Below are 277,220 nucleotides of genomic sequence, written 5' to 3'. Positions count from 1 at the left end.
AGTTGTTATTTTAGTAATTAAACAAATAGATGTCTTTAACACAAGATGCCTGTAAAAAGTTGTTATTTCTAATATAAAAATATCTTCTTTGCAACAAATCTTCAAGGAGCTCCAATAAAAAAAAAACACACACACACACAATCAGTGATGTCACATCCTCTGGTGGAAAAATGTGGAAGGCAGTGAAATATGTCAAACTTCTAATCTCATTATGTAATGTTATGTATATTACATGTTGAGGATTCACCTATGGTATATTAATTATTGGTCAGATATTTTTATTTTGATATTGAATCAATCTCCCCTTCAATTTCTAGGAACAGTTTAACAATAACAGAGTGGACTGGTGAGTACATTTTTAATACTACCAACAGTTCTAGAATGGCCCATGAATAGAGGACATAACAGAAAACAAAACAAAACAAAAACAGAAAAAAAACATTCAGTTAAAATTAAACATAAAACATAAAAATTTTATATTTTAAAAAACGTCCAAAATCAGAGCACAGATTCCAGGTTTTACAGCTTTTCGTTTATAATAATGACTGTAAATAACATCCATATCTGTAATAAAGAGACAGAATATACTTGTTTGTACTTTACACATATGTTCACAGCATGTGCATTATTCTTTCAGATTTTTTGTTAAACCAATTTTTCCCTGCAAAGTTACCATCTTTAGAATGAAAGGTTTCTTTGTGAAGTCATAAAGGGAAATAAAGGGAAAACTAACTGGAGAACAGTTTTAAACAACACTCCGCTTCATCAGTCTGTATAAAAAAAATGTTTAAAGCAGCCTTTGTATATAGTATATAAGTACCCCAATTATATCAGTATATAATTACCCCAACTTACTATGCAGTAACCAGTAAGAGAACCAGCTTATCTGTCAGATCTACAGCCTGTGTGGTTAGAAACTGACGCTCAAGCATACTGAGCTATAGATGTGACATAATAAGCTCAAACCAGTATGACACTGACTCATTTGTACAAATGCTGCCCTCTTGAGGGAACGCAAACATACAGATTATTTAAAACGGGTGCAGGAATCCACTCCACCATGGCTTGCAGCAACACCTGACCTACTCTGGTAAAAAAAAAAAAAAAAAAAAAAAACTTTTTTATTGTGGAAATGATTGTGGGTAGTAATATATAAGTGTGCTTTCTAATGGCTTAGCAGAAAAGGGTGGAGTGTACCTAAAAATGCCATTTGTGGGTGGGGTCAATATAAATATAACATACGGTGTGTAACAGTTTATTTGTCAACACATTAACACATTATTATAAATATTAAGGAATGTTGATCTTCACTGTAATGTTCTTTTTTGTTCATTTTAAACAACTTTTTTGAGGTGAGGGGTGGAGCTGTGTTTGCCATATCTGCAGTGCTGCATGGTTCATTTGAATGGTTACAAAATGGATAAAAATATATCTATTTAAAGTTTCTAATTTTTTTTTACTTCATGTCCACACTATTGTCTTGGAATAACCAACCGTTAGATAAAATAACCACTGACATCAGTGAAATCACAACCTTCACACTGTAGAAAACCTTCACACTGTAGACTGACTGAAGACACTTGCTGTTCAACAATTAATATTATTTATTTTACCTAATATTTCTCATATTTTTTCTGAACTTATCTGAGATTTTAAGATCTTAATCCCCTTATGGTAAAATCTTAAAAAAATATTTAAAATGTTTTTAGAAAGAAATCAAAATGAATCTTTGAAAGAGGAAAAGATAATCAAGAACAATGTACAATTTCTGGGACTCGAGGCCAAACATGTTTTCATCAAACGCGTTGCTAAAATTGTCTTCGCTAAAATTGTCCACCCCCTCATACAGCTTGCCATGACAGGATGGACATACATTTTTTTAAATAAAAAGTGATTAACCTTAGAAAATATGATATCTGTGTAGTCAAAAGTTAGAAATCAGATAATATGTCATTATATAAATATGATAAAATAATTTAAAATCTCAAGTCATTTTGTGGAAAGTTCTGAGCATTCTGATAATGGCCCGGCATCTAAGTTTAAAAGCAGACATTTTTGTGCTGTCGTCTCTCGTCTGATCGTCGCATTGTCTGATCATATATGGAACTGAAGCCTCTGCCACACTGCGGGAATGAAAGGGAAGAACCGAGTGTTTGTGACTCCTCATCTGTCACTCTTGTCAGCACAACAGAAGGGAAGGATCCCACTGTCCACCGCGGTTCCTCGCTGATTGCACCCTGCGCTCGCTCTCTGTCATTGACGGACTCTTTTTATACCTCCTTGGGTTTGTGTACCGAAATGCAGGACGGAGCCATGTTCTGTCATGATAGCAGCTTAAAGATAAATAACCCTCAGATGTGGCCCAGATTTCACTCCGGCCGCCAGTAAAGGATATTTTTATAGGAAAGAAGTAACACAATGTTGAAGTCGCATAAACAAAGTCTTTAACTCCGCAGGACTGACGGTGAGAGGCCTTCAGATGGATGGACTACTAACAGACTTTCTGGCCACACAGTGCTGAAGAAACGTTGTGATAAGATGATACTGGGTCAAGTTCTGGCAGATGTGTTATTCTTGCAAAGATGTTTTTCAGTCCTGCTGCGTCTTTCCTCTCGTGTGGGGAATTTACATTCTGCTAAAAAATACAAGGTTTCATTTCTGCAGAATAATACGCTTAGTTCCTCACTGCAGAGAATTGATTTTTACCAGGTTTAGATTATTTTTCTAGGAGATGACAGCTGTATGCTATAGGATATATTTTTCACTTTATTTAATTTGACATTTACATTACACAAAGTTTGACACTATGACACATTCAGGAATTTTAATTTATTACAATAAAAGCAAAAAAAAAGTAAAACACAAAATATTTTATGTTTTATCCAGTCAAATTCATTTAATTTGTCAAAATTCAGCAAACATTCTGTATTGAGGACAGGTCAGGACTGCAGGCAGGCCAGTCCAGTACCTTTAACCCTGCGCCTTTCATAATCCACATGCCTTAGTAATGCGTGCAGTTTATGGTTTTGCATTGTTTTGTTGAAAAATGCATGGACGTACCAGGAAACGATGTTGTCTTAAAGGCAGCATATAACTAAACAATCGAAGACATCAGTGTACTTTATTAGTACTTAATTATTGCTACCATGACAGTTGTGTACTGCCACAATGCCTTATGATGCCTTATTGGACCTGTTCCTGATAAAAGTCTGTATGATCTTTTCATTTTTGGTCCAGAGCTCAAAGCATCAACTTCCTTCAAAAAGATTTGGAGTACTGATTTGTCTGACCACAATATATGTTTCTAGCATTTGCTGGTCTATCCTAAATGCATTTGAGACCAGTTTTAGTTAATTGCTGCTTCCACAATCCCCCAAGCATGACTGCTGCCTGTACTCAGCAAAAGTGTGACATCCTTTGATAAATGCAGGGCCACCTTTATAGACATTATTTCCTAGTATATGCCTTTTTTAACACTATTTCCCTAGAGAAGAGTTCATTTTTCATTTTTTTTATATTTTAAATATTAAGTGTGACAATGCTTAAAGTATATAGGTTTTAATCAGAAACATCTTATGAATATATATGTATATATATATATATATATATATATATATATATATATATATATATATACATATATTTAAATAACTGATTATCACAGGGATTTATCAGTCGACTCATGCTTTAGTAAAGCTTAGTAAAATAACAGATTAAAAACCTGGTCCATAGACACATTTATCAGTCTACTCATGCTTCAGCACAGCACAAAAGTGTCAAAAATACAGCCCAATGACTAGAATTAAAAGTTATATTCTGGGTCACTTAATGAACTTAAAACTCATTTTCAGTAATAAAAATATTGGAATGTGTGTAATATGGCCTATTATTCCTCCTACATGTTTATTTATGTAGGGAATGACCGTTCTTAAATATTATCTCTAAGTTTTCAGAAAGTAAATGTAAAATGTCCAGACTATTAACCTATTTTTGTGTGCAAAATAAGTGAGATGAATACGGCATATTATTTCCTGGAATGTTTTGCTTCATTTTCTTTTTTGTTCCAAAAAATCCAGAGGCTGATTTTTCAAGTATGTACATACAAACCCACAAATCTGATTAGACACCGTACATCTGCAAGACTTCATCGTTCCACAAGATTAAGTAATGTATTATATTTCGTCCAGGGTACGTTGGGTTAAATATGAGAGAACAGCTTCACTCTAGCTCAGTCATGTGTTTGGCTTTTAGCATGTTACGAGCACTTTGTGGCTGAGCCCAAACATATTAAAATCTGTCGGAGATTTAAAGGTTATCTGAAGTTGCATGCTTTCCCACTGTGAGGCCTTCTGATTTCCAAACTGAAAACAACACATCTGGACTCACTGAACACTTATTAACTCGTAATGCGTCTACTCATCATTTTTAAAACTGCAAGGTGAAACTCTGAAATCACACTTCTATAGTTTTCACAGCATTAATACTGTATAATGAACTACTTTTTTTTTACTGTAGAGCCTGCATAGGGCATGTTACTGTAGATCTGCAAAGCATCATGGTCAAAATTCAGTGAACAGTTCAGTCATTTTAGAGAAGGTTTCTTTTTCAGCTGTTTAAACAAGAATCCGTCTTTGCTACTGGTACATTTTCTATTATTACCAACTCATCATGCAGACAGAAAGACATCTTTATCTGCTGCATAACGACATAAAAAGCTATAGCAATTTAGATAATATGCAGCTGAAAACATACAGGAAAAGGCAGCCAGTCTTAAGGCTTAACAGACATGCTAGTTTTCGGTTACCTCAGCTTGCTAACAAAGCTTTTTCAGCACATATATATTTCGAGTGATACAGATTGAATCTGTGTCTGTGAAGATGTAGTAACTGATACCAAGTGTGAAAAGTGGCAGTGAAAGTTTTCATTTTCTTCAGTTTATTCAGGTAAAGTGTATTATTGAACTTCAACGTGGAAGTTTCTATGAAAATGCTATGTTAGGTACATAGCTAACGCTAGCTGCACTGCACTTGGAGAAAGAAAGGTTGGAGAGGTACACCTTTCTTAGTATGTGAGCATATTGTTTTATAGGCACTGTGAATAAATATACAGTATGCACACTTTAAAATGTACTTATTTATATTATTGTATATTATTACAGTTACTATTCTTTTTGACAGTGTAGCATCCACTTAAAAGCAAACGTTCTAGTACCCTGTACACTGTACACTTCACCAGCTCCACTGTGCATGTGCCTTGTGCTTAAAGCAGCTCATTTGAGTTTAGAAACAGTGGAAACCTCAGCTGTGGTTTAGTAAACCTCACAGACCGCTGGGTCCATGTGTTAACCACCCTGCTCTTGCCCTCTCTGTACCCAGCTTAAACTGACATTCCTGCTGCAGGTGCTATTCTTAGCAGCTCAACTAATTAGCCAGCAAATTATTGCCTCCAAATGTGCAGCTCCTCCGACAGGTTTTATGTGTGTGTATTTTTTATTCTTTTTTTTAACAAGACTCTCACACGGTGCCTGCTTGCTCGCAGGGAGCCTCATGCATTCTCTAAAAGATGAGGTGACATAATAGCCTGTCACCATATGATCTCCTGTGGGATTTGGGGTAAAAGACATGGATTTCTTGTGGTTTTTCGCAAAACGAAACATGTTGTGAGCTTGTCCCAAGAACCTTGCAACATTGCTCGAGTATTCATCAGAATCTTTGGTTTCAGCTTGACTTTGTTACAGTCCAGATCACTTGTTCTATACCAATCTGAGTCCAGAAATTTCTAGTGAGATATTACAGAGCAACGTTTCCCATGCCTCGAAATTCCCCCCGTAATTGGTTTGGCATTGTCAGCTCTTCGCCGTGACCTATGTTTACCATTTGATGTTCTTCGTCAATGTTATTCATTAAATGGAAAGACCTTTGCTTTATAAGACTGTGTTACACTCGGGCCATAAATTATGCACGCTATGTTTGTATAACCTCTGCTGATGAAGGAAAGAAGATGCTGGTGTGTATGCAGTGCAGCAACTGGGCCAGGATGGAGGTGCTGTCAGAGATATAGCGTCCATATGGTCTGTAAATGAAGTTCTCAGTGTACTACACCAGTTTTATTAGCAGCGCACTGGAGCGACAATAGGAATGGCATGTGGGTCAGTGGCGTCTGAATATCGTGCTCAGCTGGACTTTAACTCAACTCAGCAAATAGAATTAAGGTCTATGGGTTGGTGCTGTGTGTTGTAACCTCGTCAACCAGAAAATATTGTATTAATAATGTATTCTGTATACTGGAATGTCAGTTATCTTAAATAAATGATCATTTATGAATTTGCACATTGAAAAAACACATATACAGTGCAGTGTTATAGATTTTTTATAACATTTTCTGAGATGATTATTTCTTAGCATGGGCCAGCAAATTTCCATTAGGTATTCATCGCACATATACACTACATGTATCCAAGCACACTTCAGGAAAATCTGAATTGTTTCTCAAATCAGATCTGTTGACAGAACAGTCCACATTCTTTTTTTTACAAGTGAACAGATCGAATTTGTGTATAGACACTACAAATGTATCTTCATGGTTTGTTTTGGTATTAAGGTCAGCATCAATTACTATCCTTCAGTGCTGAGCTTGGACCTCAGCACTTCCATCGTATTCAATTTGATGACGTTGTTGTTTAACTTTTTATGCATCAGTTGCACATGCACAGCTTAAGTAATCTCCATAAAAAAGCATCCCCAGCAGGTACATATGAGGTAGCAATGGGCATTTCTGGTCCTGAAGGGCTGAGCAGTTTTTTTTAAAGTTGAGTATACCCAAATATCAACACTATATTCTCAAGACCTGGTAGGTACATCTAAAAGGGATGAGCTTCTGACAGCTGGAACAATATTTGATTAATATATACTATATACTTTAAAGTATTGGTGTATAGCTTGCAATTAGGAGCAGCCTTTGCTTTTCCTGCTCAAATAGGTTTAATAGGTCTGTTAGAGCAGAGAAATCAGCAAACTGGGCTGAACCATTCAATACCTTTGTGCTCCAGAACTAATCATTAATCATCAATCATCAATACCTCACACGTTAGTTACATGCAATTAAATCTGCTTCATTAAATCCCCATCTAATTTACACTTTTAAAAATAAAGGTCTTTCAAATGGTTCTATGAGCAACGCTATAGAAGAGGTACTTTTGGTTCCATAAAAATCATATTTGCAATCGAGATACCCTAATAAAAAATCAAGAGCTAGTTAATGAGGGTATGCTTTTTCTGGAGCAGCTGGTCTTGAGCTTGATTCTTTAGCAGGGATGTGTATGCGAATGTAAAGAACCATTGAAAGATCTTATAATGTTCTTCTATGGCAACAATTAAAAGAACAATTTGAAGCACCTCCTATCTAATTCCTGCATGTTCTTGTTTGCTTCTTTCTGAGGTCTGGAATCATTGGGCACCAGTCCATTGCATCTATTCACATCTACATTCTTAAAAATAAAGGTGATACAAAGGTTTGCTTTTGGTTTTATAAAGAACCATTCTTGTAATAGAGATGCGTGAATGTGAAGAATCATTACATGAAGACAATGCCATTTAAATCTCTAGCTCACACTCATACATTTCTAATATGTCAAAAGTAGTTCTTGATGAAGCCATAAAAAGTGTTTTTTTCTGTTATTGCTAAAAGAAATGTTTGTAGAACCTTTGCTGTTGGCAGTGTAAAGGCTATTCAATTAGGTTAATTCACCTTCCAAAGGTGGAGGTGGAAGGAAACTGGAGATCTATGCAGACAGAATGAGAAGACACAAAACTTCTCATAGACAGTGACCTAAGCAAGGACAGGACCCACAAACCCCGGTCCCCTGGAACTGTCCAGCACACACTACCTGCTGCACCACTGCCCTATCCTTTTATTTATGACTGCTGAAAGTCAAAATTTGCTCAAACTCAAATCAAACCAAAACAGATTAAAGACCATGTTGTCTTAATAGTTCATAGTAACATAAGCTACTGCTCTGAAAACCGGACTGTTAAAGGGCTTGGCTTGCTGAAGGTGCTGAAGTCTGGCTGCAATGTGGTCCATGCTCCGATGTTTACGTTGAGGAGAAAACTTTAATTCATAGCATGTATGACTGGATGCCTGTGATCACATGGCTCTTTGAGCCTGAATGGCGTTTGCGGGACGTGAAGAACTATTTCATTGGGTGTGATTTTTGTAGCGAATGTGTTTGCTAGGCCGACAGCTTGGCTATGAGTACAGCAGTGTGCTTAATCTTTAGCAGACTATTTGTCATAAGATCAGTAGGGTCAATTGAAAACACAGTGAGTACACACTGACGTGTGCTTTTGATGACAGGAAGGCACACAGCACACTTGTGTGGAATGTCATGGTTTCCCAGAATACTCCAGGAAGGTGCGTTAATTAAGCATGAAAGTATAAACAGCTTCAGCTGCCGAACATGCGGAATTTATGTGGGGGAAAACAAAGGCAAGAGACTATTTCGAGAGCAGATTAGAAACGACTTCACAAGTTTGCCTTTTTTACGAGATTAATAAAAGCAAATAACGAGCATTCGAAAATAATTTCGCCCGCTTGTATCTTGTCCTATAAAGGCTAATTATAAGCAGAGCTCGTAAACAGGGTCATGTAACTGTCATGTGAAGGTAGCTGATGATGGAGTCTGAGGAGAAATCTTTCACTGGCCACCCACATTAGCCCAGAAACAGGTGGACACTACTGGGGGGAGGAGCATTTCTCACAGAGGAAAAGTACTTGCTTTTGCAGCAATGTGATGTCACAGCACTTTCTGTTTCGCTAAGCTTTCGTTTTTATTTTGCTTATGCACATAGTTATATTTAGACAATCTATATTCTGCTGTTGGCTTTATTTATTATTAATATAAAACTGAGGGAAAAAAGGCTGCATTGAATCTACTTGACTCATTTTCACATGGATAAACCTGGAATAATGCAGTATGTATGTGGCAAAAGCACGTCAGTTGAAAGAAAAAAATGTTTTTTATACGTTTTAGAGGATGTATCCATTTCTATTATTCCCATATATGAAAATATATGTCACTCATGTTTGCAGCAAGGAATGAGAATTGATGCAATTAATTTAAATGAAATAAACTCAACAGAAACAAACTAACTGGACTAAATCTAACTGACAAAAGACAAGAAATTACCTAAGAAACCATGCACAAGACCAGACAAAGGAACACTTAAAAAAAGAGAAACTGGAAACACCTGGAACAGATAACGAGGGGGAGGGGTAACAAACCACCACAGGTGAGAACACTGATGATAGGGCGGGGCAACAAAACACAGCCATGTGCTTAAAGAGCACATGGTGAGGAAAACAAGCAGACAGGAAAAGCACAGAGGCAGACTAGAAATGACATAAAACAGGACAAAAGCATGACAATATACATATACTACATTAAGTTTAATAAACACATCTTATTATTTATTAGTTTATCATACTAGCTGCAAATCTATTCTGCAAGATACAAATTTCTCCAAAAATACTTAAAAATACTTTTTTCAAAGGTGAGTATTCACAAAAGGTTTCTGATTTCAAAACAGTGCTTTAAAAGAAACTATTATTTTGGGTGTTATTTTAAAAGCAGAGCCAAAATTCCATCTGTGCCCAGCACAAGTATATGGTTGTCTTGTTTTGTCTTATCTTGTCTTATCTTAAGCTAAATAATCGCTAGTTCCTGAAAGCTGTGATTTATATTGTACGTCACTGGATGCTGTGGAGTAATGAGGGCAGACCATAGGCCTGTTTGAGCAAATTTTATTACTCAACACTACAACTGAACTAAACACACACAAACATACACACACACACACACACACATACATATCACCCCCCTAAATACCCACAACAAAGGTCAAACGTGGCCAAATGCTCTCACCATATTGTAAATGTCCTATTCTGTCTGTCTTAAGCACCTAGACAAACTAGTATAAATAAAGCAGTGCAGAGTACTTATTTTTTGTTGTAATATCAAAATTAGTATTAAGGGCAAAAGGATGCCCTACCCTGTTTTAGTGTAACTTCTCTTATAAATAGCTTGGTGAGTCATATTTATTGTATATATGGTATGTGTAATTCCCATGCTGAGGAACTCTTGGCCCCCCAGTGTTACACATTACCAAAGCTGGTTGCACCCATAAAGGCACTGAAGTCGAGCATGCATGCTGTCAATCACTGACTTTGCTTTTCTCTGTTGTCCCACACGCCTAGCTTCACATGTGCCACAGTTACACAAGCACAAGTCTTGTTTTATGTGGCTTTTTCGCGTCTGTGGGTAATTTGAGGTCTTTATGTTTGATCTCCCACAGTAATGGAGCAATTCAGTAGATGAATCTACAAGGCTGGTGTGGAGGGTTGCCATTAATAACGTTTTGCACTTCTGCAGAATGTGTATTTGACAGTGCAAATCAGACTAGACCTTTGAAATAACTACAACTCCCCCCCCTCCCCCCCCCCCCGCCAGCCAACCAGAGGTAGTTTAGAGTAAATTGATATAAGAAAAAAATATATATATATAAAAAAAACAACGTTCTAGTCTGCTTTGCTCCAAGTGCAAGTGCTTCCACCAGTATCACAGACTGACTTGGGCTCTAAGGAGCCATGCGTCCATATTTGGCTGTTCCTGACATGACAGTTCCTTAATAAATGTCAGGCGTGCTTGGCAAGGCCCTGCAGAATCGGCACAGTCCAGTAAAACAACAGAGTGCAGGGAGATGAAACGAGCAACAGCAACACCACTGCGGGCACAGGCGCTTGGAAGAGGATCTGAAGGCCATCCATTCCAAGCCCTTTCTCTCCCATATTTCCCAATAATTAGTGCTGCTCTGCAGATGTTCCCCCCCCTCCCCTTTTACTTAAGTTTTCACAATGGGAGCGTGGCGAGGAATGGGATAAAAAAAAAAGTCAAGAGGGAAACATCATGTGCTTCTTATTTACCAGAGTCATTAGAGACGGACGAAGAAGAAAGAGGAGGTCGTTCACGAGAAGCACCATTAAAACTGAAATTTCTAATAGATAGCTTTTAATTTGTTTCCGTTTGTTGTGATTAAGAAATTCAAGCCTAGTTCTAAATGACCCTTCTGGTATGTTGGCGAGACAGACCCAATTTAAACAAATTTGCAACACAAGTGAAAAGAAAACGGTTTAAAATCCAGCCAAGGATGTGTAATATTAAAAATATTATAATGACACTCATTACACTTCTTTATCTCTAATTGAAATGTCATTACGTTTGAGTGTGTTTGTGTGTGTGTGTGTACGTTTGTATCAGACCCCTGGGAGTGGGAAGTAAGGCCAATTATGATGCTCCCCCCCTGTGCTGCTGGCAGTGTGCACTCCTGTCACACTGAGCCCTGCTGAGTCCCAGCCCAAACATTTCCTCTGAGTCAACATCACTGCTACAGCCAGCCGCCATTGAGCCACTGACAAACATTTCAAACTGCTTACTGGCTAAATACATCTTAATTATATCTCAGCAGCACGTAGCGTAAGTCATGGGACCAGGAGGCCTTGCAGAGCTGTCAAAAGAAAACAATAAGCTATGAACAGCCACGTGTTACAGCGAAGGACAACCTAAATACTAAATACAACATATATACAATATAAACTTGTAAATTTGTGAGTGTGCATTCGCCCGTGTACTTATACATAACAACAATGTCCAAGCTAGTATGTAGAGAAATGTCAGAAAAGTATTTTTGTAATAATTACCGCTTTTACTAAATTTTAAAGAAATGTGTGCCTTGGCAAAGTTTGCTCACTCTTACTCACAAATCCTTTCACTGTGTTAAAAAAAATATTGTGAATTGAGTCTTACTGAACTGTGGAAAGGATTTCTGCCCAATTAAATTCCAGAATATTGCAAACATAAATTACAACAACTGGCAAAGCCTAATCATCACATTTCCAACTCCATCTATTAAGGTTCACTGAACCAGATTTAAACGTGTTGGATTAATTTATTTGACTTATGTTGGCTCAGACTATTTGCTGATCGTTTACTCCTGAGTGTGAAAGTGCCAACTGTAGTGCACAATCGGTGTAAACACACACTGTACATCAATAAAATACATACAAGGGAAACAGATTACAGGGATAGAAAACAAAGTGACAAGATTGCACCCAGATAGTGATCTCTAGTCTCCAGTGCCAGTCTCTTCAATCTCTGTCAGTGCCAACAGAATCAACTGAATGGCATTATGCAACTCAACAATCCTATTTTAAAGTAGTGGATTATTTACTGAGGTAATTATGTTTGTTTACAGCTAATACTTCAAATACATTTTCCTTATTAGGTACCAAAATCTAATTGTATTAATTAGTGCAGATACTTTCTGTGCATCATGACTTACATTTACATCAGCCTTAGTTACTTTACAACAGCCTCCTCGGTTCAAGCGACCAGTTTACTGGACATAACCTAAACATAAACTCTGGGTTTTCTAATTCACTAGCACATTTTACAACATCACGATCACTTTTAATGGTTACATTGGTCGTAAAAATGTCAAGCACTTAATTTCAGATGTCCAGTATACTAGACAATGAATATCTTTGTAATGATTAACAGTCCCCATGAAAAATGTTGAGAATTTGTGCACATGGTTCTGGGTTTAACACCCACGCCTGTTAAGATGGTTCTGTTGGGTGCTACTGTATCACTGGCTGCAGCTTAGGTTTTGTGGTGCAGCTTAAGTTCAACTCAAGGAGGGATTGTTTAGTAATTCATTAGTTGGTTCAGGTGTGATGGGAGCAGGGGAATATGTTAAGTGCTGTCAAATTAGTGCAGCACACAGTTTAATTGTTTTATTGGCTTATATGTTTGTTTTTATATGACTCTAACCCAATCAGATTTTAGTACGAGGATTAGTCCTTTCATAAGCAGAAGCATAAGGAAGAAATCGTGGGCCTGTTCTGTTTTGTTCTGCCTGGTGTGTTTCTCTGTTCCTCTCCCAGCGTCTGTAGTCGTTTATTTCCCCCCCAGATATGGTTCCTGCTGTCCAGTACATCTACGTGAGTGTGACAGGGAGGAGGCCCCTGGCTCTCTGAGGAACCTACAGCTGGACTGGGGTAATTGCAGCGTGCACAGAGCCATGGAGAGAGATTGGCCATAGTGTCAAACCAATTGACTTGAACATTTTCAATGATCCTCGAGGACACGTGAGGCCAGGGCAGTTCTTCCTCCAGCGCCAGGTGTGCCTAGCAGGCGCTGTAATACCTCAAAGACCATTTGTGTCAAATCATCAGGAAACTGTCCCCAGCGAATCGGTGACGGCACTGTATAAGTTTAAGAGAGTATAGAATGTGCGACTGTGTGCGGTATAGAGGAAGAGTGGGTGTATAACTCACGGGACAGTGAGTAGTGAGTGCAGGGTCCAGAAAGAAAGGAGATTTATTGAAGCTTTTGTCTCCATCTGTTGGTCAAAAGACACATGATTGTTATCCAGGGTAAAAGACACTTCTCAAACACACTTGAGCCTTTTCCAAGAATAACCCTATATCGACCATTTCTCCCTTCCGTTATCAGTTATCTTCATTATAATCAGTTATTTTCTTTACTAAAATATTTTAAGTGCCTTAAATGAGGATACATTAGTCTGAATAAGGCATTCCCCCCAAAGTGAAAAATAGCTATATGGTTATTCGTTGGAAGGTTTAAAATGTCTGGTTTTGATAAGCAGGCTGTGGATGTTACTTTAAAAATGCAATCTGACACAGATTACTGGTTTCATTACAGTTGTATCATAATCATAAGGGTTCCTTAATTTAAACAATGTACTCTGATTACCTTACCTTTGGATTTCTTGATATTTAAGCCACATACCTAAATACAAATGAAAATGTCATGTCCAATACACACTCTTAAACAAAGAGGTGAAACATTTTTGGTTCCATAAAAAACCTTTATTGTAAGAGATGCATAAATAGCAAACTTTTTTTACATTTCAAAGAAATCAATATCAACGTTCTAAGTCATTTAAAGATTCATTAAAAGCTTCTTCACAAAAATAGTTCTTATATGTGACCAAAAGATGCATTATTTAAATAGGGTTCATTATACATACCATATATTTGCCTCGTATGATTAGGCTTTGAGTGGCGAGAGGCATCTGTTGGCTGGTCTGTTGGCTGATGGTATTATAGCTGAGTCTCTAGTGCTTTCCGCTAAGTGCACTGGCTGCCTAGTGAAGCAGCAGATTGAAAAGTGGTGGCTGACTCCACATTTATCGGAGAAGGCATGTGCTTGTCCTCACCCTTCTAGTGTCAGGAGCATTGTAAAAGGTGCTGCTACTTTCTTTGACTGATAAATGACAGCTGCCGGTTCACACAAAGCTCTATCTGAGCTAGATAACATTTCTGGAGAACATGAGGTTCTATGGGTGGCATGGTGGCACTGTCATCTCACAGCAAGACGCTCTGGGTTTGATTCCTTGCTGGGCCGTCTGGGGTCTTTTTGTGTGGAGTCTGCACATTCTCCCTGTGTCAGTGTAGGTTAACTTCAGTTGCTCTGGTTTCCTCCCACAGTCCAAAGATGTGGTTCAGGTGAATTGGAGGTGTTTGAAATTGCCCCTAGGTGTGAGTGACTGGGTCTGTGTATCTATCTTCCCTGCAATGAAGTGGTGACCAGTCTAGGGTGTATCGTGCCTTTTGCTCCATGGCTGTCGCGAATGGCTCTGGCTTCCTGTGACCCAGAATGGATTAAGCAGGTTCAACAAAGAATAAATGAGATTCTATCTTAACAAAACAAAATACACTTCTTTATATTTGACATTGTTGTCCCACCCCCAGCAAAAATTAGGGAGAGTTTGTTTCTTTTATTAGTGTCTGAACTCAATTAAATAGTCGCCTTTAGATTCTGAATTTGCTTGGCAGGTCTTAGAACTTTTATTGGGCCGGACACCCCTGCTGTAATAGTAATTACCCTATTCTAAAAATAACGAATTACTTACCTTTCCACTGTAACAGATTAAAATTTGTGTTTTTTTTGTATGTTGATTACATAATCCCATAACTTATCAGCACCTAAGCCTGCTTATATGCATCATTACTCAAATGGACTTGCTTTTGTGATATTTGACATTAACAAAATTGCTTTGCTAAAACAGTATGTCTACATATGACTGCACTTTGGTCAGTTTTTATAAATAAAATTTGGGCTGGACAATATGGCTAAAAACTATCGAAATAAATTTCTTCATTTCTGCCGATACACAGAAAATAGCTCACAACCGATGTCTGTACATACAAACGTCTGACAAATTAATGCTCCCCGCAATGCTGTAAATAATGTAGATTGAAAAATCATACTGAATTATTGTCTAGCCCCAACTATAATCCACAGTTTTTCAGCACTTTAATAATGTAAATATAACTCATTGACTTACATTTAAAGTTATTCTACTTTTAAGTCAAATGTGAGCCTCTCACAGAAAATACGCAAGTCAGTGTACTTGGCTTAATCTATCCCCTGATTGTCCAGACATATTTCGAGGCCACAGTAAGCATTGTTTCAGCTGCTCTGATCTGATGTAATCAAAGGCCAACGAGACGCACAGAAAAGAGCCGGTTGCAGCACACAAGAAAAAGTATGCCTTAGTAATAATGCATTGTCATGCAAGCCTTCTGCACATGAGAAATGAGGCCTTCTCATGCTTCTCCTATCAGCACAGCAGAAACCAAAGAGTGCAGGCTCATTACTGTGTCATTGAGCAATAGGAGGTACTGAAACAAAGCTCACTGCTAATTAAGCTATTGCTATACATGTGTTGTCCCTGTGCTTTGAAAAGAAGATGAAAGACAAAAACCTAAAAAAATGCAGCATAAAGCCTGAAGGAGCTTGATTAAAGGCTTAAGCTAAATTGATTGAGATTAATGCTTCCCAAAAAATCCGCTCAAAAGCATTTTTTTTTCATTTTAGCCATTTATTGTTCAATAGTAGAACAAAAAACAACATATCTTTTCAAGATAAGAAAAATAACATTGCCTTTTGAAATCAAGTGCACTTCAACAAACAGTGTCTGTAAGGAGCTGAATGCTTTGCTTCGTGGAGTGATCACATAAATCAAAAAATAGAGAATCAGTCTTCAGAGTAAGGCTTTATGGTGGGATGACAGGAGAGCACATGCTGTGTCCTTTTCCTTCTTCTACAGTGAGCTGATATGAGTTTAAATACATGGAGCGTCAAATGAGGCTTAATATTTAAGACTTGTGACATAAACTGAAAAAAAAAAAAAAAAAAAAAGAATGTAGTGTGCCTCACTCTGAACGTGTCGAAAATTTGGCAGTGTGGAAAAGTGTGCCAAACCCACCATAAGAACCTACAAGGTAGGTTAGCAGTAACTTCAGTGCTGCTGTATTATTGTAATATACTGGTGAGGTCTTTCATTTGACACATTAAAGTAATAGCACAATCATTCTGGCACAACAGGCAGCACATGTACAATAAGTAACGGCATGTACTCCACTATATGTGAACATTGTGTGTGTTTGTGTTTGTGTGTATGTGTGTGTGTGTGTGGTGGGTCTGTAAGCTTACAAGTCAGCTTGTAAAAAGATGCAAAAGCATAGACAGAATACCCAACACTTACACTCGTGCTGACTAAATATGTAGAACTCTGGATTCATTAGCAAGGATCAGAACAGACCACAATCAAGACAATCAAGTAAGCTCTTTAGACAGCGTAGCATTGCATCTTAGTAGTTTGGTTTACATAGACCAGCTCAAAATGTGATTTCATAGCATCCTTATAAGAACAAACAAACAAAAACAACATAATAGAAAATGGGACATAAATACAGATGGTCAAGCAGCATTGCAATCACTGTTATAATACTATTGACATCATTAAGCCATACAGTAGACCATTACCAGCTTTACACATTTCACAATACAACTCCATAAGAATTACTAAACAACAATCCTAGCAGGACATTTTTAATACAAACCACAGGGGTTTGCCAACAGCAGGTGGCAGTGTTTCTCTCCACTAATTAATTTACTTAAAATAGTACACCATCAGGAGCTCACAGGCAACAAGCAGTGCGTCTAATCCTTAGTTTCCAGTGAAAAGAAGTAAACATCTAATTGGTTTGATATAATAAATATTTTAAATACATCAATTTAATTTTAGACAGTATATAACCTTTAGATGAATACAATATTTTCATATTTAGATAGTGAAGGACTTTCAGAAGAATCCTAGGTTCGGCATTAAATAGTGTGACACTCTTATACAAGTAATATAAGAGAAATATAACAGGATCTGGTTTTAGACACCAACAGAATCACAGCCTGTTTACTCCTGGCATTGACATGCATTTTTAGTGATCATATCATGTTTGGATTTCACTTGTCTACCTAAAAAGCTAGGTGCAAACACTCCTAAAACACACTGAGATATGAAACTATATTTGGTGGTGGTCAGAGATGGATCTCATCCACATTTATCACAAGTGTAATCCGAATAAGTATTTTGTGGTCAGATTCCAAGTGATCGGATGCAAGTATTACAGAGTGACTTTCCCTGCTGTCTAAATAACCGGATACGCTGTCTATTACAGCTGTTACAGGAATGTGAGAACCATCTATTCTTCCACTGTGCTGCAGAACCACCACTGTTCACAGCATCTTAAGATCATTTAGATGAGAAACTGTTTTGTAGAGGAAGTAAAATAGAAATTCAATACATAAGATCGGTTCTCATCTAGTCACATTGGAGACGCATTTAAGTGACAAGGCAAACTTTATTAATATACGATCCAGAATAGGTGTGGGACAATATATTAAAATTGTATTGGTACGTGGCATCAAATAAAATTGTATTTATTGAAACATATATATATAAACTTGAGACTCGCCCACCAGTTGGATTTACTAAAGTTACTGGAATATTGGATGTCAAATTCTGTGAAACTGACACCAATAAGTCCATAATTCCTGTTATTTGTTATTTAAGAGTATTTTATACCATAAGGTATCGTAGAGAACTGTCTTGTCTTGTGATTTTTAAAGTATTGCAAAATCACAATACTGAGATATCATCATCGTAAGCAACGTATTGTAATAATATTTCATCATTAGATGCGCTGTGATTCTCACCCCTAATCCAAATACAAACTGTATGTTAATGCCAAGAGTATACAGGCTCCTACATTCCGCATTTGTCGATGATGAGATTTGTTTTTAAATCATTTGCCTTATAGACACTTTTATAAGAATGTTGGGTTATTAAAGCGTATTATTCAGTAAAGAACTTTCCTAAAATGTGAAGTTCTCTTTAGTCAGAAAATCCTAGGTTCTGATTTAGACTATAGATGTCCATATATTCAAGTTAACATAGTGCAGGAAAGCTGGAAGTAAAGCATATCATATCATATTTCATATCATAACCTTTTTACTTAGCACAGTCCACACTCGTCACCGTATGCTTCTTGTGACGACACACAAGTTTCAGTAACTACAGTAGGTTAGGTTTTACAAAAGCCTAGGTCTCCAGATTACAATATAGGAATGTTTATAGTTCGTATGTGTGTTGTAAATACATCTATATTAGTTTTTTTTATTATTATTATTATTATAAATATTTTTTACAAAGACATTTATGAATTATGGGTTATGGAGAACTAAATATAACATGAGCAGCCAGGTATGGTAGGAATGTGAGGTAGCCTGTGACAGTGTTAGCTGTGAAGACAGACTCTGGCTCTCTCTCAGACATGATCAGTGTGATTAAACTAGATTAAAAAAAGATGTATTAAGCCTGTGGTCACCAACGCTGCTCACGAAGAATCTGAAACCCTTTAGCAAAGAGTAGTCCAACCATAACCTGCTTCAGAAGTCTTTAACTGGCTGGATCAGGTACAATAGAATGAGGTGCAGGGTGCAAGTGTAGGGCTCCAGATTGTTAGAATAATAAAGTATGGACTTAAATTCTGAGGGAAAATTTACAGCTAAATAAATTATATCAATACATAATTGCAAAATAATCTGTTTGTAGGGAGTATACATTAACATGATGCAAATCCTGGCTACAATAAGTTAATAAGATAACTGTTAGTTAATACATACTGTACTTGTAATGCCTATACAGTTTATAATACATTCATATATGTCAACACCTAAATATGTATATACACGTATATATTTCTGTAAGCATATAAATATAGAAATTGGAGTAATAGTAATAAACAGCATCTTGTGGTGTAATGTGGCCTAGTTTCTATAGTGGGTTGAGTGAAATATATGAGTACCCTCAATCTTTAGAAAATAGTGAAATAGAGAAATACTGGGAAAGGCCCAGGGTCATGAGTTCAGTTAGATGCTAGTGAGAAGTCCATAAACTAACTATGCTCAGATTCATTTTGTGCACACTGTCGAAATGTACTGAGAGCAACTGGCTAGAGCTCTTTTACAGTCAGTGGAAAGACATGTTCCTATTCAGGGCTGTTAGGGCAGTCTGAGACCCAATGACAAGGTCAGCTTCAATAATTCTCATTGCTATTCTAATAATGCTAGTGACAGTGAAACACTACACACACTATTGACCCTCTTTCTTTACATTACTAAAACCAAGGCTGGCTAGACCTCATCCTTTGAATACAGTGCGACTTGACAGGCTAAAGGGGTGCTGATTTATGTAAGCAAACACACGGGCAGTGTGTCACACATAGGCAGAAAGGCAGTTAATGTGATTGGACTCTACAGCTTGACAGTGATCTTGCGGAGGACAAAATGGATTGGCAGTGAGCAACTGGCGTATCAAAGCAGTGTGATTCTACAAAAACAAGGATTCAAAGGTCCGGTGGGGCGCATAACTAGGTCACTGCTGCATAAATCTTGCCAAAGATGCTGAATGAACAATGCTTACTCAACTGTAGACATATGGGTCTGTGTTCAGTAAATGGCTGGCTAGTTATTAGCACATTGTGTACCCAAGACAGTGCTATTCTGAACAATACGGAATGTTAACCTACCACATCACCCATGCCATCCTCAGTCACTAAGAAACAGAAATGTTATTTTGTTGTTTTGCTGATATTGGATGTTTTTGTTAGGAAAGCAAGCCTAATGTGAACACAAAATTAAATACCCTGTCAGTCGTCTAAACTATAACATTGCTGGAGTGTTGGCGTGTTGGGAATCTCATGGGTAGTATCAGTTGCAGAGTTAATCTGGTTTCCTACCAACAAGGGCATTGATTTAGCAGAGTACTGTAAAAGGGTCATTTCGGTGCTTTTTCATAGAGGTCAGTGTACATTGGACTGCAAGTGCCTAAGCATCAAATTCCTCCACGTTCAAATTGGAATGGGATCGATAAATTGTGAAATTCCCGGCAGTGGGAGACTACGGAAGGACTGTGCTCTAATCTACACTCTCTTAAAGTGACCTGGGCTGTAGAGCTCCAAAAGGTGAAGACGTTAGACTTACAAACAGGCAGCAATAGGAATGCTTTAAGCCACATACTGTAACAGGTCATAAAGTGACACTCGTTACTGTGAGAGATGGTGAATAAAAAAAAAAAAAAGGCAGAGTAAAAGTTGTAGATTAAAACCCACAAAACTCCATCCCCCTCTTTTAGCATTACTGCTGCAACATCAGTTTCCATGAGAAATAGTCATTTACACTGGCAATCACAAGAATTACAGGTTCATAAACCTACACTTTGTGCATGTGTTTTTAGGTGTGTATGAGTTCACGGTCAATCATTTCACCCGTTAATAGGGGTTAAATGGTACACAAAAGTTACGATTCGGTGCACACTGCAATACAGACCTTACAATTTAGAGCAATTTTGGTACAATGGTGAAAAAAGCAACCAGACCACCATGCAAGTTTCATATACCAATTAGCTTGAGCTAAGACTAGCATGGCATGTTTCTTACTTGCTAATGGTTAACAGCTTCAGTCAGGGGTTTCCAAGCTTTTTCCAGCCAAGACAAAAGACTATAAGTGCATCCCAAAAAACATCTGCACCAAGTTATTTCAGACATATTGTAGTAGTCGTTACAGCAACCCCACTTGTGGCAGTGTTTTGGTCAAATATGTGTTTTTTTTGTAGCTATAAGACTGGGATTCACAACAAAGCTGTTAAGAAACTGATCTGGGGTCAGTTGGTTGCTCTGTATCTGATCACCCTTATTGATAATGTTCATTTGACGGCTGTGTTACTGGGAAATAATCAGTTACTGCAGACAACAAAGGAATACAACAATGTTTTTCTCTGTATGACTGCATGCACCGAACCGTGATGTATGTACCTTGGCGGTTTAGAACAAATACATTTATTGTTACACCTCTGTTGTAACCGGTGTAACATTAATTGTTACACCTTTCAATTACTGTTCAAACTGTTCAATGTTGTATTATAGATCATTAAAACTACCATACTGTAAATACATGTCCATTCAAAATTTGGAATCAATATTTCAAAAAATATGAAACCAATATAGCTGCAGTTTGTATATATATATATAACATGATTATGATGTTCTAGTTTAGGTAAAAGTAACTGGTCTTATATTATTAGTGGAGATTACTTAAGACGATTTTTTATAGGAAATAGATAATAAGAGTATTATGTTCCCCCAAATACTTACAGTATTGCATAAATGCGTATAAATACCTGTTGGCTGTCAGTTTACATTTAAATGTACTCTATACAAGTTAATATTATTGTAGATGAAGTAAAATAATTCATATGGGAAGTGATTCCAAATTTTTGAAAGATAATATATGTATCTGCCTTCAATTACACACCTTTAACTATGAATGAGTGTGTGTGTGTGTTTGTGTCTGTGTGTGTTTTTGTGGAGAAGGTGCTGGCCTGGGATGATCTTTCCCCAGACGGACTCTGGAGCCTGAGGAGGGATAGAGTACCATACAGTATTAGCTCTCTATCATTTGCTCTTCAGCTTCCCCTCCTTGGCTAGTTTCTCGTTGAGCTGGCACAGCTGGCGCAGGAAGCCGTCGTTGGGCCCGATTTCCCTCTTGTGTCGTACGGCAGATGTGGCCACCCGTACGTCCATCTTGTGTCGGAGCATGAGGTAAGCTATGACGATAGTCGGGGAGCGGCTGTAGCCTTCTCGGCAGTGAACGTACACTTTTCCTGTAATCAGAACAGAGAGAAGAGGCGGCTGAGTATGGAGCACTTAACTGGTGTACAAAGCAACAGGGTCATGAGAGGGCAGAGGAACAGATGCTGAGTGTCTGAACCTTCCTAGCCTAGCACCATCAGCGCAGTTCACATGATGCAAATGTGTCTCTGACCTCCACAACCAGTAAGCAATGTCAACCATTGCTTACAAGGAGTGAACAATATGATAAATGTGAAAATTTATATTATAAGCACTATGACTGGGTATAAGCCTGTCAAGATTTTTTGTGGACTATATATTGTCCCAGAAATTAATGTGATACACAATATTTTTTGTCATTTTAAGACTATTAAATGTCACTGATAATGATAACAGAATAGCATAAAAAACAATTATACACTTTTTGAAGACAACACAATTTAAATGAATCATTTATTTTGATTGGTTTGGTAATTATATACTTATTTCTTCACCTACTTTAGTCCACAGTGTGTGTATATAGTCAGTTATTGAAGCATGACTGGCTTAAATACTGTTAACTGTTATATATGTGAGCAAACAAACAAATAAACACAATAGACGATATCACGATTACCAAAAATGATTGGGGTCATGTTCATTTATTGTACAATAAATCGATATTACAATTATTGTGACAGGCCTAACTGGGAAAAAATATTTCTTATCAATACCTGAATATACTACATGGACAAGGGTATTGGGACACATACAAACTACACCTACAGGAGTTTTATGACATCCCATTCTTAATCCATAGACAATAATATAGGGCCCTATTAAATATGTTGTATTTTTTGAAAATGTGTAGTTAGTAAATTCTGAATAAATAAAATAAAATAAAATAAAATAAAAGATTGCATCTTCTTTATTGTTTTTGTATGTTTTGATATGATTTGCATGTAAACACTTTCACTGTTTTTAAAACACAAGGTACTTGTTTCAGAGAAAAACAGTAAAATACTAGCCTGTACTTTTCTGGAGGATGATGGAGAAAAACATTGGCATAGTGGATCCTAATTAAAATAAGATTATGGGGAGCAGATATGCAAAAGGAAATTATCCAATTACATAAATTTAATACTGTCTCAATATGGCTAATAATTTGCTCATAATGAAAGTATCCTTTGACACGATTAATGATGATAATACTAACATACCGCCATATTGCCTACCCTTAGCACATACCCTATTACCAGCCATTCCAGTGTCTTCTTTCATCCCACTTCCCCCACCAAGCCATCAATAAACACACATACACACACACACTCACATTCATTATCGACCAGTCCACCCCCCTGGAGGAATTCACCTTGCCAACTTCTACTGCGCTTATTCTGCAGATTCTGCACAGCATCTGTAACCTGATCTCTCTTTTTCTCACGCACCTCCCTCCTTCATGTTCTTCTTTTCTTCTTAGGTATGTAATGCTATACTGTCCTGAGGAGTCTTTTTATAAACTAACACTAAGTGTCCTTGTCCACAGATCTGCATACGTCTCTATCCAGTGTAAAGAAGAGCATTCCAGAGCCTGGAAATCCCTAGACTCATTGAGATTCACAAGCTCAGTCTGTCACTGAAAGCTCTCCAAGCAAGGCTGTCACTAATGTCAGTAGTAAAAACACCAAAGGATTGTGTGGCAGCAAATGTCCTGGAGGTTTTGTGCTTGAGTTGAAATTCTCACTTAAAGATTAGTGTCCTCTCTCAGCTCTGCTCCGGCAACTCATTACTGTGTAACAGGGTGTGCTGCCAAATTGGCCGCAAATTAAGATGCCTTATAATTGGTCTTCCACTCTGTCAAAGATGGCATAAAATCCATGTTGTAAAACATGAGGTTGAGGGCACCAATTAAAATCAGGACGGCTGTGAGATATTTCAGAGTAATTTTGTGTGTAAAGACTCCAAACAGTGCCTCGGGACACTTTACTATGCTGTACTTATCTCCCTTGTCAGTAATTACTCCAGCAGAGTGCATTCAGAGTGACCTCAACCAACATGTTTTTGCCAAATGTAGTATTTACTTAAAAAAAAAACACAGAAAGCAAATAACAATTTTTTTAAGAAACCTAAAAAATACTACAACAATTTAGTGATTTCAAAGAATATACTAGTTGAACATGTGCTAAGCTTATATTTTATTAAGTTACATACCGTTGCAATCAGAGATATTCAATCCCTCTCACCTTAAACAGTATCATGATTATGTGCATACAATTGATTAGAAAAATGTACAACAGTAAGTGTCATCAAGAAGTGTTCCCACCTATACATTTCTACGCCTTTGTGGGACCAGACATGTTAAAGCACAAGTAAAAATACTCACAACAGCATAGGATTTATGTTATATACCAAATCTCAAGACACACTTTACATTAAATTTCTTGCTACTGTTTCTTTAAAAGCTACCAAAAGTTTTTAATGTATTTTAATATGACTGAGAAGCCCACTCCCTAACTCCTTAAATAGACATTTTCTCATTGTTCCACCAAACAAAATGCAGATCTATAAGAACAAATAGTCTTGTGACCCCTTACACATACCTTTTCCATTTGCATGTGCCAGACCCTTATCAATGAAGTCGGCCGCCTCTTCAAAGAAGGCACTGAGGTTAAACTGTTCAGTGTCATTGGCCTTTATTCCATGGTATGTTATCCCAGTTCCCGCGTAGAACTCGGCGTTGGTGTTCACGTGCATGAAGGAGTTGCCCTCTGCCGCGTTAAGTATGTGTGTCACGCCGAGCCGCTGCAGACGCATCACATTCTGGGCCACAAACCTGGGGATAAGAAAGAGAGCACACGTCAGCCTCACCTGGGCCCACTACACCCATGGGAAATCTAACGCTGCTGACAGAATTAGCTTACAGGTCTGTCAGTCCTGTCATCTGAAGAGGAAAACATAAGAAAGAAGACCTTTTTTTAAATCCCTTTTTAAGACATGCTGAATTTAGGCTCAAAAGAATCATTAAAATTGAAAGACCTCTGCCTCTTTCTTCATTCTTTACACATTAACACTTTATAGCATGTTATTGCACTATAATGCTCCTGTAGTAGTGTCACAAACTATATTATGCTTAGCTTACTGCAGGAAAATGTGTACTCTGAAACTGCAAACAATAAATATTATTAATGGAATTAATACTCTGTGACATTTTTAATTACTAATGCACATTAGATAAAAAAATAAACAATTAATCACAATATAAGAAGCTTGTATATGTAAGGTGTATGTTAAGGTGAAGGGGAAAATATAAGAATCATTTAGTCTATTTATTGAGATTCTGTCTGGTAGGTTCTATATGTAAAGATGTAGAATGTCAATTACCCAGTTTTGAAAATTGCATTAAAACAGTAATTAGTTGTAATGTTGATTTTTGTTCATGCCTCCAGTCATCATTTAGTGTGGTTAAACTAGGACCCTGGTGCTCTGTTGTACTCAGTGGGAAAAGTTGACGAGAATAATTTGTCAAGACGCTTTTAGATGGCAGAGATGTCGGTCCATGTTAGTGGACCTCAGGGGACAGCAATGTTCTAAACCAGTGCAGACACACCAAGGAGATTTTGGCTGCTGCCCAGAGGCTTACAAAGAGCCATGGGCGCCCAGCACAGTGCCCAAAATAGGACGTAGAGAGAGAGAAAGCAAGGAAAGAGAAAAGAGTGGGGAGCAAAGTGGAGTGCTCTGTTACCATGTAGTTACATCGCCTCTGTTCTGCTCTGGCACCTGCAACACTTTTATCTTCATCTGCAGATTTTGCGGTAGGGGTGGAGTGTTGATAGTGCATCCAGTAGCATCCCACACATCAGGAATAGGTCTGGCAATGCAGTTAGCCAGGACATAGTATATGTGTTTTCAATGCAAGTTCTTGAAATGGCAGCAGCATGTGAACAAGCATCGTCCGGTTAGTAAAGTGCAATTAGAAAAGTGCATTAAGAAAGGTGAGGCTACTTGTTGCAGGACATTACTGGTGTAAATGTAGACTGTAACAGTGCCTGTAATGAAGACCAAAAGTTATCTGGCTTAATACGAAATTGCACCCCACATCATGACACTAGACCTTCTTAACAAACAAAAAAATAAAATAATAAATTGCTGGTCTTGGACCCGACCACAGTGCCTCCACACACAAATGTTTGTCTTATCCTCACCAAAGAAAAAAGAGGGACTCAATAGGACATGCTGTCACTCTGAGTCACTCCATTACTCTCTGGCACGACTACCCACCAAGTTTTATTTCTGTTGGTTGATTCATCCGGGGTGAATAATTTTTTTGAACAATAAGAGAAAAATTTAATATTTAAACCAGGTCCCATATGATAACTAATATCTAATCTTTGTATGACGGTAAGACATTATGTTCAGAATTATATTTTCCTTTTTAAAGCATATATATATAACTGCTCCCTGATGGAGATTTAAAACCACCCCAGCAAATGAAGATTACACCTGTCTCAATTCTGCTTTATATCTGGAGGGGGAATCAGCCCATTTGTCTCAGTCTCTCCTACAGCTAAAGCTTCTCAATGCAGATGAAGTGATGGACTCTGATCAAAACCTCAAGATCCATAACTCAAGGCCCTGCTATATTGAGTTAGCCCATCTATCCATAGCCACAGCAGATTGCAGTCATATTTCTCCCCATTGTACTCGGCGTGTGTGTGTGTGTGTGTACGTAAAGCCTTGAAGTCTGTTCCCCTAGCCGGCCATGCTCCCTCACCCCAGCTCACTGCAGTTTCTACACATACATTATTAATAGAATCCTCACAGAGAGCAGCCCTTTTACTCTAAAGTGCATCTCTTACATACCTGTACAGTAAAAAGCGATTTTTATTCAAACTTTTATGCTAAAATGGCCACTGTGCTTTGACTTTAAGTACACAGACATCATTTTTTCTCATATTTCTGATGTAACTAATGGAACTAAATGGAACTAATCCCAAATAAACCCCAAATATTATAAACAAACCCAAAAACAGCTTTACAATGTCATTTACGTTCTGTTATGGGTTTCTTAATAATCTCCTGTTAAATATATTTTAATTGACCATTTACTTGGTTTTGGACCACTGCACATCACCATGTCTGTAATAATAAGAAACAGAAAAACTATGTTACCAGGATCAAACTGATGATAACATTTGTCTTAACATTTCAAACCAACATTTAACGAAGCATATATTTTAATCTGGTCAAGAAAAATGTTTCAGCACCTCTGTCCTTCTGTTCTGAAAAAATTGCACTGATTGCATTGTTTAATTTCAGCAACATTAAGTTAAAATTTTCTCTCTGAGACACTGAAGTTTAGCCCTTATATTAGAGCAATTTTGCTTCCTTAAAAACTACTAAGCCTTAACATGAGCTATTTCAGATAAAACGTTTTAAAAACATTTAAGGCGAGCATCCTAAAGTAGACAAGGTAGCCTATGTTTGCACACATACAGCTGAATTAGTCTCTGTAAACAAGCAAATAAAAATGTACATTTTGACACCATGCCTAATGCCAGACAAGGGTTAATGGTATTAAATTCTCCCAGCACTGAGCTGTGGTGTAGTGGAAGTGTGTTCTCTGGAATGATGGTGCTCCGTCTGATAAGTCAGGGATGAGATGTGGTGATGATCGTCCAACATCCTATAAATCCATATCAACACTACTGAACGCAGAATGTTTTAAATGTTTTGTAGTACAATACAAGTTTTTTGCAGAACAATGACAGTATGTTAATGTTTTTATTTGAGTTTATTAGAGTTTATTCATTTTTTTTGTTTATTTTAGTTCATTATACAGTGCATTAACAGTGCATTTAAAATTTAAGATCAAAAATAAAAAAAACCCTTCCTCTAAACTCAAGCAACACACACTTTTAGTCAGCTTCGAGCTTGAACACAATCAATAAATTAATCTAGGAAAGCACGGTGGACTGATAGATTTCTTAATGGATTTCTCTTTATCCTGCCTAGAGGTGTCAACAGAGCACACTCAACCTGAACTTACATGTGCGTTTGTCATTCACAGCCTATGTTCACTGTATATTTATAAGTCATTCTGTCCTGGACACAATTTAAGACCATGATAAATCTCACAGAGCACTTCAACTGGAAAAGCAACTTCTCATCTGACTCTAAGACATCCCATTCTAAATAAAAAAACGTATCACAGCTTGTGTAATCTCCATAAACAAGCAGTGTCAATAGAATGAGATGTTCTGGAGCAGGAACACACCAGCCAAAGGTCACCATGCTCAATTCTAAGCATCAGCTAGAAGGTCATAGAGCCCTCCAGTTTTGGGTGTATGGAGCACAGGAATGATCTGGAGTGCCATGTGTGCTCCTGAATAAATCATCCAACATCAAATACCTCACCTCATTGTTTTACGGGGTGGATGGATGCAGTCAAAACCTCCTCAACTCTGGTCCTCAAGGCCCAAGGAACACTGCACATGTTCCTGCTTTCACACACATTTTGGCTAAATTCTGGTCTGTTAATCATCTGAATAATTGGATCAGGTGTGTGGGGAGCAGAAAAACAATAAAAAATGTGGGGCAGTGGGTCTCCAGGACTAGTATTGATATAGAGCGCTCAGCCAGTTTCTCAATGCTGATCCTTGAGGCTCACTACACTGCTATACATTTTAAAGCTTTTTATGCTTTAACACACCTAATGTAACTAAATAATAGAGTAAATAATCAGTTGATTACCAGGATCAGGTGTGCTGGGAGAAGAAAAAAGAAAATAAATGTGCAGGGTCTCCAGGACCAGGCTGGAGAAACTCTGATCTAGTGCAATAGAGAGACCCGCTGCACTGCATTTTTTTCCCCCTGCTATTCCTGCTTAAACACACACATTAAATTAGTCCTGCTTAATTGAATCAGGAGTGTGAGGAGTAGAGAAAACACAAAAAAAGGTGTAGGGCAGGGAACTTCAGTCACCAGGATTGAGAAACACTGCTCCAGTGTACAGCCTTTCCAGAACAATGAATTCTGATACTGCAGTAAAAGAATAAGAAACTGCTAGGGCTGGGTGATAAAGTAAAAAAAAAAATTACAATACTTAAAGACAATATTTATTGGTATATTTTAAATAAAGGCAAAATGTACCAGTAAAGGCATATTTGTTTTAAAAGCTAAACAAATTCTGTTTCATACTTAGGTAGGTTGGTTTGTTAACTACTTTATTTATACACATTTTTAGTTACTCGCTTCCACTGTCTCTCACACAGAGCCCCCAAATTTGAACTTGGTCACATTGGTGTTCTTTTTTTTAAATTACTGACTATTTTAATCAATATAGATATCTGCTTTATTCATTAAATATAATTTAATTTGAAAGCGTGAATGAACATGAAGTGTAAAATCTGCAACAACACACATGCCAAGTAGGTGTGTGCCATATCGTATCGTACGCAATAACATCGCCAACATTTTAGAATATCGTGAACGATATTATACCCTGAAATATCATGCCATATTACCCACCCCTAATTATCTTATCAGTGTACTACTTTTTTTTGCTGATTTTAGCAAAAGAAAAATCCACACTGTTCTCCTTTCCCATTATATATCTATTCATTTTACTTTAATCAAGGAAATATATGGTGGCATTTGGAGTGCACCATTAGTAGCATCATGACATTCTGCAGGTTTCTGTTACAAATCTGAAAATTCTTGTATTTTTTTATATGTCTCAGTTAGGAGTGTGCCATATCATATTGTATGCAGTAATAACATTTACTTTTCATTTTGTTGCAGTAGTGTATTCTTGAAATGTTTTAAATTCAGTGTTTTGTATCGTTATCGAGAAAATACCATAAAATATTGTGATATTATTTTAGGGCCATATCGCCCAACCATAGCCACAAGTATTTCTTCTTTTTACTTCATTCATGTTATTAGTCCATCATTCTTTTAATGCAAAGTAGACTACACTGAAACCCGGTTATATTACAAGCCCAGGAGAAAATGTCTCAATTAGCCAACAGGATTAGAAAAAAAAGAAGTAAACTCAAATGTAGCAGTTGGCATTCCCTCGAGTCCACCTTGGAAATAATGGGAGTGTGTGGCTTCTTGTCTCACCTGTTTTTTTTTTTTTTTGTTTGTTTTTTGTTTTTTTACAAACTGAGGTGGCTGAAGTTAGTTTCTGGTCCGAATTCCCAGTTCCACCTTAAATGCTGCAGCAGTTACGTTATGCCGCCTGTGGCGATATAACCTAACAGCTGCAGCATTTAAGGTGGAACTGAGAATTCGGACGAGAAGCGAACTTCAGCGTCGTGACAGACTGTAACACTGAAGGACCAGCCTTGTAGCCTGTCTGACAGTGTTGTCTGTTTAATATGAAGGCAAACAACACGGATTGAGGCAGAAAAAGAGCAGTTAAGGCTTGTATAGCTTACGCGTTGCCGACGTAAATCCTCGGAAACACCTCGTTGAAATGTTGTGCTGGTAAACTGTAGAAGCCGCTGCCGTTGGACAAAAGCTCGTTGAGTTGTTGCACAGTGGCCTCGGTGTCAGGCACTGTTACCTCCGCTGGCGCCTTGACAGGGCTCTGGTGTTTCTTCATGGCTTGTTGAAGACAATAAAAACACGCCCACAGACCGTCAGTGTCGGAGATGGGTCCGATCCCCGCGGTCCTGCATGTTAGTTACCTCCGCTCGGCAGCTTCTTCGTGCGGCTGTGTGTGTTTTGTGCTCTGCTCGCTCTTCTTCTTCTTCTTCTTCTTCCTCTCGCAGACACACCCCGACTCGCCCACCGGCGGTCTCACACACACACACATACACACTTACACACACACTCCGGAGACAGACACGGAGTGGCGGAGGACGACACTAACCAGGGTGGCAACCGAGCACCGATAAACAACAAGTCAGCGAGAGCGCTGTAGTTAAAGGGGCCGCACTGTCTCCATATCCAGTCACCAGCGCTTAGTTAGCATGGAGGCTAATTCTCCACATTTTCGCGCCTTACTGTGGCGTTACTATGGGAACGCATGGTGGGCAGCGCTGGATGTAAATAACAGTAGGTTAGTTAGCTCGCCTGTTGTCTGTTTCACACATTTCACACTTTTTCTGTTCAGCTGGATTACTTTAACTCTCCTATTTTGTTAATTTGTCAGGAACAGCAAGAGTGTTCCCGGCTCAATTTGACCCGGTGCATGTTTAATCTGTTTAATTATCCAAAAGATGAAAACCAAAAAAATCCTAAAAAGTAGTGCGAATATGTCATTACTAACTCTATTAATAACTCCACTAATTATTATATCAATATTTAGTGCAATGGTGGTACCTACCTACCTACCTCTAAAAGGTAATAGTTCAATTAGGACAATTCACAAAAAAAAAAACAGCTCTGGAAAAAAAAATTAAGAGACCACTTCAGTTTCTGAATCAGTTTCTCTGATTTTGCTATTTATATATATATATATATATATATATATATATATATATATATATATATATATATATATATATATATATATATATTTGAGTAAAATTAACATGATTATTTTATTCTATAAACTATGGACAATATTTCTCCCAAATTTCAAATAAAAATATTGTCATGCAGAGCATTTATTTTGCACAAAATGAGAACTGGCTGAAATAACAAAAAAGAGCTTTTAGACCTCAAATAATCCAAACAAAACAAGTTCATATTCATGAAGTTTTAAGAGTTCCAAAATCAATATTTGTTGGAATAATCCTGTTTTTTTCACAGTTGTCAAGCACCTTGGCATGTTCTCCTCCACCAGTCTTACACACTGCTTTTGGATAACTTTATGCCACTCCTGGTGTGACAATTCAAGCATATCCACTTGGTTTGATGGCTTGTGATCATCCATCTTCCTCTTGATATTATTCCAGAGGTTTTCAGTTTGGTAAAATGAAGGAAAAACATTATCATTAAGTGGTCTCTTATTTTTTCCAGAACTGTATTTTCACATTTTAAGTTCATATGGATTACCTTAACATTCCTATTATGTTCGTCAAGAACAGCAAGGGTGTTTCCGGGTCAGTTTGACTCGATACATGTTTAATTATCCAAAAGATGTCTGAAACAAACAAAAAAAAACCTAAAAGCAGTGTAAATATTTAATTACTACCTCCATTGCTAGTTATGCTATCAATTTAGTGCAGTGGAAATCTGCGCTTTGGTCTGATGAGTCCAAATTTGAGATCTTTGGTTCCAACCGCCGTGTCTTTGTAGGACGAAGAAAAGGTGAATGGATGGAATCCACGTGCCTGGTTCCCACTGTGAAGCATGGAGGAGGAGTTGTGATGATGTGGGGGTGTTTTGCTGGTGAACCCAATTAAGATGGTTTGGGGTGAGCTGGACCGCAGAGTGAAGGCAAAGGCACCAACATGTGCTAAACACCTCTGGGAACTCCTTTAAGACAGTTGGAAAACCATTTCAGGTGAACACCTCTTGAAGCTCATTAAAAGAATGCCAAGAGTGTGCAAAGCAGTAATCAGAGCTAAGGGTGGCTATTTTGAAGAAACTAGAATGTAAAACATGTTTTCAGTTATTTCACCTTTTTTTGTTAAGTACATAAAACTCCACATGTGTTCGCTCATTGTTTTGATGCCTTCAGTGAGAAGCTACAATGTAAATAATCATGAAAATAAAGAAAACGCATTGAATGAGAAGGTGTGTCCAAACTTTTAGCCTGTACTGAATATAATAGGTAATGTCAACAGGTGATTTTAATCATGGTTTTATATAAAAACTCTATCCACAAAAGGCTGAGACTTTGAGGAGCAAAGACAGGTGGAGGAGTTTAGTTTGTTAACAAATTTATGAGAAAATTATTGAATTGCTCAAAAGCAATGCCCCTTAAAGAAACATTGGAAGGCACTTCAAACAAGGGATGATTGCAAGCCTAGTCTGAACACTGGGAATGTGTGGTTGCTTTTACTCATTCAGAAATAATAACTACATGGGCAAAGGATTACTTTGGGGAACCTTTATCAAATACTGCAATATGGATTTACATTTGTAAATGATACATAAAACTTTACTGTGCAAAACAGAAGCTTAACGTTAACCATGTCCAGAAGCAGCATCAACATCTCTTGTCTCTGAGGCATCTGGGATGGACCATCACACAGTGTAAACATGTTCAAGATTCAAGATGTTCAAGATTCAAGATTTAAAGTTTAATGTCATATACACAGAGAACCAAGTAGTTGTGTTGTTCAATGAAATTATCATTCTGCACTTTCTCTCAGAAAAAGTACTACATAAGAAAAATATTTTTCAAATAATAAACATTTTACGTCACTTCTCATTTCTAGAGGAGGACTGGAGGAGTCCGATTCAGCATCATCAACATCGAACAATGAACAGTGTACAGATGGTCCAGGTGAACAAAGAGGATTCTTAGATGTGAAGAATAGAATGTGGAGAATTTTGAAATTTTCTATACACTTCTCAAGAGATTTAATTAATGGGACAATCCAAATTTATAGAATGGTGTTGCTGACTTGAAATGTAGAAATAGACAGGTGCTTTTAAAAAAATAGAATATTATTGAAAAGTTAACTAATTTTAAGTAATTCAATTCAAAAAGTTTAACTCATATTATATAGATTCATTTGGGAAGCCATGTCATTTGCTGGTGGTGGTCCACTGTTTTAAGTCCAGTGACAGAGCAGCGTCTACCAGGAAATGTTACTGCACTTCATGTTTTCCTCTGCTGCCCACAATGTCAAAAGTACCAATTGGTCTTATACAGTGTTTATACAGTGTTTAACATTTCTGAGATACTGACTTTTGGTTGTTCATTCAGCTGTCTGTAATTAATCTATATAATATATGACTTTCACTTTTTACTTTAATTACTCACATAAATTAACTTTTTGATAATATTCTATTTTCTTGATGCACCTGTATATTACAAAAAAAACTAAGTTTGATGGTTTAATCAGTTTACAAGGGCTCTTCCAACATAATCAACTGACCAATTAACAGTGTTTTGTTGATCAATTTTAACATTAAAAATCTTAGGACACCTAAAACTATTTTAGCCAGATTTTCATTATATTACATTACATTTGGCAGACTTACAATATTGAAGCACAGAAGTTAAAGGTAAAAACATCTTTATACAGGACCTAAAGGAGGTCAAAGGGAAATAATGGGATAGAGAAGTGAAGGAGGGGAAGAAGGAATTGAGGTTAGAAGTAGTTAGTTAGTTAGTGGTGTTAGAAGAGTAGGTGCTCTTTGAAGAGCTAAAGATAGCGAGAGATTCTCCTGATCTGGTAGTGGAAGGTAGTTTGTTCCACCATTGGGGAACTCTGTATGAGAACAGCCTGGATTGCTTTCTGTGAAAGCATTTTCAGTGTATAACTAACCAATGTTAATGTTAATGTTGTTCCTAGACCCCTTACACAAATATTTTGGAACCTTTAATCTGAGACAACTAGTCTATCAGTAGTCACCATTGGGTCAGTTTTATATGAGTATATGAGTTCAGTGAACTCAAACAGTTTAAGAAAACAAAATAATGTGAGCATAAATAGCACAGTGTGCTAACTATACCTGTTGTGGATAAATTAAGTGAATTGTAATAACTCCAGGTATGATGACGTTACTGAAGTTTTACAGTTATATTATTTTCTTTAATTTTTATTTTTATTTAGTCATTACTGTAGCATTTAGCCAACCTAAAACCACATTCAACAGCAGAGAAAGTGCCAACCTGTTCTAACAATCTTTAACATTGATGATTTATACATTTATACTAGTTATATTACATGAAAAAAGTTCATGTCATCTAACATATTTAGGACAATAGAGAATATTTTTCAAATTCTCATTTATTTCACAGAAACCCAGGCCATGAAGGCAATGTTCCCTCACTAATTATAAACAGAGGCCTTATGTTAACAATGTTCAGAACTGTTAACTTCTCTGGCCTCAACACAAAGTCCAAATAGCATGGTCTGTAATGGTATGGGGTAGGGAGAGTGTATTGATGCTCTGATTGCACCTATTCAGCATACAGCAGGTTTGGCTACCAATTACAATTTACAGAGTTGAAAGAAATGTTTCATCCCAGATTTGTGAAAAAAAAAAAACAATAAACTAGAATAACAGTTTTTGTTTTCACAATATCTCAAGCCATTCTTATTTTCAGCCACAAGAAGGCAGTGCTCCCTCACTGAATCCTCCCAGTTTCCTTCACTGATATCTGTTTCCATGTGTTTCATGCAAACAACGAAAGGTCCAGTATTGGTGTCAAATTTATGGTTTAAGTGTCATTATGCTGTAGTTACCTGCACTGATTATTTAATAATGCTGAAACCTTGCTAAGTTGTTATTTGATATTTCATCTCCCTTTAGGTGATGTCTCATTCTAAGGCAAAAAAGCAAATAATTTATATGTGACTCACATACACATAGCCTTAAACAATTAAAACATTTGGCAAGATTTTATTTGACTATATTGTAACTATATTACATAGAGACTTTGTGACACATGCATGCATGACACATATTCACATGTTCACCATTCTATCAGCTCCACTGAGCATATGGCACTATAATGTTCTATGATTACAGACTGTGGTCCTTCTATTTCTCTGAATACTTAATTACCCTTCTTTCACTCTGTTCTTCAATGGTCAGGAGGACCCCAGAGGACCACCAAAGAGAAGCTATTATTTTGGTGGTGGGTGATTCTTATTAATGCAGTGACACTGGCATGGTGGTTGTGTGTTAGTGTGTGTTGTAGTGGTATGAGTGGATCAGAAACAGCAGTGCTGCTGGAGTTTTAAACACCTTGTTGTAACTGCTGGACTGTGAATAGTCCACTATCCAGAAATATCCAGACATAAGTGTCTTGTCACCACTGATGAAAGATTACAGAATGAACAACACAAAATTTAAAATTAGGTTAAGCTCTGTTTTATTTTCAGCTGAATATTATTTTTATTATGTATACATCTCCTATTTTTTAATTGATTAATTGTTTGGGTTTTAAAATAGTAAAAACTAAGTAGGATTCTTCGTTCGGTTGCATTTTCTTCTAATATCGGTATTCTCAAACCTACTTGGGAATTATGCATCATAGCAGTGTAACAAATTACATAATTTTGATGTATCAAATATGTCAATCAAATGAGTAATTTTTATAAATACATAAATGATAAAAGCATACTTTTCCTAATACATTATTTAACACTCTTCTTTTGTTATGAGGTTCCAATAAATAATACGTTTAAGTAAAAGCTTGGTGTGATTGTACAACATAGGATATAACTACACTTATCAAATAGTGGTCCAATTAGCGATAAGCAATATATTGTAAATATAAATATAAATATATTAGAAAGATAGGAAACAATTACCATATTGTAATATTGTGCATGCTACAAATATTTGCATAATGCATTTCTATGTACAGTAAATGGTTCTGGATGTACGACACTCGACAGAATGCAAATATTTCAACAATGCCATGCAATTTATTGAGCGAGTTAAATACCTTCAACAGTGCAACTGTCTTATGTTTATTATTTAAAAATATACATCATTGGTACACAGTTAGTCACATAGTATTTGGGTGTTTTTAATGTTCAAAACCTTATCAAACTTTATCAAACTCGTTCTATTTCAGCATGTTGTAAATAATCAACATTACTCTTAAGCAAATTAAGATTGAGTTTTTTAGTCTTATTGCCCAGCTCTAGATACACTTAAGACTGAACTATTATTGGTGGTATTTTGAGGTCAAAAAATTTAAAGCCACATGAACGCAAGCACAGCAGACATTAGCATTTGAGCTGGGGTGAATTTAACCCTGTCACTATAACCTCAACAACCATTAAACTTTGTGGAAAGATTTCATTTAGTGTCTTTAATCAAGAAAATCGGTTATGTAAGTAAATTAGCAGGCCACACAATCCAATAGCTGACTTTGAGGACAGGACTGATCAATGAAAGGAGAGTGATTAGCACAGGGCCGATGTTCGCTATCAGTCACATGGTGTCAGATTCTGCTCTCTTGTTGCATAAGGCCTGCACAGCAGTTCATTTACAGCAGTAAGGCTGATTGCAGCGGCTGTAGAACATGTTGAGAAGGCACTGTGGAGTTAATGAGAGAGCACTCTAAATGTCAAGTTTGCACGCTCATAAATTACCTCACATAGAGGATGAGCTGTGCTGTCACTACATTTGACACAAAGGTAGCTAGCTGCTGCTTGTCATTTTCCGTTGCCATAGTGATGCAAGCAGATGAATTACAGCGCCATGGCAACAGGCCCATCAAGAAAATACCTACCACCTTTTATTTCCTTCCAGTAACTTTTGCTAATGCATATCTGGAAGAGTTTATAGGATTCCCTCTCTCTCTCTCTGTCAGTCTTTGACAAAACTGAATGTAAGTTTTTTTTGTAAGTGTTTGCATTGTTGCATATGAGTGCTAATCTCAGTTTACCACAATTTCCTATGTCCATAAACCCCCGAATCTGCATACTTTATCTAAAATACACAGTAATTACAGGAAGCTGCATACCAAGTCCTGAACATCTGGAAAACGTTTTGTTCCAGAGTTTTGGGGCTTTATAAGAAAATGCTCTATCACCTGCTAAAGCCCTCTGAATACTAATTCTGGGAACTAGTAAGTTCCCACAGCATTCTTTTGCTTCCATAGGGCTTGGCAAAAAATCATGGGACACAAAAATAGTCATTTGTTTAATTTCATTTGTCATGTTTGTGTAATTTTCAGCTGTTATTAAAGTTATCCTGGAGGCTCTAGATATTTATGTACAGGCATAGAAGTCATAGAAGCATTTTCTCACTCACTCACTCATCGACAACCACTTTATCTGTTAAGGGTCGCGGGGGGCTGGAGCCCAAATCGGGCGCAAGGCAGAATACACCCTGGACAGGCCGCCAATCCATCGCAGAGAAGCATTTTTTTATATTTCACCATCCAGATAATTGTAAAGGCATTCACTGACGTTGAGGTCTGGATTCTGGGATGGTGAGTCCATTGGTCTAAGAATACCAGAAGCTTTAGCAGTTTGATTCACATTTCATTATTTTTAATGCCTCAGTAAGCTCCATAATTGTTTAGACCCACACACAATAGAAAGATGATCAGAAATAACTTTTTCTTCTTTTAAAGATGAAAGCTTTAATCACTGTTTATCTAATGGAGGGAGGGTTGGGGGTCTTGCACAGTCATAAGTCATAATCTCCCTTATGTCTCTTACTTTTTCCTTATGTATGGGTAACTTCTAATCAGTAGTTCCCAGTCCTTTGCAACTTACTTAAAGAAACACAAAACTTTCTGACATTTGTGAGTGAGTCTGAAAACTCGACAGCATGCTGGTTGCAAAATAACATGACTTATCAAAATTAACAAACAATGCCTGATAGTAGGTGGCTTATGGATGGGACATTTCATTTTTGAAGTAGTGTAGTGAAGTATTGTTTGTTCCTCGATCTGAAGGGTCATGTGTGTAGGTAATACAGTTTGTCATAAAAGGCATTGTCATTCACTGTGGCAGCACAGTATGTAGAAATCGTCATGACCGGCAGTGTCTGAAAGAAATCACTTCAACATTTAATAAAGAACACTCACGCCTGAATAACCCACAGGTCAGTGCAGCATACTTTAGCTTACATGGCATGAGACAAAATCACGGGACAAGATACTAGTTCCTGTCCCTTTGACTTTGGCAATCCATTGTCGTGCAGAAATGCTGGTGTTTCTGTAAATTCTTTGTCTGAACTGTAATAGCATGCAGTATATGAGTTATTTATTAGATACCAGGTGTGTACGACCTTCTCCAACAGAGATGCTTTATTCTAAATACTAAATACCTACAGGGACCCACAGGTAGCGTTCTAATTACTTAAAGATGTATGTTTGCATGAGCTCACACTGAATAGCCTGTATTGAATCAACGCAGTGGCAGATAAAAACATTTAATTGCATTCTCCCTGTGTGGGCTGTACACAGAGCTGAAGGGGGAATTCAGAAGATTGAGGAAGACCTTTCAATGGTATTGACTGAACAGTAGAGGTCACTCTTCCCTACATTTTGTAAAGTTAGTCTTCAGACACTCAGGATATCCCCTCAAGTTCAAAAAGAAGCAATGCTTTGACTGGTGATCCCATGTTTTCATGTCTCTATCTACATGTATGTAGTTTCTATCTGTTCTTTACCTGTTTTGTTCACTATTATATGCTGTCCTGTTTATCACAGGTCTTCTACGGCCCTGTACTGCGGCAATAATTGTCTAATGACCTTCCAAGACAATCCAGGCCCCCCCAGAGACAGCGCCTTAACAATAGTGACTCATGCATAATATAACCATCTGCTATATCTGCCTCAGTGCCGAGCACAGCATTTCATGTAGATAGAGGGTGAACCTGACTTTGCAGAGTAAAAGAGACACAAGGAGGGAGTGGTGGGCTGACCTTTTTGACCACTGCGGCTGTGTTGTGGGTGGCCGAAGCTCGGCTGCGTGAATCTTACAGCTGAGAAATGAGGTCACGACACTTCATGTTTGTCATTGAGATGAGGTCATCTGGCCAGAAGCGGCTCTGTTAATCCTTTGTGGTTGTTTTCATGAAAACAGGCCTCATGCTCATGTTTTTGTCAGTGTTTATCTACAGACCCAGTGGTGGTGAAATGTGTTGGTGTTTCACTAGCAGTTGAATGCTCGTGGCCTTGACAGTGGCATTTAATTGGAAATGACAGGCTTGTTACTTCAGCGTATGCATGAACAAGCTTTTCTTGTTAAAGAAGCTGAGGAAGCATTTTACACATTCTCAGAATGAATGTGGTTACAGTGCGTTAAGTAAAGGGTATGAGAAAAATTCAGGTGTGGCTGATGGTAAATGATTTTTCTCATTGTTTTCTTAGCAACCCATCATGGCTTTAGTAATATCAGATAAGCTGTTTTTGTAATGCAGGGCTGTGCTGTGCTATTTTCCTCTGTCCTGTAACTCTTGGTGCACTCCCTCAACCCCTCCCCTTACAAGTGGTGCATAGCAAAGCATAGCAAAGTCCTCCAGCCAGCACTGCAGACAGTGGTGGACTTTGGCTTTTTTAAAAGGCTTTTAAATTTAAAGGGACTTATATGAATAAATAAAAAAATATACAAATTAAAAAAATGGTGGTTCATTACTTCTTCATTAGAAAGGCACCTAACTGGGCATATCTTAATGTTTCCAAATCTATATAGCACCGCATTCTATTTTCTCTATTGGAAAGGGACACTGGGACACTGTCTAGTACAGGTGACATAGGATGCAATTAATAACAGTACCTTTTGTTACTGGAAGCACAGAAGTTCATGCATACATGGGCACTCATTAATACACAGAGGGCTCTAGAGGGCACAACATCATGTACATATAACATCATAACATTTATTAGAATATTAAAGTACTTAGTGAAATTTTGCCCCAGAAATGCAGCCAATATGGCCTTTAACTGTCTTTTTTCATTCAAAGGCAGTTTAGCAATATTTTTTCAACCATAGAACAGAGAACACATTTAATAAAATATTCTCTATCATTCTTTATCTATTTACCCTTTAGTCTGATTCTCAAACATTTCACTTTAAATAATAAAGGTGCCAAAACATCTACATCATTGAATTGATCCACCAATTGAAGACTTGTCTTTAAACTGAACAGCCAAATAAAGAGCCATTCAGATTTAAAAGAGTTGGGCGTGGGCATTGGAAGTGATGACTGACTGGCTCTCATAAAAAAAAAAAACTATCTAAAAAAAATGGCAACTTTATAGGAGAAGGAAAAAACTTTTTAACACTAACTGTAACAATCAGTGTAAAAAGATTTTAGCCTAGCTCATTTTGCAATATTTTAGATTTTGTAATAATGTAAAAACACCAAACAGAACCAGTTTTTGACATGAGATGGAAAAGGGCAACTTTTGTTTTCAAACTCTGAAAGTCTGGACTAGTTTTTTCAAAATAGTGACCCTGTTCCAACTCCAGATTGTTTAGTCTGGTTGTGAGATTTAGGATTATTGCAGATTTCCCCATAGAAATAAATGGGGATGCCTGGAGGCATTAAGTGGACCCTTCTGCTCTTCATTCAGGAAATGCCCCCTTCCAAATCTTACTGTTGTGTTTTAATGTGTTTCATTTCATTACTTTCTTCTGAGTATTTTTTATTGTCAAAAAATGTTCTGTTATTGTATAAATGTGCTGTAAACAAAGCAAATAGTATTTCAGAACTTGTAATATTCACACAAACTGAAGTGGAGGTTAAAGCTTAATGAAAAAGCTAAATGACAAAAACATTTTGTGATCATTTTTGCAGGATTATGAGTTTCACGAGCATTAGTTTGAGCAAGATTTAGGCTTTAGATTGTCCATCTGTCAAATTATAACAGAAAAAACTATGTGTTTTCCAGTTTAACATCAAAGTATTTAGATTATGAATAACACAAAGAAGGGACTGGACTTTCTTCACTATTGCCCAAAATACAGGTTCAATAATTAACATTACACACAGAGTAAAAATCCAGTCATTGCATAACTAACTAAAACCACATTTTTTTTTCTCACCAGACATGTTGGTAAGCTGTGTTTTGTCTTGTTTGACAACAGATAGCAGCACAAAGCACCTCTTACTCAAGTAAACAAACAGCCACAGTGACTGATAGGGGGGCTTGGAGAAGGTCAGGGCATGTTGTTGCTGTGCAATATTGTCACTCTCCCTTATAATCAATCTCAATAATCTCATTAGCTTTAGATTTGTTTGCTTAAGAGATTAAGTCTATTTTACCGTGTTGAATTTACCCCAACTGTGTCAATGTAACCTTTCAGCGGCCTCCTTCCTAACTCTGATAATCAGGGTTGACATTTTAGATCCAGCCTGTACAAAAATCAAGATGATATTAACAATTGAACACGCAATAAGTACATTGTGAAAAAAAAAATTGTTAGTCAAAAAACAGCAAAACACTATTAAATTAAGGGTCAAATGTGCTTAAATTAAAATAACTGCACAGACAAAGCTATTCTACTTTCTCTACATATAGATTGATTTTACATTTACCTAATTTCACTGTTAATTTAAAAACTAGAATTTGAAAAAAAACACATTTTATTATTGCTCAACCACAACATGTTCTAACAGTAAAAACATAAACAACAGCTTTTTCACAGAAAGAACAGAAAGAAAAAGAGCAGGCTGTTTTCATAGGGGGCCTCTAAGAGCATCATGGGAACACTGCTTTGTCACAATACTTCTTTGACTTTTTTGTTTTTTCACAGATGGAAAATGTATGTAAAAAAAATTACTTTTCTCTCAGCAGGGGTACCAGAAAAAAATATATATATTATTTTTTTAAAGATTTATGTTCATGCAATTTTCTTGCAGTTACAAACTGTATGTGGCAATGATTTATCTGCATAATGACATCAATTATGTGTAAAATTAAAGAAAATATTGAGAATACTTTTTATTTTACAGTTAGTATTATTAAAAGATAAAAACAGATCATTCATGTAAGGAACGTTTACAATGAAAATAATCATGTAAAATGTATTGGGAACATTTTTACAGCTTTTACAGTCATTTTACAGTGAAGCCTATACACGTATATTAATATAATGTCAAGGGGTTGGTTTGACCTCATTAATTAAAGTACTTTTTTAAAAATAGCATTCCCACTTTGAAAGGAGCACAACACAACAGAGTGCTTTGTACTGAAACTGCAGTGAAATGGATTCTGAAAGGGAAGGCTGTGTTGTTATTCATGTTGGCTTCAGCGTTATGAAAACGGCCCCATCTGCAGACCCTTGTTTTCCACATCATGAGTTCACTGGCTCTGAACAGTCTGAGAGCTGTTCCTCTTGGCGCTGTTATGTAATTTCAGCACATAGCTTGTGTTCTGTCTTACTAAGAAGACTTTGTCTATCTGATAAAATCAAACTGAGGCGTTTAAAAATGTATATTTATTTTGGTGACTCATTTGCCACTTGTACCCAACCACATAGGGTACCTCAACAACCCTTAAACAACTCCAAAGCGACCAGTGCTCTCTGGAAGTGGGAACCATTTAGTTTGCGCAGTAATTCTGTTTTTTTTTTTCTTCAGGAAATGCACTTCTCTAGTTCTTAGTTTTGTTCTTTAATGTAGTTCAAAGAAGACTGCGTCCGGACGGAACTAAAATCCAAGGTTATGATGCTTGCCTTCAGCAGCCAGAGTCTGAGAGAGAGCACAATTGGTCTTGCTCTCTCAAGGGTGGGTAGTGTGATACTTTCCCCCGAGCTTGCTGCTACTCAGTTCAAAAACAAGTGGAGATAGCATTCACCCTCCTAATTGTCTTGCAAATTGCTGAGAAAATGGGATAAAATTTGAATCATATAAAAAAAAAACTGGTTAAGACCACTTAAATCAATTAAAGCTTTACTTAACATTAGGTGATCATTTATGTAGTCTTATGATTTTTTGAGAATGAGAATTGTTTTTGGAGAATTAATAAGTTTCCAAAATTGGTATTGAAATGTAAAGATAAATGAAGTGTAAATATATAAATTAATATACTTTTTTTACTTACAAGTCTTTTTCCATGTAAATAAGAGTTACCTGTTTGCCTACAGTGACTGGCTATATTTAATGTCTCTGCTAAAATATGCATGCATGTAAACATAATGGCAAATATTGAGTTTAGTTCAAAATTATTGAGATCATGTCCATATATTTTAAAATAAGTCAATAATGCAATTATTGTGACCGGCCTAAACACAACAGAAGGGTTAAAATGTAAAATGTGCCTGCTTTTTCAAATGTGGGGTGGAGCTGAGTTTAAAACCTCAGCTTCTGACAGAAGCCTTACTTTATCTCCTTTCTGACCTGACTCTAGCTGAAATGATGCTGTAATTATCTTATTGCAGCTCCCATTTCTGTAAACTACAATTACGTGTTTCTTGTGGTTTGCGTCGCTTTAAATTTTGAACCAAAAATAACTCAGGGCAGTTGAAGGTAGGAGGATCATTGACTGTATGAAATGCAAAGTCAAATGAAAAAGCACTTGTTTTCGAAGGAGAGGGTAAACTCTGATCTCTTGATTTGATTTCACTTAATAAGATTTAATACAAGCCTAGACTGGTAAATGTATGTCAAATTAAGGTTAAGGTTGTTATCTTAACCCAAGGGTTAAGCCCCACTGTGGGCTCTGAAAGGGGCAGTGCTGATGTTCGCGGGTTCAGTACAAGGTTAGCTCTATGTGTAGCCGAAGGCAATGAGCTGCATCCTGCTGGTACGGTTAAATCATATGAAGATGTTACCCAAAATGGAAGAAAATAGTGTGCTGTGGTGCTTTTTCTAAGCCCCGTCTGCTTGCGGCCTGTGGTTGGATTGCTTTAAAGCCAGGCCTTGGCATACACACTGAATTCATAACAGTAACCTGAGCAGACTCACTGAGGTAATGACCAACCCAGACAAGTTTTTATACAGCCTATTTTAAAACAAGGGCAGTTTGGGTTTTTTTGACAAAGGCCCAGGACAAAGGAATACATTATTCACTAGATTATAGACTAACTTTGATTTAGAGCGAAAACTTGACACACTGTGATTAATGTTTAGTCTATGAACAGTATAAATGGTTTATTTTATCTGATTGTTTTAACTTTTTCACAGAATATATATTATATATATATATATATATATATATATATATATATATATATATATATATATATATATATATATATTAGGTTTGTTGATTAGTTTATTTCAGTGTGCTCTGCACTTATATCTTTGCTAATTTCCACATAGTAACTAGGTTTTCTTAGTCACACAATGGTGTTTACATGCTTACACACAGTTCCTTCAAGAGACATGAAATCATTTCACCACATCTATTCAAAAATAACACAACATCATAAGACACATCAACACACTTGGAGCAGAACAAATCTGTCATCTGTATCACATAGTCAGTTAGCAAAAAAGTTAATTTACTTCCTGATATGAACTCTAGAAAAGGTCCCACAGCCATTGTCTTTGAGAACTGACGATTTCAACCTTTACTTGGAGAAAAAAACCTTCACAATACCTCAATTCAAAAACACTTGAGGAAATAGGCATATCATTGTCATAGGCTAAAATCCTGGGATATCTTCATACATTTAAATACAGATGATTTATCCCAGGATTTTTGGCAAGCCTCACACATCCAGAGGGTCTAGTGTCTTCATCATTTTTTTAATGCACTCTCCGGTGCACTATTCCAACAGGACAATGCTCGTTCACATACTGCTGCCACCTCAAGAGCTTGCATTAAAGACGTAAAAAAAAAATAACAGACCACTTCCCTTTTTAAATCACTTTCTCTGATTTTGCTATTTATAGGTATATGTTTAAGTAAAATTAACACTGTTGTTTTATTCTATCATTTACAGACAATTTCTCCCAAATTCCGAATAAAAATATTGTCATTTAGAGCATTTATTTGCAGATAATGAGAAATGACTGAACTATTTAAAAAAAATTCAGAGCTTTCAGACCTTAAATAATGCAAAGAAAAGTTTTAAGAGTTCAACAATTTGGTGGAATAACCCTGTTTTTTTAATCACAGTTTTTATGCATCTTCTCCTCCACCAGTCCTACATACTGCTTTTGGATAGATAACTTTATGCCACTCCTGGTGCAAAAATTCAAGCAGTTCTACTTGTATGGAGCTTGTGATTATCCATCTTCCTCGTGATTATATTTCTTATTAGGTTCTCAATTTGGTAAAATAAAAAACTCACCATTTTTAAGTGGTCTCTTATTTTTCCAGCAGCATCGCCAGACCTTTTTCCAATTGAAAAAACGGGTCTAAATATTATCTTCCAATTGAATCACATTACAATCAGACTCTGTCTTATGGACGCACCTATTTTTTTATGACGAGTATATTAAATGTAATCTATACAATTGTAATTAAAAGAGATTCTTTAATTTATTTTAGCCTTTAACAACGAGGTATGGGGGAGGGGTATTTTAAGGAATGATTTTAACCTAAATAGTTAAAGTATTTTTGTTAAACCTCCCAAATTAAAGCTGAATGTCTACATTAAGTCAGATATTTACGTAGGTTGCTTTTAAAAAATCTACTCAGTAAGTGTATAAAGGCAAGGGGATAGAAATAATTTCACTTTACTGTGTGTGTGTGTGTGTGTGTGTGTGTGTGTGTGTGTGTGTGTGTGTGTGTGTGTGTGTGTGTGTGTGTGTGTGTGTATAAGAGAAAGAGAGTGGGAGAAAAAGAGAGCAGGAGAGAGCCCGAATGCATACGCTAACCTTGAGAAAGCCCAGTCTTGCCATGCCTCAGAGTGGTAGCTATCTTTAGCTTCTGATGGGTGCTTTTACTATAGTGGCCTCCTCCTCTGCCATGGCCATGTCTCTGGGCTGCCCGCACGCTCGCCCACTGCACACCACTGTTACTGGGCAGATTAGTTAGAAACCTACTTCTGAGAAACATGTCACATGTTTTTATTCGAGAGTGAATGACTCGGCACTCAGCTGCCCTTGATTCCAGCCAGAAGGGAGTTGTCAGCTGGAGGTGATGCGCACACGCCTCCACGATGCTGTGCTCTGCCCTGCCTCAGTCACTGCACATGCACACTTCTGCCTGAGTGCTGCTGGACTCCACTGTGAAACGGTACAGCATCATAACACAGCTGTGATATTAAGTCAGCAACCATTCTAATTATGCAATGGCGAAGAAACAGTGTAATGTGCATGATATTAATAACAGTCTTATGTAAAGAGATTATTCAGAAAGAATATACACTCATTATCAAAGAAATGATTGCAAAAATATCTGCAGCTAGAGGGAAATGTCACATGCCAATGCTATTTGGAGAAAAGATAAAGGTTACAGGAATAATCATTTATTTAAAAAAAATGTTATTATGTAACAAAACATTGCAGCCAGAAGTCTCAGCATCAAAGAAATAAGTATAAAACACACAAAAACGTTCTTTAAAGTGAATGTTAACATTCCTTTATATTTGTGATAATCTTGAAATAAAATACTGTTGCACAGATTTTATATGAAACAACTATCCTGCAGAAAAGTTACATTAATATCAATTTATGAGATCTTTTACTTATCTCTCTAATCATAGCAATGCACATACATGTAAATGGAAGAAATCCCTGCTTGATTGAGGGAGATGGTTGAGACTGGTACATTTAGCTAATCTAAAGTCAATAAGCCAGTTATTGGTCTGGCGGGGAAGTGTCTCTTCCCACACACTGCCGGCCTGCATTAGCTTAACTATGCTTTGCAGGATCAAATGAGGTCAGCCTGTCCTGCCAAAAGAAGCCACGCTTAGGCTTCTGAAGGGGATCATTGGGGTTATCTGCATTCTGAGGAAAAGGCTGGTTCCACAGAAGATCTCAGGGGTCAGGTCAGGGTCGGTCCACTGCGGTGAGAACTCACAGTTCATCTTCTGTAATGCCATAGGATTGGAGTTTGGCTTGGTAACATTATTCTTTTGAACAAAAAGTTTTGGTATGTGGATGTCCTAAAGTTTTGAAAATTTCTTTACACTCAGAACTCTTACTAAAATTATTCTTTAACCTTTTGAGAGCCAGGTTTAATATTAAATGTTTTATTAGATAAGTGGTTGAAATGAAAAAAAAATATATTTGATTCTTTTTTAATCATATGTCTCTTATAGCAGACATCGGGTTTTGCTTGATCTAAAGTAAACTTGATGGTTTGTTTGCTCTAAACAGTTTCCAAAATTATGAATAAATTCTTTTAGCCCCAACTCAAATCTCTGTTTCCTAAGTAAATGAATCAAATCAAATCAAATCAAATTTATTTGTATAGCGCTTTTTACAACAGGTGTTGGCACAAAGCAGCTTTACAGAAACATGATTACAGGACAAAGAATCAGGCAAAACATTAAACATAGAAAATACAGAATACAGAACCCCCAGTGAGCGCGGAGGCAAGGAAAAACTCCCTCAGAGCTGCAGGAGGAGCAAGAAACCTTGGGAGGACCAAGACTCACATTTAAGGGGGGACCATCCTACCACTGGTCAAACAGCTTTTAAATTCAAATTTTAAAAAGTCTTTTATACATCCACATAGGTTTTATATATTCAGGACTATAATAGCGCGCCACTAATGGCTTGGATGTAAACTGTAGTGGAGAATAAGATGGACGATGAGCAGCTGATCTGTGGTGGTGGTGGAGAAGAGCTGACTTCAGAAACTTCCATCAGTCTGGCCGGACAGGAGACGTGAGAGCCTGAGGGTCCAACATCGGTATCAGGTCAGACAGGTGGGCAGTCAGTAACTCGGAGGAAGGCAGAGAGATGGAATTAGTTTTGACTGGATTTATGTAAAACGGAGAATATTAAAACATTATCAGAGTGTGGCTAATGACTCCGGCAGAACTGAATAAAACAGCCTAACTAAAGGCAGAGAGCCAGAAGGTAACATAGACATGGAGGCTCCCTGAAACACTGGCATCCACCCACTCCACCGTCCACAAACCTGAGTGACCGTGTGCAGTGGGAGAACAACAGCACCAGCATCTCAGTTTACCCACAATTCCCTCTGTCCATGAACCCCTGAATCTGCAGCCTTATCTAAAGGAAAAAAAACCTTAATTACCAAAAGCTAAACTAAACAAGTAAGTTTTCAGTCTAGACTTAAAGATTGAGACTGTGTCTGAGTCCCGAACATATTCGGGGAGATTATTCCAGAGTTGAGGCGCTTTATAAGAGAAAGCTCTTCCTCCTGCAGAGCTCCTCTGAATTTTAGGAACTACTAAGAAACCAGCACCCTGAGATCTAAGTAATCAGGGTGGTTCATAATAGGAGATGAGGTCTCGCAAATACTCAGGAGCGAGCCCATGTAGGGCTTTATACATTAACAGGAGAATTTTATAGTCTATGCGGAATTTGACTGGCAGCCAGTGCAGTGCTGACAGGACTGGACTAATATGGTCAAATTTTCTAGTTTTAGTAAGGACCCTGGCTGCAGCATTTTGAACTAGCTGAAGTTTATTTAAGTTACTGCAGGAACATCCAGACAGTAGCGCATTACAATAATCTAGCCTTGAGGTAATAAAGGCATGTACTAATTTTTCTGCGTCATGCAGTGATAGGGCATTTCTTAGCTTGGCAATGTTACGTAGGTGTAGAAAAGCTGTTCTAGTAACATTAGATTTGTGTTTATCGAATGCTAGATCTGAATCTATAATAACTCCAAGGTTTTTAGCTGCTGAACCAGGTGTGGCTGAGAAGTCGGCCAGATTTAGCATTAAGTCTGATCATTTATTTCTAGCAGCTTTGGGGCCTAATACTGTGGGCCTAATACTGAACTGTGTTAAAATTGTAGGAAGTAAGTCCTGTTTTGTAATATACAGAGAAAATTGGATATAACCATTAGTTTGAACTGTACAGTTAAGAATCTCATGAAAAAACAGAAAGATACACTGGAAAGCCCAGGATATCCTCTTGCCAGTACAGAGATAGATTGCCTAAATGGATCTTGATGTATAGGTTTTAGAATTATGTCCACAACACGGTACAAAAAATGGATTTGATCCAGGACTGATAGTTTTTTAAAAAGTTAAAAGTGGTCAGAACTTTTGTATTTAAGTGTTAATGTGTGTATAATACTGTATAATGCTGTATATGCATGTGCGTGTGTGTGCGTGTCAGTATCTTGCATTTGACTGTGAAGGTGTTTAGACGTTGGGCCAAACTATTTACTTTTCATCCATTTCCTGTGTTAAATCTTAAAGCGCTTTTGAATAATTAAACCCTCTTGATTTAATTGTTTAAAGCTGAGAGCATTCATAATTAAGCTCCAAAGACTCTTAGTGTGAATAATTCATCTGCAGCATAACCCTTCACTGGTCTACAAGAACAGAGCAAGAGTCTGGAAGATGTGCTGACTTTGAGGCAGAGAGTGCCTCTTAGAGTGAGTGTGTGTGTGTGTGTGTGTGTGTGTGTGTGTGTATGTGTGTGTGTATGAGATCCTCCCCCCTTTTCTCTGCAATGCAGTAAAGTGTTTGAGGCTGCCTGGGGAGTCCAGCTGCAGGCTTTAGAGCTGCTCCTTTTTTCTCCTCTTTTTGCACCGTGCCATACGGCTTTGTGTTTTACCTCAGTAATATCTCACAGTCCCCGGCGTCCTTTATATTCACCTCTCTGACAGCACCACCACTGGGACAAAGCTGCGAGCTGTCAGGCCCATCACACACAGCCAGTGTCACTGTGACTTTGTGTTTGCCCATCCATCTGTGCAAGCACACAGGAATCAGGAATACAGTAACTCTTTTGATGCTGTAGATACTTTGATGTAAGACATGTGATTAACGATCATGTCCTCTAATAGTCACGCCATCTCTCTGTGATACAGGCCCGCCCTGCTGCCGGGAGGATGCACTTGCTAGCTCAGGTGCTGCATACATTAATGCTGACCTACATACTGTACGGGACTGTATTAGTAGGAGGAGTGGGATGAAAGAGGTAGATAGCCATTAACTCCTACACACTAGTGCAAGTGAGAGCAAAACACAGTGTTAATGGTAATGTTTAAGCATTCAGTGAACTTTGTTCTAAAACAGCACTTGAAAACTTGCGTGTGTCTGAAGGTCAGTGTCAGAGATACTGTGCAGCACGGTGTATTTACATTGAACAGCTAAAGAGTGTTGTGAAAATATATGATAAAATTGAAATAGTACATTGTAACAAATAAAAAAAGCAAAAAAACATTCAAATGAGGGTTGAATTAAATTTAATTGAACTGTCCTGTACTAATTCATTCTTAGCACAAAGCATTCTGTAAAGCTCTGAAAATTTCTAATTTTTTTCAAAAACTATTTAACCAGACAAAGAACCATTTAAGCTCTTTAAGGCGGTGTACTTCTTAGGCCCTGCCCACACAAATTCGGATATTTTTAAAAACTTTTTGTCTCTGTTTTTAAAAATATCTTTGTACACACAAGCAGCGTTTTTCAAAAATCTCCCCGTCCACACAGAATCGCTATACCACCCAAAAACACTGAAATGAACAGGGATTCTCCAAATATTTGGAAGTTGTCTCTCAACTCCTCAGCAGCAACTACTTCATTTTCAAAAAAGACTTACTGTATGACTTCAGCACTTTCAGAAAGCTTTGTTTTCCCTGTCCACATGGCATTGTTAGTAGCACAGTTTTCAAAAATCTAAACCCTGGAAGGCATTTTCAAAAAGCTCTGTTTTCAATGAATAAAAAAACGCCGTTTTCATGTGGATAAAATGCCAAAACGAAGCTCCGTTTTTAAAAATATCTGGATTTGTGTGTATGGGCCCTTAGTGAGAGACCAAATCAGGATGTTTGTTTTGATAAATTGACTGCTACTTAGGCTGTCTATCAGTCACCCACCATCACCTTTATTTGAAGCAGTGTTGCGAACAAGAAACCTGGACATTTAAAATTATGAAACTATATAATCTTAGGTGATAAATCAAGGTTCATTTTGGGGTGTTTGTGCGTATTGATGCATATTTGATGCGTATTGACACTTTCCCCCAACTGCTAGTGTGCTAATCTGGGAAGCCAAAACCTTTGAATATGACATTCAGTCACCCCTAGTAGAAATACAAGGGACACTAACAGCTCAGTGATATGTGCAGGTGCATGTGTTGCCTGGCCTTTTTCAGCAGGATATGATCGCTCACACACAGCAAGAGTTTTCCAGGAATGTTTCTGTCAGATCACAACGCTTCCTTAGCTTGCCTGATCACTAGATTTTTATCGCCACTCCGTCATTTAATGGACCAGCTGGAATACCAACTTCAGACCCCTACAAGTATGCAGGATCTATAAGCCCTGCTGCAACATCTGTTGGCAAAAGCTTCAGTCCCTCTGATTTTAGCATATTCTGAACTGGCAGAAACCTTAACATTTGTTGTGAAGTGAGCATAGATTTATCACTATGCTCAGCCTTTTCTAAAGCTTTAGGTGGAGTAACAAAATAACTCAATTTTTTGAAAAAAGGAATGTGCCTGAAGCCCCTCCACCCAAACTAACGTCAACATAAATTCCATCACTAACTTTCATGTCAATTATGACGTTTTCACACCCGGCCAACACCCCATCACCTCCCTTTAACTCCCTTTAACTGCCATATCTCACGGCTCTAGTTCCACTTATCAGAAGCTTAGATGGCCTTCTAACTTATAGCAAAGGCCACCTGAACCCAAGGTCAAAGTTCTTCAAGGGTTTCCCACCTTTTTACAATCTCCCACTACATTATCTTATGTTGATGGGTTGGGCAAAGCTCTCACATTCCTAGTTCTACCTAGACAACAACCAAGCACAAATTATTTATTAAAAATGAGGGGAAACATGGAAGGCAGAGCAAAACCAGCAAAATTCTTAATATACATTTTTTTGTTGTTTAAGTTTTAGTTTTATCAAGAAAAATGACAATAGATCAACATCAGGCTGTAAGTTTTATGCTACATCATAAAAGTCATGTTTTCAAAGGACTCTGATTGTAACAGCAGACCTTATCAAATGCAAGAATGAGGACAATCACATCGTAGCTTGACTGGGGGCAGACTAATGAGGACAAGCCATAATCCTGTTTAGCAACTTTATTTTAACAGGGAGAGAAACAGGAATAACAACAATGAGCAGTTGTTCTCCTTAAAAATGGCAGCCCACTGACAAAAACCCTTATTCACCTTTCACACGAACACCAGGAAGATGATTAACGTTCCACAAACCTATATAAACACGTTTTCTACAGTGGAAAGTGAACAAAACGGAGTATAAATGGAATATGGAATGGAATATAAATATTAGTTCACAAATGTGTCAAACTCTTCTAAAATGTTGCTAAATATTTAAAAAACAATTTGTTTTTATAAATGGGTGAAGTACATGGTTTTTTTTTTACACTGGAAGAGGTTCATGGCTAAAATGTACTACATATACCTACATATACACTTATTGTTTGGGGTGTAGTTTATTAAATAATTCATAGCAAAATTTATTTCTGTATTAACTGGATTTATTGAATTTGAATCCATTGTTCCCTTTTCTTAGTGTCTGGTGATGTATTGTGTACATTTACAGCCTTCACTCTAGAAGATCAAACCTGGTGCAATTCATCATTCTTCAATAATAGTTTGTTATTACTTTATAAATTCAATTACATATTCCCCTCCTTCATATGTTCATTTTATTAGATGCCCCTAATGACCTTTAAAAAACGCTGTCCCGGGTTTTCTGAAATCTCTTACCTGGAAATGAAGTGGCATTTTGTTTGTCAGTTTGAGGCTCTCTCTCTCCCCACTGCCCACAGACTTTCCACACCAGCTTAATGAGGCTCTAATGAGGGAAAGGTGCAGAAAGGGGAAACGATGGCCCTCGGGCACAGCTTACTCTGCACGTATAGGCAGCCAGCCACTGTAAATGGATCACACACACATGGACACACTCACACAAAACATCCCCATCACGGTTCTGCTGTTGTGCTGCATTTCTGGGGAACTTCACTGCCATGCAGGATTAATAGTAAGCACTGACCTATGTTCCTCTGGCTGACATTATCTTCCTGCCAGTGCCCTGCTTTACCCTGTAACACTGAATGTATACAGATTTCGTGCACACCATCTATGCCAGATAAACGGGAAGGTCAAATACCAACCATACTGAGAATACATTTATTATCTGTAAAAAAAAACAACAACAAAAAAAGTGTGATATTTGAGCCCTTGCATATATGAGTATTCATATATTATCCCTTTAGGGCGAGGTCAGTTATTATTCTTTATATTTTATATTTTATGAGATATTTTATTTACACTTATATTTCATTATTCATGAAGGCACTTAAAATAGAGAATAAAATAATAAAAAGAGAAATTGTGATATATAATTCTTCATTGGAAATACTCATGTAGTAAAACTGATGCTTTAAAATGTTTCAGGTTGTTTCAACTTAAGGGAAAAATTACCTAAAATAATGACCTCAAATTGAATTATTCCTTTCAGTTGAAAGTACATTTACAGTTTTTCAGTTAACCTAGATGTAGTCAATCAGCCAAGACATGAGTCCAAGAGTCCAAATGTAGCTAATTTAGTTTAATGCAGGAGCTAAAGTCTAGCATTGCTAACAAACACTGTAAGGTTTTAGTCATGTTGGCAAGTTGCCTTTCTAGCTGTTGTGATGAATTTTGCCTCCCTGACATATTTTACCTCCCCTTCTCATGCATGCACATCATTTAGCAGAATAATGCAAACCAATTCGCCTCAGATTCCTTTGATTTCTGGTTATAAATAAAATAATTTACAGTTACAGTAGATACAGCAATTGCAAGCATAAGCTTTTGCACACCAAGGGAAGACTAAGTGACTTATACTCCCCTGTTTTGGTTCTTTGGTCCGGACCGTGTTTTCACAGCACCCACCTTCCATTTTGGTTTGGACGAAACTGTCCAAACGTCCAGACCCACCAAGGTAGGTGTAAAAGCACTGTAAAATAGCAAAGTTTTGGGCATCTTCTGATCGTCTATATCTAGGGTAAGCTGAAAATATGTAAATGAGAATTTTCATTAAACTAAATTGCTTAATGTGCCCTCATATCAAATTGTGTCTAAAGGGTATACGCGTATGAAAATCCCAAATGTAAATTAAAACATCTCTTGCACATCGCTGGCTGGTGTAAACCTAAAAATTATTGGAGGGAAATTTAGCACTGCAGGGCATGCCTAAACAGAGTGGGTTTTCCTTTGTGGCCTGCTCTCGCTGGGAATTGGGATGCTGTTTTACAGAATATTCCTCTTGATGTTGAAGATTTGAACTTGAATATAACTGATGCGCATCTTTAATAGGCACAATAAAACTACAAAACACATGAAAGAAATTTTAAGTAACCCACTTAAAACGAATCCTGCAGCTGCTCCCGCGAACGAAACAATTAAGCAAGCCATGACAGTTTTTTAGAGTATCACTTGTGGGTTCTTGCTGAAGGAGGCTGAGATTCGTTCAGCCCCCAAAATGGTCATCAGCAGCAGGCAGTCTACTGAGTCTACTGGCTTGTGTCTGTTGGAGAGCATTTGGGCCAAGTGATGAAGAAATGGAAAAAGTACCTGCTGTCATCTGTCATCTTGGCTGCTCCTCGTAAATCCTTTTGCAGGATCATTGTGAAGGACCTGGACTGAGGGAAATGTAAATTGCATTGCAATTGTTTTTTTTTTGTGTCGCTGGGAGAGAGAATTACACACTGTATGGCCATAACTTTCCACTGTTTCTCTACAGTTGGCGAACTAAAGACTTTGAAAGGATCCAAAGGGTGATTTCATCTCTCTTAGGCCTAAACTAAAGCAAGAGATGACTGCCCCAGTAAATTCAGTTCAGGACACATGAACAGGGCAACCAAAATGAAGGGCTAGGAAATAAAAGCTACAAAGGCTCTTGAAAGGACAGGGCACTACTGTGATGAACAAAGGCAGCTCTATGGAGGTGTCCGTTAGGGGCCAGGGAGTAAATACCAGATCAGCTCTGCATGGGCTCCTCCCTGCAGTCATGTGAGGAACCCTGCTAAGTTCCCAGTCTTAGGGCTTAAGGCTCATCCACACAGCACATGATTAACAGCTACCTGAACGCTTACCTGGAGAAGCTGCCAGCTGCTAGTGTGAAAAGGTTGCGGCTGCCAGGCTTGAAAGGAGGGTGGTTCTTTTTGGAAGCCAGACCTTTGAAAAGGGTAAGGGTGCGAAGACCGTAAAGAGGAGTGCTTAGTAAAATGTGCCCTATTCAGGTCTCTTTGAATAGAGGGCTCTAACTCATTGGTTTTTGCAGTCATGCTCTGAATCCAGTGAAGTTTAGGGAATACACTTCAATGTTTTTTAACCTAATCAGTAGGATATGGTTGTTCATTTAATGGACAATCATTTTTAGAGTGTTTCTTAGCACAAAGCTAGTCAGCGATAGCAAGTGGCAGCCCACAGTGAACGTTGTGATGAATAATTGAGCTCTTCCAAGCAAGACACTTCTCAGAATTGTTTAATGCAGGGGATGAACATCTCTGAGATTGCTGTAATTTGTATTATAAGGGCCCTGGAATAAAGAACGAGTGTCCTCGGAGGTCTATCTGTTGAATGACAGGCTAATGTTCTCCACTCTCTTGATAAAAAGGTCCTATCTCTACATGCTTTTTGGTAGATCTGCCGCATGAGCCCTCACGCTCACGTGGCCTTGGCTTCACACGTGCGTTGATACGCTCTCTCTCTCAACATGGCCCCACTTAGCCGTCTCCACGGCTGGTTGAGCAATAACGGCAGATTTGATACAGTGTACAGTGAGCCTGCAAGGCCAGGGCACTCACTCACTGCATGGGTGGAAGGGATGAGTTGCCAGAAACAGAGGGATGTTCCATCCTCCTACAGAGGCTCATATTCATCCACACATCCACATGAAGCATTCTACAGAGAGAGCGATGCAGGAGAACAAGAGATCACCCACCCACACTAAAAGCTGCTCTACTATCTGATCATAAACACTGCCTAGAGAGAGAGAGAGAGAAAGATAGTGCCCTGAGTGTGGGCAGGCAGCGTACGAGTGGAGTAATAGATTCTTTTCATCTCCAAGAAATGGAGTCCTTGTTTTTCTGCTAAGCCAACCTCATAGTACTCCACACTCTTCGCTTGAACCTCTAATTGTCAGATTATGTTGCAGCCCCAGATAACATAGAAAACAGTCATTATAGCCACTTATGTCAATTCTCATGGCTAAATCGTATTATGTCATCTATCTAAAATATAATCTTTCTAAAAGCCCCTTTTACACTACATGGCACTTACACTCGGCTTGACTCGACTGTTCCACACTGGCTACCCCTAAAACATTGTGTTAATATAGTATATATATTATTTTAGTTTATTTATAGTTTTGTTACTTGTCAGGTAGACCTTATATGACCTGTACCTGGAGCTCTCCCTGAACTTACAGGAGTTTCATGTTTGGTTCTGCCTGTGTTTGTCTTCAGCAGCACATGTACTATTTTACACCTTTGCAAAAAAGAAAATAATTTAAAAAGTTAATTTTCAAATTAAATATGTATATATGTTTTTGCTTGATGCATCTATCACTATATAACTGTAGTTATGCCTGACATGATAAACAATATTATTGTCTTTTTAAGTCTATATTTTGACATATTTAATAGCATAATTATGCACTTACACATAATTTTTAAATGATCAATGTTTGCATACCAGCTTATTTACATTATGTGGCTCTTTGCAAAGAAAAAAATTATAAAAAATATTGAGATGCTGATGGTGCTGATATGAACCACATACCAGGTGGCAAAAAACAAGGTACCATACAGCAGAAAACAACCTTTTCATGCACTTTTGGAATAAAATAGTTCTGTATAGAACTACAAATGGATTTTGATATCAGACCACTTTTACATGTAATATAGGACTAATAAAAAAAAAACTATTTTATGTAAAGTTTAAAATATACCCAACAACTGAAAACAACTATGTTTTTTTTTAGTGTTCCTTGTTCTACTGTACATGAAACCAGTGTATACAAAATAGAAGACCATTGAAGAAGACTTTGAACATCATGGAACTCTTGAAGAGTGTGGTCTGTTAAAAAAATAAACCTGCAAAAATATATTTTCAGCGATTTTCATTGATTTTTATATTGTCATCGAAGAGCCACTTCTTTTTTTCCTAAAGGAATTGTGCATCTTGTACAGCAGATTTTGGTACACAAGATGTAAATGTCAAGAACCTTTGCGGAACCTCCACACCATGTAAATTTTCTCAATTGGTTCAGTCCCTAAAATATTTGACCCAACCAAGAAGCTTTTATCATTAGTGTTTAATCTATCTCTATTGTAAAAAATGGTAATTGGGTTTTGATGGAGTGCAGCTGAGGTGTTCTTTAGTTATCAGCACAGTGGGTGTGTAGCTAAGTGGAAAGCTACGCTAAGCTTTAATGCGTTTACTTCATTAAGAGTTCTGAGGATGTGCTGAGTCAGAGGATTCTCTGTTTTATGGCCCCCTAGCCAAAATCGAGTTGGTGTCATTACCTTAATTAAGCCAATACTGGGTCTAGAGCTTTTGCAGGATTTACAATTGTATGTAATTGAAATGACTCTGTCTCTGGTGAGCACAATGATCTTCATGCATAAGAGGGTCTTTATCTATCTTTATCTTTTCATTCGTTAAAAATTCATCTCAACATACGCTGCCACTATTTCTCTATACCGAGTGATCCTCAGACCTGTTTGAGGTTGGCGGTGGTGCGTGGCATCGTTGTTGCTCAACAACAGCAACCAAATGTTTAAAAATAGCGGCAAATCAGCTGGAATCAGCTGGCAAGCATATCCAGGGCAAAGCTCTGACTAAGCTTAGGGATTGGGAAGCATCTCATATCCACCACGGTGCATTAATCCACCCCCAGCACAACTCCCAGAGATGCTGGGGCAGATGGGGTGCTAGGTAATCCTGGCATGAGATCACGAGACTGTGTAGCAAAAGACTGCAAAGCCACACAAATGAAAAACATTATGCCTGCCTGGGCTCGTCAGACAGCGGGCATGGACATCAACATGCACCACAAGGGCAGAAAATAACAAAGGCCCTTAAAAAACAGCCTACTGCTTCCAATGTGAGGTAAAGTCAAAACAAACATACCTGCCAAGTGTGCTATATTTACACCACCTGAAGGTACCAGGAAGAATCCTCAAGGGGGGGTTGTGCTGGGTGGGCAATGAGGGGTTGGAAAAAATTCAACAACAGTGCAAAACATGCCTATTGTCATGGGAATTTCTTCACCAAGCTTTAGGCCCTGTTACAAGGCTGGATATCACTGCACAATAAGAATATGGTACAAAAAAAACTTTCTATTAACACCTCATTTATATTTAATGGTAATGAACTGTAGTGATGAACTGCTATATATAATCTATTCAAATATATACCAAAAATATTTTTTAAATGTCCCAATTTTGTTAAGCTGACAGAGAGCAGGGCTGTTGCAGGTAAATTATTTAAAGAGAGTAGGATTTTAGTCATTCATGCATTTCTGATTCAGTTTTTTACAACTGTGCTACGATGTTCAAATATAGTAGCAGTATAGAATTGCGTTTTTGGTAATATAACACCTAGCACTTGTTCTAAAAAACTGGTTTGTTTAACTAAACTCATTTAAAAAATAAATAATTTTTACCATAACAGAATTATATAATTACATTATTCACATTTAAGTATTTTTACATAAAGATACATGTCTATATTCACTTGTTTTCAATGCATTTCTGTCTCTTTGCTTGCTATGTGGTCGGGTGTCTGTTTTGTTTTTAAATGCAAGTGAACCAAAAGAACAATCTGTAAGTATGCATGCTTATTTTTTTTTTCAGATTTGGAAAATTCTGAATAGTAAGACTGTCCTATTATTAGCTGTTCCTCCATTTTTTTTTAAGGCATTCGTTCTATGTGTGATGCTTGTTTGACGTACCAACCCACTTTTTTAAATCCTTTTTTGCCCTGTGGCAAGGCTGCTCTCACGCAATGCAACACATCATGCAATGAATAGTATGTAGTGAAATTAAGTTTCTAGCTTTGTTGCTTGTTTGTGGAAACAGACACTTCATCAAGGCAAAAAACGAATGTCATATCTTGTTTTCTACTGGAAAAAGACTTTACCAATACAATTCTTTGTCAGAGGCAACTTAAAAAAAGGACAAGCATGTAAATATTGGTACACAGAGTATCTCTTGGATTAAAAAAGAACCTTAAGGTGCAGTGTACAAAAATTATATAGATGGTGAACCCTGTCAAAGATTCCAATTAATTTTTAGGATGTGTCTGATAATTATGGTGCTAGAAAACATTTGCATTATTTTAATGATATTCAAATAAAAAATAATAATAGCACAAACATTAAAATGTTCACATCATGTGTTTATTTAAGAACATTTCTCCTCTCCTCTAAAGCTCTAACGAAAGCCTGTTCACAGCCTGGATGTGTCTGTCTTGGCTAGCATGGTGCTACTGGATCAGGGTGTTGTCCCGGGCCTCCAGGGAGAGCAAGACTGCAGTGCAGTGTGTGCTCCTCAGCAAAAGCCTTTGAATAAACACACAGATTTATGACCCACACTATCTGGCTCTGGGACTCTCACTGATTGCCCTTCTCCGTCCATCCCCAGCCCCCCTCAGACCAAACTCTCATCTCAGCAGCCTTGGCAGCTTTATGGGCCTGGAGAAAATAATGCTGGGTAGACAGATCCCTGCCTTGTGACATCGTCTGCTGCACCATAACACGCTGACATCACCCACACTCAGAGCCTTCATTACACACATGAAGTCAGAAAGGTTGAGCATGACCACTTCCAACAGAATCATCTGGAGGCCTTCAGTTTTCAACAGAACTATTCAGAATGTAAAACCAGCACCCACTAATAAAGCAAACGACAAACATCTCAAAAGAGGAGGTTCCTTTGGGTTTTTTTCTACAGGCAGGGTTTACACACAGAACCATGGTAACAGAAACGGTTCATTTAAATGAAAGTCTTTTTTTCATAGTTAAATGTTTGGGTTTTTCTTCTCCAGGATCAAAACCCCTTTTGTGTATGCCTGATGCAGTTTTCAGAATTTACCTACACTGCCAGTGTCCTCTTGTGTCCCCTCTGTCACCCCAAATGAAATGCACACACACAGCCACAAAGGCAATTAAAAGCTCTTGGAGAGCTCTTAGAGGTCACCCATGGTTACAAGCTTGCAGTTGCTCTGGTGATAAATTAAAACGTCTGGTCCATTTTAAATGAGTAGCCAGCTATTTCACAGAAGGGGTCTCCCCACAACTCATTAATGTGTGCATTATAGCCTGAATAAGACCAGGGCCGCATCCTATAATCATAGCATTTTTTTTTTTATATAAAAAGTACACAATAAAAAAATGAACAATTTCCATGTTTTTTTTACTTACTACACACATTACTTGAACAGGACCAAGTTAGGTGAATAAGGATTTTACCCTCAGAGAAACTTACCACCCAGCATTTTAGTCTTTCGTCAATTACTGTTTATGTTTTTTGTTTCCTCGCGTTTTTGGAAAGAAAAAAGCTGTGATCATAAAGCTGGTTAGTCTGGGAACATGTATTGCCATAACAAGCAGAATCGAGTGGTGATGTGCTGCTCTCCAGTATCAACAACACCATAATCTTCCACTGTATTTCACTTCATTTGTCTTGTTAGCTTTGATTTCGGTTTTACAAGAGGGCTGTGTATGAATAAAATGAGCCCAAACTGGTGCAAAACAGTATTAGTGGTTTGGAATTGGCCTGTTTATTCTGCCTTTAAAGTAGGAGATATAGCTATTTAACCAGAAAAAAATAAATAAATAATAATAATAATAATAAAGTTTGAGTTCTAGGCAACCTTAAAAATTGTTATGGACAACTTTGTTTTGTGAACATTTTAAAATGAATAAAAATATTCTATATTAACCTGTTATAACATTTTGTTACAGTAACTTTTCCCCAGTTTTACAGAAAAGTGTATTGCTGTTCTCTGATTGTCTCCTGTCAGTGAGGTGTGCAGTTATCAGACTAAAGAGATTTAAGTCAGGTTAGCTACTTGCCCTACTTGCTTTATTGAATGTGTTTTTAACTACAGGTCAGTAGAGAGCTTAGGTAATCCAGTCTGTTTTCACAAGGGAAGACATTGAGGAGAATGCTAGCTAACTTTGGCTAAAATAAGCATTTAGCCTAGGGTGTCTCCCAGTTTGATCTCCCCTCGCTTTGATGTGTACACAGCTGCTACATAAACTGTAATTATCGGTTTAAATCATTATAAAATGGGACTTGTGATATCGATCTCTGGCAAAGGGCATGTTGTTATCATATTATGAGGCTCTGCACTGTATGATGAAGCAGAACCCGAAGTATATTGACAAGCGAGCTGGGAATACCAGGGGAACCCACACTTGTTCACACGTAGCTTGATTTGAAGGCTGCACCTGACAGCTTGTGACAACAGTGATTCCCCAGCTAGTCCTACATAATCCCTCAGGCTCTTCTTCTCTTGTTTTCATTCCAGTCATCATGATAGTGCCAACTAATTCCACTTTACATGCAACAGCAGAGAAGGTGTGAATCATGATAGGATGTATTCTCTGGTGTCCTGTTCTGGTTCTACATCATCCAATGAAGTTCATTCTGTGGCGGAAATAAACATGCAATGTTTTTTTTTTGTTTTGTTTTTATCTGGTCCATTTTCCTGCCACCGTGCTTCCATCCCAGCAGTGAGACGGAAGCAGGAAAGCTTTAGAGGCATTCCAGCTCCCGCTGCTAATACACAAAGCCCTGGCTGTATAGTAATTAGTCAAAGTTATCAGCTGTGCTGTTCAAATTCCATGGCAAACGTGTCTGGAAAGTGTTTACACAACGTTTTCGAATGACTAGATTGCTGGGCGTTCCATGTTGGATGCTGGACAGGCTGGGTCAGGCTGGGTGTGTATGAGTGGAAATACTCCCCAGGGCTCTTTTAGTGTGTGCGAAGTACATTAGTGTTCTACCACTAGTTCCTCTCATCTCAGTTTAACCCTTCTAATCATGCCTGTACTAGACTGACTGGAGGGAACATGAACGATTGAGAGCATTGTGAAGAGCCTTATTGTTACATAACTTTAGTGCTCTTGTTTGGAGTGGAGTTGCTATGTTGGATGGCTTTTGAAATTCTTTGGCTTGTTTAGGACAGTGTTATATCTCTTGTCCTAGAAAAAAAAATGCTAGAATTGCATAACTATGATCTCGTTTTAGAAAGTGATTTATTTATTTATCTCTGTTTTTAAATAAAAAAATCATTTAAAGGTGCCAAATAATGCATTTATTTTGAGTATTTTAGGTTGTATGTGGATGTTATAGAAATCTATAGAAATACATAGTAGCATAGTATTAACATTGTAACATGCATTCAAGTGTTGACAGGGTTTAAAATGAGTTTTCATATACTCTGTACACAAAAAATTTTACCACCTGACATGGACACTTATTCCTAAATCTCACTCACTAGTGTTGGTGTCCTTGCATTGTGTCCTCTCAGTAAGACATACTGTAAGCAAGCTAATGAGATTGTAGCCGGGTTAGCCTTTATCCTCACCCCAATTCGCTTCTCTTGGTTCTCTGGGTCTTTCTGGAAAATATAAGATGGGACTTTTACTTCTAATATATGTATGGCTCCAGTTTGGTAATCAGATCAGATAATCTAGTTTATTATGAAGGGATTGGACACCTAGAGATGAGAAAAGCTAAAGATATCCCTGTTTGCTCTCTTCTCGCGTTGTTGCATGTACTTGGTACACTGGCACAGGAAAAGACATGTTCTTTAGCCATGGTTAGTGTGGCAACAGGTATTCATAAATCAGGTGGTGATGTGCTGCTCTCCAGTATCAACAACACCATATATTTCCAGAGCATTTAACTGTTTTACCAAATTTTATTGGTGTTTTATTTTGATTAGGGCTGTCAAAATTAGGGTCTGTTTCCAGCCCTGTTTTGATTGTCACATTTTTATTTTAAAGGGAGTCCTACAGTAACATCATGTTGCATTATTATCATTCTCCTGTACTGTTACTTCTCTAAACAGAAGAATACATAGGAATGCTGCAGAAATATACCATACCCTTTAGCAAAATTCAATATGAAAATTAATTATGATATTAGGTACAAGCTTGTACTTTCAGCAGCTAAAGAAGGAAGATTCTGGTTGTTTTCAGCATGAGAGTACCGTGCCTCCTCTTAATTAGGCAGCTCAGCAGGGTGCTCTGCTTCTTATCCTGCATTCTTCAGATAACATTGAGAAAACGGGTTAGGTGAAATGCCATTGTTCGCAGGTCTAGCACAGTCATTTAGCTTTGAATTCTCTTCTCTCCTCAAATCCTACTGACAGCCAGAGGTCACAGTGATTGAGGAGAATTATCAATGTCGAAGGCTGAGCAAAGACTGCAGCAATCAATAAAATCATTAGCCCTCAGCAGTGGATGGTGGTGTCCCTTTCATCCAAACTGATGAGTATTGGGTTTGGACAGATGTGACGCTCTAATGGTACAAAATGTGGTCAGCTGTGTTCAATTATTCTCCCTGATTCCCAATCTTTTAATAAAACACTCGGTACAGCATTAAAATAGTAAGTGGTGGCTCAAGACAATTTGGTTACTCAATTTAGGAATGCATTTGTAATTATCTTTAGACATTAACTGGATAATAGAATCCATCTGGCAAGTTACATTTCATCCTCTTACCGGTCCAAGTGGTCCCTGGACATTACGGCCACAACCCAACCAAAATCGTGTTCCAATAAATCAATCTCCTTTTATTTCCTCGCTGCAGTTTGGCTTAGCCCAAAACCACACTGCTAATTAATCCAATCAGGCCTGAAGCTGCTGCCTCACTGGGAAGTTGAGAGTATAGTAAATGGATTTAGTGCCTGACTGTGCTCTGGTGGGGGCTGGGTCTCACACCATTTGCTTTAACACTGATAAACAATGAACCAGAACACAGTAACATCTCACCTATAAAAAGCTAATTGCATCCTGATCTTTTATGGTTCAAGACGTTTTTTTAGATCATTATACCTGTGAATGAATACATTTAACATGACTTCAGTCCATTTCCTAAGCAAGTGTCCATAAAATGAAAAAAAAAACAAATGTCCTAGGCTTTTTGGTATTAAACATTATGATGTAAATCATCTAGGTCACACAAAAACCTCATACCTTCAAAATTACAAAAACCTTTTATTCCTAGTAATTTTGGGCATTTCTGTTGAACCATTTATCATGTCATGTAATTTAAACCGCCTGATTTTGCCTAACACAGATGATTTACAAATTGTTAGTTTGATAACATACTGTTCTCATTTTGTTTCTACAGTTTTAATTAACATGAAAATTAAGCTGCAAATACAGTACAATCTGTTTTGAATGCAGGATTTCCATGATATCACAAAAAAACAATGCATCTCTCCATTCACCCAACAGTAGCTTAGCTTTACCTATTTATGATTAAGTTATAAATAAGAAGTATTCCAGCCCAGACTGTGTTTTGATTGAGACACAACACGTTTTTCATTACATTTCTGGTATTTGTCTCCTATTAAGACATATTTTAAAATGTTACACAGATAAGTAAATGTAGTGCCCAAAGACTCCTATTGGTGTAATAATCAAATCCTAGTCGGACATAGGAGGAAATGTTGTCACCCAGAGACTTGTTACTCACAACAAATGTGTCACCAACCAATCCTAACTAGCGTTGTCACTGTTCTGGAATTACCAACGTCACTATATAATATTTTCAAGATGATCTAAATTTAAAAAACATTTCAGTTCCAGTAACAGTCTTAAACTAGGTTTTAAAAAAGATTTTACCAATGTCATTATTTAGAATAATAGCAACATAAGTCATATAAATGTTTCACAAACAAAAAGTGACTGAATTAAACTTAAGGTTAACCCAGAGATCAGAATCATAAAGGTATACTTTGTTACGCCACCAACCTAAACTTCAAAATTGGGTTTACAGTGACATCCAATCACATATTGTCTTTACACTGCATTGATTATTGTAAAAACCTTTACATTTATTTCCGTTATCTGTTATACTGGTATTGTTTCAGTTTTTTTTTAGTATTGATATGCATTGTTATTTTAATATTTGGAATTATAACACCTGTATAATGAGACAGCGTAGGGATAAATTAAAGAGATCTTGAAAAATATTTGTGAATTGTAAATTATTTTGGTACATAAATGCACACAAATCACATAAATCTACCTCAGAAAGAAATTTAAACTGTAATTATCCACATAAATGTGAATAATTCAACTAGAATATAAACCTGAACTGGTGTACAATATCTGCTTTATTTTTCCAAGAAATGAATTCTGCATAAGTTAAATATTTAGTTTTAAATTTTACATTGTCTCCAGCAGGACGCAAAGTGAGACCGAACCCCCTTTCATCGACAAATGAAGCATTCCCTTCAAACATGCTCACGGGCCAGCAGTGACATCATCACAAGCACTGCGTCTATAAATAGGTCTGTGACAACTGCTGTTTTGGTATAATGTTTCATCACCCAAGGACACTGTTGGATGTATATCTAATCTAGAAGATATGTTAAAACAGGGTAGAATTCCTGGCTGTAGGCTGTGAAACTCTGATACATATGAAACCTCAGAATAACAGAGGCCTACTGATTCCCTTACAGAAAAATCTGCAAGAAGACAGATCAGGTCTCACTGGATTGCCTCCGGTTAGCCATATTTGTAATCCTACACACTGAAACTGGACTTTTAAAATTGATCTCATTTGTTCATAAATATAGAACTCCTCAAAATAAGAGATAGATTTTTAAACACATTATTAGTGTCAAAGTCATCTATAATTTATTCATTCCTCAGCAATACAAAAAACTATGTACAGTGTGTAGAAACAATCAGGTTTCTTAACTAAAACTTGACCTTATAAGTGTGAATATAGGTTCTGTTTCAAACGTTAACTCCACGATTAGCTTAACATAAACATTTATATAGCCTCTTATTATATCAGCATGGGCAGTCCATCTAGAAAAACTGAAATAAAAGGCAGTTCAGTGAGGTGTTGCTGCAAAAAAAGCAAAGTGTTGCAGAGCAATGATCCTCATTTTCAGTCTTTTCCTCTATTGGAGGAAACATGAATAAAAGGCATAGGTTTCCATAGGCTCAAATCCTGTTGATACTACATCCTATCAGATCTATCACAAATTCCTCAGACACAAAGGGCAGCTGCACAGCAAATACTAAGTATGGAAGAAAGCAGTTCAATACTGTGTGACACATAAAGGTCAGATTCATTTTCTCCTGACCCCATGGCCATCTGGATCCATTCCTTTGTTCAGAGATTCACCGGCAAAAAAAATCCTACAATAACACGGAGTCCATTATGGAGGTTAAGTGAAATAACCATGTCGTGAAAGGGCCCTGAAGACGCTCATCTCTTTTTCTTGCTGTGCCTCACCATCTTTTTCCTTTTAAGGATCATCTCATACAGTTTTTCCAGGCCTGGCTGAAGGCCTTGTCCATCCACAGCACTACAGCCCTGCACATGGTGAAGGGTGTTGGCGCTCAGTTCGTGTACAGAGAGAACTTTCTCCACCTCGCTGACAGCCAGCGCAACCGGAAGATCCTGTTTGTTGGCCAACACTAGTACTGGCACACCCTGGTTCTCTGACGTGCGTGTGATTTTATGCAGCTCCACCTTAGCCTCCTCCATACGCTCGGCTTCAGTGGAGTCCACCACAAAGACCATGCCGTCGGTGCGCCGCGTGTACGACTTCCACAAGGGCCGTAGCTTATCCTGACCACCCACGTCCCACACCTGGAAAGTGATGGCTCGGCCGTTGCCCACCGGCACTTTGATCTTCTCCGTGTTGAAGCCCTTGGTCGGAATGGTCTTAACGAACTCCTTTAGCTTGAGTCTATAAAGAAGGGACGTCTTGCCAGCAGAGTCCAGCCCGATGACCACCACATGGAGACACTGGAAGTTAGGCAGGAATGGTGTGTTGGGGGCAATTTCTGTCAGTTGGTTTCCCATGGCAATCTGGATTTCTCACTCCCCTGTGACAGGCAGCAGGCTCGTCTGTGCTGTTTTAAGTGTTTGGCATTTGCACCTACTTCAAAGGGGCTGCAGGCAGACGGTGGGGCAATGAGACCAGAGGCACAGTGTTGGACCTAATCAAAGCAAACACAACAGCTGGTTACTATCAAAGATCCCTTAGAGACAGCAGTAACAGTGCTCAGCTAAAGGGGTTACCCCCAGGGCCGCCGCTCTGCATACGCAGACAACGCAGCCAGCGTTAGGCCTCAACCATTTTGCAGTTGCAGAGAGCCAAATTGACTGAGAATGAAATGTGTTGAAATTATGACATTATTAAATTTAAAACCCAATGTGAATTATTTATGATACGCTCATCTTTTTTGTCTTTAAACATTGCATGGGGCACCTACTCTACTACTTAAAAGCGGCACGTTATTATTTTTGTGCATAATATAATGCCCCCACCCCTATTGCCTGAAATGGCACGGCTCGGTTTGCTCTGTTGGTTGTTGCCAGATGTGACATTTTCCAGTCAAATAAATAATCAAAAAATGCATGGAGGCGCTAAATCTTGCGCATGTTTAACCATTTTTAAAGTGTATGTGGCCATGACCAGTTATGCTTAGGGCCTCCAAAACCTTAGCAGCGGCCCTGGTTACCCCTTTAATCAGCATCCTCTGGGATGAAAATCAATTTGACATAGATTCTATTTTAGTAAAAGAAGCTTCTAGGCATTAAAATAAAGGGACTTGGGTAATACATTATAGTTGCATTATAGTGTAGGTTAAATGACTATAGTTCCTGTCCAAGGAAAAACATGGTTTTCATTCATTTTACTAAAGTAAATGAAACACAGCAACTATCCTTTACAGTGTGTCGAAATTTCATGTTAAATGGACCAAATGAACTTCCTTAAGAAGATTTTTTCCTTACTCTGTGATGGCAAACTTGCAATTATGGAGATTTTTTATTTGCACATAATAAATGTGATATATTAGTAGACTTAAGTGCTAAGAAAAAAAAACAATGAAATGAATTCAGGTCATTCTAGGAGCGGCGGTGTTATTCTCAGACTATAACTGGGTGCTGAGGGTTCTCCACGGGCTAATCCTCTTAAGACTGCTAAACAGAAATAGATTTCTCACAGCAATCCAGCAATCTACATGGCAAGTTAATGCGCTGTCTGTGGAAAACAATCTACGAGTAGGCCTTGTTTACCCATGATTTACATTGACTGTAATTTACTTTGACCATAAACAACATAATCTTCTTATTTTGTACATCATCTACATTATTCCACACAAACAAATCTTGAACAACATTAAAAAGAAGGATGCTCTTTTAAAATGTAGCTAAACAAGAGTCTGGCATGAGAGGGGATACTAGTATGTCCTCTTTGACTTTAGTAGTACTGAGATAGCTACATTTTAAAATAGGCTCTGCTTATTCGACAACAGTACATATATTATTTATATATCTTTATCTGCTATGCTGTTTATAATAAGCTAACATTTTATTAAAAAGATAGCACATTTGAATGTTGCACAATGTTTCTTATTATATTTTCATGTTTGTATATTTTGAAAGCTTTTTACTTTATACTGTATAATATTGTTGGATTTTACGTCGCTACTCTGATTGCCATTTCTGTACATTGAGCTACTGCAATATTCACAATTCCCTCTCGTATTAATAAAGTGCTCTATCTATCTATCTATCTATCTATCTATCTATCTATCTATCTATCTATGTCTATAATCTATAATGTTAGACAGCATGAAGAAGACAAGCTGAAGTTTTTAAACCTTTCTCCATGTAATTAAAAACCCAAGAAGCCTCTAAAACAGGCATTGTGTCAGCGTGTCCCGCCGCTGTATCCTGACCCTGTATTAAATACTTGCATTGTTAAGCACAGTCAATACATTTATCTGCACTCTGAGCGCAGGACAGGCACGCGCACAAGCTGTTACTCTGTTACAGGGCTTCTTTTTAACATTAAAACATTACAAAAAATATTCTCTTCCGCTCTGAGCCGCTTACCTAATGGACTTTTATACCGAGCAGCGCTGCCGAGAACATCCAGTCGACTCTTCGCTTCCAAACCATGGTGATTTTCCGCACCTCCGCCGAGTCCCTGCCGCCGCTGCCGCCGCTCTCTCCGATCCAAGGCAATGAGCGCGGGGCACGCGCGCCACATCCAACAACAACCTGCACCTGACGTCACCAGCACGCTCCACTACTCACTCCAGCCACGGCTGCGCTATTCCAGTTACCACCCGTATTCCGGCAGAGCCCGCCTCCGCCTGCTCTGTGATTGGCTAATCGCGGTCCATACTTTTCTATTGTGCTCGAATTGGCTAAAAGTATCCGAAAACTCCGCCCCCTCCGTTTGGATTGGTGTTCTGTCGAGTTGTGCTACCCATCGATACGTGCTTTCTAAAGGTACTGCGCATGCCCTGAATTACACCTTTTAAGTATTTATCGTGTTTATTTTTACAAAAATAATAATTCTGTTTTTTTGTGGGGGCTGTTTGTGGACTCAACCTGGACTCACTGTCATTGCACAAAAGCGTATATGAAAATTAATAATAATAAATACAACAATTATTATATAAAAAAAAATACAAAAGCAGTTTGTAATGACCTCTCATTGCAACAACTTTGCCAAGATACATACAGTGATTGATTTATGCTCTCCAATATACTAACCTACATCTACTGAGAACATGATCTAATATAGTGCTTCTTTCGTATTTTTACACTTAAATATACACTATGGTTGCATGGTTTGACAGGGTAGCACAACTCGACAGAACACCGGCTACACATGTATCTATCACACTGCCCCAAACCCAGTGTAGAGCACGGGGTCTGCCCGAGTACGAGTGGAGAAAAAAATGCACGCCACCGTGGCTCCCTCTGGTGTTCGGTAAAGCCAATATGCTTAAAATTATTTTTGTAATTTTTGTAGTTTTGTAGCACAGTCCACAGCCACACTTACACAATGAAGCTAAGTGATAACTGTAAGAAGCTGCGAACTAAAAAAGTTCTAAAAAGGTTCTACCCCAGTTGGCATTTCAACGCTGAATCACCGTTAGATTTGGTGTTAATTTTATAAAGTGAATCAACGATGATAATGGCAACGTTGTTTCAGTGTTGTACGTTCAACCTTTAATAAACCCTAACTCACTAAAACTAGAACATCCTATGGTTAACAAAGTGTTAATAATAAACTTACATCACGTGTAGAAAAGCTGAGTATAAAGAATGTTTCCCAACTCTACCAATCTGAATAAACAATTAATCTCAAAAACACAACAGTAAAACAAATGGAACATGATGAAGGTATGATGAAGAATTGGTGCCAAATTAAAAAGCAATTACTGCAAATGAAAGTAAAATAAATTTTTATCCCTCCATCCAAATGTTTCTTGAAATTGTGTAGTGATAAAATGTTGACATCACTATACAACAACAGACATTACTTCAATCATATTTCAACCACATTTCAACGTTGAAGGTTGGTTGTGTGCCAACTGGGATATAACCGGTTCTTCCATTTGTTAAAATACAGGTCTCACGCATGCCAGACCAGGGACAGACACTCGCAGATAAAAATTAAATATATATATATTTTTTAATAAAAGGCACAAGGCTTACAAGGATTGTGAGCGACAGGCAAGATCAGTAACAGAATGACAGAAAATGTCAACAACATATCAAAAAACAGTCAGGCAAAGCAAGTTCATAAACAGTAAATCCAACAACACAAGGGAGAAGGCAAAAGAGAGGTCCAAAAATACAAAAAGGTCGGCAACAGGCAATCAATAGAATAGGCGAGGTAAAGGGCGATAAACAATAATACAAAAATGGGTCAGTTACGGGGAAGGCAGAACAATAACAAACGTCGCAGAAGAGCTAGAAAATCTAGATTCAATACTCAGCAAAGGACTAAGTATTATACTAGATAGGGCAGGTGGAGCCAATTAGTAACCTGGAGAGCAGAACCCTGTTGCATCATGTGATCTGTGGAATCATGGAAGTCAGGTGTGGGTGCATGCTGAGAAGTTGAACCTTTTTTAGCACATTTATAGTTTTCATTTAATGAGATAGAACAATTGCCATTCCTAAACCACTACTGAATAACCTGTTTCGTAAGAGTGTATAACAACTGAGCAGTACAGGTTTTGAAAGCAGTTTCCTCATATTTCTGAAGCATCCCAAGCAAAAGAACGCTGAACTATTATCAGCTTTCACAGCCTTATTGAGTGTTATGAAATATGTTGCTATGCTCAGATCAGTAACCTCTTCAGCAGGGTTTATGTTGTGGACATAAATAATAGCAGAGCAAAAGCAGCCTACATCTCTCATAGGCAAATGTCACTAAATACGTCATTCTGAGTTTTTCAAGTTATCACTGCACTAGATGTTTCTATTCTATTTCCTCACAAGCTCACCTGATTCAGCTCTTCAGCCAGGCTTATTATCCAGTCCTTAATGAATTCTCTTCAGGAGCTGGATTAGGTGTATTGAGGGGAAGATAACACATTTGCGAAACATTGATTACTCGTAAAAACACTGATCTTCACTACATATAGGCTAAAGCTTGGCATTAAACCTCAAAAACCACATTAGCACCACCATGAATCAGGTCTGTGTTACTTCAGGACTCACATCTAATTATCTCCAGTCTCATCAGTACTGACAGATCGATGGTGATCAATAAAACCTATCTATCAATAAAAACTATCTGTGTATTGTGTATTTATTTATTTATTTAATTTTTTAACTACAAAACATGTCCAGAAGAACCAATAGAAATTATCTAAAGTTACAAACTTTTATTTAACATTAACTTCTGTTCAAAGTTAATAACATTGTGTAAATGTACCATTTTGGAGATACTTATTTTTATATTACACAGTGACAATTTAGTACAACCCATGAAGCAGAAAGCAGCCACAAGCAACTGTCAGCACCATCAACTATCTCCAAATGGCAAATATACAGGATAAGCAAAAGAAGCATTTCATTTTGGGACATTTCTATTGGTTCATCAATAATATGATGTTGATACATTGTCAAGAACTGTCATTTTTACATGGTTGTCTTGTCCAATGTTGTTTTACAAAGATTCGTACAGCACTCTGTTCATTACTTTAACTCATTAAGTCCCTAAGTAACATATTCCCTACTTAATATCCTGAGAGCATCCTTACAGGACAGTGTGTAAATGTGTGTTTGTTCATTATGAGGTTATTTACAGAATGTAGATGTGCTTTACTTTAGAAGTTAGTGCTGGAGATAAAAAACAACTCCCTCCTTTTAAAAGTGTATGTAAGTAAGTAAGTAGCTGACACAGTTTCTAGAACAAAATGATCAAATAAAAATGATGGATTTTAGCCATAAAACATTAATAGTCATTTGTCCTACTTATTACATTAAGAAAAAAAACAATGCTTTGCTCAATTAATTGAACTGATTATATTAGACTTTTGTATCAGTATTCAGAACTGGGTCTGGGCTTTAATAGGTTAAGTTCTTTCACGGATGTATGTTCATGACACAGTTACTGTGGTTCTGATGTCACAGTAATTTATAATAAGTTGCCTGTGGCTTGGGCTCTAGAAGTCTCTTTGTTGTTTCAGGGGCGTTGCTAAGAAACGTGTGAGCTGTCAAACTCCTGCAGAGCAGGGTCAGTGTGGTCACTGGAGTGCACAGACTCTTCAGAGGGCTGAAGCTGGTAAGTGCTTCTCGTTTTGGAGTGTCCATCTGTCGCAGGTTTTTCTCTTCATGATGAAAATTTGAATTCATTTTAAAATGAGGCCTAAATATTCTACACCAGCCTTAGTGTGGTAGTGTATTATACTATCATTAACTGACCAAATGTTACTGATAGCATGCAGCCCGTACAGTTATTTACTTCAACATTCAGCTATGCACCTTAACATTTTTTTCTATTAAAAAAAAGGAAACTGAATGTCCTCCACAATGCATTAAGGAACCTTGAATTCATAAGCAGCTAATAAATCCGTTCAGCAGGGTTTTTCCTAACATGTATGCAATAACAATGAACACCTCTCAGCAAGTGAGCTTGAATTACTTTAGTCAGGAAGTGGGAGACTCTCATGTTACGTTCCACTGACTAGTCACATAAATCCATCTCCCACTCAGGTCTTTCACCCGGTGGTGTAAAATGTCAGCTATGCACTGGGAGGCCCGCCGCCGTCAGCATGTTCTGGACCGAAGGATGGCCTCCAGAAGCAGGCAGGGTCTTACAGTGAGTATAGATAGCTGTGTGTTTAATTTGTTTTGGAATGCATGTCTTCCCTTGTCCTATTAATATTGCATGAGGTGCTGTCTTGTGTTGTACTCTCTTTCTCTTGCTTTGAAATAACATACCGTGACATTCTGGGACATACTTTGACATACTGTAGTGCTTTTTAAAGTTTGTGAATACTTCAGAACTTTCTGTATGTCTGTATAAATTTCACCTAAATCATCCTCCATCTCACAGTCCTAAATTAGACAAAGAGAACTAAAACTAACAAATAAGACAAACATATTACTTGATCATTTACTTATTGAGAAAAATAAACTTACACTGCATATTTCTGCCATATCTAAATGGCAAAAATATGGTACCCTTTGGAATAATAAAATAATTTGATAATAATTTTTTAAAAAGTGTCAAGTGTGTTGTACTCTCTTTCTCTTGCTTTGAACCAACATACTGTAACATATTGGGAAGTACTTTGACATGCTATGGTGCTTTAAAGTTTGTGAATACATGTGAATACTTTCTATATGTATAATTTATAATAGAGTCCTAATTTAGATGAAGAGAACCAAATCTAACAATAGAGATGAACATATTAGACTTAGACTTGGTCATTTACTTATCAATGAAAATTATCCTATATTGCATATCTATAATACTGAGTGGCAAAAATATGGGACCCTTGAGGACTGGAAGATAATTTGACGGTAAAATTAAGTGTCAGGTGTTTTCAACAATCAGCTGTGAGTGGGCACCCTGATTTATTTTAAGAACAAAATTTAATCTTAACAAAACCTGTTTGTGAAAAGTGTTTAATGGAATGAATAGAGACTGGTCAAGATTACAAACCATCCCTAAAGATTGTACCCATCCGCCAATTTGCAAAGATTTTGTACTAAACTAAACTAAAAAAAAAAAAAAATCGAAACCATTATTACCATCTCCAGGAGTGGTCATCCAACAAAGATTGAGCCAAGAGCAAGACATGTAATAGTCCTTGAGGTCACAAAGAAAGCAGCTAGAGGCCTTTATCAAACTATCAGATTTTCTAATGTTAAGGTTTATGAGTCATTTTGCTAAAGCTCACGTGGACAAGATAGAGGGGTATAGGAAACGTTTCCTATCTGTGAAACATGGTGGAGATAGTATAATGGTTTGTCCCATTTAGCTACAACCGTGCAAGGATGGCTCGCCATCATTGATGGAACAATAAATTCTGAATTATATCAGTAAATTCTGAAGTTAAATTTTCAGGAATTCTGTCTGTATGGTACAGCTCATTGTGAAAGCAAATTTTCACATATTTTGCCACTCACAGATATGTAATATTGTTTCATTTTTTTAAATAAATAAATGGCTAAGTCTAATATTTTTTCTCTCATTTGTTTGATTTGGTCTCCGTATCTACTTTTAGACCTAGTGTGAAAATCTAATGAGGTTTAAACCATATTTATGCGTACTAATATAGACATTTCTAAAGTTGACACAAGCTTCCACACACCACTGTATTTAAATTGATGCCCTCTGCTTTATGGTGGTGCTGCAGGCGGACATGCAGAAGCAAAGCTCCGTGGAAAAGAGCCAAAGTGAGACACCTGTAACATCCTCAGTGTCCAGTGAACCTCTGGGTATGTTGTGTGTTTAATTTTAACACTAGAATGAGTTTGAATTCTCATTCTCATAGTCATTGTTGTTTGGCTTTTTTAGCATAAGTCTTATGTATATTTAATCTGCTGTTAAAGGTAAACGGTAGACATCAGAGTGTTTAATTCTAGGTTTGCCAGAAGCTAAAGTATACAGTTCAGAGCAAACTTACGAGTGTTAGGTGAACACTGCGTATGATAAATCAACAATGTTACTTTGCTGTGTGTCGTGTAGACAGTTTTTTTTTTGCCAAATTGACTATTAAAAACAATTAAATATGAAAAAATACTGTAACTTCTGGTTTAAAAGACAGTTACGGTGCCTGAAGTTCTGACTGATTAATTTAATTCATTTTTTATTATTACATTTAAATATCTTAAAGACTTGCCCATAAAAGACTTACTTCACACTCACATTTGTTTTACACAGTAGTAGTTTTACTGCACATTTTCAGTCTTTTAAAAAAAATTAAGTGAAGCTTCGTGTGTACCAATTGATTTTCTCAATAAGCATGGTTTACCTAGTGTGAAAGAACATTATATATTCCTACAATTAAATTATCTCACCCTTTTCACATTAGTGAGTAAAACTACTGTTGCGAAAGTAGAAGGAGTTCTTTATCTGCTATCATTAGATAAACCTTATTAGGTCTGTTATACATGGCTTTAACAATGTAACAGTCATATTTATGTTAAACAGACATATTTCTGATATATGCCTGATGGAATCTGATCACTAAAAATTGCATTTTGTTTACAATTCTGTTACATATGATATGAGTGGTTTGGAGTAAACCAGTGGAAATCTGATCACAGTTTGTCTTAAAGGTCTTTTCACCTGGATTTCGATGCACATAAAAATAAATGTTAAGGTAAATTGAGTTTAGGCAATTGTGTGAATGTTGGTGTCACATTTTAGAACAACGAGATAAATTGTTGATGAGAAAAATAGCAGTAGGTGCACAGCAGTGCAGAGTAGACATTAGTGTTGTGTAGGGGTGTGCCATATGGTATTGTACGCAATAACATCGCCAACATTTTGAATATCGTAACCGTTATTATACCCTGAAATATCGTGCCATATCACTCACCCCTAACTATCATATCAGGATACTATTTTTTTGTGCTGTTTTTAGCAAAAGAAACATTTACACTGTTCTTTTTCTTATTTCCCCATTTTATATATATACTACAGACAGGTGATATCTGTCCAGTATCATTTATTTTACTTTAATCCTGGATATATGGAAGTATTTGCAGTGCATTATTAGTATCATGACATTCTGGATCATTGCCTTCTGTTACAAATCTGATCAAATTCTTGTATTTTTTAATATCACAGTTAGGGGTGTGCCATATCTTATTGTATGCAATAATAAAATGTATTTTTTTAATTATGTTGCAGTAGTGTATTTTTGAAATAATTTTTTAATTCAATGTTTTGTCACATCGCCAAGAGTATCGTTATTGTGAAAATACCATGACATTTTGTGATATTAATTTAGGGCCATATCACCCACCCCTAGTGTCGGGAGCGCTTGTATCTCTTGTGGAACTTTCTGCTTTTTACACTGAAAATGAAACAAACAAAAGGGTAGTCTTTGACTTTCACTCTTACTGTATAGCTCTCTTATTGCGCATTTAAGCTCAGTTTCTCACTTTACACACAATAAACTGTCCAAATCAATAAAATCTACATGTATTTTTTTTTTTACCCACAGTGGCTGATAAGAAGATTCTCTGCAGCTGTCAGCTTGAAAAGAGAGAGCAATACAGCGCCAAGATTGACAACAGATACACAGTAAGTACTAGTTTTTTTTTAGAATGGCCATTATGAATTACCGGGTTACAGGGAGGAATTTTACAAAGCATCATTTATCAGTAAAGCTGCAGAGTAACATAAACCCACACTGAGCCTTTTGGACAGGCTTTACCTGGCAACATGAGAAATGCTGCTTTGTGAAATACCTCCCAGGTTGTTACTGGAGATATCTGTTTTATTATATTAGTTATTATATTAGTTTTGATTTACCATCCATTACACTGGATAATATATCTAAATTATATATAATTTTATTTTAATTATTTGATGAAGCATTAGCACAGTTATTGTAGGAATACAGTTAATTGTATGTAATAAAGCATTATATGTTACATATTGCTTGTATTTGACCATACTTTCCATTATAATATATGTCACATATGGGGTTCACTGGTATCAAAAAAAGAGTTTACTTGCTTTTTTGGAGTAACAGTCTACAGACAGTTGGCAAAGTGGTTTCCAATGTGTTAACAGCACTGCAAAAATATTACAGGAAGTGACAAAGAAGCCCAGAGTACCATCTAAGCATCCACAGGCTTCTTTTGTATTAAAAGGAATGTATGTCCACTATTAGGTAAACATTGAACAAGAAGTGCGTGGCAGCATAGCAAAGAGGAAACAACAACTACGGTACTCTCAAAATAAAACACTGCAATACTTCCCATCTGAAAAGTATATGCAAGATCACATGGATCACATGAGCCACGAGAATTTTGTAAGACAGATGAATCCAAAATATAATTTTTGGTTTACAACAGATTTTTGGTGGTAATAACAAATGTTGTGTAAAACAAAAAACAAAAAAAAAATAAAGCTTGCCTCATCCCATCTGTTAAGGATGGTGGTGGAAGTATCATTGTTTGGGGCTTCACTGCTGCCTTATGTTCAAGAAACTTTGCCTTTATTGATGGGCTTACAAATTCTGGTTTATGCCAGCAGATTCTTCAGAGGAATGTCGTGGGTAATTTCCATTAATCAATAAATTTAAAAATAATTTAAAAATAATTTGTGTATTTTGTTTAATTGGGCTTTCTTCGCCTAGTTTAGAGACTAAATAAAGAATTCTGCATAAATACAAAACAAACAAACAAAAAAAAAAAGTTCAAATATTTTCAAGCTTCTTTGTTGAAATTAAATTACCATTCCTTACAAAAACTACTAAGTTTGATGTAACACTCATTAATCTGAAATCATTGTTCCAAAATACATCTTAGTTTCCTTGGATTTCATTTTAAGAGTCACAGAAATCTCAGAATCTCAGTGCCACACCAGAAGAAGTAATGCTCACTGGAATCAACAGAGGATCTGAAAGGGTTAAACATTAATTAATGATCATAAAGGACAAAAATATCTGATTTTCTGATCACACCAAACAACTGAAATAACCTAATGTAATATAAGCACACTAGGCAAAAAAGTTTCAAGCATCATTATGGCTGCACATAGTTTACTTTCCATCCCATTTTCTCTCATTCACTCCCATTCAAATCCAACAACATCTAGCAACCATCTGAAGCACATGTAGAACCACTCACTAGAACACACGGTAAACCACAGCAACCTGCAACAAACCTATTTCCATACAAACCACCTAGCAACACTTTAGCAACCACTTTGGATACCATAGCAACCACCTAGCAACACCATCGCAAGCCCCTTTCGGGCTACAAACATATTAGCAACAAACAATCAACCTGGAAAACCACAGCAATCACCCTACAACACTTTAGCCGCCAAAAGCTATACTAACAAGGTTTTAGCAACACTGTAAAATCTCAATTTATGTCTCTTTATATGTTTTATTAATTTACACAAACCCTAAAATGCAGTTTATTCTTTCTTTCAGTCTATACAGTATTCCCAACAATGGTGAAGATGAGGGCTACAGATATTACTACGGTTCCACAGTGCAATATACATGCTGCTGGTATAACATTGAACATATTTAACTTAACACTGTAAACCAAAATAATATGAATAAAAATAACAATATCTACAAACCTTTCAATGAGTCCGTAGCATTTATTTCTGGTTCAGAAAAGTGAAGAAAAATCAAACAGACTTAAAGATAGACAAGTTTATTCAAAATTGCAACAAAAAAAATCAACAAAAACAATATGGCAAACACTTACTTCACATTAATAAGTAAAACTAAGAAAACATAATGTATACCACTAATGGCTGCGTGCAATAGGCAGCAGGCACTTTCTCTCAGCTAATATTTAACTTGTGAAAGATCAGCAGTCCAGTTAAGAGCAGGATACTAATGATATGCAGAGCTGATTACAACGAGAAAGAACAGAGACACAAGACACACTGAAGATGCTTTCACTGTTGTCTCCTTTGGTTTCTTATGCTGAAGTCCTTTCTTATGTCGTAGGACGAGGAATTGTGGAGTTTGTTCCACAATCAATATACTCGTATGTATCTGTAGACAGCTGTTCTGCATGGGACAGGTAGGACACCTTTATAGTCAATCTGTGGAGAGTAGAGGACAGGATCACGTGACTTTTAATGACTTGTGTTCCTGATTACTGCATATACGAATGCATGTGGCATGCGGAAACTGAGCACTCAGCAGACTACTTTTTCTTTCATTTTTAATCGTAGTTTGAAATGGCAGCTGTTCTGTAAGCTGTAAAAAATAGTTAATGAGGATTAAACCTGTCAAAACATTTTTCATTTTGAATTTAAGAAAAAATAAAATATTTAACAATGTAACATTTGTGGGGTTGTCCACTGTATACTGTCAGACTGTCAATTCTCAAGACCAGAGAAAAGTTACACTATGTGAAATATGACACCAATATGCAAACATTTTATTTGTATGGATTCAAAAAAATGGTCCAAATATATGTACATGCATTTTGCCTTCCTCTTAATAATTTGTGTCCCTTACATTTTCTAAGATCATAATAAAGATAAAATCATGAAGAGACAAGAGTGGTAATTTGGAATAAAAATGTGTTATATTATCCTGAGACCCAGACATTTGCTTGGTGTGCAAGTATAAAAACCAAACTTTGTCATTGTACAGGAAGTCATTTTTGCAAAGACAATTTCCACATATGGGGACATTAGTTTATTTTAATATTTAAAATGTTCCTTAGTCCAAAAACAAAATAAATAAAGTAAAAAATGTATGAGAATTTTAACCTGGCCCATGTTTCTTTCTGGACTGGCTGTAGAAACTTTTGACTGGGATTCCCACCATCTTGTTTTAAATCAGTTGAGTGTAAAGTTAAAAAAATTAAATATCATGGTGCAAAGAAGCAGATATTAAATGTCTCCAGATGAGGACACAGGGTCTCAAGAGAATATACATTTAAATTAAAAGTTCTCTTTAGAAGTTCTATATTGTTGTTTTTTGCTGACTATTGTTTAGAAGTTGTGTATGTGTATGAGAATGAAATAGATACTTACTGCAAATGTAAAAACAAGGTGTGAATTCGGAAAGAAGTAGACTTGCAGTAACTACTGTAAAAACAATGACAACATAATCAAATGTTAGTAATGTGAGATAAGGTCTACCCCGAAGACTTCTAAAAAAAAAAAAAAGAAGGTAAACACTACGGCTGAGATTTAGCAACTGTGCCGAGAAATCATGCCATTCAATAAACGTCATTCATTTCTCATTGGTACAGTAATTTCCTGTGCAATACTAATACTAGAGAAGTAACACATTGGAAATAGTTTATTTAGTGTGTTTGATCAATGTTCTGTTGGTGAATCATAATATTCAAATGATCCAATAAATGCAATTCAATACAATATTGAACTGTGTCACAATATGTAGCAAGAGATTTGTAATTTGTAAGTTGTTTGTATCATGCAGCCTTGACACATAGTTTGTGCAATCAAAAAAAGATTATTTTCTAAATGAAAAAACTTACTATAAGGATCTAATGAATGCATTACTTACTTCAGGCCAGGATCAGTAATGTGGATTGTAGTTACAACGGTCAACTGCAGAAGGAAAAAGAAAAAGAGATATGTACAGGGTTGTCCAGGAAATACAGAATAATGAGAGTTTTGTTTAATATCATAGGTTACCTTTACATGTTAATTATTACTGACTGCAGCCCATATATTACTACACAATCAATCAGCCCTCTCCAACACACTCATCAATTGATCTGAACCACTATAGAAGCACCACAACGTAAAGCTTGTAAATCAAAAATATCCAGAAAACATTGATCCTATGATCAGAAACTGATGACCAACGGCTGACTTGCACGTCAACTCATCAAATCAAATGTATTTATTTAAACCTGGTATCAGCAAGCAGCTTTCCAGAATTCTGGAAGCAGGACAAAAATTTTAAACAACAACACATAGTCACTGAACCCCCAGTGACCTACAAGTATAAGTACAATTATAGGCAAAAAGTGTTAACTTTAAGCATACTTTTAGCTGCAACTTATATTTTATGTACTGTTTATTTATACCATATCTTGTTCCATATTTCAATTTTAAAATATTTGAGAACATTTAAAAATAAATCTACCTTTAATAACTCACCGTTTTCTCAGAGCGTGGAAGAACTGAAGTCACATTGGTGGTCTTGTTATTCCCAACCACGGTTTCATAAATCAAGGCTTGCAGATCAAGATCATGAACTTGGATTGTCACAAAATTCTGATTGCTGATGTTTAGTTTGTTCTACAGAGTGGATACAAAACAAAGTGAACCAAAATCTCTAACTTCTAATGCTTTGAAATCAGTCCGAAAATACTGCTTCAGATCTCAAGAGCATTAAAAGCTATTTTTGATCATTCAAATCAAGTACAAGGTCATTTTGCAGTGATATTATTCTCAGAAAAAGTATTTAAATAATGTATATAATGAAAAAACAATGTGTGAGAGTCACAGTACATACAAAACACTACATTTTGCTGACAATCGAGGTTTGTAAAGTTTGTGCTCTTACATAGGTAAACATGCAAAATAACCTACTGTGATTATCATCTCAACATCATCGGTTGTAAAGTAGACCATAGAGGACTGGAGGGTAACTTGGGACACCTCCACGCTCCGAGGGAACAGAAAGAAGAGGATCAGGGAACAGGTCAGGAGACACAAAATAATTGATATGCTGACATACAGCTTCCTGTAAAAACAAGAATTATTATTACTATTAATAATTTACCCAGTAGGCAAAATATTGTGCTACAGACACAGACTCTTCTAAAAGAAAACATTTGCGTTTATTGTATGATTAACAAATATCTAGCATATGACTTGACATTATATACAACAACATATCATTTAAATTATTTATTTAAGTTATTTAAAAACATATTTAAAAAAAAATCACAGAAACTAAAAATAATGTGAACATTACATAAAACAGCATTATGCATATTACATAATGAGCTTTATTTTACCTCTACCAATAGTTCTATGTGCTAAAGCTTTTTATCCGCCTACTGTGGATTTATGTTTGACTACAATAGGCTGTAATTAGGCAATTTACTGTAGCTCTGTAACTCAGTGAAATGCTTTAAAGCCTGAATTGCAGGACATCATGAGACACTCACGTGTGACGAGGCTTCAGCCTTTGGTCACTGCATGGAATAACTGCAACCAGTTGGGCCTCCTCACCTGAAAATGTAACATGTAATGTGTGGAGTTTACAGTGACCATTACTACTATACTGTTCTAAATTTTACAGGTTGCTGTAAGCTTTTAACTGTGAAATGAGACAATAAAGGAGACATACCTCTAGGTATTCGTCCTGTCCCTTGGCAGGTAGGGCACAAGTCCCACTCGCCTTCTCCATTGATGGTGCCATAGTCCATCCACTTGGAGAGCCTCCGTTTCCCTTTTTCTTTGTTTTGGCTCATGATGACTTCTGTACCCACTGGCTTGTTTCATCATAACCCAGAGCGTGCCAGTCTTTAAAACAGAGAACTGAAGAATTTGTTACCAGTAATAAAAAAGAAAACTGCTAAACTTATGCACTTCCTGTTGCTTTTTTCTAGAGACAGCTTTCTAGTCATGCAATATAATAATAACAGCCTTCAACCAACTGTAAAATAATCACTTGTGACCTACTAAATGAGTCAAACAAGTTTAATGGCCTCCATATAAGGTTAGCAGGTGGGAGTTTTTCCTCTGATTACACAACTTAAATCTGACAGGTTCTTTTCTGGTTTAGTTAGTTTTAAATCTGTTTCTCAATCCTGGTCCCCACCTTTACATTTATTGCTTTCTTTTTTTCTCAACACACCGGATTCAACTAATCAGCTCAAGTCCTTTCAGGGTCACAAGTGTGTTAAATCAGGGAAACCACTAAAATGTGCAGGGCAAGATGAATTAATTAGGCTTAAATGGGTTTTGAACAGGACCACCATTTGGGCATTTAAAATGAATCCACATTTGCTTGTTTATATGACTGATTATGAAAGACTGAGACATTTATTGAGAACTACAAAGCTACAGGTTTCAATTTCCAAAAAATCACCCAAGTGGTTGATTTTAGATTTCTGAGAGAATCTTGAAACTGAAAGTAGAAACTTTAATTTTAGATACCAACTGTGAAATAGTAAGAAGTAGTATAATATATACAGATCTATAAAAACATTCAGACTAGTCATAATATCCAGATAAAATGTCCATAATGTTATTAATGTTACCATTATTTTATATGGGATTGTCACTCTCTTATTGTGTGATACAAATATCTCTTTATATATTTTACTAGTAAACATTGTAATTTCTCATATCTCAACTGTACATTTGAGTAGTAAAAACCTTTATGTTTTAGAGCCTTAGAGATCAACAATATTTATATTGATAAAGATATTGTTATCTGCAGATTTAAAATTGCTAATATTCTAAATGCACATTACTACTATGGTCAAAATTAGAGATAATTCAAGCTATCATTTATACCAATTTACAAAAATATTGACCTGAACTTTTTACTACAGAATTACAGAAGAGTGTTTTGAATTTATAATTAACTTTAGATATCTGTAATAGTAAAAAATCTAATTATAGATATGAGAGTAAATTTATCTGTAAATCAATGGTAACTTTTGACCAGTCAGAATTACACTGTAGATGTCGGAAATTACAGTTTGTACTAGGTTAAAAGTAATTGTAGATATCTGTAACTGGGATTTTTTTCTAGTAAACATTACATTTTGAATAAGTGAGGTTAAAATTTTATGTGAATTAATAGTAATAATGATTAGTCAGAATTACATTAAGAATATGTGCTCCTGGTAATATGTTTAGTAATATTTTAGAACATCAACCTGCCCAAAGGTAGCAGACGAAAATGAGCCATCTGGCTAAATCTGGCACATCAACGTTATGAAATAATGATGTTGATTAATGTGTATTGTCCCTGTTATTTAAATAAACCAAATCAAATATTACCAATATTAAATGTCCTTAAATGTTATTTATATTACCATTAATTGACATGGGTTCTCTCTCTCTCCCTCGCTCAGTCTTATGTTTAATTATATTTTTACTAGTAAAAAACTCCAGTTACAGATATCTACTAACATTTTACTAGTAGAAATTGTAATTATTGATATTTCCACTGTAGATTTGACTAGTAAAAAATCTAATTTTACAGATCAATAATATTGTTATCACTTGTCTAGAAAAGAACTGTAGATATGTAAAATTATATTTAAATTATATATTAGACACTTAAAACACATAACAACTATAGTCAAAAATATTATTATCATTATCACATACCAGTCAGAATTAATTTACAGATATGTGGAGATGAATAGTTTACTAGTCAGAATTAGAATTAAAGGGGAGGTATGTGGAATTATAAGAAATTATAGATATGTATAATTTGAGTTTTCACTAGTAAACCTGTACTTGTAGATATGAAAGAGTGAATTCCTGTGTAAATCAATGGTAATTATGACTAGTTACAGTTAAGTTACAGTGGAGTTATGTGGAATTATATGTAATTATAGATGTTTATAATTGGAGTTTTCACTAGCAAACATGTAATTCTCTTGTAAATCAATAATAATAAATGACTAATCAGAATTAGATTAAGATTATTCGATTATTAGATTATGTGATCCTGGTAAAATGTTTAGTAAGATTTTAGAGGTCTGTAGATTTGATAGCATTACTAGTAAACATTTTATAGCTGATTTCTGAAATGACAGTTCTACAGCTGCACAACAGAGATCTGTAATTTGAGTTTTTATGAGTAAAAACAGAGTTACGACTTGTATTGTATCGTTGGTCTCAGACCCACCATTAATTTCCTCGTCCTGTTTTGTTTACTTGTCATTATAAAGCTGTGAGCAGAGAGACAGGCAGACAGACAGGCTGGCACTAACTCAGAACTGTTACTGTGCACAACATTTAAGCTAGTTTGTTCGTAACTCAGATAATCATTCAGCACTGACTGTCTCAAACACTGCAGTGTTTTAAACGCGTTTAAAACAAAGACTCGTTACTATAATAATATAAACTGAATTCACAGCTGAATTATGCTCCATATGTCAGACTCGTAGCTACAGAAGTTTTCCACCTACCGTGACATCCTCGGCGCCTAAACACACAGACTGCAGGTTTAATTCTTTTCACATCTGTGGAGAAATTCTTATTTAATCTCAGAAAAAAACACAAATATCCTCTTCTCCCGGCGCGTGGACCCGACTGCGCAATCACTTCCTTCTTTTTCAGGGGAGAAATGACGGGCCGCTGTTTGCTGCCGCGCTGTGGCCAAACTCTGCGTTACCAGCTTATCAGCCGATGCCACACTCACCCCCAGCCTTAAACTGCAGAAATACTGACTGGATACCTTGCTGTCCACCTGTCCACACTGTCTCTCTCGCTTAGAAGGCAGTGCAGTGATGAATTTTCCCAATTAAAATTTTAGTTTGAAGTTAAAATTAGTGTCAGGTTTTTTTTTTTATCTGTGAGATGACATCAGGTGTAAGTGTGCTTTTATTACCTTCCCCAGGAGTTATCTACCAACAAAGACCCCAGTTTTTACATTTCATTACATCACATTTGGCAGATGCCTTTTATCCAAAGTGACTTACAAACAATGATGTAAATTTAGCAAAAAAGGACATAAAAGTTAAAGGTTAAAAAAAGTTAAAAAAAAGATTTAGGCAGCACCTAAAGGAGGCCAAGGGGAAATAGTGGGAAAGATGAGGAAAGAATGGGAACAAGGAAATTTGAAGGTTTCATGGTTTAAAGTCGTTAGTTTGTTAAATGTGTTAGAAAAGTAAGTGCTCTTTAAAGAGCTCTGTCTTTAGGGATTTCTTAAAGCTTGTTCCACCATTAGGGAACTCTGTATAAGAACTGTCTGGATTGCTTTATGTGAATGTTTGGTAAAACTAGGCGAAGTTAACTGGAGGAGTGCAGCAACCAGGAGGTACCATAAACCTTTAGCAGCAGCAGTAAGAGCAAAAACTGTCCCTGTCCTGTTGCTACTGTCCCGCGACACTCTCCTACTGTCCCGCGACACTCTCCTACTGTCCCGCGACACTCACCTACTGTCCCGCGACACTCTCCTACTGTCCCGCGACACTCACCTACTGTCCCGAGACACTCTCCTACTGTCCCTACTGTCCCGCGACACTCTCCTACTGTCTCGCGACACTCACCTACTGTCCCGAGACACTCTCCTACTGTCTTGCGACACTCTCCTACTGTCTTGCGACACTCTCCTACTGTCCTGCAGAGCTCTTTAACTGTACCGCGGAGGTTTTTAACTGTACCGAGGAGGTTTTTAACTGTACCGTGGAGGTTTTTAACTGTACCGTGGAGGTTTTTAACTGTACCGTGGGGGTTTTTAACTGTACCGTGGAGGTTTTTAACTGTACCGTGGAGGTTTTTTAACTGTACCGCGGAGGTTTTTAACTGTACCGTGGAGGTTTTTAACTGTACCGTGGAGGTTTTTAACTGTACCGTGGAGGTTTTTAACTGTACCGCGGAGGTTTTTAACTGTACCGTGGAGGTTTTTAACTGTACCGCGGAGGTTTTTTTAACTGTACCGCGGAGGTTTTTAACTGTTTTAACTGTCCTGCAGAGCTTTTTAACTGTCCTGTGGAGCTTTTAACTGTGCCGCAATGTGATACATTGTGTCTTATCTTAGTTTTTTTGAGACGACTTAAGACTTATGAGATAATTCCCCTAGATTTGACCATCAAATCTATTATATAATATTTCCAGTGTCATAATACAAAATATCAAATATCAAAAATAGTATGACTTTAAATTAATAACTAATATGGACACAGGTAACGACCTTGTTCATGTCTGCACACACATTACATGTGTATTTAGCCTAATCTCACAGTTATCACACTCATATATCTCTTTTATATTCTATATCACATTCTGGTATAATTATATTTTTTATTATTCATTTTTTTCTGATGTGTGTGTACTTATGTGTGTCTGTATATAAGTTCCTGGAACAGTCTAATTAATAAATTATTTTTTTTTTGCTATATTCTCGTTTATTATTGTTTATCTACATTCTATTAAAGTCTAAATTAGTCTAAATTAAGTCTAAAAGTCTAAATTTTAGTTAAAGCATTTGCACAGCATTTTGCTTATTTTTTTCTTGGTAAATTTTCTTTAAAAATAATCAATAAAATCTAGGTGTTTGCCTTACACTTAAATTCATAAATCAGTCATCATAAATCACCATCATGAAAAAAAACGTATGTGCTTGTTTTGGGCTCTGAATTACTTAAATAATGTAAAATATCATTTCAATTGCTGATATTTAGATTTTTGCAGTGTAGGTATGAAACGATTTCAGTGACACCGTTTAATTTGTGGTCTTTTGATAGAGCCTATTCTATTGCTTATTACACTGTTTTTCAATCCTGGTCTTTAAGGGCCACTGCCCTGCACATTTTATTAATTGTCATACTTTGACAGCCCCACATTAACACAATAATTGACAGCTGATTGTCTGGTGTATTGGAAGCAGGGACAACTCCAAAAACTGCAGGACAGTGGGCCTCCTTGGCCAGGGTTGAGAAACACTGGCCTATTCCATCAAAATCCCATCACTGTGTACTTGTATTAGTTACAATTAGGGTTGTGCCGATGGACAATATCATATTATTTATTATTATTATATTATTATTATATTATTATTAAGATATAATTATTTATATCTAGGTTACAGCTTGTCTTCGTTTTTTTTCTACATGTCTGTATTCATTTTAAACATTTCATGTTATTCACACAAATATAATACGCCTGCTAGATTTCTATTATTATTACAAAAATAATTCACATATTTATTGATATTTAATCAAGAAATATCAGGCAAAATGCGCTGCGCCGTGCCTCTCTCTCTCTCTCTCTCTCTCTCTCTCTCTCTCTCTCTCTCAGCGCGGAGCTGAATTCAGAGCGAGGCTAAAAATAAAAACTCAGTTTAGTTAAATAAATTAAGATGAGTGAGGACCTATAAATTGAATCAAATATAAAGGATAGGTTGAGGTTTTGGTGAGCTGTTTCAATTATTTGAAACTGAAACAGATATCATTCTGCGTACTATTAGATAGCCTTTGATTGTGTTTTAAATGAGTTTTTATTTTATATTAATTATTTTTTTATTCATTTTAAATAATTTTAGTATTTTATTGATCAAACTTTTTTTGGCTATAGCGGCGTTGGCTGGTCACCTGAGCAACTACTGTGCTTTTAATCCTCTCCTGCTGTAATAAACAGTGGGGAAACCACTTTTCTTAGGTTCTGGTTAAAACTTTTCCCGCTGTGTTCTCAGAATTAAAGAGGTATAGCAAGAGATCAAATGTTACTGGGTGAAATAGTAATAGACACACAGTTTATCAGCATGATTACTGTATTTTAAATCCTCTGAATTCACAGCAACACCTGCACTCATCTCTGCATTTCATCCACCGAGGTAAACATGTTCCCCTGAACTCCTAAAGTAAACGTCAAGCAAAATTACATGATACATCTACAACAATATTGTAATAACTTAACTTTGTTTAATAAGTGTTGGATAACTGCTTGCCACGTCTGCATTGTATAATTTGATTTAATCTGCTTTATTAGGTCTACAAAAAAACTGCAGGACAGTTAAAAAGTTCCACAGGACAGTTAAAAAGCTCCACAGGACAGTTAAAAGCTCCACAGGACAGTTAAAAAGCTCCACAGGACAGTTAAAGGGCTTCGCAGGACAGTTAAAAAGCTCCACGGTACAGTTAAAAGGCTACGCAGGACAGTCGTTGAGCTTCTCAGGCCAGTTAAAGAGCTCCGCAGGACAGCAGGCGAGTGTCGCGGGACAGTACGTGAGTGTCGCGAGACAGTACCTGAGTGTCGCGAGACAGTACCTGAGTGTCGCGGGACAGTAGGTGGGTGTCGCGAGACAGTACGTGAGTGTCACGGGACAGTAGGTGGGTGTCGCGAGACAGCAGCAACAGGACAGGGACAGTTTTTGCTCTTACTGCCTCTCACCTTTAGGAATGAGTGCAGGTAGGAAGGAGCCTTTTCTCTCATCACCTCGTAGGCAATTGTGAAAACTCTAGATTTAATACAAAAAGCAACTGGTAGCATGTGTAGCTCAAAGAGCACGTTTTGGCTGGTTGAAGAAAGACCAGGCGCGCTGCTGTTTTCTGGACCATCTGAAGTGATTTTATAACCCGTTAGTATGGCATTGCAGTAGTCCAGGAGTGAGACCAGGAGTGGTACACTGCTTGTACCAGGAGTTGGGTGGCCTGTTGTGTTAGAAATGGTCGAAATTCTCTGATGTGGTAAAGTGCAAAGCAGCAGGATCGAACAACTGCAGCAACATGATTTTTTTTTACATTACATTACATTTGGCAGACGCTTTTGTCCAAAGCGACTTACAATAGTCAAGTACAATGTAAAATAAGTTTAAAGGTAAAACATCTTTGGATAGGGATAAAAGGAGGACAAAGGGGAATAATAGGATAGAGGAGTGAAGGAGAGGAAGAAGGAAATGAGGTTAGAAGTAGTTAGTGTGTTAGAGGTGTTAAGAGAGTAAGTGCGCTTTGAAGAGCTCTGTCTTCAGGAGTTTCTTAAAGATAGCGAGAGATTCTCCTGATCTGGTAGAGGAGGGTAGTTTGTTCCACCATTGGGGAACTCTGTATGAGAACAGTCTGGATTGCTTTGGCCAGTTAGCAGGGCATTGCAGTAGTCGAGGCGTGAGATGACGACCGCTTGCACCAGGAGTTGGGTGGCCTGTTGCGTCAGGAACGGTCTAATTTTTCGGATGTTATAGAGCGCAAAGCGGCAGGACCGAGCAACTGAGGCCACATGGTGCGTTAAGGAGAGTTGGTCATCAACCATAACACCCAGGTTCCTAGCAACCTTTGTCGGTGAGAGAGAGAGAGAGTCGATACTTATAGAGAATTTTTGTTGAAAAGATGGTTTTGCTGGTATAACCAGAAGTTCAGTCTTTGAGAGATTTAATTGAAGGTGATGCTCCCTCATCCATGAGGATATGTCAGAGAGACACTGCGAAATCCGTGCAGAGATTGAGTGATCTTCAGGTGAGAACGACGGGTATAGCTGGGTGTCATCAGCAAAGCAATGGTAGGAAAATCCGTGTGAGCGGATAACCTGACCAAGAGAGGTGGTGTATATGGAGAAGAGAAGGGGTCCCAGTACCGAACCTTGGGGAACCCCAGTGGATAAGGAGCGGGCTGAGGACAGCTGTCCTTGCCACGACACCTTGAACGAGCACCCAGTGAGGTACGATCTGAACCATGACAGCACATTGTCTGCGATCCCCATGTTTGAGAGTATAGTTAGGAGGAAGTCATGGTTGACTGTGTCAAATGCGGCCGAGAGATCCAGCAGAATGAGCACTGAGGACTGACCTGCAGCTCTGGCAGTTTTCAACGCTTCAGTCACAGACAACAGAGCCGTCTCGGTAGAGTGTCCTTTTTTGAACCTAGATTGGTTCTGGTCCAGAAGGTCATTCTGGGAGAGGAAGCCAGAGACCTGATTTAAAACTGCTCTTTCTAGTGTTTTAGAGAGAAAGGGTAGCAGTGAGACCGGTCTGTAGTTGTCAACCTGGGCGGGGTTGAGAGAAGGCTTTTTAAGCAGTGGTGTCACATGTGCTTGTTTGAAAGCAGTCGGGAATACACCAGAAGTTAAAGAGGCATTGATCGTGTGAGTGATAGCCGGAATGATTGCAGGTGCGATAGTTTGCAGTAGGTTTGAAGGAATTGGGTCAAGCGGACACGTAGTAGGACGGCTACGCATTAGGAGAGCCAGTGTCTCGTTCTCAGTGAGAGGAGTGAACGAGGAGAATGCAACGCCTTCGGTGGAGGGACACCGGGCAGTAGAGGATGCAGTAGGATTTGTAAAGAATAGTTGGTCATCATCATAACACCCAGGTTCTTAGAAACCTTTGCGGGGAGAGAGTGAGTCGATGGTTATGGTAAAATTGATGGATTGAGCAGGGTCTCATCAGCAAAGCAATGGTAGAAGAAGCCATGTGATGTGGTGTAGATGGAAAGGATAAGGGGTCCCAGTACTGAGCCCTAGGGAACACCAGTAGATAATGAGTAGGCTGAGGACAGCTCTCCTAGCCACACTTTGAATTAGTGCCCAAGGTAACTTCTAAGCAACTACAGGCCTTTCTCACTTAGCCTAATGTTAATATTCTTAAGTCCACCATTAGGAGAATACTGAGCAACAATGACGTGCATTGCTCACATGAAGTTCGATTAAGCTCACATAGACAAGCCAGAAAGATATTTGAACAATGATTTGTTGGCAAATGAGATAAAAACTTATTATTTGTATTGAAGCATAAAAAATGTTCTGTATTTTTCTGTAACACAGCTACCCATCAATGATAAAGAATGATCTTTAATTCCTAAAGCTGAACCTTTAGAATGCAGGTCATGCAGAAAGACAACAACCCTAAGCAAAACAGATATTCTCCCAAAGATTGGTTAAAGAAGAATACAGTTATTGTTTTGTTTTGGACAGGCCCTAACTTTAATGCAACAGGAATGTTGTGGAAAGACCTAAAGCAAGTTTTTTTGGAGAAAAACACCAACATAACATAGATGAAGATGTGTGGTATGGAGGACTCTGTTAATCAAGTGTTACCAAAAGCATTTGCAGTTATTGGCGGCACACCAGAAGCCAAAAAAAAGGCTCCCATTCCTTTGCCACTATGTTTAATATTTAAAAAAATATATAGACACAGGTCTATTTTTGTGTGAAAATTTTAAGTTTTAGGTCAAAACTATGCAGACATTTAGAAAATTTGTTAAGGGTTCACAATCTTTCAGGCACCACAATGTAATCAGATTTTTTTCTTTATTTTCCAGATTATTAGAGCAATAATAATCAGCCTTTTTCCATCTTAATTCCAAGTTAAAGCCAACAAAATGTATGAGCAGTGTTCAAACTTGCTAACAATGCAGTAATACTTTCGTGCCTCAAAACCAAAACACAAATAGGACAAAAGTCCAGTTCCCGTCTTTCAAAAAAAAGGAAGCTGACTAAAGGAAAAAATTGCTTGACTCAGCAATGACTTCCATGCCTTGTAATAAAATGCATAATCCTCCCACAAAAACAGAACGAGGTCTTAAAACACCTGTTAGCTGTCATAATTCTTAAAGATACTATAAATAAGCTTGTTTATAAATATGTATTTTGTGTCTAGTAGAGCTTGAGTTTTTATTAATTGTTATGTAAGCTTAGCAACCAAACAAAAACACTTGTTAAGTAGAACTGAATACTAACAAAAAAGGAAAACCAGATTACCCATTTATATGGAATGTTTTATTTGCTGTATTGGACACCAAGAGCCACGTTTACTTAAGCCATTAGCTCCATGATCACACTGTTAGTACACAGAGGACAACCAACAATTGGTGCCTAGCAAAACCTTTACCAATCACTGGCTATATTAAGCATGATTCAAGAACTCATTGCACATTCCTAATGGTTTGGAAAAATCAACACCTTAGTGTTACACGTGTTAAACATTACGGCAATTAGTGTGATTCAGAATAAGAGATTATAGAGGTCACTGTGACAAAGAGCAATCAACATACTGAAGGTGTTCTTATATATCTTACAACAGACTTTCAAATGTGAACGTTTCGAAAAACCAGTCATAACAACCAAGGCATTCTTTCTCTGGTCTTTGCAACTCAATGCCTGCACTGAACACATTATATCCTCCAATAAACAGCTTTTTTTCTGTGTAGAACATTACTATGCTTGAAGAAAAATAGATAGATCAGATAAATAAACCCATTACTTAGCTTTCCCATTCATAATGTCCTAAAACATACAACTGAAAACGATTACAATCAAGTGATCAAGTGCTGATTCAACGGTCAGCCGAGAGCGGTGTCATTGCTCTTTTCAGAGTCTATTGTGTGCCTACAATACACAACAACCCCTTGACATCAGATTTTGTTTAATATTCAAAGAGAATGATGTTCCCAACTTCCTATATTACAGACACATCGTATATCAATTTCAATCGAGGTAACTATTGTTACATAGAAGGCTGCCATGGTGCTCTTCAGTGCCTTGTTGTGTACCACTCATTGTCAGTCATCTGCACCAGCTCATTGACCACGTCTAGCAGGTTGTACTGATGCTTTCTCAGCAGTTTCTGGTTTAGCAGCTTGTCACTGAAGCCCATTTCCTGTAGCACAGCGATCAACTGGGCTTCTTCACATGCCGGGTCCACACTGGGTCGCTAAAGAAAACAATGGCAAAAAAAGAGACATATCAAAGGTTAATCTCAAGCACAGTACAGCCTACGCTTAACCCTGGCAGCTGGCAAAATAAATATTCAGCTAGAAAACACAAAGCGTTATCTCGGGAAATGATTAAAACTTTACGTCAGTATGTAACTCTTTTATTTACTTTGCAACTCTTGTGGACAAGGCCATTGCTATAGCTGGTAAGAGATGTCTTTAGTGCTGTTGGTGACAGCATGGGAGTAGCATGACTCATTTTTCAGTAGGCTCTGTGCACTGCTTATTTGTGAACATGTGGGGGTGGTTTTAGTGTGAAGTGAAAACAGCAGCAGGTGTGAATCACGCTGCTGAGAGCATAAGCACCTGCATGGAGCTGCTCTGGCCTGTGAACAGAGCTTTGTAGGCAGACGCTGCCACTGAGAGCGCCCCCTTCACCAGCCCTTCAGTCAGGCCGCCCTGACGCAACCTGCAGGCAAACAAAAAGTCAGTCATTTGTAGGTAAAATACAAAAGATAAATAGTTATGAAAGCATAATGTTTAGATCGTGACAAAACAAGAAAAAAAAAAAAAAAAAGATCAGTTGTGATCACACCTTTCTCAATCATTTTGGTTAACCACAGGAACAGCAAAAAAAAGTAAGTACAGACACTTCCTCCTTACAGCTTTTGTTTTTTTTAATCAGCCATGATACATAGCATGTACTTATTGATTTTTTAAAAATGAGAAATAATAAATAAAAGGTGTGTCATTAATACTTTTGTAGTAGCAGAATTTAGACTTAAAAAAGGCATACTAAAAAACTTTTATACAAAGTAATTTCAAATAAATAAAATGTATCTATCCCACTTAACTCTCCAATATTTTTTTTCTTCTTGTTTTTCTAGAGTTTTCTTGTTTGTTAATGTTGAATTTATAGCCAGATATACTGATCAGCCAATGATTGGACCTATTATATATTTCACTAACTGTGAGACCAACCTTCTAAATTTCTGTTGAATTACATTACATAATTTCTTAGCATTCTCTTTTCCCCATTTATTATTAAATGACGTTATTTACCAGTGATGCATGGAAAGGCCAAGTGCATGAACATAAACAAAAGTGTTTTATTTTTATCTTTATCTCTCTCTTTGCAGCTTAGTTCCTATTTGCATAACGCAGACTGGGAAGTGAACGGTATGTTTTGAAACTGGCAAAGTTTACATACTACAAAAAGATTTCCTTCCCTTAAAAAAAAAAGAAGATGAAAAATTGGTTCTGAAAATAGTGCAGAGAAACCCAACACACAGAGATGGTGGTAAAGACTTTTACCTGGGATCCTCAGAGTCGCATGTATCAAAGGCACTGGCGGGGCCCTCCATATGTGTTGATGTGAAACCTGAAGTGCCACAGATATAGCAGAGTTCAGAAATAATCAGAAACTGTCATTAAATGTCACTCAACTTAATAACTTTCTTCCAGCAAAGTTTGATCCTTTCCCTGCCCAAAGACACCCAATTCTAATTTTCAAATAATTAATTTTGCTGGTGTTCTACAACAAATCGGACACCATTTGGACATCATTTAGCTTACCATCCAGGTTGTCCTCAGGTGGACTGGAGTTGTTCTCTTCTGTGTCCTGTGGTTTGTTCTCAGTCTCACAAGGTTTTATAGACCTAATAAAAAAAGAAAGCAATTTATATACATATAACACACAACTGTCTTTATGGTTCTAAATTTAGAAATTTAATTTTAATTTTCTCTAACCTGTGTGTACGAAGGGTGGGGGGTGGTGACAGAGAGACAGGTACCACCTCAGGAACGAGTGCAGGGGTGTTCAGGATCTGAGAGGTGCACAGCAGTCTGTTCACACTGTTTTGAATGGAGAGTGTTGGTTCTGAAGTATCCCCCTCTGCAGTGCTTTGGTCCAGTGCTCCTTCAGGTTCTCCAGTGCAGGTAGTCCCAGGCTGGGACATGGCTGAGCTATACATGGAATCTGCCAGAGGTTTCGAGGTATCAAAGCAGTCTGGCAAGACAACAATGTATTCCTCTGAGGAGGAAGAGGACGCCTGGCTGCTCACTTCATCCCACTCTCCTGCCTCTTCATCCTTATCCTGGTCCTCTTTTTTCCCCTCCTCCTCATCCAGTGCAGCAGGGTCAGTGTAAAGGTTTTCATTAGAGCCAATCAGTGCTTCTGAAAAGACTGAACATCAAACAGCAGCACAGAGAAATAAGAACTAAAAATTACAACCAAGTACAACGTAAAAGCAATTAAAACATAAAACTTACATTTTCAACAAATCCTAAAAAAATAACCTTTCATTAAAAAAGGAAAGTCATTCTGTTTAACACACAATTTGGCAGAAATTCCACCCCTCCTTTTCTAAAATACTCTAGTTTTGAGATAAATTTGAAGCACAGCTCATTAACAGGCTATAAACAATAATATTTAGACGAGGATCATAAGAGACATTAAAAAAGCTTTAGGTTGTGTCTCTTCAGGTAATACATGGTGGATGTAAAATGTTATATATTTTATATCAGGTTTGGCTGGTTTTCTGTTGAACCCTCTTTCCCCCTCCATCCATTAAACACTGACTGAAACTCAGAGCATAGATTCATCACCATGCTTCACAGTTGGAAAGATGCTTACTTTACAATGATTCACCACCTTCCTAATTCTAAGCTAAACTTTTATATTTCAATTCCTTTTTTAGCTTGTTGAATTTAATTCAATTCAGTTGGTGGCTAATCTTGAGTCTTTGAAAGCTTAAGATTTGATTTTTTTTTTAATTAACATCAGAACCAGAGTTTACTACTATGTAATTTGGGCAAGGGTGCGGAAGCTTATGCTTTTAAAGACACACAGATGACATTAATGTTAATGTTTTACAGTAAACAGAACATTCGTGCTACGTGAAGAATGTGTTTTTCACCTGGGATAACAGGCTCCTCCAGTAAAGCAGGCGGCTGAACAGGGGGCGGAGCTTCTGGCCTCTTAACAATTGTCAAGTAAGGTCTGTCAATTCTGTCCAAATATCTCTCATTACAGGTAGATGGGTCATGAACTAAAAGAAAGTCAGAATTTGAGACACATGCTTTCCTGTTTCGACATTTCAATACTAAGGATATTCCTAATAAGCTTTAAATGGACTGTATCTAAAGCTTCTCACCTTCAGGCTTACTGTGGCTCGCTCGAGCTTGGCGTCGAGGTTTGTGCTCAGGCTCCTCCTCCAGAGTGAGGGATCTAATCACAGTCTCACACACAAACTGAGTTCCACTGATGTCATCATCTCCCTCCTCATGGGTTTGAGCATCTACATTCTCCACATGTCTCTGAGGCTGCACCACTAAAACAACACATGCAGAGACTAAGAATCTGTCCAGTTTATTATCACTTATAATGCTCTGATAAGACAAGTGAAGTCTAATCACAGGCAGAGTATAATACATATTGTGTCTCTTCCTTTTTACAGCAGAGCAAATTGAAGCTGAAACTAATTACGTTTTTTTCAAGTAAAAAGCATGTACTGCTACTCTTACCTTGAAGTTTTTTCGACCTTGTGTGTTCAGCGTCTGGTTTTACCGAGCCCAAGACATGCTTTCCAAACACTGGTCCATAATGAGGAACAGGGGACATGCATGGGGTCATATCTGCAGAGGAAATAAAATAGAAATGTGGGCAATATAATTTATTGGCTTATTTTAAGAAAGCAAAGTAGATTAAATCAATTAACCTGAGTGGAACAGAAAAAACACTCACCAACTGGAGTGTTAGCTGGGACTTTCTCCAACTCTTGGACAATATTTATGTCCAGCAACTCAAATGACAGCAAATCCTGTCACAAAGAAAGCAGCTTCTAATTGTATGTTTGCACATAACATTGGCAGTAGTTACAGGTTGTCTGTTTATGTACACACACCTGTGCAGTGAGCAGATCCACAGAGGGAATGTAGTACTCTCTCTGACAGCTGGAGGACACCTGAGTTTCACAGTTTCTGGAGCCAGACCAGCACATGCCTTCTATTCCCAACATATTGGGTTTATTCATCTGTATGGCAAAAAATAGAACAATACACAAAAAGATAAAAAAAAGAAAGCAATAAATGAATATTAACATATTAATATTAAGATATTTTCATTATGTAAATGCAGAGTTTACATGAACATAACATTTGAAATACCAAGAGATTAATCCAGTGCTAATATTACAATATAGTATCTACTCACCAGTGACTTGCTGCAGTGGGAACTGGGTTTCTGGCCTGAACTGGGCACCACCACAATGCTGCACCACACTCGGGGGCCAAACTGCACTCCGCAGTGTGCCAGACGCCAGTGGGAGGTGTAGGTGCCTTCCAGTATCGGTGCCACGAAAGCCACACTCACCACACCAACCTCTCCTGGCTTTAAAAAGGGAACTGCCACCTCTTTCTGCTCCCGAGACTCCAGTGCCAGATTTCCCCACATGAACTTTAGCTTGATAGAGAAATACACAGAGTCCACATGCAAACATAGCAGCAACAAAAATAACCTACACAAGGACATGTGGATGCAGGCACAAGCCTCTCAGATTACAATGCAGAATCATACTGTAACTTCTCAGGTGGCAATGGAAAGTAATGCAAATAATATATGTATTTAAACACTTATATATGTATTGTGTGTGTTGTGTAAATGTACGTGTTACATACCTTGGTCTCAGAAGTCCAGTTGATGTTGCCAGTATTCCTCATCTTCCAGTACTTGATGAACTTGGTGCCAGGCTCCAGACATGTGCCGTCTGGTAGATTCTCATCCAGAAACAAGGCAGTCATTGTGGGCACCAAGGTGGAGCAGGAGACCTTGGGACCCCTGGTTTGAGTGCACAGAGCATTGTGAGTACAGCTTTGATTCAGCTTCTGTCTTTTTCTTGAAGCTCAAAGCAAAAAAATGTTTTTTTTTAAAAGGAGGCTATACAATAAAGGCAGCAGGTGCATTTTGAGGTAGTTCCATCCACTTGCCAGCGATAAACGCAACTATAACAGACAATGAGATAATCTTGATAATGATTGTTCTGGGCTGGGTAGGTAGGTCACCCAGCCCTGACCCCTCTCACTATGGCCCTTACTCTGGACTGGAGGCCTGAGGGTCTGAGCCCGGGGCTGGAACTGGACCAGGTGCAGGGGCAGGAGCAGGAGCAGAAGCAGGACCGAGACCTGTGCTGCTAGTGCCATTGGTGGCTCCACTCCACAGCAGACCTCTCTTCTCCAGCCGCAGCTTTTTCTTGATCTCCTTCACCTCAGCTTTCAGCTGTCTCCGCTCGGCTTTTAGACGCTGTCTCTCAGCCTTACGCACAGTCCGGTCTCCGCGCCTCAAGAACCTAAAAGCACAACAAAGCACAACATGTAAAAACAAGATGATATACCTCGGATTTGTTTCATCATTTTGCAGGAAACAAACCACAACCAGGTTTGGGGGTATCACTGTAAATACAAAAGCTATACTAGTTTAGCTGGACTTACCTGGGTTCTGGAGTGACTCCTCTCTCCGGAACAGACAAGGGGGTTCTTGTTCTCTTCAAGTTGTGACTAGGGTCATGTTTGTGACTACATGGCTCACACAAGATGCAAGAGGGACAAACACTAGACAGATAAAAATATGTGGTTAAGATAAAAAAAAATCAGAGTATAATTCATTTATGTATAAATTCATTTCTAACTGGAAATTATTTAAAGACAATAATTTAAAGACAGATTCAAGACTACTCTAACCCTCACTCACCTGCAGTGATATCCACCCCCAGTGGCTGGACCCTTGCAGCTGCTGCAGTTAGGTGTTGAGTTTGATGTTCTTGGTGTTGTGGAACTGACTGTGGCCATTTGAGCACCAGAAGTGCTTGGCTCTTCTGAGGGATGGTCAGATGCTCTGTGTGTGCAGCACTGGCCAGTAAACTCACTACACATCCTGTCTACCACTTCCCTCACTACCTGATCTTTAAACTGTGAAGAAAAAGGAGATAACATGTCTAAAATATGATTGGCTAAGCCATTAAAATAATCAATATACACACAAACACACACAACTGAATACTGTATTAATAGCCATGTCATTGAAAAGCATTGTGCTGTTCATGGTAACTTTATCTTTTAGTCTACTATTAACCAACTAGATTGCTTAACAGAAGAATCATTTATTAGTTATCGTTATAATTGTTTTATGTCCTCAATTCATAAAAATAGTCAATAAGAAAGGCCACGTATTTCAATTTCTTAAAAGGGACATTTAATTATGGTAAACGTATTGTACAACACAGTCTCACTACTGTCTATATATAAACACAAAGTTAACTTGGTGGATTCTCAATAATGAAATCAGAACCACAGTGAATAATATATAGAATCAAGTCCATACATACTCTGTCCATGTAAGATTTGAACCATGCAGGGACTGCCTCCTCTTCAACTTTGGTCACTTTGTTTTCTTTCACAACCACCTACAAACAAATAATAAGCACAATCAAACAATGAAATTGAAAAATTGTAAAAAAAAAAAAAAAAGAAAAAGAAAAAAGAAAAAAAAAAAAGAAAAAAGGCATATGTATATCTCGTACTAAACATCATGCACAGTACAATTTAATTCAAATCCGAGTCCTTACCGAGTCCCGCTCAGGGGTCACTTGTGTTTCCTTGTCGGCCACTTTTACTCTGGCCCGATATGGCGGAGCAGGTCTGGGGTCTATTTTGATTTCTTTACCTTCCGCCTTAACAGCCCCACCTTCAGCCTGGCCCTTCATCTTATACACGTTCATGTGAAGCTGGTTGGCTTGCTTAAATGCACTCTAAAGAGAACATTAAGATTCAAAACTGTTTGATGTTGTAGTCTTTTAAAGGTAAGAGACAATTAAAATGCATTAAACATATTTTATTATAAACACCAATTATGCATAGTCCTCTAACCCACCACCAGCTGTTATAACCCAAAGTGTAAAATTAGAAATGACGAGTTCTTACCTTCAGAGCCTCCATATACTCATCTGGTGAAAGAAAAATGTTTTAAAAATATTATGAATAAATTTAAACGGCACTTAAAAAGACATACCACATTTACCCCATACAGCCAAGGATTAAACAGGATTTATAATTACTTAGATAAATAAAATATGGCAACATAAATCACCTACCTTGACTGTTTATGGATATCTAGAAGTTTATTTCGGTTTCGCAAAAATATATATACACATAAGAAAGAAAGAAAAAAATGTATAAACAAAAAGAAACACAACAGCAAATTTATATGCATGGCAAACAAAAACAAATACAGACTAAAAAAAGATATTATATTTATTATATATTGCCCTTCCTTTTTACATAAGTAATCTACAATTTGCTGTTATACAATGTACTGACAAATAAAAACAGAAACATCAAACACACATTTGAGGTAATAATGATCATTCATCAGTTTTAAATGTTGTTCATCTTTTTTACCTTTTGGTGAACTACACATTCCCAACACTGCTTTAATAGATAAACATTTATTCTTTATATATTTCTCTTGCTCTTATTTTCTTTAACATACGTATTCGACTACATTTATAGCTGCTCGCTCGAAATTCAGTTTAACTTCTGAACCCAGTTAGGTATTTATAACATCTGATATTTGTATGTTATCTGTTCAATAATAAAGTCAATAAAATCATTATTATATGAAAGTTAGTAAATTAATAAATCATTTGTTTGTTGGTTCATACAAGTCTGCTTGGATCTATTAAAGCTTTTTTTTATAGATTTGTGTTAATTTTATATATGTGTTTTACCACACCACCACACAATAGGTAATGTAGCTATAGAACAGTACAGTTTTCATTGTGATTTTTAATGCTGTATTTTTACATTATAAATTATTTTAGACACAGCACATAAATAATCAATTATCATACACAGATATATATATATATATATTTCTGTTTAACAAACCACACAGCTCTGAAAAAATAAGAGACCAGAGTTTCTTTGATTTTTTTATCACTAGCCATCAAACCAAATTTTTGCACCAAACATATACATATAAATAGCAAATCCACAGAAACTGAAGTGGTCTCTTTTTTTTCCCCAGAGCTGTATGTGGTTACCCACACTACCACACAATAGGTAATGTATAGAACTGTGAAAAAACAGTACAGTTTACACGTTTTTTATACAGTAGTTTTAAATTATAAATGATTTTAGAAACAACACATACATAATCAATTATCATACACAGATACATTTTCATACACTTACTGAACATAGCTAAATTCAATACTATTTTTTCATAAACCACATAATATAAAAATCAGCTTTCATGATGATAATTTCGATGATAATTTATTATCAAATAATGTATGTAATAAAGACTAAAAAACATTATTTTGATATCATTTTAACTTTTCTAATTTTTGTCAGTTACTATGATAGAAGCATTAACATGGTCAAATCATAACATGACCATAACATCAGGTAGCCAGGTTATTTAACCTAGCTAACGTACTGCTTACCTCTTCGTTGTCCTCGTCAAAATACTTCACTTGAAAATGGCATAATCCAAAAGTCGTTTTAATCTAAAGGCAATTAGAGAATTAAGGGAATTAGCTAACAGGAGGAAATGACAGCACAAAGGGTAGGTAGTTAGCTAGCTAGTTAATCTAGGTAGTGAGCTAACAAGATAACCTACGTTAGCTAGGTTAGTTAAGTAAGAGCGAAGAATAAATGACAAAACAGCAACAATAAGAAGAAGAATAACACTGAGAAAATAACATCAGCTAAAGCTAGCTACTATCTATAAACGATTCTGTCTTAAATGTCATTGTCACCTGGAGACCGAGGCCACGGAGGCCAGGTGACAATAACGACACAGCCGCATTTTCTCAGGCTGGCTAACACTGTCAGACTGCTAATTTATCTACACTAGAGCCTGTTAATGAACACCACAAAGGAAACATGTAGAAGCGAAGGTGCTGTGGAGCGAACTTAGCGGGCTATCGTCCTCCTGTCTGGGTTTGTTTATGTGGGCCTGCGCCTCGGCCTTACCCAGGCCTCCACCGTCTCCCACTGCGCCTTCTCCGCGTCCACCACCGGCAACTTCTTCACACTGCCTCGGAAATTCACTTTAACGGTGACGGGGTGATTCATCGTCTTCAGCCGGGACTGGGTGGGGGGAGTAATCGGTAGGATAGGGACGCTGAGATTCACGGCGGCGGATCCAGCGTTATCTTTCTCCCTCTCTCCCTCTTTCTGTCTGTGTGTCTAACTGTCTGTCTCTCGCTCCGTCTCTCCGTCTGCCCGTTCTTGTTTACATCGTTTAACTCGTACACTCCCCCACATCCACGTAACAGGAAGAGCCCCAGCGCTGCTTCTCCTCTCACCGCCGCCTGTTTTCTGGGCTGTTTAAACCATTAGAACACATTTAATCTAAAATCAACAGAATAACAGGATTTAACCCTAAATGTAAAATAAACTCTTATTAAATTATATAGGATATGTAGAGGGGGCGGGGCGGGTTTTGCGCATGCGTGTTTGGCGGTGACTTGTCATTCGGTCGCACATCAGTGTTGCCAGATTGGGCGAATGTGTTTTTAAAAAAATAATTAAACGATGTAGCATTTAAATAGTGTTCAAATTTAATATAATTGTTTTACTAGATTATATATGTATATGTTAGGATCTCAAAAATCGGGCTATTTTACGCCAAACTGGGTGGACTCTGTTGGGCTGGTGAGTAATAATGCATGCAGGTTGAAATATTTATTCATATATACATACAATAAACGGTATTGCTTTATAAACCCAGTTGCCAGAAGTTTGACTAAAAAGCTTATTTTGAGTTTGCACGAGTAGATCCTTCTTTTATTTCTTGCAAGTTTCTTGAAAATCGGTACATTTTTAGAGTTTTCTCTGTTGATTTAAATATTTTAATACTGTTAATATGCGGAACATTCCTAGTTTTGTTTTTGGGTGGTTTTTCACAATTTTTGGTGGGATTAAATAAACATGTTGGCAGAAAACAAATGTATGAAGCTCATCAGTGTTGCCAGATTGGGTGATTGAGAATTGAGAATAGTCTGATATACTGAGACACTGAGTTTTGTGTCTCGGATTTTTGTAGGCCGTAATCATCAACAATTAAATAAATAAACCTAAAAATAGACCATTCTGTGTGTAAAACGTCTATATATTATATGAGTTTCACATTTTGAACTTAATTACTGAAATAAACATGTTTCTCCCTACTGAGCGCCTTTAGGAACACTTGTCTCAATCTGGCAACCCTGTCGCTCATTTCTGAACGTCATCTCGGAGCGCGCGAGCACCTTGTGGCTGACAGTCAGCAGTAAAAGCCACACGTTGGGTTAGCGCTGTTCAGACAATCCGCGGCTTTTTATCGTTACTGATCCAGAAACATGTCTTCGCTTTTAAAAGTGGACAGTGAAATCAAGTCAAAGGTAAGCGCGTTCCTCTCCTTTATAGCGGTGTCAGTGCGGGAGAGCGGCGTTAGGCCCTTCGTTAGCCGTTAGCTTACTCGATGTGGAGCAGCGGAGCCGGTGCAGCGGGAGAACTGCATAGCTAACCTCAGTAACTATCGCTACCTAACTTTCCCGCGCCGGAGCCCAGCAGCTCCCCGGTTAGACACAGCGCGGGCCGGCTGTTAAATTGGTAGATGGCCGTGAGTTCGGACACGTTTAGGGCTTTTTGTTTGGTAAAAGCTTTCTCAGCTTGAGGTGAATCACTGAATTCCCGCTGTGACTTTTTATCTAGCTAGCATGTGGTCTCAGGCTCGCCGGTGTTTTGTCGTGTTGTGCTATCCATCCATACGTGTTACCATTAACAATGCGCATGCGCTGACTCATTTTTAAACGTTTTCATTTTTTTTTTTACATATCTTGGAGGTTTTTTCTTTGTTAATTCTGTTTTTTCCCCATTTACTTTAAACATCCAGAGCTCACTATCATTATTTGCTCTTGTTGCAGCAGTGTTAAAGGCGACAATTAAAAATATATTTATTTTCATAAACTATTAAAAAATAAAATATGGTTTCTAATCTTTTCTTGTAGCTATTTTAATTTACTTGGTAGAGTGATTCAGGTAGCACATCTAAATATGCTAACATATTTCTGCCGCAAGCATGTTCTAATGTTGTGCTTTTTTGTGTGTATTTTTACCTTTTATATATATATATATATATATATATATATATATATATATATAGTTAGCTACACTGGGGTAGCAAGGTTTGACGAGGTAGCACACCTCGCCAAAACACCGGCTCCATTCAGTTAGCCGCTATGGCTAAAAGCCGTTCAATCCTTAAAACACACCAGCCAAACAACTCATTTTTTACCAGACAGTTAAAATTCAAATTACAGATCTCTGCAATGCATTTATACTAGTAGAATCTCTGATATGAAGAGGTTTAACTGGACGTTTACTAGGGCTGCAACGATAATCGATAATGTCGATTATTTTCAATTTGTCGACTACAAATTTTATTGTCGACTAATCGTTAGTTTTTAACAGTACGTTACTGCATTACACAAAGTGCTGGAGATAAATGTGCAATGGGAGATGGGCAAATGGCCATACTTGCTATACTCAGTCTAACACATGCCTTCATTTGTTTCTCTCTGCCTGGGGAATTATCGCTTGTAAACATGCTAGCTAGCCATCTGATAAGGCCAGTGTTTGCTTAATTACCCACCTATATACCGAAGTTTACTTTGAGCTACTTAGCATAGCTAGCTAGCCGTGGAACTAAAGGCCAAGAGTTGGTCCTTGCTAAATTAATCACCTGTTTTGTGTAAAGCAGTTGTCTCGTAGGTATTGTGTTAGAATTTATAGAAGGTAATCTTTCTTTTTTGCCTTTACAGGTTGATGTTTTCAGAGAACGAATCACAGGAGAGGTGAGTTTATCTAACTTTACACAACTTTGAAAGATGGCATGTAAACACTTCGGTTAATTTCTTCTAAAAATGTCTTAATATCACCTTTAGGCCGAAGATCTGGTTGCAAACTTTTTCCCTAAGAAATTGTTAGAACTGGACCAGTTTCTCAAGGTACTTTTGATTTTAAACAGCTTGTTTATTGTGCGATTTGTTCTGTATTTTTATTTTTAGCAAGTAATATGATTTGTTTCAATTTTCAGGATCCTCTCATAAACATCCGTGAACTGAAAGAAATCCATTCTGAGATCAATCTGACTGTGCCAGATCCAATTCTACTTACAGACATCCATGACGGTCTTGAAGGGGTAAGAAATTGACTTAGAGATTAGAGACATTTTTATTAATTGATTTGAGGCCTTTTCTACTAAAAGAGTCGAATTATATGTCACCATTTTCTAAAGAATAGAACATTTTGTTAAATCTTTCTAGGTGTAACTTCGGGGAATGCACAGTAAATAATCACTATTCATTCAATCAACAGCAAAATGCCAAAAAAAGAAAACTTGAGGATGGTCCAGGAGATGACAAAGGTAAGTTCTGCTAAATAAAGTGTCGTTGTTTTTGGTGAATTTGTAGCTGTTGTCACAATGTGGCCTCTTCTTATATGTAGTTGGCGGGACCAAGGTCTATGTAATGCCTGGTGGAATGATGAAAAGCAACGGCAAACTAGTAGACCTTATTGAGAAGGTTAAGCCTGAAATCAGAACCCTCATAGAGAAATGCAACACGGTAGGTCTAGGTTTTACCTTATGAGCAAGAATTGTCACACTTGGGATCTTTTGTGTTCATTCTGCAACTTATCAGCTTTTTGTTTGTTTTCTAGGTAAAAATGTGGGTACAATTGTTAATTCCAAGAATAGAAGATGGCAACAACTTTGGGGTTTCAATCCAGGTACTTTTTAAAAATATTTTGAACACCTGGTTGCAGCCTGATGATGCTGTAATAACAAAAAAAGTGAATTGAGAAAAGTGGATGGTCACGTTTAGTTGACGGCTATTACTTTTATTTCTCTTTGTAAAGACATTAAGGAACTGTTTACAATTTTAAACAGCAAAAGTAGTGTAGAGTTGGAGTTTAAACTGTCTGTCAACTCTTGCAGGAGGAGACTGTGGCTGAACTCAGAACAGTGGAGGGAGAGGCAGCATCTTACCTAGACCAGATATCAAGGTACTGTCAGTATCTCCACGCTGTTTATGCACAGATGTTTCAACGTTTGTTGTTTTACTACCCTGCTTGTGGAAAAGCATATGGCTTTGTAATGCACATATCCCTCAATTTTGTGCAGATGTGGTTAAGTGTCTTTTTTTTCTCTCTCTCTCTCTCTCTCTCTCTCTCTCTCTCTCTCTCTGTCTTTTAAATATATAGATACTACATCACACGAGCAAAGCTGGTTTCCAAAGTAGCAAAATATCCCCATGTGGTAAGTAGGAATTTTAATGTACATGTGTGTTTGTTATATGTTTAGCACTGTCTGCAAATAGCGGGAAAAATAGCCCTTATTCCAATACACTAGTTGCCATTATAGGCAATTTAAGTAAAGGCACAGTTTACAGATTTTGTCAGCTGTGAGACATTAAAATTCTTTGTACATGCTCAAGACAGTACACACAAATCAGAGACATAATTATAACATTAGGTTTTATTAATATCAACTGAAGGGATTGAGACTGGCCACAAGTTTTGTGAAGGACTGAAATAATTGGAAAGCAACGTGTCCACTTAAAATTTATTTGATTTAGCAGTCAGTTAAAGCCCCACAAGGTTTGCAGTTTACCCCTAAAGATAAATATTTGTCTCTTGAATAGGAAGTTCATTGTGTTTAAAAATAATTTGTTATACATTTTGGTTGGTTTGACTTCTACAGGAAGACTATCGACGCACAGTTACAGAGATTGATGAGAAAGAGTACATCAGTCTGAAGATCATAGTGTCGGAACTGAGAAATCAATATGTAAGTGTGCAATAACAATGTTTTCGTTTCATATACAGAGTAATAGTTGTAGAAGCAAGATGATAGCATGTTACTTTGTTTTGCTGTACATTAGATTTATACATAAGACCATGTCTTAAAATTAACTTTCTGTTTCACAGGTAACTTTACATGACATGATTCTGAAGAACATTGAGAAGATAAAGCGGCCCAGGAGCAGCAATACAGATGCGCTTTATTAAGACCGTCTATCTTCTCAACTAAAGCCCTTCCCTTCTCTCCACTGGGACTAGCTGGAACCTTGGACTGGTTCTAATGGAATTACAAAAACATTAAAACCAGGCCAAGACCCACATGCTCCACCTGGCCTGGTGCAACATGCCGCTGATGATAGAACTGTAATATATGGTCACTGTTTTAAACCCTTTAAAGAACCCATTTTGATTTCCTAGTGGACAGTGTTAATGTATGGAGACATTTTGGCATTTTGACATCCAGTTTTCTTTCTTTTTTATTTCTCGTTATTTAATTAAAAGACTCTTTAACAACAGGTTTTCTTTTATCTGTCACAAAACCAAATGCAGTGTAGCACTTCTCTGGACGGTTCTAAGGCATTTTACATGTTTTAGATTTGTGGTGATGTCAGAGATGCTCAGTTTCTCCAGTTTAAAAACTTTGAAGGTCTTATCGATGCTGTATTTTAATCAGTTGACTCTCTCCATCTAATCTCAGTGTAGTTTAGAATGAAAGCTGTACTTGTGCATCATTTTACATACACTGAATTAGATGTTCATTTCTTGTCAATGAAATACAAGTATTTTACTTTCTTATTTTCTTGTTCATTCATAGAATCACAAAGTTCCCAAATGCTTCTTATGGCTATTTTGTCCTGTTTCTTTTAAGAGTGATGCATTTTGCTGAATAAAAACGTTTTTTTTTCTATTTGTTGAAACAATGCATTTCCAACCTGTTGGAAGATCCCTTCATCTTCAGTATAGAAGGGCAATAAATAGATTATATTCATTCAATACAAATAAGCAAGTGACCAGAAGCCCCAAAAGCTGTGTGTGGGACAATTTGTTTTATTCTTCGCTGTGGCCTATAATTAAAGCAACTGGATACAAAGGAAGCAAATCAGAAATACAATGACATAATGTAATCGCTTATGATTACAAATATTATAATATTCTGCTATTAAAATATTAATATGAGAGGACTTACTACAGACTGAAGCACCTTATGAAAAGCCTGGAGCATTTCTTCTGATGACCAGCAGGTGGCTCACTTATCAACACCATATACTGAGGACTCGCTACACAAAGGAATAGCATGCATAATTTAATTCTCATTGTTTCAAAGTATATTGTGATAGCTCTTCTATAATCCTTCAGTGATACCACATTTAGAAATTCATAAAAGTGAATATTACAAATTATGCTTACTTGTTAAGTAAACATATCAAATATATCTGTATTTTCTTATGTACATCATAAAGAGGCTTCACTAAAATTGGTAGTATTTTACAAGAAGTCTTTTAAAATAAAAAATGTTTGACCGGTAAAATAAATATATTTTAATATTTTGCTGTTTTTATTTAGGTATTTAAATGCGAGCAAACGTGTGATTTAAGCCTTTGTAAATTCCTAAAGTCAATTACTTACTCTTAAGGTTTTTGTAATAGAAAAAAATCTATCAATTAAAAAAATGTTGCTCGCATCGTTGAAGACCTAATTGCTAGTACATATATATATATATATATATATATATATATATATATATATATATATATATATATATATATATATATGGCATGCCAGGTTAATAAACTTTGTAGGTCATTAAATATTCATAATTAATAATTTTCTCCTTTTCACCAAGGTTTCTATTTAAAAGATGTGTGACAACACTATTTTTTTTTTTTTTTTGCAATTTGTTCTTCTAAAAATGGGCAGAATTAGTGGTCGATATTTTTTCTTTTCAATTAAAATGATCCGTCCATTATGAGAACATGACAATATTTGTATATATTTATTCTACATATATATTTTAAATACGCCAACTTTAAAAAACGAACATGCTAATTATTTCTAAAATGTACATTTTTATTAATTTAATTTTTGTTTAGAGACCATGCCTTTATTTTCTGCCAGATGCCTTAAAAACAGACTGACCAATCAGAGATCAGTTTTTTAGAGTTGCAGTGCAAACGAATTAGCATAAAGACAGCAGACGAATAGTTAATGTTTAGCTAAATAGTTAGCTGAGTAGTAAAATACAGAAAAATATATGACGGAGCCGAGATTAAACTAAGGAATCACTGTGAGTACTTTATGTGATACAGAGACTTAATGAAGACGCTGTTTAAAGTTTGTCTAGCTGCATTCTAGCTGTCTTTTATTTAATTTTATTTATTTATATTATTCGCAGGGAAGACTGCTCAGCGCTTCAGTTTCCACATCAATGTAAATGTCCCATGGTTGCTTTAATTAGCTATTTTATGTCAGTAGTCCCTGAGCAAGTATTTCAAACTTAATACAGTCATCGTCAACAGCTCAGTAAACGTAATAAATCACAACACACAAAAAAACTGTCCACAGAAAGGGCCGAAATGTAGCTAACTAGCTTCCCTCATTAATGAGCACTCCTCTGACAGCAAAGAACATTGAAGAAACGTTATTTTATGTTGCATTACATATTTGCATTACATATTTTAAGGTTGGCGATAGAAAAACAACCCTAAAATAACAAAGGCATTGGTTAATATTACAATTCTGACATTAATAAGGGTTCAATAGAATTTGTACATTTTTTAATCTCTCCAGCTGGCACATCCAGCTGACCTTCAGCGTTGAAATGTGATTTAGTCTGTTGTTTTAACGTTGACACAACGATAAACCACATTTAATGTTAAATGGTTGTTCAAACGTTAAACTTTTAACATTGAATCACCATGTCTTAAATCTTCTGCCCCTTGAATTAGCATTTTACACTTTATCAGCATACAATTAAAAAAACTGTTGGATGGAGGGATGAAAAAGTGGTTTTAGTGAGCAATGGTTTATTAAAGGTTGAACATACAACGTTGAAACAACATTATATCAACGTTGATTCACTTTTCAAAATTAACACCAAATCTAACGTTGATTCAACCATAACATTAAACGTTGATTTAACGTTGGAATGCCAGCTGGGTACACTGACAATGTTTTTAAATAAACTGTGTTTCCAACAAATGGTACTATTATTAATAATTATTATTTAGCCAAAATGTCCCTTTCTACATTGCAAGAACACACTACAGTCTAAAAGAACAGAATAAACAATATGTGCATATTTAATACACTTAAAGTTTAATACAAAGCATTCATACAAAACCGTTGAAACATTGAAACATAACCTGGGTGTGCACAAATAAATCAGTTCTTCAGTCAACGTTGTTTCAATGCATTTGCGATGGAAAAATGAACGTTGATTTAACGTCCTTTTGCTTTCTGGGTCCAATAACTGTGGAGAAGGGAAATTAAAAAAAAAACAAAAAACACAGAGAGCAGAAAAAAGGTAGTGAAAATTTCGGGGAAAATTTCGACTCATGTTTAAAGAGCACAGAATGCAAAAAAATAAAATAAAATACGACAAACTTTGTGTCAAAATTTACTACATTTAAAAAACATCATGCCAAAAATGATACTAAACATGAGGCCTCTACATTTCCCCTGTAGTTACACTTTCATTCAGCAGGTGTCATCATTGGGAAGAGTTTGTTCGCATATAATACCTTCTAGTTCTTCACGTACCTTATAAACCAGCTCAGTATACATTCTCAGTTTATTAATATTTTTATATGTAGCACAAGTACACTTGCTTAACGGTAAGTAATGAGAAGTGGCTTGGAGGAAAGCATGGTATATAACCCAGGCAGAACAAATTAGACAGCAAATAAATCTCTGTGGTGATTTTTACCTGACAGCTGTCTGTCTGACAACTGTAAAGCAAATTCTTGTGTCATTAGAAGTAGTTTAAATCATTTTTGCAGGTCTAAAGAATGTATGCAGGGTGTAGGAATTCTTTGGGTACAATTCCAATATCGCCATCCAGTTCTCCAACCCACCAGCCATGGATGTTATACTCCTAAAAAAACAAAAAACAAAAGAGACAATGTGAGGAAAAATTACAGAATACATCAGGGCTAATACAAGTAGTATTAAACATAAAAATTAGAAGTGTGACAAATGATAATGTGGCTTAACCTGTTCTTTATGTTGCAATGTAACTGAATATAATTGTGTATGTTTAAGTGTGTGTTTTAAACCAGAAAAATCTCCAAGATTCTGTGTTTTCTGTTAAAAATCTATGATAGAAAATCATTCTTTATTTTCAAGCTTATCTTTTTATGGTAAAGCTTGTACTGTAATGTAATGTACTGTATATATTCTGGAGCAGACAAATATGAAACTGTTGGCACCATTAAATAGTGAATGTTTATCCATGTAGCATGTAATAATGTGTAGTGTTATTCATTTTCGTTAAGATTTTTTATTTAATTCTGGCAGTCCATTACAACAGAAATTTAGAAACAAAAAAAGATAGGCTTTTAAATATAAATGTATGTATACATTTATTTAAGTTCATTTTTAGATTAACAGTACATATGTAAAGCTTTGTAAAAAAAAGACATATATATATAAAAAGTTTTAATCTACAATATGTACAGATGAAAATATAAACAGGGGGCAATTACTGCATAATACTATGTTAATTTACAATATGATTTAACTGACATACTATCTGAGACACAGACATGCAGATGGACAGACAGTGATTAGAAAGACATATTTTTTACATTAGATTGACACCTGTACAAAAAGAAAAAGAACATTTTAATTAAGGAGCACTTAAGCAGGTATACAGGTATAGGGATTTAAAGATAGTACTTGCAGCACTTCAGTTGGATGGCCTTGACACTTCCCCTGAAGCAGATTCTGATCAAAGCAGACCTGTTCTCTAATTAGTTTTGGCTTGAAAGTCCTCATTACTCCTGCTAGGCAATCTCCGTTCGCTTCAGTTATCAATCAGACAGCAGCCGGGCAATGGCCCTGGCACTTACGAGCAACTAGTGGAGAGAGCCCCGGACCTGGCCTTTGACAAATGGACACGGGGCAGGGTAGTATTATCAATGAGACGGCCGAGGAACGGCGAGATGGAGCGATGGCAAAAGGCTGAAGTGTTCAAAGTACGTTAGTATTCCACAAGCACACACAAGTACATTTAGATGTGATGAACCTGTCATCCATCCTGTGCCTGCAGAAGAAGAGAGTGGGAACTAATTACCTTCTTCTCACACACAGCGCTGTGAGCCTAATGTAGTCTTCAGCCCATGCAGACAAGCTGCTCTAATGATGCAATGAGGAATGAATTTCAAGCGGGGGAAGAATAGAATGGGGCCGTCAGCATCCACCCTGCCATTAGATGTCAGACTTCTGTGAAGCTGAGCTGTGATCTCATTTCAGAGCCACCATCCAGTGTTGACTGAGTATGAGTGACTGGCAAAGTGGGACAATGCATTCTTGAAAAAAAATAAATAAATAGAATCCTGCCTGGTTCTTGGTTTTAGGAAATGCTGTTGACTACTGCATGTATGATGTCATCACAAAGCAGTTTTACAGGAATCCAGCAATAGGACAAGATATAAACAATGCATAAAACATAAAAATGCCATAATGGCAAGGAATAACTTCCTCAGAGCTGGAGGAAGAAACCTTATGAGGAACCAAGAGTCACAAGAGAGGACCCATCTTTCTGCAGTCAAACTATTTATAAATTATTGGTAAAAGTCACTGAACCACGGCACAGGTCTGTTCTTCTGCTCTCCTGTGCTAATATAATTAGAGTAAAAGGATTCAAGGGGCTCTCAAGTGTTGGCCCAGTCATCCTGAGATTGTCAGTTTGATCCCAGATGATGCCACAGCCATCCTTGTTTTGGAGTCCCAGAGAGCACTATTGGTCTATTTCTTGCTGGGTGTGCAGAATGACCCTCTGTCTGCCCTTTAAATGTCAGTTTAGGTTTCAGCAAGTATAGCTGTCCATTTGCAAGGATATAGTTGGACTTCCAAATGGTAGCATTGTGTGATAGGGAGTCCCAATTATTGGGTGGGAGTTACAAAATTGGGGAGAAAATTTGGAAATATTTTTTTCCAAAATGTGTTCTATGAAGTACAGTTGAAAGATTGAAAAGAGCATTTTTTTCTGGGCATTGTAACAAAATATCCCAGAAGTGTTGTTCCACTTAATACATACATAATTGTTGAAGTGAATATTTCCCTATCCTTTAACAACTTAACCCTTGCAATGTTATATAACCAATTATTAAAATTGGTTATATAACATCATATATAATAAAATCAGATCTCTTCTTATTTTTATTTTACTTGCCTTTATTAAAAAATAGAAAATCTTATGGTCCTATGGTTATTTATTTAAAAGGCTTAAATTTATAAATAAACATTTTCTAAATGAGTTTGTCTTCTTGTAATTTTCATCCAAAAAGCCAAAGGCAATTGCACTTCTGCTCCTTTAGTCACCAATTAAAGAGAAACTACAGATATAACCTGAGTGCAGACATGCATCGCATTCCCATAACAGCTGTCCCTTCTCTATCCCTCTATTCCTGATGGCTTGTTTATTCAGGTTCTTCCATTTTTCTGTCATCTGTTGAAAACGCAAAATGAAAGTGCATATCTAAATACCACACACATCAGAGATAAAGGTTTTTTTTTTTAAAGAGAGATGATTGACTAATGAGATATGCCCAACTTAACATACCATTATGAAAACTGCTATATTGTTTGTTTTTTTGTGAAGTGTGGACCATGCGTGCTGTGTGCTAAAGCAAGGAAGAGGAACTCAAGAAACTTGGGCTGGAGTTCTGAGTGGCTGCAGCTGAGGAGATGACATGACATCATTATAAGAAGATAAGAGGAGAGGATCGTTTTTATGCGGTAATTATAGTAGAGTTGTCAAGTGTGACAAAATCACACATTTTACAAAATGTTTTTATTTAACTACATTTTCAAATGAAAGTGTTCTTTAGCAACCTATCAGATTGTATTTACAGGTTAAATAGAAAGAAACCACACTGATTAATTGCGAATTTAAAACATGCTAAGGTTCTGACAAATAAAATTAAGATTTAATTAAGGTTCTGCACAATTTGTATAATAATACGTACAAAAAATGTACATTGGACAATCTGTCAATTTGTCCATGTAGCTCGAGTGCACACTGTCATTAAAACAAAAATGGTGCATAGCTATCTTCTAAATTCTATTAAAAATAGAAAATATTCTAGATAAAATAATTTGTAATGAAACACTTAACTGTAATAAATTGCAATGGAACAACAATGGAAGCATTTTCACGGGTGGTCCCAGACTTTTGTGCTCTATTGTACTCTGCTGATCCTGAAGGGCGTACCTTTTTTCGCAACTGCAGCAGAAGAAAACAGAGCTTAAATATATGATCTACACATGTTTACACAGAATGTATAAACATATTAAATACACTGCCCTGGATGTATTCATGTGTAACTATCCCTAAGGCACATTGTTTATCAACTAGTGCCTAAAAGGAAATTAATTTCCTTTTATAAAGTAAGAAAGAGGATTTTCTGATGACTGCAAAAGTGTTGGCTAATAATGCAGTGTATAATAACTCTACTGCTATTCAATAACACATTAATTCCGGCAAAGGTGATGGATGACAGTTATGGATTATTGCTACATCTCACAGCATCTTCTGTGAGTGGAAGGACCAGTACAGGTGTGTGTTTGAATGCGGATGCTGCGTGGTGAAGGCTGTAAAGCGACAGTTTGTGTGTGTGCGTGTGTGTGTCGCTGAGGACGTGCAGCGTTGCCGCTGACCTCCGTATGACTCCCCATTTGGAGACGGGTGGGGTTGGCACCGAGCGAGACTGCGAGTGTGTGTTGCCATGACAACACCTGCAGTCTGCAGCGTGCCACTGATATCATTTATTTCTCACTCAGGGGGGCTGGATAGCGCTGCTATTCAAATGGGTCCATCAGTCTGGAGCGGCCGGGGGACAGACTGGCAGCTAATGATGCCTTCAGAAAGGAGAGGCTTAACTGGAGAATGTCATATGGCACATGACAGGGTGAGGAGTGGCTCGTGTCTCTTATACAGACAGCAGCGGTGATGCCAGGCAACCAAATGCTGACACTGCCAGCGCATCCTCAATGTGTCTCCTTTTATCTCTTCTTTCTCTTTTTTACACTCTCTTTTTGCCTTTTTTCTAAAATCGATGTCCTACAACTTTTGTGTTTTTTTTTTCATCTCTGACGTGCACTTATTAGTTTCAGTGACCTTTTTCCAACCTCCAACACTTAGAAAATATCCACACTTATTTTTTTTTGCCATAGTGCTTTTAAAATAAGGATAAATTCATATGAGCTCTGGTCTCTTTTTTTCTGAAATAGATATCTTCTTATATTTTATTTCTGACATGCGCTTCTGACATTTGTTTTTGTTACAATGCTTTAAACCATTAATCCTTATCAAGAAACAAGTAATTAAATAATTTAATTTTTGCTTTATTTGTTTGTTTGGGAGAAGGAAAAAAATTGTGTTTTCTTTAATTACCCCTAGCAAGATGTTTGAGATAACACATGTGGTAAAATTAAAACACTAACAACAAATATAAAATAATAATAATAATAATAATAATAATAATAATAATAATAATGACATTTATGTTGTGTAAAGTTACAAAATTTAATTCATTAAAACCTCTGAAATTATAATTTATTGAATATTATATGTTTAACTGAGAAATTCTGCCAAAAATCAACTAAAAGGGCATACTACTGAAAGACAGGGATCTCTAGTGATTTTTTACCTTTTTTACATATTCTTTAATAAGATAAAGTGTCTTTACCAAATGGTTCTTTAAAATTATGCCACAAAACAATTACTTCTGTAATAACCTTTTAATAAAATGAAAGATTATCTACAAGGATAATAAGGCTTTTTAACATTTAATACATTTTGTCCATTTTCTGCCTGGATTTTTAACAGATTTTGAGGTCTTCCACCCAGGCTTTATATAAATTAGTTTTATATTTCATGAAGTAATATTAAAAATGCAATAGAAAATATTTAAAGATATTCAAATAATTCTGCAACAAAAAATGGCACTTTCCTAAATTTAATTTTATCGCTAGATTGCAGTGACCAAAAACTGAAGAGGCCATGTCCTTCAACACTTGCTGTTCAATCCTGTGTCACAGCGGGTCTACTTTGACCAGGCAAATAATGTATTTGATTCCTCCTACTAATTTTTATTCAACCTAGAAAGTGACCAGCCAGCTTCAGTGTTTTGGATGTCCCCCAAACTCTTAAAACTAGAAATAACTATATAAATAGTAATTTTACTGCATAAATGGGTCATGTATTATCTACACTTATGGCCGATTGGTGGGCTAAGGAATGTTGATAAGTTTTAAAGAATGTTCTCAAAGTGAACAACTTACTTAGAACCATTTAGTAGGGTGTAAAAAATATTTATCCCATTGTATCACATTTTGCTTTAAAATACTGTATTGTTTTTTTAGAAATACAGTATAGATTTCTATTTATTTATTCAAACATTTTAAGGTTTGTGGCAGGGCGTGGTTCATTTTGTGTTGTGTTTAAACCCTGACCATTAGAGGGAAGTGTTGTACTCAGTTGTTCTAGTAATTACACAACAGTAACCATTAGGGAATTAGGGATATTTAAAAAATGTATACCATGCGCTCAAACTCCTCCTTCTGCATCTTCTCATACAACTACTACGCTACTCTCACCATGTCTAGTTCTCTCTCTCACACTCTTGTCCTCTCCCTTTCCCTATAACCGTCTCAAACTCCCCATGCCCAACATGTTACTTCCTTTCGCTCATGTTTTAATCATTTACCTCATTCACCATCTCCCTCTTTTTCATCCTGCCTATTTTTTTTGCTGTTGCTCACAGCTATATACACACACATACAGACACACACACACACACACCTTCTGTGGAGGCAGGAGAGACGCTAATAAGAATGAGGCATGAGGCCTGTGCCGCAGGCCACCAGCTGACTGAGGTAGGCCTTGGGAGTGATGGAGCGCAGGAAGTCTCTCATTGCCCTGCCGCTGAACCCGCTCACTGCTCTCGCTCTCTCTCCGTCTCTGACTCCCAGCCTCTCTCTCTCCTTCCCTCCAGCCCTCCCTCTCCTTTCTCTCTCACTGTCATGCGCTGGAGTGTATCAGCAGTACACACACACACACACACACACACACACACACACACACACACACACAATGCTTCTGCTTCTGTTGCTGCTGCTGCTGCTGCTGTTGAGCATCTCTAGCTATCATTGCAAAGGAGCACAAACATCTCCGCCATGTTTTTCATCAGAAGGGGTAAAATATGAATACATAGCGGCAGCATCTGTAACTGTTCCCAAACACATCCATCACATGATTACACCCTGATCAATGCAACCAGTAATCGATGTAGGTCGTTTGCGTTCTGTTTTAAGTACCTAGAGGTTTGTCATCCTTCAGCGTATTAATGTTATATGGGTAGATGCCGTTTTAACTGATAAGAAACCGAGCAAAAGATCTGATAATAAACAAGGACGCGAATGATGCATCTTCAAGACTCAGACAACCATGCTCCTGATGATCAGTCATGGTGGTGGCTGTTCGGCCAAGTAGAGTGTGAGACGATGACCAAAAATGTGGAAGAGCAAATAAACTAGCTGCCGGTGTAAAAGTACGCTGGGGGATTACTGATGGCTCTTTAACTTAATAGGCATTTAAAGTGGATTGTGTATGCTGCTGAGTGCCTGTAATGATGGCTGTTTACGTGGCCTCTCATTTATAATAATTAGGCAGAGCAGGAGGGGGCGGTCGCCTTGCAGTTCTGGACTATTGGCTTAGGCTGAATAATGACCTACTGTAGTTAACCGGGAGATGACCGTTGCCTTCTGCATGACCCCAGAACCCCAGACTCACCCCTCCTGCTGTTTCTGCTGGTAAATAGAATGCCCAATGTGTCCATATAGCGCCTCGGTGTCTTGCTATAATGAAGGCAGGTCTTCTGATGTGTGTGTGTGTGTGTGAGAGAGAGCGAGAAAGAACAAGAGGTGGGTGTGGAGACAGCCAAAGGCTTAAAGGCTGCCCTCTGTCAGTCTCCCTTTGCTTTTCCTTCCCTTTTATTACACCCTTTTCCTTTTCTTCAGGCATTTTGTGGCAGAGTGACCCCCTGAGTACTAGGGCAACAAGGGCTTTCATTTGTCTGAACGTAAAGTTGTTTGGTTGAGACCCACTTGGAAGGAGAAAATGCTCGCGCACACACACTTTCGATGAGAACTGACCACTCACAAAATAATATACCAGACATATATGTTGCCCATATCTATAAATAAACCTGTATAGTAAAACTCACAAGCCTAAAAATTGAGGATCTCAAAAAACAGATATGACATTAGATATATGGTACTAAAAACTCCTTATATTGTAAGAGGGCTCTTTAATGTTATGTTATGTCATGTTACCTCTCTCACACCAGACATTTATAAAACCATGATTTTAAAGCTTTCTATGGAGATTCAAAAATGGTTCTCCTATGGCACTACTCCAAAGATCCTCTTTCGGCATCTTAAGTGTGCAATCTGTCAACTGGTATGCTTTGCACGTTAAGCAGCCATAAAAAGCTCTTTGATTTGCTGTGATTTGTTCGTCCTCTTCACCAAATATCACAGGCTACAAATTTCAAGTTAAAATAAATTCACAAAACTGTTTCCTTTTTTTCATCACAAATCAGTGGCTATTTATTTTAAACACTGGAATATATTGATCCCATGAGTGTCTTAAAAAATAGGGGGAAAAAACCCTGCAGTGGTCAGCCAGAAGGTGTCACTAGTGTCCACACTCTTGCCAACCAAGTTGGCTCGTTGTGGGCAGCCGCTTAAATGGGTTTGGCTTGGGTCTAGACCAGTGTCCAGCCCACTTTTACGACTGAGGGTGCAGCAGCGCATGCTCCAAAAGGCTGTGGGCGACTGAAAGAGAGTGCTGTTAGTGGGCCTGCATGTTAAAAGGATCCCAGAAAAGTTTGGCCCATGTCTTCAGAGCCATAAATCTCACTGGATTTTCTTTTTCTTTTTTTTTTTACAGGAATTCCAATGGGAATTCAGGCATGTGTTGAGTCTGACCTCGAGAGTCATGTACTTTGAATTCAGGGACATAAATTAGCATCCAGGAATGCAGGAGCATTGGACGGTTGAAGAAAGAACATGGCTAAAAGGCAGTGTCTGGGGGGCCCTACCGTTCTCTGTAACTAAAACCTGGACCCTCTTTTGAACATCGCCATGAACTCCTTTATTTTAGCGCTCTCTTAAATATAAAGTTTTGAATGGCTTCGAGCTTGGCTGTACAGTTCTAGAAAATAGATAGATAGATAGATAGATAGATAGATAGATAGATAGATAGATAGATAGATACTTTATTGATCCCCGGGGGGAAATTCTTGTTTAGAATGGTACAGAACCTTTACACTATGTGTTGCATTTTAGGTTCTGTGAAGGTTCTGTGTGTTGTGTAAATACTTTAAAAGCTTAAAATTGAGCTTTGCACCTGCAGGCGATTTGTGAAAATGGACCTTCTCTGGGGCCAAATAATTGTTTCTTCTATTGGTGTGAAATTCATTACAATATTGTATCGTACAATGATTAAAAATTATCTCATTACCATATGCATATAATAGTAGCATTTCAAGGGCATCGTCAGTGCTTAAAGAACACTGACCAAAATGCAAATTTTATTACAAAGTATGTCATTTTAAATCACTGTACTCATTAAAGAACAGTGTTTAAATTGTAGTTTTTAAGAATCTGTCGCTAGTGATGCATTTTCACCACCATGGTCCTGTGTATCGAGATAAATATCATGTATCATGAACGCATTAAAAATATGATATAATATTGTGATAATGTGTTAACTATATTACCCAGGCCTATTTCTCTAGTGGCATTGTTCCAAAGAATCATTTATCGCACCTTTCATTGTGAAGCTGCTCATTACATATATTTTGTCTAAAAATGTTGATATTGATACTCCCACTAAGACCAAATCATAAAGAAATCTAGCGATGCGGATAAGATACAACCAGTAAAATATTTTTTTCTTCTTTTTAATCAGTGAATCAAACAACCATTAGGTTTCATAATCACCTCCAACCACACTAGGACAAATAAAAAGAGCATGTGTGGATTACAAAAGCGAGCGTGATGTGATTAGTGTGGGGAGAAAAACAGCCCCAAACATCCTGCTCTGCTGCCATCAGCGGCTCCCCTGCACTGAGGATTGAGGAGGCTGTGTAACGCTGCCAGATGGATGTTGGTATTATCCACTATTTCATGTTGGAGTGCAGCGCCACAGAGCAGGGAGCTCAGGGGGCTCTCGCTCCAGAGCAGAGAGCGGAGGCTGCGCAAAATTAACTCCTCTGAATTAATCAGTGCAAGATTGAAAATGAAGCTGGGTTGCAGATGAGTGAGCAGGCCTGCCAGCTTTATTTATTTTACCCCCCGCCGCCTCACACCGCTCATATTCTTTACAGCACCACAGTGCTGAGATAGAAACCTACACTTACGCAAAGTCTTGGTATCACCATGTGTCCCACAAACACATAGAGATAGGGAGGGAGGGAGAAAGAGAGTAGAAGAGAAGAACTAATGGATGCTAACTGTCCCACTTCTAAATAAACACACCCTTGCATCACATGCGCACAGATAAACATGCAGAAATATACAGTGGAGCTTTACTGTAGACTAATAAATTAATATTACACACCTTTATATTTTATGAACTAACAAATATAAGTTATAAATTAATAAATACAAGAAACAAATTTAAGTATAACATTTTTTTCATGTTTTACAGCACAAAGCTAACAAAGTCTGCCCCCATTATCTGTACTTCTAATAAGAAATTTGAATTTATTAACCAAGCTTTCAACTGTCTAGTTTTGGTGAGGCTGTGCCCATTGCAGTCTTAAGTTTTCTGTTCTGGGCTGAAAGTAGGAAATCCTGACATTGCCTTCTGTTGTTTCAGCCTAACTGCCTCAAAGTTGGATTTGTTGTGTATTCTCAGTCTGGCACCAACCATCATGCTATGCTTATTTTTTTATTATTATTCTGATGGTTGATTTGTACAAAAATCTTACAATTGTAAATGCCAAATTCTTCAGTTTTATTTTTGTGTCCTGTTACATAAATAAAAAGCAGTTAAAAAGTAAATTTGCCAGGTTTAAATATTCACTTGTAGACTGATATGAACACTGTATATGCTAAAAATTCATGACTTTTATACGTAATTGTAGAATATTAGAAATTTTACATTAAAATAGTTAATCTGATCTCAGGGACTGAAAACACACACTCTATACCCTGATAGAAACATTAATATGGCCTGAACCTGGCCAGATATGGACATTTTTCATTGCCTACAAACTACTTAAAATTGTACCCCAGAAGTGGGTCAGATGTGGTTGCTTAGAGTTTTAAACTAGATTTAGTTGTTAGAACTGAAACAACTTTGAAACTTTAAGTTTGAAGGTGTAACAAAATCACCAATACTGCACAGTGAATGTAATATTATCAAAATATTATAATATTCATATTTATTGATGTGGTAAATGTATATGCTGAGATTTTTTTATTAAGCTGATGTTAACCAAAGGAGATTCAGACTTTAGCCCGCAGAATTGTATTTGGCCCATGTGGTATGTAAGTCACTAGTAAATGCCAAATGTGGCCTAGATTGGGGTTAAATTAATGATGCTATAAGGGTATGTACTGTAGGTACACGTGCAGTCTATGTATTTTACTGTATGTGACGGATCAATAATAGCTGCTGAGAAACCGGTATATAATCTGCATGCTCTGCTTAGCTACAGGCCGGCGGACTCCATTGCTGTGACAGTCCTGTCTGCCTCTTTGATTTGCTACTTTTCAGCATTCCATCAAAGAGCAGCTTTAAAAAAACCTGTTGGTTAGCACCATTGATTTAGCACTTTACACATCTTTATCACCTTGTAATTATGCTCAGTGTTGACACAAATACACCCGGCCTCCCCTCCAAGCCTCTGGCCGGCAAAATTTATGCGCTCTTATTTTATGACCACTGCTTTATGAGGAAGACTGTTAGAGGTAGGCTTGAGTTCTAACCAGTGGCTCATATTTCATTCGGCAGGGTCGATGGTCCAGGGAAGCACCCGTAAAACAAAAGCGCCAGCCCTATATTGTCTAAAATGATCCAGAGGAGCAAGTGTTCACACCGTGGAGAAATGGCTTTGTAATCACAATAATATTGCAGTCATTTAGATCTTCAGTAAAATAATTATTTTAATTATGGAGGAGGAAGTGGAATTAAAGATAATAAGTAATAAATCAGTATAAATAAAAACGTATGTACAACCGTAAGCACTGCAGGCACTTCACTACAAACTGAAACAGGTACAAGGACAGCATATATTACAAAATAAATAATACAAATTATCTTTAAAAAAACTTTAGTGAGAAGAAGGTTTTTACCAACTATTCTAAATTAGATTAGATACCTCTTTAAATGCATTGAAAGAGTTATTGCTGTTTTTTAACGCAGTGTATTTAAAATTAGATTTTTCATGTTTAGTTGTACTGTGATATTTCCATTAAATTTAGTCTATTCACTTATTTTTTAATGTGACGTGTTAAAGTCAGTCAGTTTCTCGCTGTACATGCATGTACTGTGTTGTTGACGATTACACTGACATAGTTGGAAGTCAAAGGCAAAATTAAATCACATTGATTTCCAGTTGGGTATCTATAAAATACATCTAGCTTGTGTGTATGCTGTTGAGGGTCTCTGCTTGTAGGACATGTGATGTATAGATTAAAAGAAGAGGACAAGCTGGTGAATGCCGTGGCTGAAAGAGGCACTAAATAAGCTGTTGAGCATGGCTGAACACTCGATTCTCTGTGATACAACCCTGTAATGAATTAACAGCCCATTACTGAGAATCTGGCCATTGAGTAGTGTTCTCCAGTGACAACAAACGTGCACACACACGCACGCGCACACACACACATGTTCAAAAGACAAGATATAAAGCAGGCTGAATGTGCAGTCTGAACAATAATTCCACGTCACTGATATGGACTACACACTGTTTTGCCAGTAAATGTAGTTTTACATTTAAGCTGAAAAAAAAACATTAAGGTTAGATCAAATGTCTTAATCTACATATTTGTTTTTTGGAATTGGGGGAAATGTTTGCCACTTAACTGAATACTGAGTAAATAATTTAAAGCACATAGATAATCAGTATTGTTTGCATAATGTCATACAACCCCAATTCCAAAAAAATTGTGGCACTGTAAAAATGTAAATAAATTAAAACAAATTGGAATGATTTGCAAATCCTATGGATTTTTTTTTCTATTAACAATAAAACATATCAGATGTTAAAAGTGAGAAATTTAGAACTTATTGGCAGCAATAAATCAAAAAAGGCCAAAAAAGTAAAAATAGTACAAATAAAAGCAGCTGCAATTGGAACAATTTGAAACTAACAAAATATTCTCAGTTAATGCTTTTTTTGTGGCAAAAGTGTGAGGTTTTATTTTAGATTCTAGAGATATTCCTGTTTAATATTCTGGGTCTGCAAATCTGCAAATTCATCTTCAAAAAATTGTCTAAACAAATTGTGGAACATTTTTAGAAAACTATACCTCGATGTAAAATTATTAAGATTCTTGCGCCAAAGCTTGTTTTATTTTTTTATGTGATTTATCTGAGCAAAGACGTTTTCCATTATAAATTAGCTTTTGCCCAGAGATGTTACAGCTTTTACTGGCATTTGTGTGCTCCAAAGCCTGTGCAGTGATTTTCAGTACAGTATTTCAGGTTTTGTCTTATCTCTCTAGCTACATAAATATTTTTTTTGCAGTTCGGGTTGTGATTAGTGCAAGCTTGGTACAAGCCCCTATAATTTAAAGAAATATTTAGAAAAAAAAGATATACAAGTATACATTTTAAGATTCAATTCATATCACAATGTTTCGTTTTTTGTTTTTGGTGTCACAGAATGAAAGCAAGAGAGATATAGACAGAGAGAGCGAGCATGCTTGGCGTACATGTTTGTATGCAGGCGTTCACTGACCTTGCTAAGAATGTAAATGACATCTCCTCTGTGAAACGCCAACTCATCAGGCCCTTCTGCTTCACAGTCCCACAGGCCTTGATAATAATTGGCATAATCTGATGAGGGGTCTAAAAAGGAAACACACACACACATATGCTCTTTTGATAAAAAGACATGGACAGATTATTATTGAACTAAAGATATTGAAGGACTGTTTGAGTTTGATTAGTTTTGCCAAGGGAGTTTCAATTATTCTATTTAAAAGAAGGGTAAAAAAGCAGAATTCCCCCAATATATTTATGCTGTATATACTCTTAAATGGAAAAAAACAGATGTTTCTATCATTGTTATATTAAGGCCTCAGACCTTGACCAATAACAAGATGTGTATATGTGTCTGTTAGCAGGATTTGATATTATATTAGTATCAGAGCACTATGGGTATCTGTAATGCTTGACTCTTGTCTTGCACCCAAAAAAGTCCATAAACCAATCCTACAAGCAAAAACTATTGTAAAAGCTGGCAAAATGATAAAATGTGATGGTTTCTTTGTGAATTAGCCTATTACCTATTACACTAGCATATTACCATCTTTTCTGTTCCTCATCTTTTCCCCTCAACAGAAAAACGGACTAAATCATCAGGCTTATTTTTATACAGATAAGATTTGAGAGTGGGGGGCAAGGCTAAAAGCTTTGCACATGCCATGAACCAAGTAATAAAAGCAAAGCTTATTGTTTTTTTCCCACATTTCATAAAAGAAAAATCAGCGTATTGCAGTCTGAGGGAAAATAAGAGGGTTGTAAACAAGCTTGCTAAATGACATGAGCATGTTTTGCCCCAACCAAAATGGCATACTTAATATTCATACATCAAAGAACATAATATACTCAATAAGTGTTTTTTTTTTGTGGCAGAGAAGAGAATGTTAAGGCCAGGCCTGTAGGCAGTATGGTGGGGGGGTAAGGATTTAAAGGAAAATTAATTGTCTTGGCTTTTATTTAATGAGAGCTTGATACACTATGTAAAAATCTATTCAAAGTTTAAAATAAAAAATCCAGTTCATACATTGCACATTACATTACTTGTTGCGAAGATGGCTTGTTTTAATGAGTTGTGTTGTGGTGTCACAAAATACAGTACATTTGCATACACTATATGGACAAAAATATTGGGTTGCCTTCACTGGGAGGTGGGTTAATCCAGGTCCAAAACGTAAATATAGCTGTGTGTTGCTGAGCTGCAGCAGACCGCACCAGAAACAAAATCTTGGGATGGCTTTTTACTTTCTGGACCTGGATTATCCACATCTGTTACACCTACACTGTACAGCTACAGGAACTTTATGACAGCCCATTCTACATCCATAAACATTATAATGGAGTTGCACCTCCTCCCTCCCCCCACTGCAGCTATATAACTGCTTCAACTGTTCTGGGAAGGCTTTCTACAAGATTTTCTGTGTCTGTGAAATGTTTTGCCTATTTATCCAGAACAGCATTTGGGAGATCATACACCGATGTTGGCTCACAATGTCTGTTATGTTAGTAGTTATGGTTGTAGTATTCCTAAGGTATTTGATAAGGTTGAGGTCAGGGATCTGTGCTGGCCAGTCAAGGTCTGCCCCACCAAACTCCCCAAGCTTGCCTTTATGGACTTTATGGACCATTAAGAATTCCATTCACTGGAACTAAGGGGCCTAGACTAACCCATAAAATGTCCCATAGCATTATCCCTCCTCCACCAAACTTTACAGCTGGTTCTCCTGATAATCACTAAACCCAGACTTAGTGACCCTGGTCTGTAACTTTACATGGTCTAACATTTTGTAACTGAGTTTCTGTGGTTCCTTAAACTTTTCAGTAAGACTCACAGCTGATCATTAAAGGTGTCTAGGAGAAAAGAAATGTCATCTACTAATTTGTTGCAACTATGGCATCCTGGGGAATTCACTGAGCTCAATCTATTTTTTATAGATCCACATAAATATTATAAATTGTCTTTACTGTAAAAATAAATATTAAATATTGCCCTGTTTACAGTATTGTATAGTACCACCCTAGATAAGTACAGCTCAATTAGGAGTTCATACACTCACACAGAGACAGCAAGTTGAGAAAAACTGTTTTCTCACCTGTTTTTTGGCTCCTGTCACAGCCCTCCTCAGAGTGGTCTGAGAGGTCATCCTCTGAAATTCAAAAGATTATGGGAAAACAAGTAAGAAAAAGTGGACCAGTATTGCACTTAAAGAGTAAACGGCCACTTGGCACCCCTTAACTGTAAGACTTAAGTTCTTTCTTGTTTTCAGTCTATTAAGAAGCCAATTAATGGTAAAGTTTTTAACGGCACAGTGAGTGCACTTGCACCAACTGCCAGAGGCCACTCTGCCGCCTGTAAAATGGGTATTATATAACAGGGGTGGCATTAGCAGAAAAGCTAAAGTTTTTGATGTACAGGAGATGTATAGAAGAGGTGCCATTCTGGATTTGGTCGTTAGTGTGTCAGAGTAGACGAGGCATTGATTCGGGGTGTGGCACCTCAGGGTCTGTGAAGTGACAGTGATAGCCTTGCTCTCTGTCTCCCACATCCATCCTCACCCTGTCAGCTTGCCGATAAAACCACCACACAGCAACCTTATACTTCCCACGGCACGGGCCGGCCCTCTGCTTCCAGGAACCGTGGAAAAAGGCAAAAAAAAAAAAAAAAAACACTACTGTACATGCTTTAAATTAATGCCTACTCATGATGTATGAAGAGTTTGCATTTAACAAGGACAATTTCACTGTACAATCTGACCAGATCATTGTATATATATGGGAAATGTTGCATTTATGTATTATAACATTACTTATTTAGTTTAAATATTGTATTGTACAATAAAATACAGTATATCTGCAAAAAGTTTCTAAGCATATTCTAGCAGATTTCTGCTAAAAGTTTTAGTTCCCACTGACACCCCAGAAAAAGAAAAAGATCTGCAAAGTAAGGAACTAAAACTTTTCAGCATCTAATAAAACTTAATAAATCATGTACAATTAGTTTTACTTATGTTACAGTTCTTTTATGCTTTTTATGCACCATTTGACAGTCATCCTTCAAAAATATCAATGTATAAAATGGGACATTTTCACATAATGAAGTGGTGACACATTAACAGCGTAGATTTTACAAAACAAATCACTTGTTTTGGATCAATTAATGCCTTACCACACTTCAGCACATTTGTCCTTATAAAGGATATATTATTACAGCAAAACATACTCAGCACTTTCCAACTAAAAGTCAGAGAGGAGCAGGAGGAGGAAGAAAGAGAGATGGATTGAGGGTGGGACAGGGAGAGAGATGGTCATCTGATCCACCATCTGTGGCCGGCTCAGCTGCCTCACACACATGGCGGAGAAAGGTGAAAATGACAGCGCTCAGGACTGATGTGTTTCTGCTCTCGTTAAGTGCTCTCAGGCCGCTCCGCTCATTTTTGGGGCACCGGATCTTGATGTATCTGTTCCGCTTGATCGCGTGACACCGGCTGTGATACTGGGAGTTACCCCATCAGCAGTTCACCTGGTTAGCCGGACTAAATTTAAGGTCCACCCAATCAGTTTTGACTTTTACACTAAAACTACTTGGCAAGTGGTACTGACAAGTGGTCAGTGTTCCCACTAGATCAGGGATGTCAGACTGAAGAGATTAGTGATTTCCTTTAATTAATTATCTGAATTCAACTCATTAGGGCTTTGGAAATTAGCTGAGTTGAATCAGGGGGTAAAGATGTAATAAGATAAATGTGTAAAGGGCCCTTTCCAAAAATAACATATATTTTCTTTAAAAATAAATAAGTTTGGTTGACTGAGTAAACAATGTTCCTTAAAAATGAATTTACATTTAGGTCCACTACCTTGTATAAATAGCCCTTTTGTAATCTTTTAATGGTTGTGACATCACAACCACAAATATATTTATATACTGAAGACAAAATCTAATTAAATTAGGCGTTAAGACTGGGGGAAAGATGCTGGGCGAACATCTGTATAGAGGTTGTTTAGAGTTATCAGACTTTAAACGATCATTAACAAATACAGTCAGGTATAAATGAAGGTACAGTACAGTCAATAAAATACAATATAAAATACTGTAAATTATTCATATTGTTTTCATATACATTGAGAAATATATCTGGCTAAATTTAATTGCCAACATTGTCGGTTTGGTGTAGGAGTAAAATTACTGGAGAAATGTTTGGTGTGTGTGTTCACGGGTATATCGCTAGCTAGCTACACGGGTTGGTGCACTGCACTAGAAGATAGCTTAATTTAGTTAATCACTCATTTGTAAATGAAAGGTTTACAAAACCACTGAATTCAATTTATTTAGTACCTACTTAATAAATGTTGTAGTCAAAATGTAGAAAATTATACAGTTAAAAACATTTGTGACAAAACTAATGTCTTCATTTTACAGTACATAATTATTATACATTTTGAGTGGGACATCTTTTTTAGAAGTTTTGTCCAACTCAGATACAATTTTTATTAATATGCAAATGTCCTCTATAACTGTAATTACATAGATGCTGAAATCTCACATGTAGCTGAAATGTACAGAGAAATTCATTCAGTTTTTTAACAGAAGTATGCTAGTGGTTGATTAATACCTCAGCATGGGAACCTTTTTTAGCTTATATCTTACAAGTGGTAAATAGTCAGTCTGATTCTGTGAAGATATAAATGCTAAAACTTTATTTTCTTCTTTTTTTCAGAAGAGTATATTAATGAACTTTAATATGGCCTTCATTGGCTTTATTATTGATTCTAAATAAGGCTAATCACTTAGCTAAGCTAACGTTTGCTACACGTTTGAACACAGTTAAACTTTGGAGAGGGATTACTTTTTTAGCTAGTAAGTATATATTTACCTAAATTAACAAATTTGTACATGACATTTTTATCAGGTTTTGTTATCTGGGAAAAATTTAATTCCCACAATGTCAGTTTAGTGTAGAAGTTACATTAGTGGTTTGTGTGCCTGGGTTTATCACTAGCTAACTAGCTAGCTACATGGGTTGGTGCAGTGCACTTAATTTAGCTTAATTAAGTTCATCACTCTTTTTTGACAGTTTTTTTTAATACTAAAATGTTTCTTTTTATGAAGGTTTACAAAATAAACCACTACATTAATTTAGTGCCTACTTCAAAAATGTTTAAAAATTATACAGTGAATTGCATTTGTGACCAAACTAGTATCTTTATTTTACAGTTTAGCTAGAATTATTTTGCAGTGTTAAATAATATCATTTTATAATTATTAATTAACCTAGCCTACATTATGTTACTATATTAAAGTAATCAGTTTCATTACTGTGAAACTATTACTTCAGCTATTACGTTGCTAATAATTACAGGACAGTAATAAAAGTACGGTATTCTAATAATACTGTGATTGCAAATGCATACTGTAAAATTTGCTACAGCATCTTCAATGTTACTGTACATTTCATTTTTTTTATTTTACAGTTATTATACTCTGAGTGGAATATTGTTTTGTGCTTACATTGATAAAAGCAAATCTGCTGACTTACAGAAGGGAGGAATTTAAATCTGGAACAGTGAGAGTTTTGTGGAGTCTAATTTTATTATCATTAAATTATTAAAGGTGTAATATTTTCTAATGCAAACACCACATTACCAATTCTTATTTAAAGTTAGGATGTTGGGGGTTAACACATACATGTAGAGTGTGTGTATGTGTGTGTGTGTTTTCTGTACCTGGCAGTACTTCATATATATCCTCTTCCTCTTCTTCATCTTCTTCTGCAGCTGCCACTGTCCTGTCCCTCCTATCTTCAGGCGCACTGGCTGATGGTGTTGCAGGCTGGGCTGCAGAGACTGGGCCGGAACGCAGTGTTGGAGTCTCCGCTCTCTCAATGTCATCATATGTCTCCTCTTCCTCCTCTTCTTCCTCTTCTTCATCATCATCAAAGGGGATGAAGCTGGAGCTCAAGTCTGCGTATGAGAAAAGGATTGAAATGCAAGTATTGCACTATAGTGTAACACTAAGATAACAGATAGTATATTGACTAAAATAGCGTATCAATTGTAAGAACCTAAATAGCGTATAAATTGTGTATAAAAAAATTGTATAAAAGCGTATAAATTGTAAGAAACTCTATGTTTTATACTATGTTGGACATCAGTGCTGCTGTATCTGATGCAAATACAGTATCCATGCGTGTACCTAGAGATTTAACCTGTTGTACAATTTACATTTTCTAACATTCAAATCTACCTACTTAAAGAATAATTTTTCCTTATTATACAGTCAAGGTTTTAAAGCCATAAAATAACACATATGAGTTGTGCTATGGCCAAACTCATGTTAAAACATAAAAAAAAATCTTATTAAAAGTCTTATTAATTTAAAGATGCCTTATTTCAGGATGTTTTTTTTCTTTACAGTAGAAAATGTTACATACAGTTCTCTTGGGCAACTTAGGTCAAATTATATCCTTTGTTGATTGATTTAAAAAAATAAAAACAACCTGTGCTACAAACTATTTTAAACAAATTCATATCTACTTTATATTTAAAAATAGTGGAATTGTGGAATTTTCCCTAGTCTAGGGTTTAAGTTTAGGTCTAGGTTGCCGCCCTTAAAACTTAACTAACAAAACAAACTCAAAAACAAACAATTTGATTGGTTGACAAAGTTAGAAATTTCAACACTAAAGTGATTTATTAAACAACCATATATGACAAAAATAGAAAAAAAATAAAATAAATAAAACAAGTCAAATCTAACTACTAACACAGGACTTAGTAGGACATTACTACACACTAGCCCTTTAAATATCAGTTCCCTGCACAACATTGATCCAGACTGTTGGCAGTACAGGAAGATTGTTGAAGCCCCAGCAGCATGTCTGGCTCTAAATGGCTTTCTTTTGTAGCTGCTGCTACCTGCCCTTTTAAACCCATAGCCCCGCCCCTTCTCTAATGGGACTGTACCATTGCTACAGGTAGGGGTAATGTAAAGGTATATACACACATATATACATATATATATACACATTAATGTCAGCATTATTTACAAAAGTACAGATTTTCAGGCATGTCTGTAGATGGTATGAATTAATACATATTTTTTTTATTTAACTTAACTGTTTTCTTTCCCACAGGTGTTCCAGTAAGGAGCCCCCCCCCCCCCTTCCCTTGTAGCACATCCAGAGCTCCAAGAACTGGAGCTAAACTGGCCACCATTTTCCCAGGAGTCCCCCAGGTTCCCCAGGAGAAAATAACCAGGTAAGCACCCTTACGTATATTTATACACTTTAAGTGTCTCTTAATACCCCAGAAGTATTGATGATCTGACCAGGCCTCTGCCTTCATCACAGGGTTTCAATTATAAAGGAACATGTGTTTTCTTATTGTGACATTTTTGTAAGAACATAGGTTTTGTAAGAACATAGAACAGACGGTTTAAAGCTCTTATAAACAGCATGTGAGACAATGTAACATTATTTTGTTATATCAGCAACCAATATGAAAAATAACGAATATGTCAAAGGGAAATCTGTTTATACATAAATCTATAGACTATCCTCATTAACTAGAAGTGTAAAAATGGCATTAGCATTACCCACTGAAAAAAACGCTAGTGGCTTCCACTAATAAAATGATTATCTGACTCAATAAAAAATAAAAAAACAATGTTGCCCTAATGGTCAGTAACCCGTCATATTATATGGTCACCCCAGCCCCCCACACACCCACACACATACAAGCATTATATTGCTTATTTGTTCCCTCTCCTGTGACTGCACCACTTTTGGACAATACAGAGCTAATATATATTTTTTTTAGTAACAGAAAAATATATACTTAAAAGGATTATATGGGTAAAAAAAAGGTAGAAAATTTAGATGCAGGTTAGATGAAAAGGGCACACCCTCTTAAGTTGTACTGGTAAAACTATGACTGGCACTGACAATAATCCAAAATGGGCTTCAGTTTTCACCATGAACTATTTCAAGAAATGCAAGTTTGTGCTTTTAAAATGACCTTCACTCTGTGGAAAAATTTTGGGGTAGACCAAAACATTCTGTTCAGCACAAATATCATAGGAATAGAAAGAGCATTGGCTGGCTATAACAACAAAAAAAACATTTTTCATCTGTAATATCAGCCAAGCAGGGCGTTTCTTTTGGTGGTTAAACTTCTGCACACGCCACAATATTTCTATTTTTAAGGTAATTGAATGTACAAAAACTGTGCTTTACCAGTTAAACAGCATGTTCTGCAGAGGCTGTGTTTACTTTACAATTTTACAATTTTATTAAAAAATCCATTAAATACTTGATTTGGACAGAGAAACATAAGATATTACATACAATACAGTTTCTTTAACTATATTAAAATTTTGACTGATGGTGTATATATCCGTGTTTTAACAATTATGATAACAATTTTATATGTTAAAAACTAATCTGTCATGACTGGTGCAAATATAAAACTGTTATGTAAATCTATTGTAACAATTTAGCACAGTAAGAAGCATAAGGCACAAATAGAAATGATGAATTCTGTAAATGCTATAAATTATGGTTTTATATGGTCATGGTAAGGCGGCATGGGAAGAGTGTAAACAATCTCAGGAGTGTTCATTACTTCCCGCAAATCGGAGGCTCACAGTGAGCCCATTTTAGAGCAGCGGGCACGCTCCAGATCTGTCTCAGATGGAGCTCGGGCCTGATTGCAGGTGACTGAGCTCAGTAACACAGGCTATCGCATCCTCACTGCCTGGATGCCAAGCAGAGCCAGATCAATGCCCCTGAAGAATGACCAGAGTGCCTCCCAATCAATTTCCCGTAAAGAGCACTGCCCTACGCGGAAGAGGAGGTATAGCGAGACGCGTGGGACTCTGGAGTCGTGTGACGTGCTGCATGAGGAGGTCTACACACTGTCTGATTGGCTGAGGCCAAAAAAAGGCATTTATAAGAATCTGTTGGAAATCTAAGGCATGTCCTCTTTTGCTGTTTTGACATAACTGACTTGGTATGAATGCGTAGATGCCAAGGTGGAAAGCTGTCACTGAGGTCATAAGTAGAATTATTCTGAACACTGTTTTAGAGTTTAAAGCTATGCTATATATGGATATGATGTATATTATTTTAAATTATATATATAGTATAGCTTGCAAAATGTATATTATATTAAACATTATTAGTGTCAAATAATACGGTGCAAAGTGAAACACAAACATTTTTGCTGTTTTCAATATTACAGAAATGGATCATTTGTTTAGCTATTTTGTTCCATTAATGGCAAGAAAAAATTGTCCCAATTAATCTTAATTCTCTGTACATTCATATATAAGCACCATAATTAACCTACCTTTTAGGACAAAATTGATCTGATCCACCCATTCTCTGGCCTCACGATTACTGCTGGCTGTGAACTGTGGGGAAAAGCCATCATCTGTGAACTGGGTGCTATGATCAGTAAAAACAAGCATTTTTCATTGTAACAACACAAACACGACTCTGAGCAACCACAGCAATGATTCAAAGACCATCACTGTGTGTGTGTGTGTGTGTGTGTTCACTGAACCTGGTAAGACCGTCTTCCCGGAGCACTCATCTCAAAGCAGCAGCTTTTCCTGGAGTCTTTTCGCAAGTTAGATACCAGCTCAGCACTGTAGCCATTAATGAAAAAGGAGCCTTTCTGCTGTTTGTCTGGAATTACAATGATAAGAGTCACAGTGATGAACAGCAAAAGGATTATCTCTATCAGTGAATTTTATGCAACAACAGATTTAAACTGTGTATAAATATATTTTAAAATAGTTTTTCAACCTAAGACATTTATCACACAGCACATAACACACAGAAACCCCAGCTTACACACATAAAGTCTATGCTGACTGTGGCTTTCCCACATTTCAAATTGTAAACAGTAAATTAAACAAAGGCTTCTGTTAAAATACTTGAGAGATCTAACCTCTAAATCATTTCTTATTATCTCACGTTTACAGAACAAACCTTTCTCACTCCCAAAGTAATAGAATATGGTGTTGTTCAGGACACACCACCTTTTCTGCCACTCCATGCTGAAGAAACTGTGATCTTTGCAAAAAGAAAGAACAGAGGAAAAACACATAACAAAATAATGCAATAATAAATAAACTGATAGAAAATAATAATAAACCTCTGCACAATAAAGCAAGTTTTTAGAGCAATTGATTTTCCTAAATCCTCACCACGTCTTTTCTTCTCCAGGTATCCTTGCTTTAGAATGTTACTCAGGTCTTGTGCTGCCACTGTGGGAATCTCTCCAAAATCTGTGGGAAATTTGGAAAATTATTTTTTATTTAATAAACATGCTGTGGAGGCTGCTCACATGCAGTTAAGTACACTGTTGCATAACAGGCTCCTGAATTGGTGTTGTGTCAGATTATAAAATATGACCAAACTTTTTAAAACTTAATTAAACCTTCCTGGTCAGGACTGAGCAGTAAAGTTGAAGTCAAGGGATGAAACAAATCTCTCATCAGGAATTAGAAATTTTACAGCAGCTCTGGGAAAATGGCAGATCAATACATGCACTGTGGTGTGGACTAGGTCAGCAGTACAGCTAAGTGAGATAAATTACTTGGACTGTTTTTTGCCAGTTTTTTATTAATAAATTACGCAATTTGAGAGTAGAAACATGCTTGAAGCCCCTCTTCTTACCAATCTAACATCCTATAAATTCTATTTTTACCATTCATGTGAATACATTTTCATAACCCACCAATACCCCATCTACTCCTTTAAACTAAAAAATTGGAAGCCTCTGATTTCCAATTTCAGGTTCTCTTCTTAGGTTTCTCCTCCATGTTCAGTTCTTTTTTTTATGTGTAGTAAAGCATTGCAATGTTATGATGGAAATTAGTTAATTTGGATAAATGAACATTTAAGATTTTGTCAGTGGCAAATCTTTTTCCGCTACTATTCTGTAAATAGAAGACTAGCAGGATTAACTATGGCAAGTTTGGCAGAGAATTACTATTTTACACCAAACATCTGGAACATTTCACCTAAGTTCTCTTTTTGGGATTTCTACTCCCACATTTACATATAATGATGCCTTGGCTTTTAGGTTAAGTAGGTAATAAGACTACATAAATAAATCATTGTAATGGTAAATTGTGTAAAAAAATTAAACTCAACACTGTCAGTCCTTTCATTACATCCATCAAACCCAGCATGTCCAGTTTTATTTTTTTCTTGTGTAATGAAGCATTGCAATGTTACAACGGAATTCAGTCATGAAGAAATGCACATTGAGGATTGGTCAGTGGCAAAAACCGAATATTCCTATTCCGGTACTATTCTGTAAATAGAAGACTAGCAGGATTAAGTATGGCAAGTTTGGCAGAGAATTACTATTTTACACCAAACATCTGGAACACAGGTGTCCCCCACTTGTAGATTTCAATATGTCTAACTTCCATATCTCAATCAGTATATTTGGATTTGTTTATTTGTTAAGCCATGCTTGCCACAGTAGACTAAAATCTATCTTAGCTCTTAGACATGTGTATAGCATAAGTCATGTTTTCAAGGCCAGATGACTAGAGCAGGTAAACAATACTGAAATTCCCCGTCTTCACTTTTCATCAGCTTTGAGCTCCCGCTGGCCACAGAGTTCTGTTGGAGACAGGTGGGATTCCAGGCGCAGCAGCCGACTGATTTAAAACTCATTTATAAATGTTCAGATGCCTTTGAGCTCGCTGATGACATCGGATACTACACTGTGAACCGAGTTGCTCTCTGAGTAACTACAAAGCTAAAACTATGCAGAAGAGCTGTCATCATGTTTGTGGACATGTGATATAAATAATAAAGCACTGTACGTTTTAATCAAGTTACTGTAGATGAGCCAGAGAATCTCAAAATAGTTCATTTTCGTCTGTAGTCCCCGGCCAATGATAAAATGTAAATTATTAAAATCATCACCTACAGACAATAAAAACAGTCATATTACCCAAACAAGCACATCACAGAAAATGCAACACAGCGATAATTAATTATTATTATTTTTATTATAATTATATAGTTAAATAATTGTTAACAAGCCAGGGCTTCTGATGAAAAGTTAAAAACTATAAATGTTGATATCTATGATACTAACTGGTACTGAATTCCATTCTTACAAGATACAAGATACAAATGTTGCAGTTTTCTCTGATAGTAACCTGAACACTTGCTGTCTGCATGATAAATGTCTTAAGTGGAAAATAGGCAGTATTGTTTAATATCTAAAAAAAAATAGGCAAAGATATGCCAAAGAAATTCTCAGGCGGGAAAGCTGTTGGGTTTTCTTACTCAGAATCTTATTTTCTTAGCCAATTACATTATTTGTAATCACAAAATGATTGCAATTTTTTGAGTAACTATATTCTATACAAGTATATACTGCTATACACTGCATGTAGAACTATTTTAAGGAACAATATAGAATTAAACTAAAGATGTTAACCTCCAGTGATAAAAACTTTAACCAGGTAAAAGGTAACAAACCAATGAAGAATTCAAATTGCTATTAAAGGGTTAATAGTTCTATATAGATTCATTTATTTTACTAAATACCCCTTGAATACCCCATTTTTAATATTCTAATAAAATTTAAATTTAGTTTTAATTGGTGATTCTAGTGCACAGATTTCTAAGGGTTTTCTTGATTGTCCTTGATTGGCTAAACATGGTGTGTGAAACTTCTGTTAAAGTTAAAACTCACAGTATGGTAGCTGTTCAGGAATTTTGTTAACATATGGTGGATTTTTTTTTTAACATTTCTATGAAAATGTTGACGTTATTGTGAAATGTGCACATACTATCTGTACTTATGTAAGAGAAAATTGGTTGAGTAAGAAATGTGCAATGAATGTCTTTGTGGGCGGAGCATGGAGAGTTTTAATGTAAGCGGTGCAGAGCTTTTTATAACATCTGATCGATTTCTGTGAAGTGAAAATGACATCAACCTGGTGCACTTGTGATAATGACAGGTTGATTTCACTCATTCCATTAATGATGGAAGTGACGCCACAACCTGACTCCACTAGATACTCTTATGAAAGACTTCTTTGCTTGGTCTTTTCTTCAGATGGATGAGGAGGAAGTTCTCTGACCTATGTACTCTCACATACACCTTCAAACACTCAGACCAGTCACACATCCACTTATTTTACACACACGGCAATAACTATGTCGTCATAAATACGACTTCACTACATGCTGTTTGTCAGTTGCAGCTTGATATATCAACACCAAAAAGAGCCCTTAGTCCACCAAATGATCCATCCACCACTCTGTTCATTTTTCTCCTCTTGCTCCTTCTTTCCGACACCTTTTAATCCCCTCATCCATCTCAGACCCCCCTTCTCTTCATTTATCTAAGAGGTCGAGCCCTGTTAATAGTTCAGGGGAAATAGAATAAACAGAGGGAAGGTGAGAATGGCTAAAAATGAGCTGACACCGAAGACTCTTCTCATCTTCACATACACACTGACACATAACACAGTGCCCAGTGTGATCTGAGCCTATAGTGCCACACTGCTTCTTAAATGATTAGACAGAGCGGACTATGGCACCCACAGATTATCTGCCTTCTTTACAGTAGATGAAGGCAAAGGGCTGACTGTGGAAAACCACTATGTTCCATTATTCTTCCACAGGGTAGCAGTGTAACCTAAAATTTCACCTTCAGACCAAAAGAAAAAAAGACACATCACTTTATTCCAGATCCCACCCCTACAGGGAAGACTCTGATTGGTTGACATGCAGCATTTACATTCCGCCATCTTGTCTATACAGTCCAATCAGAAGGGGCTTTTGTGCATATTGGACAACAAAGAACTACCACAGAAGACCTTTAGAAACCTTTGGAAAGTCAACTTTCAAAAAAGTCCTTGTTCAAGAGATTAACAAGCCACGCTTTTCTTCATCTGAAAACATCAACACAAAACTACGAACTTCCAAAAATAATACTCTCAAGGAGTCGCACAAACCATGGCTGTCCTCTGCAGCTTTAAGTAATACACCTTCATAAAAATGTGGACTGAGATCTGTCTTGGTGACTCATATTTTCATTTTAACTATAAATTGTGTGTTTAATTATTCAGAACAGTGTGGTTTTGTAATTTTCACCACTAGCATTTCTCTCTTTTAATTAGCATCAAGCTAATCATTTCATTTAAATTTGCTAAGGGTGTCTATGAATATTTCAGCACCTTACATCACAGTGGCTCTCAGAAGCACTGTACAGCCTCGAGGCTAAAATGTTTTCCCAAATTTAATTATTTGCAAATAAATCCACATCTCAATACATTAGAGTCATTTTAGAGATGGTTATCAGTGGTCCACTTAAGCCGCAAATAGATGCTCTCAGACCGGGTCTGTTAAGATGGATAAGGCAGTACACAGATTACTTAATCTCAGATCTTAATGAGATTTGTTTCACAGATACTGGGAAGGATTTTAAATAGTGAGCATTATGCTTAAAAGAAAAAAAAAGAATAATAACGGATAGCATGACAGAATCAGAACAACATAGATATACAAATAAATACGATATCTGGCCACATGAATGTGATCCAGTTGAAGGTTGAATTCACTTCATTTATTTGTTAGCTTGTTTGTTTGTTTATTTGTTTGTTCATTGACTCATGAGTACACAGAGCTGCACACCGAGGAGTAGAAAAGCGAGAGTGAGATGGCGAGAGTGAGACAAAGCTAATGACTTTCCCCCGGGCGCTCTCTGTTGCTGCCAGAGACAGCGTGGTGATGCATGGCACCACCGCTGCATCGTGGCAGGCCAAGATTGGTTGGGGCTAGGCTTGGAGTGGGCCACGCGGGGCAGCGTTCATCAATGCCATAGCAGCAGCAGAGCAGCGGGTGATGCCAATAGAGTACCTCTGCTGGCCCTACCCGCTATCCTGTGCACCCACCATTTCATCCTAATGCACACAGATCCCAGCAAAGGTCAACTGAGAAAGTTATTTTTAATGTGACTGTGTTTTTCTGCCCAGAACGCTGTTATTTGCTCAGAAAACCACTAATACTCGAAAGTAAAATTGTGATTTTATGTCTGTCATCATGCTACCATAACTATATCCAAACCTCCCCTACAAAATAAATAAAATTAGAGTTTTCAGATTGAACCCCCTGATAATTAAATACATAAAAAATAAAAGTGCAAGTAGGTTTTAGATTCATTTATTGTTGAAAAACAGCAGAATTGACAATAATACAAAAGTTTGTTTAGTTAAAGTTAGTTTTTTCCATTTCATATTAATATTTATATGTATAAATGTATAATATCTGTGTTTTTCTGTTTTATATAATGCTTTAGACAATGTACCTTTATACAGAATACGTTAGCCAAACAACCAAAATATTAAACCCACTTGCCTAATATTGTGGGCTCCCCCTCTTCCCACTCTGACTCCACAAGACCAGTTAAGGAGTCCTGTTGTATCTGGCACCAAGACATTAGCAACAACTCTTTTTTTTTGTTCTGCAAGTTGGATCATTTGTTGTTTTTCATTGGAGTACTTTCGGTATATTCTAACTACAACATACTTTGAACGCCCCATAAGACCTGCCGTTTTAGAGATGCTCAGACCCAAACATCTACACAGAAGTTTGCACTCATGCATACACTCATTAAATGTAAATTAGTGTATGCACCAAAAATTTACAAAATTAAAATTATCTGTGCAAAAAAATATATTATTAGAAATGCAAAAATAATTAATATCTTATAGAACTCTAGGTGAACAAATATCCAGCATGTGTGCTTACAGCTTATGAATTGTAGTTTGTTTTTGGGATCTCTAAAATTAAAATCTAAAGCTTTAAATTCTGAGCTGTGACCATACACAAGAATTACAAATGCTGAAAAATAAAACTAGGCAGTAAAAGTACTATTTTATTTTATCTCACAAATAAACTAGAAAAAAATAATACATATATATATATGTATATATATATATATATACATATATATATATATATATTCTTACAAATTTAATTATCAGGAAAGGGAAAACATTTGACTGCACGTGGAACTGAATAAATGCAACTAGATACTCCATACCTCAGATGTGTTCACAAAGGAAAACACACTTACTGCCCAGAAAAATTGTTTTAAACAGTGTTCAAAGGTGGCCTAAGACACTTGCACAATAAACTTTCGAATTGGGTTACAGTTATTGCTCTTTAGAAACTCATTCTGCACATGGAAAATGAAGGTCAACATGCAGTGGTATCGAAGCCAGATGTGATGAGTGGCAAAGAATGACATACATTCATGATACATAATTCTTTGATGTAATACGTAATGCCCACAGATCAAACACAGGCTATTTGGAGCAGCTCTGAGCTGCATTAACTGAGAAGATCTAGAGCCGTAAATTTGACAGCACTCCCTCACCTAGCCTACTTATTGTGGTGCTCTCAGCAAGGTGTTATGAGCTCAGCGGTTGATCCTGCTATAAAAATGTGATTGATGTCATCATGACCTGAGGGAGTTAATATACTCTGCCATTATATTCCACTTTAGTTTGGTTACAAGTCAATCAGAGGGCTGCTTTGAATAGAAAAAAAGAAATGACAGGTGTGACTGCTTTTGTATGTTTGGGACATAGATTATGTGGTAAATATGATATTATAAAGCTGTACAAACCTATTATGACAAAGAGAATGAAAAGAGACAAGCGTGAAGATATGAATGGCCTGCCACAGAGGTGCTATAAAATAATAACAGTCAATACAATATGGCCCACATTGGAGGGAGTGAGTTAACAACAGTTACAGAGGCATTAAATTCTCTACAGGTTTGGAGCTTTAGCTGCTGGGTGAAACATTAGAGTGTGTGTTATTGTCATGATTGTGCAGGTTGTAATACTGCTAGATTATTGGAAACCTCAGCAGGGAGTTTGCTCAATAAGAACAGCCATGAGACCAGGGAAACCAGGAGAAATACCTGATCGAAGTGCAAGCAGGAGCCTGAGGGGCTACTTGGGTGGTCCAACCTATGCTAGCAGTATAGAATGCACATTGTTCTGCACCGCCCGTCAAAAAGAAATCCCCAACTTCAGCTAAAAATTAATGTAAATAATCAAAAAACAGTCTTTACAGTTTTTTTAAAACGGTTTTAAAAACCCAGTCTCATAAATATTTTTGGACAATTTGGTTTTAAGTACATGTTAAATATAAAATATAAAAATAAACTATGTTACACAATCTTTATAGGCACACTCCTACAAAATTATTGTCTGTGTTTAATTCAGCATGAAGTAAATTTAGTCTATGAATAGAAATTCTCCTTTAGTAGGTAAATAACACATTTTGGGGATTTTAATCTGGCAGTTTTTTTTTATTAAAAAAATTAAATTATATTGACTTCCACTGTAACAAAAACTGGCTGTCCTTCTCCTTGTAAAACTGCTGTTTGTTGTTGTGTGAAAGTGACTACATTAAATATAATACACATAATATATATATATATATATATATATATATATATATATATATATATATATATATATATATATATATATATATATATATATATATATATATATATATATATAAGAATACAAACATTTATTTTCAAAGCTGACCTTTTAAATTTTAAATCAAAATATTGTTTGGAAAAAATATCAAATAAACAGTTAAAAAGGATTTGGTGTGAAAATACAAACTTGAAAGGAACTCTCAAAAAACAAGAAAAGTTCAACATATATTATAATATAATTTCAAGTTTGTATTTTCACACCAAATCATTTTTAACTGTTTATTTGATATTTTTTCCAAACAATATTTTGATTTGAAATTTAAAACGTCAGCCTTGAAAATAAATGTTTGTATTCTTAATTAGACTTAATTAGGCTTCTGCACACAAAACTAATAAATCTCCCTTATATGAGTGATTACGGTCGCTTTTGTAAATTAGTTACTTAATTTATTAAAGTCTAGATAAAATGTATTTACACTAAATAAATGTGACTAAATAAATATTTTTCTATCAAAAAACATTTTCATTTCTAAATAGTGTAAATATTATGCATTATATATAATATTATAAAATGTTGTCAACAAACTAAGTTATGAGTTTTTACACTTTAATATGTTAAGGAATCTGTTTAGGGTAAATATTTTAAGCTCTTTATTGTATCGGAAACTATTTTTCTTATATTTAGATCGTTAATATTTATTGGATTTTTTTTATAAATCGTCTAATCTGTATAAGGTTATATATCCCCGGGAATATAATGCGGTCTGAAAAGTGTATATTGGGAAAGTAGTGAAGGACATTGCTTAAAAAAACCAAATTGAAACGCAAAGCGCTCCTAAAATAACGGTTCTATCGGACTAATAAAGAGAGGTATTTGAAACCATTTAATTTTTTTTAGAATATGTTAATTTCATTATATTACAATTCTATTGATGTAAAAAATATTCTATGTAGCAATATTATATTATTTCACTCCCTATAAATGCAACCTCGAAACCTATAGGCTTAGGTATGCAGGTGGTAAGCTGTCCCTTTACCGGGCTGTTGGTCCTCCTGTATGGCGTTTATCTGTGTGTGAGGCAAGCATGGGGCTGGTGGCTGACCTCGGAATGAACCCTGACGATGAGGTGAAACAGAAGGCATCGGGGTCCCTGGGGGCCGAGGCAGAGGCTGGGGAGGAATGCTGATCAGGGCAAGAGTGAGTGGAATTGCCGTACTCTCCTGCGCTGCACTTGATTAGGATCCACTCAGGGCATCCTTAACCCCCCCCCCCCCCCCCCCACACACACACACACACACACACATCCACACAGACACACACACCTCAAAACTGAAACTGCATACAGCAAAGAGTAAATTGACACATTTTTCCTCATTAAAGGCTTAAAGGCAAGGCAGTGGTCCCTGTGCATTGCCTTCACATCAGCAATGGGAACACAGAGAGCTAAAATAAAGCAATACAGCTGGACAGAGAGAGGTATGCCTGCCCGAAACCCACAACAGGAGATCGTTTTCTTTCAGTTTTACACATCAACAAGGGCTGATGTGTTTTGATTGCCAAAAATCTGTTATTCACCAAACGGGCATATGCATGATGTGCGTATGATGCAGCCTGAAAGAAGATGCTGCGTTTAGCCATCCTGTCTCATCCACAGTCCAGCAACAGTTTAAACCTGACCCCTGTCCTCTGTGCATGTGAAAGAGCTGCAGTGTTGCAGTCTTATTCTGACACGTTGTATGAGAAACACGTGGAGTACCAAAGCTGCTGCGTTATTTTTTTTACTTTTGTTTACAAAAAAGGCGGAATTTTTAGTGGAGTATAAAGGATTCTGAAGAACAGGAACGCCGTGTAAAGAGATTGTAAGAGCTTTTATGAGATCCAGTCAAAAGTTTAACTGCAAGTAGTGTGTGTGTGTGTGTGTGTGTGTGTGTGTGTCTGTGTGAGAGATGAAAGTGAGAGATATAGCAGAGCATAAACTCAGTAGCACTGGCACGGAGAAATAAAAAAGGACACGTCTTAAATTTCTCAGGGCTTTGGTGGAACATCCAGTGTGAATCTGAACACAAAAATGTATTCTACATTTTATAATATAAAACAGGATTTTAACATTTAAATAGCGCACCTGTAAAGTAAATGTGTTATTTAATAGCGTCACCAAATATAAAAGCTGAACTGTATACAGTTTGTATACAAACCATTTAATAATATTAGATTTGTATTTGTAATATAATTGTGGCATTATTTTTATTTACATTAGACCATAATATTATAATCTAAAAATTCCTTTACATGTCTTTTGTTTCATGACCACTTTAATAAGTTTATAATTAAACAATGTAGTGTGTACGTATTTTCTCTGTGCAAATAGAACGCATTGACAATAATGCATACATTATTTAGATACATTTATTCTAAGCCTTTTTCCTATTATAATTAAATTCACATAAAATCTGTAAAAACTATTTAAAATAATCTAAATCTAAGCACTATTATTTCGTTATAATAAAACAAAGCAGATTTGTGTTTGTTCAGAAGGCTGAAAGACGGGCCTCGAATCCTGCTGTCCGAAATGAACTGAGATTAAACTAAGATGTCCGAATGTTTTAATAAATCTGCACACTTTTAGACTTTTTTTTTAGACCGCGCTGTTTTTATATTTAGTAAACCAAATCCACACCGATCAAAGCCGATAAATATAGAAAACGATAAGTGAAGAGGATAATGAAGGCACGTTGTAATTCACGTTAGTATAAATGAAAGTGACTCGAATCCCCGTTAGTGAGGTGCTTTTCTGGAGTTTAGTCTGAATTTAGTCTGAGTAAAACTGAAGTCCAGACAGGGTCAGAAGGCCTTTGACATCTACAAAGACTGAGACAAAATAGAAAAAGGCCTGAATATCAGCGAGTTGTTCGTTTAACGCGCATGACAAAAACACAGAGGATTGGAGCGCCCCAGCCGATATAATAATAATAATAACAACAAAAAAATATGAAATATTATTAATAATAATAATAATCGTATTATTTTACATCTTTCACATTTTACTATGTTATTTAATGATTAAATAACTAAAATAAATATAATTAAGCAACAAGTGAAATAAATATCCCTGATTAAATAAATGCAATATAAATCTGTTTAAGTTCTTCACATTTATCTGTTCTGGGTCTGCTTTTATTACATTTTAAGAATTAGCCTCATTAACTCTCCATCATCATAAAGAAAATGAATAAATTACGGAGTAAATTAATTAATACCATAATGGGCTGCTTATAGAGTCGCATATATAGTCTTTGATATGCTAATAGAGCTGCACATCTTCAGTTAAATCTCAATCGAGAAGCCGGTCGGACTTTAAGTGTCTAAAAAAAAGATAATAGTCGCGTGTTTACGTGCTATTTAAAATACATCGTTTCCGTGTCTTAAAGGGATACATTTATAAAATGTTGACCTCGACACGTTTCACTCTTTTGTTCGACCTGCTGGATGCCACGATTGTGAACGTTAATATTCACCTTTCTTTCAAACAAGTATTTTGTTTATTATGTATGTCTGAGCTTTATGTACATTTTATAATGTTTTAATAATAATAATAATAAAAATTATAATAATTATTATTATTATTATTATAAATAATAATAATAATAACCAGCTCTTAAGTATACTTTTAAATGTTTTCTAAAAAGAGATTGCCAAGCATAGTAAGCCTTGATTTAATTTTGGGTTACAGCATGGAGAATTAAATATCTTGTAAATAATTGATTTTAAATACTAATGGAAACCATTTTAGTTTATTTTTATTAATTTACATGGAACATTCATATTTATATACATTATTTTGCAAGGAGTTCTTTTTTAATTTTTTGAATATCCTTTATAATGTAAAAAGTTTACTTGAGAATAGACTCACTTGTTCTTGCATGAATTAAATTCTAAAAGCCTCAGTCATATCATGTTTCCAGCCTGAATATAACCAGTGTGCAGGTCCTGCTCTGCTATTAGCCTGGTCCTAACGCTATTCTAAGTGGGATCTAATCTTACACTCATTCACAAACACTAGGTATATCTACATATCTTATCTGGTTCAGGTACAAATCCAAAAAGCTTTGTGGTGAGTTTTTCCAGTCGCATTGCTGGGTGGAAATGAGGGTGGACAGGGGAAGTCCCAGTGCAGTGTTTATATTGGCTCAGCTTGACCATGGACAGCAGCCAGCATCTATCCCAGCATGAGGAATCACTCCTCCATAAAGCCTCATCACTTTTTCACCTTGGCCTCTTTCAGATGTCCTGGCCCTCCCAGTCATAGTGCTAATCACATGCTACAGTGCTTACCATTGTCTTTTGTACACAAGGTTAGGCCTTAATCTTCCTCTGATCCAGCTACTAAGTGTAATTAAACCAATTATGCATATTAAAATGACCAACATTAAATCATTGCATTTATATTAATGCAGTTATCACTTCTAAATAGAATGAAGTAATTTAGTTAAAATCTATTTTCTGTGCGCATATATATATATATATATATATATATATATATATATATATATATATAAATATATATAGATTTGAGTTTAATTTGGTATATCAGGTGAGCTGCTGAAGGATCTGAACATAAAAACATAAACACATGCTGGCATCCAGGAGAAATCTGGAATTACACTTTGTTCTTTAGCTTGTCTCAGATGATATAACATACTTAGTTAAAATGAGAATTTCTTGTTATGTTTTACTGTATGTATGTTTTTTTGCATCTGTTCAAATCTTAGGTGGTGCTTTTTTCAGGTAAAATATTGCTAAGATAAATGGATTTGTGTTCACATATGATGATCATATATATATGATGTGAACACTTATCATGGATGTCAGCTACATACATATTCCTATAATGTACATGATTTAGTACAGCATAGAACAGCACAAGAAGCCTCAAAGCCTCCACTGCAGAGTCATAATGAAACTGCCTCAGTCTAGTGTAGTTTTTGCCAAAATGGCACTGAGCTTAAACTCAAAACAGACACTGCAAGGACATTTAAACAGAATGCCTTTCCGGTGTATGTACAGGCTCGCACACCTCCACCGTCTTCATTTATTTCCCTAAGAAAGCATCAGGCCACCTGGGCCTTGCATTGAAACTTCATCAATCTCGAGAAATGGAATCCAGTGGAGAGAAAAATCAAATTCTCATTTGCAAGATGGGAAGGTGGGGGGTGTGTGGGGTGCAGGCGCTGACGGTACCTGGGTAGGCTAACCTCTCCATGAACCCACAGCATTGAATTGTTTTGCCATTTGTCTCTGATACTGACAGGCTACGAGGAAGATTAGACACTCTAGATTGGGACTTCCTACTCTGCCTGTTGTATACATTCTGCATCATTAAAGACTTTTTCTTCCTCATCCAATCTGACTGCCAGTTGGAGTTTCAAAAACTAACCTGTATCCACAATGCAAGAGAGTGCATTTCACTTGCCCAGGACAAACTGATATATGTACACTCAGAAACTGAAAGGACATTAATAAATATCTTAAAAAATAACGTGCAAAGGGGTTCTTCAAAGAGATATGTTTGACAAACAAAATAACGTTTTAAAGAATTGTTGTTTTAAAAGGTTAAGATTTTTTTAAAGAAATGGAATTTAGCATTTTTCTTTTCTTTTTTTTTGTTAAGCATTATAATTTTCTGGATGTTTGGCTGGATGTTTTTGGGTGGTTTACATTATCATTGTCATGATGGGAATTTTTTTCAAGCAATGTAATGTTCTGGATGTTTGGTTGGATGTTTTTGGGTAGTTTTACATAATCATTGCCATGATAGAAACTAAGCTGAGTTATAGTATTTTTGGGAAGCATGTCAGCAGGTGTTGCCAATATTGTGAAGGCCGTTTATAAAAACTGCTTGCTCTTTTTTATATAACCCTGTATTTGAGGTTAAGCAAAGCTTTATGAAACACCTTTCTCTCTTCTTTTTATAGTGAGTACTATAATAATAAGCATACTAATTTTAATGTGTTTAATGTATTTTTGTGCAGATTTTTTTGTGTACAGTAAAATAATTTAATGTACAGTTAATTTACATCTAGAAACTTTGTCATTTACTCTGATAAATAATTTGCGTATTAAACATAAAAACATGTTTGACCATTAATTCAAAATTGGACATTTTGGTCAAGATTCTAATGTACAATACAGCTTTGTCCATTTTTTTTACTTTTGCCAGGAAATGGTAACTTACCATTCCATAACCTATGGAAAATTACAGTTTTTGAAGAATATTTGGCACAATTTATTGGCTGACAGGATACATACAGTATATACTGTATGTAATATGAAGAACCATTTAGGATCCCTTTTTAAAAATACATGTAAAAATACTATTTAGAGTAAGATGCTGATAGACCACTGTCATCCCATCCCTCTGTGTGTATCGTAGGTGATAGCAGATAGAGGGAGGGAGAGAGAGAGGGAGAGGGAAAAAGAGATTCACATTTTCAGCAGCTCGGAAACTGCAGGGAATTCAGTGAACTTTTGAACCCATGTGGCAGTGACAGTGATGCACATAGGATGTTTGTCTCTCCAAACACATTTTTCTTTTCAGTTCATTAATATGAGGGGAAAAAGAGAGTGAGGAGTGTAGCAGGGCCACTGCCACAGAAGCTGGTTAGCATTTTCTGTACTAAATGCATTGTCCTACTGAATGAATGAGTAAATCATGGTAGAGAAGATTTTGGCTGGATGTATAATAATGTTAATAGATGGATTAAAAACAAGAAACAGATTAGAAAAAAAAATCTCATTTTGTTAATATAGACCTTTCCTACCCAGGGAAACTTTATTTGATCTGTGCTCTTACTATAGGAATGGAGGTCAATAATGCAGCCACAGACAGAGTTCAGACAGGTCAGGCAGTGACCAGCACAACACCCAGAGTTCAAAAGTTCACAACAGGGAAGAGGGTCCACTCAAAGTCTGGACACTTGCAGAGACTGGGTCTGACTGTATGGTTTAGATGTTGACATAAGAGACTGAGAGTGTTCATTTAAAAGCTTACAGTGGATAGCAAAAAAAAGGTATCAACTGTGAACATATAACCTTCATGCAACATTTTTTTTCTGCGTTCTATAGAGTATAATTTAAATTTAAAATTTGCTGAATTTTGGACTGAAGATATTTGAAAAATATATATATTTTATCATAAAACATATAATGTGCAGAAATCGCAAAGTACACCTCACATTTTATGTTTTTTTTTTTTTTTAAAGGAAAATTAAGAGCTAAATTGTGCACTAAAATATCAACAGGAAAACCAACAGGACGTGTAAATTCACAATTGTATGTAATAAGAAGTGGCCAAATCTTTTCATTCAACTGCATATAGGCTAGGCAGCCATAGTATAGTTAGAAACATCATTGATGAAACCTCTTTTCAACTCTCCAGGGATTCATTATAACAATCAATTCACTAACCAACACACACATTAATTTAGGGCCTGTAAACCTCTGACAAAATCAAATTTACATCTTGATCTAATTTACAACAGAGATTCAACAGAACAGATTCCCCCCCCCCCCCCCCCCCTACGATCTGATTGGTTTCTCCTGAATTGCTGTTGGGCCACTGTGAGCTAAGATAACAGCAGTGGAAGGAGCTTTTGTTTCAAAGCATAAATCAGTCAGTGAGCACAAAGGGGCCTGACCATGTGCAGTGTCTGATACCACCCAGCCACTATTACAACCCCCCCCCCCCCCCCCAAACTGGCTTACTGTACACACTTGTTTTTTGCAATATACTGACCAGAAGAGGGAGCATAAACAAGGAAATCATTTTAATATAAGAGAATACAAAATACACCATACCACACATACAGGTAAATATAAAGGTGCTGGAACTGGGTTCTTTCTAACAGTACACCAAATAAATAAATAAAATAAATCTTTAAGATACAGACACTGATATCTCTGTGGCATTGCCCTGGAGAACATTTAATTTATAATGGAGTAATTAATCCAATAAAAAAAAAAACAAAGATTTATTTTATTTCATAGAAGATTTATTCATCAATAAATGTGTCAATATCTAACCTTAACTCTACATTATCAGAGGCTTCTTCAAGGCCTGAAGGACTGCTGTCACCCAGACAGTTGTGCAGAGAGGCTGCAGGCACGGCCGGGTCAACCGTGCGGTCTGTGGGTGAAACTCAGTTCACATTACCATACAGACAGGGGCCCTGACAATGGAGCGCCCATCTGTTCCTGTCAGCCATAACAAATCTGGTGTCAGGCTGCTCTCTCTGGAGATGAGGAGGCAGTCCTTGCTAAATGTAATAACACTGACTCCTCCTGCCAGCCAGCCAAGAGCCCTCGTCCTCCTCTCAGCGTGGAGAGACACACTCGACTTCCTGCTCACACAAGCAGCACAGTGACATCACAAAAAATACTAAATAATGTCTGAACTATATTTACCCCCGCATTATGATAGACTAGCTCTGAATATATCAGCCCGGGAGATTATCGACTCATTCAACCTCCTTCATATCACACACAGCAATATCAAATCATATTTGTTTTATTTATATATATATTTTTCTTCCAATCAAGCCCCCCCAAAACACGTTTTTATTCCAGAGGGGGCCCTCAGCGTGGGATTTCTGAAATGGGTAAGAAAATGCATTTGAATACTGAAAAGCCAAAGAAGTCCCACATTTAAGCAAATGAACATGATTTCCATAACTATATTCATCTCCCCTGCTAAAATTCCAAAACGTCCATAAACACTTTCTCAAAGGTCCCGGCGTGAGATTCAACATTGGTGAACTAAACATGAACCCTGAACTGCACTTGCCCCCTCTGGTCATTATCTTTATTAAAAGAGTGACATGATGCGGAATCCCACACAAGCAACTCCCCTATGGCTTACATTGCTTTCTTTTTTTTCTGAAGCTGTATCAAAAGAACACACACAGGTTTGACCCTCTTGCTCCTCCATTCTAATTGTACCAAATAAATGTGTTGAAAAAAAAAAGCATAAGTGGGTGCTGTAGGGTTATTAAATTTTAATGCTAGAGAGCAGTGGCCCATACAGATTAGCAAAAAAGGATAGTTACTGAATTTCAATTCTGACACCTGGCTTTTTATTATTTTACTCCTTACTTTATTTAGTGTTGTAAGGTATACCATATTATTTTAGATCAGAGTACATTTAAACAAGAAGAAGAAAAACAATTATTATTTCTAATTCTTACACATGCGGGATGTCCTTAGAAGGCCTGCTCAAGTTCTTAAGTAGATTTATTTACCCAGGACATTTTTACATACAATAATCCTACTGAGCTGCCACTCTACTGCAGATTAGCATGACCTTTAGTCATGCCAATGTTTTCTTTCTTATTTTTTTTTTTTTTTTTACACATTTTCTCTTCTAAAAAAAAATAATGTTGTTTGTCCTTTTCATGTGATTGAACAAAAAAATTTGTTTTGCAACATCCAACATATTTCACACTGATAAAGTAAATGTCTGTGCTTTGTAAACTGGTAATCTTCCTGCTCCATTGCAGTGGCAGATAAGAGATCAGTGAGGAGTGGGGGGTCAAACTCAGGCCCTCAGGTACAAGCTTGTGTTTCAGGCCCAGCTGCTAAGACAGAAACTACAGCTACAATGATCTGTCATGGCTCTGGCCTGGAGCAACAGCTAGTGCAAACTCTCAGTAAACTGGTTTCTGCTGATGGAAACCAGCCAGTGCACTATAGGCTGCACACAAATAAAACACATTTGCTTTTTACACTTTATGTTATCTAACCCTCTATCAGTCCTTAGTTAAACCTTCTCTGTTAGCACCTCATCTCAGCTCAGTTTTTATATTTGCCAATTTTCAAAAAATAAAATAATTAAAAATGCTCTTAATTTTAATATATGCTAATGGAACAGGAGGATGGATTCTTTCTACCATTTCTATTGATATTTTTCTCGTATAAAAGGCTTATCTAATATAAAGGGCAAATGCACCTAATTGTTATAAATATTTATTATTTTTTTTATATTCAACCAAAATAACCAAAGCACCTTTTACACCTATAAAAAGCTAAGGCTTGTTTCCTATAATGGGCAATTGCAGTTAAATAAAAAAATAAATCAATAGAACATTAATTATTCGGCCAAAATCAAGTCCTTTAGCAATCACCACAGTAGTAAACCCCCACCTGTGGAAAGCTTTTCCACTCAGTGAGCCAGACTAGAGGTCTTTCATTACAGAAATTCAGTTTTCCAACCACTAGAGGATGCTCTCCATTCCTTTTCTGCTGAAGCATCCTGGTGAAGAGTGACAACCTCCCCTCCCCCTCACCCACCTCTCCCACTGGCACACAGCACAGGCGTGGGAATCCACTAGAGGGTGATCTGTTACCAAACACCTCCACCACACTGTAGTTTATCATCACTCTGCCCAATAAAACCCCCACATCCCTCAAAGATAATGCTCCCTAATGTGCTAAAGAGGCTAGGTACATCTTGCATGCCTACTTTCGTATGACCTGGGTGCATACACAACTTACCACATACACGCAGGTCAGTAACGAAAAGCTGTCTTTAATGTCAGAGATAGTTTACTCAAACGCCACCAGAAGACAGAGTGGCTAAATGAGTGACATAACCTTTAACTTGACCTGAAGGCGACTAGTGCAGATCTCCTGATTCTGCAATACCTGCGCCAACCATCCTTACATTTACAACATGCTGCAAACACTGCCGCACTATGATGGTTACTACACGCTTTTAAATAATCCAGTCTTCAAGAACAGTCCACATATCACTGAAAAAAAATCACTTTAAAAGGTTTAAACTCACATTCTGGTGCAGCATCCTCCTGGTAGTCCGAGGCCACAGACAGATCATCAGATGGAGCAGAGCGTCCCAGGCTAGAGCTGTGGTTGTCGTCTGAACTGTCATCATTTCTGAACTCAGCTATGTGATGAATAACAGAGGGTTAGCTTTGTGTATTTAGAAACTGAGTCTGATTAGTATGAAGATTAATGATAGAGGTCAATAATTTGCTGTATACTATTAAAAGTAAAGATTCCAAAAAAGGTGCTCTTTTAAAATATGCTATAAAACATTCATTTTCCTACAGTGTAAACCCAGAGTTAGTTTGAATTTAAATAAATGAAGTCTGTTTTATATAAAATTGGATATTTCCAAACATTTCTCAACTACTTTGAGTTAGCTGAGCATTTGTGGCTACATATACTTTCAAATGGGAACTTGAATTGAGTTGAATCATCTTATAGTAATTGAGTTTAGCCTCTTAGTCTGGCAGCTTCTTTTCTATTGGCTTGTGGCACCATCTATTTGCATACTGGGTGGGTCCTCCAGTTCCTGATGCTTACCATCAGTGTGTAGTCATTTTACTTACTCATTAGTTACTTTAGGTACATAATTATGGTTAACCACTTAAAATGCATTGTTCCATATATAGGCTACAGGTGTAGGTGATCCAATACCCTTTTTACTGCAGTGAAATAACTTATTAACAATCTAATAAAAAATGTAAGTGCTTTAAAATCTCCTACAGGACACTGTTTTCTTTCTACTCCACTTAATTATTCCAGATCAGTAACAGGAATCAACCCAAATTCTGCAGGTTTGAAAAAAAAGACGTAAAAATGAGACAAATATAACGAAACTAAAGAAATGGAGGACATGAACTGTTTGATTTGTATTTAGGAAAATATTGATTTAAAAATTAAGTTCAGGAAAGAGACAATTTATATGATTTTTTTCATTATATTTCGACATTAGCAGATTTACTTTTAATAAAATTATATTTTTTATTACAATTACATTTATGCTTTTCAGTAATGCTCCTTATCAAACATGAAAGCTTTTTATGTAATGCTTGAATAAAAATCCTCCAGATTTAGTGCTGTAATGTCAGGCAGACAATTGACAAAAAACCTGGCCTGTAATTAACCTCCTGGCCAGGGGTTAACATCCTGGTTGTAATTATTCTAACTCGCTGTGTATTATACTGTTCACGTTATAGTATTTTCTTTTCTCCATCTAATTTCTATAAATATTTCAAATTTATATATTAGTTACAAATGAAGAAGAAGACTAAATACACATCTTTTTTACTCACCTGACCATAAAATTCAAAGTAGAATTAATTTGCAAAGTAAAAAAATAATCAATTGAACTGACTTATTGACTTTCAATGTAGGCATATTAAAGTTTAATCTTTAGTTTTATCATTAATTTAAGTTTCATCTTAATTAGTTTAGGTTTTCAGTAAACATTATTATTATTTCCTAAAATAATTTAAAGTAAATTTAACACATCCAGGCTAGAAAGAGTCTATTAATTAATTATTTGTAAACATGTCTAAAATGTGAGATGTGATTATAAAGAAACTGTGTATAAATCGCATAATCTAAAGTTATGCTTAGAAACATGGATCCAAGCTTATTTGGAAACTTTACACATATATATTATATTTCCTTTGGCCCATGAGCATTAATATTCAAATTCACCAATGAAAATTGTTACATTTTATATTCACAAGAAATAAACAACATAATTAACTAAACAAAAATGCTGAATTAGATACCACAATTATATACACGATCAGTCTATTAAAATGACAACCCGATGGGCAGAGGGCAGATCTGTCACTTTAAGCTGTAACGTACCAGGGCAATTAAAGTCTTTGAGGTACCTGTTGCTGCATTTTGTTGTTTTTTGAGGCATTATGTCATTTATTTAAATTAACACATCAATTTTGACTTCATTAGTCAAAACATCAATTGTTTCCTTAACTCACCTGGCTTCTCTAGATGTTCTGTAGCTTATGTTGGATATTCAGTTTTGTGACAAGCTCATATATATCCCTGCTTAAGTTTCTGAAGATTATTTTTGTATAAGGAATGCTACAGACGACTACTGCACAACCCTCTTGGCTTTCATGCAAGCACTTACAGCCATACAGGGGGTTTGATTTGTCTGTCTTGGCAGCATACGAGCAGTTCCCTTTCAGAGTTATTGTGGTGTTCCCGATTTTATCTTGACTTTCTTTATATAGCCTTCTCATCACTTGATTACATTTGTTTTCAGATGCTTAGCAAGGTCCAGGTTTGTATGAAAACAATGCTGCTCGCACAACGTTATACGTTATATTGATATAATCATAACCATAAGTTTTACAAACACTTAATAGTAATATTTTTTTCAAGATTCACTATGAATCAAATATAGAGGAAAGTTACATTCACTTTAAAGTACTTTTAGCACATATTGCTTGTTTGAAGTAATGGGTGTTTTTTTATATAGTTTTCTAGCTAAAAAAATATCAAGCTTTCAGCTAATTTTACTTATTTTTTTTTCAAACTGCCTTCATCCTTAGCAGAGGAAATTCTTAAGCTGTCCACCATGACAGGATAATTAAAATGTTTAAAAAATATATTTTAAAAAAGTATTTTAAACCACAATTATATCACTATGAATCATTGTCTGTAACTATAGGTCAACTCCGTCTTTATCGAATGCCAATTTTCTTTAAAATTGTCCAAGGCATTGGGCAAGACAAGTCTTATGACAGGATGGACAATGGCAGGGTGGACAATTTTAGCAAAAACTGGCATTTGATTTCACAAATTTTAGAAATATAATAAATCGTCAAAAGAATGAAAAATCCTTTATATATATATATATATATATATATATATATATATATATATATATATATATATATATATATATATATATATATATATATAGTTTTTAGGGCCATTATGCACAGTTTTTTGATAATAACTCATTAGCAGAAGCTACATTTACGTCTTCTTAATTAAAAATGAGTCATTTTAATAAGACATATTATTTTATATTATGTTATATATTTTCATAACAAACTACAAAGAAAAAAAATTAACAGAGTTAAACTAAATCAAGGCAAAAGACAAACAACACAACATGTGACTTACATCTGTAGGGAAATTCCTGCGGATTTCTACAAAACAAGAAAGACATTAAACAGAAATATGACTAAGAGAGTAGATGATGAAAACACAAGTGTATCGATTCATTACGAGAATTCTAAACTACACACTGCAGGATTACTGAATAATTGTGTTTCTGATGTAATTCCTTGATGACGTAGACTGGCATTTAAGACTGTAAAGATTTTTAGGTTTTGGTACAATCATTTAATGACTAATCATTGATTTGTTTCCATAACTTGCTTCAGACAAAAAAAGAAGACTATTCTGTGTATTTGTTTTAAATTATTAATGTTTATAAAACATTATTAATGTATATAAATATTGTCATGTGCGTGTAATTCTGGTCAGTGATATTAAATTGCGTGTGTTTATGCTGGTCTTAGGTAAATTATTGAGTGGGTTACTAAATTTGCAGCGGAAAAAGTAAAATGCTTCCAATGCTGCATAGAGCATTTCTGTAGCACCACACACCACAAAACCACAGTTACATACAAACCGGTGCAGCATGTGCACTCTTTCACTTTGCAAGAAGAACAAAGCAACAAAAGAGCTTCCTGTGTTATTGTTTAACTTGTTTCATTTGAATTGTTGGTAAAATGTTACCTTTCCTGAAAAGTGTTTTTTTAATATTTATTATTTATTTATCTATTTCTTAAATTAGGATTAACCAACCATTTTGAAAGATGACCGAATTAAATTTTACACTACTTATAATCCACTTGACTGTACGATCATGATGATATTTTCAAAGAGGGAGGATTTGGCTGATAAAAACGTACTTGTTGTGGACAACTCGAAAGTTGTTCAGTAGAATTTCCCTTGTTTCACGAGCATGCTCACTGAGGTTCTCATCTTGCAGAATGTTTGAAACAAACAGTTCACAATCTGAAAAAGATCACACACCTACATTTACCCACTGAACAAATAAGAGCAAATTATATAAAAACAAAATTCTATAAGGAAATGGAAGTATAAAAGCAGATCAGGTTATGTGTTTTCTATGTACAAATATTTTCCTTCTAAATGATATCTTTAAAAATATGCAAACACTTTTCAGAATGTCAGGTTGCAGGACCAGTGAATGCAAATGTTTTTTTAATGTCAGCATGTGCCACTGACAATGTTTCCTTTGTGTCTGAATGGCTGTAGATATTAATCTACATGTGGCACCCCTGTTGGAAATGTGAGTAGTACAAAATGTACAACATATGATCTCAATGAGATTAAACAATAAAAACAGCACATATATATTAAATACCTATACAGTATTCTGCCTTACACACAGCAATGGGAAAAATATAGTGTAAGATATGTTATATATATATATATATATATATATATATATATATATATATATATATATATATATATATATATATATATATATATACATTTTTTATTTATTTTTTATTTTTTTATTTACTTAAATCACTATGGTAATATCTTGCTCTGCTACATAACTTCAGTATTTTCCATGCTACATACAAGTTTTAAAATTATTTTTAAAGATCGTATATGAATGTCAATAGACATTAATTATTACATGAGTGTATGACTGGATGTTTAAATGTTAGAAGTAACCCAGCCTGTATTTTCATGTTTATTAATGGTTGAATAAATGTCATATTATGGATGGATTAACCTTGAATTGTGTTTTGATTTTGAATTTTGAGATGATTAACATTTGATATTGGGATATTGTTTCAACATATTACTTTTCAACATTTAATAAACTTTAGATTGTGTTCCCTTTTCATTGTACAAAAAATACATGGTTCTTCAAGGGTTTAGTAAGGATACTGACTCTACATAGAGACATCATCATACACAAAATTGTACTTTCTTTACTTTCTATTTTTTGTTGTTTTATTTTTAACACATACATTTAGATAGGTGGTATTATTATAAAAATATAATAAAATGATTTAATAAAATCATAATAATAATATTTATGAAGTATTTTCTCAACTTTTTTTTTTTTACAAGTGACATTATTTCAACCCAGTCTCAGCACTGGAGTTCGGTCATGTGCCAGCTGGGCAGGTAAAGATGTCTGTGTCTGCAAAATGGTAAAATTCCATTGTAAGCTATTGTATTTTGTAAAGGTACTTGGTAATTAAAGATTATTAAATTAAATATTTAATAAGTCATTTCTGTTGAGTGGACTTCATTTGTTTTCCATTGATTCATAAGGTAATAACATTTTCAATGTTCTGTTTAATTAATTGAGATTTAAATTATAGGTATCTAGCCCTCACACCTAACACTTTTGTAGAGAAATTATTTCTTCCCTGTATGAAAAACAAATTTGTAACTGTAAACTAAAACAGTACCTTCAAGAAGTCTTCTGATGTCACCAGAAATTGTCCCCATTAGTTCTATGAATTTAAGAATCCACTGTGAGCGTCCGTTGGTCCTGCCTTTTACTATTCTCTATGTTTTCTGAGGTCTTCTTTTAAAGTACTTCTGATAGTGAACGTCCTCTATACAAAACTCTCACTAACGCTGTAAGTGAAGCAATGTTAGACATCCACGTTCTTTTACAGAGTGTGCGAGTGTAGGAAGGAAGAACACAGCACTTTATCTGTGTTGTGAAACTGAAACTAGTTTGGTTAAACAAATGTGAGAGTCAGTGGAACAAGAGTGGGCCTAGCGTTAAAAAGCATTATGCACAGCAGAGGAATCCACATATTGTTAATACAACCTTCTTCTTGTAGGCAGTTCCTACCAGAGTTGTTAAAGGGAGCTTATAGTTTTCATCTGCAAATATAACATTTCTAGAGAGTCACTAGAGGTGGTCCTTTGCTTAAAAGACACTTTTTTTGTCTATAAAAATGTATTGTTGATACTGAAATCTTCATCCAGTGAATGATGTTTTGAATTACAATTTGCTTTTTCCCCTATTTTCAACGTTTTGCAGATCAAGTATCACTAAACATTGACATTATATAACATATTGTTTGGATAATGTATTATTTTTAACGAGAAAATCTACTAAAATTGGATACAATCAATTAAATTAAAGCAAGTCATTTTTAAATAACTTGTTATCTGCAGAAGCGTTGTAGGCTTTTTGAGTAGTCTTTTAATGTGCTAAACCGATTTCCAAGTGGTGGTTTCCAAAAAAAGTAGTCTGTGTTATCTTATCAGTACCAATTCTAGACAGGTCTTGGGTGGGATAAAAGGTGGTACTGGGAGAAAAACAAATCTGCATTGAGTAGAGGGGGTAGCATTCCAAGAAGAGGACATGACCGTTTGACCTCTTCTTCTCTGTCCCAGTAGCTACAGCCCCTGTCAAAGGTAAAAGAAGGAATGAACAAGGCCTCCCAGCCCTCCATGAGCACTGCCTCCTGCCTGCTGGGCATGGTCATATGAAAGGAAGGAGCCTTTGTAATCCGCCCTGGATTACACCGCCCAACAATACACAGCTGAAAGGGCGACAAAGACCCAGTATCAAACACAGTCTTGGGCTGATGAGAGGAACCTGCTATGATCTCCCACCACCAACACTGCCATCAGCACCTCTCATCTCCCCAAGAGAGCTCTTTTGCCATTCGCTGGCTTCTTTCTTCTCTTCGCTTATCTAGAGACACAGGCTTTTTCATCTTGGCATTCCTTTTCATTTGCGTTTCACTTGGGGGAGGGGCACCACTCTCTCATCTGAGTAAATCAACCCCCTCCACAAAAATGACACTGTAAGACAGGCTATGCACTCCTTCGGAGAGCAAGGGGTCAGTTTGAAGGCACTGAAACATGTCCTGAGTTTAAGGTTAGTGTAGTTTGAAGATACAGTTCAATTTATATACTTATATATAAAAAATGTAAAAAAAATCTGTGTAATCCGGATAAATGAAAGGGCAAGATGCATATCACACCTTTCTATGCATTGAAAGGCCCTAGGCTCATTCTTGCTACTGGCTTGACCTTTTGAACCTCAATCTGATGTTTGCTGTTAACTAACCTCCTCTTCTACATGTTAAAAATAAATCTATAGGCACAGCTAAGAAAATATTTGAGGTGTAAAGTCTTTGTGGTATATATTCCAAAAATGATAAAAATGTGATAATTTTTATAGATGATTTTTAAGGTATCAGGTAAGTATGTTATCACCAAAAAAAGGGAAAAAAACAAGCATCCTAGGTCTGCAGCAAAAAAACATTTTTACAGTGCTTCTGTAAAAAGATGCAATTTCTAAAATAGTTTATTTTGTGATTTAAAATTAAATAAAACCAGTTTGGCATTAAAGAATTTTATTAGACTTTTAGCAGGAATTGTTTACTAGTTTTGTATTTTATTTAAAAAATTAAAATCCTATGTTCCTCATAGTCCTAATGATCTACATAATATATACAGCTCTGGAAAAACAAAAGGGACCACTATAGTTTCTGATTCATTTTCTCTGATTTTGCTATTTAAAGGTATACGTTTGAGTAAAATTAATATTGTTGTTTTATTCTATAAACCACAGACATTTCTCCCAAATTCCGAAAAAAAAAATTCATTTAGAGCATTTATTTGCCGGAAATGAGAAATGGCTAGATAAAAAAAAGATGCTGATCTTTCAGACCTCAAATAAAGAAAACAAGTTCATATTCATAAAGTTCAGAAATCAATATTTGGTGGAAAAACCCTGGTTTTTAATCACAGTTTTTATGCATCTTGGCATGTTCTCCTGTATATATGTATGGGTATTATATATATATAATTTGGTGCTATATTATATAATATCATTGTTTTACATTCTCCACACAAATGTTGCTCTGTTGAATCAATTATTTTATATGGTAGGACTGTTCTTATTAACCTTCGTTACACTCCAGCCCTGTGGTCTTCAACATCACACCAACAAACATGCCACACCTGTGGCTAATTCTTGGGAGTTTTAGAACACTTGTGGAGAACTGAAGGCCAGGGTCCAGCACAGTCTGATATTTCCCTGATCTAATACATCAGCTAAACTTCAACTCGACTTCCCGTTTTCTGCTTTGATGGAGTGTAATGCAACGTGACAACATTAATTTCTCAGATTTTGCTCTGGAATGCTGGATCATTGTGCTTTGTGCTTTGGAAATATATAATGTTCTCTCCAGCAATGGCACTTCTTGTGCAACTTAGGGGTCTCGAGGGCAATCCCAGAAACCTTGAGATTCCAATGCATGCAGCTAGTCATTCTCAGGTACCTAGCTCATAAAGTATTAAATTGAAACAGTGCCATATGGGTGTAACCTTTTGGTAGGGGGTGGTAGTGTAGAACTGTGAGAAGCACTACAGAGAATGGAGGAGGAAACCTTCCTGTTATGCCTATTTCCAGCTAGGGGTGGAGGCTATTTGCATGAGGCATCTGCCCTTGCTCTTAGCAGTGTCTATGAAAAGCAAGGAGACATACAAAATGCCCCTTTGACCCCTATGTTTGAAGCCAATGAATACTGTATACAGTCCTCTTTTTATCTCTTTGAGCTCAGGTACCCCTGTGGTGTGACATGCTTCAGAAGGACTTGAACAAGACTCAGGAAGTCAAGCCAGGCAGGCATTTGATTTGTAAAAGCCCTTGTGACAACCATACCCAGCATGAGAGAGAGAGAGAAGACACACAGGAGATGTTTGACCTGACTCAACATTACAGATTCTGCACCTGTCAGTATGCAGCATACAAAAATCATATATCATACTTACACTACTTCTGCTGTGGTTTCTCTAGCTTGACATCTGACCTCCCTAGTGTCTTGTGGAGCAGGAAAGTGGATTGTCTGTGCTTGTGATGAATGATGCCTCTCTGGCACAGAGGACACTGAGTCTCGCTGCTTTACTCACCTGGTGATCCTAAGCAGCAGGAAGGAGTTAGCATTGGCTGCATGCATTCAGAACATCTAAGAGCTGCTCCTTAGGGTGATGCAGCAGAAAATAGGCTATCCAGCAACTGCTATAGCTCTTGACAGTTATGATTTAGTACTAACAAGCATACAATCTTTCTGAAGTTCCCAACTACCAGCAACCTGGTCTTTAAAGACGTATATAGTTTTAAACTGTTGATCTCTTCATTTTAATTGAATTACCCATTGTCCTTCTCCATTCTCTTCTTACCCTTCTGTCTGCTGTGTGGGGTTTCCCTGTGTGCTGACAGGCTAGTGAAAAACATTCTGCTCATGCAGGCAAGCTCAACATCTGTCTCCATAGGTTTGTGGGTCTGGCTCTGAAGCCTGCAGATGGGGACCCAGTAGGAGCTCAAAACTAAGTCATACAAAAGGGCAGGAGAAACACAATAATGTCCAAATTTAGCCAAACCTGTGTACCTTTTGTATTTAGTGGACCAATAAATGAATCCATAATTGCAGCTGAGGCACTTATTTTTATTCAGATCTCAGATTTAAGCTGATTTATTGAGTATTAAAATACAAGAGAATATCATTACCTGCATACAGCTTAAATGAGTTGACTAATGTTAACGTATAGACAAAAAGACTAGAAAAAAAATATTTGAATATACTTCTGGGAAATTCCATGTCACAGTATAAGTGTATATTGCTTGCACACAGCTAATTGTCACATTTTGTATATCTTTGCTAATTAGTTTCTATATTTCATATTGAAACTAGATGAGGCACTAATAGTGTGAACTGTTAAAGTAATCCGTGACCTTTGTTCAGACACTCTTCTCCTCTCTTGCTGGACAGGCCTGTGGCTTTCTTGAATTAATTTGGGCCTGAACTCTGGATGAACCTGGTCAGTGGAGAGGGTGCTGACAGTGCAGTGCTGCTGGGGCAAGAACTGTGCAAACCCAACACCCTGAGTAAATATTGGAGCAGTCCATCAGATGATCAGGGGAATGAAACAGGGTTGTCAAGTCCCTGTAAACTTTTAGCAGAGGTGAGGTACACCAAAAGACTATTCAAGAACTGGCTATTTATACATCTTTTAATAAATGTTTGTTTCATTTTTTTTTTAAATTTTTATAAATTAAAGCCCATAATGTTATAATGCAATGATCACTACTGCGAAACAAGAACAGTTATTCATAGTTATTAAATAATTTATTGCCATTTGGGATGAGAAGTAATGCATTAAAACAATTTACTTAAGATCTGCTAAGATTGGCAAGGCTAAATTTTGGTTTAATGCATATAAATATATATGGTTTTATCAAATGTGGTAGTTAAATTAATACAAAACTATGTTTTTCGAGTTTTACCATGACTGTATCCCAAAATATACATGATGTGTGTTAATGAGTGTATGCTTAATAGAAATCATTGAGCATTTACTGATGTGTTTTAAAAATGTTTAACAATGAGATACCATGTGCACTGACTCCTGATTTTACATACCGGTGCACATGGTATCTCATTGATAAACATCTTTAATCTCTACCTCAGAATATGATGTGCTGTAAGTGCATTTTTTTAGACTACAAATAAAAAACTTTTTTTTTAACTCAGTTCAGATATTGGTAAAGTAGCAAGTAAAACTGCAAAACTAGTCAGTGTTGTGGCACTGAGCAAGCAGGAGTGTTTACATGTTTAGAAAGCCTAGAGGCGCTGGAGGGTGAAAAGGTCATAGGAAGCCACCCGGTGTGTACTGCAACATTCCTCTTGTCAAACTATACATACTGGGGTAACACTGATTTAAATGAACCCCCATTGTATTGTAATACCCCTTTACAAAGCACATGATCCAGCAAACATATTCTTCTAAATAAAATACATATATATATTTAAAAACAGGTGTTTAAGAGAGTAACAGATGAACTCATTTCATAAAAATAAAAACTTTTATTCAATTATTATTTCACAAGCAAGATGATTACTGAACACATAACCCTTTTCTCCAAAGTACATTTCTAGTGCAAATTACAAGGCTGCCATTCCATGGCAGATGACTTTTGCTTGTTTTAAAGTTATTGCATCACATGTTAAACCCAAATGTTTCAGCATTTGGAAACATTCAGCAGCAGCAAGCTTAATGACAAAATTAATATATGTGTTTTTTTTTTTTTTTCAGAAACACTAGCAGTAAAAGCAATGGAATATTTTACATTTGGTCCATAAAAGAACAATAAGTTATGTAGATGTCCTCAAAAATAAACGTGGAACATGTAACTGAGTTGGTTTGCCAAGAAGGCATAAAACACTGATAGTCATTATAGGCATTGACCACATTGACTGTGGTCAGTTAGGAGTTGCAGGGTCCGAGCTTGGTGAATCCGCAGGAGATGAGGAACTGGAAGTGTTTGGGCTTTTGCCAGTTGTGGAGTCTGCGGCGCGGTTAATAACTGGGACGGTGCCTTCCTTCTCGCGTTTTTTCTGTTTCATTCTGCGATTCTGAAACCAAATTTTAACCTGGGTTTCGTTTAGCTCGAGAGTGGCGGCCACTTCTACTCGTCGAGCTCTGGTTAGGTATTTGTTGAAGTGGAATTCCTTTTCCAGCTCGGTGAGCTGCTTTGTGGTGAAGTTGGTGCGAATCATGTTCTGCTGGCCGTGGATTCCATATTCAGCGGCCTTTACTGTAAGAAACAAAATATTATCAGAATTAGACTATTATATAACAGATCATAACCACAGTCAAGCCCACAGTTTCAATGTGTAGTATGAAGGCCTCTTTAAGAGGAGGTTCCAAAAACAAATATGTAAGTTATTTACTGACCTGTTTTGGGTGGATTTCTCTTAACTTTCATCCAGTCGAAAGTTGGTGCTTGGTTGTTGGGGCTCTTCCTGGAATCGTTGTCAGTGTGCATCAGGCTGGAGTATTTGCTGTACGCCCCATAACCATGCTGGTCTCTCTCTCCGAAGGGATATGATGAATATTGGCTCACGGTAAGCGATCCTGGCCTGCAGTTACCTTCGTTTGGTGTTCCACTGCTGGGTCCCATATTTACAACAGGGAAACCAGGGGACTGCAGATACATGGGGTCTTCTCCTTGGCTGAACATGCTCTGGTGACCATAGTCCAAGTGCGCGCGGCTCTGTTTGCCGTAGTTGGACTGTCCGGTTGTAACAAGGTCCAAATTGATGTGGTATGGTTGGGACGGTTGGTGCGCATAGCTCATGCCTTGGGTTTCATGCAGCGCCGGAGTAAATGAGTTCCCTCCAACCGGCCGCCCCTCAGCTATGCAACTACTGGCGCTAGCACAGGCCCCCTGCATGTATTCTTGTTCCAAAGAGAAGCATCCGACCTTAGCATTTAACGGGTTCGGTCCGCGGTTGTAAACTGTATAGTCTAAGTACGAGTTCATTGTTTATTATTGTCAGGCAGTCGTACACTAAGTAGGGTAAATACACGCCAATATGAGTGCTGCCCCACTGCCCTCCAACCTCTAAGCAGTATGTCAAACCTCAAAACTTCCATCCGGCTACATATCAACCAAGTGACAGGTCACATGACCAAACCTGCGCCAATGGCGTGCGACCTACAGCAGCAACCTGGGCGTAGCTAGTGTCCATCAAAGCACTCTTATTTACATGACAAACACATCAATGGCATCCACCCATCAGTCAGATAAACGCACACGTTAACAGGGCACGCCTGAAGAGAAGCTCCCTTATCTCAGCAGTAGAAACAGTTTTACGGTTTTACTGCGTTTTTCTTTGGTCATTTAGCTGCTGAACAGGTAATAGCACACTGTTTCGTGGATAGTGTATTCAGAATAGTTGATTTACAGCGTGTTTACTTTGCTTTCAACAGGAGGGCTATTTTACGCCTCCAGGGATGTTAAAATGAAAAATTGAAATTTATATTTGAACGCTGAAAATTCTTGCAAAAGAATGAATGGTGTTACATCAACACAGTTGCTTCCATTAAGTGCACGAATTTAGGCAGGGACTGTGTTGGTGTAAGACACTTGAGTTTCTTGCAACCAGTTCCCACATTAATCGTGTAAATTTAAGGGGAAATGTAAAAACAGTATAAGTTATAAGCTAAAACAAGTGATGCACCAAATCCTTCAAATGTGTGAATAATTACTGTACGATTAAAATATATTAAATGAACACAGTTAATGACAAACATACGTGAACTGAAAAAACGAACAAGTTGATGTGATATATTTTATAAATGTGGAAATTACAATCTAACGTGGGCTGCTTATAAAGCTAGGTCTGAACGAATTTAGAGTAGTGACCAATGGCCCAGACTACACAAAAAATTGTCCCTGTTAACCATTCCCTGTTTATGGAGAAGCGCAGGTTCTGGTGGATGATAAAGCTTTCAACTTACAGTTTAGATGATTTTGAAAGACACAACGGATAAGGATTTTCAAGAAGCTGCACAAACTTAGATCAGAAATACTAAACGACAAATAATTTATATTGATTTCTACATTAATTATTAGATTAAGCAAGCAACAGATACGATATATATATATATAACTGAAAACAATTAAAGAAATCCTCTACACGAAATAACTGTAAAACTTTAAATATTACATCTTTTGCTGCACTTTTTGACGACATTCCTGATTATTTTCAGAATTTAACATATTGAAAAAAAAAACGTTTTACAATCGATAAGTTTTGCACATGGTACATTTATTTGTCCATACATTAATTTATTTAGCAGTTTACTACGTTAAATAAACAATTATGTGGTGAAGTGTGGTATTGTATATCTGCTTACGGTATAAATAATATAAACATTTATATTTTAATAACGTTTTATTTTTTGTATTGCATTAGACAGATAAAACACTTTTTTGTGTGAGAAGGAGGTTCAGAGGTGAGGCTGTGTTCGCTGTCCACTACGGAACGTGGAGGGCGATGATTTGTGATTCAGAGCAGCTTTGTCCTGATCAACCGGATTTTGAGAAGCAATTTGTGTAAAATAACTAAACCGGTGTGTTTGGGACGCGGGGGGTGCTAGAAAAGGACCCTCCACATAGGTCGAACAACCGTGTTCACTGAAGACCACACCATCTCCACCAGTTACAAATGGAGAGCGTGGGTCGTTTGTAGGTCTAATTTTCTGCGCGTGACACCAAGAACCCATGTGATTTTGGAGAACGTGGCTCATACAAAACAGATCACTGGGAAAATTTGTGCAAGTGTGTTCAGGAGATGGTTCAAGTGCGTATTTAGAATTATTGGCAACGGATAGAGGGTTTTTAACAGAAGAGGGTGGTTTTCTTTTTGGTTTATTGTCTTTCTTATGCTTCATTCTTCTGTTCTGGAACCAGACCTTGATCTGCCTCTCAGTAAGGTTTAGCAGGTTGGCCATCTCCAGGCGCCGCGGCCTACACAGGTAGCGGTTGAAGTGGAACTCTTTCTCCAGCTCCACTAACTGGGCACTTGTGTAGGAAGTACGAGTCCGTTTGGAGCCACCTGCTGCACAGATATAACCAGCAGAACGCACCAATTACTACTTGAAAATACAGATTAGAATGTAATACATCGTTCATGTCACACTCACACTGCTGGCAAATTTGATGTTCAGACTGTACACAGATGATAATAACATTGACATAAACTAAGTTTTCAGTCTCAGAGAACAACTAATTAACATAGTATCAAATTGATATTTTAGTTACAAAACCACTGAACGTTTGAAAGAAACCTTGGAAAATGTTGGTTTTAAGAGTGTGCCTTCTTAATTCTGTAAACAAAAATGCGATTCTTAGACTGAACGTAAGGTTATAGAAAACAACTATATTTGCAATATCCAAAGGTAATTTTTAAGGTTACGTCTTCACGTTCTTCGCATCTCCTTAAACAAATTGTGCTTTAAATATTGAACTGTCTATAAAGAATTAAATGTTAATTGAAAATTATGGCGTTGCTTCAAACATTACAAAAGAAATTACGCATAAAGTTTTAAATACAGCTAATAATGCTAGGCTACAGTAAACCGGTTTTACCCACCATCAACAGATGTATCGCAGAAGTTGGGACTTTTCTGTTTGGATCTTTTCTTGGACTCTGTCATCCAAGGAAAGATCTGCCTGCCGTCAGAAGTAAGGTTCAGTTTTAAAGCAGCGCTCATACTGTCGATGTGCAGAGAGGAGCTGTTTGTTGGCGGTGCAGAGAGTTGAATGGGTGATGCTGTTTGGCTTTGGAAAAACTGACTGCGAATGTTGAGCCGCTTACAGTCCTTGTTGTTTTTCTTTAAGAGATTCGGTATGTCGTTTCCAAGGTAAAGTAATGAGCAAACATCCTTTTGTTGGTGGTTTTCCCGAGGTGCCATGGACAGGGAAGATTTTGTCGTATCACTATATCCTAATGTGCTGTCACCCTGAAAGGAGTCACTGGAGGTGATGGTGTATGACTCGTTCTGCATTGCCTGTGAGGGTTTCATCGGGGCTGTTTGAGCTTCTGAGAAAACACTGGCATCTCAGGTCACGTGACCGCTTTCTTCCAGAGGCCTCTTGACTGGCGACCTGAAGGGTCAGAGAAGCACACAGTATGAATGGGAAGACATAAATCCATCTGTACAACTGCAAGAGTAAACGGCGAGGAGCGTGCCTCTCTTACAAAATAATTAAACAGTCATGCATTCATTTAGTTTGAATACATAATAATTTAAATCATTAATATTTGTACATTTCATATAGTTAATTGAATTAATATTTTTTGCAGTGTTTTATTTTTTTAATTCAGAACGAATGTCAAAATAAAATAGGCGTGTAAAAACTACATGTTTTTATTGTGTGGTATTAAGAAAGCAATAGCCTAGAACTGATGACATCAGATATTTTCCTATTCATTATAAATTGATTTCATACAACCGGGAAATGTACAGATTTATTTCTAACAAAAACTAAAACATTTATTTATCAACGTTCATTATCAACGTAATTAACAAACGCTCTACTGCTGATTTTGTATTACTTCGACAAAAGCTTTAAATAGACTTTCCACAATACAAGTTGCATAAATGAGGTCTGCCAAAAAAATTAGGAAGTTGAAATATTACAGATTCTTTATTTAATTTTACAAACAAACCAACATAAAATAGATATTGCTCAACCTCTTTGTATCATGCATTTCTTTAAATAACGGAGATATACAGCAGTTACATACAAAAATAAATTAATAATTAAAAACATATATTTCTGTTTAATTACATGCAATATTTAGTGTGACAAACAACGAGAGAAGGCAACGAAAACACCAGGACAAACACGAAAGAGAAAAAAGAAATGGCAACCAGAAACAAAGGCTGCTGAACTCGTGGTGAACTCTTGCTGAAGTAATATGGTGATAAATCACCCAGACATATCCGCCATTCACAAACTCAGTCTATTTCAGTGCGTGCAGCTTCCCAATCAGAGAGAGCTGTTGTTTTGGAATCACCCCAAACCACAGATCAGTGTGTGATCAGAGATCTGTTCAATAGTCTGCTTCTTTAAATGACCAAAAGTGAGCACTAAGTATACGATTTTTTTATTTCTTCTACCAATGACCATTTATATCCAAGACCTACATTTAATATATCCTGTTCTCACTGAACTTAAATTGTGAAACTGTGCACAGTAAAGTATTTATTTTCATCCGACATTAATTTTGATTCATAGTTAGTAGTCAATTAGTATTATTCGTTGTTCTTTTAGCAATATGTACATTGGGGGATAAATCGGACAAGCTTAGACAACACATGGACATAAAAATATAAATTTAAATATAAAGATTAATGCATAATGTATATTAAAATGTACAGAAGGCTACTACTTTATGCCAATAAAAGAACATCAAGTCAAGTCATGTAGTTTTAATTGTTCATTGAATGAACAAAAGGATCCACTGCTTTTGGGAGCCACGGTGTCTCTGAAGCCTGTATTCAGAGCCTGTATTCAGAATGTAGTCCTGTGTGGCAATTTATTACCACCCTTGATTTCAACTATCAGGCTACACAGCACATTGCCGTTACTGTCTCTCATAAAGCCACCAAGTTTCATTTGACCCGCGATTAGTCTCTCAGTTGATCAACGATAGGGAGAGTATTCTCGAACACGGGAATACTTCGATTTCTTGTTTTCGTGGTTCATCCCATTACAATAAAATCCTTACAGTGCTGTGTATCTCTGCTACTCACCAACAAACCCGTCCACTTGAGATTTTCTGTGCAAAGTCACGCGGGGGGAAAGCCTGAAAAAGGTAACACGTTAGTTAAAATATTTGCATGAAATATCAACATCAAACAACATTATTTTATCAGAACAAAATTATATTTTACAGCGAATACAGACGCAAATAAGAGAATAGACATAACTGATCAGTATGAAAAGCATTACCTCTGTCCTAAATAAATTTAAAACAAACTTCAAATCAAATGTTCATGAGGCGAAATAGGCAGGTAGAAGTATAATATAAACTGTGTACCCGACTTCTAACGCCACAGCACGGGAAGCACAGGCTGAAATACTAGTCCATTAGACTGAAAGGGAACCGAGAGGAAGGAGAGAACTGCAATGTAAAAGCTGAGCGAGGCAAATGGTGCTGTGTCTCAGAGTAAGCAATCGATATAAATTGAACTGCGAATCAAACAAAAATTAAGCAAGATCAGGATGTTCTCTTAAAGCATATTGACGTTTTGGACCAAACAACGAAACATCCATGGGTAGACTTAAACCAACCAAGCAAACCCTTTCTTAAAGACAAGGCAGTATGTATTATAGCTAAGTAAGTACCCGTTGTCTCTGGAATCCGAACGTTAGCCTGTACCTAAATTAAAATAAAATCAACATTATTATTATTATTATTATTATTATTATTATTATTATTATTATTATTATTATTATTATTATTATTATACCATATCGTAAGATTTCTGTTTTGTTATATAGAGCTTTATAATTTTATCATTATTAATCGTTTTATAATATTACTTGGTAATTGACTAGTGCGCCAATTTAATATATGTAAACTCCTTTTTACAACAACAAAACAGCTAAAGGTGCTGGAAGTGTTAACTTGCTGATTTTCTCTTAGTCACGCTTATTTTTCTTCAAAGTATCTGTAGTTTTTGCATAGCTAATGTCACCATGAACAAAGTGTTTTGGTCTGCAATAGTCCTTTGTTTTTTTTCTGGTAGTATACTGTAATTACTGAGGAGGAAGATGAGAGACTGCCGATGTCTATGCTTGTCTTCGGATCAATTCTTTATTGTCCCGAAGGCCTTTGATCCCTCAAGTTGATCATCTGTTCTCTTACTCACGCACGCCACACAGAGGGTTAATATCTAACTAGAGCAACCAGTCTCGAGTATAGGTAGTCTTACACAATTTGGAAAACTCTGTAAATATCTGAAGTTTAATTTATTATCCAGGTATCAAAGATGGACAGATGGTTAGGTTGCTGGTCATAACTCTGTAATCCGATAAGAATTCAGCACTGGACCGCTTTTGTTTACAGGAACGTTTATAGGCACAGACAAGTTATAAGCATACGGACACTTCCCATCAATCCTCTGAGTAGCAATCCGTCATCTACACTGACGTCTGTGTATTTATTCCACTCAGGTTAGGAGTTCTTTACACTCGCAACCAAACTGTCAGTCATGAGAGCTTACGCACATGCTAAATGTCTGAAAGTACAAACAGTTGTGACAACTAGTCTAGGCACAGTTTTCCCAGAAGCACTTTAGTGTTAGGATCTCCTTAACTAGTGCTCAGTGTGTTGCTCGCTTGACTCTTTAAGATAAATCTTTATGATAAGATGCTTTGGGAATCTCCGCCCTGTATCGTAAACTAGTCTTTTCAGTATAAAATATTTCGTCTTCTAAGACCCAAGACAAACGCAAATTTTCTGTGTTTGTTATCAGGTAATGATGAGGGAAGAGACTTCGCAGACGGAAGAGACGATAGCTGTACCAATATGTGGAATTCTAATTTAGGGGCAGTGTGTGTATATATTTTAGAATATATTAGAGTAGAATTAGGAGCCACGTTCTTTTTAAAACATTATTTGTAAATTATTCCATTGGAATGTACCTGGTCTGATTCATTTTTGTTCTTTCCCTTCGGACTGTCCTCCGTGTCTACCTCACCACTGTTTCCTTGGAGCACCTGATGCCTTGATGCTGCATAGAAACAAAACAGGACATAATGATTTCTTAAGCTTCTTAAAACAAAATTCATCTTAAAATATTCTTGATCCCAACCCTGTTCGACCCAGATACACAAATATATATTATACATTTAAGAGAGCTGTAATTAGATTTTAACTGTAAGACAAAGGCTTGAACAGCAAAGCATGGGTCTGTGTAAAATATGATTGAGATGAGGGGTAATAAAAATCGTAGAAAGTGTTTCTCCAGCAGTGCTTTGTCTGAAAATGGTCGATGCCAACCAGCGCACAAGCCAAACTACTGAAACACGTTTTAAATAAAAAGGAGGTCAACTGTTCAGTTTTATGTGGATGGGCCCTCACTACAAACGCCCAACCTCGATCTGTCATGCTGTTGGAGCGAAATCAGCCACATACAACAAAAGCACCTCTGTCTGTTAACAAGGTTTGTTTAGCTGTACCTTAACACGTATTTCAGTACTATTCAGTCCAAATGTTATGGAAAGCTCGGAACAATTTCAGATACTGTATGGTTTTTCTATGTGCAATTGTTGACCAATAGGTTGAAATAGCCAACAAATCTAGTATGGCTAGGCCTCGGGTAAAAAGAGAAACTGAAAAATGAACAGAAAATACCAAAACGACAGTCTTCCAAATTGACGCTGCGTGTACATCAACTACATACTCCCCAAGACTCGAATTTGCGAATAAATTCTTTCACACAAATTCGGATCTACAGGGTATATATAGATGACAGATGTCCCCAACCATTAAAAATTAATAAACAACATGTGTCTGATCCAAGTATGTCCTTCCCTAAAAAATGCCTTTGTTACAGTGTACCGGTGGGCACCTAAGTATATGCAACCCACGAAAATATTTTTCTTAAAATAGTGTACCATTTTACATTACCGGGCCTTGGTCAAAACATAGCCTAGCCTATTAATGCAGTATGCGTTGTCAAATTAATGGTCCTAATCCATATTAACAACCGGCGCCTTTTCGTTATTCTGATCAATACGCAAAGCCGCACTTTAATGTATATCATGTATATTAGATTATAGATAGTAATTTAAACTAAATAAAAAAATCTGTTTCTTTTTACCTTTCTCAGTTTCTGCGCGCTGGAGCCATGCGATTTACTTTATCCACCTTATCGTTATAGAACGTCACTGTCCAAAGCGTAAATCCGTCAATAAATACAGTATCTTATAGGCTGAGATTTCTTTCTTGATGTGCGTTTCGTGTTCGCCGCAACAGAGATAGAAAAGAAGCTGCTTTTGAGATAGCAGAGAAGCTTTTGGCCGCATTACAATCGATTGCGAATGAAAAATTAAAGATAACCTTAAGCGCGACATCATTGATCAACAGCATTCGGCATCCTGCTACCGCACCCTTCCGTTTGTTCTACACAGTCAAAGCTTCTGAATATGCAAAATAAATGCATTATTACTGTCAATTTTATTGTTTTATTAGAAGTAGTACTTGCTAACAAAAATATAATTACTACTTGATAGCTCGGATTAATATAAAATTAGTATACCATTTCCTAATTAACTGTGCTTTCAGTTTACAAGATTCAAATGTGTCATCGAACATGTGTCATGTTTCTGCATGTATATATGGTTCTAATGCAAACCTGCTGATACATCATCTTTTAAATATGTTTGTTATATACGAATGTGTTTGTTAAATCATGATATACATATATTATCTGTAACATAAATATAACATAATATGACAATATAATATAATATGATAATATTTTTTCTGCAAATGTACTGCTCTCAAAACCCCCCATTCCTGTGTGGGCATCTGTGATGTGACCTGCCATAAAACGAGAATCATACCGCCGTTGGGTGACCCCAGAATGAACTCAAGTCTCATTTAGCTTGCGCCGAGCGGGATGGCTCATTCTATTAGCCTAAACTAATTTTAAAGAAAACTACAGGGCAGCTAAATATATTTATGACCATTTTAAGGAAAACTCTAAGTATATTCTAGTTAAGTCCGTTGGGTTCTTTAGTCGTAGGAACATTTTGGCACACCCATTGTCCACATTCTGAATCCTGCCCTTATAACCTCACCATAAACCAGAAATAGGTTAGAGTTTTTTGTATACGTTTTGTGTCAGTTCGAGTTTCCAGGTTTCATTAGCTGGAGTATTACTGCAGCAGAACGTTCTCGTTTTGTGGGGCGAAAGGAGTCGTGCTAGGCAGATGAAGGAGAAAAGGCTTAGGAGCTCGGCGCAAGGCGGGCTCTGCTGGCCACGAAGCAGCGTTACAGCAAGCGCAGCCACCAGCTCTGTCTAGACTACACTACAACAGCTTCAACATTTTTACATCTTCAGGTGCTGTGGTATGTATGTATGTGTAATGTAAAGACCCATTTATTCATCAACATCTACATTTGTTTTGCTCACAGAGAACGAATCTTGAAATAATAAATATCTCGCCGATCTTGACAGTGTATGCTATATTTAATTAGGGCCAATATTGCAATTCAAGAAATAGGAGGTTCCTAATAACCCTCAGGATCAGTATGTAGTAAAATAGGACTTTGCATTTTGAAGACTGCATAGCTTGTCCTGGCAGCTTGGCATTGAGCGTGGCTCGCTGGTAAGGCATGTGTTCAACACTAGTCTCCTGACCTCGCAGTGATCCCTTCCCAATGAATAATTGATGAGAAAAGCGCACAGATTACCCCTATCAATATGCAAAACACATTATAATAGTACAATGAGACTTTAATAGTCATGAATCGTGAAAACGTGGGTATTGCTCGAATTTGTTGCAATTGCTTCATGTTTTCACTTTCATTCACTTTTACAGGCCTTTACCAAACTACAGATGTAATATGCTGCCTATATCTTCTACCAGCCATACATTTTAAAACCAATTTAAAAAGTCTTAACAAAAATAAGCTGTCTCAGCGTCCATTTTTTTTACTGTTTTAGTTAGTAAAATTTAGCGTCTGATTTATCGCAAAGGACAAGTCTGCGTTAGGTAACATGGTGTCACTTGAATTGCATTAAAATTAGCTTACAGTGAAGTTTTTTTAATATATTAATGACAGAAGAGATTTAACAAGAATATTTGCACATTACTATTTAACACATCGTGCAGTATTGTAAATGGGTTAGGTAGGTACAGTAATAAAACATAGCCCCACGGAGTATTAGTTCAATTACGTCTCCTAAAAATACGGCGGCCTAATTATGATCGCACCACACAATCGGAAACAATTAATGAAATGCAAATACAGACGAAAGAAAAACTTACTCTGAGTTGTCAGTCTGTTTCTCGGTCTTGTCCAAAGCCAAGAGAGAAAAATAACAGTTACCAGCCATGTCAGTGTGTAGGATATTATGACTGCCTAAGGTGACTGACTACAAGAACACCCCACACGCCGTCCACAACCTTTAGAATCCCGCTGAAGCAGTCAAACCGTCACTTTCATTCAAGAATGTGAATTATGTCACACATTGTCAACCCCCAAAACCATAAAACTAACTTTATGGACCTCACGTGACTTTTTTTAAGCGCTAGAGATAACTACGAGGCCAGGTTATAGACTGGACTTCGCGAGGAAATCACTGGAGGTAGTAAAGTTTATTTTTTTTATATCAGATTATTTATGCAATATTTTATAGACAGTCCATGTCTATGAGCGACTGTTCCTCTAAGTTGACCAGTATAATGTAAATTACTATAGGCTTAATAATCTTTACAATGCAAGTTCTGTGGAAACCTCCCGTGTGAACGTTTGAGATCTCTTTATAATTCATTACAATTAAAATTGAGTATTGTACAAAAGAACAGGTATAGACAAAATAAAGTGGAACTAAATATTTTCGCTCTAGAGCTCCATTAGCCAAGGTTATATTTATTTAAACTATTGTACTTCAGTATGGCCAACATGCCGTAATTGTAAAACGATCCTGAGCAAGATGTGGACACTTGGAAGGAGAGAAGCGGTTTTAAACTTGAACCACCGCTACTTGTCCCTGGTCCTACAGGTCAAATAGGTAAGCAAACACTTACACACCATAAGAGTGAAAGAAACTTTATTATTATTTCTTTTCCAAATTATAAAAACAAATCATTGTTTTAAGACACAGAAGGAATAAACTGACAGCAAATACTTAAACTCAGCTTTTAATACGCAACGTTCACCACTCACATTGTACAAATAAAATATTGGTCACGATCGGACATCAAACAGAGTTTCATCAATTATGGAACATTTTTTACGAGCCCCAAAATGGTTAAATGCAACATAAAATACTCAATTGTAGACTAAGTGCGAATATAGAGAATTTTTTTCGCAACCTGACTATTCTATTCTAAGCAAGAACTGAATAAACGCGGCACAAGCATAAATGTCCTGCAAAATGGAAAACGGTCTACATTGACAATTCTATACAAGGTCATAAGAGTACAACAAAGTTGTTTGTATTTTTTTCTGGCTATAGCTTCTGACATAGGTAGTGCGCGTTGTTAATGTACAATATTCCTGTTACACGTGTGGAGCTGCACACAGAAAGCTTACATGGAACATGCTTTCATCCACGAAAGTATAAACTTGTTAAGTTGCATTTACATATTTTATGGAAGCTGTAACCAGGCTACCAATAGCCTATAGCCTATGGGATAGCAATATTCAACGGCTGACAACTTTCGAGTTTACACCAGATACACAGAGAAATCGGATGCCTGATAATGCCAAGCAGGAAAAAAGGTGCAATGCTACAACAGTAGTCGGATAATTTCAACTGTGGTCAGTTTTGGAAAGCACTTCCTGCCGTGGCCAAACTCATGCTTTTCAGTTTATTGTCCTTTTTCCACTTCATTCTCCGATTCTGGAACCAAATTTTAATCTGCCTTTCGGTGAGGCATAGTGCGTGGGCTATCTCTATCCTCCTCCTCCGGGTCAGATACCTATTGAAATGAAACTCTTTCTCCAGCTCTAGCGTCTGGTAGCGAGTGTAGGCAGTTCGAGCTCGTTTCCCATCAGGTCCAGTCATATCTATGGCATAGACAGAGGTGAAAAAGATAAGAAACACCATAAAGTTAATTTTTTAAAGATTTTTTTATTAAACCTATGGAAGCAAAAATCCACCATAACAGTATTTTTCTGCAAATATTTTATCAGCAAAGGTTGTGTCAAATATATATATATGACATTTAACCTATCTATTGAAAGTACTATCTTTTCCAATCCTCTCTAGATTAATGTCGTATTAACTCTGAAGGTAAATGTCAAAAAGCCCAATTATTCCATTGCTGCATCAGATTGTTTATCTAATCCACATATTTAGCATCATTTCGCATCAGTGATTTTAACGATCATTTTATGACTCTCGTTTTATGACTTTTCGATTGGAAGGCAGATTTATTCTGGACCCTTTCGCCGCGCGTAAATCAGAGCAGCAGAAATATTTACTACCGTGACTAATGTGAAGTTTCCTCATCCAGGGGAATATCTGCGGCGTTTGCCCGTCTCCGGGCGCCGTGGTCGATGTGGCCACCGTTTCTTGTTTCTGCGCGCGGGGGTTGGGGTTGGTCGTCTGCGTGCCTTCTTCTGGCTCCGAGACCACGTTCGTCTCGACGTCCGTTTCCACGAAGTGTGTGCTGTTGGTACTCGCGAGACTGCCGCCGCTGCTGCCGGTGAGCCTGCTGTTGCCCCCGGTTGTGCTCTGCTCAGACACAGGAGAGGAGCCTTTGAGACTCAAGCTCTCGCTGTTAGCGCAGGGTAACTGCTCCGGAGATGCCAGCGAGCAGCTCGTCTGCCTATACCGTGCGTCCCCGCCGGGGCTCTGGAAAGCGCGGCCGCTCTCCCCAACGCTACCGAAATGGTCGCTGTTGTTGGAGCGGTTTACGCTGAGGTCTATTCCATTGTAGGTGTACCCGAAAGAGCCGGGGTGCATGCCCGTGGAGTCCCTGTAAGAGCCGTTCATAGCGCCGTTAGTCCCATAATTTAGTAACTGATAGTCGGACCCATTTGGATAGCGCCCTGAAAAGGAGTTTAGAAAATAAGAGCTCATTTGGAGATTTCTAAAAAGGTCTTGATGAGCAGGTCCCGGTCGTTAAAATCCCGCGCAGCACAATTTATGATGGAAAATGAATTATAGCAATGCACTGTACTTCGTTTTTGCCATGTATGCGGCCAAATATGGGAGCGCGTTAAGGCGTCACGTGCCTTTGTTGACCAGTCGTAAATTCTCTCTGATGACTTCAAGAGGTAATTCATGCTCTGTGCTTACAAATGATGACGAAATGATGATCGTTAGATTCAACTCAGCGGTGCCTCCCCGTTGCGCGCCGCATCCCATGTTAGCAGAGGGCGTCACCTACTGGGAGAACTGAAAACTGCCCAAACACCTGCACAACCCTTTGCATTCAGTTTCACACCGCTTAAGAAGTAGATACAATTATAAATTAAAGCATGCGTCTTATGATATTTTTAGTTTAATCGTCAGAAAAGCTAAATTGTGTAGGTAAGAGTTTATGTATCCTTTGTGCATTTCATCTTAATAGAAAACATATAAGAAGCCAATTTTAAGGCGTCAAACGTGACAGCCCCACAGCAACCTCTAATAATGGTACAGTTAAACAGTACGAGAAAACTCTATGTAAAATTATTTTACGTGTTTGTCTTCTATGGCCAGCAAAACCAAGCAATCCATATTGTGTTCGTGACACCTTAAATGTTTATAAAGGGTTCAGTAGACCTGCTGTATTTATAACAGTAATACATACAAATGGTAATATTTAATTTGAATCTTCGCAGAAATTGGCATCAAACACAAACACACAAAAGATAAACATTGTTAAACATTTATTTTATTGACAAAAAGGCATTGCTAACAAAGTTCACTAATGCATTGTTCTTAGTGCATTCACATACACAAAACGTGACGAACGAAATAAATTAAGCATGAGAGCGAGCATTTAAACACATCAGTTTTAAACCACAGCTTATCCCTCTTCAACCCTTACTCCCCCATCGTTTTTTTAGGTCACTGTAAAAGAAGGTGAAAATAACGGTACTGGAAATGTAGCCATTCGTTTTCTACCAGGTAATAAAACTGGCCTAGAAGCAGAAAAAACACATTTGGTGGCCGAACTGTCCCGTTTTTTCCCCAACTCAACCATTACTGAGAATAATAAAGATGCCTGGTTTGGAACCACAAAGCCGTCTGATGGTCTCTGTTTGTAGCTTTCGCGTTTCAAAAAAGCCTTAAAAAGGTAGCTGCTTTCTGTTGGGTACATTTTATACATCTACATGGGAATACTACAGGCTACACACTGTGAAGGGGGGGTGAAAATGCTGGACTTGCTTGTACGATTTAGCATATCTGCATATCTATTAAAGTCTATCCCGCCTTGCCATCATCCTCTTCCTCGCTGGCCTTTGCAGAGTTCATCACTTTGTTCTCCTTCTTCCACTTCATTCTACGATTCTGGAACCAAATCTTTATTTGCCGCTCTGTCAGACAAAGTGCGTGCGAGATCTCGATTCTGCGTCTTCTGGTCAAATATCTGTTAAAATGAAACTCCTTCTCTAGCTCGAGAGTCTGAAAGCGAGTGTAGGTCTGACGACCCCTGCGGCCAGTGTTGCCAGGAATGCCTGTCAAAAAAGGGAAAAGAAGAGCATTTAGAAGGACATTTAGGAATACACACATACAATAGTTGCAATGAAAACTGCATTGTGATTATTACTAACATGAACATTAACTAAAATTAACAGCAGTAGAACTAATAGCTGTAGTATCCTTATTTTTTGTGTCTCATTGGCAAACAAAAGTTTTTTGCGCATTATTGATTTCAAAAGTGTCTGAGAAAATATTTACTGACAAAAGACGTAAATTATAGAAAATGAAAGATTTCAGGTTTGTATAGACTATATGCTAGTGAAATAATGCAGGAAATTGACATTCTGCATCTAATAATTGGGCTATGCGAAAATGAACGAGCATAGATAACAAACACCAACACATTAGTTATACATGCTAATAATCTCAAAAGTTCTTTCTATGCCAATTTCCACAGTAAATGTTTCTTAATTGCACCTGTGTGAGGCAAAAAAATCAAGTTAAGTTCTTACCGTTACATGAGTTCATTCTCTGCATCCACGGGTAGACCGGTGCGCACGGCTTGTCTTCACTGTAAGAGTATCTGTCTGAGCTCTGCTCGGTGCAGTCTGTCTTGCATTGCTCCTGGCTCAGCACCAGCGAGTCCTCCAGCCCTCCGAGAGCACACGCGCGGTCAGCGGTGTAGTCGCATGCGCCCGTGCCATTCCTCCCGAAAACACCCGCAGCCTGCTGGTAGTACGAGGGCGTGTACACCTCTTTCTGTACATTGGTGGATCCGAACGCAGCACTCGGGTAGTGCCTTAAAGAGTCCGTATATCCAGAGGAATATAACGGGATCTGACCCAAAAAAGACTCCTGTCCCCCGGGCAGAGACACGGGGAAAGTTGAGTTGACGAAGTAGGAACTCATTGGGTGGCCACGGTTCTTGTCCGAGGGTTTATGATTTGTTGTGTTTTATAGTCCAAGTGTGCTTTGCCATTACTTTATCTGTGGTTTGGTTTTAGCCGGAGGGGGGGTGGCGAGGTGCCAATGTGAGCGCGCTCGGAGACGCACCAGCTGATCATGGTCTGGCCAATCGTGAGCATCTCTGTCAGAAGAGCGTTTTAGGGAGGGGGAGCTCTTGTTGCATGGGATGGAATCCCCAAGGCATATAAAACCTCTCTGATTTAGGAGATTCTAGTTATATTAACTAACATAGAGAAAAATACACAATAGACGTGAGACTTTCTTGGGACTCAAACTGGGTTTTTATAATATTTGATATCTATTCCATTAACACTTCTGCTGATGTCCCGCAAAGTTTTTCTTTAAGAATGCGTTAAAATATACCGATGTACAACTTTTAAATCTAAATAACGAAGAAAAGCACATAAAAAAATCACTGATAACCACCATTAATCTCAACCGCGTGGTGTTCGTGTGGACATTTACAGTATGAAAAACCAATTACCAACAGCACCAGAGTCCCGTGATTTCTTTTTCTAAACACTGGATATGGGCATTGCTATATTAAAAAAAATATATTAAAATATAAACAATATTATTATAGTTTATATATACACCCTATCAGCGTAAACCTTCACTTATGCAATTGTAAATAAATTGGGGAGAAAAACAAATCAGATTGAAAGTGTACATCAACGAAAATGTAAATAAAAGTTTATGTAGCAGGAAAATCAAATATCAAAGTTGTGCATGTACCCAGGTAGGAGAATTTAGAACCTGAAAGTAAAGCAGAATGACCTTCAAGCAGACTGATACCCAATAGAAGCAGTTGAGAGCACTGACATTGGAATTCGATAGCTTAATCCATTTAAGGGTCATTAAAATAATTGATCATCAAGTTAAACCATTTTTTCCAACATATGAATTTAAGTCTAGATATTTACTTAAAAAAATATTCAAACGAAAATACAAATCACACAACGTTAACTATTGACGAATTTGCCTAAAAAATACCATGATCTCCTAGGTCTCATATGAGTGGATTGTGCAGCGGGAGTTTAAATAGGTAATTGGGTTTTGAAACTCACAATAACAAGGCCCGTGCTTTCCGTATAAAACGTACATTGTATAATAAATGTTTCCTCACTAGAGTCTTACCTCTTTCATCCCTGTATCTTTTTCGTTTCTGTAAAGTAGGGTGCGACTAAGATTTCATAAGTGTGTATTCGTGTAGGTAAACTAATGTTACAACTGGCCAACACCAAATAAAACAACGTTTTGCTGGCATCATATGGGATTAAAACCAAATAGCGCATTGTGCAATGTCAGTTAACTAGAAATAGAGGAAAGCATTGTTGTCCTAATATCCTAAATGGCACTACAGCTAAGACTAACGAATTGCACATATAGAGGGGGTTACCTACTGTAGTATAAAATGTAGGTCTTAAAAATGATGCCTAAAAATCAAATCACACAAAAACAAAGAGGCCGATGAGGGAAGCATAATTGAACAAAACATTACTTCTTAGAAAGTTTTATCAGTGTTGTCTAATCTGTATTCCATTGTCCCACAACAAACAGGCCTGCAAATCCACATGACTACAAATCCAACGAAATCAAACTCAGAAGGATGTTGACAAAACCCATCTATATTTATAAGCAATGGTCACTAGCATCGTCATTCGGCTTAGTTTTTTCGTCACTAGATGGCATCCCAGAGCAAGAAATCAGAAAAACTGCGCCATTACAATAGTGGCTTTTTCCTGGTTTATGTGTATTTTACAAAGCCCAGAAATGCACATCAATTTCTATTTAAAAATCATAAAAACACCGTCAGTCAGGGCTTCAGAAATAAAGTATATAAAATACCTGAACGTGTAATTAATGAACAATCAATCAATAGAATAATCACCTAAACCCAATTCCTTTGAATCTATGTATGATTAAAAACAAAAGGATTGGCACATCTTTGCAAAAGCTATCGTAACAGCAAGATACGGAGGATAATATCTGAAATGCCTTAATCCTCAAATGCTACTACTGCTGGCTCACTGCGGGGAAATGTTTAAAATGACATTAGAACAACAGTAGCAAACTACTTAATTTCTTCAAAAAGAAAAAATTAAAAATCTATAAAAATACCAAAAAAAAAAAGACCTACACAACAGTCTCTAAATGACAACAAATAGTCGCAGCCATTCGGCTTCAAGGGATGATTCATATTTTTTTATTGAAAACCTGGGTTTACGGTAAAGATATTAAAAATCCAAGTAAATTGTACAGTCCACCGACCAGACTGACCTTTTCTTTCAAACTCTATCATAATCTATTATAAAGTTTAAACTACTGTCCAAGCACAGTTCACTGCCGTATCATACCGGAGCAATGTCTTCGGGTGTTTACAATCACAAACAGCCTATTTAGAATAATTTTCACTTTAGCTCCTCTAGACTCGTTTATCGAAGGACTCGCTGAATAATATCTAGGCGATATAGTCCTAGATTCAACCACGAACATCCAACGACCCCCTGGCTATCCACTGTTCAAACAAATTAGCATTCAGTGTAATCGTAATTGGACCTGGAATCAGCTTTAAAGTCTAAAATATAATCTAAGATCACTTCACTGCAGTCGTTCCTTGGTTAGCCTCCAATATGACAGTGTCTTTACACTAGGCATGCCTGCCCAACATAGCAGGCCTATCATTCTCGTGGGTTACATAAAACACACACGCACTGGTTAGCATCATAAGGAACACAGTGGGTCCTACCTTTTTGCGTTCTACGGCAGTATGTCGGATTTTCCACATGAATCAGGCAATCTCATCGATTCTCCGAGTCCTCGTGTGTAACCCAGTGATCCAGTACGTCAAATAAAAACGGCAAGTAAACGAAACAAAAAGGGTAGTCCAGCGTCAATGACTTTTGATCCACCCTTTTTCTCTAAGGGTGATCTTTACTAGCGCTGCGTTGGAGATGTGGCTTCATCCACCTTCACACTTCGCTCGATCACTTAAAAGTTAAATGTATGTTGCTTAATATTAACAACGCAGAGAAAGACAGAGGTGTTACTGACTGCGCCCTGACCAAAAGAATGCTGCATTATAACCACTTGGGAAATCATAAAAAGTTCATGTTCACAGGGAGCTGACCACGTGACCGCGCCCAGCCAATCACAGGCCACAGCCACACATAAACTTCTACCACAAAGTTGTAAATTTTCATAAACAACTGGGAGTTTATTGCTTTTCCCTAGCAGTAGCCTGGAAGACGCCATCTTTTTTCGTTAAAAAAAGGAAAGATGGAACGATTCTGTTGTCATCTAGAAACGTTTCCCCCTGTTCTCTCCCGTTTTACACTTTTACACATGCTGATAATCTGAAATGTTTTACTGTAAAGACGTGTGACATTGGAACCACACATAATACACATTTTAGCTCTTTATTTTAGCTCTATACCTCCCTAACGAGCTAGAAGACGAAACCGTTTAGAACTCCAATTTAAACTAGGCTTCGTTTAAAAATGAAACGACCAATTAAGGGAAAGGAAGTGCTGGTTTATCCTTTTAATTGCCTTTTTGAGCCGGATGAGCAGACTGGTACACAACAGACATAGACAAACGGACAGTGTAAAACCTTTTATAGCACTAAACATTCTTTTCGGATACAATGACTTCCTGTAAGAGTAAACACTTATTTCCGACATTTATTGGGGCAATAAAACCGAATAACCCAAAAGCGACCCACAGGTTATCACAGAGACTCCCAAAATAAGGCAATGTCCTGTTGGTCAAAACATACAGGCCAGCGTAAAATACTAAAAACGACACGTAGACTCTTAGCAGGCTTATGAAAGTGTTTTCTTTAAATATTACATGTAGATCGGAACAGTAAAACATAATTTGATAACCGCAATGTTTGTAATTTCAGATTACGATGACAATTTAACCTCCACTCTATTTAAAACACAGAAAAGTACAATCTTCAAAAAATAAAACACTCATAAATGCCTCTCTGGCCTCTTTATCCTTAACTTATAGAGTAAACCGATGGATACAAGTCTGTGTAAATGTGAATAAATTATATATAAATTATATATATATATATATATATATATATATATATATATATATATATATATATATATATATATATATATATATATATATATATATATATAATTATACTTACTTTTGTAATAATTATATTTATTTATTTATTTTTTAGCGAAAAAGAAAAACTTTTCTAAACTACGCAACACAGCTAAAAAAAATAGAATAAAAACGAAGAAAAAAGTAATACTTCTTAACCAGTTCTTGTATAAAATAACACAAAATATAAACTATTTTTATTTCTAATATATTTTTATTATTATGTATTTATTTATGTTTATGATCATATACGTATTATACTGTTGTATTCCCTTATTTTTATATTGGTACAGATTTTTAGAGCTTCGAAATTGTTACTATATTGTATTATTATTATGTAAACTAAAAATAGACAATTTAAATTTGAAGTATAGCAGCTGGTTTCGTTTTTCATTTGTCACGATAACGATGAGAATGTATTTATTTTATTTGAGAATTGAAAAATAAAATGAATAGAAAATGTTGAATTTCTTCAGACCCCGTATTTTATGACACAACATCCGTGATTTTGTTAAATGTGTTTCTGAAATAAATGTATATTTTGAAAAGTGTTAAAAGTGAACAGCACCTACATAGAAAAGCAGTCGTAATTTAACGATATTATTGCTGTACTCACTGTATGTAGCGAGGATATTTCTATTTATTCTAACAATCATATTAATGGTAATAACCCTCTACTTTCTTAATAGTCTGTAAATGTTTTGTTCAATAAAGATGAATTGTCAAGTTATTTATTTTTAGGTTTATTTAGCGAAAGTGAAAAAAGAATTTAATTAAATTATGTTATATTCTTGCTTTTAGAGGTTATATCTAAAATATCTGACTATTTTTAAGTGAAATAATGACAACGAGTTTTGTGCCCTACAAAAATGTGTTCATGGTAATTAGACCAATTAAAGTAAATACTAACCTTTAGTATTATCAAAAGGCCTCTATATTTTAAATACAGATAAGTGATGTTTAAGCGTTTCATACTCAAGCTGCAGTGTCACAATACAATATTTTACTTCTTCATCTTTCATAGCTGGAAAAATATTATTCTGATGTTCGTTTGTTGACCCTAACACTTTTTTTAATCATTTTGAGAGTATACGAGAAACACAAACATTCATTACAAAATGTAAAATCAGTGTATACTTTGTCTACTGTCTACTGAAATAAATGTATTGTTTGCCTTTTGTCTTCTAAAACTATTGAAATCTACGTCACTGCATTTATAAGACATTACAATGTGATTAAAAATTTAATTACAAGGCAATTAAAATCAGATTTGAAAGACTTTGCATTAAATGGCAAATTTACAAATCTTAACCGTTTAAGACTTTCCGACACGATCAACCAAACGTCAGATTACATGATTGTGCTGTCATTAGTACCGAAATCACTAAAACTTACCCTGCTTTTTTCAGACACTCCACATGCGTGTAAAGCTCCAATGGTTTCTGATGAGTATGTCCTGAGATATTTACTGGAAGTGTAATCCATGATTATATGCTAAAGTAAATGAGACTGTAATCGGTAAAAGTGTTATGTACCAACCGGTGTGTCAGGATTGGTGCCCTTTCCTCTGAGGACAAACCCCCTCCTTACAACCGGAAAAGGAGCTGACAGTAGGAAGGAAGAGAGAAAAGAAAAACAATTCACACAAAAGGGATTTTTATTGTACCCTTTTCACGTACACTCCTAAGTGCAGACAATAAAAGGACAATTTAACAACAATCAGGTGCTTCCATATACATCAAGCAGGGTGTGGACTACGTTAAGCAGGACAGCAGTGGACTTCCACATGTGTCTGATTAATCATTACTCTCTTTATGTTAGTAATCACAGAAAGTATGGGGTATTATAGCACTTCACTTTCATACCCACTGACTATCCACTGTTTCCATATACATCAAAATAACCCCTTATTCAATTACATCAAACTAGCACATCAATGTATGCATTAATGTCAGAACTTTACTGCAGTTTATTAAAGTACACACAACATCACAGGAAAAAGCACAGTTCCTGTTATACAGTTCTCTTGTCCAATTGTCCTATATCTAACATAATGAGGCTCAGAAAATATTTTCTCTCTATCTTTCAGGCACAGACAGACATTTAATATATGCTGTTATACTATACTATCCACTGTAATTCTGAGAAGAATTATATAATATTATTTCGTTGTATTAAAGTCAACTATTGCGTTACTTTTTTTTGCTGTAACTTTGGGTAGGATAGAAACGTAATTTCTATCCTCTGTATGTCCTGTACATAAGCAGTACTGACAATAAAACTACTTGACTTGACTTGACTTGAATTAATCTATTGAAATATTTTGAATTTAATTCTTCTTCTTCTTCTTCTTCTTCTTCTTCTTCTTCTTCTTCTTCTTATTATTATTATTATTATTATTATTATTATTATTATTATTATTATTATTATTATTATGGTTGTTATTATTATTATTATTATTATTATTATTGTTTTCATTATTATTATGGTTGTTATTATTATTATTATGGTTGTTATTGTTGTTATTGTTATTATTAATAATAATATTAATATTAACATTACTCGCTTGTGATGCTACTGAAAACAGAAGATACCTCGTTACCAGGTACCACACTAACTATCTTTTCACTTTACCACAAAATGAACAACAGATTATAAGAGACAGTTTACATGCCCTGACCATTTATTTATCCATTCTCACATTAATATTTATTTTTATAATTCAAGGAAAGCATTAAGGCTTCAGTATGTCCTTGAAAGAGCAGCTGCACTAGTGCTCAGTAGTGGAAACGTTTCATAATGTGTCCTCAAAATTAATGCACTGAATTTACATGATTCGTATCTGTATATGATTTTGACATGAACACAATATCAACAGTCTTTGCACAACGTATTTTTTCATGTTTTTTATTGTACCATTTCACGTACACCTATTACTGCAGACAATTAAATAACAATTAAATAAACGTTCGCGTTTGAAGCAGGACACATTGGGTGGGTTTACACACAGTTTGATTAATCATTCCCTCATCAGGGGATTGTTCACCTCTCCACTCCCTTATATATATATATGTATATAAGGTAGAGGAGGCAGAAGGTTACATGTCTCAAATACAATGTCCTACTACATTATATTGCTACGGTATAATTACATTGCATTACATGGCAATTTCACAAATTAAACCGTTTTAAAACCACATTTTCCCGAAAATTTTCGACACAATTGTCAGATACGCTGTCATTAGTGCCGAAATCGCTTATCACTTATATAGCAATATACATACTATACTGCTAATACAACTTGTAACTGTGTCATGAAAATGATTGTATGTCTTTAATAACAAATAACAACAGTGTCCTACAGTGCCAAAAATCTGATCCTTTCTTTTAAGAAACTGTCCAGTCAAGTAATCTGGTAAGTATATATATATATATATATATATATATATATATATATATATATATATATATATATATATATATATATATATATATATATATATATACACGTCACATCTTGTCTTTGACATTCATTTTCTTAAAGTGGCGTTTCCTTCTTTTCAGCTATGTGGGTTGCAGTGTCCTCTGCGCGCTGGCACCACTGTTTTTCGACTTCCTCTTGCTCATCTCTGCTGCTGGGGAACTTATCTCTGTTGTTCTCCTTCTTCCACTTCATCCTCCTGTTTTGAAACCAAATCTTCACCTGTCTCTCTGTCAGCGCGAGTCCACGCGACACCTCCGCTCGCCTCCTGCGGCTCAGGTAGGGCCGGTACAGAAACTCCTTTTCCAGCTCCAACGTCTGGAAGCGGCTGTACGTCTGTCTGCCTCGCCTCCTCCCCCCACCTGAGGGGTAGATAATGGTTCAATTAAACATTGGTTCAACCAAGCATTATATATATATATATATATATATATATATATATATATATATATATATATATATATATATATATATATATATATATATATATATACACACATACAACTCTGGAAAACAATAAGAGACCACTTAAAAATGATGAGTTTCTTTGATTTTACCAAATTGAAAACTTCTGGAATATAGTCAAGAGGAAGATGACCTGAACTGCTTGAATGTTTGCACCTGGAGTGGCATAAAGTTATTTAAAAACAGTGTGTAAGTGGAGGAGAACATGCCAAGATGCATAAAAACCCTGTAAAAACCAGGGTTATTCCACCAAATATTGATTTCTGAACTCTTAAAACTTTATGAATATGAACTTGTTTTCTTTGCATTATTTGTGGTCTGAAAGCTCTGTATCTTTTTTTTGTTATTTCAGCGATTTCTCATTTATGCTAATAGATACTCTAAATGACAATATTTTATTTATGTTGTCCATAGTTTATAGAATAAAATAACAATGTAATTTTTTATAATAACAGAAATAATAACATTTTAATAGTCAGAAACTTAAGTGGTCTCTTAATTTTGTTCCAGAGCTGTATATATAAACACACACACGGGTGTTTTGAAGGTGATGTATTCGAGTTTTTTCAATTTTCACTTCTCTCCACATGAAAATAGAAACATAACCTGTGATAAACCCCCCAATACAGGTATAGGAGATAAAACATTAACTTCACTGTTAGAGTACTGTTAGACTTAAGGAGCAACTTAAAATCATGCGGAAGTGGCTCTTTTTTCAATCACTCAATCAGTGAAGCTAACAAAAATTGAGATAACTTTGCAGACTGAGATTAAAACACTGTTAGGTCCAAATAATATTACTACCGAACTATTTTGGTGTCCCTAAAACCTAAATTCTTTAATGCTTCTATAGATGACAATTTAGAGAACCCTATGGATGCTTACATTGGTTGTTAAAGGTTGTACTGATGGGTAATCTCTTGTGAGTAGATTTTTTTATAGTTTCAGGACAATCGTTTTACTGACAATATAAAATCAGTGATTGCGCTGTGAGAAATAATATGAAGATGTAATCATCAGAACTCAAGTCTAAATGGGATTAAAGGAACCCCCATAAAGTGCTGTAGCTGAGAATATACACTGTTTAAGGTTCTTTGAGCGATGCCGCAGAAGAGCCACGTTTGGTTCCATAAACAGTATGTTTGTATTGGAGTGTGAAGAAATATATAGTATATATTTACATTTAGATAAAGTGAAAAATATTTAAACCTATTTAAACGGGTTATTCACAGTCACACGTCTATTTAAAAATATTGTTATTTATGAACACGAAAGAAGATATTTAAATACATCGCTTAAATAACCGTATAGCACAATTATTCAAAGTAGTGTAAATTAATGAATTATTCCCTTCAGTTCTAACGCCTACCCCGTGCTATTAAACGTAACAAATATGTAGTAAAGCTTTATAGACAGTCCCACAGTCAGATTAGGGCCTCCTGGAGAGTAAAGAAGCTCTACCATTCAGAATATTATTGTAGCGGTTCACCCAGGGGTAAAACTGAGCTGAAACTTTTTATAGAAGCACAAACTGAATTCAACTGTGCTTCCGGGGCTGAACAGAACTAACAAATGGAATTGCTGCCAATCTCTGGTCATAGCGCCCAATTTCACGTGTCATAAAACGTAATTGGGGGTAATAAGCGACTATACAGTCTGTCTAAGTGTCTTCAGAAGCAGGGATCTCACCTTGGGGTCTCATCCAGGGGTACAACTCGGCTGGATACACGGCTGCGCTCTCCAGGCCATCGCTCAGGCAGCTCGCCTTCAACCCGCAGTCTCCGAACTGCTGGCTTAGATTCGGGTCCGGAAGAGGGTAAAGGTTTTGTCCATTAGACCTGTCGTGCTCCAGCAGGTCTCCGCTAGGCTCTGCGTACGGTCCTGCGCTCTGGGTGTGAGAGGCGTGCGCGTGAATATAAGGCGATGCGCCAAAAGAGTAAAGGTCCTGGAACTGCGCAGCGTGGTGGACAGCAGATTCTGCGCTGTGTCCATAAAGTACAGACGGCCTGCCCCCCACATCCCCCGCGTAGCCAGACACCTCATAGTAGCTGGGGCGAAGCGAGTCATTTCCTTTTAGTTTGCTGAAGATAGAACTGACGAAATAGGAGCTCATGCTTTTAGTTGGTTAGTTTTATTTCACTTTTTCAGAACTAGCTGATATTTCTTAGAGTACACCCTCCTTCTTTAGTGCGCCGTCAGTCATGCGCTCCATACAAGAACCCAAAATGAACAAGTTCGCCTGTAGATAGCACCGACCCCAAAATGTCGTACATATCCATGTCAGCTCGTTTTCGAATTGCAGATTGATGATGGGTCTAGTGAAGGGCGCTCATGAACTACCCCAACCACTCCACTCATACCCACTCCACTCATCCTTCTTCCATCAGAGGTGCGTGAAGATGCGCTACTCCTGCAAGATCATAGTCTGATCATACAGAGACAATGAGGGAAAGAAAGAGAGAAAAAACAGAGACAGATAAGAGACGATGTGAGAGAGAGAAGGAAATGAAGGGAAAGAGGCGGAGGGAACAGACAGCGAGACAGAAGGAGAGATACAGACTGAGAGGCAGAAAGAAAAAGAGAGGGGGGGGGGGCTGTATTTGGATGGGACGAGGAGGGTGTAGAAGACGAATCCTGATGATGCCGCTGTTGGTAAATAGTTGACTCCAACACCATGTTTCGAACGGAGCATGTAGAGCGTGTTTGAGTTCTTAATTTACATTTAATCTCTCAGGCAAAAATACATTTTCTTCGGGATCCATGTCCACTGACAGTTCCGCGTTTTATTAGCATTCAGGTTCATAAAGACATTTTAGAGATAAAATACACATATATTTGTCACAATCTTTTTTCTGTTTTCTCCAAAAAATGTCAACGAACGGATTTTATTTGATTTATTTAATTTATTAAATGGTTTGTTATTTTCTTTAGTCGTAATACTTTATTTATTTAACAACGATAAACGATACATATACATTAAAAAACAAACATGATAAACCCCCGCCCTTCACGCATCACAAACAGGACTTTTCATTAAAGTTGTCAAAACACTTTATTGCTAATTGTACTACTGTGTATGACTATGTATTTGACCACGTTTAGTTTGGATTTGTTGATATTTTGATTTGTTAAGAAAGCGCAGACAGGATTTGTCGCAGCCCACTGTAAAGCAGCACCGCCGCCTTGTGGCAAAAATCAGAATTGCATTCTCCGTGCCTACATCAGCCAAAACTTATTAAATAAAATAATACTTATATATATTTAATTATTCGGTCACTTTTCTGGACTTACAAAATCAAGAGAATCGTGTTTTGCAAGACAAACCAAAGACAAGTCTACAAGTCTTCAGCACGTAAAATTGACCCACAGAGTCACTCCGGTAAAAGTGATCTCAGATCTTTGGGATTCAAAATTTTTCACAAATCTGGTTTCATAAAAATAAAACCTTTAAAGTGTTAAACCATTATCCACAGTCACGATTTATCTGACACGGTTTTAAAAATAAAATTAGGAAATTTGTTTGACATAATTTTTAGTCTAATTTATTAAAACGGACATTTCAGTATATAGTAGTAGTAGAATTAAAATGGGGTGGGGGTTAACTTCGTTCAACGGAAGTTTGTTTAAAAAACATTTATTTCAACTAATTTTGGTGCATTTCTATAGAGGCATTTATTCGCTATATGTTTTTATAGTGTATCCATATATTTAATTAAATGGATGTATGAAAATATTTTATTATTATTGTTTTACGATTATGATTATATAAAAATGATCATATTTCTTAAAATATTCATATATGACTACTTAATTTCTTAAAGTTTGAAAAAGTTCATACTTTTGACTAAAATGTTTTCTGCACAATTTGTGTTTCTATTGTATCCCGTGTGTGTGTGTGTGTGTGTGTGTGTGTGTGTGTGTGTGTGTGTGTGTGTGTGTGTGTGTGTGTGTGTGTGTTTCCTGCGTCGGCTAAAGATTTACACACCTTTGATCTCATTTTAAGTGTTGCGTTGCACTCAGAAGTCAAGAATTAGTATCTAAAAAAAGTAAAGAAAATTTGTTCTTTAAAACTAACACATACATTCGTTGAATCTGAAACCTTTAAGCGTAAAAATAAAAAATATATCTTATTTGTGTTTTATTCTTGAATATGTATTATCTCGATGTATTATATAAAATTCGTTTTAAGCAGCTTTCTTTACAATACAATCAGACCAATCATTGTTTAGAAAAAAATATTTATTCGATAATAATGCCTCACCAGTGACCCATTTTTATAACTAATGTAACTCAGAGCCTAAAAAAAATTATTAATGGAAAAACTTCCATTGACTCAATCATGCACATTATCTATGCTGAGATTAATCAAATACTGAGTGTATTTTGGGATAGGCGTCCCATGCACTGGAGCACCAGTACCAGGAATTTTCCAATGGCATGGAATTATATTGTGTTGTCCTGTAATTCCCGGCCTGGTGGGAATTTAATATAGGGGCGTGCATGGCACAGTTACAGAATGCACGGACAGCAGCTTTGCACAGACCAGTTTGCTGCAAGAATTCATCGATTGCAGCATTGATTTGAAGAGCTCTACCATCGCCAATCTGGATTTGAATGATTTATGCATGGGTTTAATATGTTAATTAAAAAGTGCCCAATTAGACTACAAGCTACAAATATAATATAATATAATATAATATAATATAATATAATATAATATATCATTATTGATCATGCCGTTTTCTCCCTCCAAATTGGCGTCTCTTTTGTTTGAACTATAATCCACTTAAAGAGGTTCTTTCAGAATAACGACTGGGTTGGCTTACTCGTTGATTTGCGAGCGAGTTCAGTAGTACTTCAGTTACGTAAAGATTTGGGAAACACTCTTTATTTAACGATCGTTCTTTAGGAATAGTTAACGTTACGAAGCTTTTAGGATACCCACCCCTGATCAAGTAAGGCGGAAAAACTGCACTTAATAAGTGCCACGCAGCACTCACGCTTACTGTGTTTTTTTGTTATGTTGGAATCTGTTGACACACGTTAGCCAAGAAGGTCATTAGAAGAAAAAAATAAGAACTTTTTTGTTAAAATTTGTTCTTAAAAACAAACACATCCGTTCCTTGTGTCTGAAACCTGTGAGAAATACATATTTCCATCTGATTTTTGTTTTATTTCTGTATAATCTTAAGGTATTAGAAAAGCAGAGGTTTTTTAAAGATTTTCCCTGCGCTGCATATGGTATAGATTTTAGAAAATACAAAATGTCTCATACACACACAATCTGATACTCTTACCTTGGCTGCCTCACACAATACTGGGATTGTTGAAATTCCTATGAACACCTATTCCTTACAGAGAGCTAAACAGTCCTACAGAGACACAAGCAAACATTTATAAAATTAATAATATACCAAAAGATCCAAATCACTCTTCAAAACAGTAAATCATCTGCAAAATATTTAAATTAATTGCATAAATGTTTTAAATAACCTAAGATTTTGTTTTAAAAAAATCCTAATTGGTATTGAAAAGATTAAAATTAAATTCATTTTGGATTTGAAAAGATAAAAAAAAAACATTTTTAAAAACATTCATGAAAATATAATGCAATAATTTGTCAAATGATGAAAATCTCTTTCAAATAATTGGGATCAGTTCAGAAATTACTGGAGTCACCTTTTAAAAGACCAAAATTGTTTTTTTGAAACGATTTAAATTGAGACAAATGTTTCCAATTATTTAACTGACCCACGTGATCAAATGTCACACTCACAGTTCTTTGCCTCCACTCTGAGTACGCCTCCAAATTAGAATAGAATACCTTTTAAAACAAGTGTTAAAAAGGCTTTCGAAACTATTAAAATAATAAAGTTTAAATCACTTTAGAAATATTGAAATCTAAATCACTTTTTATAAGATTGGGTTTTCTTTAAACAAAAGTTTCAATGTTCTTATTTTTCATAACAAAACAATCTGCCCAATATTAGTTATTTTACCACAGTTCTTTATTGATATCCTGACATGCTGAATCACTGCATTTATTAGAAATGTAGTGAAAATTCCTATATTTTTAATATTACATTTAACATTTATTGCAAAACAAAATATTACAATGCATTTTAATATCATTCAGCATTCATTTAAATTATAACTCTTTGAAAATATATTAATCAATTAAGAAAATATTTATTTAAATAATTACGATCACATTTGGAAAATTTAACTCACCTGTTTAAAGATTAATATCCTTTAAAAAAGGTCCAAATCACTTCCCAAGATTAAATTTAGCAACATTTACCAGCTGTAAATAGTACAAGTTTAAAATATTTATTGTAAAGCTGTAAAAAGAAAAATTATACACAATTCTACATTCTAATTCCACCTATTTGCTTATTTGCTGTTTACCAATAAGAAACCAGCAGTCACCAAAAAGATTTAAAAATGGAAAAGAGGCATCATCACGAAAGTGATTTTTATTTAAATATGTTTCCAACTGGCTCAGTTACATAAAAAAAATCAGTTACTTACATCAGGCACCAGTCTCTTAATACCAAGTTAATGATGCAATTCTTTACACCACTGTTTAAAAGAGAACCCCCAAGTTCTTTAATATAAAAATACAATTGATCAAAAAAGCTGTCTGGAGCTGAGGTACTGCAGGGAAGTGTTCTGTTGATTCCTCAGCTTGGCTGTTGAGAACTGTTTTCTGAGCAGTGATGCCCTCCACATCAGTGGCCCAGCTGGGGTTCTTTGCGGGGAGCTTTGCGGAGGGTATATGAGAGCTCTGGTCTTGGGACCAGAGGGGCTGAGGTGGAGATGATGAACAGACTCTGCATGGTTTTAGGGTGAGAAGATACTGGAGCATAGTGGAGTCCTCTGGAAACCAGCTGTGGCACAGCCGTCACTGCAGCTTGTGTCCTTGACTCCGCAAAAGAGGACCTTATAGTGCCTTGTTTTATTAAAGGACCAGCATCTGAAGAAGGAAGGGTGAATGTTTACATACAACGAAAAGTTACTTCACAAAGTAGCTTTCCTCACATCACCAAGAAAATTTAACCAAACTTTGAAAACTGTTCAACGCTCACATGAAAATTAGTTTACAGCCTTTTTCTTTCCTATGCATGTTTTACATTTACATGTACATTACGCAAAGGTTATTTTTTGAGCAATATTTTACATCTGTGTAAACTGTGTAAAGGTTAAATATTTATGCAAAAGACATTTTTTAAGTATTGCAAAATATTGTGATACTGTAAGCAAGGGGATATATTGTGATGGTTTAAGTCAAATTTTAGGAATACTGTAACTGTATATTTATACAATCTGTACAAAATATACTTTCATAAAAGTGAGATATAAAGACAGAGTGTAAAACTGCTATCAAGACAACACTAAATAAACCACAGTCCGCCACTATCTTTCAAAATATATACAGTATTGCAAAACAAAGTATTTTGAACTTAGATAAGCCATATACATTTTTTCTTACACTTCTAATATATAATAAATATTACAAATAATGCAGCCAGTCATTAAATGTAACCGCACAAAGCATAATTTGTAATTCAGATAAATTTGATAGTTATGTCCTGCATAACAGTTCATTTTTCATTTTAGACCACAGAAGTCACAAAAAGATGTAGAGAATTAGTTTATGAGAAGAAAAATGAAAAATGGAATAATATATTTTTTGCAAACATGCATGAAATGGGTGGATTTGCTTACTTGTGCAATGCACTCGATGAGCACTACTGGCCCTCCTATGATCTGTTCTGGCTTGCTTCTCAGCCTCTGTTGTCGCTGTTGTCAGTTCCAGCACATAGCGCTGCAGACTGCTTTGCTCAGTCAGCGCTGGCCGAGCAGGTCCAGACTCCCGTGTGAGCCAGTGCGTGTCCTGCTGCAGGAGGCGAGTAGGAACGTACCGCAGACAGGGCTTAGCTCCTGGAGGGACCTGCCTCTGAATCACAGCGCAAGGATGCTTTTGCCTCCAGAACTCTGCCAGAGAATCCATCTGCATAAGTACATACAATTGTTTTGCAATACTGTGAGCAAGGCGACATAGTGCAATTGCTTAAATCAAATTTTAGGAAAATTGTCATACGAGAAAATAAACTTCTTTTTTTTTATCCAATCATAAAAGTCAGATTAGAAGATAGATTGCAATACTGTTTTCTAGTGGTCAAGGTTGAAACACAACACAAAAAAGAAGCACTTTGATATGACCTAAATACAACAACATTCTGGATTAAAAAACAATTGTCCAAATATACATCTAGACAGCGGGTTTAATTGCTATGCCTCTGTAAATTCAGTTTAAACAACCGTTAGGGAGAGAGGTCTGGGTTTTGACTTCTCACATGTCTTGCCAAAACAATAGACAGGTTTCTTCTACTACACTTCTTCATGCCTCCTTACCTTGCTCACTTTATCATGTCTGTTACATGAATGAAAATTGGCCTGTTCTTGTTGGTGTTTGGCAGGATCAGACTGACGCTGGGTGTCTTGAAATAGCCTGTACACCTGGTCGACCACACCTAAGTCCCGCAGCAAATTCTCCCTTTGGAGGAGTCCATTCACTCGCTCCACCTCCTCTTCTTCTGACACATCCAGAACTTGAGAATTGTCTACTCCTGAAGAAGGTTGTGAAGGCATGGAGAGGAACTAAAGAAAAGAAAATCCACCAGAGAAATTTACAGGTATGGATATGGGAGGTTAGAAAAAAGAATTTGTTTTAAGGTGGATGTATTTATTTAAATGAATCAAGATAGATAGATAAATATACTGTATAATCATAGTTATTCATGACTCTCCATTCCTTTGCACCAGGACAGGTTCATTAAACAATGTTTTAGCTCCCTCTAGTGGGCAAATAACTTAACACCATCACATCTGAGCCAGTCAGTCATTTATCCGTCTTAGCTATCTAATACATGTCTTTTTAGTCAGGGTTAAGGTGGGTATTGCAAGATATCATACACAAGAACACTTTTACACACCTACACCCAGGCTAATGTAGCAAGACCAAGCTCCTCACAGACAGTAACCAGAGCAGGGATTGAACTCACAACTCCAGGCCCCGAAACTGTGCAACACATGCATGACCTGCAGTATCCCTGTGCCACCCACATTTATGGCAGTGGATGAAATAGTGAATGTGAATAGTTGCTGAATTGTGCAACTGTACAATTAAACAATTGTATTCACAGAACTTCTTCCACATTGACTAAACTCACATAGTTCAAAATGTAAAGATCTATTAAAAACACAAGAATATGTTGGAAGACAACTCACATCTTGTTGTTCAGAGTTTGTGCCGGGGTGTGTGGAGTGAGTCTGAGATTTTCGTGGTTTGGCTCTTTCCCCAGCAGATTCTCCTTGCAGGTCCCGTCTGTGATTTCCCTTCTGCTCTTCTTTCAGACGCAGCTCCTGCAGCTGCTGCCTAGATATATGCACACAAAGACTGCTAACTGATGTTCATACATTTTATCTCTTACTCTAATCAACACAGAAACATCCTAATTTAAACTCTTTATTGACTTATTTCATGCACGGTATATGCGCTTGTGACCAGACAATAATGCAATAATATGAAGCACGCACCTAGCACACTCCTCCCTGGCTTTGGAGGCTGCTGTCTCCTGGAAGAGTGAGCTACTGTGTTTGAAGTACTTCTCGTATTTCTCTCCACCTTCTCTGGGGTAGATTCGTCGGAATCCTCCCAAGTGTTTGCTTTCATATCTCTCCATTTGCTCCATATTGGTTGCATGGGACTGCCGAAGTTCTTCACTCCTGTTAATAGAAAAGATTAAAATAAAGGGAGAATGTGTAAAAAAGCAGGAAGCTTTTTCAAAGTGAGGGTCATTTGTACTGTACTGGTGTGGATGCATAATTAAAAAATATGATTAATAGGAACTTATAGACATATGTATCCTAATGGACATATGGAGATGGATGATGGAAAACTTTACAAGAGTTTCAGAATTTTACAAGAGTGATAACATTATCCCCTCGAGGGAAAACTATGAGTAAGACAGCTATGCAGATACAGTATGTTGAGCCATAAAATAAATTATATAGCTGAGTATCTCTAAAATCTATTTGTTACCAACACCTTTATTGGCAATTCCTGAATTTAACTCTGCCTATGTGTAATAAAATAAAAAAGGGACCCTCAATTTTTAATCATTATATTTTTAAGTAGTTTTCCAAGCTATACCGAACTATCTGTACTTTTGAGCAAATATTTTAGTTTATCATCTGTATAATTGGTAGCATGTTCACAATGTCTGTGACTGTGTGCTAATGCAGAATGTAGGACCTGGCCTCTCTTGAGCGATTCTGCTGTAGTCGTTCTTTCACCCTTCGCTTCTCCTCTTCCATAATCTTTCTGCGATCACATGCCCCCAGGTTAATCAGCACCAGAGTGTCATACAACAAACCATCCTTTACTTCACGGTCCAAGCGAGAATCTGTAGTGAAGCTTGGAGAATGGTTGACCTTCAAACAAACATAGAAAGGGTCCAAAAATGTATGTGAACGCAACAACTAACAACTTCTATTATATATATATATATATATATATATATATATATATATATATATATATATAGGACATATATGACTATATAAAACAGCCCACCTCCAGAAGCCAGGGCTTGAGCCGATGATCCAGCAAAACATCAAAGCCGAGGATCTCAAAACATGCACTCCCTGAGGCGTGGTTGGGAAAGCAGGTATGATAGTTGTGCTTTAGAATTGGGTGAGCAGAGATAAGGGTCTTTATAATCACATCCTCAATGTCCACCCACACTTTCTCTGTGTTGTAACACATGGCCTCCAGATGCTTGTTAAGAGTAGACAGCTTCCTGTGTATACATTAAAACATTCAAGACCAAAGTAGATTCTTAGTTGATAAAAATACATACTAATGAATGCTAAAATGTCGTTCAGAATTTACACGGATAATCACAGATGCTTTATTTAACCCATTGTGACACATTTTTATAATTTGAGCTTTAAAAAGCTTTATTTTTAATGTGAGATGCTATTTGAACCATAAAAGGAAAAACAGTACCGTTTGCTGCCTGTGTCATCATCCCGCACAAAATTCTCACTGTGCTTGTTGATGGCATAGTTGGTCAGATGCATGCAAACATCACCCTTTAAGGAAAAATGTATTGTTAATCTTTGTTACTGTTCCTATTTTAAATACTGTCACTATCACAGTCAGCACACTGAATTCTGTAAGTCACTCACCATGTTGCTGCTGGTGGGCTCATTGTACAGATTGGTACAGAAGCGGGCCAGACCCTCGTTATATACAAAGATGCGAAAGGGGTCACAGCTAGTCACCAACACATAAACGCGCAGGTCAAACTTGAATCCGTCAATTATGAACGGCTGTGGAAAGAAAAGTTTAAAATGAATTTAAACATCATAGAGCACCTGTGAGACTGTGAGTGTGTATCCGTAACATAGAAAGCACATGAGAAGAGAGTTTTGGTTACTGTAACAGCAGTGCGGATTCATTAATAGTGTCTTACCCTGGATACATACACCTGACAGATCATGTGTTCCCCTGGGCGAATGTCCTTGTTGGACTTGGTGAGAAAGATACCACGACCCTGGCACCCAGAGTCTGGCTTGCAGATGTACATTTTGTGCTTTTTGGCTCTCGTGTAGGCTTGAAAATCACTGTAACTAAAGCATGTATAAACAAGTATTTACCTGTATATTGTCTTGTAAGTCAAAGATATTTCATAAATAACATTATTTCACTGTTTAATTTTATATATTATTAATGTGTGTGTGATTAATATTATATGTGATAGAGGTTTAAAAAAAAAAGCTTACTCTGCAGGGAGGCACCATGTCCGGGGAAAGATGTTGTAGTCTTTGGGAAAGAGTTTTAACATACGGTTCATGTTTCTGGCTAAAAGATCTTTCCTGCAGATCTCACTCATTCCTGGAAAGTGGTTGATTTTCTGTATGGAAGAAAGCACAGATGGTCTCAGCATGTCAACACTGGCTAAGTGTACGATAGGTGTATAAAATATAAATACCTGGTATCGCTTCATATCCATTACTCTATCCAAAGAGACAGAACAATCTGTCCAAAACAACGTCCAGTCTTCTCCCTCTCCAGCCTCTCGCAGACCATATTTGCGAGCAGCTCGGCGCACTTACAGAAAGAACAGAAAGTTCAGAGAACAGCAAAACACCAAAGAACTGAAAGTGGACTAGATATTTTCTTAATAATTTAATCATCTTTTTTTTTATCTAGAAGGACCACTTCAGCATTTATATTTAAATTGATTTGTGCTGAATGATGCATCCATCAAAATATAATACTAAACAGTTTCATAATTTTTATTTTACTTACAAATGTGTCCTTTAAAACCATGTACTGGTGAAATTCAGTTTGTGCCTGTTGGCCTTTTTAATAGTGTATAAAATGAGTTAGTGCAGGGAAACTAAAAATCCAGAATTGGCCTGTATGGTTAGATTTAGTTTGGTTCTTATAATAACATATATAATATGATTTGTCTTTATTGAGTAATTGAACTCAGTGTTGTCTCCCCTTCTTTTAATGTCCCCTTCTTTTTATGTGAATGAGCTAGCCGTAATAAAGCACAGAAATTATCCTAAAAAAGTGTGAAATATATCTTTAATCTTATAATATTATATATAAATGAACAACTCACCACTTTCATATTTACAGTTTGTGAGATTGATCCACAATCATCTGGAAGAGAAGAAGCAGACAAAAGGACAGACCTGTGCACTCTTAAGAGCTCCTAAATCACTTTGCTCACCACTGACAGTTATATAGTTATATAAACCAAGTTTAATAAATGGCTGCATTTTATCTCTTGTTTTATTTGTACAATTGAAATCATATATCTTGGCTACTTATAGAACAACATACAATGATGTAAAGAGCTTACCTCTTCTTCTTTTTCTTTTTCTTCTTGTTCCCTGTAGATAAAGGGGTTGGGGTGCCGGCTTCAGCATGGCCGTCACTACCCCAGCCCTCTCCCTCCTCCCCTGCTTTGGGCTCACACTGATAGGAGTCCTGGGGGTCTGAACTCTCTGCAGGAAGCCCCATGCTAAGGTTAGAGGAAACACAGGGGTAAGTCTATTTAAAATCATTAAGGCCTCTGGTATCTGTAATGTTGTGCAGAGATATAGGGTTTAAAAATGTAGAGATTTGATGTATGAATGTATTCAACATTTGTACAGAGAAAGAATATCCATTGTGTAGAGAGAATGAAACAACAATGCAATACACCAAAAATATATAAGATATAAAGCATAAAATAAAACTGAGCTGCATTTGACCAAGATAGTATGTATAACAATTATATTACTTCCACCACCTTTCCATATAGGAGCATTTTTGTAGTTTTATAATTACAGACTGTAATCCATCTGTTTCTCTGCATACTGAAATTGCGTCCTTCACCTCCTTATACCTTCAACACAGGATTCCAGAGCAGGTATTATTTGAAATACATGGATCACAAACAGCAGTGCAGCTGGAGTTGTTAAACACATCACTGTCACTGCTGGACTGAGATCAGTGCACAAACCAGAAATACTGAGCCAAAAGTGTTTTATTGTCACAAAGACAATCTCATGGCCTGTTCACTTGGGTTTGCATGTTCCGTTTGTTTTGCTCAATTTTGCCATATTTCCAGATTGTAAAAAGTGCTAAATAAATATCTCTGCCTTGTTTTTACCATTTAAATTGTATATATTTCATATTAAGCTAAGGAATAAAAATACAGTCAGATTATTTGATGGGAAAAGCTGAACACATAAAACACATAAACATTGCAGATTTTCAAACATTCTGATTGTTTTACTCATCAGCATGAGTGTGAATGTGCAAAGCTACGTGATGTTGCATCCCCACACTGAAACCCAATCAACCATGTCGTTAGAATTGCTTGTAGCTTGCAAAGAGGGACTTAGCATCACATTTCTGTTTCCATTTCTCTCTGCAGTGTGACAAGGCTATCTGTCAACAAGAGGTCAACTCATACAGTCATACAAGAGTAATCATGAATAGTGGGACATAACTATGGGTCACATCACTTTATGCCTCATCACTGATGGAGGGTGTGCTGGGACATCCCATCAAGCCGTAGGAGGCCTGGGTGCTGGGTAACTGTATTCTGATCCAGTGATCTGGATAATCCCCACTATGAACTCTTGGCTCTTGGCTTAGCTGAGGAGTCAGGAGTAACATTACCGCTGACCATTCTGGATTGTTTCAAAACCGGTATAGCCTGTTTTTATCTAGTTGTCTAATATTTTACCAAAGGCCTCGCTACAGTAAATGGAAAGAGCAACAGGTAATAATGTCACGAACTAGGCTGAAATAACATTCTCTTTTTCTCTTTGATTTTTGTAATGTAAAGTTGAAAACTGAACTTTAATTTCACCACTTAAACTTCACTAACCTGTGGATTTGTCAGGAACTTTCTGGCGAGGTTAATAGAGGCTTTAGCTTCAGGTGGAACAGCTCCGTCTGCACTCAGTTCTGTCTGCCTTCTGGAGAGCTGTCAATCTCCCTCTTGGGTTGACACAAACTGGGCCACATGTCCGTCTCACTGCTGGCACATAAGCCCTGACAAAAAGGAACAAATTCATCTCCTATGTGCAGGAACAACCCAACTCGGATACATTTACATACGCACACACCAAATCCTCAAGATCGAGTGACCAATTAGAAACACACGAGACAAACACCTGATATGTGCCAACAGCAAGATAAAATGAGGGTCAGGAGGTGAGGAAGAATGAGAGGACAAAGATAATCCCTCATATTTGTTCTAAGGTAATCAGAGAGGGGCTTGGAGATTTATGATCTATCCAAATCTGTGCAGGATCCAATTCAACACCTGTAAGATTTAATAGCAAAAAAGTCAACGAGGGAGCAAAATCAGGACATGTTGGTAGATACTCTAAAACCACTGTCTATTAACTAATATTACCATTGTTATTAGCATCTTTAACCATCCATCATTACTCAATAGTCCCACCATCACTACTATGACTAAATCAGTACACCTGAACATAACAGACTTATAGGATAGTACAGTGACTTCTTATCAATAATTTATAAGTAGTCTGACCAGAGGAGGATGGGCCTCTCTGTTGAGTCTTTGTTCCACCCAAGGTTTCTTCCTTCAGCCCTGAGGTGTTTTTTTTTCTTGCTCACTGGGGGGTTTATTTTTTGTGTCAGGTTTGATTATTTGACCTACTACCAGATTTCTGTGAATCTGCTTTTGATTTGAAGAAGATATTGAAGATTATATTATTCTTTATTACTACTACTACTACTACTACTACTACTACTACTACTACTACTACTACTACTAGGTGTCATTGTGTTACTTGGTTTAAATTTTACATTTGTCAATATACTGCATTGTAAAGCATTTTGATCTGCATTATGTGAAAGAAACATTCACATCGCAGAGCGTGCAATGTTTTGTGCAGTGTCAATATAAATATTTCAGCACTTTTTGCTGCTTACAAAGAGAAAGTAACACTCTCAAATTCTCATTTTCATGACATTACCTACAATATTATTAATCTACCTAATACCATTTATTTTACTCCAATCATAGATGCACAGTTGATTGTACTATTAATATCACGACTTGTTGGATCACTGACTTTCTTGTATTTTTAAAAATTGCAATATATATCTTAGAGCAATAAAATATCAAAATGTATTTTTTTCCAAATATGGTGCAGCTCCAATTCACATTTGAACGAGTCAACATTTAATAAAGTATAGATAATGTCCTTTTTTCTACATTCCTTATTGTACACTAATATTAGTAAGAACCATAACCGATCTGTTTACCAAGGTCACTTTTTTTTTTAAACACATATATTTAGATATGTGAAGTGATAATTATATAATAATTAATATGTGACAAAGACAAAAATCTGTTGATTCCAAGTTAAAATATTAACTTTGATCTATAAATATTTAGTTTTACCTTTTCATGATAATTTCTATTTAATTTTTTTTTTACTACATTTTAACGACATTTTAATGTTGAATGCTGGTCTTGTTTGATATTTTTTAAAATGTCACACACACAAAATAAGACTGTTCAGGTACAGGAGCTGTAACATACAGTGCTAACGTTAGAAATAAAAAATACGGGTTTTAACAAAAAAAAAAAAAGCGGTTGTTGCACGTGACGGCATATTTACATTTGCCATGGTAACAGTCCGCAGTATTATACACAGGTTAGCCGCTAGTGTGGCTAACACCGCAAAATACAGTCAGTAATAAACTCAAGACACAGTAGCTACAGGTAACCCCGCCAAACACTCACCTGTATCCTGCTGTAACGGCGCGCGGTGTGTGATTACAGACAGCAGGTCAGACAGCGCGTGCTGACCCGCATTAACACGGACTGACCGTGCGCGCGCTGCTGTGGCTCAGCGTCTCAGCGCGCGGGGAGCAGATCAGTGCACTGGGTCAGACGAACTAACACACGGCCGACCAATCACATCCACCCTCACATAAAACAAGCCTTCTGATTGGTTACTGAGGATACATGTTTTCTGTATCAGCAGCATAGCTGTTTAAATTTCTGTAAAAAAAAAAACTGTACATTTTACAAGAGTTACTCCCAATTACTAAATTAGTTTTATTATTTAGACGTTTTAATGATAATTTTACCTCTTTTTATAAAAATATCAAACTATTAATACATGTCCAAGAAAGCCCCTCTATCCCACACTGTCATCTTAGGATACAATTTGGCATCAGTAAAATAATGACACTTTTTAAATAAATACTAATGCAATACTTTTTTAATATTTCACTAAATATTTTCATAGTCAACATATCCATACTTAGCTGTGGTTAAGCTTAAGCTGTTCAATAATTTAAATGATTTAAGAAGATCAAAACGGAACAAAGTCACCAAGGACAATTAAAATTTTTAAGGTTTTTTTTCCTTCATCCTTCATCCACCACCAGAAACAAGACAGGGTCACATTCACCTAATACATAGGACACTTAAGAGACCCCTGAAGCCAATAATGTACAGAAACCTAAGGCTTTGGAGCATTTAGAGCAGAATAGGAGCTCATTATCATTGCTGGCTTAATTTCCAAAAGCTTCTTATTATATTGCTTGAATGCAGACTCTCAAGCAACATGGTACAGCAATTTTCAGATGTATGACATTTCACAGTGCAGAAACAATGACCAGTCCATGTATGAAAAGATCAAGCAAAGGCAGCTGATTACAGTAATCTCACTCCAGTTCAACGTCAGGGTGAATTTACTACATATACACTGATCGAAGGGGAGGTAATGGGATAGGTTGAAGCAGTCATGTTATGTTACATGAGCCCATACACGGCCCAGAAGTAGACCGCTTCCACACCTGCAGTGCACTGGACCAATCCCCAACTGAAGAGAACCCCAGAGCACTGATTTTAGGATGAACAGAAATTGAAACTCTGGACCGCTCCCAGAAAAAAAGCTAGTGTGGAAACACACTTAGTCTTTGCCTTTCAGTAGAACATAAATCACTGATCACAAGGTTTTGTTTTTCAGCAGATGTATTAAAGATGACAACAACATTATTTTTGGTCTTTTTATTCAACTGACTTTTGTCATTTCAATCTTTCAAGTAAAACAATGTGGAATTACAAGGGAACATAAGGAATGTAACAAAATTAGAAGAGACAAACCAAATAAAAAAAAGACCAACACCATGTTTTACCCCTACCCCCCAAAACAAGTCTTTACTCCCAAAATGAGACAAAGACAGCATCTTACTGCCAAGGTTCAGCTGAAAAGAAAAAAAAAATTAGAAGGTTGTTGCAGGAGTATTTCCATTTAGTCTTGCCATAAAAAGGACCAAAAAAAGGGTGACAACGATTTACACGTAAGGTGTTTTCAATTTGGTTGCACTTCAACAAAAAAGAAAAATACACCTCATGTGGTTTAGGATGGAAATATCTTTATTACACTTTGAACATTAAAAATGTTTGAAGCCCAAACGTCTTTCCTTAACAAGGCATACAAGGATCCCCCTTCCATGTGGATCAACAGGCACTCTCACTTTGTCACACTGTTTGAGACTGTCTGACAAAAAAAAACCAGAAACAATGAGAAGTAGACCATATCGACTAATACTTTGGAAAAGGTGAAAAAAATGAGGTTGCCTCATATCTGTATTGCCAAAAAGCAAACAACAAGCAGACTTCAAGATTCATCACAAGCTCAAGAGCTGTACATACACATTGTGAGGTACCAGTAGAGAAGTCATTTGATTGAAAGGAATTAAAAACCTATCACAATGGGACATTATGTGAGATGTGCAAATGGAGAAATAATATGCAGGCTGGACTTAAAAGTAATGGACAGAACAAATTACAAGACAAGGAGGTCTGAGTAAAGACTAACTCCAGCATAGTGCAGCAAAACTCACATTTACAGACCTGCTCTCTTCTTCATACCCTGGAAGAAACCACAGAATATTCTTAATTTATCAACAGACTTGAAACAAACAATAGTCAACAGCTGGCAAACATTTTTGTCACAACCCAACTGTTTAAAAACGGTATAACAATTGTACAGTCCCACTCAATTTTTTGAATGTAGCATAAATGATTTTTCGCAATCCCCTCTGCAGCACAAGTAAACTCTGTATAAAGGGTACAACCTAAGTGACCCATTTTAACACATATTTTTAGTATTCCAGTCTTTAAATGATTACAGTACATAGTGTGAACTAATAACTTTGCCCCTTGCCCAGCTTTCCAAAGTCCTTGGTGGTATGGTGAGGTATTGTCTATAAGAACATCACCGGGACTGCAATGCCACATTTTAACGGGTACCCTTTTTGTCCCATTTCTGTTGTGTATTTATTTATGCTCCCTCTCCGCTCTAAAGATGGCTTAACTTGACATAGTTAGAATGCACTAGAAGTGAGTTCAGCTTGTCACAAAGTGCAACACACCAACAGTGTTAAAGAATGGCAAGTTATACGATTGATCCCCATTTGTCCAAACCCGTAAAACCTTTTCTCGTCACTGCAGTTCATTATTTCTACCAGCTTTCCGGTCCAATTCTTGTTCTGATCAAGTCTTGCGTTGCTGGGTGGTGGAGGAGCGGGTGTTGCTAGCTGGAGTACGTGCCTGAGCTGCTGCGAGTGCAGCTACACTCCGCAGCACTCTGTCAGGTGTTCCCTCACTAGATCCAGCACTTAGCTCTGGTCTCTCGTGCTTCTGTGAGCGTCTTTCTCTCCTACTTTCACGACCTCTACTTTCTCCTGTCTTTCTTTGCTTGCTTTTTTCTTTCTCCGTGTCACTGCCAGAGGAAGGAGCTCTTGAACGTAAGCGTGGTGGTCCAGTACTTCGTGAGCTTAGGCTGCGAGTGCACTGACTGCTGTTGCTGCTGCTCCGGCTCCTGCTGCTGCCTGCACCTCTTCCACTGCTTATACTACTACAGGCACTGTGGCCTCTTGAAGACCTAGTCTCTCTGCGCTCATCCTCAACTTCTTCCTTGGTGTCAGTTTTTTTCTTTTCCTCTCTTTTGGGCTTTTTAATTTCAGTTTCCAACGGAGGTACAAGGTTGCCTGGACGCTGCCGTGTAGAGCGGGCAACAGAGGGAGTTGTTTTAGTGGTGGACTGTGAAGAATCTGATGAATGAGTTGGGGTTTGCTGGCCACTAGCTGTTTTACTAACTAAATTTGTCTTTGGAGAGTCCTGTCCCGAGTTGCCCAAAGACTTGCTGCTTTTTTCAGTAGGAGACTGCTGTCCAATTGCTTTACTCTTTGGACTTGGGGTATCTGCGGCCCTTCCTCTCATAGCCAAGAGCTTAGCAGCAGCATTTAGAGCTGAGCATCGTTTGCCTAATACCTCAGGCTCAGGTGTGGTTATAGTACTCTGTGAAGCAGGCTGGAGCCCTGTGGATTTACGAGTTACCCTTACAGGAGTTGCTCCTCTGGACTCCCCTTCTACGTTTGCCTTAAGACTGTTTTTATCTGACCGCCTTTTTCTTCTCTTATCACCTTTGTCACCCCTGGTTTCCTTCTCCAAACTTTTTTGTGATCGAGTAAAGCGTCTTTTGGGGCTGGAGGAGTCCTCAGAATCTGAGGACGACTGGGAGGAGTTGGAAGACTGCCTCCTGGCAGGTGTCATTGGTTCCTTATCAGTTCCTCTGTCTGTACTGTCTTTCTCAGAGTCTGTCTCTCGTTTTCTCTTTACAGGTATCTTACTCTCTCCTGCCCTTTTTGAACGGGATGACCGAGTGCCACAAGAAGAAATGGAGGACGGAGAGGAGGACCGGACAGATTCTTGACTGCTTTGTCTTCTTATGCTTCTTTTCCTGCATGGTGTTCGGTTTTCTTGCTCTTCTGCCTGACGCTCCTCTTCTACAGGTTTATCAGTCCCGTCACTCTCAGAGGCAGTTTGCATCATTGCTTCTGAGATTGAAGGTGCAGGTAATCTTGAATCAGATATTTGACCATCTGACATATTATCCAATCTTCTCCTTTTAGCCAGAACCTGGGAACCATCACTGTCTACTTGCTCAGAATTTTCAGAGGGTCCTACTTCCATATCCTCTGTACTTTCCATCTTTTCGTCCACCTCGGATGCATTTGAGGCCTGCAGATTTTTAGTTTCACACTGCTTTGCAGGTGAGTGAGCATTGTGTGTGGTTTCCTCAATGGAAGCCTGTAAGGGCTGATGAGGAGGTTCTGTTATTAGGTTGGGTAATGCTGGGGATGGTACAGACTCTGAAGTGAGGCTGGACCCTAATTTTTCAGACTTGTCCTCAGTGGAAGCCAGTAGGGGCTGATGAGAAGGTTCTGTTGTTATTTGGTTGGGTAATGCTGGGGATGGTACAGACTCTGAAGTTAGGCTGAAACCTGATTTTTCAGGCTTTTCCTCAGTGGAAGCCAGTAAGGGCTGATGGAAAGGTTCTGTTGTTATTTGGTTGGGTAATGCTGGGGATGGTACAGACTCTGAAGTTAGGCTGGAACCTGATTTTTCAGGCTTTTCCTCAGTGGAAGCCAGTAGGGGCTGATGAGAAGGTTCTGTTGTTATTTGGTTGGGTAATGCTGGGGATGGTACAGACTCTGAAGTTAGGCTGGAACCTGATTTTTCAAGCTCATTCTGGGCTTCAGGAGGAGTATTAGGATTAAGCATAGGATGCAGTGAATCTGGTACTTCTGGTACATCAGATAGAGGAACAGGTGGCTCAGTCAGGCCAGATGCTGGTAATGTCGGAGAAGAGTTGTTGGCCACAGCTGGTTCAGATGAGAGCTCGTGTGATGGCTGTGAAGGCGTGGGTGAGGACTGCAGGATTGTAGTGGGACTAGGAGACATTTGTTCAGGGTCTGTGGCTGTCACTGTATTGTCAGGGGAAGCCTGTGCCACCAATTCAGTAGACATAGCTAAGACTTCTGGTCCACTCAAACTAGATTTTAACAACTGCTGGGGAGTAGAATCATTGCTTGTCACAGCTGCCGGTTGTGAAGGAGAAATAGTGACTTGACTGCTTTGACAGCTAGAACTGTCACTTGTTGTAGCAACAGGCTGTAGTGAAGGTGTTATATTGGTCTGACTGATGTTAGCTGTAGGAATGACTTCTGGTTGGCTTAGAGTGTTTAAAGAGTCAGAGTGTGGAATTGTGGTTTTCAGGGTGGAGTGTTCATTATTAGGTGTCAATTCAGTGTCTGTTAGCTTTATCTCGGATTCATCCAGTGTTTGAGCTGGAGAAATTAGTACATTGGACTGAGAGGTTTCAGATACAGTTTTTTGTGGTGGGGTGGAGTCAGATAATGCAGAGCTTCCTCCTGCACACTCAGGAACAGAGTGCAAATTTACAGGTTCAACACTAGAAACAGGAGAACTAATGTTTAGAGCGGAAAGGCTTTCCTGGGAAGGGCTTTCATGTAATGTTGTAGGACGCTCTTCTGCATCACCAGATTTACCACTGAGTGCAATATTTACAGTTGAATTCTTGCGAGGGCGACCCCTCTTTCGTTTCGGTGAGTGTGGTGGACTTTGTTCCTCACTCCTTGATCCCTGTACCACTGATTTCTCTTGTTCTGTGGTTTCTTGTGGCTTAGGTGCGGCCTTGCGAGGTCGACCTCTTTTGCGCTTCACAGGCGTAAGATTGGTTGCATTGGGATCAGAAGCAACAGTTGGACTTGTAGTGCTTTCCTGTTTCTTTGGTGACAGGGGAGTGCGCCGGTCTATCCCTCTGCCTCTACCCACGTACTGCTCTCCTAACTGAGCAGCCATACGAGACTCTGTCTCCAGGCGCCGGCGCACTGGTAAGTTGCGAAGGACAGGCATGTCTGGTGAATGCGTGGGGGAGTAAGGCTGGTACCCTCTCCCTGGGCTTGAGAGTGATGATGATGGGGAGACCTGCTCCTGCCCTTGCTGTATTGGGGGAGGAGATGTGGATGGTGACTTAGGAAGGGGCTTTTCTTTGAAAAGCTGACTTGCTTGATCAGGAGAGTGAGAAGTTGTATCTTGTACTGACTCCACCTGCTCTACCTCTTCTGATGAGCCTTCAGTGTGTATTCCTCCACTCCCGCTTGCTCCCCTCCTTCTCCGTCTTGGTTCTTTCTCTTCAACAACAGTAACCAGGCGTCCAGGAAGCTTCCTAAGGACCTTTGCAGATGGGGAATCCTCTGGAAGGCCTTTAAGGACTTCTCCGTCAGCAGTTTGACGTTTGCGCGGAGAACGAGGGTGTGAAGTCAGTGAGTGCTGACCATCCTGCTCCAGCAGCTGTTCTGGGGAGCAGATGGAGTCTGACGATATAGATGCCCCCCTCTCTCTCTCGATTGTATCCTGCTGAGGAGTCCCAGACTGTGACTCTGCAACAGACTCTTCCTCTTCTTCTTTTTGAACTGGTGTCGCTACAGAAAGGTGTCCAGTGGAGCCTCTCTCTAATGATGGAGGGGCCGCATCTGAAGGCACAGATTCTGAAGGAGAAAGGGGCTGTTGAAGTGGGGATGGAGCAGGTTTGGTCTTCAACACTAAATCTTGAGTTGAATGTTGAGCTTCTGAATCAGAGGCATCCTGATCAGTTTGTGGCTTCACAGGTTCTTCCTTCGTTGGTGCTGGAGAGGCCACAAGCTCTTTGATTGCCCCTCTCCCCCGTAGACCACTTCTTATTCTTTCAGGCACTTCTCTGGGCTGGGGGGACTTCAGGCTGGAGCTTGATCCAGAAGAGCGGCTCCCACCAGGTTCAGGGACCAGGGTCTCCACTTTCTTCCCTCTCTCCTTGTCTGGTGATGGATGTGTTATGGACACATCATCCATATTAGCCGGTGTCCCTCTAAGCCTACCACTGACACGTGTAGAAGGGGCACCTTTCTCCTTATGTTTGCGTGTGCGGCGAGTTGTAAGGTGCTCTTCAGGAGTGGGAGGCATGGAGTCCTCTTCATCATTATCAGATGACTGATGCAGTTTTAGGCCCTCCTCCTTTGCCTGATCTAGTCCTTTCCTTGCAGCTTCAACTTGCTCCTGTTGCCACAAAAAACACAGTAATTAATTTCACCAATAATCATTTCCACCTATTATTTAGCTTTAGATTAACAGTTTAAACCATTTTGGTTTCCAATTAACAATTTACCTCTGCCTGTTTGAGTTCTTCTTTGCAAATATCTTCAAGTGAGGCCTCCAGGAAATTCATAGCATATCGCTCAATAGGGGTGAGCTGTTGGGAGGAAGGACAGCATGAATAACTTTGGACAACATAAAATACAAGGAAACATCAACTGATTGAAAAATATTACCTGTTCAACTAAGGCTGCAATTTCCTGTTCAGCTTTGGAAAGTTCCTCCTCTTCCTGGTCTCTGCTTTCACCATCATCAAGTGGAATATTTTCATTAAATTCTGCTAGTTCAGCTACCTGTTCAGCTTTGGCTTGGGAAGCCGCTACTATGTCCTCTTCATCCTCAGCACGACATAAGGCCTAAAAAGAAACGTAAATACAGAATGACTAATAAATAACTTTTAAATTCTCAAATCAATAAAGTTGCCATATATGTCTGGTCTGGGAGATTAATGCATAAGACTGAGAAAGAATAAACCATACCTGCTCTAAAATGTTGGTTTGCTGCTTATTGACGGCCTCTTCATCATCTGAGGGAAGAACAGTAGATTCTGTCTCCTTCTTCTCCCCCTCAGTCACATCAAACAGCTCTCTGATAGTTTGCTGTAAGAGACATTTTATATTAACTAGTTGCCCATTTTTTCTATAAAATGATCATTTGGCTTGACAATGACAATACCTACAGTTTACAATACATAACTGAAAACAGAAAGAAACAAATGGAGACAAATGTGCAGGGTTGTTCATGGCCCATACACACTGCATCCATGAAAATGTAACAAAATAAGCAGTGTTTGCTTAGAGATAAACTACATAGCTAAATGATTCATTATCAAATTAGCAGCTGCTTTTGTAAACAAATTTGTTATGAATTAGCTTGAAACACCACCACCAACAACGACAACAATATGGAACCATACCTGTTTAAAAAAAGCAGTGGTGAAGTTTCCCCCTTCAATAGCCATATCTCCCAACATCCTCTTCTGATTAGCTTTTTTCAGGATATTTTCCTCCACAGTGCGTTCACTTATCAACCTAAACAAAAATTGGAAATCAAAATTATTCACTGCAGACTTTAAAGAGATCCTTAAGTGCATAGTTTGCCTGACAAAAAATAAATTAATCTGTTTAGACAAATTAAACTAAAACTAGAATTAAAGCCAGTACCTGTAGATGTGAACATCTCTAGTTTGCCCAATACGATGGCAGCGATCTTGAGCTTGGGCATCCATAGTGGGGTTCCAGTCACTATCGTAGAATACTACTGTATCAGCCCCTGTAAGGTTCACCCCCACACCACCACTACGGGTGGATAGGATGAAACAGAATATGCGGCGGTCTGCATTAAAGCGCTCCATCAGGGCCTTAGGAGGTAAAGAAACCAAAATATTTATTAAATATAATTCTTAAAATGAACATACTAAATGCAGAGCACAAGAGCACTTTACACACCTGTCTCTGTTCCACTCGTGTGCTGCCATCCAGTCGTAAGTAAATGTGCCCATGGTAGTTGAGGAACTGTTCTAGCACATCAAGCATGCGGGTCATCTGTGTAAATATGAGCACTCTATGACCTCCAGTCTTCAGTTTTCGCAGCAGGAGGTGAAGAGTCTGCAATTTACCTACACATACAGAAAGTGTGCATTAGATAATTATAAACATTACAAACAATGTCTACATTTAACAACAGCGTACCATTTTTTTAAAATAAATAAGCTAGCTGAAAAATGTATTTTTATATTTCTAAATGTTTTGGCAATTTGTATTACATAAAAAACATATTAAACAACACTAGCAATCATAAAAAGCTAAGGTAGATTAAGCACCTACCACAGTCATACTGGATAAGTCTCAGGTCAGGAAAGTGGGTCCTCATATTGCATTGGACACGGTGCAGCACGTGCAATAGAGGCGAAACATGGGCAGACAGCATAGAGGAGAAAAGAGCCTGCTGGTGGCTGTGGGAGGGAGGAGGATGGCAGCAGTGCATGGTGATGGGCTTTGCCTCCACTGGAGGAATGACAAATGTAAACCTGCAGGGGGGAGCATTAGTCAGAATGTGTATACAAATTTTTTGCTTTAGATTTTTCTTTTATTATTGAGGGTTTGAAAGATGAACAGTAGACATACCTCTCTATGACTTCAGAAAGCAACTGAAGCCTCTCTTCAGAGTTATGAATGGATTCTTGTACAGTTCTGCACTGGTCCATGTGGTCACAAACACTCTTTGACTGAGCCATAAGACAAGACCTGTATCCAGAGTGGCTCCAACTGTTGATTACAGGGCGAGCTGGAGTGGGTCTTGGGCCTGGGAGGAAGGTGAGGAAGTCCAGAACCTCTTTTCCATACACCGGCTTGGCATTGCAGTGCACTTCATTGACTTGGATAATTTGAGAGATTCGAGTGTCTCTCTGGGCTTTACGGCGTTCTGCAAGCCAGGACTGTCAGAAATAAAACACAATCCACAATAAATTAGCATGTGCAAGAAAGACAGAAAGAAGACAAAAACAAAAAAAATGCAGCTAAATTGGAGATTTTCTGATTTGCAAACTAAAAAAAAAAAAAAAAATTTGGAATTCATACCAAGTAGAATGGGGAACGTGGTGGAGGTGGAGGCTGAACTCTCGGACGCTGAAGTGCAAATGTGTTGCTCTGAGTTTGTTGTGATGCAGGTTTAGGATTGCCCATTTGTTGGGATACATCACTACTGCTCTCTTCCCGCCCTAATGAAGCATTCACCTTAGCTACAGGAAGAAAAGGATTAAACGGGTATCATGTAAGGGTTTAGATTAAGCACAGTGAGTTTACTTAAAACAGCAAATGAATGAAATGCTGACTATGATTTATACATAATCTGTGCACAAATAAGTATTGTTCTTTATTCGTTTCTGCTCACCTAGCCCTGCACTTGGTGCTGATCCCTGTACCACCTTGAGCACAGGGCAGGTAGGTGGAGGTTGGCTAGGGCCAGAGGTAGGAGCGCGAGGCGGAGCAGCATAAACAGGAGGCCGATGGGGAGGTTGCTGAGGAGTAGGTGGTCGGAGAACAGGGCTTGGGGTACCGTGTGGGTGCAGCAAGACCGACTGAGGAGGGGCAACACGAGGGGAGGGGGGCACAGCCAGAGTGGGAACCTGCCCACTGTCTTTGCCTGCTGCCTGGCGTACAACAATCTTAACAATTCCTGGTCCGCTTACCATTGTTGACGGTACTGCACAAGAGAATGAAAACGTCATAAGTTAACATTAATTCTATTACTATTGCCCAGAATGTATATACAGAAAAGTAAAGTAGAAAATTATTTTGGACTGGGCACCATACTACTTTACTTTAGCAGAGCTAAAATCAATCCCAGTAACGAGCTTACTTTTTCAGCAGCTCAAATACAAGGCAAAAGCTGAAGCATTTTTGGAAAGCACTAAAACAAAAAATCTAATATTTGTATCTACTGCCTAAAACTAATTAAACTACTTAACACCACAAAAACACCATATATAGCTTACATTTAGCAAAGACATAAAACAAAAGGCCTACAGAATCAACTCCTCTATGGACAGAACAAAAACACAAAACAACTTTTCTTACCAATTATATTAAGAGAACGTAATTGCAGAAAAAAATAAAATCATTTCTATTTATGCGTGTCCTTTTCTTAGATAAAACAAATATTTTTAGGTAAGTCTGTGCTTTTCTTTATACCTTCCATTCAACAAACCAATACCAGGCTACTAAAAGGCATGCTCTGCTGAGTAACAGGTAGCTTGGCACCCATGCAAGAGTTATGTAGCCATCAGAAAAAAGACTGAGGATAACTCAAGGACAGCACCAATACCTTGAGCAGCAGTGAGGGGAACAGCTAGTCCAGAGCAGGCTTGGGTTGTGTTGCCTGGGCTGGGATTGGCTGAGCTGCTACCTGTCTGACTAACTGTATGGAGGACTGCCACCTGAGCTGGCTGACTAATAAGGTGGTGCTGCCCACCGCTGGAAACCAGATGCATTACATTTCCTAAAGGACACACAACCACAGGAGAAAGTGTTAGGCCATAGACTACACCAACACTTAAGACAGACTACAGGCGTGCAGGGACATCAATCTACCGATGGCTGTTCATGCAGGAAATGGGCCCAAACTGCATTCTGTTTTGGTATGACAAAATCTACACTCACCTTGAATGGGGCGAGGCTGGGGTACAGGCACTTGGTGTAGCGGGGCACCAGAGAGAGTTAGTTTGTTGCCCTGTAGCTGAAACGTGACTGGTTTACTGCCCTGACTGGATGAAACTGGACGACCAGCTAGAGAAGCCAGCTGAGCAATGCTGACCACCTCTCCAGCTAAAAAAAAGGTAAAAAACAAAAAGGTAGTGTGTTGTTTAATACATTCACAGAGCAACTGATTGGAAATGCTACACAGTTAGTATAGTCTTTCTATTCACTCTCAAAACAGCATAAATTCTTCATAGCATGGATTTAGCTTTTCAAAATCCTGGCCCACACTGACAACTGTTCGGGTGTGGTTTCAAGAAGCAAAACTCCTTGTTCTTGGCTGACAGAAGAGGATCCTGCGAAGATCTTCTGTTGCTTTAGTACATCTGCCAGACGTTTTGATATGTTGTGCATTCTGAGATCACCATACTGCTCACCATAACTGTATATAGTAGTTATCTGAGTTAGCTTAGGCTTTCTGTTCAGTCTGGCTATTCTCTCTGCAAGCTATTTCTGTCTACAGAATTTCATGGAAAATAAATGGATGTTTAAACCTACCGAGCCATTAAACAGTCAACTCACAGGTGATTTGGAGCTACAGAAATACTCTTACCAGCCCACCTGGCACCCACAAAATTATATTTTGACAAGAAAAAAATAAAAATAAATTACTAAATGACAGGGGGTGTACTTACATGGTAATCTAGCCTGCATATCAGGGCTTAGAAGAACCCTCTGTGTCATGACATTGGTAGAGGCCTGCGGGGAGGCAGGTACCATTTGAGTGCTGGGAGGTGCTGGGGGCCGAACAGCCATGACTGGGTGTGGAGCACTGGGCCTGACTGCAGCTCCAGTGGAAGAAGTGCTTGGACCCACTGGAGCTCGTGGAGCACTAACTACAGTGACAGGACAAACTGAAATAAAAATGAAAGGTTAAAAAAAAGATACAGAACTCTGTGTTTTTTGATGTTTAGATTTTCTCATGTGCAAAGAATAAACAAAAAACTGCTCCGCACACCAGGCTCACCTTGTGGTGCTGGCTGTACAGGAGGCTGAGTAGGAGTGACTTCTGTTATAAGAGGGGGCCTTGGAGGTTGGACAGCAGGAGAAACAGGACACATAGGCCTTGGGTTGTTTGTGGTGGCTGCTGATGAACGCCCTTCAGACTTGGGAAGTGGCTGGAACATTCTTTATACATTGAAATATAACATTAGTAAACAATAACTTGACCACTTGATGATTCTATTCATAATTATACATAAACCCAAGGAATTAGGGCTTAATCAACAATCAGCTTTGAATCGTCTACCTGTTCACTTTCATGCGAACAGGTTTGGGTCTAGGTGGAGGTTCAGGCGACTCAATTATCTCCTGAATCAGCTGGTGAGTCACTTTTCGGCGAGGAAGGTAAACGTCTGCTTGGTGTCGTGTCACTCGTCTCTCAAGACCAACCAGGTCAAACATTGAGAGATCACAACGCTGTAAGAAAGATGGAAAGAATTAGGTAAAGCCACATTATCATATCAAAAAATATTAAAATATGCTAACCTACAATCAGTAAGTATGCACTATTGTCCACAGATTTAACACACTCAATTCAATTAGGGATTGTACAGAGTTTGATTTAACAAGCTCACCTGAAAAGGGGAAATCTCTAAGGCGTTCGTGACAAGAGAGGCAGTGGAGAAGATAATGGGCTCAGTGATGAAGGGGGAATGGATGGGTCGTGGGTCAAACAGGTTAGGGTGGTTACACACTTTACGCAGCTGCATCAAGATGTTGATCACAGACATGAAGTGGCCACTGGCCAGAGTCTCCCTTGTACTAGTGAATAAAACAAAACAAAACAAGCAATTCACACCAAAACAATCTCGCAACACAAATTTATTAAAAACTATAATATTGTACAATGTGTTGCCTCTACTAATAAGAACAATTTTACAATAGACACTCACGAGGCCTGTGCCATGAAGTCGTCATAGAGGAAGCGCTGTCTTTTAGAGAGGCGGCAACGCACAACATGCTCATACTTCTTCGGCATTTGTTTCTCCACATCCACTTTGATACGGCGCAGCAGGAATGGCCTCAACACCTAAAACAAGGAAACCATTGAATTGGTCAGTGTAAGCAATGAGAAATTTAGTTACAAGTACCTTTACACAAACACACTTCTGCTGTCATTAAAAGTTCCCACCTTGTGCAGTCTTTTGACAAGACCCTCGTTATACTCCTGACTGCCTTCTATCATTCCAGTCAGCGGGTTAGAGAACCACTCTTTGAACTCACGATGGGACTGGAAGACATGTGGCATGAGGAAGTGCATGAGTGACCACAGCTCCATCAGACTGTTCTGCAGGGGTGTGCCAGTGAGCAGCAGACGTCGGTGACTGCATTCAGAACAGCAGCAAAAAGAAGAGCAGAGGTAGAACAGGTTTTATTAACATACCTACAAAATACCACAGCACTATATTCCAATACTTATTAGAGACAATTAAACCAAACAAAACATAAACAAATGTATACTGCAAAAATAAAAAACAGTTTGAAAAGCACACATGAAAACATTTTTAATAAATAATAAAGCACCTGTTGAAGTTTAGGAGACTCTGCCAGCGCTGGGACTTGAAGTTTTTGATGTTCTGGGCTTCGTCCAGAATCAAGTACCTCCAAGACTTGCGTCTAAAGGCCTGATGATCTTGCAAAACTAGCTTATATGAAGTAATGCACACATGGAAAGCATTGGGTTTGGTCCAGCCCTATATAAAAAAAGAGGCAAAAAATACTTTAATAATACCTATACACATGTAACTAATAATAACATTTTGTTAATTGTTTGGATGATTAAAAGTTTATGTCTACCTGTCTCTTCAGTTTACGCTCCTTCTGGCTTCCATAGTAAGTAAGGATTTTGAAGCCAGGACACCAGCGCTTCAATTCCATCTCCCAGTTCAGCATCACACTGGTGGGCACTATGATTAGATGAGGCCCCCAGTTACCTAGGAGAAACAGACAGTATTGTGTAAAATGTCACCAGTCTACTTGTGTCAGAAAACAATTTTCTATGCAACAGAATTGTACATAGATATCTTACCCTTTTCACATGCCAGATGGGCCAACAAAGCAATGGTCTGAATAGTTTTACCAAGTCCCATTTCATCTGCCAGTATACCATTAAGTTTCTTTTCATACATGGTGACCAACCAATCCAGTCCGATGTGCTGGTACTCACGCAAGTTTCCATGAAGTAAGAACGGAATAGGAGTTTTCACCTGGAATGAGAGAAAGAAACAAACAAATATATATATTTATATATGGAAAACGATGGACGAAGGGAAAACAACAAAAACACACTAAACCCAAGAACACAGCCTTACCTTTGTTGTGGCCAGGGTATACCCTTTAGGTTGAAGGCTCTCAGCAGTAGCAGCAATATGACTGATCTCCTTCTTAGGGCGTGGAGCTGCAGAAATTGTGGGGCTGTGATCTCCTTCCCTCAGTAAAATCTCCATTCCCTCTCCTCCATCATCCTCTTCCTCATCTTTATCACTCTCCTGTGCTTTAGCATCCTCCTCTTCATCACTATCTTCAGCTGCAGCTGAATCTGAAAGTTGATCATAAATATCGAATAAAAAACAAATTAAAAAATTCTGTAATGTGACAGATTTTCTTAAAAAATATGATGCATTTCAAAGAACCATCATATGTATTTCAATAACATTTACAGAGCTATTAATGATGAAAATTTCACTGTTATTTAGAAATAAGTCAATCTTGGTGCACCACAACACTAGAACTACCTGAGGAGGTGCCACTCTCATCCCCACTATCATCCCCTTCAGTTTCTTCCTCTTCTTCTTCCTCAGTGCCCTCAGATTCATCTGAGGACTCTGGCGACGCTGAGGGTTCTTCAAAGTCAGAGGCATATGCTCCCCTATACTTCTCCAGCAGTTCCTCCATACTCATCTCTCCTGAAGATCAAAGGTACAACAAAGACAAAGTTATAAATAAATAAATAAAATAAATAAATAAAAATGTAAAAATATTATTTATGTTTCTGAATATGGACATGCATCTGTAGTTACCCTCTCTGGCCAAGTCATCAAGTTCCTCTTCATGATCTCCATCTCCTTCAACTTTCTCCTGGGCTTCGATGGTGTCCTCCACATCTTCCGCTTTGAAGGTACAGAAAACAAAATCGGTACAAATATTCAACGTGTTTCTTCAAAAGGTAAATTTTTCTCTGAGACACTGATCTTGTTTATTATTTAAATCAATGAATCAATGTGATATTGGCCATCAACTCACCATCTTCCTCATTGGCTGAGAACTCTTTGTCCTCATCTTCAACTGCTAAGGAAGAATTTTCCGAGACCTCTTCTGATGGTGATCCCTGTGAGACAAATATGCATTTAGTTTTGAAACACCACAAAGCCAAAAGAGAGAAAATAGTGTGCTGACTTATGTAAACAATCCTTGTTGTACCTGCGGGAGAGTGAAGGTGCTGAGCAGCTGGTCCAGGGGAAGTGTGCCTTCCTGCCTCAGTAACTCAATTTCTCTTCTCTGAGTCTCTGCATCATTTCCTTCTTGTTGCTCCTCCACCTCAATTGTCTCTTCATCATCTTCCTCCTCACATGGAGGCTCAAAGTCTCTATCTGCAAAGGTATAGAGGAGAAATAAGATTAAGGAAATATATTACATGACATTCTATCAGTCACTAGAACCAACAAATTCACGCAGATCAACTTTCTCACCATCCTCATCTGTAGCATTTATCTGTGAGTTACGGAGCGGAACACTGGTGCTGGCCGTAGGAGTGGCATGAAGGGATTGACTAAGCAGGTCAGAGTAGCGCTCCGTTTGTCCAACAATGAAGTCCAACTGGAGATCAAGTGCCTTCTTACGCTTCTCCTCCAAGCGAGACTGCTGTTTATACTGCACCACCTGTGTGAAGGATATAAATATTTTTAAACATATGAGCACATTACATATTTTATATAATATATGTGTACTTCATAATATAAACTATAAACAGACCTGTACTAATACGTATTATACACATTGCAGACAATGGAAAATGCAAATAAGACTTTCATCAACCATTTGTTAATATTAGAAACTGAAGTTATTACACAACAGGCGCAACTGATGCATCACCTTCTCAACACTGCTCCAGAAAGTGCGGACCTCCTTAGCAATGGATGCAGCAACTCTTCTCAGTTTGGCCTGCTCTTCACGCTTTGCTCTTTCCTCTTTCTGTCTTAGCTCCTCATGGTGTCGCATTACCATCCGCACCACCTGTAACCGCAAGCCAATTTATTTAGTGCAAAATATCCTAATTTTGTCGTACACATTTACTCATTTTGTAATATAAAAAAAATAAAAATAAAATAAATAAATAAAAACAAGAAACATACTTTTCTAGCTACACCTCTTTTCCAACGCCTCTCCTGTGCAAAGTCAGCAGAAAGCCACTGCATCTCCTCACAGAGGTAGTCCCAATGCACTTTGGGTCGGACAGGCTCGGTCACACGAGACAACCGTTTTAGGGACCAGAATCCTTCCCGTTTCAGGGCAAGTGTCCGATGTTCAATATCTGCTTCCTGTTAGAAACACAGTATACATAAATAAACTTAGTGTGGTTTAAACCAAATGTTTAAGGAAAGCTTTGTCTCTAAAGATGCTTATTAATCACTACAATTACTTAATAAACATTAGTTATAGGCCTTTTACTTAGAGAACGTTATAGCGTAGTGGGTGTGTAACTGGGACTGCTTTGTGTATCTATATATTGACTAACATGCAGTGCCAGTTTTACAAAATAACCAGCATATCATTGTGCATTTAGAAAATTGCTGTACACCTTATCATTTAAAACTGGTATGTTCAAAACTGATGTAAGAATCTTAATGTGAGAATCGTAAAGAAATGTCCTGGATCTTCTAGATCATGTGAATATATCTAAAAAACGAATAAAACACAACACTCAGTGAATTATTATATAGCTCTTTTTTTATACTGGCGTTTTCAGCAATATCAGTATGTGTGTGAAGGCCATTCACACAATAACAAAATACATTTAATCCTTTATACAAGGCAACCCAGGGGAAAAATAGGCTCACACTACCACATACTCACATGCTTTGCCAGCTCTGCCATGTCAGCGTGCTTGTCTGAGCGAGGTCGCTGGGAGAGCATTTGATCTGACTGAGAGGCTCCACCAGAGGCTTGGGATGATGTTTGTTTGCCATGAGAACCACACAGAGGTGCAGCTCTGTCTGATTGAAGTTGGTTCCAGTCACCTGATGAGGAAGCAGGAGGTGGTGATGGTGTACGAGAGGTGCAGGGTGTAGAACCCGCAGTGGCCCTGCCAGCGATCCACTGACGAACCTGAAAGAGAGCAGGAAAATACATAAGTAAATCAAAATGCTATACATTTATACCAATTCATTCATAATAAAGAAAGAGATTTAGAGCAGCAAAAAAAGAGAGCAAAGATTTGCAAATCAGCCAACGTGGGCCTAGACAAACACGTGGCCTTCTCAGTGAAAAGAACATTTAAAAATGTCTGTACTTTATATAAATCAGAACATGCAAGTGTGAGTGGAACAAAACGTCTGTGCACTTTATACTAGGCTCCAGTCAGGTTAGAATTAGCAAAGGAAGTGTTGGATTGTAAGTCAGACCAACAGTCTCAGAACAAGAGATGCCTGGAGAAGATTCTGACACCTCTTACCTTCAATAAAAAGGTCTGTCTGTCTGTCCTGCTCTGTCCACGCTGCAAAACACACATGGCTCAGCATGCAGCCAACTAGTGCACCAGAATCGGATGCCTGCATTCACACAGCTATGAATAGTGCACATGAGCACAAATAGATATTCTAAATCTCGGCTGTTTAACAGATTGTTAATAAATGCACTTCTCTTTGAACTTACAGATGTTGAGATTATCCTTTAAATGTTTCATCTGCCATTCTAACACTAATTAACCTAGCATTCTAAAACAAACAGATAAAAGCAAAGTAAGAAAGAGCTAAACATGCTTTATTTTATGACTTATAAAGCATGAACAAAGAACCTAAAGGTGATCAATGACAAGACAGTCAAAAATGTTGCCCTTACCTTATTCTGTGCTGAAGAGGAAACATGGATGCTATCATCTGTCTGAGCTTCCATAGAACTGTCTGCATCTCCATCACTGCTCTCCTCTATAGTAGCATCAAGTTGCCCCTGTGTGGTGTTCTCAGCATCTTTTGTTTCTGCCAAATGTTGAACTGGTGAGTGCTGTTCTTCCACTTCCAACTCACCACCCAGTGACATGGAATCCTGGCATGGTTGGTTGGCAGAAGATTGTTTAGACTGGTTCCGCTCAGAGATGGCACTGCACACACTGCTCCATGCACTAGTTTGTGCTGGGGCAGACGAAGCATCCTTTGAGAGAGGCTCATGTTGGGGAGTCTGAGTTTCAAGCCCTGGGGAGCACTGAGATTCATTTTCAGCAGTCTTCTTTTCAGAGTCATCTTTTGTAGATAGACAACTAACATTAGGGGCAATGCTTGTGGAAGAAAAGCTGGAAGAAGCCAGAGCTTCCTTTTCAGATGGACCTGCTGTGTCTTCATACATAGGGTCCACAGCAGAGTCATTTTCAAAAAGGCACTCTACAGAAACTGTGTCTAAACCATCATTGGGGGTGCTAGACTGGACAGCCGAGTCCTGGTTTCTGGAAATCTTAGCTAACATAGACGGAGGATGTTTGAGAAGAGGAGTCTCACCTCTCTTTAAAATGAGCAGCTTTGGATCAATAACACCAGATGAAAGTGAAATATGAGACACGTCTGGTTTGTTTTCTGTTAATTCCACATTTTCCTCTTGCACAGAGGAAGTTGTGTTGATTAAGCTAAGGTCTGACAAAGTTAAGGTGCTCGCAACACTGGAGCAGACAGTGGGCTTTGGAAACACATTTTGCATGCAGCTTTGAGGGGTGGACACATCACTTAATTTTTCCATAGGGGTTACAGTTGATGTACAGGATGAGACAATTTGTGAAGCCAAAACACTTTCTGGATAAGAGGACAGAGCATCAAGCTCCCTCGACAAGGTTTCTGTTAAAGGTTCAAAAGAATGTTTATCTGCATGGTCTCCATCTACTTTGTCTGTTAACAGTAGCTTAACATCTTCATGAATAGAATCTGAGGGAAAACAGGGCATCGTGCACTCATAGACAGTAACAGATGACTGAGATTCAGGACAATGCATTACAGCCTCCGTGCTAACATCAATCATCTCAGCATCCTCAGTGCTCTCACACTGCCCATCTATCAGAGGTGAAGACTCGCTTACTACCAACCATGTGTCCTCCATACCTGGCTGCATCAGAATACCTACGTCAATGAAATTTTTCACTTCAACAGCACTTAATCCAGAGAGCTCCTCTGAATCCTCAGTCTGCTTGTCATCCACATTTAGGTTACCTGGGATCGAAAAGCCATCATTAACACATATTATCTGTGAGAGTTTATGATCTGTTGGAATGGAGTCTTGTCCGTGTTGGATCAAACAGTCACTGCTGGTTTGGGAAAGACATGGCTGATCCGAGTCTAGTCCTTCTGAAGTTGTACACTTCTGCAAGAGACTACTTTCGTCAGGTTGGCGATCTGGGTACACAGTCACTTGTATGCTGTTGGCACAGTCATTCTGTTTAACAATCAAATCTGCAGAGCCACAGAGCACTGCTTGGGACCCTTCAGTCACTTTGGGGGACTCTACATTATGAGGGCACGTTCCATCCCCCGGCACCTTTGGTACTTCAACAGAAATATCATAAAGTATGTCTGTAACAGCCACACTGCCAAACAGGTCTCCATCTACAGATCCTTGATTCTTACTCCCCTGCTCCCCACTTTCACCAGTCATGTTTTCCTGTAAAACAGGTATAGGGGTTCCACTGCAATTCACATAGTCAGGGCTCAGCTGGGTCTCTTTCATAGCCTGTGCATTCAAAGGCTCCTTAACGGGAACAGGTGTATTGTGAGAGAAGGTAACATTAGGGACAGTTCTTTGTGCAACAGAGGCCAAATCAGCCTCCACTGCAGCAAGGGGAGGTGGTTGGAGGCATTTAGGGAGGTATCCGTCACCCTCATCAGTGTCATTTGGAGTGCCATTTCCATTGTCTCTGGGAGCAGACCTTTTAGACAGAGGCTCCTCTTGCTTTGCAGGCAAACCTGCTGAGTTTGAGTGGAACTCACTGTAGTCTGGCCCCACTTTCTCTCCTGGTTTTGTACCTGAACCAATGCTGTTCTCTTTTGTGTGGTCCTGCATGGTATTCTTGGTGTTAGTAGGCTCAGAGGATGTGGCTGTGATTGTTGCTTTAAGAGGTGCATTTTGGGACTGCTCCAAATATCCAGGTTGCTTCTGGTCTCTGTCCGTTGCTTCAGAGCAGACTGAAGAGTCGTACAGAGAAGGGGAGAGATGGGTAATCTCTCCGGCTGTGTGCAGTGCTTCAGGAAGCGCCTCTGGATCAGTGTTTGACTTGAATTCCAGACACGCTTTCTCTGAAGCCAGGGGTTCCATTTCCATCTCAACAGCGACATCTCCAGTAAATTCTGTGTTAGAAGTCTGGTTCTGGCAGTGGCCCATGTCAGCGCCCTCAGCCATGTCTCTCTCCCTGTGTGCAAGACTTGCTTTTTCAGTGTTACACCCGTAATGTAAATCCTGCTCCTTTCTAATATGGTCTGTCTCACAAACTGAAAGTCTGTGGGAGAGATCCTGAGAGTCTCCAATAGCAGCTGACCCCAGTTGTCTTTGGACAGTCTCAGTATTGAAATCCAAGGCTGTTTTTTCCTCAGACTCCTTGGTGTTGCAGCTTTTCCAAACCACTGTGGTGCTCTGCTCTTTACTTGCAGCCTTTGCGTCTCCTTTCTGCTGCTCCAGCTCAATTGCAGGGCCAACCAGTGGTGGTGGTAGAGGGGCAGCTGCGACCGGCTGCAGGGCATGCTGGGGTGGCCCGGCCACATTCTGCGCAGCCGCAGGGATGCCACCCAGCAGAGCCACAGCCGGAGGGGTGCGTTGCTGCACCACCTCCTCTCCTAATCTTTCTTCTTTTAGACTGCCTCTGCTACACACTGCACCTAAAAAAGTGGACAGGAGGTTAGTGATAAAGTGTGCTTAAAACAATTGAATGTTAATATATGAAATGTACAGCTTACTGACAACCATAAGAGACAATATGAAGTTTATGCTTAAATATATACTATTAGCAGACTTATTTTTATACTGTGGCATAATATGTTGATTCTCAAACATACGCCTTTCTTTGCCAGTTTTTTGCTTGAGTGCAACATCAAATAATAAAGCTTGACTAATTTAACTTGCCATCTGTAAGACTGCATCTACTTCAACCATAGCATGTCACAGCATGGCACATTGTGTATCATATTTCACATTTGTAATAAGTAAAACACTTTTTCAATGTGAAATGCATACTATTTTAAGCACATAAACCAGCAGTCATTAGTCAACAACAACAACTGGCACTGCAACAGCTCAAATGCTAAATGCTAACCACAACAACTAGCTTATATGGGAGTATAGCAGCTGATTACCTGTATGTGGTGTAGGACCAGGCTCTTCTGTACTTTCCACTTCCAGGATGCTGAGATCAGGGATACCACTGCATCTAAAAAACAAACAATTCCAAAAGTGTTAATCCAAGTTATTTATGCACAGACTCTGAAGCTAGTACACAAACAATAAATCCATGTGAATCATGCTGCTTATACAGGTCTTAACTTTTTAAAAAGGTTACTACATATGTATTTGATGGTGATCATGAAGACTGGATACAGGATAACCAGAGTACATACAACATGCTCATTTTATTGCAGTTTAAGGATAGAATTCCTTAACTACTTGTTGACACATATCTACATTAGCCACTACATGTAATTACACATGTAATGATGCATTATCATACATATAACAGCAGTAGCTAGTTCTTTAAAGGTTCTCTCATTATGTAGCCAGCTGACTAGTGCTAGTTAACCGGCAATGGCCTATATATGAACCAGAAGTGCAGACGACACAAATCCCCTTTTCTCTGCAGTAAAATAGGTTATTCACATTCTGAATACTTTGAGGGATTTTAAGACTCCTACAGGTTACATGGAGAAGCTGCCTGTTCACTCTCTACTCCACTTAATAATTTCAGATCAGGAACAGGGATCAAACCCAAATTCTGCAGGTTTGAAAATAAACATAAAAACGAGACAACTGTAACAAAAATAAAGGTTTGGAGGACATGAAATGTTTGATTTGTATGATTTACGTGTGTATACTGGCCTGTTAAATGGTTAAGTTATAGTAGAGCTCAGCTCTTACTGTGGACAGATGGGTTAGCTAGTTAGCTATATAAACTAAGCTAGCCTGTTTAGCTAATTGTTTGGCCTAATTACCTAGGTAATTGGCTAGCAGTGTAAGTTAGTAGGTTAGTTTGCCAAAAGACAGCTAGCTATCTAGCTATATTTTAACCGGTTCTCACATTCAAGCAGGCATATCGAGAGTGCGGGACTGAGCCGCTCTGATTTCCTCTGCTGCTGTTGACGGTCGACACCACGGCTGCAAGTTCAGTGAGCGGCGGCAGGCTGTACTGTGCTGCCGCGGCGGCTGCAGAGGCTGACTACAGCAAACCCGGGCCTTTACCCTCTCATTTAGCGCGCCACAGACGCCAGGGTCAGTTGCTGTGCACGTTAGAAGGCCGCCTGTCAGCATTCAGCCCCGACTACCAAGCTACAGTCTGTGGTATTTCAGTGTTCAGTGCTTCGTGAGGCAATACAGTGAGAACTTGAAGCTGGGTAGTTAGCTAACAGTTAACTGGCGGGCTAATGCGCTGACTCGGTTTAACATTAGCGAGCTCACTCTCGAGCATAGCTATAAGTTATATAACCTAACAACTCGTCCAGGCCCGTGGTGTGGACTGTTCTGGTAGTTTTTCCTCTGTTAACTTAATTAAACGTAGCCAAAATCCCGAATTTTCTCACACGCCGCTAGCTAGCCTAGCCACCTAGCTAATAATGTTGGCTAGCGAGTGGGGGAAACCGGGTGACGTCAATAAGCGTGGTCATATGTGTGTGTGTGTGTGTGTGTGTGTTTGAGCTAGCTAGTTCGCAACACAGCTATTACAGGCTATCTCCAGTATGGACAAAGATAAAGAACACGTAGGTTAATTAACAATTTTATTCTCTTTACTAAATATTTTACTCTTTATAAGTTTAACATGAACTGCTCTGTTTACTCTTTAATTCCTTTAAACTGATAGCTAGCTAGTTTAAATAACCCCCAAAACAACACATTTGATATAACGTTAGTTATTTAACTAGCTAACCTATTATGAAAGTTATGAAAGCACTACTTAACTTTTTTATTAGTCTGTTTTCTTTCACTATCAATTCTGTTGTCGTAGTTGTAAGTTATGTTCTGTAACTTGAAGAACTTAGTATTTAATATGGTGTATGTATTGTGTGCAGCATGTTTTGTCTTTCTACTACTTACTAAAATAACAACAAATGCAGATGAGAACTGTCCAATGAAAACAGAATTTGTCTTTTTAAACTTTTAAAATTTAAACTTCAAACATTCATTACTTTATTTACTTTACTTTTTTTTAGCTAAGCCTGTTTTAAATAATTCTAAAGAAAAGAAAATAGTAAATAGCTGGTCATGTGTTTATTTATTTTTTTTCAACGTAGTCGACCTCCCCCATCCTTTTATTTATATATATTTTTTCATTTAAATCTTGCTTATATTTTTATTTTATGATACATATATTTTTATATAATGTATTTCAATAGTTTTTCAATGCAGTGACTAAGTGCATTAATGTGTTCGGTAGGCTAGCTAACGTAAACATTTGAACAGCTTGAATTTACTCTTATCTATTGAAATTATAAAACTAGTTAAAAACTAAGGAAAAAATCAGAACGAAAGATGACATGCATTCTGTAATGTTTCAAACGTTCTGTACGTTAAATACAAGTTAACTTAATTTAGTTAACCTAGGTAAGCAGGTGAGAACTTATTTAGGGAGTGTTGATAGTTAACTAACCTAATGCTAGCTAATGTCTCACTGAAGTGACTTAAGTATGAATGTATGAGGTCAAGTATGAACTAGCTTAGCTAACTAGATAAATCATCCAGCTTTTAAATAAAATGCTGGGTTAAACTAAACTAAGGTTGGCTAACTAACTAATTAGCTAGCTAGTTAACTAAGCACACTCTCAAGCTTTACATTCGACACACTGGAGGATATTTACCTTTAACTAGATTTTACAGCATAGAAAACCTGTAGCTAATTTGGCTAATATAGACGGTTAACGTTAATCGACTATGAAAGAACACAGTAGCTACGAGTTAACCTAATTACTGTATAGTTTAACTCCTGGATGGAAGATTTTTTGGTAAAGTGAGGTATTAAACCCAGCTAGCTCTGGTCTTAAGAGAGAAACAGAGGGAGCATCAGCTGATCGAAATGTTTATCTGTTGGCCTGAACGCAGCCAGCCAGTCTAAAGGCCTTTAAAATGAGTTGTGTTCCTGCAGAAAGGTGCGTTTTCCAACTTAACACCTAAAAGACTCAACTTGTCCCGCCATGTCAAAGTCCCCCCACTGCCTCTAAATGCCCCCTCCCCTTACACTTCCCCCGGCTCCCCCCTCCTCTCACCGCCGCCGCCATCTTAAGTTCCCACCTACCTGAAATTTCCGAGCACTTTTCTTTTACTAAATTCTCGCAGAAGGAGTCGCCATCCGCGCCAAATCGTACTCAATCCGTGACGGGGCCGATCCAAACTATCTCTCGGTACCCAACGAGGTACTGGCAGGTTCGTGAGATCAAGTTAAAGAGCGGTCCAACAGAGACTGGGTTCGGATCGCTGAATGTAGCGGTTGCGGGGAGGAGACTTTCGACGCAGCGAAATGGAGGAGCGAGCGACTGCTGAGCGAGAGCCGAGCGCCCGCGGGAAATCTCGCGAGACTTCACGCGCCGCGCTGTAGTGCCGCATGAGAAAGCCGGTGCTGCTCGTGTTTGGAGGAGTTGGGCTCCATTTCTGTGAAGTTTTTGGATATTAACACATTTTAATATTAATATTTAATAAATCCTGCGTTGTTTTTTTTTTTTTTTTTTTACATTTTTAAACAGCTCAGACCATTACAGTTAAACTGTGAGAGCTGCCTGAATAACCGCCACCTTTTTTACAGTAGAGGAACAGGAATAACAGGACACAATATAAATAAACAATGGTTAGAATATTATATATAGTTAGATCTGATCTCTGTAGTCCTTATTTTTGCTTTATCTGGCCAAATTTTCGAAACGTTTTTGTTTTGAGATACTATTGTCTGCTGAAACTTACCTGGTACGGCTTTTAAGCTGATAATGTCCCTGAAGTTGAAGTAAAAATGTTTGTTTTAGTTGTAGCTATTTATGATGCAGTACTGTAAGCCAGGTTTTAGCTCCAGGTGTGGAGACCCAATTCACAGCCTCCCCCTAAACACCAGTTCATGAGATAGTTGGCTTGGCTGTGCTGTTCCTGCTAAAAAGAAAACAGCTGGTCATCCAGAAAGTCATATCTAGGCTGGTAGACTAGCTCTTACAAAGCATAGGGTATTGTTTGTATTTTTTTTTCAAGAGTACTCAAAATAATTCTTAAAATCCTGCTGAACAGTGGTCCCCAGGACTTTGTGTGAATAACACTGTTATAGACTACAGCAGATCAACCTATCCCTGCTGCTATTAAAAAAAATCCAGCTCAAGCCCAGCTCGTCATCCAGAAAAAAATAAACTATGTTGGTTTAAGACCTAGGTAACACGCTAACATTTCTTAACAGAGATGTAATTGTTAAACCATGGCAAATTTTCCTTTTGTGTAACAATTTTGCACTGAATATATGTGGCAAAAGGTTCCACACAAAAATCCCAAGGGTTGGGCCATGAACAGTCATGGATGGTCAGATTTCTGCACACCACCACACCTGATCCAGCTCATTGTGCATTGCCAGGTTCTGTAGATCTGTTAGTGAAGTGAAATCAGCAAACTGTGCTGGACACTGGCCCCTATTGCCAAACACTGCAAAAGAAAACTCAGCTTCATTTCTGGGGTGGGGAACTGCAGTCCTGAGCCCAGCAACATTTAACTTCCCTCATCTAAACAAACCTACTAAACCTGGAAATGAACAAAAGAGTTTTTACAGGCATGCCTGAATTGGTACCTCAATTTTGCAAACTTTGGACACCAAACATATTTTTTTTGAGCACTGTGAAATCAGGATAATTGTTTGATGAACCAGTGCTGTCAAAGAGTGCCTACTCACTCAAAATAACACTCTGATCCTTGCTTACCAGCCCTAGGTCCCACCAGTTATGTTACTAAAAAAGCACTCGTCAGTTCAGGGACATCTACAACCCCTGGCAAAAAGTATGGAATCACCAGTCTTGGATGAGCACTCCTTCAGACATTTCATTCTGTAAAACAAACTCTGATCAAAAACATGATACAATAATAAGGTCGTTCCAAAGTGCAACTTGTTGGCTTTCAGGAACACTCAAAGAAATGAAGAAAAAACATTGTGGAAGTCAGTGAATGTTACTTTTATTGACCAACCACAGGGAAAAAAATATGGAATCACTCAATTCTGAGGAAAAAAGTATGGAATCATGAAAAACAGATAAACAAAAGATGATTCAAAATACATCACTAGTATTTAGTTGCACCACCTTTGGCTTTTATAATGGCTTTCAGTCTCTGAGGCATGGACTTGATGAGTGACAAACAGTATTCTGCATCAATTTGGTGCCAACTCTCTTTGATAGCAGTTGCCAGATCAGCTTTGCAGGTCGGAGCCTTCTTGTGGACCATTTTTTTCAATTTCCACCACAGGTTTTCAATTGGGTTGAGATCTGGACTATTTGCAGGCCATGACATCGACTGAATGTGTCTTTCTCCAAGGAATGCCTTCACTGTTTTTGCCCTATGGCACGATGCATTGTCATCTTGGAAAATTATTTCATTATCTCCAAACATCTGTTCAACTGAAGGGATGAGAAAACTGTCCAAAATGTCAATGTAAACTTGTGCATTGATAGAATAATTAACCACAGTCATCTCCCCAGTGCCTTTGCCTGACATGCAGCCCCATATCATCAAGGACTGTGGAAATTTGGTTGTTTTCTTCAGGCAGGCCTCTTCATAAATCTCACTGGAACGGCACCAAACAAAAGTTCCAGCATCATCACCTTGTCCAATGCAGATTCTTGACTCATCACTGAAGATAACTTTCATCCAGTCATCCACAGTCCATGATTGCCTCTCCTTAGCCCACTGCAGTCTTGTTCTTTTATGTTTAGGTGTCAATGATGGTTTTCTTTTAGCTTTCCTGTATTGAAATCCCATTTCCTTTAGGCGATTTCTTACGGTTCGGTCACATACATTGGCTCCAGCTTCTTCCCATTTATGCTTCATCTGTTTAGTTGTACTTTTTCGGTTTTCAAGACAAATGGCCTTAAGTTGCTTGTCTTGACGCTTTGATGTCTTTCTCGGTCTACCAGTACGCTTGGCTTTAACAACCATTCCATGCTGTTTGTATTTGGTCCATATCTTGGATACAGCTGACTGTGAACAGCCCACATCTTTAGCAACCATGCGTGAAGAGTTACCTTCTTCAAGAAGTTTTACAATCCTCTCTTTTGTTTCAAGAGACATTTCTCTTGTTGGAGCCATGGTTCTTGCCACTCTAATTCGTCCAGCAGCCCTCCAAGGTGTCATGACTGCAGGTGTTTTTAACTGCAGACTAACGAGCAGATCTAATCTGAGGCAGGTGTCCATTTAGGGAAAGGAAATTGACTGGGTGTGTCCTTATTTTCTACCTTCAATTTGAGTGATTCCATACTTTTTTCCTCAGAATTGAGTGATTCCATATTTTTTTCCCTGTGGTTGGTCAATAAAAGTAACATTCACTAACTTCCACAATGTTTTTTCTTCATTTCTTTGAGTGTTCCTGAAAGCCAACAAGTTGCACTTTGGAATGACCTTATTATTGTATCATGTTTTTGATCAGAGATTGTTTTACAGAATGACATGTCTGAAGGAGTGCTCATCCTAGACTGGTGATTCCATACTTTTTGCCAGGGGTTGTAGTTCTGTTCCTGGCAAACTACCCCTACTGAAAGCTCAGATCCACATTGCCTGTCTAATATTTGTATCCTCCTGATGACCTCCAACCTAGATTTTGTTAGCATTAGGTCTAAGAACTGGAATCTGCAATTACAACCACATGTACATGAACCTGTACTCAATATGTACTTACAACAAACTCTTGTGAAGACTTTAAAGCAGTGGTTTTCAATCCTGCTACTGGAGTATTGAGGCCCTGTGCATTTTAGAGTGTCTCCTGCTCCCAGTACACATGATGCAACTAATGAACAAGCCCTTCTCGAGGTAAACTGGGTTTGTGAAAAAAGAAAGCTCTATCTTCCAGCACACACACACAACGTTGCTACAATATTGTCAAAACTCCTAAATTTAAATCCTGTATTATTATTATTCATTTTCTCAAAAGAAAAAAATATATATAAAAAAGTACCACTACTGCAGTAAAATACTGTTTTACTTTTAAATGAGCTCAATACCCCAAAAGAGAAACTTATTTTAGTGACTTTTGAGCTTGGTCTTGGAATTCCACTGCCATACATATTATAGAGCTTCCCCTGCTCCAAACATACCTGATGCAACTAATGAACCCAATAACAACCTCTTGCCGAAGGAAGCTGGGTGTGTAAGAGTGCGGAAAACATTGCAACATGCAGGGCAGTAGTTCCCAGGATCAGGATCAATAGTAGTAGTAATAATTACAACAATAACAACAATAATAATAATAGATTAGCACACTGAAAACTGCATACCAATCTAAACAGATTCTGTATTTTAACAGACTGAGTACTGTGTATGAAGCAATGCAGCAACACGCATATAAATAACCAACAATTTGTTTAATAATTAATCTTTGTTGCTTTCTTTTCAAGGGGAACATATTTAAAAGGTATAAAATTGTTTTTGCTCAAATAATTAACCCAGAATGTCCTGTACTCAGGTTAAGAGTCCCTTCAATCCTGCTGCGTGTTTTCAAAGCATTCCATTTGTCCAGTGGATGCTCCATAACTGTCTGAGCTGTGTCGTTTGTGGAAGATGTTGTTCACATGGGGACTTCCATAGTTCACCTCAATCTCTTAATTTATAAATATATTCAGCAACCAACAACATGGGGAGCAGGCTTTGTGATGGTTACAAACCCAGTTCAATGGCATTTAAACCCCTACTGTCTTGTAGCAGTTGTACTGTGCCATATCCTGGATCAAATAAACTATTCTAAAAAGGGAGTGCAACTGGTGAGACCTGAAACAATGACATTATGACAAACAGTGAATATGTTTATTATATAAGGTAATTAATGTTAACAATAATAATTACAAAAGCAATATCACTATTCTACTGTATTCTGTCCCAGCTCACATATCGAGTCAGAGTGTAGGAGAATGAGTTTTTTTCCTTTTAAATTTTAAAATATTATCAAACAAGATGTACAGTTAATAATAGTTTTTAAAGAATAAAATAAAATAAATCTGCAGACGTTCATTGTAACGTTCACGGAAGTTGTGCCTCTGGTTGCTGTAGACTGATTAAGAACAGGAAGCTGAAGGTGTGTTTCTTTAAATTCATTTTACAACAGTTCTTTTTTCTTCTCTCTAGTTACAGACAGAGCACACACTAGACAATCTGAGAAGCACTACTTCAGCCACTGTTTTGTCTCCTTTTTCACTTCTTCATATGCAGATCTGAATCTTTACAGCTGGCTTTTTGACAGCCATCAGTTCATAGAGGAAAATAGATATGTCAACCAAGGTGTTAAAATGCAAACGTTATCTCTGAATACAATTCTGGATCCATCAGCCTGGAAACAGGCCTGCAGGGCTTGTGTATGTATCTCTCTTCATACAACAGGACTTCGTCTTTAGTCTTTGAACATCCACAGGCCTCTTTGAGAAACAAAATTGTAATTATAAATCAAAAGCACAGGAAGGAAGGGGGGGTTGGGGGGGAAGAGTACCTTAAATTGCACCAATATAACCACAGTGGATAAATATACTGAGCAGCCCTGCAAAGTCTCTCTGCCCTCCACTCAGGTCATCTGAACACTCAATGTACGGTCATTTTAGCTTTAGCAGGTTAGGTTGCTGCATATTCTTCCATTACCAGGAAGAGCCGTTCAAGTGCAGTAAATTCCTTCACTGCTCCAGTCTCACCTAGTACTATCTGGACTCGCCATCCTTATGTGTATTGAACAGGGCCAACTCCCCAGGTACACCAAGCCTGGAACCACGTGGTGGTGTGGAGGACCTAGTCGCAGATGGAATGAGCGGAGGAGGTGCACCAACTGACAAGGGCATTAGGCCGGGTGCCTTGGCAAGAATTCCATTTGGGATGTGATGCGGGTGCATCAAGCGAGAATATATGCTTGGTTGATGTGCCGAAGGATTGCCAGCTCCAGCAGGATGGAGCTGTGGGTGAGACAGTAAGCCTGCATGCAGTTGTTCTAGATGGGCCGCAGATGGGCTAGGCAAGTGAGGAGCAGAGAGGTGCGGATGCATTCCAAAGTACCGCACTCTCTCAAAGTCCTCTCGCAGTATCTGAGCACGCTGGTCCTCATCCAGCAACCCACCACCAGGACCGACCTGAGGAGGTCGATCAAAGTGATGAGACATCAATCCAAACTCTGGCCTGGCTGCAGACGATGAAGCAGCACTGGATGTGGGAACAGGTGGATGATGTTGGCCAGCAGCCACAGCTGCAGCTACTGCTGCAGCTCGTTCTGCCTCCAGGTATCGTGCATGCTGATGCTGAAGTAGACGGGACAAGTGCGGGTCAGAGCGCAGTGCTAGATGGGGATCTGGTCGTAAAGCCAAGACGCTTTCTCGACGTTGATGCTGTTGGGCCGCGAAATCCCTCCAGGGATCCCAGGGGAAGCTGTGAGGAGCCTGGGAGTGACCCTGGGGTGGTGTATGTGGATGGACTGCAAATCGATCCGTGGGAGGCCCTACAACAAGTCCGGCCGAACCACCTGCTCCACCGAGGTAAGCCTCTAGAGCACGTGATCGATCCAGGAGAGAGAGAGGGTGATGTGGTGGGTGTGGAGTAGGAGGGGGAAGAGGCACTCCAGGTGTTGGAGTTAATGAGAGGGTTGAAGAGGGGGTTGAGGGATGGTGAGTGTGGCGACTGTTGGGCCTCTCAAAGCTATGAGGAGGTACAACTGGGTGTTGTATGGAGATGGGCACAGGTTCAGTCTCTTCTTTTCTCTCCTCCTTAATCTTCACTGGGGGATGAGGCAGCCCAGAGAGACCAGGGGGTTGTTTCGAAACTGGAGTCGTGGTTCGATCAGGCTTCTTGACTGGAAGTGAACTGACCGAGGAGGAGGAAGAGGCTGGACCGCTGCTCTCTCTTTGGGATGGATGGGTGGGATCTGAGTTGAGAGCATGTGGTTGTCTTGGGAATAGGTCCAGAGGAGAGGGTGCTGAGGGGGCGCTTGGAGGAGGGGTTGCAAGAACAGATGATGTGGATGAACGAGGTCTGTCTGGTGCTGAGGATGCTGATGCATGTGCTCTGGAGGCTGACATTGAATGCTGTCTCTTGTCTGGCTCTCGATCTCGCTCCCTTTCCCTCTCTCGATCCCGTTCTCGGTCCCTGTTTTGTCCATCAGATTGTCCAGCACTGGCACTCAGAAGGCCCAAGCCATTTATGTGGGAACTGGGGGTGCTGCTGCGATGCTTGAGGGAGGGGGCACTGGGAGACATTCGCACAGGTGGACGACCATATAGATTCTCTCTGTAAGGAGGAAAAACATATTTGAAAAGCATATTTGAATTTTGATGTGAAACAAATTAAATATTGCAATATTAAGCATGTTGTTTTTAGTTGTGGCATACCTGTCCTTTTCATCTTTAATGTGAAGTTCTCGTCTCTCAAGGTCTTTCCCTCTATCTCTTTCATCCCTTTTCTCCAGTCCTTTGGCCCAAGGGGGGCCTGAGGGGAAAGATGGAGGGGCAACATGCAGGCGATTCCATGGATCATGCGGATTACTCAGTCCTCCTACTGCACTTGCAGAGGATTCTGCCTTATGTCCAAAAACAGAACTAGCAGCTGGAGTGGAGAGAACAGATAAAATAGATCAGTAAAGTCCAACACGGACTGAGATGGGTTTTTAAATTCAAGTTTACATTTTGACTCACATAATGAGGGGCTACCAAGTCCTCCAAAGGCACCAGAGCTCAGGGCTCCCAGGGGTGGGAAGGGGGGTGAGCGGCCATATGGATCTGCAACACAATACCATTCGCATTAATGATGACAATCAAAGATCCTGTTCATAAACTTCAATTATTAAATACAAATCCCAATTATTAAAAGCAAGACACATAAAGGCTGCTTGGTACTATGTCTGGTTTATCATCCACATACATTTTCATATGTCTGATGCCACTCAACATCAGAAACTTGACCACTATTCCTGTATAATTACATATTAAACACTAGGCTACAGTTCAATCTCATGTTGAGATCTGTGCCCAATCTCTTACCCAGGTGGGTTGCTGGGGTGAGGAAAGAGGAGTGGGGCGTTGATGGAGAGATGAATGGAGTGGAGGACGGATTGACTCCACCTGAGAAGACACAGTGGTCAACTCAAATACTCAAAAGCCTTTATTGGAACATAGTGTGTTCCACTGTAGTTTTTTCTTTTTATGTCCTCTCCAATCCTTTGCAAAAACACATCTTAACACAACCTAATCCAGTGTCTAAAACGTCATAAAATAGGTCATTGACAACTGTTAGATTTTACCTGGTAAATTAACTGCTGTTTTTTTAAATAGACACTTAGTACATTTAAATAGAACACTTTAGTACATTTATATAAAACATCTCTTCAAAACAACCAGTATTAATCAGATAAAATGACCTAATGATTTAACACGTTCTGCAGAATACAAGTATACAAGAGAAAAGTGTGTACCAGCAGCTGTGAAGATGCTGCCTGGTCTGGAAAGTTCATGGGTTGGAGGCAGGGGACCTCCAAGTGGTCCTAATCCCCCTATTCCTCCAATACCGCCTGGTCCAGGGAGACGTGGCAGCAAATCATTACGAAAGTCCAACTTTTGAGGATCAGCCTGCATTAGCTGAAAGAAATAAGAACAATTTGACAATTTTTACTTTGTTGGTACTTCAATGTTTTGGAAGATTATTTTCACGAAAATCAAAAGGTGATATATAAATATACAAGGATCAATCAGAAAAGAAAAGTATAGAGGAAAAAAAACACACACACACCTTAACTTTCTCCTGGTGCCTCAGAATCATCCAGGCTACACGCACATGCATAGCACACCACTTTCCAGGCTTCTGCAGAGTAAGAAAATAAAATAAGAGTGAACACTAGTTATCAAACAAAGTTAAAAGGAAAAGAAACTAAAAGTGAAGAGTAGTTACACTTACATTACTGACTTTTAATGATGGAGCAAATGGGTCTGTAATCTGTAGACACAGAAAAAAAGGATAATTTACTATTTATTACTACTTAGCCATTATTACAAATAACCCCCTGGGACCAAAGCAAAAACATTGCACGAAGATCTCCTACCCTAGGGTCTTTAGGCTGCAAGTGGGGAGGTACCACACCAAGACGAGCAGACATCTCTGGGGCAGGTCCCTGAAGGGCAACAAGCTGTCAATCACAGGACACTAATTTAACCCACTACAAGCAGTGGTGTATCTAACAGCATGCATTAGCTTTTAACTTAAAAAAGAAAAAAATCACTGCATATGATTTGATGTGAAGAAAAGAGTGGATCTCAGCCATGGTCTTGAAAGACCATTTGCTCTGCATGTTGTAGCAACGTTTACAAAAAAACGAGTACTCCACGACCAAGACTGAGACCCCACTAAAGTTCTATAGCATGTTAATGCATTGTGAATGTTTATTCCAAATAAAACATTAATAATAGTTCTCACCTTGGGCTGAAAGGCTCCTTGTAGAGAACTAAGTGGTCCAGTGGGAGGAAGTACCGGCTGAATTCCAGGCACAGGTGGTGGGTACTGAGGGAAAAACTTGAAGCAAAACAAAACAGCAATTATTTTACTATCATATCCATTGGCCACACATTTAGTGAGTGTATGATGCAGCTTTTGGCTTTTGTCAATTGGCCACAGATATGTGCCTGACCATTTCTGGCATCAGCCTCCGAAGCAAAAACAACTTACTGGGTGTCGAAAAAGACCTTCTATCTTGCCTGGATACTTCTCAAACTAAAAAGAGAAACAGACATCAGCTGACATTACCATCAAAGTGTATAATGAAAATAAACAAAAACAAAATAATCTGTGTGGCTTCTTACCATAGGGGGTGCCGCAGCAGGTGGATGCAAAAAGTGTTGGTGGGTATGGGTGTGTTGGTGCTGATGGTTGTGTTGATGGAACTGGTACATTGGAGGGATGGATGGCTGAGCTTGTGAAGACCTGCTAGACGTGCTAGAGCTGGAGGTGGAAGCAGAAGGTCCTCCTGATGCTGAGCTCACACTGACTCCAGCACTGCTACCTGAAGCTCTACCCTCTGCACTTTGGGAAGCCAGGAAGTGGGGGTTCAGGTCTTGACGGTAGGTGGGATCTTGATCTAAATGGAGTGGGGGGGGGATTTTAGTGACACCAATTTAAGGAACATCTACAATAGCAGTTTGCATTAAAAACACCTGAAATCTGTATTGGGTTTATTAATAATAATAATAATAATAATAACAACAATAAATGTGATAGAATTAAACAATCAACGAATATCTTTACAAAAATAGACCAATAGTAACATTAGGTGAGCAACATAGGAAAAACCTCCTACTTTATCTGCTTTACCCAATTTTGTCTGATCTGGTAGCCATGTGACTTTTGACATGCTGGTTCTGACACATGACAGTCCACATGAGCTACAGATTAGGCAAAGCAAATTAAAAAGAAAACTTCGTATAACCATTAAAAGAGATTTTTTTTTACACAGATCAATCAATCAATCTAGTTTGAGAAGGTGGATCACCAAATCACATACAAAAAGTGACTTCTGAATAAATAACAAAGCTTGGTGTTTAAATACCTTAGGCATATATACACCTAAATTACTGTACAAACATGTCTTTATACACATCATAGAGAAAAGCACTATTAAAATGTACCTGTTGCAGAGCGAGGGGACACCTGCAGGAGAGGGGGTGGAGGAGGAAGTCCAGGAGAAGGAGTAAACAGAGCACTGGGACTGGGCCGAGAAGAGGGACGAAGCACTCCTGCCCCAGATGGGCCTCGGCCAGAGGACACACTAGTAGACGGCGTGGGTGGCCGGATTAATGATGAAGAGGCAGATGAAGATGGAGTCTTGGTTGAGGTACTGCTCCTGATGAAACCAAACATATTTACACAAAAAGATTTAATTCACATCCATATAAGTTTTACTCAAATCAAGTTACTATCCTAATTATGTACTTGAGAGAAAACATTATTTTTATTTTTGAATTCTACTGATCTACTGACCTATTGGTCCCTAAACCGTAGGCAGGTTGTGACCGGCCAGCGAAAGGGAGGAACGGCTTAGTCTTGTGCCGTGGGGGACTGATATCATGGCGGTGATGTGGTCCACCATTTCCGTTCGCTTGTGGGGCAACATCCGTGGAGCGGGGCAAAAGGGAAGGCAGAGAGGACGAGGTAGAGGTGACTTCAGGATAAGGCAGCTCCAGACTCCTCTCCTGACTCCGCTCCAAGCCAGACACTCGGGGCGTCACAGACAGACGGGGTGGCCCATTGTTCGAAGGCAACAGGGTGCAGCCGTTGCTCACAGTAGAAGCCATGCTCACTGGGTTGGGCACCACTGATGGAAAGATAGAAAAATTATTCATTTTCACCTAATCTGTAAGCAATCTATGCTTTTCAACATCAAGCTCTAAAAGCCCTACCACAATCAATTTTAACCTAAGCATTGTCATCACAATGTGGGAATAAACAAGTCACATCACAGTATATGTAAAGTGGCTTAAGGTCAATTTATTTGATATATTTTTCCCCAGTTTGATACAAAAGGAAAATTCATACTGCTTACATCCCCCTAATCAGGTATCTCTACCAAAGATTGATCATATCTGTCCTATATCATGCATGTTACTCCAATCTTGGATCCAGAAAATATTATGAATATTGTGACCTATTTAATCCTTTTGAATTTTATTTTTTTAAATACAGAAATATACATTGCAGGAAAAAAAAATACTGCAATGTGCAGCTAAGCTTCCCACTGATCTCACACAATGCAACCAAGCTAGCATTCCCTTGCCTCAAGTCCCATGAAGAGGATCATTAAAGGTCTGATCAACTGATTTTCTGATTAATATGGCAAAAGCCACGACAAGTCTGTTCTTGTTTATTACATCGACTTGTGCAAGACAACTGTAAAAATTGCAACAAAATGCGTAATTAACATTACAGTACTATAGAAAATGGTACATTATGTTATATAAAATAAAAAAATACAGTGAAATAAAATAAATGCAGACATTCTAGCACAGTAACTCAGTGACCATGCACCATGCACCCCTGGTTATCTTTAGTCCAACACAGCAATAGTGTTGTTCTGCATCAATAAAGCTCTTACACACATATCGCTTTTCCACCCACATGGATCCAGCACAGTTCTTTTGTTGGAAAACCGCTAATAATCAAGTCACGCATTTAACCAATAACAATGATTAATGTAATGACCAATGTAAATATAGAACATAAAAGTGTGGTCTGTGATAAATATTTGGACATCTTATAAAGTGTCTTGCATGCACAGTTTAGTACCAGTCTGTTTACACATTCTGTACGAATACCAACACAATACCAAAACATAATAGATTCTTTAGATTTTTTGTGATATATAAATAGAGTCACTGTGCAAGATTTATTCAAAATGTTGTTAAATGTGTTTAATTACCTACGAATAGCTTCAAACGTTCAACTTAACAAAACAAAATAAACCGATACCTACCTTCTCTAGTGCTAACGATGAATGTAGGCTCCATATCGTTGTCAGATGCCTACATTTGAGGCAAGAAAAACAACCGTTACTGACATACTTAACACAACAAAATCTTCAATACCAAAATAAAAAGATACATATATAACATACAACAACAAAAAGCACCCACCTTATCTCCCGATTCGCTCTCCGTGTCACACTGACACAAAAACAAAGAAATATCAATGCCAATATGCACTGGTCAACACAGACACTTAACTCACTGAATACGCTCACTTACAAAATACAGCAAACAGAAAACCTGTAAGTGAATATTAACAAAACATAAAAAAAGAAGGTGTTCCAGAAAAACAAGTAACTTACAATGTATCCAGTCTCCATGAGATTTCCAGACACCTGAAACACAAACCACAACTGTTAGTCCTGGGACTTGTTTTTCCTGCATGCACATTAAGCAGGCTGAATAATTATTTACATAAAAGGAATCAAACAAATATTAATATTTACTTAAACAACACATAAAAAGCATCAGAAGTATAAAAACAGTACAACACAAAAAGTTCTTTTACTTTTCAAATGTGCACATAAGGACCAGCAGGATCAAAAACATGACACCAAGTTTAATAACTGAAGTGAAACTAAAACACTGTACATTAAATGACACTATGCCTTTTGTCCATCTCTCACCTTGGCCTCTCTCTTCCTTTTCTCAAAGCGGCGCTTCTCCACACTGCTGTTGGTGTGTGTAGCTGGAGCTCCTTCCTCAGGCTCAGAGAGTGGCCCTCCATTTTCATCCACGTCTCTCTTCCTTTTATTTGGCCTCCCCAATCCTGCTCGCTCTGGCGGCTTCAGAGAACAGTTCATCTATTAAAACACATGTATAATGATACTAAGAAGTCACGGAACTTCTCTAAATTGCCTGTTGACTGTTAATAAATGCATTGCAAAAGGGTCCTGATACAGCAGTGCAAAAACAACAAACGTATAGACATATACATTCGCTGCATTACACAATATGCATGTAATAAAAAAATTACTAAGTATTATGTGCATTTAAAATGTGTTTCAGTACCTCCAAGGCCTCCAAGCTTATAAAGCTGGCTATAGCGAAGCCATCGATAATATCCTCCTCGCACGACACTGACTCTCGCTTCCTCCGTCGCGGAGGCCGGTGCCGGACACCAGGAAAGACGGGGCGACATTCTCCACCACTAGCACCAAGAAGAGAATCTCCTCTGCAAAGCTCCTGGTCCGAGGCTGAGGAAGGCGACGAGGGTCCGAGGTCTGCTCTTCTTCTCCGTCGCTCTCGGTCACGTTGAGAACGGGAGCGACGGCTCTGTCTTACCCCACCACTTCGACTGGGACCGTCCATGTCAAAAATGTACTGCAAGTCTACGCGAAAGGCACTGACACCTCGATCCGTGGAGGGAGGGACCTTACGTTCACTGAGGACACCCAAAATCTTGTTGACCGATGTTGGTATCCCAGTTTAAAGTGGAGTTAATATTCCTACCTACAGTTTTGTACCAGTTGGAGACGGCTGTCTTATAGGAGTCATGTCTGTCCATCTGTGGGCCTATTAACTTTATATATTTCAGGATATTCCCCTCAGTGTTACTGAATTTTTGTCAAGACATTGTCAGTTTCATCTGGAAAAAAAGAACAGAGAAAAGGGAGGCATAAGCAACAAATAGCCCACATCTACATTTACACCGTAAACAGAACACTTCTATCAAGAGAAAAAAATAATCTAATGTTTTGTAAGCCAACATCCAGACCCCATAAAAAGTGGTTCTTAACCAAAGTAGTATGCCACCAAAAAGGTTTCTAATGTGTCGAATACAAAACAATAGTTATTCAGGCAACAATATATGGGTAGCAGGACATGTTAAAGCTCAGGATATTGAGAGCAAACACTTCTCCTTACATTTTAACAGATTTTATTCCAAACTAATTTGAGGTATTTTTATTTCTCCACTCATTATGAAATTGTGAGACAATATACAGCATGACTGCCAGAAGAGTAAAATGTCAGTGCCAAGTAGACACAATATTTTTGTGTTACAACACCAATGAAAAAAATTATATTGACCACTAAGCATCTAACAACTGGCAACAGGACCACTGGCAAATGAGATAACTTATGAGATAACATAACATCTGGCCTGCTGTGTTTTAGTGAATGTGGTTTAATATGTTCCTGTAAATGACTTGGTGGTGGTACTTGGAGGTTTTATTTTGATCATGGGTGGTACATGGTCTGAAACAACTGCGAGAGAGCATGCCCCAGAACCACTGCCACCACTGATTAAAATGCTATACAGATATCATTCACCAATTTAACAGATCATTTACTTATTTTAACTAAAGAACCTCCTCTAAAATGACAAAACAAATGTTTTACAAAAAGAAAAAAAAATAGATATTCATTTGAGGACCACTTACTAATAGGACACAAAAACAAACAAAACAAAATAGCCAAGTTAAATTAATCTATGTGAGGATTTGAAGCAAGCCACACAATTTAATAAAAATCCTTAATCTTTTCAGCATTTTCAGGTGTTTGTAACAGCAAGTTCGATGATGGTGATTTTGTAAATTATTATTTTGATTTTTTACAACATTTTATGCTATATTATCATAATTGAATTTAAAATCAGACTCCTGGTAGTTTCTTAATACTTAAATGTATTGTCATACTTACATTAAATAGAACTATGTATGTTTAGATGTATATATGTTTTGGCAGTAGTAAATTCTTAAAATGAATAAACATTAGGGTTGGATTAGGGTTGGATAATGATAAAACAACTTTTTTATATGATCAGGCATATTGATATGTCTAGATATTGAAAACTGATATTTGCTGACATATTTACCATATGCTGGAAAGGAAATAAACGATGATAGCCGCACTACTACAATTGGCCGACATTGACCTTGCTACTTTAAATTGTTGAACGTTTGCACTTTGTTGTCTATACAGTTCTGTTTATCCCATTTTGCACCATGGTTCCAGAGGAACGCAATTGCACCGTGTACTAGGAATGACAGTAAAAGCCTCTTCTGACTTGAAATCCTAAATTGATGTTAGGTAATCTAATGCTTGTATTATAATAAGTTTTAATAATGTATTGTTTTATTGAATCTGTTACTTTAAAATAAAAAAATTAAAAGCTGTGAGAAGTCTATGTAAGAACCAGTTAGCTAAATAAATATATAACACAAAAATGTGAACAATTATTTGGGGATGCCTTTAAATTTAAAGTTTGCATACAGTTGAATCAGAGCTAAATAAATGTTACATTTGTGTCTGAAGTTATATTGAGGAGGGTGTAGTTATACATGTGTTATAAATATGTTATAAATAAGTATAATCACTGTCAGAAGAGAATTTCTATATGTTTAAAATTCATTCTGACCTTAATTTTAATTTGAATCAAACAGGTTAGAATTTACAAATATAGTTTCTCTGAAAAATGTATCTGATTAATCTAATTTGTTTTTATGTGAATGTCACCAGCAGGTTTCACAACTTTACAAGTTTAAAACTCTAAAACATTGTATGAGTAAGGTGCTGAAATTTCCTGTTGGAAAAAAACAATCACGTTTCAACTGCTTTTAGATTTAAGTAGGGGTGTGCCATGTTGTCCCATAAACTGTCATTAGACAGCAATATTATGATTTGAGTATTTTGTTTGAAAGCATTGTATTTTGTACTTGTTTTAAAATCGTTTCTGTTTACAGTGTATAAGCACGGACTGAATATGTATACTTTATTGTTTCGATAGATGTATTTTCTCCATTATATTATTATAATTAAATTAAAAGTCAGACTATTGATAAGCTTGTTTTGTTCAATTAGATTTTTTTACTGAATGTTATACTTCGATATAACAAAACTTTTAAATTAAACTTATACATTTCAATATTCAAAATGCATATTGAAAAACTAACTGTTACAGCTTGTGTCAGCTTTTACGCTTTAAAGTCGGATGGCTAACGGGTTAGCTTGCATCTAAAGGTGGGTAGTTCAGGTCCACAAAATACAAATCCATCCCAGGATTTTACAGTTTTAACTGCATGGGAATTTTAGACGCAGAACACCCACACGGGCAACTGGAGAAAATCCTGGGGTGGAGTTTTACTCTCTGGACCATGGGCTACCTACATCTAAGCTAGTTACATCTGACAGCTTCAGTTTCAGCTGCTAGACAGGAATCACATATATATTTTGACACATTTCAGAGCTTACATGTGAAAACAATTAACTTAGGTTATATCTTGTCTTTCATAACTAGACAAATTAACAAACTCAGATGCGCTGATTGAGTATTAAAACGCGTAAGTCTCTAGCGTTACATCTGTCTGGCTAGTTTTTGACCCAGTGACGACGACTAGCTAGCTGAAGCTAGTTAGCTGCTAACCCAGCAGCTCGCTGGCCTAGCGGGTTAGCTTAGCTAACCTAGCTAAGCTAAGCTAGCATCCCCATAAATGACGGTAAGGTAATTACCATATCCATATCCAGTGTAAACACTGTCGTTGGGTAGCTAACACAGAAATTGACCGTGTAGCTACTGTGTCTGACATTCACTTTACTGTGATAAATAAAAAGGCGAAGAGATCGTTTATCGGCCCTGTCTTTCTCCCTTTTACATTTCCATTAATTAAAACAGCTGGATCTCCAGACAGTGTTAACGCTAGCTAACCTAGCTAACTACGTTTATAGCTATTAGCGTTAGCTCACTGCGCTATGTTAGTTAGCTAGCTAGCTAAGTTGTTTGCTAACCTAGCTAGTTAGCTTAATCAGCTAAAAAAAAACATTCAACATTTTACACACACTCGGCGGTGCTTCGATGACACACATAATATAACACAGTTAATATAAGCCAAGCAAATCAGACAAATTCTACCTAAAAAAATCGACAACTACAAACAACCTGTCTGACCAGTTTAAAGAAAACACAAAACCAAAGCGAGCGATCCTTTCTGACGAGAGAAAGGTGAATCCATCCAGCCGAAATGCATCAACTGTCCGATCTCTCTCTACCTCTCTCTCCATCACACACACACATTATTAAAACCACCCTCCTCCATTTGTGCCACACAAGCGTTAGCCAAACTGCGCTATTCCGATCGTACCCACCGCTCCGAAGTGGCCGATGCGTCTGATCGCTGTCTCCTGTCTGCTGCTCGCTTCGTTTCTCCATTACACCATCAGACCCGCAGCAGGCCCCGAAGCCCCGAGCTCGAGTTTCAGCCGCAGGAGCGCAGTCCGAGCCCTGTGGAGTAGGCCGGGGAAGGGCACCTCCTTCCGCCCGCGGCCCTCTCTGTCTAATCCACTCAGTCGTGTAAAGCTGAATTATTCCCTCTATTTCGCCGCAGTCTCGGTGAACAGCCCTCGCGAAATCGCCTTCCACAGGGATCCCTAAAACACTAGGGTAAGTTCCGATCGTCAAAATCAGACGAATACGCGGCTCGTTTTAATTCGGAAAGCTTGCAGTCGGTGAGCCCTGGGTGGATAAACCCCACAGTGAAACTGCATTGTGTGCTCCAGTCGATTTTTTTCTTTCCTCTGTGATTCACGGACAGCTGTGTGTACCTCCGGATCAGCCAGCACTGCCGCCTGTAGGTCCAGCCTGTATAACACAGCGCTTTACAACATTCCGTTCCTTAGTTTAGTAAATTATTTTAACTGATAAAAAACATTCACGGTCAGTGTAACGTTTATTAATATATTTTTCTGACTGTTCGAGGATCGTAGTGCCGCGTAGAAGAAATAAGTTTTAACCCATTTTCCCAATATTAGGCAATATTATTCCCAATATTCAGAAAATGTAAGTTAACTGTTAAAGGTTAACTTACACTGACCATTCATCTTTCCTTTTTTATCTATTTTGGTTCTGTGACCACACACAAGGGCTATGGCAAAATATGTGTAGCTTTATTCGGGACCTTATTTATAAGGAATATTAACTTAGTTTTGAAAATGTTTTATTTGGTTTAACTTATTGAAAAATTAACATTTTTATAAAAATCTAGTTATTTTTTTGGCAAAGTACTATTAATGTGATAAAATAATTTAATGTAATGTGTTTTCTGTTGTTACCTTTAAATGGACCCCTGATTAACATGCTTATCTTTTTTTTGTTTTTATTTTTGTAACTCTTTTTCTCCTTTATTTTTTTATGAATAATTATATAATAATAGAACGTGATGGATTATAAAAATTATAATAATAAAAACATAAAGCAAGAGGTTTTTATAGTAACATAATGAATAATTAAACAAACAAATAAACAAATAAACTTTTTTTATTGGTAGGTACAGACTCGATTATTCATGCATCCAACATGCTCATGGAACAGGAAACTTCACAGAATTAGACAACATCTATAACAATATAAGAGATAACTAAATTACAAATAAAAATAAAACAATAATACAGTAATACATTAATTGAGGAAGGCTAAAGGGTATACAACAGATCATCGTTATAAGAACTTTTTTCATTGATTCTACTAAAAGATTGGAGAAGGGGATTAAACTCAATCAAGTATATAGAAAAGCTTAGTCTTGCAAAAATGTTTGTGAATAAAATATTTTGCGAGTAGAATATAAATAATATTCTATAGTCTACTAGTCTAATAGTCTATTAATTCTAATAGTCTATAATGAATAAATAAATAATTAACTCTCTCTGTCTGGGTGTTTAAATCCTCTGACGTAAGAACTTTCCATAGGAAGTGTGGAGATGCGGAAGAGGGAGCTGCAGATCTGTTACAGGGAGACTGAGCCCCGCTCCCACTGAGACACACAAACACAAAACACTTTCAGACCCGCGGGACCGGAGACAGACAGCTATTCAACCTCGGGCAGTTTACCGTTTAACAGAAGACTCAAGGTAAACGTTTAATAGACGTGCTTCTAAAGTCGCGGAGGTGGTTTTAGCAGGCAGCTAGCTTTAGCTAAACTAGCCTGTTAGCAGCCTGTGTTGTTGTTGTATCCGCTAAGCTTTCAGAGTTTAGAAAAGTGAAAGCCTTTTTAGTCTTTACAGTAAATTCAAACCAGGGCTTTGCTTCCATTAAACGTGGTTTAGACATATCCACGCAGGTTAGCTTACTTAGTAACTGGCAAGCTAACTAATATACGACACTGTGATATAAGAGTGTCTTATTACCATGGCGAAACTGAGCGCTAATTAGCTAAGCTAACCTGGGTTAGCATTTGTTTTGATGTGTTTTTTATGAACTATCTAACAGCTTGCTAACGTTTAAAAAGACACAGAGATTAGACGTCTATTACACGCACGGGCATGATGTTTAAGTTTAAATGACTTAAAGCGTGTTATTACTTAATCTGATTCAATCTGTTATTCTGGTTTAAAATGATTTACTTAATATAGCTAATTAGGCTAGCTAGATTTGCTAATTCTGTTTTCAAGCATACAATACTACACTAAACTATCTTAACCATAGTTGTGTAGGCTTCTTTACCTCAAACAATAGACAGCTTTTGATTGTATTAAGGTGTGTTTGTGCCAAAGATGATGTCAACAGCACACCGTCATCTGAGTCATTCTTTAACTTTAGCAGTCATGTGACTTTTGTAGGCATGCTGTTTCCAATATTTATATCTGCTGTCATTTGTTCTGATGAGTTTAATTAAATTGACTTGAATTGAATTGAATTTTTGGTTGTTTTTTTCCATCAGATGGAGTTCTTATTTGGACGGAGAAAAACTCCGGAGGAGATGCTGAGACAGAACCAGAGAGCACTGAACAGAGCCATGAGAGATCTAGACAGAGAGCGACAGAGGCTGGAACAACAGGAGAAGAAAATCATAGCTGACATTAAGAAAATGGCCAAACAAGGGCAAATGGTACAAAGCCAGAAAAGTTAACAGAATTTCATCTGCAAATTGTCCTTATTTAAAATCATAAACTGACATGTTAATAAGTAATGTTTTCATTATTCTAGGATGCAGTCAAGATCATGGCCAAGGACTTGGTTCGCACCAGACGATATGTTAAAAAGTTCATCATGATGAGAGCCAATATCCAGGCAGTTAGTCTCAAAATTCAGACCCTTAAGTCAAACAACAGCATGGCACAGGCAATGAAAGGAGTCACCAAAGCCATGGCCACAATGAACAGACAGGTCAGCTACCAGTGTGCTTGTGAGATATTTGTGTGTGTGTTTGTTTTAAACCTGTGGTCATCAAGGCCAAATTCAACAATTACCAATATGCATGGTTACAAATTGATTCAAGGTTTTCACTAAAAGCTATGCCCTTTACACAGTTGAAGTTACCACAGATTCAGAAGATCATGATGGAGTTTGAGCGCCAAAGTGAAATAATGGACATGAAGGAGGAGATGATGAATGACGCAATTGATGATGCAATGGGAGATGAGGATGATGAAGAGGAAAGGTAGGATTGTGTAAATACAAAATAGATTATTGGCCTTTAATGTAAACTTGGCCCTCTGTGTCTGTTTCACAGCCTTAATACTTACTTCATTTGTTCTCTTTCATAGTGATGCTGTGGTCTCTCAGGTGCTGGATGAGTTGGGTTTGAATCTTTCAGATGAACTGTCAGGTATGAAACATGTCCAACTATATATTTTTTCTAGCAGATACAGTACAAACACAAATGATTGAGCAGCTTGTTCTTCTGAAATCAGGAGGTTTAAAGAGAGTTTATTCTGTTTTTGTTGATGTAGCTGCCTCTACTGTCCAGGGAAGTCTATTAGATATTGCAACATTGCAGTGATGTCTTAATTGCAATTAGTGACCTAAGTATTAATAAGGTCAGGATGATTATTTATCAGCGCCCCATCTCATCAGCAACTTCCTAGCATATCCCAAAAGTATTGAATGGAGCATCTTCATTCCAGAGAACACAACTCCACTTCTCCACAACTAAATGCAGGGGGAACTTAATATTCCTCTTTCACACGCCTGGTAAAGGTTCATGCCTATCTGCTACATACATTCTTTAATTTCTGTTCTATTAAAAATACTTCTCTAGTGGGATATGGCTGCACGTGTGCTTACATGCATTTCCGCCAACAATGGGTGCAACTTACAAAAGTCAGAAGAAGTTGTCCACAAAATATAACTCTTAATTCATATAGTCTGTATTCAGCTATTTGTACTTTTTGTGTGCTTTTAAACAGGTCTGCCTTCTACTGGGGGAAGTCTTTCAGTACCCGCTGGGAAGAAAGCAGAACCACAGCCAACTCTGGCAGATGCAGACGCTGACCTGGAGGAAAGACTGAACAACCTCAGAAGAGACTGAGGGACAGAAGACTTTCAGTTAACAGGAAGAAGTGAATAAACCCTTATAACACCTTAATGAAAAGTTGAGTGATTAAAGCAGTGGATAATGGAACACTGCAGAATTGGATCGCAGTGACATTTCGTGGCACAAGGCACACTTGTGTCAAAGTTTCTTTTGCGTATTTCTTTCTTTTTTTTTTCTACTTGATATGTGCCGTATGTTATTCTACCAAACAAACGCTCCAATCAAAGATGTGGTCTCTCGCATGTTTTCCAGAGCATTCATGCCATGCAGATCATTTTAAAATAGGGAAGTTTTGCTTGGAAAAATACTGAAGCACCACAGGAACCTTGTTTGATACTGCTGAGAGGAAAACACTAAGTAGTTTATTATTATAAAGAAGGCGTACAGGCTGTTATCCATTTAGTCCAAATGTTGATTGTAAACAGATTTTTATACAAGTAGTGCAAAGCATTACTACAACTTTACATGTCTCATTAGTATAGTTGTGGTTGTATTTCAGAAATGTAAATCTTTCAAGCGCAGTGGTTTATATATTTTATCAGAAAACTTTTTCTGGTACCACATCAGATCAGGAAACTCTTTGCCTAAACTTTACTGAATTGTTCTTTACTTGCCCTACAACCAATGGGTTGTCAGATTTTGCTTAACTAAAATCAATCATTCTCCACTAGTTTCTCCCGTTTAAAGAAGAAATTTATTTGTGGTGAAAGGGTTTAAACAAACAAATGTATGATTACTGGTGTATTATAGTAAAGTATTTATCTAAAAGAAAAATTAAACTGGGATGTTGTATTTTGCCTTGTTTTTTTCTCAATAAACATTTTTCACACTGAGTGAAGAAATCTGACTGATTAGTTCTGCAGTGAATGCAGCCACGTAATTTCAAGTAGGAAAGTATTGCCATGAAATGTTAACCATACTGTAAATTAAATGCAGTGATTCGTGCTGGTTGTTAATCCTTGCCACATCCCAAGACAGAAAACTACAACAGGTTACAGTAAAGTAAAAATATGTTTTTTGTTTTTTTTTACATGACGTGAAAGTAGCCTTGGCATAAAGATTATACTACAGGTAAGGAAGAAATATATTCATTACCTCAACCATTAGTTGCTTTATATATACCAAATGTATCATTGCACAATTTAGTGGTTGTTCTAACTTTAACTTTGAAGAAGTAAACAAGGCAATTACTAAATCTGCTTCATGCTCGCCAATTTCAAAAAAGAAACAAAAGACAAACTCAGAAACAATAGGATTTGTATTTTTTGCAAAACAAATTTCTTCAGTTACTCTGTCAACATTCTATCAATATATCATCTATACTGAACATACAACACTCAAACATAAATAATAAAAAAATAACATTTTCCCTTATATACATCCTACACATTTGATGAAGCTAGACACAAAAATCACATGTTCAAGAAAAAAAGGTATGCATGTGGTGACAAGCCATTCATGCCAAAACAAAAAAAATCAAGTGACTACAGACTAAGATGAGGCATGGCTTTGGATTTTCTATTAAAATTTTGTTGTACGAGGCACAAAGTTTATCATGACCATTCGCTTGACATGATGCTTGAAGATGTTCTTTTAGATGCAGACAAGATTTTGAGAAAAGTTAAAGTGGTGAAAGTTCCCATTTACAAGATCAGATATAAACAAGAATCATGACTGACCACTTGATAAACATTGAAAAATTATTGGATTTCCTTTTAGTCCATTTGTATGAACAGCTTTACAGATGTGCAGACCTCCAGCTGAAGCTTACAAACAAGAACTACTTGAGCTAAAACAAAATCACACACTGCTTATGCAACTCTTAGGTGGTGATAACTTTTTTTTATGGAATTTCTACTGCACTTACAAAAATGGAAACTTCTCACCATATGATTTGTTGACTCCAGACAACCATGCATTCTAAAGTTAAGAGAAATTAAGGATTTAAGTCATAAGCCTTCGTATCCTCACTTGAGGGTTCCGATTCACACTCTTCACTATACCTCCATGGTACACATACAGTGATACAGCCCGATATTCAAAAATCCATTGAGGCATTACATGCAAAAAATGCATCATATGTCCACAAGGTAATGCACATGAAACTTGTTGCTTAAAGCGGTGCCTGCAGTAATATCATTCATGTAAAAATAGACAGAGCAGGACCTGAACTATTTATATGGCAATCAATGCTGAACACTAGACAGTTTTTTTTAAACAAAATCACAGGGCATTCTGTGGATAGGATTATCCTAATGATTAACAATATAAATAAATCTGCATCACTGCCATCTTCACTTATTGCCATTTAATTACAAACACACAAACCCATGAAACCGATCAAGTATCCAGTAGCCTTAAAAGGGGCCATCTCTTTCTTTCTGCAGCATTCAACTTGGATATGTACATCTCAAGAAGACTGGCTTATTTCCGGCAGGTCCTGTGAGGAGTTTGTTTTTTCTGATTTTCTATACGGCAGCGACTTCGTTCATCAAGCCATGGCAGCTCGAAATTCCTGAGTAGGTATGAATGAGAGAAAGAGAAGAAAAGGAAATTATAAATCTATCATAACGCTAGACGGTAGAGACAATAGCATAATCAAAAAATTTAAGACAGTCACAGCCAACTAAACATAAAGGCACTTACTGTGGAGTGATTTTGGGCAAAGGGCGACCGAAGGCCACAACAGGGAGAAAGGGGGTGATGATAATTGACTCCACTGTGGAGAAAATTAGTAAACCATAAATCAAACGCAAAATTAAAAACTGAATTTTCATACCAGATAATTTTTTATTATTATTGATTAGTTTAAATCCTAACAAAAGTACAGATCATACCATCATCAACCTCAGGATAAAATGATGACATCTCTGGCTCACTCTCCTGAACATTTATCTTTCTCTTCTCCATGCGCTGTTGGAGCCTTTGTAGCATACGCTGCTCCCGTATCCTTTGAATGTCCCATCTTTAGTGAGAAAAAGAGCCAGTCAACAAATACCACAGAGGGTAAACATCTGACTTACCCGGAAAGATTTTCAGGTACCCTTTACACATTAAAATAAAACAATTTTCCAACACTTACCTCTTCCTTCTCTTCTCATCCAGCTCCAGCTTTGCATGGCGTTTTAGAAAAACACCGTCATCAAGACTCTGCAGGTAGAAGAAAACCGTGCATATATGTTTAAGAATTTTGCTGATGTGTGTGCAACAGGAATAATGTAGAGAAAATACACATTCAGACTAATATTCTCACCTCAGGGATGTCAAAGGCATCTTCCTCCTTCAAAGGCTCCATGCTGTTTTCCCTCCATGATGGAACTGTGAGTTTAAAGAAACACAATACATTTCATTAAATACATACATTCTTGGTAATTAAAATAAACTCTGCACATTAAAAGATTCTTACTGGCCACATCATCCTCTTTCTTAGGGGATGGCTCACGCAGGGGTGAGACGGGAGGTTGGTGCCAACAGCATAAGTACATTTCTGTCGTCGTCATGTATGGTATGTCTGGATGTTCACAGTTATCTTCTCCTTCTGAGAGGGCTTCCGACTTTCCCACTCCAGTTTTCTCTGGAGTCTCCTTGTTCCGCAGATCTCTCTGACATGGTGAGGCTCCTCCAGTGTCTGATTTCTGGGGTGTTAACCTGGAAGCTTTCCCCTGTGGCCTCTGTACCTTTGAATCTATGAAGCCAAATTTCCTAAAGAGCAAAACGAAATATGTGCAAATCAAAACATGCAGAAAGAAAATGTGAAATGAGAGGATACATGATACATTATATATCACTCACACACATACAAATGCACGTCTTACCTCTTTTGCACCTTGCTGCTTCGACTAAAAGCAGAGCCCTTGGCTGATGGGGTTTGAGGGCTGTCTCCTACATCAGAATCCCAGAAGTCATCAGTGTCTGGGACCCATCTCTCCAAAGGCTGAAACAGGCGCTTATCACGTGGTTCTTTGCTCGTCAACTGTAAGCGCCGCTCCATTCGCTCAATCCGAGCCAGAAGCTGTAGGACAGTGATTATTGTGATAATTAAGAAACAAGCCACTTAATTTGTATAAGCATCACAGGTGTAAGTGTATGAACAAAACACTAATTTAAGCTTCTATTAAAAAACACTTTAAATCACATACCGTGTCCCTGTCAGCTTTAAGTTCATCTATTTCCTTGTCTTTTGACTGCAGCTGTTGCTGCTGCTGCTCAATGAGGTCCAGCTGAAGCAGGAGAAGTTGCCGAAGACAACTGGCCTGTGCACTTGGATGGCCAGGAGTCTTCTTCATGTTCTTTCGTTTACCCTCTGGGTTGTGTTCATGAGATGCCACACCATGAGCCCCCATAGTGTCCAACCCCTTCGCACTGTCCTCCCCACCCGATTCCCTGGAATTGTGAGAGTTCATTGAAACAAATTCTGCTTTGTTGTCCATGGCGTTGGTCTGTCCGAGTGGAGTTTTACTTTTAACAGGGGTCCCTTCGCCCCCCATTTGTTTGGCTTGAGATGCAAGTGTCTCTGTGCTCTCAGAGCTGGCTCCAGGAGGAACAGCCACCGCTTTGTTCTGTCCTGCGGGCAGAAACGGCCGAGGAGCCTTCCCAGCGAGGTTCTTGTCCAGCTTTCTGGATGTGATGAAGTGCTGTGCGGCGCTGCTGAGGGTGACACCGAGCGAGTCATGCGGTTCAACCGCGAAAGAATACGAATTTCTCGGGGCGCCGACAGTGTGACCCGAGCCTGCTCTCGACAGATAGAAGGTGTTGGATTCTGAGCGCAGTGCCACGTTAGAGAGGGACTCGGAGCGCATATTCATGGCGAGAACAACAAGCTACAGAATTAACCATAGCTAGGTAGTTAGCTCCAATGGCGTGGGGTGGTCAGTTATTTAGTATGGCAGCCTGCAAGGTAGGTTAGATAAGCTAGCTGATGTTAGCTTACAACCAGGGTAGACCACGTAAGTCAACGGCGCAGGTGTGTTCTTAACCTGAAGAAAAAAAAACACACAAAACAATAGACAGCTAAATAAGCAAACGTTAGTTTAGTTGGGTAACCTAATATTATAACTATATAACGTTAGCTATGTGCCACACTGCACACTCAGTACTGTATGGATCAAGTGTCATAGCTAATAGTTAGCTAATTAGCTAATAGCTAATAATATTTACCTGGACCCGCCTGGAAACAAAGCTGGAAATCCTTCATGATGTTTCCAAGAACACAAACACAAACAACACCGCCTTCACAAGCTAACCTAAACAAGCAAACCCAGCTAGCTGGTTAGCCAGCTAGCGAATTAGCCAACTAGCCTATTAGCTTAGCTAGCGTCCTATCTATATAGCTAGATAGGTTAGCTAACCGCTAATCAGTACAGGCCACAGGATAGCCTAGCTAACTAAACATCTGCAGACCACTCAGGCTTTCAAATAATAAAGCCAACAGGCCGCATTCGATGTTAGGTAGGTTATAATCCCCCACTTCGCTAGTTAGCTAAGCTAAGTTAGCTAGCTAACTGCCCGGTGTAGTTACTCCGTCCTCGCCTCCATTTTGATCCGCAGTGCTGGAACTGCTGGATGCGGAGAAAAAACAATAACACTATCTTTCTCCGCCCGCTGCCTCCAAAAATCGCTCAGTTAAATCAGCCTGTGAACCGCAGGTGTGGAAACGCCCCAGTTTCCTCCTGAATTCTTCCCATACTAGGAGATAAGTTCCGTTTAAAGCGCTCCTACGCTTCACTTTTATTAACGTCCCCCATTTTCTAACGTGATCCTCAGCACCATGTTGAGCGCACAGTCGGTTTAAACGCCGTACGCGCTGCGCATGCGTCAGCCCGGGACGTGTTTACAAACCCGGGCAGGTGGAGTTTCTGTAAAAGCTCGAGGAAACTGGAGGAAAGAAAACACCAAAAAACATTTTTTTATTTAATATTTACTCAATATAATGTTTAATTCTCCTAATAACTCTACACAATTCGTGAACCCGTGTTTGCACGAACCATATAAACTAGAAATGTGTGCTAAAAAGTGCTAGTTTTAATACCCATTAGTTTTAAGTTTGGTTTATTACTGCTATTTTCTCGTTCATGCTGAGTGGTGAGGCTCAGGTAATTATTCTATTATTATATCAGGCTTACATGAATATATAGAACTAAATACAGTAAATAAAACACAACAAATGTGAAATATGCACAGATATACAAGAATATGCAAAAACACGGATTTTATTTTAGTTTTGTAAAAAGGAAATTAATAACCACCACGACCTTAGCGTTATTCCCAACAAAAGTGGCCCAACTGCATAATGTTGGCCTAGGCAAAAACTAAAATATTTTATTAAGTAAAAAAAAAAAATGTGATATTTTGTGAGAAAAGAACAATCCAAAAATTAAAGACATGGTGTAACAATCAAAAAAGTGTTTTGTGGCCTAAGGTCAACACCAGGCCGTTGAGGGTTTATATATATATATAACGTTATATATAAGAAGAAGAGGTAGAAAAAAATTATACATTACCGGGTAAAAAAGTTTAGAAACAAACCCTTTTTACCTTTATTTTTGCCATTTAAACTCTTCAGGTCCAGTGTACAAAATTTTGCAGTAACCTGTCAGGGTCTTTAAAGAAAACAAATAAACTAAAAACTGAATAAAACCTGCTTAGCTCCAAGGTTGCCCTTATTTTTGCATGCAACTGCATTTTTAGCAGCACTGTATTGCTTTGTGTATTGCCTTCCTTTGATTCTGATCATGTCCAAAGAGTCCCAAACAGACGACAGTCAGAAACAAGATTAAGCAATGATAATTTTTTTCCATTTGCCATTTTCCCTTCCAATTCTGCATCTTTTGTTGGCAGAAACACTTTCCATTTAGCCATAAAGCAGATAAGATCTAGTACCCATTTAAAGCTGTGCAAGCTTTACATCACATTCACGGCTTAATGACCATTCTAGCCCCAGAAACATCAGATTAATGGCCAATTTGTACAAAGCAAACCAGACAGACTTCCTTAAACGTTTAGCTTTCTAAGAACAGAAGCTGCAAATACAGGAAAGACTTGTGAGAAAATAATCTTATCAGCCTGTACACCTGCCTGATCGCTCACAAAAATAATTGCTTTAATGATGCGGAAATATAGATTATTTTTTCCAAAAGTCATACAGTTTTAACGTATAAAAGGGGACTGCAGTTCACCGCTATGAAACCAAACCTTTTGCATCTACATTTCTGCAGCACCAGAACTGTGTAAGGTAGGTCTTAAGATATCTTTCCTTAGGAATTTTATTGCATACTAAAATAATAATAATACAGCTAGTCTGTATGTGTATTAAATGTTTGATTGTTTTTCTAAATTTCAGGTTGTGAAAGCTGAAGATGAAGGTAGAGATGATTGCTCTGATTTTCTTTTGCCTGGGCGGTGTACTGGTAGTCACTGCAAGAGCTGTTGACAACAGGCAAGACAAAAGTCTTCATTAATTTATTTATGTGAATGTTGTTATGAGACTAATAACGAAATTTGTCCATTAGTTTGAAATATATTTTTTTCTATTAAAAATGTAGGAGTAAAAATCTGTACAGGCTATACAAAATTGTATTACAACAATATTTTTATTAAATTATTTAACAAATGCTTTAACTTGGTAAGCAGACAAACAAAAAAATTAAATGTGTAATAGTTGCCTGTTTAAATCGTTCTTCATTCATCAGCAAAGCCTTTTTTTGAGTCCTGTTTCCTGCATGCAGGTCAAGTGTGTAATCCACTATGTTGTCTAACATTAAGAGAATTAGGAATAAATCATTTTTGTACGATTTTTGTGCCACTAATAGCCCAGCAGATGATGTTCAACACCTGGGCCGCCGCTATGCTGAATCCACTATTGCTAGTGATATCAGTAAAATAATGGACTCCATGGTACAGAAGAACTTTGTAAACTTTCTGCTGAACCAGAGAGAGAAAAAGAGCATGTATGTATGAGGACATGAATGTCACAAATAATGTTACCGCATTGTGTTTTGCAGTAACCAAAAATATTTTTTACTGTATGTTGTAAAAGGCCCGCTACCATGCCTGAAGACCCAGAAGTTCACATCTTCAACGATCTGCTGACGAAAGATTTCACAATGTGGGTTCACAGCAAAGGAGACAGATCCAAGTAAGTGATTTTGAGACAAAATAAGTCATTGTAATCATATAACAGTGTATAACAGGATAAATAAAGGCTGTTAAACTCAAAATGGTATGTTCTGTTTTATCCCACAGGAGTCAGTAGTGCTAAAATAGATGTGGCGATGAGTGAATCCACTTCAATTTAATATTCTTGATAAATATGACATGCAAAATTTTAATAAAAGCATATTTCAAAATCAAATCTTTGAGTATGAATGTTACTTTTCAACCAAACAAAAACCTGATTACACTTGAGCTATTGGACACAGCTATTCAGTGCACAGAGACAGTTCAACATCTGTGCTACATAGTGCTGGACGATATGGCCAAAATTCATATCACGATATATTCCTTAATTTCGGTCGATACGATATAATTTCGATATCGATATAAATACTTAGAAGGCCACAGAAAACTGCGAAGAATCCCTGCAATGGAAATATGTACCTAGTACTGTCTGAAAATTTAATTTAAGTCTTTGAAACCTCCTTTCACGAAAACATTATAATACTTAAGAAATAAAAAATAGTCAAGATAAATCAATGCTCAATTTTATTTGCATATAGCAAAATAAAAACATGACATCCCTGTCAAACATAAGCCTATATAACTATTACCAATAAAAAATAACTTAAAATTAGGATAGAAGCAGAGCTTCTTAGTCTTTTGTAAACAAATTTAACAGATCAAAACAAAAGTGTTTCAACTAGGATAAAGAATAAAAGAAGCCTTTATATACATAAAAGCAACAAGATTTTCCCGTCAAATAAACAAACCTATAGGCTTTATCAACTATAAATAACTTAGTTACAATATAAGCTACAAAAGTGCTTCAGCCAAAATACAACTCTTTATAAACATAAAAGAAACATGATATCCCCGTCAAATAAACAAACCTAAAGGATTCATAAACTTTAAATAACTTGAATAACTTACAACATAAGCTATAAAAGTGATTCAGCCAGTATAAGGAAAATATTGTATGTAGTGGAACTGATTGAGGTGGTGGAACAGATTAGATGTTTTAACGTTACCGCTGCTAACCTGCTCCACTCTCCGGCACAATTTGCAGCAAACTGAAGTTTAGCAGACCTTCGAGAGTTGAACCAAATCCTCACCACTGAATTAGACCTCCCTCCTTCAATTGATCACTTGTGGAAGCGGCAGGGGCATTCATTTTGCATCAAAAATGTCCCGTGCTGGGAGCCAAGAGGACCCGCGGCTGACCGAGAGGACCCGCGACTGACCGCTGACCGAGCGGACCCGTGGGTGGACCGAGCGGACCCATGGGCGGACCGAGCGGACCCGAGGGCGGACCGAGCGGACCTGAGGCTAGGCTAGGCTCGGCTTGGTTCCGCTCCGTTCCACTCCAGCGCGGAACATTTCAGATGCGAACCGAGCCTACCTTAGCCTTGGATCCGCTCGTCCCGGCTCCGTTTGGCTCCAGCGCGAGGCATTTTAGATGCGTAGCGGACCCGAGCCTAGCCTAGCCTAGCCTAGCCAAATCTAGCCTAGCCTAGCCTATCTGGCTACGTGCCTATGTGATTACATCATCACGCACAGAGATAGTCCAGCTACGGAGGCTGATTGTGTTCAGCTGTGCGGCGAGCTGACGCCAGTAAAACGCCTGTCCATGACAGATTCTGTAAATAATACATATCGATATACCACAAAAATGATATCACCGTTATTGAAACATTTCTTATCGCGATAAATACCGATATCGAATTATTGTCCAGGCCTAGTGCTACAGTATACCATTTTGGGAATACTTATGCCTATATAAATAATGGAAAATATGGAATATATAGATGCAGTATGGTAAAGGAAAGTTTATTTGTAAACCTTTGTTAAAAACAGGTTTATATTAAAGTCAAACTTAAAGTTACAAATACATCTTAGAGTAAAGCTTTACTTTTTTTGCAAAAAGCATTTATAGCCACTTGGTTTTGTAAATAATGTGCCTTCAGAGTTCTGCATTTATGATACTTTTAGAGAAATCTGTATCAGACTAATCAATTAAGTTTGTAAAAAAAATTGATTGGTGCGCCCAGCGTAACTGTGAAACTAAAGTCTTTTCACCTAAAATTAGTTAAGCAAGTGTCATGTTACAAAAATGACAATATAATATTAGAGCTATATTAATCATGATACTTTAACTTTTGTATTTGCCAGTTCCAATTATCATTTTGTCCTGAGAGCCTCTGTCTGTAGAGCCGCGGATTTAATCCAGCAGTTTTAGGCCAGTGGCATTTTGTGTATGCGTTGACACTTGCTTTGGTTTTCTTAGCGATTGTTAAACTAGTGAACACTTATAGTTTTAAGAGGTATTCCAATCATTTAGGACAAAAAACATTTTCTTTTAACGCAGGGTAAATATTACACATATTAGGCTTATGTGTCTCGATAGACATATCACTTAATGACCCCACTTACTCATACATGTGCAACCCAGAATTAACTATTCACCTCAAATATGCAATACGTCTGATGTATATCATATTATAACTTATGGTGCAATATTTTATATTTATTATGGTTTCCATGCCAGTAAAAATGATGGTGTTCTCTCCTGTTTCATACTGCTTGTCTGTTTATTTGTCTGTTAATTGTAAATTTATGGATACTTATATTCTTTAGTTCTGAGCTGTGACTTAAAATGATTGAAGCTGATGTCCGTAAGTTTTGGGATTTAGTGCCCTAGCTGGTGAGAATGGGTAATTGTACCGAGCATGAGAAGAATCATTTTAAACTGGGCGGGTGTGATGCGGTCTCCTTTGAGAGCAGATTAATCCAATTCCAGGTTATGTTCAGTTAGAGGGAAAGTGCTCTCAGTCAGAAACTGCACTTTAACTACACACTTTGTTTTTACTGTGAGTGAATGAGCTACTGAGCTCTGAGTTTCCCCTTCTGAAGTCTCCATTGCTCCACCAGCAGCTCACGTTCAGTAAAACGGAGCCGGATCCTCTTCCAGAGGCTGTACATGTGACGTAAGTACGCAAAGACCCGTGATGTGGTCAGAAGAACTCCAGCAAAAAGAGACCCGACACCCCAATTTTTTAAATTTATATTTTAGGATTAGCAGGGATGGTCGTTCCAGCACGCTGTAACCATTAAATACAATATTCTGTCCCTTCTCCACTCAGAAATGCTTTTGCTTTCAGTTTAGAAACAAAAAAAATACGGACTGGCACTTTATCTGTCTTTAGCTTCAGTGTATATACCGGTTACCAGTAGGAGGCAGAAGCCTTCACTCCTCCTCAAAAATCACCAGAGAAGAAACAGCTACTGTTCCTTGATTGCGGAAAAACATTAGAGCTTGTAGAAGATAAACAGTTAAACACTCCACAAACAGGGAGGAGAACAGCGCGTAATACAGTGTATTTTTTTTACTCTGCAGTGCTCGTTTTTATTCAGATTAACTGTGGGTAACTTTGTGTTGTAGAAACTGTGTGTGTTTACGCTGTGTGAGCTGATTCTGCGGGTTAGTTAGTTAGAGTTAGCCGGTTAGCTCTAACTGAACTCAGCCTCATTTCTCCTGAAATCTTTAAATGTTTTAATTCTGGAGTGAATAACTCGGGAGTCGGCAGCAGCGGTCTCTTTCTTTCTGTCTGTTCTGCTCTGCTCTGTTGAAGTCTGTTCGGGTTCTGGGACTCTGAGGAGCAGCCATGCACAGGAGAGGAGTCGGGGCTGGAGCCATCGCCAAGAAGAAACTCGCAGAGGTAGCGAAAACTGTGCGACACATGTGAAGTCAGCCACCGCCTCTTTTTGAACTGCTAAATAGTTACATAATTCCTTCAACTTTAATATAGTGTTACTGCAATGTTAGTACATAGATACCATGATTTTAATATAACATTCAATGTTTAATATTTCTCTCCAATTTAATATTGTTCCCTAAGTTAAATATATTGTTCCCCTGACTTAATAAGTTATTCCTTTACCTCACAAATTCCATCAATTTGGTATATTGTTTCTTTAATTTAATAAAACATTTATTTGATTTAAATAACCATTCTGTCGATTTATTGTATCGCTAACTCATTTTAATATATTATTACCACGATTTAAGAAATTCTTCTGTCAGTTTAATAAATTGTTCCCTTGGTTTAATAAATTGTACTTTCAGTTTAGTAAGTCATTCAGTTATTAAATTGCCCCCTTAGTATTTAATGGTTTACTCTATTTAATAACTTTCTTTCAGTTTAACATCTGGATTTTGTTACAATGTTACATCATTGTTAGTGTATTTTTTTCTGCCATGAATTAGGTTTCAACACTGGAGAATTGAGATCTTGTTGCCATTCCTCATTATTTACAAAAGATTTAATACAAAGTAGTACATATAAAACATTATGCTGCATTCATGTAATAGAAATACACATCATGTTTATTGACCCATTATTTGTTTATGGTTATAGGCAAAGTACAAAGAAAGAGGGACAGTCCTGGCTGAAGATCAGATTATACAGGTAAATATAAGTCAATACAGATCCCTACTCTCTAAGAATTGGAAATTCACAATTTCCTTTGCTAAAATTGGACATTAGTGCCCTGCATAGGATCACAGTTTTGTTCAATTATGGTACCTGACCATTTTCTCTGTAGATGTCTAAACAGTTAGAAACCTTTAAAACCCATCTGGAGGAATTTGCCAGCAAACACAAGCAAGAGATTCGAAAGAGTTCACAGTTCAGAGTTCAGTTCCAAGAAATGTGTGCTACAATAGGAGTCGACCCACTAGCATGTAAGTACTAATGATTAAACACAATGTTAAATTATTATAAAAAGAATTTTGATTCACACTTCACATTTACATTCATTATAAAATATGTTTCACAAGGACATCCTAAGGTCTCCTAAGTCTTATATAACATTATTTATTGAGGTTTTTGGCTTTATTTTTTACCATAAACAGCCGGTAAAGGATTTTGGTCAGAGATGCTTGGAGTTGGAGATTTCTACTACGAGCTTGGTGTGCAGATAATTGAAGTCTGTCTTGCTCTAAAGCACAGAAATGGGGGTAAGTAAGACTTACCTTAATTTAGGTATTGCATTTAAACAATTGAATGTCCTTAATATTAGACATAAGTCTTTAAAGAAGCTATTTGCTGTACTGTTGACTGTTTTTTTTTTAATGACAAGAACTAAACAAAAAAAAGCATGTTAGTTTAAGTTTTTTTTCTTCACTTCCAATAGGACTCATCACTCTAGATGAACTCCATCAGCGTGTGTTAAAGGGAAGAGGGAAGTTTGCTCAGGATGTGAGCCAGTGAGTATTTTTGCTTTCAACAGTTTTACCTCGTTGATAGTTTATAATCAAGGAAAATACAGTAGGGTTTTAAAGCCCTTTGTTCCTTCTGTACAAATCTTGATTTTCCTTTCCATCACCAGAGATGACTTGGTACGGGCCATCAAAAAACTCAAAGCGATGGGGAATGGCTTTGGAATGATTCCTGTTGGAGGCTCTTATTTAGTCCAGTCAGTGCCCGCTGAGCTCAACATGGATCACACGGTCGTCCTTCAGCTGGCTGAGGTAATCAGTGTTAAAAATGAGTGACATAACCTTTAGTTCTTTTAGGTTTGTGCAGAATATTAAATTTTTCTTGCAGAAAAAGGGCTACGTAACAGTGAGTGAGATCAGAGACAGCCTGAAATGGGAGAAGGAACGGGCCTGTCACGTACTTGTGAGTGTTCAAGCAGCACTAGTTAAGAATATACGGATGTTTGATTAGACACCTTAGGAATACACTGAAGTTGTGACTTTTCTTTTGTTCAGGACCACCTGCTAAAAGAGGGTCTAGCATGGTTGGATTCCCAAGCTGCTGGGGAGCCACAATACTGGCTGCCCGCCCTGTTCTCTGAACTTTCTTCTCGTGATGTCACACCTGAGGAGGCTAACCAAATGACACCATGAACAGAAGAAATGATTTGGTATAAACTGAGAAATCAGTGACGATAATGTTTTCAACTAGGTTGAATACTATCCTTTATAGTGCTGAAATCACAATGTTGAGTGCTTCCTTGATGTGTGTTTGTGAGAGATAACTGGTAGCTTGAATGTCTTGAAATGGATAATAAATCTTTTATTTTCTATAAATTTGTTTATCAGTATTTGTGTGTCATTTTCTCACAAATTTGTTACACTGGTTCACTTTAATATATATTTACACATGGATTGTTTTAAAACTAATTTAGCATATGTACTTTTTGGTGTTTATTAATTTTTTACCTCTAAAGCTCCAATTTTTTAATGAAACTATATTTCTTGTTGTATACAAGACTCTGGTTTGACTCTGGTGGGGAAATATGTGAATGTTGATTATATGTCCAATGTAATTATTCACTGGTCTGTTTTGAGTTAAAGACACATTTGTAAAGGGTTCATTGACTTGCAACAGTTGGGTATTACATTTAATAAAATCTAAAGACTTAATAAAATCATAAATGATAGAATTGTTTATTATTGCTCTTATTATTACAGCAATTTGAAAACAATCACAGTTTTCAACTGTATTTTACACAGTGCAGTATTGCATGTTTAGGTGAGAAATAAATAAATACTGAAATATATTAGTAGGAAGAAACATTTAGAGATAGGCCACAACATATGGAATTACTGATGTTTTTTAAAGTTCTAATATGTTTAAATTAGCAATGGCTTATTTGTCTTAGAAGGGCTTAGATGAGGCGGTCATTCATGGCTGTACACATGGTCTTCAAACTCCTGCTGCTCCAGATCATCACAGATCAGAGTACAGAAGGGACACACTTTGTGAGATTGCTCGTGCATTGTCAGTTCATCTTCACTGATTTCAGGAAAACACACTTGACAGTGACGGCACACCTTCTGTTTATGAAAAAAAAAAGACGTAGAATTAGCACAAATATTTTAACATGCCCATCCTGTTGCTGTCAGACTGAAACCTTGTATCCCCAGTTTGAATTTGGCAGTTGTATATTTATACACTGACTTTCATTGAAAGTTAGATTTCCTCCCTTTTGTAAAATTGTTATTTTGGAGAGGCTTCTGTGCAACAGTAATGATTCACATATAAATACCTATAGACACACACAAACACACACACACATATATATATATATATATATATATATATATATATATATATATATATATATATATATATTACCTTGTTTTCTGTCCCAGCTGAATTCCCTAGGGACACATAAAATAGCAATATTTGTTGGTGCACCTGTTTAGCACTCTGTATCTAATTACTTTATTTTTTTATTTATTTTTTTGCACAGATATTTTATTTCACATATCGCCAAACTGTATTTCAAGAACATACCTGAGAGTTCAGCGATATTGTCGAAGTAATGGGGGGGCAACTCTGGTCCTGAGAATGGATCAGTAAATGATGGACTGATGGGGCTGGTTTGTGGTTTAGCAACAGCAGCTACTGATGCAACCTGGAGTTCATACAGTTGTTTTTGTAATCTGCTTACATCTTCTTTGAGTTTCTAAAAAAAATATATATATATATAACAAGAAACTGTCAAACAATATATACACTCAATAAAATGGACTTTAGTAAGGTTCTTTAGTAAAACCAATGATTCTCTGTAACACTATGTCTACAAAAGAATCACTTTTTTATGGTTTTACTGGATGGTTATTGGGCTCCTTGTAATAGTGAAAAACAGTCTGTAACCTATTTAAATCAATATAACTATAAATAGTACGACCATCTAAGGGAAATCGCATTAGGAAATCACCTTGTTCTCTTCATAAAGTTCTTCCTTTTCTAATTGATTCCTTGCCACAGCGTTGTCCTGTTCATCAATTCTTCTCAGGGCTTCCTTAAGCTGGGCCTGAAAAGTGCATACAAATATAAAAATACAGAGATTTAGCTTGCTTATACACCAGTTATACATCCGCCTGCTTGCCACAATAGCTTTAAATTACAAACAGATTTTATGTAACTTAAATTATAAGAACATCTATAACATTCATGAAATGCAAGCAAGCAAGAAAGAATTTGTATTTAAACCACTGTTAGTAAATTCCTGCATTTATTAAAGTGTTAGTCTCATAATTGTAAAGTTAAATTTAGTTAGTTCTTGAATTAAACAAAATTACACTTAACATGTAAGCAAAACTCTAATATATCTTTTTATTCAGAGCGTTCACAAGCCTACACAATGCAATTGATTAGCTGTGTTTTTTTTCTTGAACACTTATTCAATTATTTTACTATAGAAATGGTTATTTCTGCACTGTTTAGCTGTGTTTTTAGAGGTCACATAGATTTATTAGCTGAGAGTGAGAACTGATAAGTTAGTATTGAGAAGCCACATGATTTTTTTTTTTTTTGTCCAAAGGCTTACTTATATTGTGCTAATCTGTAATGAATGGACATGGATTATGATATTTTAGGGTACTGTGAAGGAATGTGCATGCATGCACATTTTTAAATCACTGGTGTTCATAATATGCACACATTCTACTAATAAATCTGGTGTTTACAAAGAATTTGTTAATCTGGTGGAAACTTAATTTTTTTTAACTTTTATATAAGCTTTTATTATTTATTGCCTATATTAGCCTTCTAGTTTACTGCATCTACTGTTCTACTAAACATAAGAAGAAATGTATGTAATGTATGTGCACGCTATATTTACAATACATGTTAAATTGTCATTTGTTTTTAGCCAATTCATCACACTGAGAGAAGTAATGGTAAATACCGTTTTGACAATAAAGCATAAAATGGTACCTCAATCTGGCCTTTGTTCTGTTGCTTTTCTTCAGCCACTGGTCTTTGCTCAAGCTGCTTCCTCAGTTCTTTCAGCTCCATCTCAGCTTTATCTGCACGTCTGTTTGCCTCATTGCAGTTTGAAATCTCATTGTGCAGGGTTCCTCTGGCTTCTGTCAGCTGCTTTAGGATGGTCTGCACCTACATCAAAATGCATTTCATAGGTCACCAGTGAGATTCAAACACTTAAAACACATAGGAGCAGTTCCCCAAACAAAAATTATATTGAGTCTTGGACTAAACAGCTAGAAAACTGACTTTTAATTTCTTTCCAAGTCCCAGTATTAAATATCAATGATACACTGAGCCCTTATAGGGGCCTTTGCAAAAAAAAACGTAAATCCTAAAGCTTTTGGATGAACATGGATTTAGTAATGATAGTTTTATCACACACAATTACATAAAAACTGTGCATTCTAGACTTTCACACCTTAACATTTTCCCCATCAGAAGGCCCTTGTTCTGATAAAGCTCCTTTTAAAGCCTTGTTCTCTACCCGCAGTCCCTCCACCTCTCTTATGGTCTCTTGAATTTCGGAATGCAACCTTTCATTCTCTTTCCGGCTGCTTTGTACATCAACCTGAAACAGAATAAGAGTAGACATGCAGAAAGCAATGCCATATGTTTTGAGAAAAAAACATCTATGTAATATTAAAAACTCTCAGTAAACTTTACTGTCATTTCTAACCTGCAGCAACTGGACATGATCTTGTAGTCTGTGAAAATCCTCCTCAGCTTCTTTCATTTTGGAATCCAGTCTACAAAGCCATGGACGAGAAAAACATATTATATATAAACCCAACATCATTCCACTGATACATTAAACTAATTTTGGCAATTTCCTCTATTAAATCATATTCATAACTGCCTCCCAGTATCATTAAAATCATATGAATGTCTATTTAGGGCAATAAACTGTAGAAGCTTGTAGAACTGGAGCATTCTGTATTGTTCTTGCTATCATTATTTAAAATAAAAAAACATAATGCTCTTTATTGTTAGAGGACTGTGATAGACTGGAAAAACGTACACTTAGATCTTAACAATAATTCAACCATGACATAAAACATTGACTTTTTAAAACATTTCTAATATTTTAATATAGAGTATCTATCACTGTTAAATGGCACATTGTTTAAATTGGCAAATTATTATTTCTGACATTTGTAGGTACAGATATCTGTCAAAAATATGGTTTGTGTTTTTTTTTTTATTATTAATCATATTAATATAGGAATGATCATATTGAATAAAATAGTAAAACATATTGTGATTTATTTTGGCCATACAGTCCAGCCCTTTGTACACTCATTTAGACCAATAATGGCTTATTACTGATTTAATTTAATTCAGTTTAGTGAGCAGGCCAAGCACAAAAGTGGCATGGGAAAACTCCCTAAATGTAAGAGTAAGAAGCCACATGAGGAACTCAGAATCAAAAGGGAAACCAAAAACAAAATCACAATAATAATATATAACCAAATAAAAACTATTGAATATACAAAAGTGGATACTACTGGATGTTACAAGCCGATTAGAATGAAAATGGGAATCATATTCACTCTTGCTGTAAGGGCATGTTATTGGTAAATATGTAAATAGTAAATTATATGGTTAAGGATTTGAAACATGGCTGGTTTTGAGTTTAATTTCGTAGTTTTACTTTTAGCCATAATCCATAAAGAAGTCCTTTGAAAAATTAAGAACAGGGCCAGGATTCATAATAAACATGACAGAATGACTGCAATATAAAATACACAATATTAAAGAAAAATACCCCAATTCCAAAAAGGTTTAGTTTTATGTAAATGTTAATGTAAAAACAGAATGCAAGATATGTAAATACCTCATAAACCCATTTTCTCACAATAGAACACCGAACACATATTAAATGCTAAAAGTGAGACATTTTACAATACCATTGCCAGTTTTTAATGCAGTACCGCCTGAGAGCCAGCAGATCACCAGCATCCAATTCTGACTGTTGGCTTTGGCCCTTAAGTATAGGAATTCTTTAAGATCTTCACAATTTTACATTGAGGAATATTTTCCATACTTTTTAGATTGGTAACCCTCTTTGTTTCTGATCTTTTCATACCCAGTCAGGTAACATTTATTTACACGTTTACAGCGTCCCAACTTTTTTTTTTATTTGTGATGTATTCTTCTATTAATGTCTTTGCTTGTTAAAAAAAAGCAACTTTGTGGCACAATCTATGCTGTTTTCTGTTTGCATATTAAAATAAATAATACATTGAGATCACTGTACTAATCACATTATCGATTTATTTTGCATAGGCATTAAAGGGTTAAGACTCACTGTAAATTCTTTGCCTGCTGGGCTTCGACCTGTTCCTCCAGGTGAAGTTTCTCCTGCTTCAGCATGCTGATCTTCTGCATGGCCTTATCATATTTGTCTTGGAGACCAATCATTGACTGTAGAGTATGAAACCAACCAGATGAGAGTTATCACATGGCCATATTTACAGTAAATTAATGTTGAAGTCAATAATACAGTACACACAGCTGGCTGCATAGACGGTGTTGTCGGCACTTCCTGTTCTTGTTTGGTTTCGTCTTCTGCCACAGCGTCACAGAGAAGCTGTTCCTTACGGGTAACCTGTTCAACAATCTCAGACCTCTGTTCTTTTGATGGTTGAGTCTCAGCTGTGCTGTCTGCTTTCAGTTTATCTATGTACATCTGCAGGGCATAAAACCACAGGTACCTCAGACACAGTGTCGGCTCAGTGACACGACATAGTGTAAACAGAAATGGTAAAAAACCTACCCTCAGACGGTGGATCTCACGCAATCTCTCATCCAGCTCATTTTTCAAAATCTTCTTTTCTTCTTTTAAGTGTTCCATCTCTGTCACTAAGCCCTTCTTCTCTTTCTCCATCTGCTCTGCTTGTTCCTGCAATCACAATCACACATTATACTTAAAACAACATCTACTACCTGTACCGCAATAAAAAAATACAGGGTCCTGAATGTTTTTTGGCATTACCTTTAATTGGCAAAAATCAAAAAAGTGCTGACTGGTAAACTGAAAGGTTCTTTAGTTTAGAGGTTCTCAAACCCTGTGGAAGTCTGTAAACCTTAAGATTCCAATGCACGGCACTTATGTCTCAAACACCAGCATCCATCTGTCTTTATAAGGCCTCTATTTAAACAGATTATGTGCTGCTTTCAGATGCTGTCATTCCTGATTCCTGTCCAGGGGGTTCTTAGGTTCCCGATCTTAGAGACCTGGGGCTGATGACAGCCTTCACCAAAGACTTAAAATTTACAATAACTGTTATATAGAACCTTTTTAATGTATTGAGATTTTTCATTGCATGCTTGCCTCTGGAGTCTTCCTGGTACAACTAAGATCCAGTTTGAGAACCATTGCTTTAGGGAACCAACATAAATTAGTAGGGCTGTATATTGGCAAGAACTTGGTATGATATAAATGACAATACAGTGGTTACAGCTGAACATAAAAAGTACACAAATTCCACAATTGTAGTATAAAAACAATATTGCTATCAATATTGTAAACAAATCATTAAAAATCAATACCATGTTTCTGAAAATGTATAGAGTAGTGCAAAAAAATGATACAATGATATTGTCTTAGATCACTAGTGGTTTGGCACATTTAATGTTAAGATCAAACACCAAGTATAGGATCTCTATGTAAACAACGAATTGCGGATGCCAGTGCAGCGTTTAAAATCATGCTGTAAGACTACTTTATTCATAACTACAGCAGAGTATATACATTATGAAAATTGTAGCTGTGAAAATAAATGCAACTTTTTAAATAAAATTCACAAAACAAGGTGGTGTCAGATTATTTATGAAGACAAGTCTGTTTAGGAAATCATACCTGTGTTGTAATCACTAAAATGTCTTTTTCCAGGCTGCTGTCTAGGCTTGATTCTGCTGGGATTTGGAAGCAGAATGGCGTGCTGGCTCCTCTGACCTGTCCACCACTGTCCACATAGCAGAACTGGTAGAACTCCCCATCATCCTTAGGAAGGTAGTACTCTAAATTGAAATACAACAATAAGCCCTCAATCCATGTCATCTCTTTAAAAACTGCTAAACTACTCTGCAGATGACTCAGCGTCACCTTAAAAAGTTTAAATGCTTATCTAACTTCAAAACTATTTGTTCTGCCCCACCCAACCAGTGCTTATCCACTGGCTCCATACACATCATCAAGTGCCAAGAAGATGGCAGGTGGTGGGGGTCCAGATTCTTGCTGAGGTACAAATTACATCACAAGACCTAGTGTAAGATCTCCAAGCATGTGACTGGGAAATACTGTTTTAGTTTGGTTTGGCAGAACAAAAAACTCCACATGCATGGCTCTATTAACATATCTAACACATCTAATACATAAGAATTAAGCATGTCCACTCTCTTACCACTAAAGGCAACTTCTAGTTTAAGGGGCTCAGTTCCATCGTTTTCCAAAGGAGGCTCCACCCACACATAATTGTAGTACTTCTGTGTCGAATTCCAGCCAACCTAGACATGTAATATATAGACCACACATTAATACAGGTTATACAGGGACGGTGGATGGGCAGTATGTATATAAGCATTGCATTAAACTACATCAGTATATCACGTATATAATCAACACAACTGCATGTGTAAGCAGAATAATACACACAAAAAAGTACAACTTCTGTAAAACAATATGAAATAGTTTTCTTATTTTATTAATTGAACTCGATTTTATTAAAACATGAGGTATGATGTGATGTAAATTAATTTCACAAAAATAAAAAAATGCAGTGCTATTCAAAAGGAATAAAAAGGCTACCAGGAACAATAAATGTAGTTGTAGAGTTTTTTTTTATTGTGTCCTACAATAAAAACACTAAAGTGTGCATTCAGAGAAGGTAGGGCCAACTGTACCAACAACTTCTATGATTTATTAATAATAAAAAAAATACAATTTGTGTTAATCGCATATATATGGTTTGTGTTATATGAATCGTTTTTGCCTCAGAACAAAATATTGATACAAGTAGGTATTTTACAAAAAATAATGTCTCCAAATTTAAGTGTTTGTCCCATAGGTTTTTATCATTTATCCCACCATACATACATACACATACACACGTTCAGCTCTGGAAAAAATTAAGAGACCACTACAGTTTCTAAATCAGTTTCTTTGATTTTGCTATTTATAGGTATATGTTTGAGTAAAATTAACATTGTTGTTTTATTCTATAAACTACGGACAGCATTTCTCCCAAATTCCAAATAACAATATTGTCATGAGAAATGGCTGAAATAACAAAAAAATGCAGAGCTTTCAACTCTCAAATAATGCAAAGAAAACAAGTTCATATTCACAAGTTTTAAGAGTTCAGAAACCAATATTTGGTGGAATAAACCTGTTTTTTTTATCCCAGTTTTTATGCATCTTGCCATGTTCTCCACTAGTCTTACACACTGCTTTTGGAGAACTTTATGCCACTCTTGGTGGTTTGAAAGCTTGAGATCATCCATATTCCTCTTAATTATGTTTATTTTCCTGAGGTTTTAATTTGGTAAAATCAAAGAAACTCATTTTAAGTGGTCTCTTATGTTTTTTACCCAGAGATATAAACAATTATATATAAATCGAAGCATAAAATCATATCAAAGTGGTTCACCTTAAAAACGCCGATCCAGTCTTTAGAGGTGGGTATCAGTTCTCCAGTCACAGTGAAAGAGCACTTTACAGGAGTGCTGGGTGGGTAAGAGCGAGGCACATCCATAAAAACAACCTGAGAGTAGGAAGAGCGCTCCATTACCAACGTAGCCCGATATTCTTCCGTGCTGTCGCTCATTTTTAACCTGAAAATACCAGAAATATCACACAACAGTTCAGTAATTTACCTTTAAACTACTGAACAGACATCTGAATATTCAAACAGTGACGCAGAGACTCATAATACAGCGAGTTTCACTGTAAAACTAAAAATCGAAAGCTAAAAACAAAACAAGTTTCACTTTCATTTACAATTCACTGGATCAGCTGTTATAAAGGATAACACGCTAATAAATATTCAATCTGAACTGGAGAATGTGATTTATTAAATCTGTCTGCTCAGTGTTTGATCATTATCTAAAATAAGATAACTGGTCGACTCTGGGATATAACGTTAGACTCTAATAAACTCAGTTATAAAATTAAACCGCACGTTAAACACATCGACATGATCCTAAAAATTGAAATTAACAACACGGTTTTTAATTATTACTTTAGTAATGCGCGGATATTACAATCATAAACAAAACTTCCATAAATAAACAGTGTTACCTGAACCCGCGGTGTCGCAGCTCGAGCGCCGCTGTGTCGCTGCAGTGTCCAACCGCCTGTTGCTGTTGGTGCGGCTCCGAAGTCGCGGTGCATGCTGGGAAATGTAGTCCTGCTTACTGACACCAAGTTAGGGCTGGGCGATATAGAAAAAAAAAATAATCCCGATATTTCTTTAAATAGATGAGCGTTTCTCGATTAAAATTACTAGTTTTAATTTTTAACAACTTCATTTTTTATCTATAAACAGCCAGCCCCATTTATATTGATGTGCAAGCCACTGTTTCCTTTACATTTCATTAAACAATGTTTTATTTTATTTTTTTATGAATAGTAAGCAGACCCCTTCAACATTGAAAACATAACAGCCTTGTATTTCAGTTAAGGAAAAATGTAAAATATAAAAATCATTGCCAAATGTGTATCTAATGAGATTTCTTTAAAACCAGTACTTGTTTTTTAAATATTGTATACTGATAAGAAAACTAATTTGGGTAGAAAAATTGCTTACTTATGCCATATTAACATGAGCTTGAGCTAAGTACCATAAGGTGGTTTATAGATGCAGTAACGGGTAGCATAAAAATATTATTAAATAATTTTATATTATTTTATATCTGTGAGGGGGAAAAAAATACCAGCTTTAATTAAAACAAAAAAAACAGTATTAAATTTGATACCATGTTAAATTTGTTGTAGCTTTTAACATTTTAGTTATCAGTCCTTCCTTATTAAAGAGCCCAAAATTATCACAATGTTAGAAAAAGTAAAATTTTGGAGACGTAAATAATTTATTAAATCTTTCCCTCAACTTAATGAACTATTACCTCAGCGGAATAAACAATTCCTTTTTGACAAATCATTACCTCTGTTTTATAAAAATCCCTCTGTGCTCTTTCTATCTTTTTTGCTGCAAACTGTTAATACGCTTGTAGATACCAGCTTTACCACCAACACACAGCAACTTAGCTCCTCCAAAACATTCAGATCAGTTATCGGTGATGAACTGAACTTCAACAATTTTGCATTGGTTCGTGAGCTAGCTGCTTTAAGATGTGCCAGTTTGTATAATTACTGCTTTAGGATGTGCCAGTTATTTTAACAAGTGCCAGTTGGTTGGAGTGCCGCCTGCTTTGGGATGTGCCGGTTGGAGTGCCGCCTGCTTTGGGTTGTGCCGGTTGGAGTGCTGCCTGGGTTGGGATGTGCCGGTTGGAGTGCCGACTGCTTAAGGATTTGCTAGCCA

The 277,220-nt window shown here is 37.4% G+C and overlaps 18 protein-coding genes across 35 annotated transcripts; 4 read left to right on the top strand and 14 right to left on the bottom strand.

Moving 5' to 3' along the window:
- Positions 1-16,725: 16,725 nt before the first annotated feature.
- dusp3a (dual specificity phosphatase 3a) lies at positions 16,726-31,101 on the bottom strand. Its single transcript, XM_007259137.4, has 3 exons — positions 30,537-31,101; positions 24,696-24,928; positions 16,726-22,148 (listed from the first exon to the last, which is right to left on the bottom strand). The coding sequence occupies exons 1-3, from the start codon at positions 30,701-30,703 to the stop codon at positions 21,940-21,942; spliced, it is 609 nt and encodes a 202-aa protein (XP_007259199.1). The 5' UTR covers positions 30,704-31,101; the 3' UTR covers positions 16,726-21,939.
- Positions 31,102-66,536: 35,435 nt separating this feature from the next.
- Positions 66,537-69,953, bottom strand: arl4d (ADP-ribosylation factor-like 4D). Its single transcript, XM_007259134.4, has 2 exons — positions 69,792-69,953; positions 66,537-67,885 (listed from the first exon to the last, which is right to left on the bottom strand). Exon 2 carries the CDS (start codon positions 67,746-67,748, stop codon positions 67,146-67,148), a length of 603 nt encoding a protein of 200 aa, XP_007259196.2. The 5' UTR covers positions 67,749-67,885; positions 69,792-69,953; the 3' UTR covers positions 66,537-67,145.
- Positions 69,954-79,558: 9,605 nt separating this feature from the next.
- On the bottom strand, positions 79,559-86,191 carry tmem106a (transmembrane protein 106A). 2 transcript variants are annotated; one of them, XM_007259136.4, is made up of 8 exons: positions 86,031-86,191; positions 83,222-83,397; positions 83,040-83,103; positions 82,456-82,609; positions 82,021-82,161; positions 81,419-81,462; positions 80,920-80,973; positions 79,559-79,974 (listed from the first exon to the last, which is right to left on the bottom strand). In XM_007259136.4, the coding sequence occupies exons 2-8, from the start codon at positions 83,343-83,345 to the stop codon at positions 79,866-79,868; spliced, it is 690 nt and encodes a 229-aa protein (XP_007259198.1). In that variant the 5' UTR covers positions 83,346-83,397; positions 86,031-86,191; the 3' UTR covers positions 79,559-79,865. The 2 variants fall into 2 exon arrangements, with proteins under 2 accessions (XP_007259198.1, XP_022524638.1); XM_022668917.2 differs by having other exon boundaries at positions 83,222-83,412; positions 86,031-86,189.
- Positions 86,192-93,248: 7,057 nt separating this feature from the next.
- nbr1a (NBR1 autophagy cargo receptor a) lies at positions 93,249-103,659 on the bottom strand. Of its 2 annotated transcripts, XM_007259129.4 has the most exons (21): positions 103,239-103,659; positions 102,707-102,769; positions 101,351-101,369; positions 101,181-101,203; positions 100,826-101,008; positions 100,586-100,663; positions 99,952-100,169; positions 99,693-99,812; positions 99,299-99,550; positions 98,883-99,042; positions 98,419-98,667; positions 98,111-98,239; positions 97,951-98,026; positions 97,731-97,841; positions 97,361-97,537; positions 97,124-97,255; positions 95,955-96,390; positions 95,781-95,863; positions 95,520-95,586; positions 94,572-94,674; positions 93,249-94,204 (listed from the first exon to the last, which is right to left on the bottom strand). In XM_007259129.4, exons 1-21 carry the CDS (start codon positions 103,338-103,340, stop codon positions 94,025-94,027), a joined length of 2,961 nt encoding a protein of 986 aa, XP_007259191.2. In that variant the 5' UTR covers positions 103,341-103,659; the 3' UTR covers positions 93,249-94,024. The 2 variants fall into 2 exon arrangements, with proteins under 2 accessions (XP_007259191.2, XP_049320626.1); XM_049464669.1 differs by lacking the exon at positions 101,351-101,369 and having other exon boundaries at positions 103,239-103,289.
- On the top strand, positions 102,700-109,018 carry psme3 (proteasome activator subunit 3). Of its 2 annotated transcripts, none has more exons than XM_022668916.2 (11): positions 102,700-102,828; positions 106,073-106,105; positions 106,196-106,258; positions 106,348-106,452; positions 106,629-106,677; positions 106,758-106,876; positions 106,971-107,039; positions 107,248-107,315; positions 107,514-107,568; positions 108,013-108,099; positions 108,240-109,018. In XM_022668916.2, the coding sequence occupies exons 1-11, from the start codon at positions 102,814-102,816 to the stop codon at positions 108,318-108,320; spliced, it is 744 nt and encodes a 247-aa protein (XP_022524637.1). In that variant the 5' UTR covers positions 102,700-102,813; the 3' UTR covers positions 108,321-109,018. The 2 variants fall into 2 exon arrangements, with proteins under 2 accessions (XP_022524637.1, XP_007259190.2); XM_007259128.4 differs by lacking the exon at positions 102,700-102,828 and adding an exon at positions 104,485-104,650.
- A 2,387-nt stretch (positions 109,019-111,405) lies between these two features.
- skap1 (src kinase associated phosphoprotein 1) lies at positions 111,406-159,558 on the bottom strand. Its single transcript, XM_007259127.4, has 12 exons — positions 159,175-159,558; positions 157,621-157,726; positions 156,824-156,849; positions 153,693-153,809; positions 135,551-135,631; positions 135,333-135,416; positions 134,902-135,026; positions 134,686-134,749; positions 131,062-131,298; positions 127,434-127,487; positions 125,318-125,427; positions 111,406-112,206 (listed from the first exon to the last, which is right to left on the bottom strand). Exons 1-12 carry the CDS (start codon positions 159,212-159,214, stop codon positions 112,114-112,116), a joined length of 1,137 nt encoding a protein of 378 aa, XP_007259189.2. The 5' UTR covers positions 159,215-159,558; the 3' UTR covers positions 111,406-112,113.
- Positions 159,559-164,587: 5,029 nt separating this feature from the next.
- Positions 164,588-187,075, bottom strand: hoxb1b (homeobox B1b). Of its 5 annotated transcripts, XM_049464846.1 has the most exons (6): positions 184,140-184,572; positions 172,752-172,840; positions 170,855-170,907; positions 168,684-169,199; positions 165,479-165,822; positions 164,588-165,338 (listed from the first exon to the last, which is right to left on the bottom strand). In XM_049464846.1, exons 4-6 carry the CDS (start codon positions 169,115-169,117, stop codon positions 165,004-165,006), a joined length of 1,113 nt encoding a protein of 370 aa, XP_049320803.1. In that variant the 5' UTR covers positions 169,118-169,199; positions 170,855-170,907; positions 172,752-172,840; positions 184,140-184,572; the 3' UTR covers positions 164,588-165,003. The 5 variants fall into 5 exon arrangements, with proteins under 5 accessions (XP_049320803.1, XP_015463874.3, XP_049320802.1 ...); XM_015608388.3 differs by lacking the exons at positions 164,588-165,338; positions 165,479-165,822; positions 184,140-184,572 and adding exons at positions 166,457-168,150; positions 186,914-187,075 and having other exon boundaries at positions 168,685-169,199; XM_049464845.1 differs by lacking the exons at positions 164,588-165,338; positions 165,479-165,822 and adding an exon at positions 166,457-168,147 and having other exon boundaries at positions 168,685-169,199; positions 184,140-185,251.
- Positions 176,877-179,556, bottom strand: hoxb5b (homeobox B5b). Its single transcript, XM_007259123.4, has 2 exons — positions 178,276-179,556; positions 176,877-177,855 (listed from the first exon to the last, which is right to left on the bottom strand). Exons 1-2 carry the CDS (start codon positions 178,871-178,873, stop codon positions 177,608-177,610), a joined length of 846 nt encoding a protein of 281 aa, XP_007259185.2. The 5' UTR covers positions 178,874-179,556; the 3' UTR covers positions 176,877-177,607.
- Positions 179,653-184,126, bottom strand: hoxb6b (homeobox B6b). The gene is made up of 2 exons (XM_007259125.4): positions 180,937-184,126; positions 179,653-180,459 (listed from the first exon to the last, which is right to left on the bottom strand). The coding sequence occupies exons 1-2, from the start codon at positions 181,331-181,333 to the stop codon at positions 180,206-180,208; spliced, it is 651 nt and encodes a 216-aa protein (XP_007259187.1). The 5' UTR covers positions 181,334-184,126; the 3' UTR covers positions 179,653-180,205.
- A 1,514-nt stretch (positions 187,076-188,589) lies between the features above and the next one.
- Positions 188,590-192,032, bottom strand: hoxb8b (homeobox B8b). The gene is made up of 2 exons (XM_022668910.2): positions 191,154-192,032; positions 188,590-189,361 (listed from the first exon to the last, which is right to left on the bottom strand). Exons 1-2 carry the CDS (start codon positions 191,575-191,577, stop codon positions 189,057-189,059), a joined length of 729 nt encoding a protein of 242 aa, XP_022524631.1. The 5' UTR covers positions 191,578-192,032; the 3' UTR covers positions 188,590-189,056.
- A 3,893-nt stretch (positions 192,033-195,925) lies between these two features.
- On the bottom strand, positions 195,926-205,987 carry ttll6 (tubulin tyrosine ligase-like family, member 6). 2 transcript variants are annotated; one of them, XM_049465139.1, is made up of 16 exons: positions 205,835-205,987; positions 203,936-204,102; positions 202,416-202,576; positions 202,172-202,210; positions 201,530-201,648; positions 201,321-201,451; positions 201,011-201,167; positions 200,724-200,867; positions 200,542-200,627; positions 200,107-200,332; positions 199,786-199,964; positions 199,068-199,256; positions 198,759-198,906; positions 197,883-198,128; positions 197,193-197,478; positions 195,926-196,440 (listed from the first exon to the last, which is right to left on the bottom strand). In XM_049465139.1, exons 3-16 carry the CDS (start codon positions 202,573-202,575, stop codon positions 196,196-196,198), a joined length of 2,355 nt encoding a protein of 784 aa, XP_049321096.1. In that variant the 5' UTR covers position 202,576; positions 203,936-204,102; positions 205,835-205,987; the 3' UTR covers positions 195,926-196,195. The 2 variants fall into 2 exon arrangements, with proteins under 2 accessions (XP_049321096.1, XP_022524630.2); XM_022668909.2 differs by lacking the exons at positions 203,936-204,102; positions 205,835-205,987 and having other exon boundaries at positions 202,172-202,212; positions 202,415-202,530.
- Positions 205,988-207,097: 1,110 nt separating this feature from the next.
- LOC103027989 (Snf2-related CREBBP activator protein) lies at positions 207,098-231,263 on the bottom strand. 5 transcript variants are annotated; one of them, XM_049464325.1, is made up of 36 exons: positions 231,041-231,176; positions 227,901-227,974; positions 224,422-227,426; positions 224,036-224,077; positions 223,438-223,689; positions 222,717-222,902; positions 222,457-222,597; positions 222,054-222,243; positions 221,785-221,954; positions 221,608-221,692; positions 221,385-221,474; positions 221,100-221,270; positions 220,677-220,903; positions 220,394-220,571; positions 220,162-220,298; positions 219,889-220,058; positions 219,497-219,689; positions 219,258-219,394; positions 218,940-219,126; positions 218,612-218,781; positions 218,330-218,490; positions 217,998-218,216; positions 217,267-217,431; positions 216,932-217,105; positions 215,999-216,310; positions 215,686-215,846; positions 215,233-215,543; positions 214,933-215,135; positions 214,555-214,724; positions 214,270-214,466; positions 214,023-214,137; positions 213,586-213,705; positions 213,283-213,462; positions 213,120-213,203; positions 210,448-213,010; positions 207,098-210,333 (listed from the first exon to the last, which is right to left on the bottom strand). In XM_049464325.1, exons 3-36 carry the CDS (start codon positions 226,951-226,953, stop codon positions 208,604-208,606), a joined length of 12,123 nt encoding a protein of 4,040 aa, XP_049320282.1. In that variant the 5' UTR covers positions 226,954-227,426; positions 227,901-227,974; positions 231,041-231,176; the 3' UTR covers positions 207,098-208,603. The 5 variants fall into 5 exon arrangements, with proteins under 5 accessions (XP_049320282.1, XP_022524624.2, XP_022524626.2 ...); XM_022668903.2 differs by having other exon boundaries at positions 207,098-213,010; positions 231,041-231,263; XM_022668905.2 differs by lacking the exon at positions 231,041-231,176 and adding an exon at positions 228,836-228,930 and having other exon boundaries at positions 207,098-213,010.
- A 4,049-nt stretch (positions 231,264-235,312) lies between these two features.
- Positions 235,313-249,006, bottom strand: fbrs (fibrosin). Of its 6 annotated transcripts, none has more exons than XM_015608385.3 (19): positions 248,573-249,006; positions 244,503-245,079; positions 244,118-244,294; positions 243,794-243,826; positions 243,600-243,629; positions 243,440-243,488; positions 241,951-242,284; positions 241,599-241,813; positions 240,777-241,051; positions 240,643-240,687; positions 240,394-240,489; positions 240,023-240,106; positions 239,878-239,916; positions 239,713-239,784; positions 239,399-239,561; positions 238,968-239,048; positions 238,623-238,706; positions 238,320-238,533; positions 235,313-238,218 (listed from the first exon to the last, which is right to left on the bottom strand). In XM_015608385.3, exons 2-19 carry the CDS (start codon positions 244,800-244,802, stop codon positions 236,649-236,651), a joined length of 3,861 nt encoding a protein of 1,286 aa, XP_015463871.2. In that variant the 5' UTR covers positions 244,803-245,079; positions 248,573-249,006; the 3' UTR covers positions 235,313-236,648. The 6 variants fall into 6 exon arrangements, with proteins under 6 accessions (XP_015463871.2, XP_007259178.2, XP_007259179.2 ...); XM_007259116.4 differs by having other exon boundaries at positions 248,577-249,006; XM_007259117.4 differs by having other exon boundaries at positions 240,023-240,091; positions 248,577-249,006.
- Positions 249,007-250,173: 1,167 nt separating this feature from the next.
- Positions 250,174-253,572, top strand: chmp2a (charged multivesicular body protein 2A). The gene is made up of 6 exons (XM_007259113.4): positions 250,174-250,334; positions 251,144-251,311; positions 251,410-251,589; positions 251,733-251,863; positions 251,970-252,031; positions 252,612-253,572. Exons 2-6 carry the CDS (start codon positions 251,144-251,146, stop codon positions 252,731-252,733), a joined length of 663 nt encoding a protein of 220 aa, XP_007259175.1. The 5' UTR covers positions 250,174-250,334; the 3' UTR covers positions 252,734-253,572.
- Positions 253,573-253,979: 407 nt separating this feature from the next.
- Positions 253,980-258,513, bottom strand: msl1b (MSL complex subunit 1b). The gene is made up of 9 exons (XM_007259111.4): positions 257,897-258,513; positions 256,879-257,715; positions 256,555-256,751; positions 256,146-256,441; positions 255,993-256,057; positions 255,822-255,889; positions 255,577-255,704; positions 255,386-255,458; positions 253,980-255,254 (listed from the first exon to the last, which is right to left on the bottom strand). Exons 2-9 carry the CDS (start codon positions 257,542-257,544, stop codon positions 255,164-255,166), a joined length of 1,584 nt encoding a protein of 527 aa, XP_007259173.3. The 5' UTR covers positions 257,545-257,715; positions 257,897-258,513; the 3' UTR covers positions 253,980-255,163.
- A 65-nt stretch (positions 258,514-258,578) lies between these two features.
- LOC125781157 (gastric inhibitory polypeptide) lies at positions 258,579-261,089 on the top strand. The gene is made up of 5 exons (XM_049464290.1): positions 258,579-259,970; positions 260,079-260,174; positions 260,548-260,685; positions 260,775-260,873; positions 260,981-261,089. The coding sequence occupies exons 2-5, from the start codon at positions 260,095-260,097 to the stop codon at positions 260,988-260,990; spliced, it is 327 nt and encodes a 108-aa protein (XP_049320247.1). The 5' UTR covers positions 258,579-259,970; positions 260,079-260,094; the 3' UTR covers positions 260,991-261,089.
- Positions 261,090-264,147: 3,058 nt separating this feature from the next.
- On the top strand, positions 264,148-266,987 carry snf8 (SNF8 subunit of ESCRT-II). The gene is made up of 8 exons (XM_007259107.4): positions 264,148-264,609; positions 265,309-265,359; positions 265,496-265,634; positions 265,806-265,910; positions 266,087-266,159; positions 266,282-266,423; positions 266,500-266,574; positions 266,667-266,987. The coding sequence occupies exons 1-8, from the start codon at positions 264,556-264,558 to the stop codon at positions 266,802-266,804; spliced, it is 777 nt and encodes a 258-aa protein (XP_007259169.1). The 5' UTR covers positions 264,148-264,555; the 3' UTR covers positions 266,805-266,987.
- Positions 266,988-267,331: 344 nt separating this feature from the next.
- On the bottom strand, positions 267,332-276,098 carry calcoco2 (calcium binding and coiled-coil domain 2). Its single transcript, XM_007259108.4, has 14 exons — positions 275,981-276,098; positions 275,331-275,514; positions 274,086-274,188; positions 273,542-273,702; positions 272,456-272,581; positions 272,192-272,368; positions 271,988-272,103; positions 270,356-270,425; positions 270,098-270,247; positions 269,629-269,808; positions 268,628-268,723; positions 268,201-268,372; positions 268,039-268,064; positions 267,332-267,737 (listed from the first exon to the last, which is right to left on the bottom strand). The coding sequence occupies exons 2-14, from the start codon at positions 275,505-275,507 to the stop codon at positions 267,582-267,584; spliced, it is 1,710 nt and encodes a 569-aa protein (XP_007259170.3). The 5' UTR covers positions 275,508-275,514; positions 275,981-276,098; the 3' UTR covers positions 267,332-267,581.
- Positions 276,099-277,220: the final 1,122 nt, after the last annotated feature.

Source organism: Astyanax mexicanus, chromosome 15 (genome assembly GCF_023375975.1).
Source record: "Astyanax mexicanus isolate ESR-SI-001 chromosome 15, AstMex3_surface, whole genome shotgun sequence".
In the NCBI taxonomy this organism is placed as follows: domain Eukaryota; kingdom Metazoa; phylum Chordata; class Actinopteri; order Characiformes; family Acestrorhamphidae; genus Astyanax; species Astyanax mexicanus.
This window is presented reverse-complemented; position numbering and strand designations above follow the sequence as displayed.

Excerpts from the sequence above, each read along its gene's own strand:
- dusp3a (XM_007259137.4), bottom strand. The coding sequence starts at position 30,703 with ATGAAGAAACACCAGAGCCCTGTCAAGGCGCCAGCGGAGGTAACAGTG. Across the intron at positions 24,929-30,536 it reads AGGATTTACGTCGGCAACGC|GTTTGTGGCCCAGAATGTGA; the intron begins GTAAGCTATACA and ends TCTTATCCCCAG. Across the intron at positions 22,149-24,695 it reads GGCACATGCAAATGGAAAAG|GAAAAGTGTACGTTCACTGC; the intron begins GTATGTGTAAGG and ends TTCTGATTACAG.
- arl4d (XM_007259134.4), bottom strand. The coding sequence starts at position 67,748 with ATGGGAAACCAACTGACAGAAATTGCCCCCAACACACCATTCCTGCCT.
- tmem106a (XM_007259136.4), bottom strand. The coding sequence starts at position 83,345 with ATGAGCCAAAACAAAGAAAAAGGGAAACGGAGGCTCTCCAAGTGGATG. Across the intron at positions 83,104-83,221 it reads GACAGGACGAATACCTAGAG|GTGAGGAGGCCCAACTGGTT; the intron begins GTATGTCTCCTT and ends TTACATTTTCAG. Across the intron at positions 82,610-83,039 it reads AGGCTGAAGCCTCGTCACAC|GAAGCTGTATGTCAGCATAT; the intron begins GTGAGTGTCTCA and ends TTGTTTTTACAG.
- nbr1a (XM_007259129.4), bottom strand. The coding sequence starts at position 103,340 with ATGAATCACCCCGTCACCGTTAAAGTGAATTTCCGAGGCAGTGTGAAG. Across the intron at positions 99,813-99,951 it reads GGGGGTGGATATCACTGCAG|TGTTTGTCCCTCTTGCATCT; the intron begins GTGAGTGAGGGT and ends TTATCTGTCTAG. Across the intron at positions 94,205-94,571 it reads GCCAGAGCAGCTCCATGCAG|CGACCCAGTGTGGACCCGGC; the intron begins GTGCTTATGCTC and ends TGTTTTCTTTAG.
- psme3 (XM_007259128.4), top strand. The coding sequence starts at position 104,609 with ATGTCTTCGCTTTTAAAAGTGGACAGTGAAATCAAGTCAAAG. Across the intron at positions 104,651-106,072 it reads ACAGTGAAATCAAGTCAAAG|GTTGATGTTTTCAGAGAACG; the intron begins GTAAGCGCGTTC and ends TTGCCTTTACAG. Across the intron at positions 106,106-106,195 it reads GAGAACGAATCACAGGAGAG|GCCGAAGATCTGGTTGCAAA; the intron begins GTGAGTTTATCT and ends TATCACCTTTAG.
- skap1 (XM_007259127.4), bottom strand. The coding sequence starts at position 159,214 with ATGGGGACAATTTCTGGTGACATCAGAAGACTTCTTGAAG. Across the intron at positions 135,027-135,332 it reads TTACTTTGGGAGTGAGAAAG|ACAAACAGCAGAAAGGCTCC; the intron begins GTTTGTTCTGTA and ends TTGTAATTCCAG. Across the intron at positions 112,207-125,317 it reads TCATTTACATTCTTAGCAAG|GAGTATAACATCCATGGCTG; the intron begins GTCAGTGAACGC and ends TTGTTTTTTTAG.
- hoxb1b (XM_049464846.1), bottom strand. The coding sequence starts at position 169,117 with ATGAAACCCTCACAGGCAATGCAGAACGAGTCATACACCATCACCTCC. Across the intron at positions 165,823-168,683 it reads TGCGATACATCTGTTGATGG|CGGACAGTCCAACTACGGCA; the intron begins TGGGTAAAACCG and ends CCTTGTTACAAC. Across the intron at positions 165,339-165,478 it reads GAGAAATCCACCCAAAACAG|TAAAGGCCGCTGAATATGGA; the intron begins GTCAGTAAATAA and ends TGTTTCTTACAG.
- hoxb5b (XM_007259123.4), bottom strand. The coding sequence starts at position 178,873 with ATGAGCTCTTATTTTCTAAACTCCTTTTCAGGGCGCTATCCAAATGGG. Across the intron at positions 177,856-178,275 it reads GAAACTTCACATTAGTCACG|ATATGACTGGACCTGATGGG; the intron begins GTAGTAAATATT and ends TCTATGCCATAG.
- hoxb6b (XM_007259125.4), bottom strand. The coding sequence starts at position 181,333 with ATGAGTTCCTACTTCGTCAACTCAACTTTCCCCGTGTCTCTGCCCGGG. Across the intron at positions 180,460-180,936 it reads GAGAATGAACTCATGTAACG|GCATTCCTGGCAACACTGGC; the intron begins GTAAGAACTTAA and ends CTTTTTTGACAG.
- hoxb8b (XM_022668910.2), bottom strand. The coding sequence starts at position 191,577 with ATGAGCTCCTATTTCGTCAGTTCTATCTTCAGCAAACTAAAAGGAAAT. Across the intron at positions 189,362-191,153 it reads CCCCTGGATGAGACCCCAAG|GTGGGGGGAGGAGGCGAGGC; the intron begins GTGAGATCCCTG and ends TCTACCCCTCAG.
- ttll6 (XM_049465139.1), bottom strand. The coding sequence starts at position 202,575 with ATGGGGCTTCCTGCAGAGAGTTCAGACCCCCAGGACTCCTATCAGTGT. Across the intron at positions 201,168-201,320 it reads ACATGGTGCCTCCCTGCAGA|TTACAGTGATTTTCAAGCCT; the intron begins GTAAGCTTTTTT and ends TACATGCTTTAG. Across the intron at positions 200,868-201,010 it reads GTCAGGTGTATGTATCCAGG|CCGTTCATAATTGACGGATT; the intron begins GTAAGACACTAT and ends TTCTTTCCACAG.
- LOC103027989 (XM_022668903.2), bottom strand. The coding sequence starts at position 226,953 with ATGGCTGAGGGCGCTGACATGGGCCACTGCCAGAACCAGACTTCTAAC. Across the intron at positions 216,311-216,931 it reads TCCCCTCACTGCTGCTCAAG|TACCGTCAACAATGGTAAGC; the intron begins GTATTGGTGCTG and ends TCTCTTGTGCAG. Across the intron at positions 213,706-214,022 it reads CCACTGCTTTTTTTAAACAG|CAAACTATCAGAGAGCTGTT; the intron begins GTATGGTTCCAT and ends TGTCTCTTACAG.
- fbrs (XM_015608385.3), bottom strand. The coding sequence starts at position 244,802 with ATGGACGGTCCCAGTCGAAGTGGTGGGGTAAGACAGAGCCGTCGCTCC. Across the intron at positions 243,489-243,599 it reads AGAGCGAATCGGGAGATAAG|GCATCTGACAACGATATGGA; the intron begins GTGGGTGCTTTT and ends CCTCAAATGTAG. Across the intron at positions 240,107-240,393 it reads AAGGAGCCTTTCAGCCCAAG|CTTGTTGCCCTTCAGGGACC; the intron begins GTGAGAACTATT and ends TGTGATTGACAG.
- chmp2a (XM_007259113.4), top strand. The coding sequence starts at position 251,144 with ATGGAGTTCTTATTTGGACGGAGAAAAACTCCGGAGGAGATGCTGAGA. Across the intron at positions 251,590-251,732 it reads TGGCCACAATGAACAGACAG|TTGAAGTTACCACAGATTCA; the intron begins GTCAGCTACCAG and ends CCCTTTACACAG. Across the intron at positions 251,864-251,969 it reads GAGGATGATGAAGAGGAAAG|TGATGCTGTGGTCTCTCAGG; the intron begins GTAGGATTGTGT and ends TCTCTTTCATAG.
- msl1b (XM_007259111.4), bottom strand. The coding sequence starts at position 257,544 with ATGAATATGCGCTCCGAGTCCCTCTCTAACGTGGCACTGCGCTCAGAA. Across the intron at positions 256,752-256,878 it reads TTAAAGCTGACAGGGACACG|CTTCTGGCTCGGATTGAGCG; the intron begins GTATGTGATTTA and ends ACTGTCCTACAG. Across the intron at positions 255,705-255,821 it reads GATGAGAAGAGAAGGAAGAG|ATGGGACATTCAAAGGATAC; the intron begins GTAAGTGTTGGA and ends TTCTCACTAAAG.
- LOC125781157 (XM_049464290.1), top strand. The coding sequence starts at position 260,095 with ATGAAGGTAGAGATGATTGCTCTGATTTTCTTTTGCCTGGGCGGTGTA. Across the intron at positions 260,175-260,547 it reads GCAAGAGCTGTTGACAACAG|CCCAGCAGATGATGTTCAAC; the intron begins GCAAGACAAAAG and ends TGCCACTAATAG. Across the intron at positions 260,686-260,774 it reads CAGAGAGAGAAAAAGAGCAT|GCCCGCTACCATGCCTGAAG; the intron begins GTATGTATGAGG and ends ATGTTGTAAAAG.
- snf8 (XM_007259107.4), top strand. The coding sequence starts at position 264,556 with ATGCACAGGAGAGGAGTCGGGGCTGGAGCCATCGCCAAGAAGAAACTC. Across the intron at positions 264,610-265,308 it reads CCAAGAAGAAACTCGCAGAG|GCAAAGTACAAAGAAAGAGG; the intron begins GTAGCGAAAACT and ends TTATGGTTATAG. Across the intron at positions 266,160-266,281 it reads TTTGCTCAGGATGTGAGCCA|AGATGACTTGGTACGGGCCA; the intron begins GTGAGTATTTTT and ends TTCCATCACCAG.
- calcoco2 (XM_007259108.4), bottom strand. The coding sequence starts at position 275,507 with ATGAGCGACAGCACGGAAGAATATCGGGCTACGTTGGTAATGGAGCGC. Across the intron at positions 274,189-275,330 it reads ACTGGATCGGCGTTTTTAAG|GTTGGCTGGAATTCGACACA; the intron begins GTGAACCACTTT and ends TTACATGTCTAG. Across the intron at positions 273,703-274,085 it reads ACTAGAAGTTGCCTTTAGTG|AGTACTACCTTCCTAAGGAT; the intron begins GTAAGAGAGTGG and ends ATTTCAATTTAG.